The sequence below is a fragment of the Neovison vison genome, chromosome 2 (assembly GCF_020171115.1).
Source record: "Neovison vison isolate M4711 chromosome 2, ASM_NN_V1, whole genome shotgun sequence".
In the NCBI taxonomy this organism is placed as follows: Eukaryota; Metazoa; Chordata; class Mammalia; order Carnivora; family Mustelidae; genus Neogale; species Neogale vison.
The window spans coordinates 35,675,898-35,912,276 of record NC_058092.1 but is presented as its reverse complement, the minus strand read 5'-3'; the positions used below and the strand labels follow the sequence as shown (position 1 = coordinate 35,912,276).

The following is a 236,379-nucleotide window of genomic DNA, read 5'->3' as shown; positions in this document are numbered from 1 at the left end:
CACTCCCCACACTTAATTTTCCCTGCCATTCTATTCTTTCCCATTTTTCATTGCCCCCTGGATTATTCCCCCACTGTTGCCTCAATACAGGTGATGTCCTGATAGACCAAATGTCCAAATTTTGACGCCATCTGTCCTCATAAAGACTTAGATTCCAGCTTATGTGATCAGAATTTTATATCCCTCAAACTGATCTTAGCCTAGCAAAGAGTTGCCTTCAAGAGACACATGCCAGGGGCACCTGTGTGGCTCAGTGGGTTAAAGCCTCTGCCTTCGGCTTGGGTCATGATCTCAGAGTCCTGGGATTGAGCCCCACATCGGGCTCTCTGCTCAGTGGGGAGTTTGCATCCTCCTCTCTCTCTCTGCCTGCCTCTCTGCCTACTTGTGATCTCTGTCTGTCAAATAAATAAATAAAATCTTTAAAAAAAAAAGAGAGAGAGACACATGCCATAGATCCCATCCCTCCCACCTTTCTGCAGGGTCTGACAGACTCCCTATCTTTTTCTGCTGTCTGAATTCTTAAGAGTCTGAAGTGCGACTGCTAAGGTCTTCTCCTTCCCCAGCATTGGGGCTTTTGCTCTTAGTTCTGGTGCCAGGAAATGTTTCATAAAAAGCACAAAGCTATCCCTCCAAGAGTTTTCAAAGCGGCAGTCCTCAGATTGTAAAACAGATCCACTCAGGAACACACCACCCCTTTTACAACCACCCTCCCATTTTACAAAAGACAAGCCTCTCAGCCAACTTCTAAAGGGTCTTGCCCCATGTGAAAACAATGAGGTGAAGAACAGCCTGAGAGGTAGGAGACCACATGAATGAGTTGTCTCAAATTCCAAGGGAAAGGAGTAGTTAGGTAGGCAGGATAGTAGGAATGTGTTGTTTTGGCTGTCCAGTGTCCATTCCTCCCTCTTTTGGAGAATTTCCTCCTCCTCACTGGATCCAGTTCAACAGTCATTAATTCAGGTACCTGTCCTCCCCAGCCAACATGTATGTGAATGACCCAAAATATGCTAACTGGATATTCCTTTCTTGAGTTTGAATTATTAATATAGTCATCAAAAGACTAAAATCAGCAGAATTTCATGCTTTTCATCATGAAATGCATTTCACTAGCACCTTGCCAAAGCTGTCAGGCAATCTCTGCTAATAGGACTTCCCAAAGCCACCTGCATCCTGCCAATTCCCTGCCATACCTTCCCTTTGGTCTTGCAAGTTCTCCTATAGCCTTCCCCAAAAGCTGTTTTTCCCTTTGGTTAAAGCCAGTTTTTGTTGCTTACAATCAAAGAAGCTTAACAAATGTAAATGAGTAAAAATAGTATCAGTTGGGCAGCACCAGTGGCTCAGTCCTTAAGCTTCTCCCTTCGGCTCAGGTCATCATCCAGGATCCTGGGCTCAAGCCCCAGGTCAGGCCCTCTGCTCAGCGGGAAAGCCTACTTCTCCCACTCCCACTCCCCGTCCTTGTGCTCCCTCTCTCCACTGTCTCTCTCTGTCAAATTAATAAAATATATTTTTAAAGATTTTATTTATTTATTTATTTATTTATTTATTAAAGATTTTATTTATTTATTTGACAGACAGAGATCACAAGTAGGAAGAGAGGTAGGCAGAGAGAGAGATGCGGGGCTCCATCCCAGGACCCTGAGATCATGACCTGAGCTGAAGGCAGAGGCTTTAACCCACTGAGCCACCCAGGCACCCAAAGATTTTATTTATTTATTTGACAGAGATCACAAGTAGACAGAGAGTCAGGCAGAGAGAGAGAGGGGGAAGCAGGCTCCCTACTGAGCAGAGAGCCTGATGCGGGGCTCATCCCAGGACCCTGAGATCACTACCTGAGCCGAAGGTAGAGGCTTAACCCACTGAGCCACCCAGGTGCCCCTAAAATCTTTTTTTTTTTTTTAAGATTATTTTTGTTATCTTAAAAAAAAAAAGATTTTACTTATTTATTTGACAGAGAGAGACACAGTAAGAGAGGGAACACAAGCAGGGGAGCTGCAGAGGGAGAAGCAGGCCTCCTGATCAGCAGGAAACCCAACATGGGGCTGATCCCAGGACTCTGGGATCATGACCTGACCCGAAGGCAGACGCTCAACAACTGAGCCACCCAGGTGCCCCAATAAAATCTTGAAAAAAAAAAAAGGCGTTAAAAAAATGATACCAGATGCTGCAGGAAGAAGAGGAAAAGGAGGAGGAAGTAAACCACAAGGAACTCTAAAAAAAAGAGGTAATGAGGGGTGCCTGGGTGGCTCAGTCGGTTAAGAGTGCCTTCAGTTCATGTCATGATCCAAGGGTCCTGAGATCCAGCCCTCCCTGCTGAGCAGGGAGCCTGCTTCTCCCTCTTCCTCTACCACTCCTCCCTGCTTGTGATCTCTATATCAAATAAATAAAATCTTTTCAAGATTTTTTTTATTATTTATTTGAGAGACAGATAGACAGAGATAGTGAGAGAGAGCATGAACAGGGAGGAGAGAGAGAAGGAGAAGCAGACTCCCCAACTGAGCAGGGAGCCTGATGTGGGGCTCCATCCCAGGACCCTGGGATCATGACTCCAGCCAAAGGCAGAAGCTTAACTAACTGAACCACCCACATGCCCCAATAAATAAAATATTTTTAAAGAAATAAAAAGTAGAGTTTAAAAATGGAAAGAGAAAAAGTCAAACTGGGGCTGAATGAATGTGAAGAAAATGTGAATGTGCTTTTCCTCAAATCTCACTTTTTATATAAAATGCAAGAGGAGTGATTCAAGTTAGATATACATATGATCTGTTAAAATTTTTTTTTTAAGATTTTATGTATTTATTTGACAGAGAGAAATCACAAGTAGATGGAGAGAAAGGCAGAGAGAGAGGGAAGCAGACTCCCCGCTGAGCAGAGAGCCCCATGTGGGACTTGATCCCAGGACCCCGAGATCATGACCTGAGCCGAAGGCAGCGGCTTAACCCACTGAGCCACCCAGGCACCCCTGATCTGTTTAAATTTATGTTGATTATCAAATCCAGATGTGACGCTGGAACTGCTACAGCCATTTTGGTTCCAGAATGAGGATAAAACCAGTACAAAGAGGAGGACAAAGCCAAGAGAATGTCAGGGAAGTAGAAACACCGAGCCTTGAATTATCACACTGTGTCTAGAATTCGCCCTATCCCTGGACTTACGTAAGATAATAAAATTTCCTTTTTGGTTAAGGCTCTGAATCAAGATTTTCTGATACTGGGTGCCTGGGTGGCTTGGTGGGTTAAGCCGCTGCCTTCAGCTCAGGTCATGATCTGAGGGTCCTAGGATTGAGTCCTGCATTGGGCTCCCTGCTCAGCAGGGAGCTTGCTTCCCTTCCTCCCTCTCTGCCTGCCTCTCTGTCTACTTGTGATCTCTCTCTGTCAAATAAATAAATAAAATCTTTAAAAAAAAAAAAAAGATTTTCTGATATTGTAAGTGAAAATATCCTGATGGAGACATGCGGTAGTTTTTCAGCAGAAAATAGAGCCAGGAATTTTTGCAGAGGCAACAACGTATAAAAAGTTCAGGGGTAGGGGGCGCCTGGGTGGCTCAGTGGGTTAAAGCCTCTGCCTTCAGCTCAGGTCATGGTCCCAGAGTGCTGGGATCTCTGCTCAGCAGGGAGCCTGCTTCCTCCTCTCTCTTCCTCCTCTCTCTTGCCTGCCTCTCTGCCTACTTGTGGATCTCTGTCTGTCAAATAAATAAATAAAATCTTTAAAAATATATATATATATAGGGGCACCTGGGTGGCTCAGTGGGTTAAAGCCTCTGCCTTCGGCTCGGGTCATGATCCCGGGGATCTGGGTTCGAGCCCCGCATCGGGCTCTCTGCTCGGCAGGGAGCCTGCTTCCTCCTCTCTCTCTGCCTGCCTCTCTGCCTTCTTGTAATCTCTGTCTGTCAAATAAATAAATAAAATCTTTAAAAAAAAAAATATATATATATATATATAAAGTTCAAAGGTAAAAAAAGGAGGTTGTTTAAGAGAATGGCAAATGGTTTGGTATAACTCTAAATTAAAATCCCTATGGGAAAAGTGGAAGTAATGAGGTCTGAGAGGTAACTAAGGTTCTGAGTGCTAAGTTAAAAAGCTTAGAGTTTATCCTGAGGAAAATAGGAAAACATTCTAAACAGGATTATGCCATGATCAGATGTGGATTTAAGAAAGGTGCCTGGGTGGCTCAGTCATGAGGCGTCTGCCTTCGGCCCGAGTCATGGTCCTAGGGTCCTGGGATTGAGCCCCTCATCAGGCTCCCTGCTCAGCCAGAGCCAGCTTCTCCCTCTCCCACTCCCTTTTCTTAAGTTCCCTCTCTCTCTCTGTCTCTCAGTGACAAATAAATAAAATCTTCAAAGAAAAAAATAAAAGAAAGGTAATTCTAGTAGCAGTGAAGGGAGTGACAGGTACAATTGCGAAACCGGAAGCAGGGACATTTGATGGTAGGTGAGAGGTGATGAGGGTGTGTCTTAGAGGAGCAGCTCACATTCAGTCAGAGAGAGGACACATTTTAGAAATATTTAGGAGCAGAACTAGCAGTATTTGTTGATCCATTAGATGTGGGAAGTAAAAACAAAGGAGGAATCAGAATGACTCTTAGGTTTCTGGCTTGAGTACATTAGTAGATGGTTTCCTAAATGCACCATATTTTCTCTCACCTTTGGGTCTTTGTGTATGCTCTTCCCCTACCTAGAACATGCTTTCCTTCAACTATCCCCTACTCCCAAAACATCTCTTCTGAGATATTTTCCCTAACTAGTTTAGACTGAATTAAATGTTCCTCTTCTGTTTTCCCAAAATCTCCTGTACTTACCCATAGATAACTTAAGACTCTATATTGCCCTTAACAGAAAACCTAATTTAAGCTGTCTTCAACTGTGAAGGAAACAAATTTATGGACTCACAGAAGCAGGATTAGGTTTGGTGTGATTCAGAAGCTCAAAAATGGCACCAGGATCCCTTTTCTTCCATTTTTTTTTCTCTCTGCTTTCCAATCTCTCATATTCATCCTGAAGTTGACCTCCTCATGGTGGCAAAATGGTTGTGGCACATCTCACCTTCATTACAGCTACCACCTTCTCCAAAGAACCAATTACTGGGAGCTCTCTCAAATGACTTTCCACAAGATCATCAGAAACTGCCTATAGCCTCCTATAAACCCAAACTGAGTCGCAAGGTAAGAATAAAATGGCATGAAAGAAGAAGGGGCACCTGGGTGGTTCAGTGGGTTAAGACTCTGCCTTCAGCTCAGGTCAAGATCTCAGGGTCCTGGGATCGAGCCCCGCATGGGGCTCTCTGCTCAGGAGGGAGCCTGCTTCCCCATTCTCTCAGCTGCTCTGCCTGCTTGTGCTCTCTCTCTCTCTTTCTGTCAAATATATAAATAAGTAATAAAATCTTTTTTTTTTTTAAAGATTTTATTTATTTATTTGACAGAGAGAAATCACAAGTAATGGAGACGCTGGTAGAGAGAGAGAGAGAGGGAAGCAGGCTCCCCGCCGAGCAGAGAGCCTGATGCGGGACTCGATCCCAGGACCCTGAGATCATGACCCGAGCCGAAGGCAGCGGCTCAACCCACTGAGCCACCCAGGCGCCCCAATAAGTAATAAAATCTTAAAAAAAAAAAAAAAAAAAGAGCCAAATAGAAGTTCTGGGAGTAGAATATGATACAGCAGTGAAAAGGAACTATTTCTTTTTTTTTTTTTTTTAAGATTTTATTTATTTAACAGACAGAGATCACAAGTAGGCAGAGAGGCAGGCAGAGCGGGGCTCTATCCCAGGACCCTAAGATCATGACCTGAGCCCAAGGCAGAAGCTTAACCCCCTGAGCCACCCAGGCACCCCTCAACTCTTTTTCTTAAAAGATTTTATTTATTTATTTGACAGGGACAGTCGGAGAGGGAACACAAGCAGAAGGAGTGGGAGAGGGAGAAGCAGGCTCCCCACTGAGCAGGGAGCCCATTGTGGAACCCAATCCCAGGACCCCAGGACCATGACCTGAGTCAAAAGCAGACACTTGGGCGCCTGGGTCGCTCAGGGGGTTAAGCCGCTGCCTTCGGCTCAGGTCATGATCTCAGGGTCCTGGGATCGAGTCCCGCATCGGGCTCTCTGCTCAGCAGGGAGCCTGCTTCCTCCCCTCTCTCTCTCTGCCTGCCTCTCTGCCTACTTGTGATCTCTCTCTCTGTCAAATAAATAAATAAAATATTAAAAAAAAAAAAAAGCAGACACTTAATGACTGAGCCACCCAGGCGCCCCAAGAATCCAACTCTTTTTTTTTTTAATTTTTTTTTTTTAAGATTTTATTTACTTATTTGACAGAGAGAAATCACAAGTAGATGGAGAGGCAGGCAGAGAGAGAGAGAGGAAAGCAGGCTCCCTGCTGAGCAGAGAGCCCGATGCAGGACTCGATCCCAGGACCCTGAGATCATGACCTGAGCCGAAGGCAGCGGCTTAACCCACTGAGCCACCCAGGCGCCCAAGAATCCAACTCTTGATCCTGACCCAGGTCTTAGTCTCAGGGTCATGAGTTCAAGCCCTCATTGGGCTTCATGCTGGGTTGCAGTCTACTTTAAAAAAAAAAAAAAAAGAGGGTGCCTGGGTGGCTCAGTGGGTTAAGCCGCTGCCTTCGGCTCAGGTCATGATCTCAGGGTCCTGGGATCGAGTCCCGCATCGAGTCCCGCATCGGGCTCTCTGCTCAGCAGGGAGCCTGCTTCCCTCTCTCTCTCTCTGCCTGCCTCTCTGTCTACTTGTAATCTCTCTCTGTCAAATAAATAAATAAAATCTTAAAAAAAAAAAAAAAAAAGAGGGTGCCTGGGTGGCTCAATGGGTTAAAGCCTCTGCCTTCAGCTCAGGTGATGATCCCAGGATTCTGGAATCGAGCCCCACATTGGGCTCTCTGCTCGGTGAGAAACCTGCATCCCCCCTCTCTCTCTCTCTGCCTGCCTCTCTGCCTACTTGTGATCTCTATCTGTCAAATAAATAAATAAAATCTTTAAAAAAAAAAAAAAAAAGAGGGTGCTGGGTGGCTCAGTGGGTTAAGCTGCTGCGTTCGGCTCAGGTCATGATCTCAGGGTCCTTGGATCGAGTCCCACATCGCGCTCTCTACTCAGCAGGGAGCCTGCTTCCCTCTCTGCCTGTCTCTCTGTCTACTTGTAATCTCTCTCTGTCAAATAAATAAAATCTTTAAAAAAACACTATATGAATATTTCATAGAGATTATCTCATTTAATCTTCACAGCAACCTTAGGGATAGGGACCAATATCATCCCCCTTTTGCAGTTGAAAAAAAGAGGCTAAATGATTTGTGCAGGGTCACACAATAAATGGAACCACAGCCAGCATCCCTTGCTCCAAAATCCATGCTTTTTCCAGGATACTACTTAGTGGGGCTGGATGAATAAATGTCTGAAATATGTACTCACATAAGGTCCAAAAACTTAAAGGTAGGGTTGGGCCTTAATAGGTCAGTGGTTCTTATGAGCAACATCTCTGGAAGGTGTACACCCCTAGGCACTTGTACAGGTGCCACAGGCTGGAAATAGAAGTGAACTAGGTTGGGCACAGAATTTCCCAACAATTCTTCTTCTTTTTTTTTTTAAGATTTTATTTATTTATTTGACAGACAGAGATCCCAAGTAGGCAGAGAGAGAGAGGCAGAAACACACTCCCTGCTGAGCAGAGGGCCTAATTCGGGGTTCGATCCCAGGACCCTGAGATCATGACCCGAGTCAAAGGCAGAGATTTAACCCACTGAGCCATCCAGGCGCCCCTCCCAACAATTATTCTGTCTTCTTGTAGATTTGTGTGATGCATCAACCTGCCAGATCTGATGTAGCTGTGGAGTTGAGTGACCCACAGTATCAATCATGTAGTGTATTATTTCTCTACTTTGGTATGCCAGGTCTTTCTCCACACCACTGCTTGGTTATGTGTAGCTGGAAGGACGAGGGAGTTAAGGTCTCCAAGAGAAACCCTCAAAAATAAGAGGGACAAGGATCTTTAGGTAAATGCTCCAGCCAACAGTCTCCACTAGGATAATTTTGAGGTGTGGTTTTTATAGTTCTTCAGAAGCTTCCCTAGGTGGATTGATCCCAGTTGCCCATAGTATTAACTGGTTAATATATTGTTTGTTTCCCCCCTTTTTGACCTCATTTCCCCCTCCCTTCTTTCTGGTTGCTAGAGTCATCTGCCAAATAAATGACCTGTGCCCAGTCCTTTGTCTCAAGTTCTGACTTTAGAGAGAGCCCCACTTTAAGACACTTAACTATCTAGATATTTCTTTTCTTAAAAAAAAAAAAATACACAGGGCGCCTGGATGGCTCAGTGGGTTAAGCCGCTGCCTTCGGCTCGGGTCATGATCTCAGGGTCCTGGGATCGAGTCCCGCATCGGGCTCTCTGCTCAGCAGGGAGCCTGCTTCCTCCTCTCTCTCTCTCTCTCTGCCTGCCTCTCTGCCTACTTGTGATCTCTCTCTGTCAAATAAATAAAATCTTTAAAAAAAAAATACACACATGTATGTATGTGTGTATGTATGTATGTATGTATGTGTATGTATGTATGTATGTTTCCTTTATAAGACTGTTACATGGGGCACCTGGGTCGCTCAGTTGGTTAAGTGTCTGCCTTCGGCTCAGGTCAAGATCCCTAGGCCCTCAGAAGTGTCCTTCTCCCTGCTCAGAGGAGAGTCTGCTTCTCCCTCTTTCTTCTGGGCTCCCCAGTCCCTCCACCCACCCAGCACTCCCTTGCATGTGTATCACTCTTTCTCTCTCTCTCAAAAAAAGAAACAAAGACTGGTACATATTCCTTATTGCAACTTATATAAATTTTGAAAATACAAAAGAACTGCCCTATTACCTAAAGACAACCACTGTTATCTTTCAGCATATGATAAATTATTTCTTTTGTGTTTCTGTGCCTATTTCTGTTTTTTTTTTAAGATTTTATTTATTTATTTGACAGAGATCATAAGTAGGCAGAGAGGCAGGCAGAGAGAGAGGAAGGGAAGCAGGCTCCCTGCTGAGCAGAGAGCCCAACTTAGGGCTCTTCATCCCAGGACCCTGAGATCATGACCCGAGCCAAAGGCAGAGGCTTTAACCCACTGAGCCACCCCGGCGCCCCCGTGTTTCTGTTTTTATTTATTTTTTTTTTTTAATTTTTTTAAGATTTTATTTATTTATTTGACAGAGAGAAATCACAAGTAGACGGAGAGGCAGGCAGAGAGAGAGAGAGGGAAGCAGGCTCCCTGCTGAGCAGAGAGCCCGATACGGGACTCGATCCCAGGACCCTGAGATCATGTCCTGAGCCGAAGGCAGCGGCTTAACCCACTGAGCCACCCCGGCGCCCCCGTGTTTCTGTTTTTAAATGTTATCGTAATCTAAACTACTAAAAGTGATTATTCTGTTTATTAGTTTGTGACTGAATTGTAGAAGTTCAGTTTGTTCTCAGCGATGTCTATGAATATGGGAAAAACAGATTTTAAAAAATGTATGCAGGGGCGCCTGGGTGGCTCAGTGGGTTAAAGCCTCTGCCTTCAGCTCGGGTCATGATCCCAGGGTCCTGGGATCGAGCCCCACATCGGGCTCTCTGCTCTGCAGGGAGCCTGCTTCCTCCTCTCTCTCTCTGCCTGCCTCTCTGCCTACTTGTGATCTCTGTCTGTCAAATAAATAAAATCTTTAAAAAAAAAAAATGTATGCAGGGGTACCTGGGTGGCTCAGTCAGTTAAGTATCTCCCTCTGCTCAGGTCATGATCCCAGGGTCCTGGAGTAGAGCCCCACATCTGGCTCCCTGCTCCATGGGGAGTCTCCTTGTCCCTCCCTCTCTGCCTGCTGCTCCTCGTGCTTGTGTGCGTTCTCTCTCTCTGTCAAATAAAATGTTTTAAAAAAATGTAAAATTGGGGCGCCTGGGTGGCTCAGTGGGTTTAGCCTTTGCCTTCAGCTCAGGTCATAATCTCAGGGTCCCAGAATCAAGCCCCACATCAGGCTCTCTGCTCAGCAGGGAGCTTGCTTCCCCCTTTCTCTCTGCCTGCCTACTTGTGCTCTCTCTCTGTCAAATAAATAAATAATTTTTTTTTTAAGGTATGTAACAGTAGGACCAATGGTATTTGGAAAATGACTCATAGAACATTAACTAGAAAGTGTTGAAAGCTATTACTTTAGAGATGGCATTTTCCAATGAAATTGTATCATTTGGATAGGTAGAAATGGAAGGAAGGAGCATTCCCAGAACATCAATTAGCAAAAGCACGTTGGCAAGAAGAACCAAAGTACACTTACCAGGCAAGCCACTTCAGATGCAGAGTAGATTCATGTAGAACACAGAACACTTAGTCAAAAGGTTTGAACTTTGTAGAGACAGTAAAGGTTTTCTAAGCAGGAAAAAGACATAATTAAAGGAGTTCGTTGGGAAGATTGAGTAAGATATAAAAAATAGATGAAGTGATGTTTAGATACTTGGCGTCAGGGGCGCCTGGGTGGCTCAGTCGTTAAGTGTCTGCCTTCAGATTGGATTGTGATACCAGGGTCCTGGGATGGAGGCCCATGTCAGGCTCCCTACTCTTCATTTCGGCTCAGGGCTTGATCTCAGGGCTGTGGAATTGGTGAGCCCCAGGCAATGGAGGCTCTCTGCTCAACAGGGGGTCTGCTTAAGGATTCTATTTCTCACTCTCCCACTGCCTCTCCTAAAGTTTTAAGAAGTGGTCAGATTGAGGATCCATTTTTTTTTTTTTTTTGAGGATCCATTTTTAAAATTATTGTTGTTATAGAATATGGAGGAAGGAGGACAAAAGGATGACCCCTGGAATTTTGACCTCATAAACTAGGCAAATGTTGATGTCCTTTACCAAATGGGAAAAACCGGGAAAGCAGTACATGATTGGGAGGGAGAAAATAATTCTTTTTAGGGAACATCTGGGTGGCTCAGTGGTTTAAGCTGCTGCCTTTGGCTCAGGTCATGAGCCCAGGGTCCTGGGATTGAGCCCCGCATCGAGCTGCTTGGTCAGCTGGGAGCCTGCTTCTCTCTCTGCCACTCTCTGCCTGCTTGTGCTCTCTCTCTCTCTCTCTCTCTCTGACAAATAAATAAATAAATAAAATCTTGACGATCCTGGGCTGGCTGACATAGTAACAACATTCTTCTTGCAGGAAGGGGCAGGTTCCTCCTTTTTCTGTGGTGAGGAGGTCACGGCTCGTCAATTTTGGAGAGCCACTACTGCGAGACTGGAGAGTTGGGTCTGAAGGGATGTTAATGAATCTGCGATGGGTTCCATGTCATCACTGAATTCCTGCAAGAGCTTATATTAAAGCTAATAGAAGTTACAAGACCCGAGGCACCGGTAGCTACTCTGGTGAGGACGCCAGCAGCTAGGTGGAAGGGTAGGGCGATCGCCCATAGGCCTCAGTGATGGGGAGAGGCCCGGGACTGGATCTGGGGGTCTGAGTATAGTGAGGCAGAGGGAGATAAGAACACAAGTATGCAACCAGAGGTGGTGTCACCTTCATCATGGCACCTGAAGAGAAGGTTGTCTTCACAGGATAGGAAGATGCTGGGTGGGGGGAGGGGCACGGTAGGGTAGAAGTGCCTTGAAGATGGAGCAACCGTCATCATGGGGTTGGGAAAGACCAGGAAGTAAGAAGCAGGTAAAATGATGAGCTGGAGCCAAAGGTATGGGGTTGCTTAAGGGACCAGTGGTTATACGGGAGTTGGTGGTATTGGGCAGTGGCCAGTTGGACGGAACGGGACCGCGAACAGGGCTGACTGAATAAGAGGGAGACAGACCCAAGAGGCAGTGTTGGTTGGGTCCTGGGAAGTATTTGATTATAGTTGTTGGTAGCTGTATTGATAAGTTGTCTAGTGAGTCCCTGCGTGTCTGGGAGTTTTGTGAGTTGCTGAAGGGAAGTTAGGTTGATTCTCCAGTAGTGGGGTCAGTGGGGCTGGGGTCCAATTGGCAAAATCTTTTAGTCTAGTTAATCCTTGGTTTCTGAGAACGATATCCTGGACGCTGCCCCCACCCGAGGAACCAGCCTGAGCTAGGTAGGTCCAACATTACTGGATCTGATTTGGGGTATATTGTACAGACCAAGAGGTCTGTGTCAAGGTTTCCGTCCAGAAAGTCTGGCCGGGGCCACGGGAGGAGGTGCAAGTAGTCGGAGTTCTCCCCCAGTAACAGGCCTTAGTCATTAGGGTAAAGGATTGACAGTATCGAGAACTTCGATAGCCTTTCATGCAGTTACACTCAGAAAAGGCAGGAGAAACTAGGTAGCCCTAGTATGAGGCCCCAGCTGGGTTGAGGAAGGAGATATATTTTAGAATTTAGGGACCCTTCCTTAAAGTGATCTTCAGAGGGTTTGATGGTGACAGATGTGTGGTCCAGGTAGCTTGGTCTGGGTTTGCTTTTTTTACTTGAGAATGGTGGATCCATGCGTGATGTTGGTAACCTTGAGGGCAGTGGGAATTATGAGAATTACTTACTCTATGTGGGCCAGTCTGGTGAAGGGGTTCATGTTTCCAATCCTTTACCCAGACCTCATTTCCAGGGAGAAGGAATGGGCAGGGATTCCTAGGGATATAGGGGCCCTCTCTAATATGTGGGCGTGTAATTCTGTGAGGACTTTTCCTAGGGATAACAGTTGGTCCTGGAGGTGTGTGTCTCCTAAGACGTTAAGGTTGCCCGGAAAAGAAGACAACAGTGAAGGTGGCCTGCCGTAGAGTATTGCAAATGGGGAGGATCCGTTTTTCTGAGGGGTACAGCAGGAGTGGAGTACTGCTAAGGGAAGTAGATCTGTCCACCCTAAGGAGGTCTCAGCATGTAATTTGGATACGGTTTCCTTGAGGGTACAGTTCATATGTTCTACTTTCCCTGAGCTCTGAGGCCAGTAGGCTGTGTGGAGTTTCCAGGAGATGTTGAGGGCTAAAGTTAACTCCCATAGAACTTCAGAGATAAAAGCCGGGCCACTGTCACTGTGTATGGTAAGCGGGATCCTGTACCAAGGCACGACCTCCCGGAGGAGTACTCTAGTGACTTCTCTGACCTTCTTCGTCCAGGTTGGATATGCCTTTACCCATTCTGAGACGGTACAGACCAGAACTAGCAGATATTTTATACCTCAGTAAGGGGTCATTTCTGTGAAGTCCAATTCCAGGTGTTCAAAGGGAGCTGTCCCTGTGCGCTGTGCTCTGGGGGGAGGGGAAGGTTTCGCTTTTGGGTTTTGTCTAGCACAAGTGACGACGCACTGATCTGTGACCGACTTGCATAAGGTTGAGAGTCTGCCGATGCAGAAATGTTTTGCCAGCAGTTTTTCAAGCCCTATTTTTCCCAAGTGTGAAGAATGTTGTCCATTGACGGCATAGGGGGCGATATTTGCTGGAATGAAAAACGCCCATCTGAGAGGATCCACCACCCTTGGGAATGGTGAATTAATTGCTCCCTCAGTTTTGGCCTAGTCATCATCAGCTGCTGTATAAGTGGGATTTTATAAGGAGGGGGTAACGGGTGCTATAATGGGAGGTTATCCATCTTGGGCAGCTTCCCTGGCTGCCTGGTCAACTAAAAGGTTCCCTGTAGCTGGCTCAGCATCTCCTTTTTGGTGTCCCTGACAGCGAATGGCAGCTAAGCTCTGGGGCACCCACACTGCTTTAACAACCGGAGGATTTCATTTTTGTTCTTGATGGTTTTTCCATCAGATGTGAGGAGTCCTCTTTCTTTGTAGATTGCCCCTGTATATGTAGAGTGGCGAAGGCATATCTTCAGTCAGTATACATTTTGACCTTTTGTCCTTAGACAGTAAGAGCGCCTGGATGAGAGCCCAGAGTTCAGCTCTCTGAGCTGACCATCCCACAGGGAGTGCTTTGGCTTCTAGGACTTCTGTAGCCATGGTAACGGCATAACCCGCTTTTCTTAGGCCATTGCTTAGGAAGCTGCTAACATCAGTGTATAGGGTAAGGTCAGCATTTGTCAGAGGGGAGTCCTGGAGGTCTGGCTGGGTGGCGTAGACTTCAGTTATGATTTCCAGACAGTTATGTTCCTGTTCCCCTTCCACCATTGGGAGGTATGTGGCCGGGTTGAGGGCCTGCAGTTTGTAGGTTTATGCGAGGATTTTCTAGAAGTAGTCCTTGATATTGAGTGAGACTGGCGTTTGATATCCATTTCTGACCCTGACTGTTCAGAAGAGTGATCACTGAGTGGGGAACTTTTACTGTGACCTGTTGTCCTAGAGTGAGCTTGTCAGCCTCCTCAATGAGAAGTATGGCGGCTGCCAGGGCCCGTAGGCAAGGGACCATCCGGAGGCGACAGGTTCTAATTTCTTTGACAGATATGCAGTAGGCTTTTCCCAAGGGCCTATTGGTTGGGTTAGAAGTCCTAAGGAAGGGGCATCTGGGTGCAACAGTGGGTTAAGTCTCTGCCTTCAGCTCAGGTCGTGGTCTTGGGGTCCTGGGATCGAGCCCTGCATCTGGCTCTCTGCTTGGCAGGGAGCCTGCTTCCTCCTCTCTCTCTGCCTGCCTTTCTGCCTACTTGTGATCTCTATCTGTCAAATAAATAAATAAGTAATCTCGGAAAAAAAAAAAAGATGATGGGCCGACCTGGTTTGGGGGTGCCATATCAGGACCTCAAGTCTCACAGAAGGGCATGTGGTAAGCGAGATCTCCTGTGTTCAGAGGCGGTGCGTAGTGTTTCGGGGTTCGAGTTCTGGGGAGGAGTCCCCATCGTGAGTAGCTGGGGGTGGAACAGAGGTTGGTAACGAGACCACTGATTGTTGGGGAACCGGAGGCGGTGGGAAGACTGCAGCTGTTGGCAGAATCAGAGGTGTTGAAGAGTCTGTAGTTGGCACTGGAATGGGGGAAGGTGAGGATGGTATAACCCACGGTGAGACCGAAGGTGGGGGGGTGCAGGGTCTCATCTCAGGAGCAGTCACGGGAACCAGAGGAACATATGGTGGTAGGAGCTCTTCCTCTGAATCCCTCTGATATATGGCTTTATTCTGAGTATCTCTGGCTGGTTGAGCAATGAGGATCATGCACTGTCCCTTACTATTGATATGGAACCATACCTATGGGGGAAGGGTTCTAGCTATTTCTAGCCAGGAGTCAATATATGCAAACTGATGTGGGTGCCCTGGGTTTTCTGTGACTATGCAATAAACATGTCGGATGGTGGGCAAATCTAAGGTTCCTTCTGAGCACCATCTAACATCGAAACTAGGTCATTCTAGCTCACAGAGGGTCCTGAGTTTTCCCGGGGTCATATGAACCTGGTAGTCACCGCTAAAGCCTTTTTTAAAGTTTTTAAGGAAGCAGTCTAAGACATTGGGTTTACTGGGTTTTCCTCCCATCGTGAATGATGTCGCAGACAAAGGGAGGGGACTCTCAGATGCTGTCCTGCTCGTGTCCCTCACGGGAACTTAGGAGTGTCTTAGCTAAGGTCTATCTGTATCAGCCCCGGACCAGGCTACTCTGTGGCCTAGATGACCGTTATACCGTATGACACTCCACAAGACTCAGGGTGCAGCCCACTCAGACTCTGTAGCCGAAGCGGTGGAGCCATACAGACAAATTGACACAGTCAGGCACTCTTCACATTCAAACAGGTTGGACAACCCCCTCTGGGTGTCCCTGACTAATGGGAGGTGATCCGGCTCCCCTTCCATCACCAATGGAAGGGCCTGACTCCAGCATGGCCCCGGGGCTTACCTGGTCCAACAGATTGGATCCAGCCAGTTGGCCCCAGTAGTCTGTTGTTGGTTCAGCAGCATGGAGATGATGAGGGAGCACGGGGCTGGCTGAAGACAAAACAAAAGCTGGCGCCTTGCACCCCCCTCTCCATCCGCTCCCCTCTGTCATATGTGTAGCATCCCTCAGGCAGCCCTGACTGCCATGAACAATAAGCAAATAGTTAACTTGCAGAGCTCACAATCCTGCTAGACAGGAGTCTCCCTTGGCTTACAAATGTCCTAAATCTCACTAACAAAGGCGATTGATAGCAGGATTGTGACATCCCACCAAAAAGTCTCCCAACTATCTTAATGTTAATAGCTGGTCTAAAGACAACATTGATCAAGCCGCAGGGCAAGAGCAAGGCCTCGTAGGCCTCTGACATCCTGGCACCTTGTAGGCCCTCTTTAGCATATGAAAATTCCGTTGAAACCTCCCTTCCCCTCACCTTCCCCCAACTGCAGGGTACATAACCTGCCATCCCTCACAACCGGGGGCAGCCGCATCTCTGCCTGCCCACGGGTCCTGTCCCCGTGCTCTAATAAACCACCTTTTTGCACCAGAGACATCTTAAGAATTCTTTCTTTAGCCGTCGGCTCCGAACCTCACCCCACCGAACCCGACCTAGGTTCTGGGACTTCATCAGAGACAAGCCGCAGCTGTCCAGGAGAACCTATCTTTGGGTCCACTGAAATCCACGGGGCACGACTTAACTCTAGGGTAGGTACTCAGTTGTCTCTGTGGCCCATCTCCTGTCCCACACCAGTGCCACAATGGGCCAGTGCGGTTGGGTCAGGGAACCAAATGATGGGGAGAGTCTGAAGCGACTGAGGAAACTCAAGCGGCACACGGAAATCTGGGAGAACACAGCTTTATTTTTGGCGGCAGGCTCAGTGGGATCGTTCCCCAAAGACTGAGCACCCGGCAGGGTTAGGGGTGAGTTTTTATGGTTATGGGGGATGGGGGATGGTAACGGGACGTTTTTCGCGGTCTCTCAGGACTGATTGGCCCCCTTTACGCAGAAGTATAATCTATACAGAAGTGCCTCAGGAGAGTGCTAAGTCATTCCGGGGAACTTGTTTTCTTTTCTTAACCAAGCGGGACAGCCATTTGGTCTTTTTCCGAACAATGAAGAGCAGTGGACAGGAAGGGGCTGAGGCCCAGGGGTCTCAGACAGAGAGAGAGAGAGAGAGGGAACACAGCAGGGGGAGTGGGGGAGGGAGAAGCAGGCTTCCCGCCGAGCAGGGACCCCGATGTGGGGCTTGATTCCAGGACCCTGGGATCATAACCTGAGCCAAAGGCAGACACTTAACAACTGAGCTCCCCCGGTACCTCACAAGTAGGCTTTTTTAATATACCAGTCTGGAGCCCAGTCGTGAGGTCAGGACTGTATAAATGATGTCTAAGGTCCTGAAATTGGGGAACTTAGGGAGTGAGTGAGACATAAGAGAAATGAGGACCAAGGATTGCGATGTGGAAGGCCCTGTAACATTTAGAAGCCAGGAAAAGAACCCAGAATGAAAGAAAAATCAGTAGAGTGCAAAATCCCAGAGGTCAAATCAATCTTTTCTTCGAGGAGAGAATAATTAACCATGACAAATGTTGCTGAGAGGTCATTTAAGATGAAAACTGAGGCTTGGGTATTGGATTTTGCATAATGGCAGCCATTGGCGATCATGATGCAGAAGTTTCTGTGAAGTAATATAGATAAAGCTTAGAGTGAATTGAGAAAAGAACTGGAGGGGGCACCTGGCTAGCTCAGTCAGAGGAGCATGTAACTCTTCGATTTCAGAGTCTTGAGTTTGACCCCCATGCTGGATGTAGAGATTAAGTAAATAAAAAGTGAAAAAATTTAAAAGAACTGGAGGTGAGGAAGTGGACAAAGTGCCTAGATGATAGGGAACAGAAAGCAAGCTGAGGGCAAAGCACAAGCTGACACCCTGATGCTCCTCCCCTCCCCACCACCCACCCGCTGCCATGGGATAGGTGTGACACTTCTCAGGCACTCCAGGTGAAAAAGGGACAGGCAGGGCTAGGTAGGGAGAGATGGATAGAGATGGATAGGGAACTCCATGATCAGGCTCACAGAAATCCCCCAAATGTGGAAGTGTAAGGAAACCAGAGATAAAGGAACACTCCAGACCTCACTGCCTTACGTGTCCGGAGGAGTCTTATTTATGACAGTCCCCTGCGGTCAATAGAAGATAAACAGACCTTAAAAAAAAAGTAAGCCAGGGCACCTGGGTGGCTCAGTGGGTTAAGCCGCTGCCTTCGGCTCAGGTCATGATCTCAGGGTCCTGGGATCAAGTCCTGCATCGGGCTCTCTGCTCAGCGGGGAGCCTGCTTCCCTCTCTCTCTCTCTCTCTCTGCCTGCCTCTCTGTCTACTTGTGATCTCTGTCTGTCAAATAAACAAAATCTTAAAAAAAAAAAAAAAAGTAAGCCAGTAAAGATGTTATCACTAGTCCTACTTCCACAGAGGTGCTGTCAAGTAGAGAAGTAAAAAAGATTTAAGATCCCTGGTAACTTTCTGTAAAAGATTAACCCTAAAAGTCCTCAGTGAGGGGCGCGTGGGTGGCTCAGTGGGTAAAGCCTCTGCCTTCGGCTCAGGTCATGGTCCTGGGGTCCTGGGATCCAGTCCCATATCGGGCTCTCTGCTCAGCAGGGAGCCTGCTTTCTCCTCTCTGCCTGCCTCTCTGCCTACTTGGGATCTCTGTCAAGTAAATAAATAAAATCTTAAAACAAAAACAAAAACAAAAAAAGTCCTCCGTGACAACCCTGTCAGGACCCCTCTCATTCCTGAGAGTTTTTTTGGTATCCTTGCTTAATACAACTCTGTCGCTTTACTCTCCTTTGTGAGATTGTCTCCCATCACTGACTGCCTTAAAACTAACGGAAGGGGAAAAAAAAAAAAGATCTTAACTCACAGAGATCTCAGTCCTGCAAGCCAAGAGTCTCCATCAGGTTACAAATGTCTTATTGATTGACAAGAAAAAAGCATTCGTTTTTTTAAAAAATATTTTATTTATTTATTTGACAGAGATCACAGGTAGGCAGAGAGGCAGGCATAAAGAGAGGCGGCGGGGTTGGGGGGAGGGGGGGAAGCAGGCTCCCTGCTAAGCAGAGAGCCCGATGTGATGTGGTCCGATTCCAGGATGCTGAGATCATGACCTGAGCTGAAGGCAGAGGCTGAACCAACTGAGCCACCCAGATGCCCCAAGAAAAGAAAGCGTTCTTACAAGTCTCTGGAAGTTAGGTTGATAGACCCATAGACTCAATTTCCTGGAGCCCTAACAGCACCCTCCCATCCATAGTGATATGGGAAACAAAGGTAGAAGAAAACGTAGATAAAACTACTTTTTCTTATAACCTGAAGCCCTTGGACAAATAACTTGAGGCAGTCAGGAGGTAAAAGTTCCTCCCAGGAAACTCCCAACTGTATTAATGTAAATACTTTGCTAGAGGCATAAACAACCTTAGCTTGACAATACCTAGGCCTCCAGGATTGGAGGAGTCTTCTTTAGCATATCAAAGTCCTTTTGGACTCCTCCCTTTTTCCTTACTTACCCCAATCCCAAGTATATAATTATTCACCCCACACAGCCCAGGTGCACTGCCCTTTCCTGCCCAGGGGTCCTGTCCCTGTCCTTTAATAAAGTCACATCTTTACACCAAGGACATCACAAGAATTGTTCCTTCGACATCTGCTTTGGACTTCACCAACATTCAAAAACGACCTCATATAGGCAAACCTTTTAGGGACTTTGCTCTAGCAAAATGGTACAGTAGTTCCAAGAGTAATGAAGTTAAGGGTGCGGTCTTTCCCCCCTGAATTGGGAGACACACTATTACTGTAGGTTATGTGCTGATGAGGCAGAGTGAGGAAAATTGACAATTTAGGAGAAAGAGAAAATAACTGCAGGAGCAGTATCTTCGAGTAGACAAAAGAACGTGGACTCTTCTTGTGTTAGCTAGGAGACCAGACTAATATTTTGAAAGTAATTGGTGCCTCCTGATCTCCAATATCTCATTTAATCCTCAGAGTAATCCAGCACATTGGTATTATCATCCTCAGAGTGAAGTAAATTCAGTGTCAGAGGTTTAGTGACTAGCTTAAGGGAATATAGTGGTGGAGATGGGATTTAAATTTTTGGCTAATTTCAAAGAGAGTATACATTTCACTAAGCTCTACAAAGATCCTTGAATCAATGAATAAGGAGGGCATATGGAAGTGTACTAATCAAGAAACTGGGGGCGCCTGGGTGGCTCGGGTTAAGCCACTGCCTTCAGCTCAGGTCATGGTCTCAGGGTCCTGGGATCAAGCCCCGAATTGGGCTCTCTGCTCAGCAGGGGGTCTGCTTTTCCCCCACCCCCCCACCCGCCTCTGCCTACTTATAATCTCTGTCATATAAATAAAGAAAATTTTAAAAAAGAAAGAAAGAAACCAGATAGTAGCTGTACAGTGCCTAGAATGTTAGGCTAGGAAGGTGAGACTCTCAGCCCTGAACCTCTAACCTTGAGGCTGCCTAACTGGGTTGGCTGTGAATCATCTAGGACAGTTACTGTTTAGCTACAACTGTGTTTAAATCCTTGCCGTACCCCTTAGTAGCTGTGTGACCTTGGGCAAATTTCCTCACCTATGAAACAGATTTTTTTTTTTTAAGATTTTATTTATTTATTTGAGAGAGAGACAGTGAGAGAGAGTATGAATGAGGAGAAGGTCAGAGAGAGAAGCAGGCTCCCCGTGGAGCTGGGAGCCCGATGCGGGACTCGATCCCGGGACTCCAGGATCATGACCCGAGCCGAAGGCAGTCGTCCAACCAACTGAGCCACCCAGGCGTCCCTATGAAACAGATTTTAATATCTTCCTTGCTGATAACATTTTTGGAGTAAATGAAACAATGGGTGAAAGTGCCTGCTAGTGCATAGTGGGGATTTAGCAAAGGGTAATGATTCTTATTTGTATTCAGAGTAAATTGCTGTAAGGGAGGCTGAAGTAAGAGAACCATCATCCCTCCCCACCCAGTGAAGCTGCTGAAATGGCTCCCCAGGCCTGAGAGAGATGGCAGGACTCTTGAATGGAGGAGGACTCTGCAGAAAGGTTGCACTTTCTCCAGCTCTCTCTCTCTCTCTCTTTCATTTGCACACGTGTGCATACACACCTTTATGGAGGGCGCCAACAGTTGGTGTAGAAGCTATGGTTTCATCAAGGGCAGGAATCACAGTCACAAAGATTAATGCTGCTGTGAAGTGGTGGGAAGAAGGCTGCAGCTGACTGAAATCATTGGTCTGGGGCTGGAAAACGGAGGGGAAGAGGAGGCAGCGATGTGGGCAGGTCTGGCAAGGCAAGGGCGCAGAACCGCAGCCCGGAAGCTGACACCCTAAATCATATGGCTGTGTGGATTTCCCCTGTCAACTTCACTTCCCAATTTTACATCCTTCCATTGCACATGTCACCCACAGAGGCCACTCGGTGTTAAAAAGTGTACAGAAGTGATTGATTTTTTCATTCAGTTGACAAACATTTAATGGTACCTACTGATGGGGGACAAAGGTGGAAGGAAATGTAGATAAAATTAAATTTCCTTATAACCGGTGGCCCAATGACAAATCTTGAGGCACGCAGAATGTGATACTCTCCAGGAACTCCCAACTGTCTTAACCTTAATGCTTTGTTAGAGGGAAAAAAATGACCTTAGCTTGATAAGAGCTCAGCCTCCGGGATTTTGTGATTCTTCTTTAGCATATGAAAACCCTTTTGGAAACTTCCTTTGTCTTTACCTACCCCAACTGTTCAGTATGTAATCAGTTGCTTCTCTCCGTCCCAGGTCAGTTCTTTCCGCCCACGGGATCACGTCCCTGTGCTTTAATAAAAACACCTTCCTGTACCTAAAATGTCTCAAGAATTCTTTCTTAGCTGTTGGCTCTGAACCCCAATATTTCCATTATTACCTACCATGTGCCAAGAATTTTCTGGAAGGGTAAACAGTTGCTGGTCAGGGAAATAAAGGGAACTAGGGAAGGCCAGTATAGGCAGAGAAACTAACATGTGCCAAGTTGTGGAGAAAAGCAGGATGTTACATTCCAGGAACTCTATATGGTTTGATAAGAAGGGGACATGGATGGATACCTGGGTGACTCAGTCGGTTAAGTGTCTACCTTCAGCTCAGGTCATGATCTCAGGGTCTTGGGATCCAGTCCTTTGTCATGCTCCTTGTTCAGTGAGAAGCCTGCTTCTCCCTCTGCCTGCCACTCCCCCTGCTTGCGTGCTCTCACACTCTCTCTCTCTGACAGATAAATAAATAAAATCTTAATAAAAAAAGGAAAGAAGGGGACGTAGAGTTCCAGGCAGAAAAATGGGAGATGAAATTGGGGAAGTAGACTGAGGTCCATTCATAAAGAGCCTTTAGATGCCACATAAAAAATGTCTGGATAATTGACTAACCATTTGGGGATAAAAAAGTGGAACTCCGGGCGCCTGGGTGGCTCAGTGAGTTAAGCCGCTGCCTTCGGCTCAGGTCGTGATCTCAGGGACCTGGGATAGAGCCCCGCATCTGGCTCTCTGCTCAGCAGGGAGCCTGTTTCCTCCTCTCTCTCTCTGCCTGCCTCTCTGCCTACTTGTGATCTCTCTCTGTCAAATAAATAAATAAAATCTTTAAAAAAAAAAAAAAAGTTGAACTCCTGTGACACCTGGGTGGCTCAATCAGTTAACCTCAGGTCATGATCTCAGGGTCCTGAGATCAAGTCCTATTTCAGGCTTCTTGCTCAGTGGGGAGCCTGCTTCTCCCTTGACCCCTCACCCTGCTTGTGCTGGTGCTCTCTTTCTCTCTCTCTGACAAATAAATAAAATCTTAAAAAAAAAAAAACAGTAGAACTCCTACCTCATACTAGACACAAAGGTAAATTTCAGAAAGTTTCAAGGTTTCACTATTAAACAACAAGCAAATAAAAGAAGAGACAGGAGAATATTTTTATAATCTTGGGGGTAGAAAAGGCCTTTCTTTATTTTACAGCCAAAGTTAGAAAGTATAAAGGAAAATATTGACAGTTTTTGATGTGGGAAACAAAGGCAGAAGAAGAATTGTTAAATTCCACTACTTACAGTCCATTGACAATTTCTTTTTTTTTTTTTAAGATTTTATTTATTTGACAGAGAGAGAGATCACAAGCAGACAGAGAGGCAGAGCAGAGAGAGGGGAAGCAGGCTCCCTGCTGAGCAGAGAGCCCGACTTGGAACTTGATCCCAGGACCGGGATCATGACTTGAACTGAAGGCAGAGGCTTAACCCACTGAGCCACCCAGGCACCCCAATAAATTCTCCTTTGACAATTTCTTAAAACAAGTGGAGTGATATACCTCTATGGACTCAACTGCCTCAGTGTTAACATTTTGCTGAGGGCAAAAAGGAATCATTGCTTGACCCTCCTGGATCCTGTAAGTCTACCTGAACATACAAAAATTCCTTTATCTCTACCCCCCACAAGATATTTGTTGGCAATCATCCTCCAACCATATGACTCACCAGTATACATCTGAAGGGCCTCATGACTCAGGTTTTACTAGACAGTAATAAATAACTTCCCCAACAATAGCCAGCCCCCTCAAGGTCCTGGAAACCTTGCTTCCAAATTCCTTATTAGAGACTGAAGCTATCCCTAACCCCCTCCCAACTTGAAAGTATATAATGGGCCCCTGTCATTACTCTAAGGCAGCTCTTTTTGCCCATGGGTCCTAGTCCCAGGCTTTAAAAAAAGCACATTTTTGCACCAAAAACATCTCAAGAATTCATTCTTAGTCATTGGCTTTGAAGCCTAACATCTTTCCTACATCAGTTTTCACTAAATAAAAGTGAAAATTGTGCAGCAAAAACAACACAGATTAGAAGACAAATGACAAAGTAGGAAAAGAGTTTGCAATAGTTAATGGTCAAAGGGTTCAAATCTTCCTTTGTAAAGTACTGCTATAAAATCAACAAAAAGAAAACACATTTTTTTTAAAAAAGACAAAGTTCTTAAAAGGTAGTAGTTCTCAATAGTTAAAAGAAAAATGGCTATATTGGGGCGCCTGGGTGGCTCAGAGGGTTAAAGCCTCTGCCTTCGGCTTAGGTCATGATCAGGGTCCTGGGATCGAGCCCCGCATCGGGCTTCCTCCTCTCTCTGCCTGCCTGTCTGCTTACTTGTGATTTCTCTCTGTTAAATAAATAAAATCTTTAAAAGAAAAGAAAAATGGCTATAAAAAGGTTATTCATATACACTGACAATGAAATAAATACAAATCACTCTCCTCATCAGACTGATAAAAAGATAAAGCCCCAGTGTTGGGGACAGTATGAAAAAAGATCTACCTGTTCGTATACTGATGATGAGAGTGCAAAATAGTATAATCTTTCTATAGGATAATTTGGTAATATATGGTAAAATTTTAAATACGCATCTCTTCTGATAGAGCAATTTTAAGGAATTTAGTCAAAGGAAATAATAGAGTTGATGAGGGAGCAGGAGGCTGGCTGAGGAGGGAGCAGGGGCTGGTGCCTCGCACCCACTCTCCACCCACTCCTCAGGCACCCCTGACTGCCCTAAAAGAAGAACAAATGGTTATATTGCAGAGATCACAGTCCTGTAAGGCAGGAGTCTCCCTTTGTTTGCAAATGTCCTTGAGATTTACAGACAAAGAAGTTACCTTATCAATAGCCCAATTTCCAAGGACACATAACTCAGTTCCTCAAGCCCTAATGCCACCCTCCCCTCCATAAGAAACCAAAGGAGGCGGAGGTAAAAAGAAAAGTAAATAAAGTTAAATTTCTTCTAAACCTAAATGTCACTCACAAGGACGCTTGATAGCAGGAATGTAACATTCCACCAATTGTCTTTATGTTAATACCTCATTAGAGGGGAAATGCCTTGACTTGATAGTAACCAGGCCTTCAATATCCTGATAGTATTCTTTGCCCCAATAGCTCTTCTGAACACCCCTTTGTCCTCACCTACCCAACTCCTGTGTATATAACCAGACACTCCTCACAGGCTCGGGGCAGCCGCATCTCTGCCTGCCTACGGGTCCTGTCCCCGTGCTCTAATAAACCACCTTTTTGCACCAGAGACGTCTTAAGAATTCTTTCTTCAGCCTTCGGCTCCGAACCTCACCCTACCGAACCTCACCTAGGTTCTGGGACTTCATCAGAGTGACAAGGATATTTACTGTGTTGTTTTCTTTAAAAGATTTTATTTATTTATTTGACAGAGATAGAGCCCACGTGTGTGCATACAAGCAGGGAGAACAGCAGTGGGAGAGGGAGAAGCAGGCTGCCCCAGGGACAGGGAGCCAGATATGGGACTCCATCAGAGGACTCTATGATCAATACATGAGCCAAAGGCACATGCTTAACTGACTGAGCCATCCAGGTGCTCTTTACTATGTTGTTTAAAGGAAAGAAAAATTACCCAAATGTTCTAAGAAGGGAATTGGCAAAAATAAATTATTGTACATCCATACAACCAAAGTAATGTAGCCCTGCAAGAACATGGATCTGTAAGTGTTGTAGTGGAAAAATGTCTATGATATTTTAAATGGGGGGCGGGGGAGAGAAACAAAAAAGGTTACCAAAAGCAGGTTTGGCACTAGTTGAATTTGGCTCATTCAGCTGCAAAGATTAAAGTCCAGGGCTCCTGGGTGGCTCAGTCATTTAGGCCGCTGCCTTTCACTCAGGGATTGAGCCCCACTGAGGGATCTGCGTTCAGCAGTGAACCTTCTCTCCCTTTCCCTCTGCCTGCCACTCCCTCCGCTTGTGTGCTCCTGGGCTGGCTTGCTCTCTCTCTCTCTCTCTCTCTGCCAAATAAATAAATAAAATCTTAAAAAAAAAAAAAAGATCAAAGTTCTTGGGCCTGCCCCTGGATCAAGGTTGTGCACAGTGAGGGAGGAGGTTGGCCCGGAGCCTAACGTGGGGGTGGGGATTTCTTCTCCCACTTTCCCACAACCGTGACAAAGCTGAGGAGCCAGATCCCTGCACTGGAGCCCAGATTTCCTTCTCTGGGCAGGATGTGGGTGAAGGTTAAAGCTCTGGGTTCTTCCAGATGCCCTTCCTACTTCATTAGGGTGAGAAGGTGATTTCTCTGAGCTCTGTTACTGCTAGGCTTTGGAAATGTGTTTTCCTTTTTCTGGGGAGTCTAGCAGATAACCCTTTACTATAAGGCTGTCCTTTTATTTTATTTTTTAAATATTTTATTTATTTCAACAGAGAGAGAGCACAAGTAGGCAGAGCAGCGGGCAGAGGGAGAGGCAGGCTCTTGCTGAGCAGAGAGCCGGACATGGGACTCCATCCCAGGACCCTGGGACCATGACCAGAGCTGAAGGCAACCACTTAACCAACTGAGCCACCTAGGTGCCCCAAGGCTGCCCTTTTAGTCATAAACTAGCTATAGCCAAAACACTTGCCTTAGTCATGTCCTACTGAGTGCATTTCTGAGGGGCAAAAAGATTATGAGATTTCAGGGTCCCTAGTAATACAATAGTAGGTGCTTTTTCTTTCTTTTTTTTTTTTTTAAGATTTTGTTTATTCATTAGAGAGAGAGACAGAGACAGAAAGAGAGCGAGAAAGAGAGCACCAGCTGGGAGGAAAAGGGAGAAAAAGGACCCTGGGACTATGACCTTAGTCAAAGGCAAAAGCCCAACCAACTGAGTCACCCAGGCACCCCCAACAGTAGGTACTTGATAAGCACTAAGCGTCCTGTAAGCCTGGGCTTCCAGTAAGGTCCTTGGAAGCAAAATAGTTTCTTCATTTGGTAAAATACTGTAAGATCTGAACATTGGACAGACAAGCTATTATAACTTAAATGACCAATTAGTAGCTAATTAGAGCTCTGGAACTCCCAGACGAGGCCCTGTCTGGAAACCCTCTTGAGACTGAAGTAGAAAATCCAATGTGTTAACACTTACTGATCAAAAATATTCTCCAGTGAAAGTCTCCACACTGGCACTTCCCGCCTAAAGTACTTAAGGCCCCTGTTCTTAAACTCTGAAAAATTGTCTGCCCTCCCCCCAACCCCCCTGCAGAGAGAAGGAAGACAGAAGTCACAGTGCAATTCTCAGGCCCAGTTTAGTTCTACTCCTGTCAGCAGTTCTGGGCCACCATCCAGACCAGAGTGGCTGTGATTGTCTCATTTTTCAATGGAGCTGACTCATAATGCCTTCTGCCTGACACCCGCCCCCGCAAGGAACTCAGAAAGTAATATTAAATACGTGGGATGTCTGTTTTTTATTTTATTTTATATTTAATCTTGCTAGCCTATGTTAGAGGGCCCCAGGAACCTCAGTTCTTGAAAGTGGGGAAATTGTGACATTGATTAACTCAGCAAATGCCTGCCTGTTCAACACTTTCTCTGCTGTTGACATGAATAAGGAACTAGCACACATATGACAGATACAAATGAATGGGGTGATGGCAGGATTCTATCAGCTTTCCTGCTCCATCTTGGTCCCTTTTGGATCCTCATGACATTCAAAAGTAAGATCACTAAATGTGTGTCTAGCCACCTGAGAGCAATGCCCTTTTCCCAGAGGCTTTCAGGCATTTATTCCACATTCACTGAGCATCAGGCCAAGTGCTGGATGCTGGAGGTGAAGAGATAAAGATGTGGCCCTGCCCTCAAGGAATGGACAGTCCAATGCAGTGGTTCTCAATCTGTGTTCTCTTTGATGCTATGGGGTACTTGCTACCGGCCTATCTTTAACTTACTAAGATCACGGTCCATGGCCGGGAAGGGGGGGGCAGGAAAAAGAAATAATCAATGATTATGGAATGATGTGATGTGATAGGTACTGTCTATGATAGAAATAAGCACAGAGCACAGGGTATGGTGGAAAGGAGGAAGGAGCACTGAAAATCAGAATAGGAATGGGGATGGGGCACCTGGGTGACTTAGTGGGTTAACCTTCTGCCTTCAGCTCCAGTCATGATCTCAGGGTCCTGGGATTAAGCCCCACATCAGGCTCTCTGCTCAGCAGGGAGCCCACTCCCCACCCCACCCCCCACCTACTTTCTGCCTGCCTCTCCCTGCTTATGCTCCTTGTCTGTCAAATAAATAAATAAAATCTTAAAAAAAAAAAAATCCTCCTGCCTTTAAAAAAAAAAAAAGAATAAGAATGGGGAGGTTGTCAGGAAAGGTGTCCCAAAATGGTGACACTTGAACCAGGTTTTGAGAGACAAGCACGTGTTAGGCAAATAAGAATCTGTGACTAGGATGTGGGAGATCTCTAACATTATGGTACACTCAGGGATGACACATAGTTCTTTATGCTCTTTAGAGCAACATGGAGGGAGAAGGGACAAGATGTCAGATGGTGGAGAGTATGTGTGTCAGGATAAGGAATACTATGCTGAACACTATGCTAAGCTATAGGGCTCTGGGGAGATAATCAGCAAGAGGTTTGTAAATCACATAAGGAACAGCTAGGGAAATGGGTCTGTTTAACTTGAGAAGACTTAGGGGAAATAAACCTTCCGGTTTATAGCATGTGTTATGCCCGAATAATGGGTCCGTAATTAAAGGAGCGAGACTGATACAAAGCGAAGGTCAAGCAAAGCTTTATTTTGCGCCAAGCATCAAGAATCAAACTGGCTGGCCAGGGCCGCACCTCTTACAGAGAGGGCGACCCCACTCTCCTTTACTGACTAGCTTTTAAGGGCAAAGGCCATGCGGTTGGGCCTGGCCACGCACAGGTGGCCAATGAAATTGTAACACACAGAGAAAACTGCACAGTGTTGCTAGGTGACCAACTGCAAGGTGAACAATCTCACCTTGGTTAGGATTGGCGCCCAAAAGTTTCCCAAAGGGCGGGGCCCATACTCCTTGGTAGCTAGGGAGACAGTAAGCATCCCCCCCCCCCACTGATCCTATGTCTCCACCTGGCCTGACCCATCCTTGTATCTGTGCTTTGTTACCTGAGGCTGGTTTCCAGGACTTGTTTTTTTTTGTCAGAGAGAGAGAGAGCACAAGCAGGGGGAACGGCAGGTGGAGGGAGAAGCAGTCTCCCCAGTGAGCAAGGGGCCCCATGTGGGACTCGATCCAGAGACTCCGGGATCGCGACCTGAGCGGAAGGCAGGTGTCCAATCGGCTGAGCCACACAGACATCCCTTCAGGACTTGTTTTTAAGTAAGTCCCCTGGCGGAAGGGGAGCAGGGACAGTTTAAGGGTTAAACAACAAGGTTATTGTTTAACCTCAGTGGAAGCTTCTGGCTAAAATATAAAAATGGAAAATAGGTTCTTACAGCATGTACAGGTTTTTTATTCTGTGTTGCCTCAGAATTAGAAAAGGCCAATTTTGGGGGCATCTGGGTGGCTCAGTCAGTTAAGTGTCTGATTCTTGATCTTAGCTCAGGTCTTGATCTCAAGCCCTGGCTTGGTGAACCATACATGAAAAGCCGGTTCTTGGCAGAGAATCAGACTTCCAGTAGCCTCTTTGGTGAGGTGCCCAAACTGTTCAACCTACGGGATGGCCCTGCCTCCTATCTCACTCTGGTCTGAAGAGGTCTCAAATTAGGGCCTGCTTATCAGCCCTGATGTTCCTCTGGGGAAGGTGGTAGGAGAGAATGTGGAGATGCCTCTAGTTGGAGAATTACGGCTTACAGAGAGGCTGAGGGAACTTGACTAAGGGTGCCAGAACAGCAGGATTCCAGCTTGTGGTTAGAGGTGTGGCTAAGGCTAGGAATGAATCAGTGAAGCCTTCTTTCCCAAAGGTAAAGCTCTCCTTTTCCATCTGTATGCTTTCTCAGAGCCCTTTGTCCTTTGTCTCCCTTTCTTTCCCATCTGTCAGTGGCTGAGTGGCCCTCAGAAGAAGAAGCCAAAGAATTATTACACAGGGTGTGAGCCTTTTTAGTCTCAGTATCATCAGTCTCCTAATTGCAATGTTTTTGACAGTCAAGGCATTCTTCTGGAAGCTTTAGCCAACATATCTAGAAGTAAAGTATGAATACATAAGTATTTATAAGTAAGTATTCGTACTTTACAGGAAGTAAGTTATTTTTTTTCGGGCAGAGAAGACCCTACCAGCCAGAACAAATGGGCCAGAAGGTTCGATATGCTAGGAGTCTTCAAGTAATTTATTTGACTTTCTTAGCTCAACCTGGGGGTGAGGTTCTCAACCTACGAATGTGCTTCTCTACACAATGTGTCCCCCAGGTCACATTTGGTAATGGGGGGACATGGTTTGCTACTGGCATCTAGAGGGCAGGATTTTTTTTTTTTTTTAAGATTTTATTTGTTTATTTGACAGACAGCGATCACAAGTAGGCAGAGAAGCAGGCAGAGAGCAAGGAGGAAGCAGGCTCCCTGCCGAGCAGGGAGCCCAATGTGGGGCTTGGTCCCAGAACCCTGGGATCACGACCCGAGAATCGAAGGCAGAGACTTTAACCCATTGAGCCACCCAGGCACCCCTAGAGGGCAGGATATTGCTAAATATCCAGTTATGCACTGGACAGCCCCCCTACCCTCCCAAAAAAGAATTACCCGGGGCGCCTGGGTGGCTCAGTGGGTTAAGTCTCTGCCTTTGGCTTAGGTCATGATCTCAGGGTCCTGGGATCGAGGCCCACATCAGGCTCTCTGCTCAGCAGGGAGCCTGCTTCCTCCTCTCGCTCTGCCTGCCCCTGTGCCTGCTTGTTATCTCTCTCTCTCTCTCTCTCTCTGTCAAATAAATAAATAAAATCTTAAAAAAAAAAAAGAATACGGGGCGCCTGGGTGGCTCAGTGGGTTAAGCCGCTGCCTTCAGCTCAGGTCATGATCTCAGGGTCCTGGGATCGAGTCCCGCATCGGGCTCTCTGCTCAGCCGGGAGCCTGCTTCCTTCTCTCTTTCTGCCTGACTCTCTGCTTACTTGTAATCTCTCTCTGTCAAATAATAAATAAATAAAATCTTTAAAAAAAAAAAAGAATACACAGAAAAATACTTCTAAAAAAAAAAAGAATTACCCGACTCAAAATACTGATAGCACTGATGTTGGAAATTATGGATAAATGCTTATGTTTATAAGGATTTGGTTTTGAGGGGGTAAAAAAAGATTTGAGCAGTAGTCCTTGAGCATCGTATGGCTAGAGGTAGAAGCCCAATTTAATTGTATAAACATAGGCTGCTGGTCTGCTGTTAGTCTAGCTTACCGCTATGCCATGGTGGACCCTTGGGCACTTCCCTTAAATGCTCTGGTCTTGACTATATCTATGCATTCATTTCAGTTCTCCTAAAATTGGGGAGATGGAAGATGGAGGAAGAAAAGAAAAATCAACACATTGATTATTTTTCTAGTTAGGTATGGGTGGGTGAAAACTGGAGTCTAAAATTATTCAATATCTGGGGCGCCTGGGTGGCTCAGTGGGTTGAGCCTCTGCCTTCAGCTCAGGTCATGATCTCAGGGTTCTGATATCGAGCCCCGCATCAGGCTCTCTGCTCGGCGGGGAGCCTGCTTCCTCCCCTCTCTCTCTAGCTGCCTGTCTGCCTACTTGTGATCTCTGTCAAATAAATAAATAAAATCTTAAAAAAAATTTTTAAACTATTCAATATCTTAAATAAGTACCTCTTTTTAAAAAATATTTTATTTATGTATTTGACAGAGAGAGACACAGCAAGAGAGGGAACATAAGCCGAGGAAGTGGGAGAAGGAGAAACAGGCTTCCCTCCTGGACAGGGAGCCCAACTGGGCACTCAATCCCAGGACCCTGGGATCATGATCTGAGCTGAAGTCACAGGCTTAACAACTGAGCCACCCAGGCGCCTGGTGTGTACCTCTTTTAATTATGAATAGCAGCTCAGTATAAAATAGGACAATGACAGAAGAAGAACAAATACCAAAACATACTTTATTTTATTTTATTTTTTAAAGATTTTATTTATTCATTTGTCAGAGAAAGAAAGAGAGTGAGAGAGAGAGAGCACAAGTAGGGGGAGCAACAGAGGCAGAGGGAGAAGCAGGCTCCCCACTGAGCAAGGATCCCAATGCAGGACTCAGTCCCAGGACCTTGGGATCATGACCTGAGACGAAGCCGAAGTCTCTTAGGCAACTGCATGACCCAGGTGTCCCCACACTTGATTTTAGTGTTGGAATCTGGGGCACCTGAGTGGCTCAGTTGGTTGGCTTCTGCCTTCACTCAGGTTATGATCCCAGGGTTCTGGGATTGAGCCCTACATCGGAGTCCCTGCTCAGCAGAGAATCTACTTCTCCTTCTCCCTCTGCGGCTTCCCCTGCTTGTACTCTCTCTCTCTCTGTCAAAGGAATAAATAAAATATAAAAAAACATAAAATAAAAATAAAGTTGGAATCTGAAAATGTAGGAATTAGGATATCAGATATACATTTTTTTAAGTTTTATTTATTTATTTGAGAGAGAACACAGGCACAGGACGCAGCAAAGGGAGAGGGAGTAGGTTCCCCACTGAGCAAGGAACTGACAGGGGGTTCCTAGGATCATGACCTGAGCCAAAGGCAGATGCCTAACTGACTGAGCCATCCGGGCACCCCCAATAGTAGGTGCTTGATAAACACTAAGCATCATATAAGCCTGGGCTTCCAGGAAGATCCTCAGAGGTAAAATAATTTCTTCATTTGGTAAAATATTTTGGGATCTGAACATTGGACAGACAAGCTATTACTACTAAGTGACTGAGGTACCCAAGCACTCCGGGATATCAGATTTGTACAAATAAAAACGAAATAAGTAAAAGTCAATGTAGTCTCAGAAATAAATTCAGGGGCGCCTGGGTGCCTCAGTGGGTTAAGCCTCTGCCTTCGGCTCAGGTCATGATCTCAGGGTCCTGGGATTGAGCTCCCCCATCTGGCTCTCTGCACAGCAGGGAGCCTGCTTCCCCTTCTCTCTCTGCCTGCACTCTGCCGACTCTGCTCTCTGTTGAATAAATAAATAAAAATCTTTAAAAAAAAAAAAAAAGAAGGGCGCCTGGGTGGCTCAGTGGGTTAAGCCGCTGCCTTCGGCTCAGGTCATGATCTCAGGGTCCTGGGATGGAGTCCCACATAGGGCTCTCTGCTCAGCAGGGAGCCTGCTTCCTCCTCTCTCTCTGCTTGCCTCTCTGCCTACTTGTGATCTCTCTCTCTCTCTGTCAAATAAATAAATAATTTAAAAAAAATTGGGACGCCTGGGTGGCGCAGTTGGTTGGACGACTGCCTTCGGCTCAGGGCGTGATCCTGGAGTCCCGGGATCGAGTCCCACATCAGGCTCCCAGCTCCATGGGGAGTCTGCTTCGCTCTCTGACCTTCTCCTCGCTCATTCTCTCTCTCACTGTCTCTCTCTCTCTCAAATAAATAAATAAAATCTTTAAAAAAAAAAAAAAAATTAAGGGGCGCCTGGGTGGCTCAGTGGGTTAAGCCGCTGCCTTTGGCTCAGGTCATGATCTCAGGGTCCTGGGATCGAGTCCTGCATCGGGCTCTCTGCTCAGCAGGGAGCCTGCTTCCCTCTCTCTCTCTCTCTACCTGCCTCTCTGTCTACTTGTGATCTCTGTCTGTCAAATAAATAAATAAAATCTTTAAAAAAAATTAAAAAAAAGAACAAATAAAGATTAGGTAATGAGCTCATTAAAATCATTAGTTTTTATTGATTGATTGATTGATTATAAGATTGTATTTATTTATTTAATATTTTATTTATTTGACAGAGAGACAGCAAGAAAGGGAACACAAACAGAGGGAGAGGGAGAGGGAGAAGCAGGCTTCCCTGTGCGCAGGGAGCCTGATGTAGGGGTCGATCCCAGGACCCGGGGATCATGACCTGAGCTGAAGTCAGACACTTAACCAACTGAGCCACCCTGACATCTCTAAATTTGTTAGTTTTTAAAGAAAATTTTGGTGGGGGTGGCGGTGCAGAGGGAGAGGGAAAAGGAGAGAATCTCAACCAGACTCCGTGCTGAGTGTAGAGCCTGATGGTCGATCCCATGACGTGAGATCATGACTTCAGCTGAAAATAAGAGTCAGATACTCAACCAACTGAGCCACCCAAGCGCCCAAAATTCATTAGTTCTTTGATGGACTCAAATGATGGGTTGGAGCCAAGCCAACAAATTTTGACACAGATAATAATGATGATGATGTTGATGAAGATGATAAGAGTGATTTCTGTTAAGTATTTACTCTGTAAGAGATAACTCTGTCACACCATTTTCATGAGGAGAGAACTAAGGCTGAGTGAGGGGAGTTACATGGGATCTCAGTTACCTATGCTTGTGTAACAAACAACACTGGAACTTGGTAAGCAGGCCAAGGCAGGAACAATTCCATTTTATTCTACATGAGGAATACCATAGTTCTATGCAGCTGAATTGCTGCCCTCTTCTAGGGGTCATGGACAGCCCAGAGAGCACCAATATAAGCATCTGGAAGTCAGTCATCATAGAATTGTTCAAGTCAGGGCCGAGGGACTATTAGACCTACTGAAGAAGGGATTCTGGTAATGGGTAGAAGGTTGGATGTTGAGCTCCATGCTTAGTACAGGGCACTGAGGGCGGGGCCTAGAACAGTACATGGCACATGGTGGGAACTTAATTTTAAATTAGTTAACTGTGGTTTCTTCCAACTCTGAGAGTCTAGGGCTCTATATTTTTTGAGGATATAACAGTTCATAAGTAAATATTTAATCATGCAAGTAACCAAGAGTTTTAATATATATCACTTCATGAAAGGTCTGCAATACTGAAAGCATTACTACAAATGGGTTTGCTGGGGCACTTGGGTGGCTCAGTGGCTTAAACCTCTGCCTTTGGCTCAGGTCATGATCTCAGGGTCCTGGGATTGGGTCCTGTGTTGGGCTCTTTGCTCAGCAGGGAGCCTGCTTCCCCCTACCTGGCCAGTCTCTCTGCCTCCTTGTGATCTATCTCTGTCAAATAAATAAATAAAATCTTAAAAAAAAGTAATAAAAAAACCAGAAAAACAAATAGGTTTGCTGTGTTACCCAATTCCAGGGACACTATTCATGGAAAACATAAAGTGAACATCACCTTCCCAAAGCTGTATGACACAGAGCCCCTTATTGTATTTATAAGGCAAGTTTAGTAAAATAAATTGCCATGTCTAGTAAAAGTAGAAGATAAAAACAATAACTGAGACTTTTTCTAGCATTTCAACATGCTTACATGGCCACATTCAGAATCTTAAGTTTTTCTTTCCAAATTCCATCAAGTTCAGTCACTCTAGTTGCCTATCCAATATCCTTCTCCCTTTCTTTCTTCCGAACAGCATCCCAATTTTATTAGGAGTGGTGACATACCTGACTAATAGACACATTTCCAGCCTCCCTTACAGCTAGGAACAGCCATGTGACATAGTTCTGGGAAATATGTAAAACTGAGAGTTTCTGGGAGTGCTTTGCTTCCTCATTATAGTCACCACCCCCTTCTGGCTGCCTTGTCCTTCACCCAGGAATACAGTATACAGTTGGAAGTAGAGCGGACATTTTGTATTCTTTTTTTTTTTTTAAGATTTTATTTATTTATTTGACAGACAGAGATCATAAGTAGACAGAGAGGCAGTCAGAGAGAGGAGGAAGCAGGCTCCCCGCTGAGCAGAGAGCCCGATGTGGGGTTCGATCCCAGGACCCTGGGATCACGACCCGAGCGAAAGGCAGAGGCTTTAACCCACTGAGCCACCCAGGCGCCCCTAGAGCGGACATTTTGTGACTATAAGATAATCATAAGAATAAAAGCTGTATGCTAGGGGTTTGGATATAGAAAGTTAAAAGAAGGGGTGCCTGGGTAGCTCAGTGGGTTAAGCCTCTTCCTTCAGCTCAGGTCATGATCTCAGGGTCCTGGGATGGAGCCCCACATCAGGCTCTCTGCTCAGCAGGGAGCCTGCTTCACTCTCTCTCTCTGGCTGCCTTTCTGGCTACTTGTGATCTCTCTCTCTGCCCCCGCCCCCCGTGTCAAATAAATAAATAAATAAAATCTTAAAAAAACAAAACACCTTTTGTTGGAACACCTAACTGGCTCAGTTGGTAGAGCATGCAACTCTTGATTTCAGGGTGGTGAGATGGAGCCCTGCATCAGGCTTTCTGCTCAGCGGGGAGCCTGATTCCCCCTCTCTCTCTGCCTGCTGCTCTGCCTACTTGTGATCTCTCCCTCGGTCAATAAATATATAAAATCTTAAAAAAAAAAAAAAAAAGAAGAAGAAGAAGAAAGTTAAAAGAAGTCTGGGTTGGGGCGCCTGGGTGTCTCAGTCAAATGTCTGGCTTCAGCTCAGGTCATGATGTAAGGGTCTTGGAATCAAGCCCTAAATTGGGCTCTGGGCTCAGTGAGGAGTCTGCTCGTCCCACTCTCTGTACCCCGACTTTTACTCTCCCTCTCTCTCAGGTAAATAAATAAAGTCTTTTAAAAAGGGGTGACTGGATGGCTCAGTGGGTTAAGGTCTCTGCCTTCAGCTCAGGTCACGATTCCAGTGTCCTGGGATCAAGTCCCGGCATGGGGGGGGGGGCTCTCTGCTCAGCAGGGAGCCTGCAACCCTTCCTCTCTCTCTGCCTGCCTCTCTGCTTACTTGTGATCTCTGTCTGTCAAATAAATAAAATCTTTAAAAAAAATCTTTTTAAAAAAATGGGAAAAATTAATCCCCTATTTCGTTAAGTTTGTTATTTAAGTTTAACTGTTACTTGCAGCTGTGTTCATTTCTTTTTGTTGTTTTTAAAGCCTTTTTTTATTCGACAGGAAGAGACACAGTGAGAGAGGGGAACACAAGCAGGGGGAGTAGGAGAGGGAGAAGCAGGCTTCCCGCCAAGCAGTGAGCCTGATTCAGGGCATGATGCTGGCTCTATCCTAGGACCCTGGAATCATGACTTGAGCTGAAGGCAAGATGCTTAACGACTGAGCCACCCAGGCACCCCAGCGTTCAATTCTAAGCAACATCATCCTTGATAAGTTTTTCTTAAATTGGTATCTGTTAGCCTTTGTGTGTCCCAAATGTAATTTTGTAAGTTGAATTCTTATAAATTTAATGACTCAAGTGTTCTCTAAGAACTGTTAAATGTAATGTTTTTCTTTTAGGTATAATTTGTGTTTTTTTTTGCTTTTGTTTCTTTAGGATTTATTTATTTATTTGAGAGAGAGGGAGCATGAGTAGGAGGAGCAGAGGGAGAGGGAGAGGGAATCCCAAGCGGAATCTGTGCTGAGCAAGCATGGAGCTCAACAGGGGGCTGGATTTTATAATCCCGGGATCTCAAGATCTGAGCTGAAACCAAGACTCTGACCCTTAACCCACCATGCCACTCAGGTACCCCTTAGAGATCTTTTATTTTTATTTATTTATTTATTTATTTAAAAAACGATTTTATTTATTTATTTGACAGACAGAGATCACAAGTAGGCAGAGAGGCAGGCAGAGAGAGCGAGAGAGAGGGAAGCAGGCTCCCTGCTAAGCAGAGAGCCCGATGGGGGACTCGATCCCAGGACCCTGAGATCATGACCTGAGCTGAAGGCAGAGGCTTAACCCACTGAGCCACCCAGGCGCCCTGATCATTTAAAAAAAATAAAAATAAACATGTTCTGAATTATCCGGATGTCCTCATAACTGAGTGCTGCCCTGTGATCCTGATGTCCATGATTGTATTTATTATTACAATTATAAGAAAGCGTTTAGCTTTAATGGCATATAGGTTTACCGTTAATGGTTTATAGGCTTAACTTTAATGCTTTATAAATTTACAATAGGCTTTTATTAGGTTAGCAACTCCTAATGTTAAAATGATCGCTGTTACAGGACATTTGTTTTATACTCCTACTGAATTGCCTTACTTGCAGTATCTAGTTAGGTATGAAGAAGGGGCAATGGCTGTTCATGAATCAGTTAACTGTGCTTACCGTAGCAACTCAGTGCGGCAATACAACAATACTTTTTTAAGGGAAGACCAGATGACGTCAAACAACACCTTATGAACAAAGGTTTCATTCTAGTTTAAACAGAGAAAGGTGATGGGAGAATTGAGTCACTATCACAACATGTAGGCAATTATAGGTATGCAGAACCCAGGAGGAGACGTACGGTAGCATTAAGGCCATATTCAGAGAGGGTAGGCTTGTAGGAATCTCATCTTGTATATTTCTTTTTCTTTTTTTCCATCTTGTATGTTTCAATTTGCAGCAGTTAGCACCAAGAGTAGTGGTAATTAACAAGGAAAACATTTTCATTAAATGGTTTTTGGTGTTTCTTTGTGTTGTTGTTGTTGTTGTTTTAAATTTTTTTTTTTTAAAGATTTTATTTATTTATTTGACAGACAGAGATCACAAGCAGGCAGAGAGGCAGGCAGAGAGAGAGAGAGGAGGAAGCAGGCTCCCCGCCAAGCAGAGAGCCCGATGCGGGGCTCGATCCCAGGACCCTGGGATCATGACCTGAGCCGAAGGCAGAGGCTTTAACCCACTGAGCTACCCAGGCGCCCCGTTGTTGTTGTTTTTTAATTTGAGAGAGAGAGAATAAGAGAGAGAGGAAAGGTCAGAGGGAGAAGTAAGCTCCCCACTGAGCAGGCAGCCTGATTGGGGACTTACTCCCAGGACTCCAGGATCATGACCTGAGCCAAAGGCAGTAGTTCAACCAACTGAGCCACCCAGGTCCTCTCATGAAACAGTATTTTAAATTATTTCTGGGTGACTGGGTGGCTCAGTAGTAGATTAGGCTTCTGCCTTCAGCTCTGGTTATGATCCTAGGGTCTTGGTATCAAGTCCCAAATAGGGCTCCTTGCTCAGCAGGGAGTTTGCGCTCCCTCTGCGTGCTTCTCCCTCTGCCTGCTTCTCCCTCTGCCCCTGCTCTCTCTCTGACAAATAAATAAATAAAATACTTTTTTTTAAAGACTGTATTTATTTGACGCAGAGAGATTGCAGGTAGGCAGAGAGGCAGGCAGAGAGGCAGGCAGAGAGGGGAGAAGCAGACTCCTCACTGAGCAGAAAGCCCAATGTGGGGCTCGATCCCAGGATCCTGGGATCATGACCTGAGCTGAAGACAGAGGCTGAACCCACTGAGCCACCCAGGCGCCTCAGTAAAATCTTAAAAAAAAAAATTCTTTTCTTTTTAAATAAATTATTTTCAATATTGCATCATGGGGCAATATTTAAATATTAGTCTGAATAAAAAGAGTAAAATAAAACTAATGAAAGTTAAATAATTTGATAAATCAGCCCTAAGGTTGGAGTTCCTCAAGAATATTTTTTCTTTCACAAGGAACTTCATGTTACTAATTGTTTGAGAATACTACTTTAACACAACAGGTGGAGGGAGCTAGATCTGAAAAACTGAGCTGGGAACCAGTGTTTCATCCAGCAAAGAGCTGTACTTACTTGAACTGGCAGAAAAAAAATTTAAGGGCCTCACTTCTAAGAAATAGAGCAAAGTATGATTCATGCAAGCATTTTTTCAGTAGCTGCCCTGACACCAAGCAATTCTTCCGAACAAAGCCCCACCTAATGCCTTCAGCAAACAGCAACTTAGTAACATACATATATATTTTTTCCTTTAAAGGATTTTAGAGAAAATTTACTAAGTAAATTTCATGAGTGGCAGCTTGTGTGTCTACTATTTGACTTCTTTTTTTTAATAAATTTTTTTTTAAGATTTTATTTATTTATTTGACAGACAGAGATCACAAGTAGGCAGAGAGGCAGACAGAGAGAGGAGGAAGCAGGCTCCCCGCTGAGTGAGACAACCCCCCCCACTCGGGGCTCAATCCCAGGACCCCAGGACCATGACCTGAGCCGAAGGCAGACGCCCAGGTGCCCCACAAGATGCTATTCTTTTTGAGTTGCCTTTAATTGCTTTTGTCCTTCTTCCTACTCTCATAGAAATTCTCTGAGGTCCTGGTCTTGGTTACCGTCCTCTACAGGATTTCATTTACTTCCACAGTAATACCCCTGATTTAAGTAATACCCCTGATATTGTGAGTGATGTGAACAAATATAATTCATTAATTTATTTAACAGATATCTATTGTACCAATCGTGATAAGGAGCATGCTGCTAAGTATTGATGAACAAGTTTCCACATTTCCAGCTTCCTACTGACCATCTCCCCTTGGAATCCTAAATTCAATATGCCCCAAAGTGGGATCTTTATCATCTCCTCCAAACTGTTTCACTACATGTTTGTGAGTTGTACCACACTTTGCCTAAATTCCCTGAGACTTATCCTTGACTCCTCTCTCTTTCTCTCTTATGTATTTATTTATTTCTCTCTCTCTCTTTTTTTTAAAGATTTTATTTATTTATTTGACAGAGACACAAGTGTAGGCAGAGAGGCAGGCAGAGAGAAGAGGGATGCAGGCTCCCCGCTGAGCAGAGAGCCTGATGCAGGGCTTCCCAGAACCCTGAGATCACCACCCGAGCTGAAGGCAGAGGCTTTAAGTTTCTTTATTTGATGCCCAGATTTTGAAAATTGCCATTGATCCCTTCTTTCATGGTCACTATGGCCTTCGTTCAGGCCTTCTACCTCTTTTCCCTGGTCATGGCAATAGCTTCCTTATTTATTTCCCTTTCCCACATTTTCTTGGTACCTTAAATCTATTCACTTTGCAACTGCCAGAACGATCAATAATACAACCCAATAATATGACCCAATATTTAAAACTCTGAATTTCTTGGGTGCCTGCGTGGCTCGGTTGGTTGAGCATCTGCCTTTGGCTTAGGTGATGATTTCAGGGTCCTGGGATTGAACCCTGCATCGGGCTCCCTGCTCAGTGGGGAGCCTACTTCTTCCTCTCCTTCCCGCTCATGCTTATGCATCTCACTTGTGCTCTCTGTCACTATCTTTGTCTCTCTCTCTTTCATTATTTTTTTTTTAAAGATTTTATTTTATTTATTTGAGAGAGAGAGAGACAGTGAGAGAGAGAATGAGCGAGGAGAAGGTCAGAGAGCGAAGCAGACTCCCCATGGAGCTGGGAGCCTGATGTGGGACTCGATCCCGGGACTCCAGGATCACGCCCTGAGCCGGAGGCAGTTGTTCAACCAACTGCGCCACCCAGGCGTCCCTCTCTCTCTTTCAAACAAATAAATAAAATCTTAAAAAAAAAAAACCTCTGAATTTCTTTCTATACTTATACTTTAAATTTACCTGCTGGGTAAAAGTTGAACTCCTTAGCCTGGCTTATGGGATACATCATAACTAATCCGTGTTTTTTGTCTATATATTCTAGTCTTTGGAGTTTACATTATACTACAAGTGAACTTTTTGTACTACCCCAAATACATTATATTGTCTCCTACTGCTTTTGCTGTTTTCTCTGCTTGAACTCATCTTTCACTGTTCTTTTTTTTTTTTTTTAAGATTTTATTTATTTATTTGACAGACAAAGATCACAGGTAGGTAGAGAAGCAGGCAGAGAGAGAGGAGGAGGCAGGCTCCCTGCTGAGCAGAGAGCCCCATGTGGGGCTCATCCCAAGACCCTGGGATCATGACCTGAGCCGAAGGCAGAGGCTTTAACCCACTGAGCCACCCAGGTGCCCCTCACTCTTCTTCTTTACTCTTTAGTGATCCTTCAAAGTACCTGAATAGATGGTGCCTTATTCATCTTTATGTGTCTAGCAAAGTACAGATCTCCTGTAACTAGAACAATAAACACGTGACTAAACCTCTGTGCTGCTGATTCTCCAATCTGTGTCTCTAGGAGTGATCTCTGGACACTGATAACCTGGATGTCTAAAGAGCATTTCAGTGCTGTTTACCAAACTGCTTACCTTCTCCGTTAAGAAAGGAATCAGTAAGTAATAGTGTGAACTCATGACATACAGACCGGCCAGACCACAGTATGACACAACTCCAATAAGTACCGTTTACATTTTATAGTCTATATAAACGTCACATTGGCATATTGTACTACGTGATGATTCTGCTGTGAGGATGGCCTCTGGCCCAACACCTATTAGCTCTGATTTTTGACAATTATATTCTTTGGTACTTCAGCTATAAAACTGTATTCAATAAATGTTTGTCATTATTTTTAAACCTCAAACCTACTTCTCCTCCAGTGTTTTCTAGGTCTCTGGTGCCTGACATTACTCCTTTGTTACCAAGATAAGAAACCAAAGAATCGGGGCGCCTGGGTAGGTCAGTCGTTAAGCGTCTGCCACCTTTGGTTCAGATCATGATCCTAGGGGTTCTGGGATTGAGCCTCTCATTGGGCTCCCTGCTTGGCAGGAAGCCTGCTTCTCCCTCTCTTACTCGCTCCGCTTGTATTCCCTCTCTTGCTGTCTCTGTCTCTGTCAAATAAATAAAATCTTACAAAAAAAAAAAAAAAGAAAGAAAGAAAGAAAGAAATCAAGGAATCAGATTGAATTTCCTCTTTTTTCTCGCCTTAAATCCAGTACTAAGGCCTGTAGAGATATTTTTTCTTTCCTTCTTGCCATCCTGCTAATGTCACATTACAGTTCTGAGACTTCTCTTATCTGGACCGGTGCATTAGCCTCCCAATCAGTCTCTACTTGCCTCCCAGTCATTATTTTACCTATCACTTAGCTGCTAGAATCATTTTCCTAAAACATGGTTCAGACCAGGGTACCTGGGTGGCTCAGTTGGTTAAACATCTGCTTTCGGCTCAGGTTATGATCCCTAGGTCCTGGGATCGAGCCCATGTCATGCTCAGTGGGGAGCCTTCTTGTCCTTCTCCCTCTGTCCCTCTTCATGCTTGTTCTCTCTCTCTCTCAAATAAATAATAAAATCTTAAAAAAAAAAAAAAAACACCAAACCCATGGGCGCCTGGGTGATTCAGTGGGTTAAAGCCTCTGCCTTTGGCTCAGGTCATGATCCTAGGGCTCCTGGGATCGAGCCCCACATTGGGCTCTCTGCTCAGCAGGGAGCCTGCTTCCTCCTCTCTCTCTGCCTCCCTTTCTACCTGCTTGTGATCTCTGTCTGTCAAATAAATAAATAAAATATTAAAAAAAAAAAAAGCCTTTGTCTTTGGCTCAGGTCATGATCCCAGGGTCCTGGGATGGAGCCCCAAGTCGGGCTCTCTGCTCAGCGGGGAGCCTGCTTCCCTTCTTCGCTCTCTCTCTGCCTGCCTCTCTGCCTACTTGTCATCTCTGTCTGTCAAATAAATAAATAATCTTAAAAAAAATAGTTCAAATAAGTTAACGTCACCTCTCAGAAATCCTAAGTACATTCCAAAATTAATTAAGCATGTTTCCTAGGCCAGTTATTGTGCTAGGTTCTGGTACTCTACAGATAAGCAGAACAGGTAAAATCCTTCCCAGACTACTGCTAAACAAGGAGGGACAGGAGCTTGTGGGTGGCTCAGTTGTCAAGTAGCTGCCTTAGGTTCAGGTCATGATCCCTGGGTCTCTTTGCATCAGGCTCCCTGCTGGGCTGGAAGTCTGCTTTTCCCTCTTTCACTCTAGCTGCTTGTGTTCCCTCTCTTGCTGTGTCTCTTTGTCAAATAAATAAATAAAATCTTCAAACAAACAAACAAACAAGGAAGGACAAATATATGTTTAAACCTAGACATATAGGTAGATACTAGTTACTATAGAAGGATAAAAAAGAAAGACCCCTTGCTCCCATTTCCAAGTCTTTGGTGTTCTCTGAGGAAAGAGATTCCACAATCACTTACTTAGACCACAAGTGTTCAACAGATTTCTTATCTTTTCAGAACTCTGTCCTGCTATTTCAGTTTTTTATTTCCGTGGGGATAGGATAGGCTGTTAAGATTTCCTTGGGCCAGGAGAACTCTCTTGGTTTTTGAATGAGACAAATAAACCCAAGTGCCCCAGGGGACTGGCACATGGTAAGTTTTTTGTGGCTGAAATAGGGCTGTGCGTCGTTGGTTTAATCTGCCCATAGCAATAACCATCCACTATTAAGCTCTGAACTTCTACATTTCCCCTGCTGCCTCTAGAAGGAAATGAATAATGGCCAAATACTTGTTCAGTTCAGGCAGAGAAGGAAAAAAAACAAACAAAAAATGACTTATGTTGCTAGATAGGATGATAAATGCCAAAAAATTTTGAGATGCTCAGCCAGCGTGATGCAGCATGTTCTCATTTATTTATTTATATTTTTTTAAAAAAGATTTTATTTATTTATTTGACAGGGGGAGAGACCATAAGAGAGGGAACACAAGGAGGGGGAGTAGGAGAGGGAGAAGCAGACTTCCTGCTCAGCAGGGAGCCCAGTGCCAGGTGGATCCCAGGACCCTGGGATCATAACCTGAGCCAAAGGCAGAGGCTTTAACCCACTGAGCCCACCCAGGTGCCCCCAGACTCCTATTTTGTATCAGGTGCTTTGTTGTGTCTTGGGGGCACAGAGATGGGTGTAACCCAAACCTTACTTTCCAGAAAGTCAGTCTAGCAAGAAGCGGTAAGCATATAAACATGTAGAATAGCTTAAGACCTATTTTGTAGAGCTTCTGGCAATATAGGAATATTTAGGGGCACAAATTCTGGGGATGAGCAAAAGCCAGAATAGCTTCAGAGGAATTCCGGGGATGAACCATGGTCAGGAACAGTTTCAGAGGAAGTAATGTTTCAGCTGAGTCTTCAAAGACATTTTCTCTAGGCCAACTAGGAGGGATCAGATTCTTCATATTTGAACAAAAGCCTGAAGTCTTGAAACAGCGGCGCATTGTTCTGTGTGTTAAAATCAACATAGGAGCAAGAAAAGTTAACTTTTCTAACGTATAATAAGAACTCAGAATTGTGCTAAGTGATCAACAAAGATGATCCTGAAGAATTAACAGTATTCCCATTTTACAGGTGAGAAGAGTAAAAAGCTCTTGCTTGAAGGCCACACATACAATGACACTGAGTTTTAACTCAGGAAACTGACTACAGAGCCCCAATTTTTTAAACCACAAACCAGAAGAGTGAAACGAACAGATTTCAGAAATATTCCCCCCCCTCCAGCAGCTTTGGAAATAGTGGGGTGGGAGAAGGAAAGCTGCAATCCTGTAAATCAGAGTAATGAGGGAGTTTGTCTAAGTACTGAGACAGCACTCGGGTAGATAGAGGCTGCGGGGATCTGGGTGGTGTATTTGAGAAATGCTTGGATAGTTTCAGTGCTTGTGGTGTGGATTAGACGTGATCCTCCGCGGAGCAACAGGGCCTGGTCTGGGCCTTGAGGGGAGGACAAACAGGGGGTCTCCCATAGACATTGCTAGATTAACCGAGGCGGTTGGCTTTGGAGATGGACGCCCTGGGCCCTCCGACCCCAACCGTTGGCAGGGTGCAGGGGTATCCACGTCTTCCGTGCCCGAGACCGCCCACAGGGAGGGAAAGTGCTGAATCACTCTGGCGGGGCGCGTTGGCTCGGGGCGGGGCTCGGACCAGATCCCCCTCCTCTCGCCTCCTCCTGCACCCCCGGCCCTCTCTGACTCTCGCGAGAGCCCTACGACTATAAAGGCAGCGCCCCGCGCACGTCTCACGCGTCTTCTTCCTGCCTTGTCTTCGGCGTTTTTGTTCGTAGAGCGGGTGAGAAAGTTTTCTCTTACGGCTGTCGTCGTCTTTTTCTAATTGTTCTGGGTTCCCACCCTCCCACCCTGCTCCCCTTGGGTGCTGGTACGGGGGAGGTGGCTGGGTGAGGTCGAGAGTGGTTAGGCGGTACGCGCACCCTCCCGGCGGCCTCCCTTACGGACGCGGGGACCTGTTTAAACCCTTAGGCTAACCTCGGCTCGAGTTTTCCTCCTCCCCCGGCAACCCGAGCACAGGGCGCTCGCTTATTGGTTTGGCGTGGCGGCCGGGCAGACTTGTGGTAGTGGTGGGCTCTCCTTAGTTAATCTTCCGGGCCGGTTCGGGAAGCTTCTAGAATGGACTTGGAAACTGACCTGAGGCTACCCGCCCGACGTGTGGTAGAGGTGAAGGCTGTTGCTGGTCCGGACCTTTGGCTAGAGGAGGAGTTTCAAATGCTGTGCCCTTTCCTGGCTTTTATTTTTGTGTCTGTCTGCGGAATAGGGATTGTGGTGATTCCAAATCCGTCTGTGAAGACTGCGGCTTTTTTTTTTTTTTTTCTTTTGTACTTTCCGAAGTGTTGCGGTGGGATCGATAATGGGAGCGGCGGGAGGGAACCTGAAGTCGGTTTTGTGGGGTGTGGCTTTCGCCATGAAAGTTACGGGCTGGTCCACCGAGGCCCACACCGGCTTGAGGTCCAAGGGCTTTTATCCCGCTGAGTCGGACGTAAGTGGACGTGGGGACCACCTCGAAAAGCAGGTTTGGACTAAAAGGTGGTTTATGTTAACGGTCACACTTTATACATTTGGTCCCCAAATTGCAGCATGATGTACTAGTGTTTTTGGTCTGTTAAAGGTGTTAAGCAGTAGAAAGCTTCGTAATAATCGATGATTACGACGATTTTTTTTTTTAAAGTTTTATTTTATTTGACAGATCACAAGTAGGCAGAGAGAGAGGGAGGAGGAAGCAGGCTCCCTGCTAAGCAGAGAGCCAGATGCGGGGCTCGATCCCAGGACCCTGGGATCATGACCTGAGCCGAAGGCAGAGGCTTTAACCCACTGAGCCACCCAGGCGCCCCACGACGATTTTTTTGGTTGTAGTATTATGTACCAGAGACTACCGGAACATGGAAGACTAGCTTCTTGGGTCTTAAAACTGATGGATTAGTGGTTTAGATCTTAACTCCCTGTCTTTATGTTGACCTGGGTGAATCCAGTGTAGCATTGCTTTTTAGCAGTACGTATTTTAGGTTTTTTTTTACCCCCCTTACCGTAAGGATTTTGTTGTTGTTGCTTTTGTTTTTAAGTAATCTCTAAACCCTACCTGGGGCTGGAACCCATAACCCTGAGATCAAAGTCACATGTTCCACCAGCTGAGCCCCCCAGGCTCCCCAGCAATAAATAGACTTCTTGTTCTATTTACTGTTGATCCAGAATCCTGGCAGAAACCCGTTTTGAAAGTACTGCTAGAGCTTAAACACAACTGCTAAGGTTTTGTAATTGAGCAGATGCCAGAATCCTGGTTTTGTGTCTTGAAAAGTTGGATGGGCTTTTAGGGTAGTTTTGGTTTCCGGCAGATGGACCTGGAGAAAGGTCAAGGGTGTTTCCTGAATTATGTAGGCAGATGAAGGTGCACTCTAGGGAAAGGGCAACATGGCATGGCCACTTTAGAAATCAGACGTTCTTTTCGTGGCAATGTTCGTTTGGGCTCAGCTCAGGTTTGAGGCTGAATCTTCCTCTGTGCTGCTTTTTGTGTAATGAAAATAGAGGAAAATGCTTTTTCACAGATGATAGTAAAGTAATAGATGTTGCTTATGTTTTAAAAAATTGCTGCTTTTCAGTGAAAACAAAAGCTAATATTCAGAGATACATTTTTTATTTTGAGATTGTGACCCTGAGAATGAAGGGGAAGAGAGGAGGAATATGGGAGTGGAAGAGAGAATCACAACTGTAATCTCAGACCTGAGATTACGAACCCAGCCTAAATCAAAACTCAGGGATGCTGGGCTCCTGGGTGGCTCAGTGTGGATTAAGCCTCTGACTGCAGCTCAGGTCATGGTCTCAGGGTCTTGGTATCCTGTCTCAGGGTCCTGGTATTGCTCAGCAGGGAGCCTACTTGCCCCTGCACCTCTGCCTACTTTGCTATCTCTGTTGAATAAATAAAATCTTTTAAAAAAAAGTCAAGGGTGCTGAAAAGCCTGAGCCACCCACATGCTCCTTTAGTGTCTGATCTTTGTTTCAGAAGTTGGAAAGCTCAGTTTATGCTTCACACCTATATAAAAATGTGTATACTAAGGTCACTGGACAACTCTATCATTCTACAGCTAAGTCTCTTAAGTTGAAGAAGGGTGTTACCTAGAAGAATAAGTAAGGCTTGTTTCCAATTCACTTCCTCTTTTATGTTTTCTAGCCAATAGCAAGATGTCTTCAGGAAATGCCAAAATTGGGCATCCTGCCCCCAACTTCAAAGCCACGGCTGTTATGCCAGATGGCCAGTTCAAAGACCTCAGCCTTTCTGACTACAAAGGTAAGGGTAATAACAATAGGTTCGTAAAAATGGAATTTTTACAATCTAGGATGGCTCATTAGATTCTGTATCTCAGTTAGACTTGATTGTAAAATGATTTATATATTCTACGTAGGTCACAGTCTTAGGGTAGGAGGCTGTGCCTTCCTGATGAAGTAGTGATTACCAACTGTGGTCACTGATAGATACTCTGGAGTCAGACTGCTTATGGAAAAAGCCCCTACTTCATTATGCCTGGACATACTATCTTAATTTATTTCTTAGAACTCCTCAATTATATTACTGTTTTAGGGGATATTCTCGTTAGGTCATCGAAAGCTCAAGCCTTTGGAGCGTAAAGTGTTCAAGTTTATGAAACCTCTATGTCAGAGCTGCTGTATCATTAGGCAGAGGCTTAGGCACATCCCTTGACAGTTAGCCCCAGGAGAAGAGTTGATGTTGCATTTGGGACAGTTCTCTTCCCTGTGATAGTTTAATGCAGACACTTGGTCGGTTCTGATGAGGGTATTCCTTTATTTGTTTTTGCAGTCCTGGAACAGCAGGGGTATTTTGGGGTAGTTGATACATGGAGATTCCTTGAAGTGCAAACCTGAATCTCAGGTGTAAAGTGTACCTTTTTTACTGGTGTACTAATTAGTTCCTGGATTCAGCTTTTGGGTAGAACATGTGACTAAGGTTTCCTAACACATCACACTTGTTTGGAATGAGAAGCAGCTAAGAGGGGCCCTATGGAGGGAAGCTCCTGGCAAACAAGGTAGCACCACAGGGAGGTGACCCTGGCCCAAGGGTAAAGGCACGAGGTTTAGAAGGAGCTGTTCTTTGTCCTCTAGGGCTTGACCTGCTGAGGCTTCATGGTGCTTGTTAGGTAAAGCCCTGGAGAGGTTTAGATGAGTGAGTTGCTAGTGATTCTGGTTTTCAGAGTAAATGTCAAAAGGATCAGCTTATTCTGACTTACAGACATTGCTGCTGCCTGGAAACCAGTGAATATTTGGAACTCTCTTCAAAATAACTCAGCCTGTTAGTTGTGGTGAGTGGCTGCTTGGCTGGTTGAAGATCTTCCACTGGTAATCTGAGTAACTTCAGCAAAATTTAAACTAGAGATCCTGTTACACCTTACTAGGACTTTGGGAACTTTGCCTCAAGAAATTTTTCTTTTCCAGTTAGGCTTGTTAGGAACAGGTTTATGGTGATTTAGATAATGACTTAAACCTTGTGTCCACAGTTACTGTGGTTCATTGTGGAAGAAGTGCCAAAAGCCCTGGTTTCTTCTTTTTTGGTCTCTTGAATGACTTGCAGCACAGACTTAAGCAATTGAGCTCTTTCTGATTACTAGTAGGTAATCTCATCCTAGGTTTTTTTGCTTTCCTTTATTGGAGAACTTGGTGTTTGCTAATTTTAACTATCTAGAGATCAAAATCATACTGAACAGTGGTCATCTTATAATTGGCAGCTAATGGGGAGGCAGGAAAATAAAGCTTAGAACTGAAAGTCTTTTCATGCAGGTTTTCCTACCACAAGAAGTTCCAGAAGTAGCTGCTAGGAAACATTTGTGTTGCATCTAGGCATATTTGGCAGTTTGCCTACCATCGGCTTAAAAAGACTTTCTCATAGGAGAAGGTTTTTGTTTTGTTTTTTGTTTTTTAATTTTTCTTGCGATGAGAACTGTGTTTAAAGATTTTATTTATTTGATGGGATGCCTGGGTGGCTCGGTTGGACGACTGCCTTCGGCTCAGGTCATGATCCTGGAGTCCCGGGATCAACCCCCATTGGGCTCCCAGCTCCACAGGGAGTCTGCTTCTCTCTCTGACCTTCTCCTCGCTCATGCTCTCTCTCACTGTCTCTCTCAAGTAAATAAATAAAATCTTCAAAAAAAAAAAAAAAAGATTTTATGTATTTGAAAGAGAGAGAGAGATAGAGCAAGAATAGGAGGAGAGGGAGAAAGACTCTCCACTGAGGAGGAAGCCTGATTTGGGATAGATTCAGGACCTTGGGATCATGATCTGAGCCGAAGGCAGAAACTTACTGAGCCACCCAGGCAACCGTGGTCTTCAGTTTTGTTTTTGTTTTTTTTTTAAGATCTTAAGTTTTTAATTTTTTAAATATATTTTATTATTTGACAGAGATTACAAGTAGAACAGCGAGCAGAGAGAAGGGGGGAAGCAGGCTCCCCGCTGAGCAGCGGGCCCCATCCCAGGACCCTGAGACCATGACCCGACCTGAAGGCAGAGGCCCAACCCACTGAGCTACCCAGGCGCCCCTTAACTTTTTAAATTTTTATTATTTATTTATTTTTTTAAAAGATTTTATTTGTATATTTGACCTCACAGGTAGAGAAGGGGGGGAAGCAAGCTCCCTGCTGAGCAGAGAGCCTGATGTGGGGCTGGATCCCAGGACCCTAAGATCATGACCTGAGCCAAAGGCAGAGGCTTAACCCACTGAGCCACCCGGGCGCCCCAAAAGATTGATTTAAGAGCAAGAGTATGCTTGCCTGTGAGAGGGAGGGAGGAGGGGAAGAATCTCTGGACCCTCTTTTGTGGGATGAGTCCACCTTGAAATCATGACCTGACCTGAAGTCCAAGAGTTGGGTGCTCAACACATTGAGCCATCAGGGTGCTTCAAGATTTTCAGGAATTTCTTTCCTTTTTTTTTAAAGATTTCATTTATTTGACAGATCACAAGTAGGCAGAGAGGCAGGCAGAGAGAGAAGGGGAAGCAGGTTCCTTGCGGAGCAGAGAGCCTGATGTGTGGGACTCGATCCCAGGATTCTGAGATCATGACCTGAGTGGAAGGCAGAGGCTTTAACTCATTGAGCCACCCAGGTGCCCTGAGATTTTAAGTAATTTCTAAACCTAGCATGGGGCTTAAGCTCAGAACTCCCAAGATAAAGAATTACCAGGGGCATATTGGTTAAGCATGACTCTTGATTTCAGATCAGGTTGTGATTACAGGATTGTGAGATGGAGCCCCATGTTGGGCTTTGTGCTGGGTGTGGAGTCTGGTTAAGATACTGTCTCCCCTTGCCTCTACTTCCCACTCCCTCCCCCACAGAGCCATGTACTCCACCTGGTACCCCTTTGTTTTTTTTTTCCTTTGTAAAGCAAGGAAGTGTGTTTCAAAGGCAAACTTCTGGTTCTTTCCTTCCCCCTAGGAAAATATGTTGTGTTCTTCTTTTACCCTCTTGACTTCACCTTTGTGTGTCCCACGGAGATCATTGCTTTCAGTGACAGGGCAGAAGAATTTAAGAAACTCAACTGTCAAGTGATTGGTGCTTCTGTGGATTCTCATTTCTGTCACCTGGCATGGTAAATTTCTTGGTCGATTTTGCCTGTGAACTTTGAAGTAAGTAGCAGCTGGAAGTGGGGGGTTTTTGACAGTAGACTTGCTGAAAGTATTGTCTTCTTGCTTCTGATGGAAGAGATTGCAAAGGCTCTGACTTCCTCTTTTTGCTCTCTTACTACCTGGCTGCAGAGGAGCAGCAGCTTGGGTTGCATTTGAGTGGACTCTGGTGACCTTAACTATCTTTAGGCACTCAAATTTCCTCGGGAAAAGTTTGGTCTTTGGGGGAAGTAAGATTAGGAATGCTAAAAGAGGGAGGGAATAGGTAACAAACTACACAAGAGTTTGGTGAATGTGATTGTATATGTGCTTTTTGCTTTAGGATCAACACACCCAAGAAACAAGGAGGACTGGGACCCATGAACATTCCCTTGGTATCAGACCCCAAGCGTACCATTGCTCAGGACTATGGAGTCTTAAAGGCTGATGAAGGCATCTCGTTCAGGTATATGCCTGCCAGGGGCTGACATTTCATCAAAACTACCTGATTGACTTGAGGGACTTTTGGAGAAAGGTAGGGGCCCCTGATCTGTAGACTCCACTCCTTGATCCTTTCATTGTTGTGTGTGGGTTTTTTTTTCTTTTTTTTTTTTTTTTAAGATTTTTATTTGTTTGACAGGGATAGAGCCAGAAGGTACAAAGTGGGGAGGGGGAATGGGAGAGGAAGAGGCAGGCTCCCCATGGAGCAGGGAGCCCGATGGGGGTTGATCCCAGGACCCTGGGATTATGATCTGAGCTGAAGGTTCAGTGACTGAACCACCCAGGCACCCTGTTTGTTTATTTTTTAAATACTTTTTTTAATTTTTTAATTTTTTTTTTAAAGATTTTATTTATTTATTTGACAGAGATCACAAGTAGGCTGAGAGGCAGGCAGAGAGAGAGAGGAGGAAGCAGGCTCCCCGCTGAGCAGAGAGCCTGATGCGGGACTTGATCCCAGGACCCTGAGATCATGACCTGAGCCGAAGGCAGCGGCTTAACCCACTGAGCCACCCAGGCGCCCACTTATTTTTTAATTTTTTTAAAGATTTTATTTATTTATTTGACAGAGATTACAAGTAGGCAGAGAGGCAGGCAGAGAGAGAGGGGGAAGCAGGCTCCCCGCTGAACAGAGAGTCCGATGTGGGGCTCGATCCCAGGAGCCTGCTGAACAGAGAGCCCGATATGGGGCTCGATCCCAGGAGCCTGCTGAACAGAGAGCCCGATGTGGGGCTCGATCCCAGGACTCTGAGATCATGACCTGAGCTGAAGGCAGAGGCTTTAACCCACTGAGCCACCTAGGCGTCCCTTAAATACTTCTTTAAAATTTCCCTCTGTACTTTATGTGGGACTTGAACTCAAAACCCTGAGATACGAGTTGCACATTTCGCTGACTGAGCTAGTCAGCCACCCCCAGCACTGTGTATAATAAAGCATACAGGATGATCATTTCATTTCATTCATTTTCTTTCCTTCCTTTTCTCTCTTCCCGTCCTCTGCCTCCCTCCACACCCAGTGTGGGGCTCTAATCCACAACTCCCAAGATCCAAGATCTGACTGAGCCAGCCAGGTACTCCTTGTTTCATTCTTGATGTAGGAAGACAAAGTCAGTGCAAGTCTGGGAGGCCAGCACATTTTCATTCCCACTGCATCTTTGTTCTAACAAAGTAGTTTCTAAACCTGTACTGCATGCCCCTCAAACCTTTAATCTCTTCTTCCCAGGGGCCTCTTTATCATTGATGATAAGGGCATCCTTAGGCAGATCACTGTAAATGACCTACCTGTTGGCCGCTCTGTGGATGAGACTCTGCGACTGGTTCAGGCCTTCCAGTTTACCGACAAGCATGGGGAAGGTAAGCCAATCTACCTGGTGACTTTGACAACAGACAACAGAATTGTGGCAGAATAGGAAACATGGCAGGAACAATGTCTACGAAATGAAAACATGTCTGTGAGAAATAAACTGTAGTGGGTTATAGGGTGAGGTAATGGAAAAGCCCGGGGAGGGAACTATATAAAGGCTGTTTGTTCCAGCTGTATTGTCCCTGCTTCTGCCCTGCTCATTTAGATTCACTGTTGCAGCTTTTAACTTACTAAAGGAGTGTAGGAGGATACTCCTAGATGTGTATAAAGGAAAACAAAAGATGGGAGAATTTCATAGATACGGCATGCCATTCTTGACTAGTGTTTATGGGGAGAAGAGCTTTAATCCCTGTGATCCATATTCATTTTATTAGTTTTTTATTTAAGATTTATTTGAGAGAGAGAGACAGATAGTGAGAGACCACATGAATGGGTAGGTGAGGAAGAAGCAGGCAGGTTCCCTGCCAAGCTGGGAGCCAGACGACTTGGGGCTTGATTCAGCAGGGCGCTGGGACCATGACAGCAGACAGGCAATGGATATGGATGGAGCCACCCAGGTGCCAGTAGGTTTTTAAATTATTTTATTTATTTATTTTTTTAAAAAAGATTTTATTTATTTATTTATTTATTTATTTAGATTTTTTTTTTTTTATTTTTTTATTTATCTGACAGAGAGAGATCACAAGTAGGCAGAGAGGCAGGCAGAGAGAGAGGAGGAAGCAGGCTCCCTGCTGAGCAGAGAGCCCGATGCGGGACTCGATCCCAGGACCCTGAGATCATGACCTAAGCCGAAGGCAGCGGCTTAACCCACTGAGCCACCCAGGCGCCCTATTTATTTATTTGACAGACAGAGATCACAAGTAGGCAGAGAGGCAGGCAGAGAGAGAAGGAAGCAGGCTCCCCGCCGAGCAGAGAGCCCGATGCGGGACTCGATCCCAGGACCCCGAGATCATGACCTGAGCCGAAGGCAGCAGCTTAACCCACTGAGCCACCCAGGCGCAAGATTTTATTTTTTAATTTTATTTTTAAAAAGATTTATTTATTTATTTATTTACTTGACAGAGAGAGATTACAAGTAGGCAGAGAGGCAGTAGAGAGAGGAGGAGGAGGAAGCAGGCTCCCTGCTGAGCAGAGAGCCCGATGCAGGACTCGATCCCAGGACCCTGAGATCATGACCTGAGCCGAAGGCAGCGGCTTAACCCACTGAGCCACCCAGGCGCCCCAATTTTTTTTTTTTTTTTTTAATTAATTTGATAGAATCAGAAGTAGGCAGAAAGGGAAGCAGACTACTTGCTGAGCAAAGAGCCTGATGGGGCTCTGTCCCAGGACCCTGAGATCATGACTCAATCCAAAGGCAGAGGCCTAACTGACTGAGCCACCCAGGTGCCCGTTTTATTTATTTATTTGACAGGAACGTAAGCAGGGGAGTAGAAGAGGGAGAGAAGCAGGCTTCTTTCTGAGCAGGGAGCCTGATGTGTGGCTCAAGCCCAGGACCCCAGGCTCATGACCTGAGCTGAAGGCAGCCATTTAATGACTGAACCACCCAGCCCCCCCCCCCCCGAAGATAACATCTATGGCTAGTTTTGAATTTTGGGAAAAAAAGGACTAAGATAACTTGCCCAAAGACTAGATAGATAAAGCTGTAATGCGTTTATATATTTATTTACTGATTTATTTATTTTTTAAAAAGATTATTTAACAGACAGAGATCACAAGTAGGCAGAGAAGCAGGCAGAGAGAGAGGAGGAAGCAGGCTAGGCTCGAGCAGACAGCCCGATGCGGGGCTCGATCCCAGGACCTTGGGATCATGACCTGAGCTGAAGGCTGAGGCTTTAACCCACTGAGCCACCCAGGCGCCCTATATATTTAAAAAAAATTTTTTTTAAGGATTAATTTATTTGAGACCAAGAGCATGTGAAGGAGGGAGGGAGCGGTAAAGAGAGAGAGAGAAGCACACTGAGCAGGGAGCCCCCGGAGATCATGACCTGAACTGAAGGCAAAAGCTAAACCATTGGAGCCACCCAGGCCCACCCCTGTTTTTATGAATATATATATATTTTTTTTAAAAAAATAATTTATTTGCCAAAGAGCAGAAGCACGGAGAGCTGCAGGCAGATGGGAGAAGCAGGCTCCCTTCTGAGCAAGGAGCCAGATGGGGGACTCAATCCCAGGACCCTGAGATCATGACCTGAGCTGATGGCAGATGCTTAACAGACTGAGCCACTCAGGCGTCCCTGTTTTTATCTTCTTAAATTACACTGTATTGTAGTGTGGTACTTAAAATCTGGAATAAGCAAATTATATAAGTGTTGATGAAAAAAATTTTTTTTTTCTAAGATTTTATTTATTTGACAGGGATCACAAGTAGCAGAGAGGTGGAGAGAGGGAGGGGGTAAAGCAGGCTCCCTGATGAGCAGAGAGCCTGATGTGGGGCTCTATCCCAGGACCCTGGGATTATGACCGGAGCCAGAGGAGGCAGACACTTAACAACTGAGCCACCCAGGTGTTCCATGTAAAATTTTTTTTTTTTTAAGGCAGTTATTTTATTATTATTATTATTTTTAGAGATTTTATTTATTTATTTGGGAGAGAGGGCATGAGAGGAGAGAGGTCAGAGAGAAGCAGACTCCCTCCTGAGCAGGGAGCCTGATGGTGGGACTCTATCCCGAGACTGTGGGATCACGACCTGAGCCAAAGGCAGTCGTTTAACCAACTGAGCCACCCAGGTGCCCCCCATGTAAAATTTTTTTTGAGAAGTTGGGGCTAGGATGTTTGGAGATGAAATATCTAGGTTCTCCTTTAGGTGTTTGAGGGTAAAAGATCATGTTTCTTTTATAAGTTTGTTCTTCTAAAATCTACACATTACTAAGCAGTTTGAACTTGGGAGTTTTTTATCTAGCGTTTGTTGGAGTGTAGGCCACCTTTTTCTTATTCTGGAGCACTAGTATTTTCCTCATATTTTCATTGTTTTGTGATCAAGTACTGAACTACTTGATCCCAGCTTTTGAGTTCGTAAGGCTGTAGCTTTTTGACCCCCTCCCCCCATTGGTATATAGTTGTTGCTGGACTGAGCTAACCTTACCCTAACTAAGACTTAGTTTAGGTTTTTTTTTTTTTTAAAGATTTATGTATTTGACAGAGATCACAAGTAGGCAGAGAGGCAGGCAGAGAGGGGGAAGCAGGCTCTACTGAGCAGAGAGCCCTATGCGGGCCTCGATCCCAGGACCCTGAGATATGACCTGAGCCCAAGACAGAGGCTCAACCCACTGAGCCACCCAGCTGCCCCCTTAGTTTAGTTTTTAAGGACTTAGGTCATGAGGCTGTTAAGTGCTGGGTAAATCGGGGAGTGGAGATCTTGAACCCCATAACCTCCCAAGCTCGATGCAATTGGGGGCAAAATAGTTGTGATCAAGTGCTACTGAGGTAAGATGAAGTATGTAGATGGATGAATTTGCCTTCTTGCATCTCATTTTCTTTCTCTAGGTGATAAATCGTTCAGACTAGGGTGCCTGGGTGGCTCAGTGGGTTAAGCCACTGCCTTCGGCTCAGGTTATGATCTCAGGGTCCTGGGATCGAGTCCCACATCGGGCTCTCCACTCAGCGGGGAGCCTGCTTCCTCTTCTCTCTCTCTCTGCCTGCCTCTCTGCCTACTTGTGATCTCTGTCAAATAAATAAATAAAATCTTTAAAAAAAAAAAAATCGTTCAGACTAGTTTTCTAAGGCCCATGTCCTCTCTCATATTAGGATACAGAACAAGGAAGTTGTTAAGAGTCTGAATTAGTGGTGTCTGCTTGGGGGACCTGAAAGTGATGGTTTTGCTAGAGTTGGAGGCTAATAGGGATTAGTGAGCGATATCCGAAGGCACTCTTTGTAGAGTGTGGGCTTTAACCTTAGCGCGTTGAAGGAGCAGATGGTTCCTGACACTGCCCCCTGGTGGGGGATGAGATTCAGCACAAAGACAAGGAGGAGTGAGGGAATGGCGCAAAATACCTTTTGGTAGCACCTGCATGTAGCCTAGACTTGAATCCGCTTTCATAACTCTGAAGCTTGCTTCTTCAGACTCTTGTTCTCTTCAGCTCCCCATCCCACTAGAACAGGCACAACTTTGTGTGCAGCCTTTATGGTTTATATGAAGGTTAATGCTTGAGAGCCTGTGAATACCAGGCATGCCGAAGTACTTTTTAAAAAAAATTTTACTTATTTGACAGGGAGATAGTACAAGTAGGCAGAGCAGCAGGGAGAGGGAGAAGCAGGCCCTCTGCTGAACATGGAGCCCGATGCGGGGCTCGATCCCAGGGGCCAAAGGCAGACAGTTAACTGACTGAGCCACCCAGACACCCCTCTGCATGTATTATTTATTCTGCATGCCAGTTTTTATTGAGGTATAATTAACAACTACAGCATCAGTTTTTAGGTGTACAACATAATTTTTTAAAAATTTATTTTGGGGGGGCGCCTGGGTGGCTCAGTGGGTTATCTCTGCTTTCGGCTCAGGTCATGATCCCAGGGTCCTGGGATTGGGCCCCCCGCATCGGGCTCCCTGCTCAGCAGGGAGCCTGCTTCCTCCTCTCTCTCTCTGCCTGCCTCTCTGCCTACTTGTGATCTCTGTCATATGAATAAATAAAATCTTTAAAAAAAAAAATTCATTTTGGCGGGGGAGCATGAGAAGTGGGGAGGGTCAAGGAGAAGCAGACTCCCACAGAGCCAGGAGCTAGGAACATACTTGATTTTGGGACTCCAGGATCATGACCTGAGCTGAAGGCTGTTGCTTAACCAACTGAGCCACCCAGGTGCCCCCATAATGCTTCAGTTTCATTTGTGTATTTGTATTTCCTACATTTCCTGTTTACTTTCCAAGTTTTTATTTAGATACCAGATAGAGTAATAATTAGTTTCAGGTGTAGAGTTTAATGATTTCCTCACTTAGAAGATACTGGTGGTCCTCACAAGTGATCTCCTTAATACCCATCAACCATTTAACACATGCGCCCCCCCCCCAACCCTCTGTTTGTTCCATATGATGAAGAGTCTACATTTGATTTCAAAGACGTAAAAGCCAATACTTAAACATAGAACTCATAGTAAATGTTGAAATTGGGATCCAAATTCATAACCATCTTTTTTTTTAGGTAATGTTGAAAAAAATGGTTTAGGGCTTTCTGTGTTGGAGGTTCTCATACTGAGGTTACTGTGAGTGATGCCATTTTCTCCTTGGAGAGTCATGGTATTTCAGTTGTATTTGAAAGCTGATTCATGGGGCGCCTGGGTGGCTCAGTGGGTTAAGCCGCTGCCTTCGGCTCAGGTCATGATCTCAGAGTCCTGGGATCGAGTCCCGCATCGGGCTCTCTGCTCAGCAGGGAGCCTGCTTCCTCCTCTCTCTCTCTCTGCTGCCTCTCCATCTGCTTGTGATATCTCTCTGTCAAATAAATAAATAAAATCTTTAAAAAAAAAAATGATAGCTGATTCATGTGGGACTCAGCTATCTCTTCTGGCCTCCATATTGATTCTGAAAACAAAACAAAACACTGCTGCTGGGTATGAGTGAAACAAGTGTGGGTCTTCTCTGTCTTGTCACTGGTAACTGGCACATAAACTTATTTTTTTTAACTGTTAACTTTTTTAAAATTTTGTTTTAAGATCCCTGGTGGAGGGGAAGGGGCAAAGGGAGAGGGATAAGCAGACTCCCCCACTGAGTAGGGAGCATTTAAAAGCTAGGCTCAGTTCCTGAACCCTGGGATCATGACCTGAGCTGGAGGCAGCCACTTAACCAACTGAGCCACCCAGGTGCCCCATGAAGTTTTTTTTTTTTTTTTAAAGATTTTATTCATTTATTTGACAGAGATCACAAGTAGGCAGACAGGCTGGCAGAGAGAGAGGAGGAAGTAGGCTCCCCGCTGAGCAGAGAACCCGATGCGGGGCTCGATCCCAGGACCCTGGGATCATGACCCGAGCTGAAGGCAGAGGCTTTATTTTTTTTAAATTTTTATTTATTTATTTTTAAGATTTTGTTTATTTATTTGACAGGAATCACAAGGAGGCAGAGAGAGAGAGGAAGGGAAAGCAGGCTCCCCGCTGAGCAGAGAGCCCAATGCGGGGCTCGATCCCAGGACCCTGAGATCATGACCTGAGCCGAAGGCAGAGGCTTTAACCCACTGAGCCACCCAGGCGCCCCTGTTACTTGTCTTTTAAATATCAGGTGCTTGGGGCGCCTGGGTGGCTCAGTGGGTTAAAGCCTCTGCCTTGGGCTCAGGTCATGATCCCAGGGTCCTGGGATCGAGCCCTGCATCGGGCTCTTGGTCAGCAGGGAGCCTGCTTCCTCCTCTCTCTCTGCCTGCCTCTCTGCTTACATGTGATCTCTGTCAAATAAGTAAATTAAAAAAAAAAATTTCAGGGGTGCCTGGGTGGCTCAGTGGGTTAAAGCCTCTGCCTTCGGCTCAGGTCATGGTCCCAGGGTTCTGGGATCGAGCCCCACATCGGGCTCTGTGTTCGGCGGGGAGCCTGCTTTCCTCCCCTCTCTCTCTCTGCCTGCCTCTCTGCCTACTTGTGATCTCTGTTTGTCAAATAAATAAATATTAAAAAAATTTCAGGTGCTCTACATGAATAAGTTAAGGTGTAATAGTATTAGAGCTGTGGTGAGGAGTAAATTACATGTTTATAGTTAGCCTTGCAGTGAAAGGCTGGAATGATTTCAGACTGTAGCATAGGCTTCCTGGTTCTGGTATGTTCAGCCTAGCCTCTTAAGGTATCAGATTTGGTATTGAGCCCTTCATCTCCGTTTGTTCATGGGAGGAAGGTGGAGCTCATGATTGAGCAGGTTATTAACAGTACTTATCTCTTGCAGTGTGCCCAGCTGGCTGGAAGCCTGGCAGTGATACCATCAAGCCTGACGTCCAGAAGAGCAAAGAGTATTTCTCTAAGCAGAAGTGAGCGCCGGGCCATTTTAGGGTTGGGCTGTAGTGGGTGGCCATGAAAACAAAATCTCTTTTGTACTATTGTTATGCTTAAAACACAAGACTTTAGACTTTGTGCAGATGTGGTATGGGATGGGACAGGCCTTTCCTGCAGGGGTTGGGGAATCCACCCTTTCTTCTCTGGAGAGAATGGCCTGAACTGTGTTACAGGGCAGGCCAACTGTGATGTACAGTAGTAGGGCAACACTTTTGATCTTCTGTTGTTTCTATTAAACTTGAACTGAGACTGTGTTTGATTCTTCATGGGGGGGGGTGCTACTAACTTGATTTGGAGAGGAATTTATGCTCTGCTTTCCCTTTTTTAGGAGAAAATGAGGGTGAGAGCTTCAGAATCAAATTTATGGGGGAGCAGGGGAAAATGCAGGAAATGGAACTGAACCCAGGTGGTGATAATATTTTCACTATATCTGGGGGAAGAAAGCAAGACCTGCAGGCATGGGGCACCTTGGGTGGCTCAGTGGGTTAAAGCCTCTGCCTTCAGCTCAGGTCATGATCCCAGAGTCCTGGGATCGAGCCCCGCATCGGGCTCTCTGCTCAACGGGGAGCCTGCTTCCTTCTCTTTCTCTGCCTGCCCCTCTATCTACTCATGATCTGTTTGTCAAATAAATAAAATCTTAAAAAAAAACCAAACAAAAAAAAACAAACCTGCAGTTATCTTGGCTAAAGCATTGCAATATGTTTTATGGGTTAAAGAATAAATTACAGGCTTTAGGAAGTGAGGCCTCAGTGAGATGATTTTTGGGACATTTACTTTCGTACTAGGAGTGCTGCATGAGAACTGAAGCTTGGCCTCTTAATGATAAATGCCTGGTACTGGGTTTATGAAATATCAGAAGTAGAGGCTTTGAAACTAAAAGGGGGAGGGAAACATATCCCTAGTGTTTATAGGGTAAAGTTTTCTGTATGAAAAGCAGAGTGCTGGGATACCTGGGTCACTCAGGGGTGTCTCTTGAGACTCTAGTCATGGTGCCAGGGTCTTGGGATCAAGTGCCCTGTTGGGCTCCCTGCTCATGCGGCATGCTCTCAAAATCTTAAAAACAAAAAATTAACAAAAAACCCACAGTGCTGAGCATTTAAGTTGCTTTGGATCCTAGCTTTGATTTGAAGGTAGGCCTTTTTGGGCCTTTAACTGTCCTGAGGGAGGGAGGGATGTTTGGGGAGAAGGTGGGTGCCTTCTGAGCCCTTGCGGCTAAGGGAGAGAATGGAGTCTGTTGTGTATTCTGAACTCTTAACTAGAAACCTGTCGGCTACTTCCGTCTATTCTCTCTCCTCCAAGCAAGACCTCTCTAAGCAGCAGTACTGGATTGCCTGGGCATTCAAAGATTTAACACTTTAAAGAAAAAAAATTTTTTAAAAAGATTTACTTGACAGAGCCAGAGAGGGAGAAGCAGGCTTCCTGCTCATTTGGGGCTCGATCCCAGGACCCTGGATCCTGACCTGAGCCACCCAGGCGCCCCTTGACACCACTTTTTTTTTTTTTTAAGATTTTATTTGATAAATCACAGGCAGAGCAGTAGGCAGAGAGGGTGAAACAGGCTACCCGCTGAGCAGAGAGCTCGATGCTGGGCTCGATCCCAAGACCCTGGGATCATGACCTGAGCTGAAAGCAGAGGCTTAACGCATTGAGCTACCCAGACGTGCCCCTGGCTCTCCCCCCCCCACTTTAATAAGCCAATCATTGTTTCAGTAGTGCTTTACATGTATTTATTCATTATCTACAAAAAGCTTGTGGGGCAGATGCCATTGGTGAATGATAACCCTTTAGAAAGCCGGTTTTTTTTTTTTTTTTTTTTTTTTTTTTTTTTTTTATTTTTATTTATTTATTTGACAGACAGAGATCAGAAGTTGGCGAGAGGCAGGCAGAGAGAGAGGAGGAAGCAGGCTTCCCACAGAGCAGAGAGCCCGATGCGGGGCTCGATCCCAGAACCCTGGGATCATGACCTGAGCCGAAGGCAGCGGCTTAATCCACTGAGCCACCCAGGCGCCCCTAGAAAGCCGGTTTTAAGATTGACCACACAAGTAGGGGGAGGGGCAGAGCAGGATAAGCTGTCTCCCTGAGGAGCAGGGAACCAAATATGGGGCTGGATCCCAGGATTGTGACCTAAGCTGAGGGCAGACATTCAACATACTGAGCCACCTTGGTGCCCCCAAGACTTCATAACAAGTAGCATTTTGGAACATTGCGGAGAAATGCTAACAGGAATAACCCCATATCCAAACCAGGTGGGAATTGTGGGTTTTTAATTTGTTTTGACTAAATTCTGAGCCTTATCTTCATTGAAGATCTCTGTAATTCTTCTATCAAGAATATACCTAAAATTAAACCTTGCCTTGCTGAAAAGCAAAACAAGTCTCAGCAAGTACCACTGATCAGTAGGGCTCTCAGGGGAAGGAGGATGTCAAGGGCCAGGGGATGCTGGTGGTGAGACACGGGAGCTGAGCCGGCCGTGGGCTCTGCTGGGATTCTGGGGTTTTTTGGGTCTGAGTACTGTAAAAGGTAGTTCAGCAGGCCTAGAGTTAGGATCCTCTGAGGGCTGGGCCAAGCCCAAGAAGGCTAAACGTTGGGCAGGTGGAGTGGAAAAGTAAGCCTTCTGCTCTTCTGAGTAGCGCTCCTGTGGTGTCACAGCATCCCGGTATGTCCAGTCACGCCAGTGGAAATTAAACCCTTCAAGCAAGGTGATTCGGTCAGCTCTTTTAGGTACACAGTCCAGGGGCTTTGTGGGTTGCAGATCTGGCACCTGTATTCCTGGCAGGAGCACCACTCCTCTGATGGCAAACCAACCCCCATATTGGGGGTGTATGCACACACCTGATATGTGCTGGAAGAGGGTTAAAAAAAGGCAAGGTCATGGAGGTTACTAAGTCCAACTACCATCATTGCAGACTAGGCTTGTTCAATTCTCGACACTGATTCCACATTGAACCTCTCTTAAAGCTGGGCTCCCCCATTTCCTCTCCCAGACCACCCTTTTCATGACCTTACTGTGGCCATGAGGAAGGTGCATTCCTTAAACTGAGCCACCTCCCTTAGCTTCCCAGTTTCACCACTGGTCTTCTAATCACTGCTCTAACCCATCCTGTAACCAGATTTTAAGAACAGCCTAGGTTTTCTGAGCTGATGGGTTCCCAGATAGGCTCCAGAAAGCAGGTGTCTGGCTCCTGACAGACCTGACATCCGGATACCAATACCTGACATCTTTTTCTGGTACTGTGTCTATCAAATTCCTTACCCAGGAGAGAGAAATGTTAAGAGTTGGTATCTTGAGGGGCCTTCACTATTTTCTCCCCAGTCCCTACGCATTCATACTTGCCCTCTGACCTGGTTCCCCCAGGGGTCAGCCTCCACATCCTTTCGTTGGTAGTAGTAAGCAGCCCCTGCCACATGGGCTGCAGTCTGGGCCAGAATCTTGGGGCGCCGATTGGGGTGTACCTCATAGTCAGCGATGACTTCGATTTGCAACTCTGGGAGGTTCTGGGATAGAGATGGAAGCTTATTTCAGCATGAAAAGAATCATGACTTGGCCTCAGAAAGCTCTTCTTGTGTTAAGGTCCTGTCCTCAGAAATTTGAAGTGAAAGCATGACCTTAAACTTGGGTGGCTGCAGGGGTCCACTGTGAAGAAAATGATCTGTCCAGGAGGGTCCACATTTGAAAGGAAATAACAAGGTCTTACTCAGAAGCTTCTATGATGAGGGGCTGGGGCGCTTAGGTGGTGCAGTTGGTTGAGCGTCATATTCTCAGTTTCAACTCTGATCTCAGGGTCAGGAGACAGCCCTCTGTGTCAGGGTCCACCCTCAGCACAGAGTCCGCTTGAGATGCTCTCTCCCTCTGCCCCTTCCCCCTGCACACTCTAAATCCTTAAACAAAATTTATTAATGAGGGGTGACTGGTCTCTGCCTTCCAGAGTCCCAGTGTGGATGAAGACTTGGCCCAACTTCAGGGAGATACAGTGTATGTATATGTATTTTATGTGCACATGTGTGGTGGGGAAATACTTCAGGTTTAGGGCAAAGGGGTGAGAGCTGCTTGGTGGATGCTGGGCTTATTCCTATTTCATTGGGAGGCCAAGAGAACTCTGGTTTGAGGGTCATATAATCAATTGCCCATCTGAGTAGGGTGAATGAGATTGATTCCAGACCTGGGGATTGCTAGAAGTAGGTGGCTGAAACGGGGGTAAGAAAGCAGAATGGGGAGAGATCGTAATGTCAGGGATGGTTTTCGGATATCCTATCTGGGAAGTGGCTCTTGGGTCTATGTAGGTAGTCCTGCAGTGAGCTTAGAGGAGCTGGAAGCAGCTACAGGTTTGGAAGCTGGGGGAATATAAGAGCCTTGCTCACCTCTCTAACTCGGCCCAAGTGGTAGGCCACACATTGGTCCACAGGGTCAGTCAGTCGTTGGAGATGGCGGCTCTTCAGGAACGGTTTGAGGGCCCGGTCAAACATGGCGGGTGTGCTGAGTACTAGGAAGGCCAGGGTAGGTCCTGGCAGGGTTAGGTGGAAGGTTGGAGGCAGGAGTGCATTATACCATGCCACCTGGAACAGAGAGAAAATTCAGGCCACACAGGAGGGCCAATTTAGGCCTCTGCTAGGCCCCTACCTCATCCTAGCATTCAAGGCCGCCTACATCTTGCCTCAGGTTCCATTTCATTCATTTAGTTAATGGATTTGTACTGATCCTGAATGACGTGTATTTATAGGGGGACTTGTCCATGGGGGAATATGACAGGGAATTTGGAATAGAGAGGCAGAACATTCATGAACAACTAGGAACCAAAAGAAATTATACTGCAATTAGTGCAGTGACAGGACCAGATGAGGGTCCTGTTAAATTAGAAAAAGCTTCTTGGAAGCTGTTTTGAAGGGTAGGAAGGAATCTGACAGAATGATGTGGGGAGGGAGAATCCATTATAGGTTATAAACAGAAGTCACAGGATTAGCAAAGACATGCAAAAAGGGCATATTTGGAAAACAGCAGATTGTCCAGTTTGATAGAAGTGAAGGGGAGCAAGAAAGGGGTGGATAGATCAGTAGGCATGAGATTATGACTGGCCTAGAGTACCAATTTAAGGAATATGGGTCTAGTTTGGTGACGGGCTAGCCATCATGATTAGTTTTAGAAAGATCTGGCTACCGTGTGGAGGATGGACTGCATGCAGAATAACAGCAAGCAGGTTACTGCAGTAATCCCAAGTGAGGAATCCTGGCCTGGACCACCAGAGCACAGACCGGTTAGAAGGGAATGGATTAGGGAGATACAGGTGACAGATTCCAAAAGTCTTGGTGTGTGACTGGATGTGGGGGAGGGAAAGGGTAAGAAGTAGGAGCCCAGACGACTGGCTCTGTTCAGTATAGTAATTCCATTACCCACCCATGTCTACCTAACCCACCAGTCATTCTCACTCTCTCCATACCTGGATGGCCATCCACCACTACCTCCACACCTTTACTCAAGCTGTTCCTGATACTTGGGATATACATAATCCTCCTTCCTTCTTTTCTCATGTAGCTCAACTCCATTTTTTCTGGTTAGTCCTTCTTAAGCTAGACCCAACCTACCTCTTCCAGCACTGCTGTGGGCCACTCAGTGGAAGGGGTGGGAGTGGGCTGCTCTTAAGCATCCGGCAAAGGGCTCAAGCTGAGCTGATTTAGCTTTGTACAAGCACACAGCTTAGTACAGGCGGCACTGGATAAGGGGGAAATGGATCTATGTAAACAAGAGGTGGTGGTGGTGCCAGACTTCTGTGTCAGGCAAGTGCACAGTTTATGTATCCAGGCCAGCGCTGGTGATTGGCAACATCATGAATTATTCTTCTGTTGGTAGATGAACAAACCAGCCGATTGTTTGCTTGTTCAACAACAGGAATGCCCTTTCCTCCTCAGATGGCCTAATGTTAGCTACACAAAACTTCCAGGCCTTGCCCTATCCTAATTCCTTCAGGAAGCTTCTAAAGTGACTGGCTCCAGAGGTCACTTTTTCCTCTGAATATGTAGGTGACAGGACCACAAAATCACTAGATTATGTTTTTCCCATTTATCAGTATGGCATTATATGGGCGTAAAAGGACAAAGGTGCGATCGTTTCTCTACTTTTTTTAAATGGAGTCACGGCTAACACCCTGTCCCGGTAGGACAGAGGGACATAGGGCCAGGGGAGCTCGGGAAGGACCAAAAGACTCGGGGTCACGCCGGTAGCACCCAGGCCAATCATACACCTCGCCCAGCACGGCAGGAGGGATGAACCAACCTGAAAGGGGTAAACCTCGAAGCCAAAAGGGCACAACGTGTCCTCAATCTTCTGCTTCAGTTCTGCGACCTGCGGCTCCATAGCTCACGCTACGCGCAGAGCTTGCTGGGGAATGGAGTCTTAAGGATAACCTGGTCCGTTAAGTTCGAGGTACCTTGGACTCCATTTCCCAGGAACTACTGGGACCAGCAGCGGGATAGCGTTGACTTGGTGCAATGCATCTTGGGATATGTAGTTCACATGGTCCTTGAGCCCAACAGTTACAGAATCCAAAAGCCTCGGTTTCCCGGCAAGCCTCAGGGTTTGATTGTTCGTGTCGCTTGCAAAACGTAGTTCGGTAGCCTCCATCGCCGGTTGTCTCCGTGAGAGACGAACTCAGTTTCCCAAGTGGCAGTGCGGCTACAAGTCCGAAGTCGCGCTTCCCCGGTCTGTAAGGAGTGTTTGAACTCGGTGGCACCTGTAGTTGTTGCATGGTTCGGCGCGATGACGCCTGTGTCTTGGATCTGGAGTGGTCTCGACCAAGATTCGGCACTCTCAACTCTCACCTGATATCTGCGTATCAGAGTATTTCGCTTTCCCCCTAGTTTCCCCAAGCGCCGTTCCCTTGACTAGTCCCACTTTTGACCTGATACCTTTAGTATTACATCCCCGATACCCACTCTCTGACGTGTGGCTTTACCGGGCTGTGCTTCGGGTATTCTGAGCTGGGAGAGCAAGGGCACAAGACGCCAGCCAGGACGCAGCCTCGCCAAAGGTTATGAGTAGGAGCCTGAGCTGGTCTGAGCACCTCGACACACTTCTCAATGCTACTGATGGAAATGTGGCCAGGATTAAGGTGAGGGGGCGCCTGAGGGCCCCCATTTGGAGTTTTGGGTTTAGGGACACTCAGAGCTGATTGGCCTGTGCACCTGTTTCTTTTGTAGCAGCGGCTGTATCCTCTTGGAGTCTCCACAGCAGGTAAGTGTTGTCCCTTTGCTACCCTCTAGCCTTTTCTCTTTCCAGGTTCTGCCTTTCTCTAGTGCCTGTACCATTCACGATTCCTTCCAGATTCCAACGGTTTTCTTTCCTGAACAGACATCTGTTTTCCCCCCAAAGATAGGCCTCAAAATTGTCCCTTACTTACTCCCTCAACAGGAGACCTGGCTGGGACCTGGATTTCCCCTCATCACTTTCCTCCACAGACTGGAGTCCAAACTCGACAGCCTTGGGGTCTAGAGACTCTCTTTGTCCCAGAGAAGCTGAGTTGGGCTGAGGCCCACAGAACAATTTCTCTCCGGGATGAAGTTAGTATTCTGCGATCCCAGCTTCAATCCCAGGCTCAGGTAAAGCATGGACTTCTAGGTTTTATGTGTGGTGTTTGTATGAGATGAGGATATCAGGGTTTGGGGAAGCCCTTTACCTAGTAGCTCATGTAGTTTTTCTTGCCTGGGTAGGTGACTGAGGCACTAAGGCAGGCTGTGCGGGGGCTGCTGGAAGAGCAGGAGCAGCAGAAGTACCAGATCTGTGCTCTGGAAGGTATCTGGCCAGTTATTTTTTTCATATGGATAGCTCATTATGTATGCACACGGTTTTGTTACACACCTGTGCACTTACTTGTGTCTTGATTTGCAAGTGGAGTGTCTGGGCTCTTGTACAAAGCTTTCAGAAGGACTGACACTCAACTCGTCCCTCTACAGCTTCACTAAAGTTGCTGCAGGGGGGCCCAGAGCGGAGGGCCCTCCTCCTGGAGCAACGCCTGGAGGGGCTGAGAAGGGAATTACAGGTTCTTCGAAGCCAGGTGCAGGAACAGGCCCAATCCCAAATACAAACAGGACCACGAAAATGCAGTGCTTCTAGTGGCCTTCACCAAGAACTGCAGAATGAGTATGTGATGGGCAAGTTCTCTCCTTCAGGCCTCTAACTCCTGGTAGTGTCCTCTGGGCTTGTTGATTGGCTTTAGGATGACTCTGCTGTCATCTGTGCAGGCGGCAACTCCTGTGGGAGGAGTCAGAGGTTCTTCGGGAGGAGCTGAAGCTTCTGCGGGACCAGCTGAGTGAGTAAAAGATTGGGGGTAGCTACAAATTCACCCGTTCTCTTTTCTGGAGGGTCTTTTTGCTATCCCAATAAGTGGCCATAGCTTTGATTGCTTGAGATGCTCAGAAGTCTGGCCAAGTGTTTTGTCTTGCCTCCGTGGTGTGAGTCTAGTCTCCCCAGTCAGCTTGGAAGTTTCCCAGTAGTTACACCAGAATGCTCCATCTCAGTTTTCAGCACCAGGCTGGGCACAAGGCATGGAGGGGAAGGGAAAGAAGTTGGAGAATAGCTTCCTTACATTTTTCTCTCATCTGAAGGCCAGCACCAGGAGCTGCTGCTGAAACAGATGGCTGAGGGGCAGCAAACTCAGGCCCACAGCTCAAAGGTAGGGCTAGGATTGGACCTATCTCTTCATATTTCCCTGTAGAGGCCCCTTCCTTTCTTCTCTTTCTATTCTGATCTGCAGGCAGGCAGATCTTTTCCACCCTTGTCTGTTTTTCTTTTCCCTGTGCTGACTCTATCTCTCTCCAAAACTCTTCTTCCCAAGCCCTCTTCTCCATGTTGAGAAACTGTCATTGCCCACATGAGAGTTCCATGTGTGCTGCATATGCCAGTGGTGGGGAGGGTTATTTCTCCTGGAGAGGGAGAGGTTTGGGCCTACCTGGGTCTGTGGTCTGGCAGATGTTGGAGCAGCCGCAAAGTGGCCAGGAGGGCAAGGGTCATACCCTGGAGGCTGCCAGGACAGAGGCACAGGATGTCCGGCGTGAGCACAACCTCCACAGGTCAGGGGATATGGGTGCTTGTGGAAGTGGAAGGGATTTGTCTTAAGGCCAGGCATTGGGGACCAACATTCAGTTACTGTAGATTTTTAAAAAGATGTTATTTATTTATTTATTTATTTATTTATTTGGGAGAGAATGGGAGAGAGAGAGAGAGCATTAGCAGGGAACAGGCAAAGGGAGAGAGAGAATCTCAAGCAGACTCTGTGCTGAGTGCAGAGCCCAGTGTGGAGCTCGATCCCACAACCCCAAGATCATGACCCAAGCTGAAATCAAGAGTCAGATGCTGAACGGATTGAGCCATTCAGGCACTCCTCAACTATCCTAGATTTGACATTGGTTGGTGGGGGTGTATGAGTGTCTGGGTTACAGCCCATAAAGATAATACTGGGCATTCTTTACTTGATACAGGGTCACTAAGGTATCTTCATATGTTTAGAGGATGAAGAGGGAGGAGACCAGAGTTCTGGCCTCAGGATGGAGGACAGTTCTGTGCTGGGAGGGTCCCCTTGTCCTACGGTAACCATGTCTGCCTATGATTGTTTCCCTTTCCAGGACTTCCGTTCACATCTTCCAATCTAACCTGCCTGTGGCTGCCACCTTCGCCATGTCTCTTTCTTCATCTTGCTCTGAAGTCAGTCTTCCGGACAGTTACAGTAGCTGGGAACATTTAAGGAAGCTAGGTGGAGGTAAGGGCAGGGATCCTAGGTGTGGGTGAATCTGAATCTGAAGGTTCATGGGTGTCTGCTGCCTGATTTTTTGGTACTGGGTAGAATGGAGTCTCTGCCTCTTCTTTTGTGAATCTATCATCCTCTGTTATTACTTATCCCAAGTTAAGCCTGTATGTTCCTCCTCATCAGGCGGGCACAGGGCTTAGTTCGGTGTGTATTTTAGTGCTTGCTGATGGTTTGTTTTCTCTTCCTTTTCTCTCTTAGATCTTCAGAGGAGCACACTTTCTAAACTGGAGCCCAGCAGCTTACAGCTCTAGGCCCAGAGCCTTGAGCAGGAGAACCTCTTCTTTAAGGGCCTCACAATGTTCCTGAGTGACCTGTAAGGACTTGTATGAGTAGTTTTGGTCACATTTCCCCTCCAAGGCCCTGTTTCTGGCCCCTTCTACCTCTCCTCTCTTGATCTAGCTAGTATCTGCCCTCCTTACTGGGGCTTGTCACTGTCTGCCCATCCTTGGCCACCAGCTGCAATAAAATGTTTTAACCCTTCCTGATATCTTCTGTGAATCAGCACCTACATGGGATACTATACCTTTTATTCCTCCTGTTACTTGACTGCTTCCTGCCATCTCTCTCTGAAGTCCAAGTTCATAGATATTTATAGCTATACCTTCTGAGTTCAAATCCTGCGCTCAGTGGAACTTGGAAGGAAATGGGAGCTCCCGTTCTGGTGGGTAGAATGAGGTAAGACAGTGCTCTGGGGCAGTATTGCTATAGGGATGCAGAGGAGAGCAAGGCATTCAGGTAGACCCTGGGCCTGAGTAGTAGGAGGCTTCCTCTTCTCATCTCCAGCTTCTGCCTCTTAAGGCTTACTTCAGTCCCACCATACCTCCTCAACTTCAGCAGCCCAATCCAGCTTACATTTCTGTAGCAGTTTGCTGTCTCTTTTCTTCCAGTCTCTACCTCTAATCCAGTGGCTTTTAGAATTATTTGGCTGTGGGGCAACTGGGTGGCTCAGTGGGTTAAGCCTCTGCCTTCTGCTCAGGTCGTGATCTCAGGGTCCTGGGATCAAGCCCCGAGTCGGACTCTCTGCACAGCGGGGAGCCTGCTTCCTCCTCTCTCTCTGCCTGCCTTTCTGCCTACTTGTGATCTCTCTCTCTCTGTTGAATAAATAAATAAAATCTTAAAAAAAAAAAGAATTATTGGGCTGTGACCTCCATTAAGAAATACAGTTTACATTGTAGTAAATATATACATGTATATCATTTAATAAGTATATACATGTATATTTACCAAACGAAAGAAATTTCATGATTTATTTTTAAAAAAGATTTTATTTATTTGAGAGAGAGAGTGTGTGGGCGAGCACAGAGGGAGAGGGAGAAGAAGACCCCTTGTGGAGCAGGGAGCCTGACTTGGGACTCAACCCCAGGACTCGGAGATCATGACCCAAGCAGAAAGCAGATGCTTAACTGATTGAACCACCCATGTGTGACCAAATTTCATGATATAATACTCATTGAATCACTAGGAGTGATGTACTCTGATATTTCCTATTATATTAAAAAACTAGGCCTTGTGGTTATTGGTTCTAATCCTTTCATCACTGGGCTGCTTCCTGGGAAGTATATCTTTCTATGTAGACTAAGGGCATCTTTACTTTCACCTTACCTGGAGTTTGTATTCTGGACAATGCAGTCTTAAAATTTCCTTAGAAGTAGCAGTATCCCACTAAGATCTCATGAGTTCTCTTCCACTGCTAAATATAGACAAAGGATAATGCCATTTATCCACCCAGTGGATATTTATTGAGCATAATACATACCAGCTCAGGTGTGTATTTGCCCTCAGCTAAGATATGCAGTGGGCTCATAAGGGTCCTAGCTCTTAGCTCCATCTAGCTGGGAAGAGGAGACAATTATCTGAAATAAAAGCATAATAAAAGGCTGAAATGAGTCCGTAGGAGCTACTTCCTCTTATGGGATATATTTAAGGCCTTGGCCTAACTAGCAGACAGGTCATGAAGAGTGGACCTTTGATACCTAAGGCATTCCTTGGTTCTTTCTCCTCAGTATTAAGGAGATTGCTGAGGGGCACCTGGGTGGTTTAGGGGGTCAGGCTTCTAACTCTTGATTTCCGCTCAGGTCATGATCTCAAGGTCTTGGGATTAAGGGGGGAGTCTGCTTGAGATTTTCTCCCTCCCCCTGCCCAACTCTCTCAAATTAAATACATAAATCTTAAAAGAAGAAAGAGATTGCTGAGAGTGGAATGGTAGAGATCAAACTTGGCTCAAACAGAACTTGTTAAAAAAAGTAAATACTTCCATTAAGACTCATCTTCCTTCTCAAGGTACAAGTAATCCCAGTCTTTTACATCTTTCACTGGGCATATGATAATGTCTGGTATGATGGCATTATTCAATTCTGCTTGGTAGAAAGCTGTATTTATTTATCAACTTCTTCGCATCTGGCTTTATGGGAGACAGGTTTGCAAGGGTGCCTGGGCTTCAACAACAGAAAAATTCAATAGCAATGTTGAACAATGGTATTTGAACTGTCACCAGGTGGCAGCACATCATGTATTGCCAGAAGAATGATAGGGAAAAGGCTTTGGGCCAACGGTCCTGGGCTGGGGTAATTTCTTTTCTCCTTGTGGAGATACTGTGAACTACCAATTAATCTAACTAAAACGGTATCCCGTTAAGGGTACTATGCTCAAGAACCTTTGACAGCTCTCAGAGCATAAAAAAGAAAGGACAAATTAAGCATTTAAGCTCAATTCACATTTAACCTCCATTCTTTTTTTTTTAAATTTTATTTATTTATTTGACAGAGAGAGAGATCACAAGTAGGCCGAGAGGCAGGCAGAGAGAGAGGAAGGCAGAGAGGAAAGGAAGCAGTCTCCCTGCTGAGCAGAGAGCCCGATGCGGGGCATGACCTGGACCGAAGGCAGAGGCTTAACCCACTGAGCCACCCAGGCACCCCTTAACCTCCATTCTTATCTCCTATCACATATCTTTCTTTTAAATTTTTTTCTTTAAGTGTAGTTGACACACCATGTTACATTAGTTTCAGGTGTACAACAATAGTGATTGGACAAGTTTATACATTATGGTATGTTCACCACAAGTGTAGCTACCATCTGTCACCACACAACACTAGTATAATATCATTGACTATATTCCTTATGCTGTGCCTTTTATTCTCATGACTTTTTCTTTCTTTCTTTTTTTAAAGAATTTATTTGAAAAAAAAAATTATTTGATAGAGAGAGAGATCCCAAGTAGGCAGAGAGACAGGCAGAGAGAGAGGAGGAAGCAGGCTCCCCTCAGAGCAGAGAGCCTGATGTGGGGCTCAATCCCAGAACCCTGGGATCCTGACCTGAGCTGAAGGCAGAGGCTTTAACCCACTGAGCCACCCAGGAGCCCCATGACTTTTTCTTCCATAACTGAAAGCTTGTCTCTCCCACTCCCCTTCACCCATTTTGTCCCTTTCCTATCCAGCAACCATCAGTTTGTTTTCTGTAATTTTTTGTAAAGATTTATTTGACAGAGAGACAGCGAGGGAGGGAATGCAAGCAGGGGGAGGGGGAGGGAGAGAGGGAGAAGCAGTCTTCCCGCTGAGCAGGGAGCCCCAGGCAGGGCTGGATCCCGGGACCCTGGAATCATGACTGAGCCGCCCAGACGCCCCAGTTTGTTCTCTATATTTATGGGTCCAGTTATGCTTTTTGTTTATTCATTCGTTGTTTTTTAGATTCCACATATGAATGAATTCATACACAGGTTTCTTAAACTTTATTGCCAGAGGAATGCACACTACTTATGCTCCTATTCAAATCGCACTCATCTGTCAAGACCCTTCCGGTAGAAGGCAAGTCTAAAGATATCTGAAAGGCTGCCTCTAATCCAAGGGAGTACTGGTGCAAGACGGCCCATGCTCCAGTGTTTCTTTGCCTGCTTTAGCACTGGGAGCTCTAGCCCTGTTCCAATCTGCTCAGGCGTGAGATTATGAGGACCTTGAAGTCCAGGTATATGGGAAGCATGAGGAAGGAAATATGTGCATGTTGAACAGTTGAGCAGAATTTTTACTCCCTACGCAGCTCTTTCAAAATCTTCAGTTTTCAAGCCAGCTCAACTGTTATCTCCTCCAAGAAGGCTTCACTGACTAGAATCTCAGTCTTGATTAATAGTTGCCTCAGCATTTTAACCCTACCCATTGCTCTTACCATCTCAGGTAGCTAATAATAGTTGATCATCAGTTTTTCCACTATACTGAGGTTCTGCAGGACTCTGCGTTCATTTTTATCTTTTCTTTATTCAGGTAGTCCTTACTTAGCTATACCCTTCACCAACCGAAAATCCGCGTCAGTCGAATCCATTTTCTGTTGGTTTTATTAATTACCAATGATTGTTCCCTCTCGTGTTTACTGCTCCCCTCCCAGCGCCGGAGGCTTGGGGACTTGAATTCCCCCAGGTGTATTCCCTCCTCCTTGGTTCCGCCTACCTAACACACTGCTTCTTCTGTTTTTAACCTCCTTTTCTTTCCTATTGGTTCTCTTCGTCTCCCAGAGTTGGTGCTGAGGGCTGTTGATTGGCTTTCCCGAACGCCTATTGAGGCCACCCTCATACCACGTGGCATTCCTAATGCTAATTGGGTAATTCCGCTAGCTCGTTTATCAAAGATTGACGATTGATTGGCTGCTCGGAGGCTTGAGGAGAGGGGCGTGCTCGCCTTTAGCCCCGCCCCAGTCCCCCTGCCTGGCGGGGCAGGAGTTTCAGTCGCGGGCGGCTGCGGAGCTGCTCGGAGATTCAGCTCACTTTTCAGGCTCGCCGTTGGGCTCATTCTCTTGGCCCCGCCAAACAGACGAGGGGAACGGTCCCGACTGCGGGGCCATGGCAGTAGCCTCCTCGTCCTTCGCTGCCGCTAGTTCCGCCGAGTCGCCTGCTTCTGCGCGAGGGACCCCCACCACCTCCGCGGGCTAAGAGCCTCAGCCGCCTCGGAGCTGTGAGGACTACTATGCTCCCACTTTGCTGCTGCCTCCGCCTCCCGCCCGCGCAGGCACCCCTCTGGCTGCTCAGTCCCGCCTCAGGTAACGCCGAGAGAGCGCAGAGGGCACAAACCCCGGGCGCCCCGGCCCGCGCGCCCGGGCGCACGGCTCTTCCACCGCCGCGGCTCCAGAGCATTGGCACTAGGGTCCCTCAGCACCGACAGGACCTCTTTGCTTCCCAGCATCCTCTGAGGGGCTGGGGATACTCCTCGATCCGTTTTCCTTCCCTTTTCACTTTCTTCAGGGTCCCGGGACAGCTCCCATCCCTACCTCCGCTTCCTCGCCTCAGAGGCCGGGAACCCTTTAGAAGTTCCTTGGTAGCAGGGACCCGGTCCTTGAGTCCTCTCAGGGGCTTTTCTCACTTCAGAGACTCAGGAAGAACTCTTGCTTCAGAGAGCTCCAACTCCGCACTGAGAACCTTCCTCGTCCCTCAGAGATCAGGACTCCCTCACTTTACTTCCCTCAAACATACTCTTTCCTGGGAACTTTCCCTTTTTACGTTGGAAAGTACTCTGCCCGCCCCCCGCCCCAAGACACTACTGCCTCCCCCTCTTTTCTCTTTCATCCTTATTCTCCCCATCTTTCCCTTTCGCTCTTCTGCTTTTTACCCTTCACTTGGAAGATTCTGGACTAACCCAGTATTTAAATTTAGCTAGAAACGAAACTCATGTTTGTTTGATTTAAAGACCTTTCCGTTTACAACTCTGAGAAAACCTTGCTGAAGAATTTGGACTTTATTCCGTAGGTATGGGGAGCCACTGAGGGTTTTGTAAGCAAGGGGTTGGTATGACTGATTAGCTCTGATGAGCATGTGAAGGAAGAATTGAAAGTGAAGACAGTGTGGAGGCAGAAAGCCTAGGTAGGCAGGCAACCACTGTGCTAATCCAGGCCAGAGGGGATGAACTGGAATAGTGGGAGGAAAATGAAGAGAATGACATGCACTTCTAGGACGTTTAAATTCCACGAGGTTTCCAGAGTTGGGAGCGGTAGTGGGAGGTTTCTGACTTCGCTGCTGGGATGCACTGGTAGTGTTAATTGTAATAGGGAACATGAAGAAGCATTTTTTTTTTTAAAAAGATTTCATTTATTTTTTTAATTTAAAATATTTTATTTATTTATTTGACAGAGATTACAAGTAGGCAGAGAGAGAGGGGAAACAGGCTCCCTGCTGAGCAGAGAGCTCAGTGCGGAACTCGATCCCAGAACCCTGAGATCATGACCCCAGGGGAAGGCAGAGGCTTAACCTACTGAGCCACCCAGGCGCCCAAGATTTTATTTATTTATTTGACAGAGAGAGAGATCACAAGTAGGCAGAGAGGCAGAGAGAGAGAGAGAGAGAGAGACAGAGAGAGAGAAGCAGGCTCCCTGCTGAGCAGGGAGCCCAGGACCCTGGGATCATGCCCTGAGCCGAAGGCAGGGGCTTAACCCACTGAGCCACCCAGGCACCCCTGAAGAAGCAGTTTGGAGGGAAGGCCATGAATTTCGTTTTGGATATGTTTAATTTGAGGTGCTTTTCAGATATTACTGTGGTTTGCTGGAAATTTGGTTCTGAAAATTGGGAGAGAGGTTGGAACTGAATACATAAATTTGAGGGCGCCTGGGTGGCTCAGGTGTTTGAGCGACTGCCTTCGGCTCAGGTCATGATCCTGGAGTCCCCGAATCAAGTCCTGTGTCAGGCTCCTTGCTCGGTGGGGAATCTGCTTCTCGCTTTCACCCTCTCTGGTCTTGTGCTCTGTCACACTCTCTCTCAAGTAAATAAATACAATCTTTAAAAAATGAATATGTAATGGTAATACTGAAAGAAGAGAAGAAAAGGGTTATGGACCAGAAGGAACATCATTGTTTGAAGGGTAATAGACATGGAGAAAGAGAGGTTGAAGGAATGGGACAAGAATAAGAACAGAATAGTATTATAATAGAGACCAAAGGAAGAAGGGTTTCAAGATGGGAGGGAATGACCGTCACTGTCAGGTGCTGCAAAGCTCAAGTAGAATGACGATTAGAAGGAAACCACTGAATTTAGCAATTAGGAGATCACTTGTTTCCTCTAAAAGACACTTTGACTTGTGCAATGGTGGAAATGCAAGCAATAGATCATGATGGATTGAGGAACAAATAGGAGGCAGTGAGTAAAATTACTCTTTCAGCAAGTGTGGTTGTGAAAGAGAGCTGATGGTAACATTTTTATTGAGAATATAATCTATGTCAGGTACTGTAAAGATGCTTTATAGATCCCAACAGCCTTGTGGTGTAGGTATCACTATTCCTCTTTTTTTTTTAAATTTTATTTATTTAACAGACAGAGATCACAAGTAGGCATAGAGGCAGGCAGAGAGAGAGGGGGAGGCAGGCTCCCTGCTGAGCGGAGAGCCCGATGCGGGGCTCGATCCCAGGACCCTGGGACCATGACCTGAGCCGAAGGCAGAGGCTTTAACCCACTGAGCCACCCAGGCGCCCCCAGTATTCCTCTTTTACAACTGGGAAGACTGCAGGCAAGAACATGAACTTTCCACTATGGCACTTTTTTTTTTTTTAAAGTATTGGTGAAACAGTTTTGTAGGTTGAGGGGAAAATTTACCTAGGAAATATCTTGGGTATTTCATTCTTTTATTTTTTAAAATGATTTTACTTATTTATTTATTTGAGAGAGGGAGAGAGTGAGAGAGAGCATGAGCAGGGCTCCAGGGCATTTCATTTTTTGATACTAAAAGGTTAGAAGTTAAGATGGATAATAATGTGGTAGAAGGAAAAGAAGATGGGGGAATTTGACAGATGGTCTTAACTTTCTTGATGTGATTAGTTACCTTTAGAGAGGTCACTTATTTCTGGAGACGGAGGAGCTACAGTGAGTATTAGGGCCATGGAAATCTTCAATGGAAAATGAAAATAGATTAAGAATAAAAAAAAAAAAGAGGGGCGCCTGGGTGGCTCAGTGGGTTAAGCCGCTGTCTTCGGCTCAGGTCATGATCTCAGGGTCCTGGGATCGAGTCCCGCATCGGGCTCTCTGCTCAGCGGGGAGCCTGCTTCCCTCTCTCTCTCTGCCTGCCTCTCCATCTACTTGTAATTTCTCTCTGTCAAATAAATAAATAAAATCTTTAAAAAAAAAAAGAATAAAAAAAAGATTGCTGACCACATTGTGGGCCCAGTAAAATTAGATATAATATGTTTGTAATGGGCCCAGTAGCATAGATTTTGCATTATCCTCAGCAGTTTAGGAGTGGGAGTGGAGAAAAGATAAGGTTGGGTTGATCCAGAATTGGAATATACAAGAAGAGAAGATAAGATGGAGAGTAACTGTACAGTGCTAGTGATATTGTGGGAGTTATGGTGGAGTCTGAGAGTCCAAGCTGGGGTTTTAAGAAGGAAATCCTTCCGAGGGCCCAGTATACTTGGAGAATAAGGAGACAACCAGAAATGTGGTTGAAGGGTGCCTGGGTGGCTCAGTTGTTAAAAGTCTGCCTTCGGCTCAGGTCATGATCCCAGAGTCCTGGGATGGAGCCCTGCATCATACTCCCTGCTCAGTGGGAAACCTGCCTCCCCTTCTCTGATTCCCACCCCCAACCCACTTGTGTTCCCTCTCTCACTGTGTCTCCCTCTGTCAAATAAATAAATTCTTTCAAAAACAAATGTGGTTGAAGACCAGGTTCTTTAAGAAATACAGAATGGGGGCACCTGGGTGGCTCAGTGGGTTGAGCCTCTGCCTTTGGCTTGGGTCATGATCTTGGGGGTCCTGGGATTGAGACCCACATCGGGCTCTCTGCTTGGTGGGGAGCTTGCTTCCCCCTCTTCTCTCTGCCTGTCTCTCTGCCTGCTTGTGACCTCTCTGTCAAATAAATAAATAAAAGCTTAAAAAAATATACAAAATGGGAGGGGTGCCTTGCTGGGTTAGTTAGAGGAGGAGTGTGCGGCTCTTGAGGTGGTAATTTTGAGCCCCACAATTGGTGTAGAGATTTCTAAAAAATATATAATAATAAAGAAATACAGAATGGGACAGCTGAGAGTTTGTTATTTCAAGATTTGAAAAAAACAGGGCATAGGGGTGCTTGCGTGGCTTAGTCAGTTAAGCATTTGCTTTTGTCTCAAGTCATGATCCAGGGTCCTGGGATTGAGCCCAGCATCTAGCTCCCTGCTCAGCAGAGAGCCTGTTCTCCCTCTCCCTCTCCAGCTCCCCCTGCTTGTGCTCTCTCTCTGTCAGATAAATAAAATCTTAAACAAACAAACAAAAACCCTCCAAAAGCTCTAGGATATAACTATTATAATGCTGTTGAAGGGGAATGGAAGTATAGGTTATTGAATTAGTGGGAGGTTGTGGGGCTGTGAAGTGTGCTGAATATGTCATTGGTATGGATATCATAATTGTCTAGTATGATAGCAGGAAATGGAAAAGAGGAGATAGTAGGTTCTATAGGTGGGGCTGCTCAGACCTGAGGGACCCAGGATCGAATTAGAGGTTCCTTATTACTTGTTAGAAAGTAGTACTGGGGGACACCTGGGTGGCTCAGTCGGTTAGGCGCCTGCCTCCAGCTCAGGTCACAATCCCAGAGTCGTGGGATCAAATCTCTCATCAGGCTCCTTGCTCAGCATGGAGCCTGCCGCTTCCCTTGCTTGTGCTCTCTCATGCTCTTGCCCTCTGACAAATTAGGAAAAAAAAAAAAAGAATGTAGTACTAGGTGATACAGATGTTTGTGTGAATTAATGTCAAGTTCCTGTGCCCTGGATCTATGATATCTTACTCTCTCATACAGATATATATTTGGGACGGTCTCAAACAAAAAGCTTTTGAGATTTGGTATATGGTAGGCCTATTTAATTCTGTTTAAAAGTGTATATATGTTGAGAGACTAAGCTAAGGACTCTTTACCCCAGAATCCCCAGTAACATTTTATGCTTATGTTAATTTTTTGTATTAATGTTTTATTTATTTGTCAGAAAGAGAGAGCACACACACAAGCAGGGGGATGGTGGCAGGCAGAGGGAAAAGCAGGCTCCGTGTTGAGCAAGAAGCCTGATGTGGGACTCATCCCAGGACCTTGAGATCATGACCTGAATCGAAGGGAGAGTCTTAACCGACTGAGCCACCTAGGCATCCCTGTGCTTATGTTAATTGTGAAAGGAAAATTGCATATTTACATGTACTCATTCCCTGGCTTACTTAGAGTAGAAAGCTGACTTAATCTTTTTTCCCTGTGTGGAAGTGTTTATAGATATATTCTTAGTGTTGTACACTTCATTGTTCAGGAAAATGAACATCGCATTGGAATTTGAAATCTATAATAAGGGCCTTTATGAGCATTTCGTCTTCTTCCAGTAAATGAAGCCCAATTATTACAATGTATAGTGTGGGTGATGCTGAATGTTTTGGACCAACAATGGGTATTATACTATTTTCCAAGTCATCATATGGATGACTTCAGTGTGTCTCATTAGTATTGTTTTTGCCAAGTACTCAGAGTGGGTGGTTTTTTCAGTTAGAGGCCTACTTGTGATAATTTAAAAAAATTTTTTAATTGGTTTTCTAAAAAAGATTTTATTTATTTATTTGACAGAGAGAGGGAAAGCGGGAGAGTGCAAATAGGGAGTGGCAGAGGAGAGGGATAAACAGTCTCCTCCATGGAGTGAGGAGACCTACTCGGGGCTTGATCCTAGGACCCTGAGATCATGACCTGAGCCAGAGGCAGAGACTTAAATGACTGAGCCAACTAGGCACCCCTCTTTTCCCTCCCTCCCTCCCTTTCTTTCTTTCTTTCTTTCCACGTTCTATTTATTTGAGAGACAGAGCATGAGCAGAGGGATGGGTAGAGGGAGAGGGAGAAGCAGACTCCCTGCTCAGTAGGGAGCTTGGGTGGAGCTTGATCCCAGAACCGTGGGATCATGACCTGAGCCTAAGGCAGGTGCTTAACCAGCTGAACCACTCAGGTGCCCCAGAAAGTGGGATTTCTAAGTTAAACAATATATGCATTTATAACTATGAAATTTTGCCAAATTGCTTTCCTTGGAGGATGTTTTGATATACATTGCCTGTAACTCACCATCATTAACTGTTATCTTAGATTATACTTAAAAGGTGCTATGTGCCAGGCACTATTCAGACTGCTTTACATATATTTTTTTACATATATATTTAAGCTTACTAATATTCCTTTGAGATAGGTACTATTATTGTCTTTATTTTTTAGGTTAATAAATTCAGGAAGAGAATTTTTTTTTTTTTTAAAGATTTTATTTATTTATTTGACAGACAGAGATCACAAGCAGGCAGAGAGGCAGGCAGGCAGAGAGAGGAGGAAGCAGGCTCCCCGCTGAGCAGAGAGCCCGATGTGGGACTCGATCCCAGGACCCTGAGATCATGACCCGAGCCGAAGGCAGCGGCTTAACCCACTGAGCCACCCAGGCGCCCTTCAGGAAGAGAATTTAAGAGACTTGCCCAAATCATATAGGTACTGTGGTAGAAATTCAAACTAAGCACTCTGGCTTTAGGATCAGCATTGTTAGAATTACACTTTGCTGTTATCGAAGTTGAATTTTTGCCAGTCTGATAGAGAAAAATGGTACCTCAGAGTGGTTTTAAGTTTTAAAATTTATGTTAAAGTTTGGTATCTTTTTATGTTGAGTTATTCATATTTCATTTTCTGTAAACTACCTGTTTAAATTTTTATTTATATGTGGTCATAGGTCTCTTTTCTATTGATTTCTATGTCTTTATATATTATATGTGTGTACATACATACATATATAGTTAATATAGTTCATGTATATATGATAGATTCTTTTTCTGTGGTATGTATTATAAATATTTTCCCATTTTGATATTTGTCTTCTGACTTCTTTTATATTATACCCATGAAAAACTTTTAGATTTAGGTGTATTTTTATGCAGACAGATTTTTCTTTTTTTTTTTTTTTTAAGATTTTATTTATTTATTTGAGAGAGAGAGACAGTGAGAGAGAGCATGAGCGAGGAGAAGGTCAGAGAGAGAAGCAGACTCCCCGTGGAGCTGGGAGCCCGATGTGGGACTTGATCCCGGGACTCCAGGATCATGACCTGAGCCGAAGGCAGTTGTCCAACCAACTGAGCCACCCAGGCTGTCCCCAGATTTTTCTATTTTATGTAGACAAATTTCTTAATCTTTTCTTTTATGGCTTTTGGATTTTGAGTCATAGTTAGAAAGGCCTTCTCCATTTTAATCCTCCACTCTTTATCTATCCAGTGGGAACAAGAAAACAATTATTTTGAAGGTCAAAGTATTTTGTGAACTAGAAACTATAAATCATTCTATAGATGAAATATGATGTTATTTAGTAATTTGTCTTCTGGATAAATTGTGTAGAGGCTGTCATCTCCTCTGCCTTAAGTGGAATACAGTGACATAATTTTCTTTCTGCAGTGTGGAAAACTGGTGGTATTGATATTGTGGTCAGTTTTTTCCTTGGACAATTGGCCTGGGATCTTTTTCAAAAGTAGGCACTGTGGAAATCCTAAAGTATCTTTGCGTACTTTAGTTTTATTCTTTGTATTAGAATTCTTTTTTTTAACTTTAAAACATTTTTTTTATTTTTTAATTTTTTTGAGATTTTATTTATTTGACAGAGAGAAACACAGCCAGAGCGGGAACACAAGCGGAGGGAATGGGAGAAGGAGAAGCAGGCCTCCCGCCAAGCAGGGAGCCCAATGTGGGGCTCAAACCTGGGACCTGAGCCGAAGACAGACACTTAACGACTGAGCCACCCAGGCACCCCACTTTTAAAAATTAAAAAAAAAATTTATTTATTGGGGTGCCTGGGTGGCTCAGTGGGGTAAAGCCTCTGCCTTCAGCTCAGGTCATGATCCCAGGGTCCTGGGATCAAGCCCCGAATCGGGCTCTCTGCTCGGTGGGGAGCCTGCTTTCCTTCCTCTATCTCTGCCTGCTTCTCTACCAACTTGTGATCTCTGTCTGTCAAATAAATAAATAAAAATTTTTAAAGAAAAATTTTTATTTATTTATTTGACACAGAGAGACACAGCGAGAGAGGGAATACAAGCAGGGGGAGTGGGAGAGGGAGAAGCAGCCTTCCCGCCAACCAGGAAGCCTGATGCGGTCTTGATTCCAGGACTCTGGGATCATGACCTGAACCGAAGACAGATACTTAACCACTGAGCCACCCAGGCTCCCCTAGAATTCTTTTTTTTTTTTTTTTAAAGATTTTATTTATTTATTTGACAGACAGAGATCACAAGTGGGCAGAGAGGCAGGCAGAGAGAGAGAGGAAGGGAAGCAGGCTCCCTGCTGAGCAGAGAGCCCAATGCGGGGCTCAATCCTAGAACCCTGAGATCATGACCCGAGCCAAAGGCAGAGGTTTTAACCCACTGAGCTACGCAGGTGCCCCTTTTCTTTTTCTTTTTTTAAAATTTAATTTAATTTAATTTTTTAAACTTTTAAAAAAGATTTTATTTATTAGAGAGAGAGAGAGAGGAAACACAAGTTGGGGGCGGGACAGGAGGAGAGGGAGAAGCAGACTCTCCACTGAGTAGGGAGCCTGATGTGGAGCTCAGTCCAGGACTCCTGGATCATGACCTGAGCCCAAGGCAGTTGCTCAACTAACTGAGCCATTCAGGTCCCCCTATATTAGGATTCTATAATTAGAATCTGATTAAAAGCTCTCAAAAATTGTTTTGCTTTCACATTAGCTATGATTTGCAAATTTATACATTATTTACCATGGGTGTTTTATTTCTGCTGACTGGTATGAATTTGTATGTTGGGAGGATACCTCACGTGTGTGTGTGTGTGTGTGATTATAAAATTAATGCATTTCATTAATGTCAAATATGAAAGTAGAGGAGGTTGTAAAGGAAAAGATACAAATTATTCACATCTTCCAAGATTCCAAAAGTTATTGGCCAATTTTAACATTTGGGATGTATCTGCTTAGAATTCTTCTTGTGCTTTTTGTGTATATGTCCACATTGTCATCACCAACGCTCTAGGGCTTGGCATAGTGCCTGGCCCCTAGTAGGTACTAAATTAATGTTTGTTGACTGAGTGAATGAAAAAATGAACATGCTTTTACATAGAAAGTATAGAATCTGAATGGCCTATTTATTTTCTTACATACTGTAAATTTTTAAAAAAAGATTTTATTTATTTGTCAGAGAGAGAGAGCGCACAAGCAGGTAGAGTGGCAGGCAGAGGCAGAGAGAGAAACAGGCTCCCCGCTGAAGAAGGCCCCCCCGATGCGGGACTTAATCCCAGGACTCTGGGATCATGACCTGAGCCGAAGGTAGTCGCTTAACCAATGGAGCCACCCAGGCGCCCCTTTACTATAAATTTTGATTCATATAGTAGTATTGAAGTTTGTATGCCACAGTTCATTTGGAGGTGAGTAAGTTTGAATCTAAGCCCTTACGGAGCTCATAGTCCAGTGAAAGAGACAGATAAACAATTGAAATACTGTGTAATTACTGTAACAGCAGAGATTTGTGCAAGGCGAGATTAAGGGGTCAGAGGATACTCCCATGTGAGATGATTATTGAGAGAGCTATGTAGAAGAGGTCAGGAAGAACATACCAGAGAGAAAGAATATTATCTGTATAGGCATTAAAGTGTGAACAGAGCTCTACAAGTAGTTCTCTATGTCTGGAGTAGATTTTGTTCGTGAGAAGGAGGAGAGAGAGATGAGGATTGAGGCTAAATAAAAAAGAGCCTTTGTATCACACACGAAGAGTTCTCACAAGTTTCCTCCCATTGGAGAATAGATTGAAACAGGTACTAAAGTGGAGATAGGAGGACCAAGAGGACATTAACTGAATAACAGCTAGAATGAGGTGAATGTCACTTCAGCTGAGATAGGAAGGGAAAGCTACACTTGAAATGTGGGTTAAGTCTGGGATATGATTAGGCCAGTTTTTGTAAAGCATGTCTAAAAGCCAGACTAAGGGGAGATCTGGGGGGCTCAGTCAGTTGGGTGTGTGCCTTCAGCTCAGGTCATGATCTCAAGGTCCTGGGATGAAGCCCCCCCTTACTTAGTTCTCCCTTTTTATCATCATTTTTGAAATAAAAGTAATGCATGATCATTGTAAGAAACGACTCTGCTGAATGTATTACATAAAACAGTGAATGTCTCTTACAGTCATTTCCTCCACCAAGATGACAGTTTAGTGTATATATTCCTTGAAATTGTTTTCTAAGCATATACTCACTTAATTCTCATAATAACTCAGTGAGGTATAGTTAATATTTATCTCTATTTTATAGGTAAGAGGATATAATATTCATTGTTATACTAAAAAAGAAAGCTCCCTCTACTCACTCTATTTTGCAACTTGCTGTCATCACGTAACAGTGAAACTTGGACTCTTTCCTTGTTAGGATGTATAGAATTGACCTCTTTCTTTTAATGACTCTATAATATTAAATTGCATGGATGTACTCTAATTTATTTAACCTATCCCTGTTGGTGAACATTTGGATTATCTCTGGTTTTATCTGTTAATGATAATGACTGTGTAAATTAATATTCCTTTACATATATCTTTGTGTGCTTATTGTAGCTGTCATTTTTAATGGCTATAAAATATTCCTTTAGTGGAAATAATACATTTGAGAAAGAAATAAGGTTGAATAAAAATATTTTGGGGGGAATATATATATATATTTTTAAGATTTTATTTATTTATTTGGCAGAGAAAAGGAGAGCATGAACAGTGGGAGGGGCAGAGGCAGATGGAGAAGCAGGCTCCCCACTGAGCAGGGAGTCCGACATGGGGCTGGAGCCCGACATGGGGCTCCATCTCAGGACCCCAGGGTCAGGACCTTAGTGGAAGGCAGACATGCAACTGACTGAGCCACCCAGGTGCCTGGGAAAATATTTTGATAATAGTTAATGTTATTTATTTATTTATTTTTCTTGTTAAGATTTTATTTATTTGACACAGAGAGACAGCAAGAGAGGGAACAAGCAGAGGGACAAGCAGAGGGAGTGGGAGAGAAGCAGCCTTCCTTCTGATCAGCGAGCCCAATGTGGGGCTTGATTCCAGGTCCCTGGGATCATGACCTAATCCAAAGGCAGATGCTTAAGGACTGAGCCACCCAGACACCCTGATACTTAATGTTATTAATTTTGTTTTGCCTTTTATCAGAGTTCTCCTTAGACCTTTATAATGTAAACTACAGAATAGCCTACCCTAACCCCAGAACTACTATCTTCTTTACTATTTTTTTAAAAAAATATTTTATTTATTTATTTGACAGACAGAGATCACAAGTAGGCAGAGAGGCAGGCAGAGAGAGAGGAGGAAGCAGGCTCCCTGCCGAGCAGAGAGCCTGACTCGGGGTTCGATCCCAGGACCCTGGGATCATGACTTAAGCCGAAGGCATAGATCTTAACTCACTGAGCCACCCAGGCGTCCCCCATCTTTTTTACTCTTATTTGCTTTCTTTCCCACAGTCTCTGTAATAGCCTTGTAACTCACTTTATCAGAAGAGATGAATAGGGACACCTGGGTGGCTGTCAGTTAAATGTCTCCCTTCTGCTCAGGTCATGATCCCAGGGTCCTGCGACTGAGTCCTGCGTTGGGCTTCTTGCTCAGCAGGGAGTCTGCTTCTCCCTCTGCTTCCTGCTCTTCCTGCTTGTGCTCTCTCTCTGACAAATAAATAAAATAATAAAAAAAAAAGTGGGGGAGGAATGCTTGGGTGGTTCATCTGTTAAGCACTGCCTTCAGCTCCGGTCATGATCCTAGGGTCTCCTGTGATGGGGCCCTAAGTAGGGCTCCCTGCTCAACAGGAGGCCTGCTTTTCCCTCTCCCACTTCCCCTGCTTGTCCTCTCTTGCTGTCTCTGTCAAATAAATAAATAAAATGTTTTTTTAAAAAAAAAAAGAGTTGCCTATCTGACCTAAGTGGCCATGTTTGGTTCTTCTTAAAATACGACACCCCCCCCCAAAAAAAAAGGGAACATTTATCAAAAGATTTTATCCGGGGGCCACCTGGGTGGCTCAGTGGATTAAGCCGCTGCCTTCGGCTCAGGTCATGATCTCAGGGTCCTGGGATCGAGTCCTGTATCGGGCTCTCTGCTCAGCAGGGAGCCTGCTTCCCTCTCTCTCTCTCTCTCTCTCTCTGCCAGCCTCTCTGCTTACCTGTGATCTCTCTCTGTCAAATAAATAAATAAAATATTAAAAAAAGAAGATTTTATCCTGGAAATGTGTACATCCCCCTAGTACTTTAGCATTTCAGTTTATTTGAATGGGTTCTAATATCAGTCTACCTTGTGACAAATTTCATGTTCCAGCGTACAAAGTTACAGGTACATTTAGTATGCTTAGAAGATCAGAAACTATGTTCTTTATATCCAGATTATGGGAAGTAATAGTCCTATTCAATTTTGTCTTAGTTAGATTATATATTTAATATTGTGTACATTTTTTTGCTATTGTGTTTCAGCCGGGCTTTGACAGTTTGGATGGCAATTAAGGTTAAATTGTAAAAAAAGTAACCAGGGAGATCTTGATTCCATGTTCCCTGGGAAATCTGAAAGACTTTGCATATTTGCCCTGGGGAAGACTTGGTGAACTCAAAAGCTATCATAAAGAAGAAAAAAAAATAGTGTTAATTTGTTGTATATTTGCAGGATTCAGAACTAGGATTAAGGGTGGAACTGGGAAGGGAGAAGAAAGGGAATTCACATTTATTAAATTAAAAAAAATGTACACACCTTAATTAAAAAAATACAGTGGTCCATGAATAACACAGGGTTTGGGGTGCTGACCCTCTCTGTGGTCGAAAATCTGCATTTAACATAACTACTAATAGCCTGCTGTTGACTGGAAGCCTTACCAATAATATAAAGGGTTGATTAACACATATTTTGTATATATATTATGTACTGTATTCTTTTATTTTTTATTTTTATTTATTTATTTTTTAAAAGATTTATTTATTTGACAGAGAGAGAGAGAGATCACAAGTAGGCAGAGAGGCAGGTAGAGAGAGAGAGGGGGATGCAGGCTCCCTGCTGAGCAGAGAGCCTGTTGTGGGGCTCGTTCCTAGGACCCTGAGATCATGACCTGAGCTAAAGGCAGAGGCTTAACTCACTGAGCCACCCAGGCGCCTTAGATTTATTTATTTTAGTGGGAGAGCAAGTGAGCACACAGGCAAAATAAGGGAGGGGAGGGATAGAGGGAGAAGGAGAGAAAGAATTTCAGGCAGACCCGCATTGAGTATGAAGCTGATTTGGGGCTTGATGGTAGGACCCTGAGATCATGACCTGAGCCAAAATCAAGAGTCAGACACCCAGCCGAGTGAGCCACCCAGGTGCCCCTTTATTATTATGTACCGTGTTCTTACCATAAAGTAAATTATAGAAATGAAAATGTTATTAAGAAAGTCATAAGGAGGGCGCCTGGGTGGCTCAGTGGGTTAAGCCGCTGCCTTCGGCTCAGGTCATGATCTCAGGGTCTTGGGATCGAGGCCCACATCGGGCTCTCTGCTCAGGAGGGAGCCCACTTCCCTCTCTCTCTCTCTGCCTGCCTCTCCATCTACTTGTGATTTCTCTCTGTCAAATAATAAATAAATAAAATCTTAAAAAAAAAAGAAAGTCATAAGGAAGAGAAAATACATTTATGTACTGTACCATATTTATCAGAGTCCTTTATAAGTGGATCCATGTAGTTCAAACTTTTTGTTCAAGGGCTGACTGTACTGTACTGCACTGCTAAAAAATGCTAACCATCATCTCAGCTTTCAGCAAGTCATAATTTTTTTGCTGGTGGAGAGTCTTGCTTTGATGTTGATGGCTGCTGCCTGATGAGCATGGTGGTTGGTGAAGGTTGAGGTGGCTGTGGCAAGTTCTTAAAATAAGACAACAGTGAAGTTTGCCAAATTAATTTTCTCATACTTGCAGGAACGATTCTTCTGTGTCATGTGACACTGTTTGATAGCATTTTACCCATAGTAGTACTTCTTTCTAAATTAGAGTCAATCCTGCCAAACCCTGCAGCTGCTTTATCAATTAAGTTCGTATAATACTCTAAATTCTTTGTTGTCACTTCAGCAATCTTCACAGCACCTTCAGGAATAGATTCCATCCCAAGAAACCATTTTCTTTGCTCATCTATAAAAAGCAAATTTTATTTCAAGATTTTAACAGCTTGGTCACAGCTTCAGGCTCCACTTAAAAAAAAGTTTTGTTTTGTTTTTTTGTTTTTGTTTTTGTTTTTAGATTTTATTTATTTATTTGAGAGAGAGAGAGCAAGCATGAGCAGGGGGTTGGAGGACAAAGGGAGAGGGAGAAGCAGACTCCCCGCTGAGCAGGGAGCCCAATCCCAGGACCCTGAGTCATGACCTGAGCTGAAGGCAGACACTTAACTGAGTCACCCAGGTGCCCCCACTTTTTAAAAAAGATTTTAGTTTTGGGGCACCTGGGTGGCTCAGTGGGTTAAGCCACTGCCTTCGGCTCAGGTCATGATCTCAGGGTCCTGAGATCGAGTCCCGCATCGGGCTCTCTGCTCAGCGGGGAGCCTGCTTCCCTCTCTCTCTCTCACTCTGCCTGCCTCTCTGTCTACTTGTGATCTCTGTCTGTCAAATAAACAAATAAAATCTTAAAAAAAAAAAGATTTTAGTTTTACTTAATTATTTATTTTAAGGATTTAACTTATTTGAGAGAGGACACGGGAAGAGAGAGAGTGAGTGAGGGAGTGCAAGGATGAGCAGGGGGATGGGCAGAGGAGGAGGGGGGTTAGGGAGCCTGCCCTGGTTGATCTCAGTACTCTGAGATCATTAACTGAGCTGAAGGCAGATGGTTAATTGACTGAGCCACCCAGGCACCCTCTCAGGCTCCACTTCTAATTCTAGTTTTCTTGCTATTTCTACCCTGTCTGCAGTTACATCCTCCACCTGATGTCTTGAATCCCTCAAATTTTTACATGAGGATTGGAATCAACTTCTTCCAAACTCTTGCTAATATTGTGGTTTTGACCTCTTCCCATGAATCACAAATGTTCTTATTGGCATCTAGAATGGTGAATCCTTTCCAGAAGACTTTCAATTTACTTTGCCTGGATCCATCAGAGGAGTCACTTACTATAGCAGCTGTAGCTTTATAAAATGTGTTTTTTAACTAATAAGACTTGAAAGTCAAACTTAACTGTCCACATTTCAATATTGTGTCTCCTGATAGGGAGACCCAAGGAGAGGGAGAAAGAGGGAAAAACTGGTCGGTGGAGCAGTTAGAACACAGAACATTCAGTTAGGTTCTCCATCTTACATGGTACAGTTTGTGGTGTCCCCAGACAATTAGTAACATCAAAGATCACAGATCACCATAATAAATACAATAATGAAAAAGTTTGCGATATTTTGAGAATTACCAAAATGTGACAGAGAAAGATGACATGAGGAAATGCGGTTGGAAAAATGGTGCCAATAGAGTTAATCAATGCAGGAGTGCTAAAACTTCAATTTGGGGAAAAAAAAATAAAAGCAGTATCTGTGAAGCACAGTAAAATAAGGTATACCTATATTCGTGTGCTGGATTTTCTTTTTAAAGATTTCATTTATTTTATTTATTTATTTATTTATTTATTTTTAAAATTTATTTATTTGACAGGCAGAGATCACAAGTAGGCAGAGAGGCAGGCAGAGAGAGAGGAAGAAGCAGGCTCCCTGCTGAGCAGAGAGCCAGATGTGGGGCTCGATCCCAGGACGCTGGGATCATGACCTGAGCCGAAGGCAGCGGCTTTAACCCACTGAGCCACCCAGGCGCCCCTAAAGATTTTATTTATTTATTTGACAGATAGAGATCACAAGTAGGCAGAGAGGCAGGCAGAGAGAGAGAGGAGAAAGCAGGCTCCCCGCTGAGCAGAGAGCCCAATGTGGGGCTCGATCCCAGGACGCTGGGATCACTACCTGAGCCGAAGGCAGAGGCTTTAACCCACTGAGCCACTCAGGCTCCCCTCTTTTTAAAGATTTTATTTATTTATTTGAGAGATAGAGAGGGAGAACACAGAGGGGGACAATGAGAGGGAAAAGCAGACTCTTCCCCTGAGCAGGGAGTCTGAAGGGGGAACTTGATCCCAGGACCCCAAGATCATGTCCTAAGAAGAAGGCAGACGCTTAGCTGACTTGAGCCACCTAGGCGTCCCTCGAGTTTTTATTGACAAGATATTTATCTTTTGTTTGTGAAGCCTTTTTTACTTTGTTATTATGAGAAAAATGTAACACCCATTTATCCATCTCCCATATATAACAGTTGTTAACCTTTTTTTTTTTTTAAAGATTTTATTTATTTATTTATTTGAGAGGCAGAGAGGCAGGCAGAGAGAGAGGAGGAAGCAGGCTCCCTGCTGAGCAGAGAGCCCCATGCGGGGCTCAATCCCAGGACCCTGGGATCATGACCTGAGCTAAAGGCAGAGGCTTTAACCCACTGAGCCACCCAGACGCCCCAGTTGTTAACCTTTTGTAAAATTTGCTACATCTACTCTTTCTGATCTATTTTAATGCAAATACAAACATGCTATTTCACCTCTGTTTCTCCCAAAATAGTCTTATATAATCCTAATGTCATTGTCAGACTTAAACAAAATAATGATTTTGTACTATCATCGTGGTGCCTGGCTTGCTCAGTTGGAAAGCATGTGATTCTTGATTTTAGGATTGTGAGTTTGAGCCCCACACTGGGTGTAGAGATTACTAAAAAAAATAAATAAAAACAATTTTCTTTGTTGTGGCTTCACCTGGGTGGCTCAGTTGGTTAAACGTTTGCCTTTGGCTCAGGTCATGATCCCTGGGTCCTAGGATTGAGCCCTGTTTCCAGCTCCCTGCTCAGTGGGCAGTCTGTTTATCCCTCTACTCTGCTACTCCCTGCCTATGCTCTCTTTTTCTCAAATAAATAAATAAAATCTTTTTTAAAAATTAAAAATATAAAAAAATAATTTTCTACTATCTAATAGTAGTCCTTATTAAAATTTCAACAGCTGTCTTTTATACCTAGTTTCTTTAAATCAGGATTCAGTCTAGTGTCATTACTATATTTAGTCATTATAGCTCTTTTTTTTTTTTTTTTTTTTTTTTAGAGATAGAGCATGCACAGGAACTAGGGGAGGGGTAGATGGGGAGGGGGAAAGAGAGAGAGAGAATTTTTTTTAAAGGATTTTATTTATTATTTGACAGAGAGGGACACAGCAAGAGAGGGGGAGGGGGAGAGGGAGAAGCAGCCTTCCCGCCGACCAGGAAGCCTAATGTGGGGCTCGATCCCAGGACCCTAGGATCATGATCTGAGCCAAAGGCAGATGATTAATGACTGAGCACCCAGGTGCCCCAAGAGAGAGAATCTTAAGTAGGCTCCATACCCATCACAGGGCTCCGTCCCAGGACCTTGAGATCATGTCTTGTGCTGAAATCAAGAGTCGGCTGTTCAACTGACTGAGTTACCCAGGTGTCCTAGTCATTATAACTCTTAATTCCAGAATTTGAATAGAACACTATGCTTTTCCTTTTTCTTTTTTCTTTTCTTTTCTTTCCTTCCTTCCTCCCTCCCTTTCTTTCTTTCTTTCTTTCTTTGAAGATTTTATTTATTTGCCAGTGAGAGAGAGAAAGACAGAGAGCAAGTGAGCCTGTGATTGCATAAGCAGGGAAAGTGGCAGGTGGTGGTGGGGAGGCAGACTTCCTGCTGAGCAGGAAGACTGATGTGGGACTCGATCCTAGGACCCTGGGATCATGACCTGAGCCAAAGGCAGACTCTTAACTGACTGGGCCATCTAGGCGTCCCCCTATGCTTTTGTTTCTTTGAAAAGATTATTATTATTATTATTTTTTAAAAGATTTTACTTATTTATTTGACAGACAGAAATCACAAGTAGACGGAGAGGCAGGCAGAGAGAGAGAGGAGGAAGCAGGCTCCCCGCTGAGCAGAGATCCCAATGCGGGGCTCGATCCCAGAACCCTGGGATCACGACCCGAGCCGAAGGCAGAGGCTTTAACCCACTGAGCCACCCAGGCGCCCCAGATTATTATTTTTTTAATAGAACTTTCTAATAATAGGGACACCTGGGTGGCTCAGTCAGTCAAGCCTCTCGCTCTTGATTTTGGCTCAGGTCATGATCCCTCTGCCTCTCTCCCTCTTCCTGCTCGCTCATGCATGCATGCTCTCTCTCTCTCAAATAAACAAATCTTAAAAAAAAAAGAACTTTCTAATAATAGAACAAGCCACTGGAGGAATTACTGAGTTCTTTGTTAGTGGTGTTTTTTCAGTAGGCTGAGTTGACTCTTACCTCTGTACTGTTCAATCCAGTGGACACTTTTTCTCATATTATTTGAATACCTGTGGTATTTGATATATTAATCATTTCCACCTTTGGCTTGTGTGACATAGTTTCTCTTGGTTTTATTTTTACCTCTTTTGTTTCTGTTTTGTCCTGTATATGTTGGTGTTCCCTTCACCTCTTATCTGATCTCACTTATGAGATCAGGTATCTCACTTATAAAGAAGGAGGCTGGGCTTTGGCACATAGTAGCAACTCAGTAAATATTAGCTATTACTCATACTCTCATATTCTCTACTCTGGGAAACTCTTTAGAATATTTTTAAGTGTAAATGACTTTCAAGTCTGTATCTCCAGACTAATCCTCTCTTCTGAGCTCCAGCCTGCTATCTTCAACTGCTTCCTAAATGTTGTTACTTGGTATTTCTTTAGGCATCTCAAACTCAGTAAGACCAGGAATAAATTTGAATCAATTCATAAATCTCCTTTTTGTGAATGCCTATTCATACCCCCTAGTCATCCAAATCTGAAACATGGCAAGGATTCTAATTAAAATTGGAGTCATCCTAAGTACCTCTCATACCTCCTACTTCATTTAGTCACCATTTTAAAGTCCCACTTATCTCCTCTCCAAATTCTCTGTCTTCAATGTTAGTGCCTCAATTAAGCCCTCCTTCTTTCTAATCTGTCGTTAGCAATTGTCACACTGTATTGTACTCATTGATTTACAGTTGTGTTTCCAGGGGGAGACTAAGCTCCTGGAGGGGTTGAGTCATGTTTTATTTGGTTTTCTGTATCCTTATCCCAGAGAGACAGTAGTATAGTGATTAAGAGTATAGGCTCTGGATTTGAATTCTGGCTCTGTGACTTCTTGGCTGTAAGAACTGGACAGGTTAATTCCTTTGCATCTTTGTTTCCACATTTATAAAACAGGGATAATAATGGTATCTATTTTGTAGGGCTGTTATGAATATTAAACATATAAAGCACTTGTAAGACTGTGTGGATTGTTGTAAAAGCTCAATAAATATTATAGCACTTACCATAATGCCTTGTACCTAGTAGGAACCCAATTAACATTTGAATAAGTTAACAGGGGTATGGCTTGATCAAAAGATTGGATTAGTTAATCTAAATGTCTTTAGAACTTTCAACCTAAGTTTCTGTTTTATGTCATGACCTAAGGCCTGGTACATTGTAGTTAAAACAGCAGATAAGATGTTTATCCGAAAGAGATAATACAGTTTAAGAACTGGCTTTTGATCTGTCTGACAGCAATATATGCCATTGTGTAATTCATGGCTAATTAAATAGGGGATGCCAGTTTTTATGTTAGATTGCCTTTGGTTTGAATGGAAACTGCAACTCATTATTTCACAGTAGGATGGCAAGTTCAGCAGTATTGCTTTTATTTTAAATTAGGCAGTCATCCTGAAATGTGTCTGTATTTGCTATGTTGGTCCATAGAAAGGATAGCAGCTGAGCAGACCTGTCAGGTAGATTTGTCATGTGGTTGGTCTTGATACACAGCTAATGTACTTGTCAGTATTCCTATTCTGGAAAATGGCCAGTTTTCTGGGCCATATCTTACCCATCACCAATCTTTGTTTTATTTTAAAAAATTTTTAATTAAAAAAATTTTTTCCAATCTTTGTTTTAGTTTGACTTTAAAAGTTCTAATGATAATAGAAAGAAAATGTATGATTAAGGTATTATTTGTTATTCTTTCTCTACTCTTTATACCCAGGGTATAAAAGTCCACTGAAATCTCAGCAATACTTTTTACTCACCTTGTGGGACTTCATTACCAACTTTGTGCCCCCATGATTCTGTATTTGAATGGATATTGAAAATTTTGGGTTGCTGGTTGACACTTTCCATGTCCTGCCTGCTATTGGTTGACAGTTGCAGGATTTTATTTCATCTCCACCACTGTGAAGTTTATGAAGGGGTAAGAAACAGCAAATCTTGTATATTAGAATGGAAAAGAAGAATGATCGGGAGTTGGCATATTTTCTCTGTGAGCTTGGCATCCATCTTTAGACGTCTGTTTAAACCAGTGCCACTTTTTATGTCTGTAGAATGTGATTAAATGATGGAAGGCTTGGGACACCTGGACAGTTCAGTTGGTTAAGCATCTGACTCTTGATTTTTGGCTCAGGTCATGTTCTCAGGATTGTGAGCTCGAGCCCCACATTGGGCTCTGTGCTCAGGATGGAGTTGTGCTCAGGGTGGAGTCTGCTTGAGATTCTCTCTCTCCCCCCTTCTGTCCTTCCCCCCTGATTGCATGCATGCTCGCTCTCTCTCTCGCTCTCTCTCAAATAAATAAATAAATAAATCTTCAAAAAAATCCCTTAAAATTTTTTTTAAGATTTTATTTATTCATTTGACAGACAGAGATCACAAGTAGGCAGAGTGGCAGGCAGAGAGAGAGGGGGAAACAGGCTCCCCGTTGAGCAGAGAGCCTGATGCAGGGCTTGACCCCAGAACCCCAAGACCATGACCTGAGTTGAAGGTAGTGGCTTAACCCACTGAGCCACCCAGGTGCCCCAAAATCCCCTCCCTTTTTTTTTAAAGATTTTTTTTTTGTTTATTTATTTCAGAGGGAGAGAGCATGGCTGGGGGAGAGGAGCAGAGGCAGAAGCAGGCTCCTGGCTGAGCAGGGAGCCCAAAGGGGGGTGCTTGATCCTGGGACCCTGGGATCATGACCCAAGCCAAAGGCAGGCATTTAACTCACTGAGTCACCCAGGTGCTCCAAATCTTAAAAAAATCTTCAAAAAAATAATCACCAAAGGCTTTTGTTCCAGAGGTTGGTGGAGCTATCATTACATATTCCTTAGCCTCTGTTGTCAAGGTAGAGTGGGGAGTAATAGTAGCTTTCTATCTAACTAATATACCGATCATTTTCACAGAAATTTAGCTGTTTTTCTGGAGACATGTCATAGTGGGAAGTGTTTAAATTTGGAACTACTGGATTTGAATCCCAAGTCTTTCACCAGTTGTTTGAGTTTGATACCTTTTTTTTTTTTTAGATTTTATTTATTTATTTGACAGAGATCACAAGTAGGCAGATAGGCAGAGAGAGAGGTGGGGTTAGCAGGCTCCCCGCTCAGCAGAGAGCCCGATGCAAGGCTCGATCCCAGGACCCTGGGATCATGACCTGAGCTGAAGGCAGAGGCTTTAACCCACTGAGCCACCCAAGCGCCCAATTTTGTACTTTTTAAATTGGAAATAATACCTACTTTGTAGTGTTGTCATAAATACTAGAGATAGTATATGCAAAACACTTGGTAGAATGCATGGCCCATGGTAAATGGTGGCTGCAGTTACTATTTCCAGAAGCATTTCAGGTGTTAGTATGATCTAACTGGGAGTCCTAAAAAGTTTTCCTTGATTTTCTGGAAAATCATTTATGGAATTACTACTTTGAAAGATATGATATATAATACTGGGTATAGATTATTTAGCTTACTCTTTTATTGATAGCTTTTCAGATTACTTTCCCCAAAGCTTTTAATTATACCTTCTTTGTGAAAAATAAATCAATTCTAATATCAGTGTAAATTAGCCTTTAAAAAAATAGTCTATTTATTTATTTATTTATTTAAAAAAGAGAGAGAGGGGTACCTGGGTGGCTCAGTGGGTTAAGCCTCTGCCTTCGTCATGATCTCAGGGTCCTGGAATTGAGTCCCGCATCGGGTGCTCTGCTCAGCAGGGAGCCTGCATTCCCCCTCTCTCTGCCTACTTTTGATCTCTCTCTGTCAAATAAATAAATAAAATCTTAAAAAAAGAAAAGAGAGAAAGAGTGTTCACGTGTGACTTGGAGGAAGGGCAGAGGGAGAGGGAGATGGTGCCTTTGAGCCTAGATCCCAGGACCCTGAGATCATGACCTGAGCTGAAATTAAGAGTAGTTTCAAGATGCCAAACAAACAGAGCCAGTCAGGTGCCCCCAAAATTAACCTTTGAAAAGACATACTTACCTAGAAAAAGAAAGCAAAAGTTTTGAACTTTGCAGGTTTTAAGTATTGAAATTGAGAATACGGTTACTAAAAAATGATTTGTGTCCTTGCTAGCAACATAATTTTGTTATTTTTTTGAAAGAATACTAAAGGCTATTTCCTAGTTTCATGTCAAACTGATGAAGCTTTCCTAACACTGTGTTTCTCAGTGGGGGCATTTACTGGCATTTAGGGCAGGACAATTCTTTGTTGTGCAGGACTGTTGTGTGCATTGTAGGACATTTAGCTTCCCTGGACCCTGCCCACTAAAATGCCAGTAGTGCCCACCCCACACCCTCACCATTGTGACAATAACTTCTCCCTGACAAGGACCTTCTTCCCCGTAAATTTTCACATGTCCCTTGTTTCCCTTTGAAATATTTTTAGTGAAGCAGATCACACAAGTTTTCATTTAAGAATACCAGAGTTTTACATGCTGAAAACTATTCTTTTTTTTGGAAAATTCCTTAATTTAATCATGATTGTTGGTAATAAAAACTTATTATAAAAGGAAATCTCTGGGGGTGCCTGGTGGCTCAGTTGGTTAAGCAACTGACTTTGGTTCAGGTCCTGATCTCAGGGTCCTTGGATTGAGCCCTGCATCAGGTTCACCGCTTAGTGGGGAGTCTGCTTGTCTTTCTCTCTCTGCCCTTCCTCCTGCTTATGTTCTCTTTCTCTCTCAAATAAAATCTTTTTTTTTTTTTTAAGATTTTGTTTTTATTTATTTGACAGACAGAGATCACAAGTAGGCAGAGAGGCAGGCAGAGAGATGGGGGAAGCAGGCTCTCCGTTACCAGAGAGCCCAATGTGGGGCTTGATCCCAGCACTGTGGGATCATGACCTGAGCTGAAGGCAGAGGCTTTGACCCACTGAGCCACCCAGGTGCCCCTCAAATAAATAAAATCTTAAAAAAATGAAAAATCCCTGTTATAGAATTTCACTAGCACTTAGACATACAAGAGTTATTCAAGTGAATTAATATAACAGCAATTCTTAATATATTAACAGTATTTAGGACAATCCTATGATGCCATGTAAGGCAATAAATCTGTGTACATTTATAATAAATAGTAAATTTATTTCATAAATCTTTCCATAGTAAATTTTTTTTTTTTTAAGATTTTATTTATTCATTTCACAGAGAGAGAGAGTGAAAGAGGAAATACAAGCAGGGGGAGTGGGAGAGGGAGAAGCAGACTTTCTGCTAAGCAGGGAGCCTGATGTGGGGCTCTATCCCAGGACTTTGGGATCATGACCAGAACTGAAGGCAGACGCTTAGTGACTGAGCCACCCAGGAGCTCCGTAAAATTGTTTTCAAATAAGTGAATTTAATTGTTAACATTTCCAATACAAATAGTTTCATTTCTTAACCAGGATGGACAATAATTTTGCATTTTTTTCTGGATGAAAGACTTCAAACATATACCAGTTTTCATATCATAAAGGTGCAGTTGGGAATCCCAGCTGTGCCACATTGCCAGTACAATGTTTTTGGGAGAACTCAAGGCAAAAGATCAAAGGAGTCGTAGTCCCTTGTTAGTGACATTGATAGTATTTATTTTTTTTTTTCCATTGCCCCAGGCAAACAAAGTGCTATCCTTACTAAAGGTATAGACTTTGCAATGTTTCCCAGATTACCTTGGAAACAATGTGCTTTCTATAAAATGTGGTGGTCCATTTATCAGGGACAGTCCTTCTGATGCTCAGACTGTCAGGAGAAGCATGGATGGAGCCATCTTGTCATGGGAAAATTTATTATTATTATTATTATTTTTAAAAGACTTTATTTATTTATTTGACAGAGAGGTAGAGAGTACCAATTAGGCAGAGTGGCAGGCAGAGGGGGGAGGGAAAAGCAGGATCCCTGCTGAACAGGGAACTTGTTGTGGGGCTCGATTCCAGGACCCTGGGATCATGACCTGAGCGAAGGCAGCCACTCAACCAACTGAGCCACCCAGGCGCCCCCAAAATTAATTATTCTTGATCAACAGAGTGTAGTCTTTTGAATCAAGTAGTCTCTTTAAAATGAGATCTGGGGGCACTGGGGTGGCTTAGTGGATTAAGCTGCTGCCTTCAGCTCAGGTCATGATCTCAGGGTCTTGGGACTGAGCCCAGCATTGGGCTCTCTGCTCAGCAGGGAGCCTGCTTCCCCGTCTCTCTCTGCCTGCCTCTCTGTCTACTTGTGATATCTCTCTCTCTGTCAAATAAATAAATGAAATCTTTAAGAAAAATTTTTTAAAAATTAAAAAAACGAGATTCACATTTTTTTCAGTCATGTCTTTTTTTTTTTTTAAGATTTTATTTATTTGAGAATGCAAGAGAGAGAGAGAGAGCATGAGCAGAGGAGGGGCAGAGGGAGAAGCAGACTCCCTGCTGAGTGGGGAGCCTACTGTGGGGCTCCATTCTGGGATCCTGAGATCATGACCTGAACCAAAGGCAGATGCTTAACTGACTTAACTGACTGAGCCTAAAGAATAGGACATTCTTTAAATGTTTGATAAAATTCACCTATGAAGCTCTCTGGTCCTGAACTTTTGTTTGTTGGAAGTTTTTTGATTACTGATTCAATTTCATTGCTAGTTATCAGTCTGTTTAAATTTTCTTATTTCTTTATGATTCAGTTTTGGTAGGTTACGTGTTTGTAGGAATTGATCCGTTTTTTCTAGGTTGTCCAATTTGTTGGCATATAATTTTTCATAATATTCTCTTATAGTCTTTTGTATTTCTTGGCATTGGTTTTTATTTCTTCTCCTTTATTTCTGATTTTTTGAGTCCCCTCTCTTCTTTTTTTGATGAGTCTAGCCAAAGATTTATTAATTTTGTTGATCTTTTCAAAGAATCATTTCCTGGTTTCATCAATCTGTTCTATTTTTTAGTTTCAATTTCACTTATTTCTGCACTCATCTTTATTATTATCTTCCTTCTGCTGGCTTTAGGCTTTGTTCTTCTTTTCCTAGCTCCTTTAGATGTAAGATTAGGTTGTTTATTTGAGATTCTTCTTGCTTCTTAAAGTAGACCTGTATGGCTATAATCTTCTCTTTTAAAACAGCTTTTACAGCATCCCAAAGATTTTGGACAGTTGTGTTTTCATTTTCATTTATCTCCATGTATTTTTAAATTTCTTCTTCAATTTCTTGGTTGACCCATTTATTGTTTACTAGCATGTCCTTTAGCTTCCATGTATTTGTGTTCTTCCCAGATTCTTTCTTGTGATTGATTTCTAGTTTCATACTGTTGTGGTCAGAAAAGATGCATGATATGAGTTCAGTCTTTCAATTTTTTGAGACTTGTTTTGTGGCCTAACATGTGATCTGTTCTGGAGATTGTTCCATGTGCACTTGAAAAAAATGTGTATTCCACTGTTTTTTGATTGAATTTCTGAATATATGTGATAGGTCCATCTGGTCCAAGGTGTCCTTCAAAGACACTGTTTCCTTGTTGATTTTATATCTGATCTATCTGTTGATGTAAGTAGGGTGTTAAAGTTTCCTGCTATTATTGTATCACTGTCAAGTTCTTCCTCTATGTCTGTTAATAGTTCCTTTATGTATTTAGATGCTCCCATGCTGGGTGCAGAAATATTTATAATTGTTACATCCTCTTGTTAAATTGTTTCCTTTATCATGTGTAGTGTCCTTCTTTGTTTCTTTTTATCATCTTTGTTTCTTTTTTTTTGTCCTCCTAAGTTTTGCTCCCCCAGCTTTCTTTGCACTTCCTTTTTTTTTTTTTTTTTTTTTTTTTAGGTTATTATTTATTTATTTGACAGAGAGATCGAGAGAGAGAGAGAGAATGAACAAGCACAGGCAGGGGGAGCAGCAACAGAGGAAGAAGCAGGCTCCCTGCCGAGCCAGAAGCCCAATGGGGGGGCAGCGATCCCAGAACCCTGGGATCATGACCTGAGCTGTAGGCAGCCTCTCAACTGACTGAACCACCCAGGCACCCTCCCTCCTTTTTTTTAACTTAAAAATTTTTGTGGGGGGATGGCTGGGTGTCTTAGTCCATTAAGCAGCTTCCTTCAGCTTAAGCCATGCTCCCAGAGACCTGGTATCGATCCCTGAATCAGGCTCTCTGCTTAGCAGGGAGCCTGCTTCTCCCTCTCCCTCTGTCCCTCACCCCACTCATGCTCTCACATGTGTGTTCTCTCTCTCAAATAAATAAATAAAATCTTAAAAATTTTTTAAATTAAATTTTAATTATACCACTAACTACAACTTGCTTCCCCACCCAACTTCATACTGCTTTTGAAATACTTCTGCATTGCTAGATAGAGTTCATTCATTGTAGATGCTGTATATTTCATTGAAAAATATTCTGCACTTTCTTACTGTTCCTACAGCCTGACTTTGGACAGTACCTCCCCCATGTTTATTACAAACAATAGTGAAATGAAATGAATATCCTTTTTTAAAAAAGATTATTTATTTATTTATTTGACAGAGAGAGAGAGAGAGATCACAAGTAGGCAGAGAGGCAGGCAGAGAGAGAGAGAGGGGAAGCAGGCTTCCCAATGAGCAGAGAGCCTGATGTAGGGCTTGATCCCAGGACCCTGAGATCATGACCTAAGCCAAAGGCAAAGGTTTAACCCACTGAGCCACCCAGGCGCCCCTGAAATGAATATCCTTGTTCATGTCCCCTATACTTATGTGCAGGAGTTTCTATAAGCATATACCATTTATTGATTTATTATTATTATTTTAAGTTTTTATTTATTTTTCAGAGAGAGAGAGAGAGCATAAGCAGGGGGAGCAGCAGGCAGAGGAAGAAGCAGGCTCCCCACTCAGCAAGGAGCCTGATGGGAGACTTTATTCCAGGACCCTGGGGTCATCACTTGAGCCAAAGGCAGACACTTAGCCTACTCAGCCACCTCGACATCCCTGCCTTTTAAATTAATACTCCCCCACCTTGGAAAGTTTCATGAGCCAAGGTACAAGTTATTTGTTTTTCAGAATAAAAATATCAAAAATTTCAGCCTATTGTGCTGTCATGAATCTTGTAAGAGCTCCAACCAAACCAGTTTAGTTGCTATTAGATATTCCTTACCTCCTCTCAGACCTGTTGAGCTGCAATGAGCAATTCTGTCGAGCTTTAGAATAGAGAAAAGAATCTGCCAGCCCCCCTAGGAAAAATTGAGAGAATCATGGAGGTTAACAGCGTATTTCATTCAAAATGAAGAAGTCAGTAGATGTAATCCAACCAGTAATTTCAGAGGCATCTATGCTTTATATGGTTTTAACTTTGGTATTTTGTAATTTATTTTTCTAAAGTTGAGTTTTTTCCCCTTCTCTGTATCTGTCCAAATTACAGTCACCCTTGTTTTCCTCTCGGAAAAAAGTAGAAGTAGGGAGAGATGGCTAAAAGAAAACATGGGTTTGCATTTTTATTCTTAATCACTGCACCAGATGGAATGGAGCCTTCAATAGTCATTTCTGCTAGACTGTACTGTTTAATTAGTAATAAATTTTTAAGTTGCTTTTAGATAATGGTTTTCTTTTTCTTTTTTTTTTAAAAGATTTGTTTATTTTAGAGAGAATGTGTGAGCAGGGGGTGGGGGTACAAAGGGTGAGGGAGAGAGAAACTTAAGCAGACTCCTTACTGAATTTGATCTCACAACACTGAGATCATGACCTGAGCAGAAATGAAGAGCTGGTTGCTAGGGGTGCCTTGGTGGTTCAGTCTTTAAGTGTCTGCCTTCAGCTCAGGTCATGATCCTGGAGTCCCGGGATGAGCCCCGTATCGGGCTCCTTGCCCCTCAGGAAGCCTGCTTCTCCCTCTCCTACTCCCCTTGCTTGTGTTCCCTCTCTCACTGTGTCTGTGTCAAATAAATAAATAAAATCTTAAAAAACAAACAGACAAAAAGAGCTGGTTGATTAACCCACTGAGCCACCCAGGCACCCTGGTTTTCTTCTTTTAAAATTTTTGTGTTTTCTTCTTTTAAAATTAATTTTGGGGTGCCTGGGTGGCTCATTCAAGCCTCCAACTCTTGGTTTTAGCTCAGGTCATGATTTCACAGTTGTGGGATCAAGCCTCTCATCTGGCTTTGTGCTCAGTGCTGAGTCAGTTCCAGATTCTCTCTCCCTCTCCCTCCTGCTCTCTCTCTGTCTAATAATAAATAAAAGTAAAATCTTTAAATGAAATAAAATAATACAATTTTATGGTATAAAATATTCATTGTTTGATATATTTGGACTTAATTTTTCAAATGAAGAGAAAATTATGTAATGTAGGCTATGAAAGGCATTGGTATGAACATATGCTTTTATTTTTTTGAAAAAAAAATTAAAAAGGATTTACTTATTTATTTGAAAGAGAGAACACAAGCAGGGGAGTGGGAGAGGAAGAAGCAGGCTTTCTGTGGGGCTGGGAGCCTGATGCGGGGCTTGATCCTAGGACCCTGGATCATGACCTGAACCGAAGGCAGATGCTTAACGACTAAGCCACCCACGCACCCATGTTATTTTGTTTTTTAGAATGTAATTGATGATCTCTATTATAGTCTACTCATATTAAAGACTGATTATGTCTTGGGCTTTAAATATATAAGTATTTTTTTTTTTTTTATTTATTTATTTTTTTCCAATTTATTTATTTTCAGAAAAACAGTATTCATTATTTTTTCACCACACCCAGTGCTCCATGCAAGCTGTGCCCTCTATAATACCCACCACCTGGTACCCCAACCTCCCACCCCCCCGCCACTTCAAACCCCTCAGATTGTTTTTCAGAGTCCATAGTCTCTCATGGTTCATCTCCCCTTCCAATTTACCCAAAAGCACATACCCTCCCCAATGTCCATAACCCTACCCCCCTTCTCCCAACCCCCCTCCCCCCAGCAACCCACAGTTTGTTTCGTGAGATTAAGAGTCACTTATGGTTTCTCTCCCTCCCTATCCCATCTTGTTTCATGGATTCTTCTCCTACCCACTTAAGCTAAATATATAAGTATTTTTTGAGGGTAAAGGTATAAAGTGTTTTTTTTTTTTTTTAAAGATTTTATTTATTTACCGGACAGAAAGAGAGAGAGATCACAAGTAGGCAGAGCAGCAGAGAGAGAGGGAGAAGCAGGCGCCCTTGCTGAGCAGAGAGCCTGATGCGGGGCTCAATCCCAGGACCCTGAGATCATGACCTGAGCCAAAGGCAGAGGCTTAACCCACTGAGCCACACAGGTGCCCCATAAAGTATTTTTTTTTTAAAGATTTTATTTATTTGTCAGAGAGAGAGAGGGAGAGAGAGCGAGCACAGGCAGACAGAATGGCAGACAGAGGCAGAGGGAGGAGAAGCAGAAGCAGGCTCCCTGCCGAGCAAGGAGCCCGATGTGGGACTCGATCCCAGGACGCTGGGATCATGACCTGAGCCGAAGGCAGCTGCTTAACCAACTGAGCCACCCAGGCGTCCCAAGTATTTTTTTTTTAATCTGAAATTCAAGAGCTAGAACGTGAAAGAGGAAATATTTTTACATTGATAATTCATTAATTTGCATGTATGTAATCATTCATAGTTTTAGTGAAATACCTTTCTGATCTCTCGTTTAGTGTCAAACCGGAAGAGAAGTAAAACTCAACAAAATTTTATTATGTGTGGAGTTCCTTCTTAAAAGAAGAAAAAAGTGATTATTGAGACTATGGATCGGAGCAAACGGAATTCAATTGCAGGCTTTCCTCCACGTGTAGAGCGTCTTGAAGATTTTGAAGGAGGTGGTGGAGGAGATGGGAATATGACCCAAGTGGGAAGAGTTTGGCCATCTTCATATCGAGCTCTTATAAGTGCCTTTTCTAGACTGACACGTTTGGATGACTTCACCTGTGAAAAAATAGGGTCTGGCTTCTTCTCTGAAGTGTTCAAGGTGAGTGATGCCTCTGCTTTTCTCATTTTGGCTTATTGATAATCACCTTTACTGCAAAGTTGGTAATTGTGTATAATTAGTACATAGGCTTTCCCTAATTGGGGTGAGGGTGCTATGGATCTTGATCAGTGTTCTAAACTGTCCTCTCCTTTGGCTTTGGGACTGCTGGTGGCTCTGGCCTGGCCTGTGCTGCACTCTTGCTGGTCCTTGGTGTGCCCCTGGGAAGGGTACTGGATCTTGCTTGCTGGTGGGGACCCGGGAGTCTTCAGTGCACCTGCTCCCAGATGCACTCAACAATAGGAGAACTCAGGAGGGTTCTGGGGATGGCCTGAGCCAGCCAAAAGATTGGAATCACCCTGAAGACGGAGATTCTTGTGTGGTTTACATCATATCTACTCCTTCTATTTATGCCTGGGAGGCCTGACCTGCCCATTTTTCATCAGCGCCTGTAGTCAGAACCTGGATATTTTTTGTATTTACTTGGTGGTGCCTAAACTCTGCCTCAGACACTTTGAGGAAAGGGTGGGTTGGAGAATTTTACCATTGGGAGTTGTATATAATGGTTATTTATATCCTGTTTATCCTCTCCCATCTCTCCAGAGACATTTATAAAGGCTCTAGTTTTTTTTTTTTTAAAGATTTTATTTATTTATTTGACAGAGAGAGATCACAAATAGGCAGAGAGGCAGGCAGAGAGAGAGAGGAGGAAGAAGGCTCCCCGCTGAGCAGAGAGCCCAATGCGGGACTCGATCCCAAAACCCCGAGATCATGACCTGAGCCGAAGGCAGTGGCTCAACCCACTGAGCCACACAGGTGCCCTAAAGGCTCTAGTTTTAGTAAAAAAACAAAACAAAACAACTATTGGGGTGCCTGGGTGGCTCAGTCGTTGAGCATCTGTCTTCGGCTCAGGTCATGGTCCCAGGATCCTGGAATCGAGCCCTGCATTGGGAGCTCCCTGCTCGGTGGGGAGCCTGCTTCTCCCTCTCCCACTACCCTGCTTGTGTTCCCTCTCTCACTGTATCTCTGTCAAATAAATGAAATTAAAAAAAAAAACTGTTAACATCTATTTTATTTTAATTATAAAACTGACATACTGATCAAAACCTCAAATAATACAGGAGTCTCTTTTACCCTCCTGCCCTCTCTTTCTCTCTCTTTGCACTATTAATAATTTGATATGTATACTTCTGGACCCTTTTCTCTGTTTATACATATACATCTTATATACATATATAGAATTTTGTGTATATATATAAGAAGATATATACACACATATATACCCACACATTCAGTTTTTATTTGGTTATTTTTTTTAAAAAAGATTTTATTTATTTATTTGACAGAGATCACAAGTAGGCAGAGAGGCAGGCAGAGAGGGAGAGAGGAGGAAGCAGGCTCTTGGCTGAGCAGAGAGTCCGATGCGGGGCTTGATCCCAGGTCCCTGAGATCATGACCGGAGCTGAAGGCAGAGGCTTTAACCCACTGAGCCACCCAGGTGCCCCTGTTTGGTTATTTTTAATAAAGCTGGGCACTTGGTGCTCCCAAATGTTCATATTTTCCTGATTCATTTATTCTTCCAGAACATTATTTCATAGTTTTTCTTCTCTCATATGACATTCAGTATTTTTTCTCAGTGATGAACTTGCTTCCTAATTCACTGAGAAAACTGAAGGAAGCTGGAGAACTTCTGCAGGAGAAGCCTGCAGTCCCCACAAATAGCTACTAACCCATATCTTCCCCACCTACTCAGCCTTTATACTTGTCACTATGGATGAACTACCCATGTTAAAATCTAAGCCATATTTCCATTTGTATTCTGTATCATTTTTCTAGTTGTCTACTCAAAAACATTACCTAAGAAATTCTCCCCTCTCTTTCCTATATCCTATTTCACTTTCTGTTAAATGATTCCCATTAACTTCTAAACCTTCTATTTATTTCTCTTACCTAAAAAAAAGCTTTAAACAGGGAAAAACACATTTTGCACTTGATCTTAGCCAAAAGGCCGAGATGACCCTAACATCCCCTATAGCTATACTCCCTCATGTTCTCTCTTTCTCTTCTTTTCTTTAGAAAGAGAGAAAGAGCTTGTAGGGAGGGAGGCAAAGAGAATCTTTTTTTTTTTTTAAAGATTTTATTTATTTGACAGAGAGAAATCACAAGTAGACAGAGAGGCAGGCAGAGAGAGAGAGAGGGAAGCAGGCTCCCTGCCGAGCAGAGAGCCCGATGCGGGACTCGATCCCAGGACTCTGAGATCATGACCCGAGCCGAAGGCAGCGGCTTAACCCAATTGAGCCACCCAGGAGAATCTTAAGCTGATTCCACGCCCAGTGTGGATCCTGATGCCGGGCCCAGTCTCATGACCCTGAGGTCAGGACCTGAGCCAAAATCAAGAGTCAGAGGCTTAACCAGCTGAGCCACCCTGGTACGCCTCCCTCATGTTCTTCTTTTGGACTCAAAACACCTCCATAGCATTGCCTCCACTCACCATTTTTTATACTTTTCCTTCTATTTTCTCTTTTTTTTTATTGTGGTAAAATATATATAACATAAATTTACCATTTTAACCGTATTAAGTACATAGTTCAGTGGCATTACGTACATTTGTGATGTTATATGCAACCATCACCATTATCTCTTTCCAGAACTTTTTCATCATCCCAAACAGAAAGTTTGTATCTCATTGAATAATAACTCTCCATGTCCTCCTGCCCCCAGTACCTATTAACTGTTCTGTTTTCTTTCTCTGTGAATTTTCCTTTTGTAGGTACCTCATATTAATGGAATCACACAGTATTTGTCTGGCTTATTTCACTTAGGGTAAATTTCATCCACATTGTAGCATATATGAGAATTTTTATGGCTGAATAATTTTTTATGGCTGAATAATATCGTATTGTCTGTGTCTACCACATTATGTTTATCCATTCATCTGTTGGTAGACATCTGGGTTGTTTCCACCTTTTGGTTATTGTGAATAATGCTGCTATGAACGTTAGTGTACAAGTATCTGAGTTCCTGCACTCAAGTTATTTTGGGTATTTAACTGTTAGTGGAATTCCTGGGTCATATAACAATTCTGTGTTTAACTTTTTAAAAAAAATATTTTATTTACTTGAGAGAGAGAGAAAGAGGGAGAGTGAGAGAGCATGAGACGGGAGAAGGTCAGAGGGAGAAGCAGACTCCCCGAGGAGCTGGGAGCCCAAGGCAGAACTCGATCCTGGGACTGTGGGATCATGACCTGAGCCAAAGGCAGTCACTTAACCAATTGAGCCACCCAGGTGACCCTGTATTTAACTTTTTAAAAATTGTGGTCAAATACACATAACATAAAACTTACTGTCAACCATTTTTAAGTGTACAGTTAAGTAGTCTTTTTTTTTTAAGATTTTATTTATTTATTTGACAGAGAGAAATCACAAGTAGATGGAGAGGCAGACAGAGAGAGAGAGGGAAGCAGGCTCCCTGCTGAGCAGAGAGCCCGATGCGGGACTCGATCCCAGGACCCTGAGACCATGACCCGAGCCAAAGGCAGCGGCTTAACCCACTGAGCCACCCAGGCGCCCCCAGTTAAGTAGTCTTAAGTATATTCACACGTTGTACAACCAGTCTCCAGAACTTTTTCATCATATAAAACTGAAACTCTGTACAAATCAAACAACTCTCTCCTTCCTTCGTCACCCAGCTTCTGACAGCAACCATTCTGCTTTCTGTTTCTGTGAGTCTGACTACTCTAGATACCTTATATAAGCAAAATCATACAGTATTTGTCTTTTTTTTTTTTTAAAGATTTTATTTATTTATTTGACAGAGAGAAATCACAAGTAGTTGGAGAGGCAGACAGAGAGAGAGAGGGAAGCAGGCTTCCTGCTGAGCAGAGAGCCCAATGCAGGCCTCGATCCCAGGACCCTGAGATCATGACCTGAGCCGAAGGCAGCGGCTTAACCCACTGAGCCACCCAGGCGCCCACAGTATTTGTCTTTTTGTAACTGCCTAATTTCACTTAGCCTATTTTTAACTTTCAAAGGAACCAACATACTATTTTCCACAGTGACTACACCATTTTACATCCCCACCAGCAATGCATTAGAGTTGCAATTTTTACATAGTTTCACCAACACTTGTTGTTTTTCATTTTTTAAAATGTAGCAAACCTAGTGGATGTGAAGTGATATCTCATTGTGGCTTTGATTTGCATTTCTCTAGTGATTAATGATGTTTAGTATCTTTTTTCGTGCTTATTGGCCTTTTATGTATCTTCTTTAGAGAAATGTCCATTGAAATCTTTTGCCCATTTTTTAAAAAGAAATGTAATTCCACTATAGTTAATGTACAGTGTTATGTTAGTTTCAGGTATATCATAGTGATTCAGCAGTTCTGTATGTTACTTAGTGCTCATGATGATAAGTACTCTTCATTCCCTTCACCTATTTCATCCATCCCCCAGCCCACCTCCCCTTTGGTAACTCTCAGTTTGTTCTCTATAGTTGAGTCTGTTTTCTGGCTTTTCTCTTTTTTTTTTTTCTGTTGGTTTGTTTTGTTTCTTAAGTTACACATATGAGTGAAATCATATGGTATTTGTCTTTATCTAACTTATTTCATTTAGCATTATACCTTCTAGATCCATCTATGTTGTTGCACATGGCAAGATTTTATTCTCTTTAATGGCTGAATAATATTCTTTTGTAGATATATACCACATCTTCTTTATGCATCCATCTAATGGACACTTAGGTTGCTTCCATATTTTGGCTATTGTAAATAATGCTTCAGTAAACATAGGAGTGCATATATCTTTTTGAATTAGTGTTTTTGTATTCTTTGGGTGAATACCCAGTAACAGAATTACTGGATCATATGGTAATTCTATTTTATATTTTTTGAGGACTCTCTGTATTGTTTTCCGCAGTGGCTAAACCAGTTTGCATTCCCACCAACAGTGCATGAGGGTTCCCTTTTCTTCACATCCTCCCCAGTACTTGTTGTTTCTTGTGTTTTGATTTTAGCCATTCTGATAGTTACGAGGTGTGATATTGGTTTGCATTTCCCTGATGGTGAATGATGTTGGGCATGTTTTCATGTGTCTGTTGGCCGTTCCTTTACACATATTAAAAAAAAAAAAGATTTTATTTATTTATTTGAGAGGGAGGGAGAGAGAGAGAGAGAGAGAGAGAAAGAAAGCCTTAAGTGGGTTGGTAGGCAGAGGGAGAAGTAGACTCCCCAATGAGCAGGGAGCCTAATGCGGGACTTGATCCCAGGAGTCTGGTATTAGACTAATACTGGTCTCATTGATAAGTTAGGAAGTGTTCCCTCTGCTTCTATCTTCTGGATGGAATTGTGGAGAACTGGTATAATTTCTTTATTTAATGTTTGGTAGCATTCACCAGTGAACCTTTTTTGGCTTGGTGCTTTCTGTTTTGGAACATTATTAGTTATTTATTAAGCTTCCTTAATAGATAAAGGGATATTCCAACTATTTCTTTTTGTATGCATTTTGGCATATTTTTTTCCCCCAAGACTAATTTATTTATTTATTTGTCAGAGAAAGAGAGAGACAGAGAGCATAAGCAGGCAGAGGGGCGGGCAGAGGCAGAGAGAGAAGCAGGGGCTCCCCACTGAGCAAGGAGCCCGATGCGGGACTCGATCCCAGGACCCTGGGATCATGACCAGAACTGAAGGCATTGGCTTAACTGACTGAGCCACCCAGGTGTCCCAGATTTTGTTTTTTTAAGGAATTTATTTAATTTATTTATTTAATTAATTTATTTTTTAAAAGTAAGCTCTACTCACAGTGTTGGGTTTAACTCAGGGCCCTGAGATCAAGAGTCACATGCTCTACCAACTGAGCCAGTCAGGTGCTCCAGGAATTGGTCGTTTTAATCGAGGTTATCAAATTTATAGTTATAGAGTTATTCATAATATTCCTTTATTAGCTTTTTTTTTAAAAAGGACTTTTATTTTTTCTTTTCTTTTTTTTTTTAAGATTTTATTTATTTATTTGACAGAGAGAGAGAGATCACAAGTAGGCAGAGAGGCAGGCAGAGAGAGAGGGTGGAAGCAGGCTCCCCACTGAGCAGAGAGCCCGCCTTGGGGCTCCATCCCAGGACCCTGAGATCATGACCTGAGCCGAAGGCAGAGGCCTTAACCCACTGAGCCACCCACTTGCCCCTCCTTTATTAGCTTTTTAAAAAAGTTTTTTAGGGGTGTCTAGGTGGCTTAGTAAGTTAAGCCTCTGCCTTTAGCTCCAGACATGATCCCAGGGTCCTGGGATTGAGCACTGCATGGCACTCCCTGCTCAGTGGGGAGTCATCTACTCCCTCTTCCTCTGCCCCTTCCCCCACTCATGCTTGTGCTGTCTCTCTCTCTCTCAGATGAAATCTTTTTTTTTTTGTTTTTTAAGATTTATTTATTAGAGAGTATGTGATGAGCTGGGGGAGTGGTGGAGGGTGAGGGTGAGGGAGAAGCAGGCTCCTACTTTCTCTAGCTTTTGGAATTTTATCCTTTTATCAGTTTTTGCCACTATTTCTTATTTTCCAATATATACATTTAAACTTCAAAGTTTCCTCTTGATTTGGCCATATCATAGGTTTTTATGTATGTTTTTCTAAATGTAATTTGGTTTGATTTTCTGTTTATTCCAAGGATTATATAAAATGAAGTTTTTAAATTTCCTTATGGTGAGTTGCTTTTTGGTAATTGTTTGATATTTAATTTCTAATATTAATGCATGATGATCAGAGAAAATGGCCTATATTATGTCTGCCTTTTGCAGTATACTTAGATTTTGTTTTGACCTAATGTGTGGTTATATTTTTTGAATGCTGCAAATATGTTTGAGATATTAATTCTCTGTTTTGTGTATTTCTTTGCATAAAATTCTATATGTCTCTTGGGTCAAGCTTTTCTATTGTGTTAATCCAATGTTCTATGGCCTAAGATTATTTTGGTCTACTTGATCTATTTCTTAGAAAAAGCTCTATTAATATCATTTAGTGTGTTTACAGATTTCTCTGTGTGTTACTATCAGTGTGTTACTTATTTCTAGGCCATTTGGTGAGTTAGTTATTAATAGAAACTAAAGATTATTATTGGATTGTACACTATAGATGGATTGTATTTTTTATAAATTATCAGTTGTCTATTTTTGTCCCACTTTATACTTTTAGCTTTGATTTCTCTTATACCAATATTGCATGCCTTCTTCCTTTTTGTATGCATTTGCCTATTATTTTGGTTATTATTTTCTTAGTATATTTTTCTCATCTCTATTTTTTTTTTTTCTTAAGATTTGGTTTTGTTGGGTGCCTGGGTGGCGCAGTGGGCTAGGCCTCTGCCTCTGGCTCAAGTCATGATCCCAGAGTCCTGGGATTGAGTCCCGCATCAGGCTCTCTGCTCAGCAGGGGGCCCGCTTCCCTCTCTCTCTCTCTGCCTGCCTCTCTGCCTACTTGTGATCTCTCTCTGTAAAATAAATAAATAAAATCTTAAAATAAATTTTTTTTTTGTTTTGTTTATTTGACACAGAGAGAGCACAAGCAGGGGGAGCCACAGGCAGAGGGAGAGAGAGAAGCAGACTCCCGACTGAACAGGGAGCCTGATGTAGGGCTCAATCCCAGGACCCTGGGATCATGACCTGAGCCAAAGGCAGACGCTTAACTGACTGAGCCACCCAGGCACCCCTTTTTTCGTTACTTTTCTTCTTTTTTCCCCACTTTTTCTTTTTTTAAAGTAAGATTTTATTTATTTGTTTGAAAGAGTGAGTGAGAGAAAGAGAGAGAGAGAGAGAGAGAACATGAGCAGGGGGAGGGACAGGCAGAGGGAGAGGGACAAGCAGACTCCACTGCTGAGTGGGGAGCCTGACTTGTGGCTCCATCCTAGAACCCTGGAATCATGACCTGAGCCAAAGGCAGTTGCTTACATGACTGAGCCACCCAGTTGCCCCTCATCTTTCTTTTTTTTCTTTTTTAAAATTTTATTTATTTATTTGACAGTGAGAGAGGGAACACAAGCAGGAGGAGTGGGAGAGGAAGAAGCAGGCTCCCCACTGAGCAGGGATCCCAATGTGGGGCTCCATCCCAGGATCGTGGGATCATGACCTGAGCTGAAGGCAGACACTTATCAACTAAACCACCCAGGCATTCCTTATATTTGTTTTTTTAAGCTGCTTCTTTTTAAAAAGGATTTATTTATTTGAGAGAGTGAGTGCATGTGAGCAGGGGGAGGGGCAGAGGGAGAGAGAATCTCAAGCAAATTCCCTGCTGTGTATGGAGCCCCACATGGGGCTTGATCTTATGACCCTAAGATCATGACCTGAGCTGAAATAAAGAGTCACATGCTCTACCAACTGAGCCAGGCAGTCACCCCCTTTTTTCTTTTTCTTTTTAATTTTCAGTTTTTTTAAAAGATTTTATTTATTTATTTGACAGACAGAGATCACAAGTAGGCAGAGAGGCAGGCAGAGAGAGAGAGAGAGGAGGAAGCAGGCTCCCTGCTGATCAGAGAGCCCAATGCGGGGCTCGATCCCAGGACTCTGGGATCATGACCTGAGCCGAAGGCAGAGGCTTTAACCCCCTGAGCCACCCAGGTGCCCCTAATTTTCATTTTTTTAAGTTAGCTCTGAGTCCAGTGTGGGCCTTGAACTCATGACCCCAAGATCAAGAGTTGAATGTCTACTGAATGAGTTAGCCAGGTGCAACTTCATATCCTATGAAGCAGATTTTTTTTTTTTTTAAGATTTATTTATTTAAGAAGGAGAGTGAGAGTGTGAGTGGGGGGGAGGGGCAGAAAGAGAGGGAGAGAGAGTCCTGAGCAGACTCCATGCTGAGCACAGAGCCCAACTTGGGAGGGTCTTACAACCCCGAGATCACAACCTGTGCTGAAACCAAGAGTCAGTGACCTAACTGACTGTGCACCCCCAAGGTGCCTCCAAAAAATTTTATATTTAAATTTTTTGGATCCAAAATTAAATTTGCCCACAAAGAGCCAGAGATTTTAATCTATTTATATTTATTGTGATTTCTTCTATGTTTATATTGAATAAGCTCTTAAATGGTAATTTAATGAAGTATAGAATTTAAGACAGCAGCTACTTTACTCAGCACTTTGAAAATACTCCTTTTTTCCTTACTGACTTATATTGTTGCTAATAAACTAATCTTAGTCCAGTTGTTACTCTTCTTTAGTTATTCAGTCTTTCTGATGGTTAGGGTTATTATTATTATTTTTGTTCTGTACTTTCACTATGGTCTTTAAGTGGATTTATTTATATTTATTCTCAGGATGTGGTATACTTTCTCAGTTTAAGAATTCATATTTGTCTTTAGTTAAATTGTTTGGTATTATCTTTCAAAATTCTGTTCTTTGATCTCTCAAGTTTCCATTATATGCATGTTGGATTGTCTCATGATAGCTTTCATGTTTCTTAATTTTTCTTTCATATTTTTAATTTCCTTTTCTGCTGTATTTTGGGAGGGGGAGTTGGTGATTTCCCACTTATTTACTCCTTTTCATTTGGTTTCTACTCTGACATTGAAACATTCATTGCAATTTTTTATTTCAATTGCTGTGTTTTTCTTTTCTAGACTTTCTGTTTGTTTTTCTTAAGTGTGCTCCTTTTTTGTTTGCTGTATTTTTCTTTTCTAGACTTTTCTGTTTGTTTTTCTTAAATGTGCTCCTTTTTTGTTTTCAGTATCTTTTATGTTTTGGTTTGGTTTTTTTAAGATTTTATTTATTTATTTGAGAGAGAGAGCATGAGAGAGAGCATTTGAGGAGAGAGGTCAGTGGGAGAAGCAGACTCCCTGCAGAGCAGGGAGTCTGATGTGGGACTCAATCCGGGGACTCCAGCATCATGACCTGAGCCAAAGGCAGTTGCTTAACCAACTGAGCCACCCAGGCACCCCTGTTTTCAGTATCTTATTATTTTTCTTTGAACATCTAATTTTGTTTAATTTTAATTGAATTTGTTTTTAAAATCACACATACAGGGTGCCTGGCTGGCTCAGTGGATTAAGCCGCTGCCTTCGGCTCAGGTCATGATCTCAGGGTCCTGGGATCGAGTCCCGCATCGGGCTCTCTGCTCAGCAGGGAGCCTGCTTCCTCCTCTCTCTCTCTCTGCCTGCCTCTCTGCCTGCTTGTGATCTCTCTCTGTCAAATAAATAAATAAAATCTTAAAAAAAAATGAATAAAAAATCACACATACAAACTCAGAAGGTGTAAAAGATTATTCAGTGGTGCGCCTGGCTGGCTTAGTTGGTAGAGCATGCCATTCTTGATATTGGACTTGTGAGTTCAAGCCCCATATTGGGCATTGAGATTACTTAAAAAAAAAAAAAGATTATTCAGTGAAAAATTATTTATCTTGTACTGCCCCCCAGTTTTCCTCCCTGGAGGCAACCAGTATTTATACATTTTTATGTATCCTTCCAGAGGTATTCTCTGCATAGATAAACAAATGTATGTATGTCTGCATGTGTATGTTTGTGTAGGCCAGTGTTTGTGTGTGTATTTCTGTATCAATTATCTATTGTTTTTTTACTTACCTATTCCAAGATAGAAGACCACTAGAATGTAAGTTCTTTGAAGGCAGGGATTTTTTTTTTTTTCAAGTAAGTTCAACACCCAGTGTGAGGCTTGAACTCACAACCCTGAGATCAAGAGTCACATGCTCTACTGACTGAACCAGCCAACGGTCCTGAGGACAGGGATTTTTATCTCTTTTTATCTCTGTGCACTGCTAAATCCTTAGTGCCTTGAATTGTTACATACCACTTATTTTTCTACAAAGTTATCTTCCTTGGATCTTACTAATTTGTGGGACTCCTTTTTTATTTGTATTTTTAAAGATTTTTTTACTTATTTATTTGAGAGAGAAAAAGGGTGTGTAAGTAGGGGGCGGGGCAAAGGGAGAGGTACAAGCAGGCTCCCCAGTGAGCCGAGAGCCTTATGTGGGACTCAATCCCTGGAATCATGACCCGAGTAAAGGCAGAGCTTAACTGACTGAGCCACCCAGGCACCCTTTAGGACTCCTTTGTCTGTGCTATTAATTATAGATATTTTCCAAGCTTACAGTGTTTTTTAAACTAGCTTATAATAATTTTTACAGTGTAGAAATAGTTATTTTGTTTTTAACTGTCTTAATCTTTTCATTTCTATCTTTTATTTTGAGACACTGTACTTCTATGTTATAAATAATTTTTTTCTAATGACTTTTATGATTTTACTACCTATGTTTAAATATTTGATCCCTTTGGAATTCATCATTCAGTTGTACTAGCAACATTTATTATGGATTTAATATTTTTCTCATTAATTAGAAATGTCCTCTTTATTCTATACTGAATTTTTCTAAGTATTTTTGTCTGTTACTAAGCTTAAATCTATTACCTTGATTTGTCTATTCAAATACCAGTACACACTGTTACAATACTTTAATTATTGTAGCTTTATTTTAATATCTAATTAGTTTAGTTCTCTATCATTATTGTTCCTTTTAATAATTGTTACAATAGTTTAATTACTGCAGCTATATTTATTTATTTTTTAAAGATTTTATTTATTTATTCGACAGACAGAGATCACAAGTAGGGAGAGAGGCAGGCAGAGAGAGAGGAAGGGAAGCAGGCTCCCTGCTGAGCAGGAGCTTGATCACAGGACCCTGAGTTCATGACCTGAACCGAAGGCAGAGGCTTAACCCACTGAGCCACCCAAATGCCCCTGTTATTTTTACTGAGATTAGAATGAATTTATAGATTTAGGGAGAATTAATATCTTTATGTTATTGAATCTTTTTATATAAGTACATGGCATATCTTTATGATCTGTTCAAGTTTTTTGTGTTGCTTGGTAGACATTAAAAAATTTTAAAAATATATGTATTTTACACATTTCCTGTGATGTTTATTCTTAGTTTTTTCTCTTTTCTGCTGTAGTCGTTAATTGGAACTCTCCTTCCATTGTATCTTTGATGTTTAACATATGAAGACTACTAAGTTTTGCATTTTGATTTTTGAAGCTGCTAAATACTGAATTTTTTTAATGTTTGTGATAGATTTTCAGTCCAAGCGTATACTCATATCAGCTGTGAATGACGGTACATTTCTTTCTTTCTTTTTTTTTTTTGAAAGATTTTATTTATTTATTTGACACAGAGAGTGAGCACAGGCAGACACAGTGGCAGGCAGAGGCAGAGGGAGAAGCAGGCTCCCTGCTGAGCAAGGAGCCCCATGTGGGACTTGATCCCAGGAGGCTGGGATCATGACTTGAGCCAAAGGCAGCCGCCCAACCAACTGAGCCACCCAGGCGTCCCTATTTCCTATTTTTATACCTCATCTTTTTCTCAGCGAACTGCAATGACTAATACTTCCTAAAATATTAAATAATAGTTATATTTGTCATCTTTGGCTTGTTCCTGACTCTAATGGGGATGCTTGTAATGTTTCCTAATTACTATGATTTGGAGCCTGAAATATCTTCTTTCTGGGCGCCTGGGTGGCTCAGTGGGTTAAGCCGCTGCCTTCGGCTCAGGTCATGATCTCAGGGTCCTGGAATCGAGTCCCGCATCGGGCTCCCTGCTCGGCAGGGAGCCTGCTTCCTCCTCTTTCTCTCTGCCTGCCTCTCTGCCTACTTGTGATCTCTCTCTGTCAAATAAATAAATAAATAAAATATCTTCTTTCTATTGGATCTTTAAAATATTTTTTTGTTTTAAGATTTTTATTCATTTATTTGACAGAGAGAGATTACAAACAGGCAGAGCAGCAGACAGAGAGAGAGGGGAAGCAGTTTCCCCGCTGAGCAGAAAGCCTGTGTGGGGCTTGATCCCAGGACCCCGAGATCATGACATGAGCCGAAGGCAGAGGCTTAACTGAGGCACCCAGGCGCCCTACCCCTTCTTTTTTAAATAAAGTTTTATTGTAATACATACACACCCATTTGTCAGTGTATGTTTTATGGTTGTCTTTGTGCTATAATGACAGAGTTGAATAATTATGGCAGAGACCATATGGCCCTTAAAGTCTAAGTTATTTACTATTTGACTCTTTATAGAAAAAGTTTGTCAGCCACTGGTTTAATAAATATAGTGTAGCTAGGATATGGTTAGTTTTTATCTTTGATTACAAAGTACAGATGACTACAGAGTTTTAAAGGTCATGTTAAATAAAAAGTGTATCAGTAGCAATAAAAGGAAATATTTGACTTCTGGTGTGGAAGATACACATTATATAAGTAACTTAAGGACTTTCAGTTGCCTTAGATAGCAAAAGAGAGACTGATTGATGGATGACTTTGCATTGAGGAATGTGGATTTATGTGGCTTGTTTGTGTTCCTTTAACAGAATTCAGTTTTAGAGTTTAGGACCTTCTGTGAGGCGCCTGGGCGGCTCAGTGGGTTTGGCCTCTGCCTTCGGCTTGGGTCATGATCTCGGGGTCCAGGGATAGAGCCCTGTGTCAGGCTCTCTGCTCAGCAGGTGGCATGCTTCCCCCTCCCCCTGCCTGCCTCTCTATCTACTTGTGATTTCTATCTCTGTAAAACAAATAAATCTTAAAAAAAAAAAAAGAATGTAGGACCTTCTGGTCATTCATCCTTAAAAATAGATCTTAGTTATGTTATCTGTTCAATAGATACTATTATTTATTTAGTTCTGAAGGCTGGCTTTAGATAAGTAACAAAGACTGTTGGGTTATATTTTATGAAGGATGAAAAACCATGACTAGCAAAGTCCTCATGATCTTTATTGTATACTGTGTGGGCCAGTAGCCCCATGAATTACAATTAGAATAGTTTGTTGTTTTCTTTTTTCTTTCTTTTATTTTTTAAAGATTATTTATTTATTTATTTGACAGACAGAGATCAGAAGTAGGCAGAGAGAGAGGAGGAAGCAGGCTTCCCACAGAGCAGAGAGCTCGATGGGGGGGCTTGATCCCAGGACCCTGGGTTTATGACCTGAGCTGAAGGCAGAGGCTTTAACCCACTGAGCCACCCAGGCACCTCCTTTTTTTTTTTTAAGATTTTATTTATTTATTTGACAGGGATCACAAGTAGGCAGAGAGGAAGGGGGAAGCGGTCTCCCCACTGAGCAGAGAGGTTGATGCGGGGCCCCATCCCAGGACCCCGAGATTATGACCTGAGCTAAAGGCAGAGGCTTAACCCACTGAGCTGCCCAGGTGCCTCAGTTTGTTGTTTTCTTTACTAAAAATTATTTTTAAAAATTATCTCATCCTAAGAGTCTTATTTAGTTGTATAGCTATAAAAATAATCTGAGCAGTTGATTTGGAAGGAACTTGGGCTCTTTAGATTGTGACTGTCAGAGGTATAGCACATTTCTTAAATTTTTTTATTTTTTTGCACATTTCTTAAGTTAACCAACCTGATAATTTCATTGGTTAAACTTGGGCTGTCTTTATAAATTTTAAGTCTCTTAGGACCTCAAAAAAAGGTTAAATTGTTTTTGGGTAACATGTATTTTAGGTAATAAATGCGTCATTGTTCTACAGTTACCATGTTAGAACTAGAAGGTTTTGTATATAAAGTTCCCTTTCAATATCTATATGATTATTGGTTATGAAGAGAGAAAAGAGAGAGAAGCTGGTACTTTTTGTATTCTGGGAAAGGTTTGTGTGGAAAGAAATCTAAGTTCATTAGAAGTGAAGCTTAGGGGTGCCTGGGTGGCTCAGTGGATTAAGCTGCTGCCTTCAGCTCAGGTCATGATCTCAGGGTCCTGGGATCGAGTCCCGCATCGGGCTCTCTGCTCAGCAGGGAGCCTGCTTCCTCCTCTCTCTCTCTGCCTGCCTCTCTGCCTACTTGTGATCTTTCTCTATCAAATAAATAAATAAAATCTTTAAAAATGAAAAAAAAAAAGTGAAGCTTAGTTTTTTTTCCCTCATGCTATATGTTTGAGAATATATATAAATACTTATAAAATGCACATAAATGATTGGTTTTATAATAATTTCAGAAATGGATTTATTCAAACCCCCAACACAAAGAAACCTTCTCTTTTAGGTGTATTCAGCATCTGTATTTCACAAGAATGTGGTTTTTTTTTTTAAGATTTTTTATTTACTTATTTGACAGAGAGAGAGAGAAAGATCACAGGTACACAGAGAGGCAGGCAGAGAGGTAGGTAGAGAGAGAGGGGGAAGCACGCTCCCCACTGAGTAGAGAGCCGGACATGGGTCTTGATCCCAGAATCCTGAGATCACGACCTGAGCCCAAGGCAGAAGCTTTAACCCACTGAGCCACCCGGGCGCCCCGAATGCGTTTTTTTTTTTCTTAAAAGATTTTATTTATTTATTTGATAGAGATCACAAGTAGATGGAGAGGCAGGCAGAGAGAGAGAGAGGGAAGCAGACTCCCTGCTGAGCAGAGAGCCCGATGTGGGACTGGATCCCAGGACCCTGAGATCATGACCTGAGCCGAAGGCAGCGGCTTAACCCACTGAGCCACCCAGGCGCCCCGTGTTTTTTAAGGCTAATGATGAGTTTAGCTAATTTGCTGTTAGGAAATAATTAAGGCAGATGAACTAGGGCAGTGGTTCTCAACTGGGGCAGTTTTGCCCCTTAAGTGGTATTTGACAGTGTCTGGAGTTATTTTTGGTTGTCACAATTAGGGTGCTACTGGTATCTAGTGGGTAGGGGCCAGGGTTGACAAAAAATATTATGTAATACACAGGACAGTGCTCTGCAACAAAGAATTATCTGGCCTTACATGTCAGGAGTGCTGAGGTTGTAAATCCGTGGTCTAAAAGTGTTAGAGAAGATGAAAGCGTTCTTTAACCTCTATTCTGAATTCAGTGAGAATATACTTTTAGAAACAAAATAGGTTGGATTTGCATTTATAATAATTTGTGAGCTTCAGATATTTACCTTTGGTTATTAAGCTTTACTTTCTCATTAAAAAAAACCATGAGGGACGCCTGGGTCAGTTGGTCAGTCAGCTCAGTTGGTTAGGCAGCTGCCTTCGGCTCAGGTCATGATCCCAGCGTCCTGGGATCGAGTCCCACATCGGGCTCCTTGCTCGGCAGGGAGCCTGCTTCTCCCTCTGCCTCTGCCTGCCTCTCTGTCTGCCTGTGCTCACTCTCTCTCCCTCTCTCTCTGACAAATAGATAAATGGAATCTTTAAAAAAAAAACCATGAAATACAGATTAGGATAAATTTCATTGTTTCTAGGAAAATGACTTAGAATATTTTGGATGTTACTGAAATCTATTTAGGAAAGGACTGAAATATGTGTCAGTGGAAATAACATTATTGTTTTTATGTTCATTTGTAAATTAAGAGAGAAAAACATAAAACCAAATGGGACAGTTGTCCCAGTCTTTCATCCTCTGGTCAGTGGAAAATATGTCTAGCTCCATTATAGCAGTGATTGACAACCTATTTAATGTTTCCAATTAAGAAATGCTTCTGTTGAGATACAGTAGAAGGTTCTTACTTTCTTTATGTCCTTGTTTGGGAGTATGATCGGAAGGAGACTTTTTAGGAAGATGGTTCTTCCAGTGTCTTGAGGTAACTAACCTTTTATTATCCCATGATAGAACTCCGTATTTTAGTATGTATTGTGAAAACTGTAAAACCTGGAATCCTATTCCAGGACAAAGTATCAGTGTGGCTTTTTTTTTCTTTTTAATAATAGCTTTCTGAGAAATAATTTATAATCTATAAAATTTTTCCTCTTTTTTTTTTTTAAAGATTTTTATTTATTTATTTGATAGACAGAGAGAGATCACAAGTAGGCAGAGAGGCAGGCAGAGAGGGGGAAGTAGGCTCCCCGCTGAGCAGAGAGCCCGATGTGGGGCTCGATCCCAGGACCCTGAGATCATGACCTGAGATCATGAGCTGAAGGCAGAGGCTTAAACCACTGAGCCACCTAGGCGCCCCTAAAAATTTTCCTCTTAAAAATATACTGTTCAGGGGCAGCTGGGTGGCTCAGTGGGTTAAGCCTCTGCCTTCGGCTCTGGTCATGATCTCAGGGTCCTGGGATGGAGTCCCGTATCGGGCTCTCTGCTCGGCGGGGAGCCTGCTTCCCTCTCTCTCTCTATACCTGCCTCTCTGCCTACTTGTGATCTCTGTCAAATGAATAAATAAAATCTTAAAAAATATGTTATAAAAATATACAACTAAATTTTTTAAGTATATTTATAAGGTTGTGCAGCCATTACCACTAATTTAAAAAAATTTTTATGACCCTAAAAAGAAAACCTGTACCCATTATTAGTCATTTCCCATTTCTCCCTTCCCCCAGCTCTTGGCAACCACTATTATACTTACTGTCTCTATGGAGTTGCCTATTCTGGACATTTCATATAAATAGAATCGTACAATATATAGCCTTTATGACTGATTTCTTTTACTTAGCATACTGTTTTCAACATTGATCCATATTATGGTGTGTATCAGCACTTCATTCCTTTTTATGGCCCAGTAATATTCCAGTATATGGATAATACCACATTTGTCTTGGATCCTGTAACCTTGCCAAACTCTCTTATTATTATTATTATTTTTCAAAGATTTATTTATTTATTTGTCAGAGAGAGAGAGAGAGCATAAATGGAGGAATGGCAGGCAGAAGGAGAAGTAGGCTCTCCACTGAGCAAGGAGCCTGATGTGGAACTTGATCCCAGGACTGTGATCATGACCTGAACCAAAAGCGGATGCTCAACCAAATGAGCCACCCAGGTGTCCCTATTTTTTAGAATTTTCTGTATATAAGATCATGTCACCTGCTCATCATAAATCCCGACTGTATAAGATTTACCCATACCTGGCCCTTGGCAATCTGAGTTTCATACCCATTGTCTTCACAGAAACCTCTGTTACGTTTATCATATTCTGTTGAAATTATCTGTTTAATGTGTCCCATACAACTTTAAGCTCCATGAGGACAGGAACTGTGTCTTATTTATTTTTGTTTCTCTAGGATACAGCACTGTGCTCCGCATAGAGTAGGCATCCGTCCATCCATTTATTATATTGTAGTTCTTTTATATGCTAGACACTATGCTGAGTGCAGAGATATGGTAATGATTAAGACTTATTATTCTTGCCCTTAACGGAATTTGTAATCTAATGGTAAATATTTACATTAAATATTTACAAGGGCAAATGCAACACAAAGGGAAGTATAGAATATTAGTTACCTAATACTGCATGGCAATATTACCTCGAATGCAGCAGTTGAAAAGAACTCGTATTTACTACATTTGTTTCTGTTGTTCAGGAGTCCAGGCATGACTCATAAAGCTGCAGTCAAGGTGTCAGCTTGGGCGGGGTTCCTAGCTGACTCTGTTGGAAGAGTGTGTTACTCTGATCTCAGGGTTATGAGTTCAGGTCCCATACTGGATATAGAGATTACTTAAATAAATAAAAGGAAACTTAGAAAAGTATAAAAGGTGTCAGCTGGAGCTTGGGCTCAAGTGGGGTAGGATCTGCTCTGTGATTGAAGGCAGCATCCAAATCCTTGCGGTCTGTTGAATTGAGGATTTCAGCTTGATATGCTTCATAGGGCAGCTTGAGTCTTCGAAGCTAGAAGGTGAGGCTCCTAATGAGATGAGTTACATCTTTTTTTTTGTTTTTGTTTTTGTTTTTTGAGAGAGTGAGTGCACACTCCTGTGGGGGGAGGGGCAAAGAGAATTTTTAGAAAGATTTTATTTATTTACTTATTTATTTGAGGAGGGGCAAAAGGGGAGATAGAATCTCTAGCAGACTTCACGCTGAGCGCTAAGCGGATGTGGGACTTGATCTCATAACCCAGAGACTGTGACCTGAGCTGAAATCAAGAGTCTGACACTTAACTGACGGAGCCACCTCGATGTCTCTACGTGATTTCATTTTCGATGATTTCATTTTCATTTTCATTGCAGATGCCTTCTTATCATTATCGTATTTTTCATAGCATGATCGTCTGTTCCCTGCTTTGTGTCTCCTATATACCCTATAGTTTTTATCAGAGCAATGATTTTTATGACTTTTTTTTAACACGTCCGCCTTTCTCTGTTAGGTCAAACCTCCCTTTGTTTTTCATCTTTCTGTCTTTAGTACTTAGCATAGACTCTGCCATGTAGAGGGTACTTGCTAAATATTTGTTGCATGAGAAAAAACCTCAATATGTGTTTAAGAATGTATGAACATTCTTTTTTTTTTTTTAAAGATTTTATTTGTTTATTTGACAGACAGAGATCACATGTAGACAGAGAGGCAGGCAGAGAGAGAGAGAGAGGGAAGCAGGCTCCCTGCTGAGCAGAGAGCCCGATGCAGGACTCGATCCCAGGACCCTGAGATCATGACCTGAGCCGAAGGCAGCGGCTTAACCCACTGAGCCACCCAGGCGCCCGAATGTATGAACATTCTTAATGCCAATACATTAAGTGCCTGGGTGGCTTAGTGGGTTAAGCCTCTGCCTTTGGGTTAGGTCATGATCTCAGGGTCATGGGATCAAGGCCCACATCGGGCTCTCTGCTCAGTGGGGAGCCTGCTTCCCTCTTTCTCTCTTGCCTGCCTCTCTGCCTACTTGTGATCTCTCTCTCTCTGTCAAATAAATAAATAAATAAATAAATAAATAAATAAATAAAATCTTTAAAAAAAAAGAATGTATAGAATTTGCTAATATTTTGTATATCTGAAACTTACATAACATTGTATGTCAATTATATTTCACTATAAAAAAGAATTAAAAAAAGAGAGAATGCATTGAAAGACAACATAAGAGAGAGAGAGACTCTGGAACTAGACTGCCTCTGTTTGAATTCTGACTCTACCACTTACAAGCTTTCTGACCTTGGGCAAGTTACGTGATTTCTGTGCCTCAGTTTCCTCATCTGCAAAATGGAGATAATTATAGTACCTACCTTATGGAATTGTTGAGAGGCTGTAACGAGCTAGTATGTATAAAATACTAGAATAATGTCTAGCATATAATATATCCTATATAAGGTCTAGTTATTATTATTTCTGTCATATATGTAGTTAAGATTTTGAGTTCTTTGTGCTAAGTACTGTGTTAAGAACTTGTATATATTATCTTTTTAAATTACCACAATAATCTTATAAGTGGTTACACTTCTATTCTATAAATGAGGAAACTGCTTCTACTGTGGGATCGATTAAGAAGTAGCAGCCATGGCTCAGTGCTACCCTGTGAACATGGGCCTCAGGAAGGGCCACAAGGTGACTAAGAACATGAGCAGGCCAAGACACAGCCGCCCCTATGGGCATCTCCCTAAGCACACCAAGTTCCTGCAGGACATGATCCGAGAGGTGTGTGGCTTCACCTCATATGACTGTTGTGGCATGGAGCTTCTCAGGGTCTCCAAGGACAAGCATGTCCTTTAGTTCGTCAAGAAAAGAGTGCCAAGAGGAAGAGAGGGGAGCTGAGCAACCTGCTGGGAGCTGTGAGGAAAGTGGCAGCCAAAAAAGATTGAACCCCACCCCTAGAGGGGTAATAGAGCTTTTGGAACTTGAAAAACAAAGAAAGGAAAGAAAGGAAAGAATAAGGAAAGAAACTGAGGTCCAAAAATATTTAGTGTTTTGCCAATAGGTAAATGGTACAGCTAAGATATGAATTCTTAGCTGTGTAGTTGATGAATGGAATATTATACCTACTTTTGATAATTTTAGAAAAATTTTAAAGATTATTATTATTTTTTAAGATATTGTTTAAAATTTTATTTATTTATTTTAGAGAGAGAGAGTTAGCAGGGAGAGAGGCAGAGGAAGAGGGAGAAAATCTCAAGCAGATTCCCTGTTGAGCGCAGAGCCCTACAGAGGACTCAATCCCGTGATCCTGAGATCATGACCCCAGCCAAAACTGAGATTGGGACACTCAACTGACTGAGCCACCCCAGCGCCTGAAAGATTATTTTTATGAATTTTTGCATATTTTTACTAATTTATACTATATTTCTAGAATATGATTATGTGTGTATACCTGATTGTTTGTGTTTTAAGTATACAACTAGTTATGTAAGAGAGGCTTAAGGTCCTACTTTCTCCTCTGTTATAAATTGATAGCACCATGTCTGGAAGTGCTAAGCTATAAGAAACAGTAAACTTATAAACTAAAAGAGCCAGAATATCTGCCATCTGCTTGGGTACTGAAAAATTGATTTATTCACATTCATGGTTATACATTTATTATTTAGTGCACATGGAGTTGTCATGCAAACTCTATATCTGTAGCAGTATTAACAGTTGTGTTATAAAGAAAGTAAAGGGTAACTATAGGAAACAAACTGAGAGTTGCTGGAGGGGAGGTGGATGTGGAGCGATGGGGTAACTGGGTAATAATGGGCATTAAGGAGGGCTCTTAATGTAATGAGCACTGGGTGTTATGTGCAATTGATGAATCATTAAACTCTACCTCTGAAACGAATAATATACTGTATGCTAGTTAATTGATTTTTTAAAAAATATTTTATCTATTTATTAGAGAGAGAGAGAGAGAGCGCACATGTGCACAAGTAGGGGGAGGTGCAGGGGGAAAGGGAGAAGCAGACTTCTTGACTCCAGCGTGGGACTGGATCCCAGGACTCCAGGATCATGACCCGAGCCAAAGGCAGATGCTTAACTGACTGAGCCACCTAGGCACCCCTAGTTAATTGATTTTAAATAATAATAAAAAAGTAGTAAGGGGAATATTTTAGTATGTGAATGTTATTTTGTTGTAATATATTTAATTTTTGTGCTTGGTACTCTGGTAGTTCTGTCTCCTTTATCTGAGAAGGAAGATACTGGGTCTTAAAACGCTGGTGTTGCTTCAGCAGTCTTATTGCCCTAACTGCATATAATTTTTTGGCTTCTCAAACTACAACTTGTGACGTTTGCAAGACAGTGAATCATTTTTCTTAGATGTGATCATTGTTGCAGCCTGAATCTATAAATACTCCAGAATTTTTTTTTCTAATTCTCTATTTTTTATTTCACAGTGGTGTTTGTGCTTTTCTATCTACCTCTCTGTGACCTCACTGTAAAAAGTGTTTTCATCAACACTGCATATGATCCTGTTCTAAAAAGATGTAATGACTGGGGGGCATCTGGGTGGCTCAGTGGATTAAGCCTCTGTCTTCAGCTCAGGTCAAGGTCTTGGGATCCTGGGATAGAGATCCATATCGGGTTCTCTGCTCAGCAGGGAGCCTGCTTCCCTGCCCCCCTCTCTGCCTACTTGTGATCTCTGTTTGTCATATAAATAAATAAAATCTTAAAAAAAAGATGTAATGACTGTATGTTTTAATAGTCACTGTATCAGAGAAGAGTTAGATCTATAGTCTTGGAGGTATGTAAGGCAACTTTTGCAAGATGACTAGAGCCAGACGGTGAGAATGATGTGAGGTAGTGTGTGTTTTGCGTGAGAGTGAAAGTTAGGAGAAAGCCCATTAGGCATATCTGAAGTACCAGCTTTTAGTGTTATTGCTCTGACTGAGATGTCAGTTTATACCAAGGCTATTTTGAGGAACAAAGTAATGAGTTCTGGGAGGGAGCTGAACTACCCCAACTCTAAAACACCAATGAGCAAGATGTGTGTTTATGTGCGTGTCTGGCTGTCCATATTTGTCCCCTCATATCAGACCAGTCATTTCAGAATTAAATTGCTCCACAGATTCAAAAAATTAAGGGAAATTTCAATATCAAGAATAAGATTGCTGCGCCTGGGTGGCTCAGTGGGTTAAGCCTCTGCCTTCAGCTCAAGTCAGGATCTCAGGGTCCTGGGATCGAGCCCCACATCAGGTGCTCTGCTCAGCAGGGACCCTGCTCCCCCTCCCCCTTCTCTGCCTGCTGCTCTGCCTACTTTGGATCTCTCTCCTTCTATCAAATAAGTAAATAAAATCTTAAAAAAAAAAAGAAGATTGGGATGGGGCGCCTGGGTGGCTCAGTCAGTTAAGTGTCTGCTTTCGGCTCAGGTCATAATCCTAGGGTCCTGGGATAAAGTCCTGCATCAAGCTGCCTGCTCAGCGGGGAGTCTGTGTCTTCCCCTGCCTCTCCCCCTGCTCATGCTTGCTCTCTCTCTCTCTCTCTCTCTCTCTCAAAAATAAATAAATAAATACATCCTTTTAAAAAGGAATAAAATTGGGATGCCTGGGTGGCTCAGTTAGTTAAGTGTCCAACTCTTGATTTCAGCTCAGGTCTTGATCTCAGGATCACCAGTGTATGCCCCATGTTGGGCTACTAAAAAAAAAAAAAATGAGATCAAGGAAGATCAAATATAGAGAAAACACTTCTTTGTACAGTATTACTCTGGCATGAAAGCAGTGTTATATAGGAATTGAGCACGTTTTTAACCATCAAGATATTTTCAGTGTCAGAAATAATCAAGGAAAAGAGTATGGATAGAGACACTAAAGCATCAAGGCTTGAACCTTAACTACCTTTGTGGAGGACATGAAGAAGGAAAAGAGACAAGCAGCAGTCAGAGATAGGTTCCTAAAGATCAGGGAATGTGACAGATCTACCAAACATAAATTCCAAGGGTCGGGCACCGTATTACAGAGATGTATAAAAGAGAGTATAAAGAGGAAAACAAACTTCCTCCCCACCCTCCATCATCCTTTTTGAAGGAGTTTAGCATGGAAAAGTATGGGAGAAAGAGGATGATAGCAGTCCAGTGCTGCTTTGGGCTTTGCACCTTGATAATGGTCTTTGTTGCATATCCTTATTGTCTGTCAAAACTACTTCTTGCTCAATTTCCTATTGTTTTCCTTGTTGCATTTATCTGGTTCTGCAACCTCTTTGAGGTACAGGGGATTTCAGAGAGGGAGCTCTTCTGGGGAGGTTCGGTGTTTGGTGTGTGTGGGGAAATGATGGCGTTTTAAAGGAGACACTGTATTTCTATAATATGTATACTGAAGGTTCACATACAGCAGTGTATGACTGTAACCTTTCACCATGTTCAGTACATTTAATATTTCCTCTAGAGCTGGTATGGAAAGTTGGTCTAATTAGTAATGAATTTTGTAGATGACTCAGTGGCCTGGTGACGTCAAGTAATAATTTATCAGGTAGCTAATTTTACTGTGTTCATTTGTTCATTTCTGTTGCACCGAAATGCCTGCTAAGATCCTTCACCTTAATTGATAATTCAGTTGGGAAAACAAAAACTAGAAGCACACAAGTTGCATGTACAACTTCTATTCACTCCTCTCATAGACGTATTTCTGTAAACATATATGTGAAAACATGTGAAAGGTACTACAAAAAGTTGATTCCAGGGTTATTGTTTTGCAGCAAGGAAAGTAAGAGGGTTGGTTGCTTTCCTTTTGTGATCACATATCACTCTGCTGATATTTCTCTTTTAGCATGTGATAAACATTGTAGTCATTTGTTATCTTAGTCATTCATTTAATTACTCAGCACATATTTATTGCTCATTAGGTATATGACATTGAGCTAGGTGCTAGGGACAGAGGAATAAAATCCTGCCCTAAAAGAGTTCTTTGCAAAGGGTAGAAGACAGGAAATATATTTAAAACACAGTATTTGCTAAAATGAGCTTTAGCAAGAGCCTGAAATTGCTTAAGACATATTTGCTAATTGTGTGAAAGTATGCATAGGGTACCAAGGGTGATAATACTGGGCACCAGTATAAATGTTTGAAGGGTTAGAGTCTTCCTAGAGGAGGTCACCCCTGACTTTTCCTGAAGAAGAAAATACAGCTTGTCTGGTGTACAAGTAAGGAAAAGGACATTTCAAGCAGTAGGAAAAGCATGTGTGGAGGAACAGAGGGATATTCTAGGAATGGTGAGAAATTTGCTTTGGTTCAAGCCTGCTGGATGCATGTAAAGGAATGACAAGACTCTGATGAGTCTAGAGGGGTAGGCAGGGGCCAGAAAAAAAAATTTTTTTAATCCAGAATCACTGAAAATATGTTTCTTTTCTTTCTTTCTTTCTTTTTAAGATATGTGTCCTTATTTTGTTTTTATTGTTTTTTAATAATAATATATGTTATATTTTATTATTTTTTTAAAATTCCCAAATCAGCTTTTGGTTTGTTGAAACTCTCAGTTGTTTCTTTGTTTTCTATTTCATTAATTTTTGCCTTTGTCTTTATTATTATACTTTATTTTTTCTGGCATTTTTTGGTTCAACTCATTTATTTTGAATCAAGTCATTTAGGATTGTCTTGGCAGTATATTACAGAAACCTGAACACATTGGCTTATTCAAATAAGGGATTAATTTTTCTCAAGCAGTCTTGAGAAATGTTTATGTTGGGCACCTGCTTAAGAAAGTCATCAACAAATCCGACTTCTTCTAGCTTCCCCTGTCTTTAGTGTAGGACTTCTAGCCTTTGGTTACAAAGTAAAAGGCGAAAGATTTGTGCCATCTGAAGAGAAACCAGAGTATAGCCTTTGGTTACAAAGTAACTGCTCCTGATACAAGCACTGCATCTTTACTCCAGGCTGAGAAAAGAATAGAGGACAATTTCATCAGGAAAACAGTAACATTTTCAGAATCCCTACCTAGCAGTTCCTACTCATATCTCTACTTAGTAGTATGTTACCTGGCTACTCTAGCTGCGAGGAAGACTGCCAGATTGGATGTTTTAATTAACTAGGCACATTGCCACCTATTTGGGGTCCTGTTAGTCAAGAAAAGGGGGAAAAGAAACGTTGAGTAAACAGTATTGTCTTCTGTGCTTGTTTTTAGTTACCTTTTTATTGTTCACTTCTAATTTTATTTCATAGTGGTTTGGAAATGTGGTTTTAGAACCACATCCTTTTTTTTAAAGTTTTTATTTTCATTTTTTATTTGACAGAGAGAGATCACAAGTAGACGGAGAGAGAGGCAGTCAGAGAGAGAGAGAGAGAGAGAGGGAAGCAGGCTCCCCGCTGAGCAGAGAGCCCGATGTGGGACTTGATCCCAGGACCCTGAGATCATGACCTGAGCCGAAGGCAGCAGCTTAACCCACTGAGCCACCCAGGCGCCCTATTTTCATTTTTTAAAAGATTTTATTTATTCATTTGAGACAGAGAGATACAGAGAGAGAGAGAGACATGTGCATGGGGTGGGGGAGCAGCAGAGGAAGAAGCAGACTCCCCGCTGAGCAGGGAGGGAGCCTAAAGTGGGGCTTGATCCCAGGACCCTGGGATCATGACCTGAGCTGAAGGTAGAGCCTTAACCATCTGAGCCATGAGCCACCCAGGCGCCCCTTTTTAAAGTTTCTTTAAAAATATTTATTTATTTACTTACTTATTTATTCAGAGAGCATGGGGGGGTGCCTGGGTGGCTCAGTCAGTTAGGCAGCTGCTTTCGGCTCAGGTCATGATCCCAGGGTCCTGGGATCCAGCCCTGCATTGGGCTCCTTGCTCAGTGGGAAGCCTGCTTCTCCCTGCCTGCCGTTCCCCCTGCTTGTGCTTGCTCTCTGTCTCTCTCCCTTGCTCTCTGTGTGTCAAATAAATAAACAAAATCTTTAAAAAAAAAGAGAGAGAGAGCATGAGTGGGAGAGGGAGAAAGAAACCCAAGCCAATTCTGCACCATGCACAAGAGCCTGATGCGGGGCTCGATTCCATGACCCTAAGATCAGACCTGAGCCCAAACCAAGAGCTATATATTCAACCACCTGAGCCACTTAGGTAGGTATTTAAAAAAAAAAAAAAAGATACCATATCCATATTCATTTTTTTTCTTCTAGAACATTCAGTTTCTTTTTCTTTCTTTCTTTCTTTTTTTTTTTTTAAGATTTTATTTATTTATTTGACAGACAGAGATCACGAGTAGGCAGAGAGGCAGACAGAGAGAGGGGGAAGTAGGCTCCCTGCTGAGCAAAGAGCCCCAGGACACTTGGATCATGACCTGAAGACAGAGGCTTTAGCCCACTGAGCCACCCAGGTTCCCTTAGAACGTTCAGTTTCTGAGAAGTATGTTAAAATATCCCACGGAGACGTGGCTTTGTCAAATTTGCCTTGTATTTTGTCAGTTTTTGTTTTAGACATTATAGTTCTGTGTTGCTAGGTACATACAAGTTCATGATTATTATTTCTTGGCAGAATAATTGTTAGGTAGTGTGCATGCAATGCTTTTTTCCTTAGATTAGTTCTCAAGCCTTTCCGGCCCAATGTTTACATTATCTGGGTTCCAATTCTGGGTCTGTCATTTACTAGATGTATGATTTTGAGAAAGTCCTTTAATTTCTCTGTGCCCAGTTTCCATATCTGTAAAATGGGGGACATTAATAATACCTACTTCCCAGAATTATTTTGAGGATTAAATGTGTGTGTGTGTGTATATGTATGTGTATAGCAGAAACTATGAATAATAGTTATATTATTGCTATTATAATAATTTTTATTATAACAATATTTTAATGAAGTTCCCTGAAATGAAATTGATAGGTGATTAAGTTACTGTCATTCATAATTATAAAGCATCAACATGATACCCTAACTCTATGATAAAGAGTAAAAGAAAACTAAGGTAGTAGAAATATAGATTTCAATAAGCAAAATTATTATAGAAAACTTGATGAGCTAGTCAGATGCTTTTACCAAATGAATAGTTTTAAGAGATGGCAATCAGAAGCCACTCCATGCAAGAAGAAAAATTAAAGAGGAGAGATGGTGGTGGATATCAGAAGAAAAGTATAATAACAGACCAAAAAAACCCAAAACAAAACAGACTAGACTTATTTGTATGTAATAAAGGGAAGAGGGAAGTGACCCCAAGTGAAATAGAGATAGCTTGCCAAGACAAATTACAGATTGATGAAGGAGAGAAAAGGAGTGTGATATATCTTTGCTAACTTTATCAGTGTTTATCAGTGTTTCTTTGTAAAATGTTTAATCTTGAATGTTTCTTTAAGGGGGAAGAAGTTAGTAGAGTTGGTACATTAATGACTTTATTTGTGGACAAGGCTAAAATATGCTTTTTATTTGTAGTTCATATATATATATGTACATATATATATATATTCTTTTTTTTTTTTTTAAGAGAGAGGAAGAGAGACAGAAGTGGGGTGGGGCAGAGGCAAAGGGGTAGAGAGAATCTTAAGCAGGCTCCATGCCTAGAGCAGAACCCTATGTGAGGTTTGATTTCACAATCCTGAGATGATGACCTGAGCCAAAATTAAGAGACAGATATTTAACTGACTGAACCACTCAGGCATCCCTGGTTGATATTTTAAAATAAAGTCTAGGGGTGCCTGGGTGGCTCAGTAGTTAAGTGTTTGCCTTTGGCTCAGGTCATGATTACCCCCCAACCCCTGCATCCAGCTTCCTGCTCTGTCGGAAACCTGCTTCTCCCTCTCCTACTCCCCCTGCTTGTGTTCCCTCTGTCAAATAAATGTGTCTCTTTCTGGAAAATAAATAAAATCTTTAAAATAAAATAAGATAAAGACTAAACAAAATCATTGTAAATATAAAAACTACAAATGGCTTCTGATACAGATATGTTGTATTGGGATTCAAATACCAGGAGCAGCATTGCCATTGGTGGTCTGATTTTTTTTTTTTAGATTTTATTTAGTTATCTGACAGAGATCACAAGTAGGCAGAGAGAGAGAAGGGGGGGGGAGCAGCCTCCCTGCTGAGCAAAGAGCCCAGGATCCTAAGATCATGACTGAAGGCAGAGGCTCAAACCCACTGAGCCACCCAGGCGCCCCTGATTTTCTGAAAAATCTTTTTGTTTTGTTGACCATGACTTTTATTTTTTTTTAATAGGGGGTAGGGTCAGAGGGAGAGGGAGAGAGAGAATCTAAGCAGGCTCCACATGCAGTGAGATCATGACCTGAGATGAAATCAAGAGTCAGACACTTAGCTGATTGAGCCACCCAGGTGCCCCTCCCCTTTTTTAATGTTCACCAATTCTTTTTTTTTTTTTTTTTAAGATTTTTATTTATTTATTTGACAGAGAGAGAGCACAGGTAGGCAGAGAGGCAGGCAGGGAGAAGCAGGCTCTCTGCTGAGCAGGGAGCCTGATGCGAGACTCGATTCTGGGACCCTGGGATCATCACCTTAGCCGAAGGCAGCTGCTTAACCGACTGAGCCACCCAGGTGGCCAATGTTAACCAATTCTTAATTATGTTCTGAAAATAACAAAAATGTGATTTTTCCTCAATTTATAAGGTAGTTGTATTTCTAGAAAATCCAGTTTATATTAAAATGGTGCAAGTTGGCTTTGTTTTTATGTAAAATAGAGTTAGAATCCAAGCTCAGGCAATAATAAATATGTTCTTCACTTATGTGAATGTCTTGCAAGACATTTGAATTTCATACAGCACATAGAACAATGCTTCCTTGTGGAGTACTGTCCTCTACTTTGCAGAATGTCTAGCATTTCTGGTCAGCAAAACTCCCTGTTCCTAGTCATTGTTACAACAAAAAAACTTAACCTAAAACCTTCCGAAACACTCCAGAGTGACTTGGTATAGCCTCTATTGGAAATTATTGCTTTAAACCCTATTTGTCGAGGTGCCTAGGTGACTCAGTTGGTTAAGTGTCTGACTCTTGATTTTGACTTGGGTCATGATCTCAGGGTTGCAGAATCAAGCCCAAAGTCGGGCTCTGCGCTCAGTGGGGGGTTAACTGGAGAGCCTCTCTCTTTCTCTGCCCCTTCCCCGCCCCCCACTCTGTCTCTCTCTCTCAAATAAATGAATAAATCTTTAAAAAAAATAAGCCCTCTGGGGCGCCTGGGTGGCTCAGTGGGTTAAGCCTCTGCCTTCAGCTCAGGTCATGATCTCAGGGTCCTGGGATCGAGCCCCGCATCCGGCTCCCAGCTCAGTGGAGAGCCTGCTTCCTCCTCTCTCTGCCTGCCTGTCTGCCTACTGTGATCTCTGTCTGTCCAAAAAAAAAAAAAAAAGCCCTATTTTTCTAATATTTATGTTGCTATACCAGCTTATTGTATACTTAACAAGTATATTCACTGTGACTTCTTGATTGGAAATCCCAAGCAATTCATTTAATAGTTAACTTTAAAAAAATATTTTATTTATTTGACAGAGAGATAGAGAACCAACTAGGCAGAGTGGCAGGGAGAGGGAGAAGTAGACTTCCCCACTGAACAGGGGGCCTGATGTAGGATTCTATCCCAGGACCCCTGGTATGTGACCTGAACAGAAGGCAGATGCCTAACCAACTGAGCCACCCAAGCACCCTTGTTCTTTATTTCTTAATGCTAAACTTATGGGAGAAAATAAAATACATTTTTGGATAGTTCTACCAACTTTTGGAAAACTTTGAAAAATCTACTGAAAGTTGAAAGAATGGTACAGTAAACCCCTATAGTCCCTTCACCTGGATTAACAACTTAATATTTTGCTACATTGATTTATCTGTATCTATCTATCTATTTAAAGATTTTATTTATTTATTTGACAGAGAGAGAGACAGTGAGAGAGGGGAATGGGAGAGGGAGAAGCAGGCTTACCATCAAGCAGGGAGCCCAATGTGGAGCTTGATCCCAGGACCCCAGGATCATGACCTGAGCCAAAGGCAGACACTTAATGGCTGAGCCACCCAGGCACCCCTATCTATATCTATATCTATATCTTTAAGGTTTTATTTTATTTTTTAAGTAATCTCTACACCCAACATGGGGCTTGAACTTAAAACCCTGAGTCAAGAGCCATAAACATTGTGGACTGAGCTAGTTCGGTGCCCCATCAGTATTTTTTTTTTAACAACATTTGAAAGCAAATTGCAGATATCATGCTACTTTAAAATATTTTAATATTTATCTTCTAAGAGTACATTCTCCTACAAAGCTATAATATCATTATTTATACCTTAGACAATTGAACCTAATTCAGAAAAATAATTTCATTATAGTCCCTATTAAAATTTTTCCTATTTGCCAACAAACTTTTTTTTGTTTCTTTGTTTTTTGTTTTTTTTAAAGTAAGCTCTACACCCAACATAGGGCTTGAACTCATGACCCTGAGATCAAGTGTTGTATGCTCTACCAATTGAGCCAGCTAGGTGCTCCGACAAAAGATTTTTTTCCTTTTTAAAAAAAGATTTTATTTATTTATTTATGTGACACAGAGAGAGAGAGAGAGAGAGCACAAGTAGGCAGAGAGGCAGGCAGAGAGAGAGGGGCAAGCAGGCTCCCCGCTGAGCAGAGAGCTGGATGTGGGTTTCGATCCCAGGACCCTGAGATCATGACCTGAGCTGAAGGCAGAGGCTTAACCCACTGAGCCACCCAGGCGCCCCTCTAATTGTTTTCTTATGATTAGATATGAATTAAACGTTTTAGCAAGTATATTACATCAGAAGATTGATAGATAATTCCAGGTGTTTCACTTTGGGTAATGCTAAATGTGACTGACCCCTTGGTTAAGGTACCAGCCAGCAGATCTTGCCATTGTAAAGGTAAAATTTCCCCTTTGTAATAAATAACTAATCTTGGGAGCATTATACAGATTTGAATATCATTAGTTTCACTTAAAATTATATGCATTTTCTGTGTTATGTCAAATTTACCTGTGATGTTAAATTCTTATGAGCATATAGTTATTTTTATAAAAACAATAGCTCTGTATTGAATATTTATTATGTGCCAAGCACTGTTTTAAGTAGTTTATATATATTATCTCATTAATCTAACATGACACTATTTTATCCTCCATAGCAGTTCTTTGAAATTATTATTGTCTTGACTTTACAACAGAAGACTTCAAAGAGAAGTCATTCTAATTAGTTAAATGTTAAAGACTTGGATTCAGTCTGCTCTTCTCCAGAGCTCAAGCACTTTGCTACTCTGCTATGTTCTTTAGAAAGCAGATTTGGAGCTCCTGTAGTAGCATCGGATGAGTTTAAAAGTCAAGGAGAAATACTAATTTTCTCTTATCTTTGTTCTCCCTTTCTTTCTTTTTCTTTTTTTCTTCCCTCCTTCCCTTCATGTATTTATAATTGTGGTAAAATACATATAAGATTTGCCATCTTAACAATAATCAAGTGTGCAGTTCAGTTCACATTGTTGTGCTACCAGTCTCCAGAACTTGGCAAAGCTGAAACTCTATACCCAGTAAACAACTCCAGATCTCTCCCCTCTCCAAGCCTCTGGCAGCCACCATTCTACCTTATGTTTAAAATTTAAAAATTTAACTACCTCAACTAAGTGGAAGTTTACATATCTCTCTCTCTCTCTCTCTTTTTTTTAAGATTTTATTTATTTGACAGAAGAGAGAGAGATCACAAGTAGGCAGAGAGGCAGGCAGAGAAAGAGAGAGGGGGAAGCAGGTTCCCTACCGAGCAGAGAGCCTGATGTGGGGCTCGATCCCAGGACCCTGAGATCACAACCTGAGCCAAAGGCAGAGGCCTAACCTACTGAGCCACCCAGGCACCCCTCTCTCTCTCTTTTTTTTTTTTCAAAGATTTTATTTATTTATTTGATAGACAGAGAGAGAGATCACAAGTAGGCAGGCAGAGAGAGGGGGAAGCAGACTCCCTGCTGAGCAGAGAGCCCAATGTGGGGCTCAATCCCAGGACCTCATGATTATGACCTGAGCTGAAGGCAGAGGCTTAACCCACTGAGCTACCCAGGCGCCCCAGTATTTCTCTTTTTGTAACTGGCTTATTTCACTTACCATAGTGTCTTCAAGATTCATCCATATTACAGCATGTGTCAGAATTTCCTTTCTTTTTATGGCTGAATAATAAATTCCATTGTATGTGTATACCACATTTTGTTTATCCATTCATCTGTCAGTGGACACTTGAGTTGCTTATACCCTTTGGCAATTGTGAATAATGCTGTTATAAACATGGGTGTACAAATATTTTTTTGAGACCCTGCTTTTAGTTCTTTTGGGTATGTATCCAGAAGTAAAATTTCTAGATCATGTGGCAATTCTATTTTTAATTATTTGAGGTCTTAATTTTTTTTAAAAGATTTTATTTATTTATCCAACAGACAGACAGAGATCACAAGTAGGCAGAGAGGCACAGAGAGAGAGAGGAAGGGAAGCAGGCTCCCTGCTGAGCAGAGAGCCCAATGCGGGGCTCAAGCCCAGGACCCTGGGATCATGACCTGAGCCTAAGGCAGAGGCTTTAACGCACTGAGCCACCCAGACGCCCCTCTTAATTTTTTTTAAAAAGATTTTATTGGTTAGGAGAGAGAGTGAGAGCACAAGCAGGGTGAGCAGCAGACAGAAGGAGAAGCAGGCTCCCTGGTGAGCAAAGAGCCTGGTGGGGAATTTGAACCCAGGACCCCAGGATCCTTGCTCAGGATCCGAGTTGAAGACAGATGCTTACATGACTGAGACACCCAGGTGTCCTGAGGACTTCATCTTTATTTTTGTTTTTGTTTTTTTGGTCTTCATCTTTATATTAATATTTTTATTTTAAATTTTTGGTTGAGGTATAGTTGACATATTAGTTTTAGGTGTACAGCATAGTATTTGACAATTCTATACATTATGAAATGCTTACCACAATTAAGTATAGTTCCTATCTGTCACCATATGAAGTTATTACAATATTATTGGCTATATTCCCTATGCTGTGGTTTAAAAAAAAAAAAAGATTTTATTTATTTATTTATTTATTTATTTCACAGAGAGATTGAGAGAGAGAACAAACGGGGAAGTAGCAGAGGGCGAGGGAGAAGCAGACTCCCCGCTGAGCAGGGAGCCCGATGTGGGGCTCCATCCCAGGACCCTGGAATCATGACCTGAGATGAAGGCAGACACTTAACTGAGTCACTGAGGCGTTCCCCCATGCTATAGTTTTGATGCCTTTGGCTTAATATTTTATAACTAGATGTTTGTACCTCTTAATCCCTTTATCTGTTTCACCAATCCCACCCACTTTTCTCCCTAGCAAGCACCATCTTAACCTTTCTTTTCTTTTTCTTTACGATTTTACTTATTTATTTATTTGGGGGGCCATGCAGGGGGAGGGAAAGGACAAGAAGACTGCACTGAGTGTGGAGCCTGATGTGGGACTCAGTCCCATCAGATGGGACTCATGACCCATCAGATCATGACCTGAGCTGAAATCAAGAGTCAGAGGCCTAACTGACTGAGCCACCTAGGCTCATAAATAAATGATTCACTGGCCCTTAGAAAGTATGTTAGAAGTTTAATTTAACTGATGTTGCCATTGTTTTCACTGTGCCCTTAATGACATGCCAGGCCCTCCCAGCACTGCAAGATAAAGATGGATACAGTATAGATCCTGATCTTAAGATGGCATCATAGCCTGGTGGGGAGATTTTTATAGACAGAACCATGTAATGAGTGGTATACTGGTGTTACAGATGTTTTTCTGAAGTATAAAGAAGGAAACCACAAACAGCTCCCAGAGAGAATCAAGGAAGGTTTCAGAGAGGAGGGAATTTTGAATGTGGTCTTGAAAGATAAGTAGAATTTGAGGGACTAGAAGAAACTATTCTATGCAGGTGAAAGACAGAATACAATGATTATGAACATGTTTATCATGTCCACTTGTTTAAGAAAGTAGGGTTTTTTCCTGAGTGGTTTGAAATATAAGATTGTTCATCCCTGAAATTCACATTTAAAAAAAAAAGATTTTATTTATTTATTTGATAGAGATCACAAGTAGGCAGAGAGGCAGGCAGAGGGGGAAGCAGGCTCTCTGCTGAGCAGAGAGCCTGATTCAGGGCTTGATCCCAGGACCCTGAGATCATGACCTGAGGGGAAGGCAGAGGCTTAATCCACTGAGCCACCCAGGTGCCCCCAAATTCACATTGTTTTAATATCAAACTATTTTGTTAAAATCTCTAAGTGCTGGTTTTCAGATGATGAAAAAAAGGAGAAAAGTAACTTTCAGAAGAGAGAGACCTTATTAAAATACAGACATCTTCTGTAAATAGAGTTGGAAAAATACTGTCAGTGTGTTCTTTGTGTATAAATGTCTCTTTTAACTTATCCATGCGGGATCTGAAAAGGAAAGCCACTTCTCTTTCTTCAGTCACGAGGTACATGACAACAGAATCATTGATGCACTAGGAAGAGAGATGGGTTCCAAATCTCACTAAGTGATCTAGAAGAGGGGAGAGACAGCCAATGTTCTGCCTCTGTTTTTCTGACCAGAGTTCCTGTGGCTCTGAGTGTTTTGCTTCCTTCTTTTCCTTCTGTCTGGTCACTTTGAAACATTGTTCCTTTGAATTCTAAGATAAAATGTGGTGTCTGTACTGTATTAATAGATATGGTAATCTTCTAGGGCTATTGTCATTTGAAGGGATTTCTTGAGATTGAAGAGTTAAGTAGATTGTCATATTTTCTCTTGAAACTTCTACTTGGTAAATTATGCTGAAAGAATACTCAAAGTCCATAGGTTGATGACATTTTTGCATAGCAAGTCTTTGTTTTACAATATCTGATTTTTTTTTTTTTTAGTTTTTAAAAAAGGGAGAGGAGTTTGGGGGAGGGGCAGGAAAAGGAGAGAAAGAATCTGAGAATCCAAGTGGGGCTCGATCTCATGACTCTGAGATCATAACCTGAACTGAAACCAAGAGTTGGATGTTTAAGTGGCTGAGCCACCCAGGCACCCCTAAAATGATTAAAAAAAAAAAATATTTTATTTGGGTGCCTGGGTGGCTCAGTCACTTGAGTGACTGTCTTTGGCTGAGGTCCTGATCCTGGAGTTCTGGGATTGAGTCCTGCATCAGGCTCCCTGCTCAGTGAGGGGTCTGCTTCTCCCTCTGACCCTCCCCCATCTCATGCTCTCTCTCTCTCAATCTTGATCTCTCTGACAAATAAATAAAATCTTTTTTTTTTTAGATATTATTTATTTGTCAGAGAGAGAGAGAGAGAGAGCATGAGAACGGGAGTAGCAGGAAGAGCCAGAGGGAGGAGCAGACTCCCTGCCGAGCAAGGGAGCCTGATAGGGGGACTCTTTCCCAGGACTCTGGGATCATGACCCGAGCCGAAGGCAGATGCCTAACTGATTGAGCCATCCAGGCACCTCTGAAATGATTTTTTTAAAGCCAGAAAGCAATGAGGTCCTTGTTACTTAGTAATTTTTCTACTGCTTTATTCATAATTTCTTGGTAGGAAAAACACATTTCAGTAAATAGTTGATTTTCTTTTGCCTAAGACAAAATATTTTCTCTGGTAGTCTCATTTTACTACTACTGAGGCATTTAGAGGGTGAAAAGTTAATTTTCTTGCAAGTAGTAAAGTATTACAGTTTTTGAAACCTGTGGAGTATGCATTGAAATTATAAAACAATATTTTTACATGTAAAATAGACTGACTTCTATAGAGGGTAAATGTTTTAGAAGTAGACTTTCTTCCGTGTGGCTAATAGTTTGAATGGTGTGGCCCATTTTTATGTCTCACTTGAGTATGTTTAAATGATTATAAGGTAATTTGGCTTGGCTTACAATAATATTAGCTCTAAAAATTTCACTGACTTCTCTGTTTAATATTCAATGCTTCTTTTCATATATATGTGTATACATATATGTATTTATATGGGGGAAATTTTGAGGATGTGGCTTTATTGTTCTATAAAGATAATTTTATAATCCCTTAAGTATTATACAAGGCTTGTGCGTGTATCTTTTCTGTGCACACTTAAAATTCCACAAAGAGGACTGTTAGTGTCCTAAGACTAAGCAATATTGACCATACAGCATCAGCCTAATAAATTTTCCCCATTTTTTCCCTAAGGTATTAGAAGAAAAGATGTCATTTCTTGAGGTGTAATTAACAAAGTTTTTCTGGCTGGCTTAATGTGAAACAGGTCTTGGATAGAATAAATCCATCTTCATTAATGGAAGTGAGACCCTAACGTGATCAGTTTATAGAAAAACATCCCTAATAATGTCTATTTTATCTAAAACATCTTGGCATGTTTACATGTGGAGACTTTGACCTCATATTTAACTGCTCTCCTTGAACCTCTTTTCTTGTTCTATTTTATTTTCTAGGTGCGTCACCGAGCTTCTGGCCAAGTGATGGCTCTTAAGATGAACACACTGAGCAGTAACCGGGCAAACATGCTGAAAGAAGTTCAGCTCATGAATAGACTCTCCCATCCCAACATCCTTAGGTAATGGCTTTTCCTTCCTTCTGGGGATCAGTGAGAAAGCTTAAATATTGTTGGAGGCCTTTTAGAATAGCATTAACAGCTAAAAAGAGGGATTCACCAATCTTGCTGGGATTTAGTGTGTTACAGGTCTTTTTCTGCATATTAAGAATTAATTTTTCTGGTAATTAGCTGCATTTAATAAAGCAGCTTCCTTCTGTCTCTCAAATTGCTTTACTCTTAGTAGCAGCTCATTAGAAGTTCAACCTGAGGGTTTTGGGAGGTGGGGGGGAGTTGGATGAGCCTGGTGGTGGGTATTAAGGAGGGCACGTATTGCATGGAGCACTGGGTGTGGTGCATAAACATTGAATTTTGGAATACACACACACACGCAATTAAATTAAAAAAAGAAGTTTCTTACTGCTCTATTAGTAATTTATCAAAGAGAAGAGATTTTAGTCTTTACATGGTTATTTAATTTTTTAAATCATTTTATGAAGAATAGTAACTAAATCAGTGAAATGAAAATAAAGGTATCCCTCCAGGCTATCTATCCTTACCTTTTAGCACTTACTTGAGAAGACATAGTTTACCTATTTATTTATTTAAGGTTTTATTCATTTTTCTGAAAGAAAGCACACGTGTATGCATATGTGTGAGAGAGAGAGCGAGCACTCGAGCATGTGCATGAGGCAGGGAAGGGGCAAAGGGAAGCGGACAAGTAGACTCCATGCTGAGCAGGGAGCCAGACACAGCGCTTGATCCCGCGACCCTGAGATCATGACCTGAGCCGAAGTCAGACACTTACCTACTGAGTCACCCAGGTGTCCCTCGTTTACCTTTTTAGAGTCTAATTTGTTTTATATATAATATGGTTATATAATCATCATTTTCTAGTAATCAGTATCTGAACTTTTCTCACTTGAATTATCTTGGTTGGTTTTTTTTTTTTTTTTTTTTTTTTAGTGAGGAGAGTGTATTTCCAAATGAAACCAAATACAACAGTTTGAGTCAATATATACTTAAGTAGGGTTTATGTGTAAGACACTTTAAAAAGTTAAAAGTGCTGGGGTGCCTGGGTGGCTCAGTTGTCTGCCCTCCACTCAGGTCATGATCCTAAGGTCCTGGGATCAAGCTCCCTGCCCAGTGAGAAGCCTGTTCTTCCTCTCCCACTCTCCCTGCCTGTGTTCCCTCTCTCGCTGTCTCTCTGTTTTAAAAAAAGTCTTTTAAAAATAAATAAATGAGTAAATAAATAAAAATCTAAAAGTGCTGTTAAATATGTAAGTAAGGGGCGCCTGGGTGGCTCAGTGGGTTAAAGCCTCTGCCCTCGGCTCAGGTCATGATCTCAGGGTCCTGGGATTGAGCCCCGTATCGGGCTTCCTGCTTAGCAGGGAGCCTGTTTCTCCTCCCCACCTCTCTGCCTGCCTCTCTGCCTGCTTGTGATCTCTGTCTGTCAGATAAATAAATAAAATCTTTTAAAAAAATGTAAGTAAGACTTACATATTTGGTCAGTGATAGTACATTATAGAATTAGATTATACTGCTTACTTGAAACTTTCTACCTTAATAGAGAATTGTTGCCTTCCTAGTATACTACAAAAATGTCCAGCCAGTATTTTTATTATGATTCTCTTCCCAGTGCATAAATCAGATTAGCACATTTTTTGAGCATTTAATATAAATCTGGTGATTTGTCAGATATCAGAAAGGTATAAAGACATATATAAAATGGAATGTCTGCTAGTAGGAAGGAGTTTTCATTCTAACGGGGGAGCTTGGACTTACTTACATGAAAAGGGAACTAATATTATCAGTTAGGACCTCTCCACTTGGGTAGAATAAACTCTACGAGCTATAGAAGTTCAAAGGAGTGAGAGATTATATTAGCTTGGCAGAGTCAGGGAAGCTTTTTTGGAGGAGGTCGACTAGAACTAGAACTTGAATTTTATTTTATTTTTTTAAGATTTTGTTTATTTATTTATTTGAGAGAGAGAGAGAGTGTGTAGAAGCAGGGGGAGGGCCTACGGGAGAGGGAGAAGCAGACTCTGCATTGATCAGGGAGCCTCATGTGGGGCTTCATCCCAGGATCCTGACATCATGACCTGAGCTGAAAGCAATATTTAACCAACTGAGCCACCCAGGTGCCCTGTAACTTGAATTTTAGTAGGATTTTAGGAGAGAGGAAAGGAATTCTGAAGAAGCAAAATAGTAATTAAGCGCAGAGGTCAAAGTGCAAAGCTTTTTGAGGAATCAGTGAATAAAAACCCATTTGCCTAATAATAACAATAATGAGAAAACCACCATTTATTGAAGGCTTGTATGCTGGATCTTTACCTATTTAAAGATTTAATCTTGGGGTGCCTGGGTGGCTGAGTTCATGATCCCAGTGTTCTGGGATCAAGCTGTCGCATAGGGCTTCCTGCTCAGCAGAGAGTCTGCTTGTCCCTCTCCCTCTGCCCCTCCCCCTGCTCTTGCTCTCTCTCTCTCTCAAATGAATAAATAAAATACAATAAAAAAAGATTTAATCTTGGGACGCCTGGGTGGCTCAGTCAGTTAAATGGCTGCCTTCAGCTCAGGTCATGATCCCAGGATTGGGATGGAGTCCTACATCGGCCTCCTTGCTTGGTGGAGAGCCTGCTCCCCCCTCTCCTTCTGCCTGCCACTCTGCCTACTTGTGCTTTCTCTCTCTGTCAAATAAATAAATAAAATCTTAAAAAAAAAAAAAGATTTAGGGGCGCCTGGGTGGCTCAGTGGGTTAAGCTGCTGCCTTCGGCTCAGGTCATGATCTCGGGATCCTGGGATCGAGTCCCGCATCGGGCTCTCTGCTCAGCAGGGAGCCTGCTTCCTCCTCCTTCTCTCTACCTGCCTCTCTGCCTACCTGTGATCTCTCTCTGTCAAATAAATAAATAAAATCTTTAAAAAAAAAAAAAAAGATTTAATCTTCACATCTAATCACCATTGAAGGAACTGAGGCTAAGAGATTATATGTTGGCCAAGATCTGTGACTTTGAGGCCTGGGCTCTTTCTACCATGTTTCTCCTAGAAGAACTGAAGTCGACAGCATAATATTGGTAAATAAAGGTGGAAACCTAATGCAGTTATGCAGGAATGGCTTTCATAAGCCAAAAAGAGTATATTTTATGCTCTGTGTAATGGATTCTGAGCAGGGACTAGGGTGGTAGAGGGTAACTGATGGCAAATCCAGAAGGGTTTAAGTTGGGTAGGCTCGTGGCTAAGAGATCAGTTAGGGGGCCTCTGTGATGTTTGAGGGTGAGATGGTTGAGTCTTGATTCGATATTCTGCTTAGGAATTTTTAAGCTGATTGTATATTCATCTTGCTTAAAAATAATATTTTTAATATTTTTGTTATTTTTATAGCAATGATACATCTTCACTATGGAACATTTAGAGAAAATAGAGTTAGCAAAACAAGAAAATTAAAATTACCCTTTATCTCGGTGCAAAGGGATCAAACTGTCATTAACATTTAGTATATTTCTTGACAGTCTTTTTTTTTTTTTTTAAAGATTTTATTTATTTGACAGACAGTGATCACAAGCAGGCAGAGAGGCAGGCAGAGAGAGAGGAGGAAGCAGGCTCCCTGCTGAGCAGAGAGCCGGACGTGGGGTTCAATCCCAGGACCCTGGGATCATGACCTGAGCCGAAGGCAGAGGCTTAACCCACTGAGCCACCCAGGCGCCCCTTGACAGTCTTTTTTATTTCACTATTTTTCATATTCTCTTTACTGTGAACTTACTAGTGAATACATGAGAAGAATGACTTCAAATAAATTTTACTCTATCACGGCAAAAATTTTAAATACAGTCGTTGTATAATAGAATTAGAATGGTATAGTATCATGGTTAAAAGTGAAGGTTCTAGGCGCACCTTTGTGGCTCAGTTGGTTAAGTGTCTGACCTCAGCTTAGGTCATGATTTCAGGGTCCTGGTGGGACTGAGCCCTGGAGTCCAGAGTCTGGCTCTACAGTTCTGCACTCAGCAGGGAATCTGCTTTTCCCTTTCCCTCTGCCTAGCCTCATGCATGCGCACTCTTTCTCTCTCTCTCTCTCAAATAAATAAATAAATAAAATCTTAAAAACAAAACAAAAAAAACAACCCAAGGTTCTAGATTCTAGATCAAGCTGCCTGGATTCAAATCCTGGATCTTGGGAAAGTTACTTAATCTGGCTGAGTTTTCATTTTCCCATCTATAAAATGAGAGTAATGACAGTAAATACATCATAGAGTTGTTATTTAAGGTTAATTAAATTAGTACATATAATACACATATAGTATCCGGCTTTTGTTAACTGTGCAGTAAATGTTAGCTACTATTATTAGTTTCTTTTTCTCTGGCTAGTTTTTTGTTTTTTTTAAAGATATTTATTTGAGAGAGAGCGAGTGAAAGAGAGAGAGAGAGAGATAATGAGATGAGGGAGGGCCAGAGAAAGAAGCAGACTCTCCACTGAGTGGGGAGCAAGATTGAGTGAGACTCGATCCAGGGACCCCGGGGATCATGACCCAAGCCAAAGGCAAACGCTTAACCAGCTGAGCCACCCAGGCATCCTGTTTTGTACGTTTTTTTAATGGCCCATGGAAACCTATCTGTTGTCATTCATTCACTTAGCAAACATTTGTTGAGTGCTGCTGTTTCAATACATTCAAAGATTTTCTGCTTGAGTAATGCTGTTGAATAGAACTTTCTGCAGTAATGGGAATGCTCTTTATTGGTGCTGCCCAGTAGCCACACGTGACTAATGAACATTGAAATGGGGCTAGTGGGAACAAGGAACTGAATTTTTTAATTTGATTAAATGGCCACGTGAAGCTACTGGCTACTGTGCTGGAAAATACCGGGCTAGAGTCCATCTAGATCTTTGCTCTTGTTTTGCTTAATATGTATGTCCAGCCTAGAAACATGGTGTGATGAGACCAGTGATACCATTCCTATTCTGATGTCCTTTTGATCTACTTTCTTAGTCTGTCTCTTTTTGTTTTCACTGCTCAGGAATGACACACCCCTCCCTTTTAACTTTGAACAGTATTTTTCTTTGCTTTTAGCTAAGTTTTCTGATATGTAAAAGATAGTGTTAACTCTGTCTTGATCTTGGCAATAAGCCAGCATATGAGATACTGCATAAAAGCCAGTGGATCTGTTGTAATCCACAGAAAGTACATACTGCATGAAAATTACTATAATTATTATTAACTATGGTGGATTTGCACTGCGATGATGACTCTGTTCTGCATAAGCCATCTGTCTCAAATATTCTGTGGTTAAAAGCCTGGAAGTAGATTACCTTTTTTTTTTTTTTTAAGATTTTATTTATTTATTTGACAGAGATCACAAGTAGGCAAGAGAGGCAGGCAGAGACAGAGAGATGGGGAAGCAGGCTCTCGGCCAAGCAGAGAGCCCGAAGTGGGGCTCAATCCCAGGACCCTGGGACCATGACCTGAGTCATGAGGTTTGGCAGAGGCCTAACCCACTGAGCCATCCAGGCGCCCCAGATTACTTTTTTTTTTTTTTTAAGATTTTATTTTATTTATTTGAGAGAGAGACAGAGAGAGACAGGGAGAGAGAGCATGAGTGAGGAGAAGGGCAGAAAGAGAAGCAGACTCCCCGTGGAGCTGGGAGCCCGATGCGGGGCCTGATGCGGGACTCGATCCCGGGACTCCGGGATCATGACCTGAGCCGAAGGCAGTCGTCCAACCAACTGAGCCACCCAGGCATCCCCCCAGATTACTTTTTTAAAAGAAGCTTCTAAATTCTACCTCTGAAACTAATAATATAGTATATGTTAATTAAATTGAATTTAAATAAAATTAATTTAAAAGCTTCTAATTGTTCATATTTTTCATGTCTTTGTGTCTTTACTTTTATTGTTTATTTTGAACACAACAAAAGGAAATTAACCTACCAGTGGCCTAGAAGGAGCAGTCTTCTTGGCTTTCATTATTCTGGGGAGTGCTAACTATTTATTTATTATACTTCCTTAGGAGTGAAAACATTTATTATACTTCCTTAGGAGACCTTAAATATGAAACTAATCATGACTATGTTCCATTCTAAATGCTTTTCTAGTTGTCTTAGAAATTTACTACTAATACTTTGTTTTTATAATTTAAATTTTTTGTTACTATTTGTTAGGCTTTTAGTCTGCTTTCTTTTTCTTTTCTTTTCTTTTATTTATTTATTTGGCAGACAGAGATCACAGGTAGGCAGAGAGGCAGGCAGAGGACAGAGAGAGGGGGAAGCAGGCTCCCTGCCAAGGAGAGCCTGACGTGGGGCTCGATCCCAGGACTCTGGGATCATGACCTGAGCCAAAAGCAGAGGCTTTAACCCACTGAGCCACCCAGGTGCCCCTTAGTCTGCTTTCAAGCTGTGACACTTACAAGCTCTCCTTTATAGGTACAGAAGCTGAGGCAGAAATATGGACCAAGGTTTTCCCTCAAATTGAGATTCTTAGATTTTATTTTATTTTAATATTTGACAGAAAGACAGATCACAAGTAGGCAGAGAGGCAGGCAGAGAGAGAGGGGGAAGCAGGCTCCGTGCTGAGCAGAGAGCCGGTTACGGGACTTGATCCCAGGACCCTAGGATCGTGACCTGAGCCAAAGGCAAAGGCTTTCACCCACTGAGCCACCCTGGAGCCCCGAGATTCATAGATTTTAAATGGGGAAAAACCCTTCTCTCAGAACCCTAGGTTTTTCACAGACGTGTTTCCTTAGAGGCTGACCCCTGTGGGGAGGGATATTGCTGAGCAGAGTAGGTTTCTGGTTCCCCACTTGGCTTCAACCAGCCAGAGAAGCTCTACTTTTTCTGTGTTTTTTTTTTTTTTCTTTCTTTCTTTTTCTCTGTTTTATGTTAAACCTCTGTATAAGAATTTTGAAGAAAAGGTCTCCTGCTTGAAAACAAGGAACGGGTCAAAAATCACTACACTGGTGATTTGGAAAATTTTCATGGGAAAGATGGCTATCTACGTGACCTGCCAGATGGTGGGCATCTAATCCTCTGGGCAAGCTTTGGTCCTCTGCTGGCACAGCTATTTTGTGCCCAGCAGGAGTTAGTGAGCCAAACTTCTGCAGTTGTATTTCTCGTTTTCTTGACCCCCAACCTCACTTCCTCTTTTTTCTTTTATCTTTCTCCCTCCTAAGATTTCTAGTTGGAAGGAAAAGAATGGGCCTGGTAAGTCATAGAGGCAGTAGGTGTGTATATTTTGTTTGTGTATATATATGTGTGTGTGTGTGTATAAATATATATATATTTTTTAATTTCTTTTTTAAAGATTCTATTTATTTGACAGAGAAATCACAAGTAGGTAGAGAGGCAGGCAGAGAGAGAGAGGGAGAAGTAGGCTCCCTGCTGAGCAGAGAGCCCAATGTGGGACATGATCCTGGGACCCTGAGATCATGACCTGAGCCAAAAGCAGAGGCTTAACCCACTGAGCCACTCAGGCGCCCCTTAATTTTTTATTTAAAATTTTTAAGGTTTTTAATTTATTCATTAGAGAGCACAGATAAGCAGGGGTGGAGGCAGAGAGAGAGGGAGAAGCAGACCCCCTGCTGAGCTAGGAGCCCAATGACATGGGGCTCAATCCCAGGACCTGGAGATCATGACCTGACCTGAAGGCAGATGCTTAACAATCTGAGCCACCCAGGTGCTTCTATATATATTTTTTTAATACACAGATACGGTTAAGATTGATTCTCTTATCATCAGTTGCTCTAAGTTATCAGTTAAAACAAGGAACAATAAAGTACTTTGTTGACTGTATGGACTGATCGTTTGGGCCTCTTGTGTATAAGATTGTTTATGCCAGAAGTCTTATGCTCAAGGTTTATAATCTAATTCCGTGACCTTCTCATTTCCACTCTCCAATGGTCTTTCTGAGGACCTGTACCAAGATTCATTCTCATACCTCTTTGTTATTCTTCATGTCATGAGAAATTTAAATTTAAAATTTTCGATTCTGTCTTCATATTCTCATTCTTACTTTTTCTTAGGCCACGTTCTGAATTTATTTTCCTATCTACTAATTTTTATTCAGAATTGTTTTAGCTCCCCTTTAATAGCCATTTGTGACAATGTGGTTACCATTTTGTTAAAATGGTGAATATGCTTTCAGTTCACCAAATACTTACTTGGAACTACTCAGTCCAGGCCTGTGCTGCAATGTCATGGTGAATACAAGGGAAGTAGAACACTGTTGTCTCCCAGTCTCCTTGGGAAATAAACTGTACATCTAGGAAACAGACTAGTATCAGCTATGAGAATATGGCAGGGTGTTTTCCCAGTCTCAGTTATTAAGATAGCTATCTTTCCAATTACCATTTTGAAGATCCCAAAGCCATCTTTAGTTATTCCTTTTCCTGTCTCTTAAAGATTTTGTTTATTTATTTATTTGAGATGTGGGGGGGAGGTGGTGCATTGCAGAGAGCAGAAGCTGGCTCCCTGCTGAGCAGGGAACCCAGTGCAGGGCTCCATTCAGGGCTCGATCCCAGGCCCCTGTGATCATCACCTGAGCCAAAGGCATCAGTTTTTGTTTTTTTTTTTTTTTAAAGATTTTATTTATTTATTTGACAGAGAGAGATTACAAGTAGGCAGAGAGGCAGACAGAGAGAGAGGAGGAAGCAGGCTCCCTGCTGAGCAGAGAGCCCGATGCGGGACTCGATCCCAGGACCCTGAGATCATGACCTGAGCCAAAGGCAGCAGCTTAACCCACTGAGCCACCCAGGCGCCCCCAAAGGCATCAGTTTAAGTGACTGAGCCACCCAGGTGCCCCTGCTTATTCCTTTTATTCCTTGCTTTTAATCAGAAGATAAGCGCTTGATTCTAAAGCTTTGAAGACTTTTGCATCTGTTCTTTCCTTATATACATTTGTTGGTTCAGCCCTCTTGAATTTTGCCTGGAGTAAACTATTTTCCCTATCTTTTTGTGTCCCCCTTTTCTCTCTTCTGATCCACAGCTCTAATTATGAGCTTATTTCCTATAAACCTTTTATCTTAGAATGGAGTCGAAAATCCTTTAGACTGACAGTTATGGTCTGGATCTGTTTTTCTAGCCCTGTCTTCCACTATTCCTCATATGCAGTTAACACAACTCTATGATTTCCTAATCATGTTCTCTTGGACAAGTTACTTGACCTCTGGGCTTTGTTTTTTTTCCTTCGTTAAACTAGGGGAGTGGACCAGATCAGTGGTTAGAAATCCACAGTGAATTAATGTTGAATAATTTATAAAAGATCAGGTTTAAAAAATATATTATCTCAGGTGTGTATATATTATCTCAGATGGCCTTGCATGCACACATACACACACGTGGTCTGGAATAAATGGGACACATTTGAAAATGCTGGATTAAAATGGGTCTTTCTGATTTTATCCTGGTAATTATAGTGAGTAACTAGGTGGAAGAGTCTCACTGTAGCTCTCAAAGTAAATTTTATAACACAAGCATGTTGGTAAAGAGGTCTTAACATTTTTTCCTCTTCTCTCTGTCAAGGTAGAAGGTCTAATTACTTAGGACTTTGTGTAAGTTCTAATTTCATATAATTAGGAGAATTTTGTAAACTAAAATATGGAATAAACTTCAATAATATTTATGTCGTTGTCTGTGGGTAGTGAAGTAGTACAACCCCAGTGAGATGATTTTTTAAAAATATTTTTTATTGAGATAAAATTGAGACATAAGAGAAGATGACTTTTAATGTAAGCAATGGCTACCATTTATTGAGCACCTAGTATGGGGTCACTGTTGATTATTTTGCTACCTGACCTTTTTTCCTCTCTAGACCTCTCCCATCTCAGCAAATGGAATTGCCATTACTGCTGTTATTACTTAGGCTAAAAATCTAGAAATCATCCTTAATATCTTTCCCTTACCCTCTTTCAAATCATCAAGTAGATGTACACCTGCAACTAATGTTACACTGTATGTTAACTATACCAGAATTAAAATTAAAAACTTTAAAAAAAAAAACCAGTCTTAGGTTAAAATAATATTCAGGAGAAAGAAATCAAGACTTGGCATTTACATTATTATGACTGGTTATACTTACTGCTAAGCCAAATAATGTATTATAATTATATTTTATTTCTTGCACATTTTTTTGTGTTTTGCCTAATTTTTCATTTGCTTAGTTACTGCATGCCTACCACTAATTCTTCCCAAAGCTTCAGACAGAATTGTAAAATTCTTCTAATGTGAATTTCCACTCTGCCAAACACATCTGGAAATGTAAAAATTCTTTCTTCAAACATCCTTCCCCTAACATCTCTCCTGGAGCTCTTGATCCTTCTGCTCTGGTTTGGACTGCTTATTCTCTAGACTCTTGCCCAGCAGTCACCCTGGGACTTGCTATCCTCTTTTTTTTTTTCTTTAAGATTTTAAAAAATCTATTTAAGAGATTGAGAAAGAGAGCACGGGCAAGAGCAGAACACATGTGTGGGGAGGGGCAAAGAGAGATGGTAAAGGGGTAGGGGTACAGGGGGAGGGAGAGGGACAAGGAGACATGCCCTCCCGACACACACACACACAGTATAGAGCCCGTCTCTGGGCTCCTTCTGATGACCCTGAGATCATGACCTGAGCTGAACCACTCAGGCACCCCACTATCATCTTTCTACCTATTTCTTTCTAGATCTTTTATTTTAAAAGATTTTATTTATTTATTTGTTGGAGAAAGAGATCACAATTAGGCAGAGAGGCAGGCAGAGAGAGAGGGGGAAGCAGTCTCCCCACTGAGCAGAGAGCCCGATGCGGGGCTTGATCCCAGGACTCTGGGATCATGACCTGAGCTGAAGGCAGAAGCTTTAACCCACTGAGCCACCCAGGTCCCCCTCTTTTTAAATCCTTTTTAACTGAACTGTCTGAACTGTCTGTGGTAGTCTATTTTCTTTTTTTTAAATTCCAGTATAATTAATATACAGTGTTACAGTAGTTTCAGGTGTACAATACAGTGATTTAGCAATTCTATGCATTACTCACTGCTCATCATGATAAGTGTACTCTTTAATTCCCATCACCTATTTTACCCATCTCTCCCACCCTTCTCCCCTCTGGAAACCAGCAATTTGTTGTCTAGTTTTTGATTTGTCCCTTTTTTCTTTGTTCATTTGTTTGTTTCTTAAATTCTACATATGAGTAAAATCGTGTGGTATTTGTCTTTCTCTGACTTATTTTACTTAGGATTATACCTTCTAAAGAAGATGTGGTATATAGACACAAAGTAATATTATTCAGCCATTAAAAAGAATGAAATCTTGCCATTTGCAATGACATGGATGGAGCTAGAGAGTATTATGCCAAGTGAATTAAGTCAGTCAGAGAAAGACAAATACCATATGATTTCACACATATGTGCACTTTAAGAATCAGAGCAGATGAGCAGAGGGGAGAAAAAAGAGTGGCAATCCAAGAAACAGACTCTTAATTATAGAGAACAAACTGATAGTTACCAGAAGGGAGGTGGGTGGGAGGGTGGGTGCAATAGGTCATGGGGATTAAGGAGTGCACTTGTGATGAGCACTGGGTATTGTATGGAAGTGTTGAATTGCTATATTGTATACCTGAAATTAATGTTATATTATACTTTATGTTAACTAACTGGAATTTAAATTTAAAAAAGAAAGAAGAATGTTCAATGTACAGCCAATGTCAGAGAAATTATTGCCTGTGGTCTCTTCTAGGATTTTACAGTTTCAGGCCTCAGTTGTAGGTCTTAATCCATTTTGAGTTTATTTTTGCATATGGTATAAGAAAGTGGTCTGGTTTCATTCTTCTGTATGTAGCTATCCAGTTTTCCCAACACTACTTGTTGAAGAAACTCTCTTTTTCCTATTGCATATGTTTGCCTCCTTTGTCAAAGATTAATTGACCATGTAATTGTGGATTTATTTCTGGGCTTTCTATTCTGTTCCATTGTCTATGTGTCTATTTCTGTGCCAGTACCATACTGTTTTGATTACTACAGCTTTGTAGTAACTTGGAATCAGGAATTGTGATACCTCCAGATTGTTTTGGCTATTTGGGTCTTTTTTATTTCCATACAAATTTAGAATTATTTGTTCTTGTTCTGTGAAAAATGCCATGAGTATTTTGATAGGAATTCCACTAAATCTATAGATTGCTTTGGACACCCAAGATTGTCTTACATAAATATTAGAAAGGAAATAATTTTTTTTTAAAGATTTTATTTGTTTATTTTACAGAGAAAGATCACAAGTAGATGGAGAGGCAGGCAGAGAGAGAGAGAGAGAGAGGGAAGCAGGCTCCCTGCCGAGCAGAGAGCCCGATGTGGGACTCGATCCCAGGACCCTGAGATCATGACCTGAGCCGAAGGCAGCGGCTTAACCCACTGAGCCACCCAGGCACCCTAGAAAGGAAATAATTTAAGAGAGCTGAATCCTCAGCCTCCACAGTGGAAAGTCAGTAGAAGGTGAGAAATAGCAGTATAATCAGTAGATAGCTAGAGCTATGATGGTAAATAGAAACAACTAAAAGAATTGAGAGTAGTTCCCTCAGGGGAATAGAATTCAGTGGTGGTATGGACAGGCCAAGGGACTGTTATTTTTCATTATATACTTATTTGAAGCTATATAAATGTTTAACTGATGGAAATTAAGTTAGGACACTTGCAGTAATCTAGAGAGAGCTGATGATGGCTTGTACTGTGTGTTAGCAATGAAGGTAGAGAGAAATAGTGGGATTCTGGATATCTCTGGATATTTTTTTTAGTAGAAGCAGTGGGATTTCCTAATGGATTGGGTATGGGATATTAGCACAAGGAAAGGGGAGTCAAGGATAACTCTTTCTTAGGCATTTATTTGAACACCTGGGAGAATTGAATTGCCAATAACTATGTTGGAGAAGACTGCATGGGGAACAAGTTTTGGGGAGAGACATCAGAGTTATCAAATTGGCAGTTGGGTAAATAGGTCTGGAATTCAGAGGAGAGTTTCAGGATAGTTGTGTCTTAGTAGTTAGGGGACCTTTGGCAAATTATCTAACTTCTATGATCTCAGTTTTCTCATCTCTGAAGTAAAGAGTAATAATAGTACTACTGTACCAGGTTGATGGGAAAATTAAATGAGATAAAGGACTTATCACAGGCACTAAATATTAACTATTTAGTGATAGAGTAGTGATAGAGGCACTAAAGATTAACTATTATTATTTTATTATTGTTATTACTGTAGTCATAATCATCTGAAGTGTCACTCTAGAGCATAGAGCTTAAGAGTTAAGAATCCTGGGGCGCCTGGGTGGCTCAGTGGGTTAAATCCTCTGCCTTCGGCTCAGGTCATGATCCCAGGGTCCTGGGATCGAGCCCTGCAACGGGCTCTCTGCTTGGCAGGGAGCCTGCTTCCTCCTCTCTCTCTCTGCCTGCCTCTCTGCCTACTTGTGATCTCTGTCTGTCAAATAAATAAATAAAGTCTTTAAAAAAAAAATAAGAGTTAAGAATCCTGTTCTGACTCTGCCATTTGCAAGTTGTGTGACACTGGGCAAGCCACTTAATCTCCCCTCAGTCTACTTATCTGTAAAATGGAGATAATAATAGTACCTATAACATAATATTTTCATAAGAATTGAATGAGGTAATACCTGTAAAGTACTTAGAATAATATTAGATGCATCGTGAGTGCTTAATAAATGTAATCATTATTTGTCTGTGAACTCCTTGAGGAAGGGACTATCATGTTTATTTCTCTAGTACCCACTGAGTCTCCTTTGCCTATCACGGTGCTTAGTTTATATGTGACAGGTAGTAAAACATTTTTTTAAGTGTTCTGTTTATCTATAGAGAGCACAAACCTTGAACATACTCATTTTCTTGACACATGCTTCTCAGATTGAATTGTTCTCTTTCCTCTATACGTTTCTTCTACATTGGGAGAAGAGGAAGAAATAAATCATGTTGAGAGTGTTGTTTCAGAAGTGTGCTCACATAAATTGAAGTTTGTGTTTATATTTTGCTATTTGGGTGTGAGTTTATGAGTTATCTTAGAATAAAGGATAAATTTGGGAAGGAGGAAGAAGCATTTTCAGTGCCTGGGGAGATAAACTATATACTTGGATTTGTGGATATTAGTTCTGTTCTGAACTTCCCAGATTAAAAAACATTTGGGAACATTTAAAGTCATATTTATGTATTACTAGTTCACCCTTTGCCAAGAGATTTGGTATTTTGCTGCTTCCATGGCAGTTTTAAGCAATGCGGTTTAAAACTTTCTGTGAAATAAAATACAAAATAAGTTTAACTCTCCGTCTCAGTTTACTTTCAGTTGTTATTCAAGATAGAGAATATTTGTTTTTCTCTCAGAAATCCCGGGTGTTTTTTTATTTATTAAACTGGTTTAATCCTTATAAGCAAGCAGATCTTTTTTTAACTTTTTAAATTTTTGTATTGTTTTAGTAGAAGAAAACAAAATTAGACCATGAACTTCATTGGTCCTTTTGTTATTATATGTAGTGCTATCTACATGATCTAGTGATTGTGAGCAATGTTTACTTGCCTTTAGCTATCTTAAAATCGGAGTATAAAAACTGTGGACAGAAAAGAGAAAGCCAGATGGAACCAGCTCTGTTTGGTGTCACCTGATGTGAGGCTTTGGTGGTTAATGTCTGTTCAGCTGAGTTTTCTTTGAGTTCTCATAGAAAGGACCTAACACAACTAGTTTTCCATGATGTAATACCTTTAAACACATTTAAAGTGCCGCAAGCCTTACTAAAAGATATTACTGCTTTTTTATGGGTCTAGATTCATAGCTCTTTTGGGACTTGAGAGCCGAGGCATTGCCCTTTCTTCTCCTTTTTGGTTATTGGTAATTTTTTCTGGTCCAAGAGAGGGATGGTAACTTTGCTTTATTTGGGAGTAGAATGCAAAGGAGTTCATTTTAGTGCCACATAGTAAAGCTTAGTGGAATCTGGTGGAGTATGTTGCAGGGCCTTTCCTTCAATTATGGGAGGAAATCAGATAAAAATATATCAAAAGTTCTGGAAAAACTTTTTTTTTTAAGTTTTTTAAAGAAAAGTAAACCAGTGTAAGTAGACTTCAGATGTAGGGCTTTTAGAAAGCATATTAATATAAAAATCCATTCACATTTTAATACTCTATCACAGGTTTATTTCAGACCTCCTGATTGTTTTTGCCATAACTTTGGAGCCGGACATTTTTCTGGAAAGACCAGTACAGGTCAGAAGAACTCCTACAACATGGATGCTGCTTATTGCTCAAAGTTGGCAGTAGAAAGGCTTATAAAGCAAACCAGTTAGGTTTTCATTGATTTACAGATAGGTGTTTATTTTTTATGAATAAAAAACGAAGGTGTTATTTTTAAAGATTTATTTATTTATTTGAGAGAGAGAGGGGAGAAGCAGGGAGGAGGGACAGAAGGAGAAAGAGTCTCAAGCAGACTCCATGCCCAGGGGTAGACCACCACACAGGGCTCCATCCCATGACCCTGAGATCATGACCTGAGCCAACACCAAGAGTCAGTCACTCACTCAACTGCCTGTACCACCCATACATCCTCAAAATGAAGTTATTATTGAGCTGTTGGCCTTTTTTCTTTCATAACCATTGTCACAGAACAAAACATGGGTTTTGGAGCCAAACAGATCCAGATCCTGGTACTTCTCCAACTTTTGTCAAGTCACTTAAATGCTCTGACCCTTGTTTTCCTAGATGATAAAATGAGGGTAATTTAATCTCAGGTCATATATATAAAACACTTGGCACAGTTTCTAGGTATATTGTAGGTTAGCAACAAGTAGTAATATTTTGAACAACTTTGATACAATGACCGTGGAACTCTTACTAGGTCATATTATGTAGTATTGAGCAGGTCCAAAACTAATAGTAGTGTTAGTGTTTTGTGTTTTTTTTTTTTTTCTTTTCAGAGTGAGAACAGCGAGGTATGTTTTAGACTGCTGTCACACCTCTCCCTCTTCTGTTTAGGTAATAAACTTTTGAGGAGGGACAGTATTTATTTATTTATTTATTTATAAAAGATTTTATTTATTTATTTGACAGAGAGAAATCACAAGTAGGCAGAGAGGCAGGCAGAGAGAGAGAGAGGGAAGCAGGCTCCCTGCTGAGCAGAGAGCCCGATGCAGGACTCGGAGATCATGACCTGAGCCGAAGGCAGCGGCTTAACCCACTGAGCCACCCAGGCGCCCCTGAGGAGGGACAGTATTTAAATCTTAATGTTTAACCCTGACAGCAGAACTGTGAGCTCAATAAATATTTGAGTGGAGGTAAATGCTACCAAGGAACATAATAATGTTATTTTCCTTGTGCTTGTTTTATTTATTTATTTATTTATGAGAGAGAGAGAGAGAGATTATAAGTAGGCAGAGAGGCAGGCAGAGAGAGAGAGGAGGAAGCAGGCTCCCCGCTGAGCAGAGAGCCCGATGTGGGGCTCGATCCCAGGACCCTAAGATCATGACCTGAGCCGAAGGCAGAGGCCCAACCCACTAGGCCACCGAGGCGCCCCTGTTTTTTACTTTTTAGAAGACTTTTTTTTGTTGTTTATTTATTTTAGAGAGAGAAAGCAGGATAGAGTAGGGGGAAGGGCAAAGGGAGAAGGAGAGAGAGAATGTCAGTGACCTTGTGCTAAGCACAGAGCCTGACAAGCGGCTTGATCTAATGATCCTGAGACCATGACTTAAGCTGAAATCAAGAGTCAGACGCTCAAGAGTCAGACTGAGCTACCCAGGCACCCCTCCTTGTGCTTGTTTAGGAGTCAAAGCCCAAAGTCTATCCTAGATCTGTAAACATTATAACATAAGATAGTAACCCATAATTTTTTTATTATGTATCATTAGTTTTCTATGGCTGCCCTAACAAATTACCTAGTGGTTTAAGACAACACAATTCATTATCTTACAGTTCTATAGGTCAGAAGTCTGATGTGGGTCTTATTGGGCTAAAATCAAGGTATTGAAAGTGCTGTGTTCCTTTCTGGGCGCTCTAGGGTACGATCTGTTTCCTTACTTTTCTCAGTTTCTAGTGGCTTGCATTCTTTGGCTTGTAGCTCCTTTCGTATTCAAAGCCAACAGTGACCAGCTGATTCTTTTTCATATTGTATCCCTCTAATACTAACTTTTTGGCCTTCCTCTTCTATCTTTGGGGACCATTGTGATGACACTACAAGTGTGGGGTAACACTTGATAATCCAGGATAATCTCCCAATTTTATTTTTTAAAAGATTTTATTTATTTATTTGACAGACAGAGATCACAAGTAGGCAGAGAGGCAGGCAGGGAGAGAGGAAGTGAAGCAGGCTCCCTGCTGAGCCGAGATCCCGATGCGGGGCTCGATCCCAGGACCCTGGGATCATGACCTGAGCCCAAGGCTTTAACCCACTGAGCCACCCAGGTGCCCCTAATCTCCCTATTTTAAGTCAGATGATTAGCAACCTTAATTCCATCTGCAACTTTAATTAATTCCTTTACCATATAACAACATAGTCACAGGTCTTGGGGGTTAGAACATGGGTTTCTTTGGAGATCTTCTGCCTATCATAGTTTACCCTTAGGAAAACATTTTGAGCACATCTCCCAAGTGCTACTGTTAAACCATATTAAATATTACTAAAACTCATTTTCTCTTTTTTACATAAAAATAATATAGATTAAAAAGTTCTAATTTTCTTCCCGTACTTCAGTGAATAATCATGCTCATTCCTCATTTTATTTTTTATTTTTTAGATTATTTTTATTAGCATATAATGTATTATTTGCCTCAGGGATACAGATCTGTGAATGGTCAGGCTTCCATACTTCACAGCACTCACCTTATCACTCATTCCTCATTTTAGAGACTACTGGATAATAGTAGGACTTAGGAAAGATCCCACCTTGGAATTAGGAAATTTAACTTTTAATTGAATTCAGTAAATATTTACTAAGTCCTAACTATGAACAAGGCAGTATTTTAGGTATATATAGAGACACAAAACTACATGGTATATTTATTCCAGGAGGGTTAACTACTGTAATAAACAACATAAAATCTTATTTTTTTTAAGGGCTTGGTTTCTTTTCTTGTCTTTTTTTTTTTTTTTTGAGTTTTTAAGTAATCTCTCTATACCTAATATGGGGCTCGAATTTATAATCCTGAGATCAAGAGTCACATGCTCTACCAACCAGTCCAGGCAAGTGTCCCTTAAAAGCTTGTTTCTTAAAAAAAAAAAAAAAAAAGCTTGTTTCTTATTTATGTCCTTGTTCAATGTGTGTTGGGTAGAGGTAGAAGGGGAGTTTTTGTTTTGTTTTGTTTGTTTTTTAAACCTAAGATGGGGCCTCAGATTCCTTCACTGGATCTTCTGCATCTGCTGACAGATGAAAAAGGAAAGTATGGAGGATAGGGTTGAGGTTTTTATGGGACAGGCTTAGAAATGACATGATCACTTCTGCCCCTCTACTGCTCTCCAGAACTCAGTATTAAGGTGTTAACCAACTGTTATAGACCCTGGGAAATGTCATTTACTTAAGGAGGAAAAGGGAAACAATTTAGTGAATATATAGCCATTCTCTTCCACATATATAAGATCCCTACCCTCAAGAACCCTCTAATTCAGTGGAAGGAGCAGACATAGATAAAACTTGATGTAAAAGGCAGGCCTGCTAAGTGTTATAATAGAGTTTTAAATAGAGTGATATAAATGTGTAAGGAAGAGAAAGATTACTTTGGATTAGAAACATTAGGGAAATATTTGAAGTTATATCTCTGAGATGAGAATTATAACCATTCCCAAAATGTGGTTTTAACAATCAAATAACTTGATACATGGCAGTGCCTGGCACACTAAATGGTACATAAACGTTGGGTGCTATTGTTACTGTTATTCTTTGGAGATGTTCTTTTTTTTTTTTTTAAATAAATTTTGGTTTTAATTATCATGTCTCCAAGTTTTATTTTTTTAAATTTATTTGACGAGAGAGATCACAAGTAGGCAGAGAAGCAGGCAGACAGAGAGAGAGGAGGAAGCAGGCTCCCTGCTGAGCAGAGAGCCCAATGCGATGCGGGGCTCAATCCCAGAACCCTGGGATCATGACCTGAGCCGAATGCAGAGGCCTTTACCCACTGAGCCACACAGGTGCCCCCTTTGGAGATGTTCTTGCGCTGAGTTTTTAAGGATTGGTAGAACTTTGAAGAGTGGATTCCAGATGGACTCATTCTAGCAACAGGATGGAGGTGGGAGAGTTTAGGACATTTTTAGGAGTAGAAACTTATATAACTAAAACATAGAGAATGTAGGTGGATATAATAAGAGATAAGGGAAGAGAGGTGTGGGTCAGATCATTCACACTCTTGAACAACACACTCTTGAATTTGGACTTTGATCAGGAGCTGTGTGCTGCCACAAAAACTTTGAGCAGCCATTAGCTTCTTAATGAAAGGTATTGTATCTTGCGCATTTTTTTAATCCTTTTTATAACTATATGAAGAGGTAATACAACATTGTGATTAAGAGCACAGAACCCACTGTTTAGGTTTGATGCCTGGCTCTGCCACTTATTATCTTTATGACTTTGGGCAGATTACTTTACTTTATTTCTCAGATCCCAAGTTTCTTTATCAATACGATTGGGAGAAAAAAGGTATTATTTCATTGGATTATTGTGAGGATTAAATGAATAGAATATAAAAACAATGCTTGCATAGTAAGCGCTCTTTAAGAATCAGTTGCTATCATAATCATATAATCTTTACCAGTGCCTGGCACATAGTAGGAATTCAATAAGTTGTTCTTTTTTTAAGATTTTATTTATTTATTTATTTGACAGAGAGAGAGCGAGAGAGGGAACACAAGCAGGGGGAGTGGGAGAGGGAGAAGCAGACTTCCTGCTGAGCAGGGCACCAGATGTGGGGCTCGATCCCCTGACCCTGGGATCATGACCTAAGCCAAAGCAGATGCTTAAGGACTGAGCCACCCAGGCACTCCAGCATTCAATAATTTTTGAGTGGTCAGACTCGTGCTTTAAATTTACCCAGCAAATATTTATATACTATCATATGACCGGCAAGAGAATTCATTTTGTTTTATGAAACATAGTTAAAGGTAGGAAATGATGATGCTATAGGAGAGTGGTGTAGATGGAGAGCCTTGGTAGTTAGTTCAGAAGCATGCTAGTTCAGAAATACTTCTCCTTAGAGGGAGCCAGGTTTGTTTTGTTTGAAAGGAAGTATTTGAACTGGGCTTTGAGGGTAGGGAGAATCTAACTATGTAGAAATGAGGGGAGGGGCATTCTATGCAGTGGAAACAGTCTGAGAAAAGTCAAAGGGTATATAAAAGCATGGTAATAACACTTTATGGAAAATAGTAAATCATGGTACAGGAAATACTATGGCAAATTAAGTTTCTGGTCGAAGTCTAGTTTACTAGTAGTATCAGAGTTGGGAGTTTTCTCTTACGGTCTCACTAACTTTAGAGTGGTTGATCATTTACCTTTTGTCTAGACTGAGCCTTGGTGCTCAGTATGTGCTCCAGGGGTCTAGGAGCATCAACATTAGCTGGGAGCTTATTGCCTGGGTGGCTCCGATGGTTAAGCATCTGCCTTTGGCTCAGGTCATGATCCTCAGGCTCCTGGGATAGAGTCCTGCATCAGGCTCCCTGCTCAGCGGGGAGTCTGTTTTTCCCTCTCAATCTCCCTTTGTGTTCTCCTCTCTCTCAAATAAATAAAAAGAATCTTAAAAAGAAAGAAATTCAGACTCTCTCTGCCCCGACCTATTGAATTGGAGTCTGCAATTTACATAATTCCCAGGTGATTTGTTTGCACATTAAAATTTAGGAAGCACTGGCTTAACAAACAACAGTAACTCTTCTTACATCTTTTTTTTTTTTTTAAGATTTTATTTATTCATCTGACACAGAGAGAGAGATCACAAGCAGGCAGAGAGAGAGGGAGAAACAGGCTCCCTGCCGAGCAGAGAGCCCGACTTGGGGCTCGATCCTAAGACCCCAAGACCGTGACCCGAGCTGAAGGCAGAGGCCTAACTCTCTGAGCCACCCAGGCAGCCCAACTCTTTCTACATCTTAAGGAGTGTGTGTGTGTAGTATAAAAACTAAGCACAGGGACGCCTGGGTGGCTCAGTTGGTTGAGCAGCTGCCTTCGGCTCAGGTCATGATCCCAGCGTCCTGGGATCGAGTCCCGCATCGGGCTCCTTGCTCTGCGGGGAGCCTGCTTCTCCCTCTGACTCTGCCTTCCACTCTGTCTGCCTGTGCTCGCTCTCGCTTGCTCTCTCTCTGACAAATGAATAAATAAAATCTTTAAAAAAAAAAAAAAAAAACTAAGCACATGCATTAACAAAGAGCTCTCTTCCTGAGTTAAGTAATTCTGGCTGGCATGATTTGGGGTGGTGGTAGTGGGGAGTAAGAATCATTCCAAATGTGTTTTTTTTAAAGATTTTATTTATTTATTTGACAGATCACAAGTAGGCAGAGAGGCAGGCAGAGAGAGAGAGAGAGAGAGAGAGAGAGAAGGAAGCAGACTCCCTACTGAGCAGAGAGCCCAATGCGGGGCTTGATCCCAGGATCCAGATATCATGACCTGAGCTGAAGGCAGAAGCTTTAACCCACTGAGCCACCCAGGTGCCCCCCAAATGTATTTTTTTAGGTCTGATCTCATACCGAAAAAAAATTTGAGGCTTCATCCGCAACTTAGATTTTAATATAATTAGCAATAACAATTTCAGTGACAACTTACTGTTGACATTAAGTACTTTTCTAGGGACACCTGGGTGGTTCAGTTGTTGGGCGTCTGCCTTTGGCTCGGGTCATGAGGATTGAGCCTTGCTTTGGCCTCCCTGCTCTGTGGGAAGCCTGCTTCTCCCTCTCCCATTCCCCCTGCTTGTGTTCTCTCTCTCACTGTGTCTCTCTCTGTCAAATAAATAAAATCTTTAAAATAAATAAATACTTTTCTAGGCATATATCACTTCCCTGTTAAGGATGAGTAATATTTCCCTTTTAAACTGTATGCTTTTTATGGAATTGGAATGATGAACTCTGCTCAAGCTCTTCTTCCAATATAAAGCTAATACCTGTCTTAGCTTGTGAGCTCTATGACACTGTTTTGGATGTGGTGGGTGGTGGAAAGGAAGTGAGGTTGAGGAGGTCAGGCAGAACAGTTTCACATAGAAGTAGAGTTGTGCTGTACCACTGTGATGTGGTGATGTGAGTCGGGGTTGGGGAGGAAGGTAGGCAGAAAACTGTCACATGAAGCCAGTGCCTGCCTGAATGTGCTGGCTGTGATGTCTCTGGGGATGATGTGGTCATAGTGAATGGTGGGCTTGTGGGGGTGTATCATGCCCAAACCAGGTCTTTTCAGCTTCTAGAAAGTCCATGACTTTAAAATGTAGCCATCGTTTTGCTAGTAGAGTCCTATCACCTAGCTTCTATATAAATATTTGATTAAATAAAATACATACCTCTTGTCTTTCCAGCCTTGTACCTGCCTCTAAATGTTCTTTCTTAAAAAATGAATTTACATTGTCAAGCTAATTTGGTGATTATTGCTTTTGCATTCAAGAAGTGTTTGTTTTGTATCTTATGTGCAAAGCATTGTGTATCAGGCACTGTGTATAGAAATGGATGAGAAGAGATCTGTATTCTTGAAAACCTTTCTTATATTCCAGCCTGGAGAAGGAGTTAGAAGTGTTAAAAGAAGAAGAATAGCTAACATATTCTAGTGCTTATTACGTTCCAGGAGCCCAAGTTATGTCATTTCATCTTCACAATAACCATTTGGGTTAGGTAATAGTAATACTTTCATTTTGCATGTGAAGAAACTAAAATATGGAGAGGTTATCATGAAGTGGCAGAGCCAGAATTCAAATATAAGCAGTCTTACTCCAGACCCTGGACCACCTCAGTTATGCTTATGAGCAGTCTTTCAAAGCAGGGTGAAAAGTGCCTTGTAGTACTGTTGGAGGGAGGAAGGGAAAGATAGAGGAATAATGCTAGCCGAAGATATCTAGGAGATCAATGTAGGGACGATGAAATTTAAGCTGATCCTGGAAGGATGGTTTTCAGTAAAATGAAATAAAGTAGTCTTCCAACTCAGAGAAGAGCTTGAACTTAAGTTTGTAGGTCATAAAAATCATTCATGCCATTAAACAAATCTTTATTGAGAGATTGCTTACTGTGTGCCAGATACTATACTAGGTACTAGAAATGCAGGAAAAAAACACAAAAAACAAAAAACAAGAAACAACAACAAAAAAAACACCTCTGAATCCTTCCTAGTAAGGAAGTTACAAAAGAGTGATATGGGCAGAAGGCCAATTATAATGAACTTAAGAATGAGTGAAGATTAAAGAAACGTAGATAGTGAATATAACCTATTAAAGTTTGATAACAAATGAAAAGAGTAAATTAGTATCCTATTTTAAGGATGGGGCAAGGAAGCATTTTTTGAATGGAGGAAATTTAAGTTTATTTGTAGGATAGAACTAGAGGAGATGAAGAGATGGGCAAAGAATAAGGCTTATAGGAAAATATGAGGATCCAAAGATAAGTTGAACCAGATCAAGTTTTAAATACTGTGGTAAGGAATTTTCAACATTATTCTATAGGCAGAAGGGAGCCGTTGAAGTGTTATGAAGAGGGTAATGACATATATTGTGTTTTGAAAGGTGCTCCTAATAGCCATGTAAGGGATGGTATGATTTAGGATCATTAATAATGATAAATTAAAAGCAACTAAGTTTTATTTGAGCACGGGCTAGACATTGCTAAATACTGTACCTGAACTATTCCATTTAATCTTCCCAAGTAGCCTCCAAGATGGTGTTATTTTGGGGTCCCATTTTTGCAGATAAGGATATTATAAGTCCCCCGAGTTGGGAATGGGTTGGATCCCTATGCAGTTGTTGCAAGGGTTGGCAAACTGTTTCTGTGAAGGACTAGACAGTATATATTCTAATCTTTGCAAGTCATATAGTCTCTATCACAGCTAAGCTGCCATAGACAATACCATGATTTTGTTCCAATAAAAAAATTATAAAAACTGGGCGCCTGGGTGGCTCAGTTGGTTAGGCGTTTGCTTTCTGTTCAGGTCATGGTCCCAGAATCCTGGGATGGAGTCCCTCATTGGGCTCCCTGCTAGGCAGGAAGTCTGCTTCTCGCTTTGCCTCCCCCCCAACTCCTGCACTTCCTTTGCCTCCCTCCCCCACCGTCTCTCATGCACACAAAAATAAATAAATAAAAACTTTCAAAAAATTATAAAAACAAATATTGGGCCATAGTTAACCCACCCCTGTTAGGGCCTATTATAGTTTGAAAAGCCATAATGAAGAAAGAAATGTGGCTTGTCATATTTTACTTTATCTCTTTTGGCTATGGTGGGGAAATAGAACTAGAATTATTCTTTTTTTTTTTTTTTTAAGATTTTACTTATTTATTTGAGAGAGAGAGAGAGACAGAGATAGTGAGAGAGAGCATGAGTAAGGAGGAGAGGAGGAAGCAGACTCCCTGCTGAGCAGGGAGCCTGATCTAGGACTTGATCCCAGAATCCTGGGATCAGGACCTGAACTGGAGGCAGACTCTTCACTGAGCCACCAAGGTGCCCGGGGAATAGAATTATTCTTAGGTAGGGATACCATTTAATCTCAAGAGAAGCATCCTTTCTGTAAGAGGCTCACTAGAAACAGCTATTTATGCATATAGTTTAGCTACATTCTGCAAAATACCCACTTAACTTTTTATTACAATTGCCTTACAGCAGAATGAACTCTAGAATGAAAGTTCTGTGGGATCAGGGACTTTGTTTTATTCACTGTCCTGTCCCTAAAGCCCAGTATATAGTAGCCACTCACTCAATAAAGAATTGTTTATTTACAATGATGTGGATGGAACTAGAGGGTATTTATTATGTTAAATGAAATAAGTCAGTCAGAGAAAGGCAAAATATATGATTTCACTCATAAGTGGAATTTAAGAAGCAAAACAGATGAATATAGGGAAAGGGAAGGAAAAATAAAATAAGATAAAAACAGAGAAGGAAACAGACCATAAGAGACTATTAACTATAGAGAATAAACTGAAGGTTGCTGGAAGAAGAAGAGCTGAATGAAAGATGGGCCTTAAGGAGTGCATTTGTTGGGATGAACACTGGATTTATATGTAGGTGATGAATCACTGAATTCTACTTCTGAAACCAAAACTACACTATATGTTAACTTTATTTTTTTTAAGGTTTATTTATTTATTTGACAGAGAGAGACATAGTGAGAGAGAGAAAACATAAGCATGAGGGAGTGGGAGAGGGAGCAGGCTTCCACTGAGCAAGGACCCAATGCGGGGCTTGTTCCCAGGACCCTGGGACCATGACCTGAGTCGAAGGCAGATACTTAACCAACTGAGCCACCCAGGCTCCCCTGTTAACTTAAATTTAAATTTAAAAAGTAAATTAAAAAAATAGTCTTTTAATAAGTGAATGGCATGCTGATTCTTGTAATTCCAAAGACTGGGGAGTTGCATAGATACTTAGAGTGACCTATTTTAAAGATGCTGTAATAACTGCAGCTCCCTCAGATTAACTGTTTTCTCATTCATCTTGCTCATATTTCCTCTGTTCCACCATAGCCTCCTCTTTTTTTTTTTTTTTTTTAAGATTGTATTTATTTTTTGACAGAGAGGGAGAGAGCACAGAGGAGCAGCAGAGGGAGATGGAGAAGCAGGCTCCCCACTGAGCAGGGAGCCCAATGTGGGGCTTGATCGCAGCACTCCAGGATCATGACCTCAGCTATAAAGGCAGAGGCTTAACATCCTGAGCTGCCCGGGTGCCCTCAGCCTCGTCTTTTTTACCCAACTAGTTTCTGACAGTAACTGCCACTCTCAGATGTTCTTTCTGCATAGGTTATAGACATTGTGCCATGCTGGCCAGAAACAGCATTCCAGATTCAGTCTTCAGCCTTCTGTATTACTTAGGTTCATTATTTATTAGACTTTTGTCTACCCAACATTCTTCCCACTCACCCTCTTCCTTATTAGGTAGCGATTTTCATAGTAAAGAAATTGAGAAATGAATGAAGTTAAATGTCCCACTTTTCCAAAGCAGGAAGTGGAGGTAGGAGCAAGGGTTAGGGGAGAAGTGGGCACATAAAAACCAGCTTTTTGGGTTGCCTGGCTGGCTCAGTCAGTGGAGCATGCGACTCTTGAGCTTGGAGTCATGAGTTCGAACTGCATTTGGGTGTAGAGATTATTTAAAAATAAAATCTTTTAAAAAAAGAAGCTTTTCTGCCCAGTCACCTTGTGACTGAATTTGATTCTCACCTGGTTCATGTTTAAGTTATAATTATGATAATTACTTTTTTTTTGAACTCTTACTGTATGCCGGTTACTGTGCTATGAACTTTATATTCGTTATTTCATTTATTTATTTATTTATTTATTTTTAAAGATTTTATTTGTTTATTTGACAGACAGAGATCACAAGTAGACAGAGAGGCAGGCAGAGAGAGAGAGAGAGAGAAGCAGGCTCCCTGCTGAGCAGAGAGCCCGATGCGGGACTCGATCCCAGGACCCTGAGTTCATGACCTGAGCCGAAGGCAGTGGCTCAACCCACTGAGCCTCCCAGGTGCCCTCGTTATTTCATTTAATCTCTTCCAACAACCTTATGTTGTGGACAATATTATCTTCCTTTACAAAGAGGGAAACTAATGCTTGTGTAATAGAGTAGAGCTGGGATTTGAGCCCACACCCTCTAACTTCAGAGCCTTTTAACTCCTTTACCAATTCACTTCCTATTTATTCCTGAGCCAGAGGTAAGTTTCAACTGGTCATTGGTGCTTGTATCCTATTTTCAGTACTGCCTAGATCTTTCCTTGGGTTCTTTCCTTTTTCAAGTTCCCACCAAGTCTCTGGATGCAGTTAGAGAAAACTGGCGGTCCAGAAACACCTCTTGGAGAAACTCTGAAATTTCCACATTTGTAATTTTGGTCAAAGTGACATGTCTTTAAAACTCTACTGTGATATTACAGCCAACCACATATTCTCCCTCACTCAGTTCCTTTTCACTCAACAGTCATTTACTGCATGTGCCTCCTACTTTCTGGGTACTGCTCAGTGCTATGAACATAAGGAAGAATATGACCTGGACTCTGCCTTCATGGAGCTTTATGGTCCTTTCCAGCCTTACCACTGCTTTGCCTTTACTCTCACTTGTAGTCAGTCTACGCTTTTCTTTACCCTTCTAAACTAGAGCTTACTTGAGACTTGGCATTTTTTTTTTTAAGATTTATTTATTTGAGAGAGAGAGAGAGCGTGAGCTGGGGGAGGGACAGAGTGAGACAGAGGGAGAGAATCTCGAGCAGACTCCTCACTGAGTTGGAGCCCAGCGGGGATGCATCTCACAACTCTGAGATCATGATCTGAGCTGAAATCAAGAGTCAGATGCTTAACCGACGAAGCCACCCAAGTGCCCCTTGAGGGAATTGTTAATGAGACTTCCTTCTTGGCCCAATTGTCACTGGCTTTGTGACATTTATCTTTTCCTCCCATTTTAATGATCATCATCAGTAATAATCATTTATGTATTGTTTTTAATTTTAATTTAAAATTTATATTTTAAATTATTTTTACACATAAATATAACCTGTTGGTTAAAAAGACTTCAAATATAACGTAAGTGTGTATGCTAAAAAATAAAAATTACCCTTACCTGGTCAGTACCACTTAGTGTTTTTCTTCTTCTTTGTTTTATAGCTTTCTTGAGATTTAAATGATGTACAATAAACTGCACACATTTAAAGTGTGCACTGCAATAAGTTTTGACATATGTACATATACCCATGAAACCACCAACATGAAGTAGTGAACATGTCCTCCTTCCTTCCCTTTTCACCCCATAAACTCCACACCTCTCAGGCAACTATGAATCTGCTTTTGTCCCTATAGATTCATTTTACTTTATAGACTTTTATATCAATGGAATGGGATAGTATGTACTTTATTGGGTCCAGATTTTTTACTTATTTTTATTTATTATTTTTTTTATTTATTATTTAAAAAATTTTTTAAAAGATTTTATTTTTGGGGACTCCTGGGTGGCTCAGTTGGTTAAGCAGCTGCTTTCGGCTCAGGTCAGGATCCCAGCGTCCTGGGATTGAGTCCCTCATTGGGCTCCTTGCTCAGCAGGGAGCCTGCTTCTCCCTCTGCCTCTGCCTGTGCTCATTCTCTCTGACAAATAAATAAATAAAATCTTTTTTTTTTTTTAAAGATTTTATTTATTTATTTGAGAGAGAGAGACAGTGAGAGAGAGCATGAGCAAGGAGAAGGTCAGAGAGCGAAGCAGACTGCCCATGGAGCTGGGAGCCTGATGTGGGACTCGATCCCGGGACTCCAGGATCACGCCCTGAGCTGAAGGCAGTCGTCCAACCAACTGAGCCACCCAGGCGTCCCATAAATAAATAAAATCTTAAAAAAAATAAAGATTTTGTTTTTTAAAGATTTTATTTATTTATTTGAGAGAGAGACAGTGGGAGAGAACATGAGAGGGAAGAGAACATGAGAGGGGAGAAGGTCAGAGGGAGAAACAGGCTCCCTACGGAGCTGGGAGCCCAATGTGGGACTTGATCCCAGGATTTCAGGACCACGACCCGAGCTGAAAGCAGTTGCCTAACCAACTGAGCCACCCAGGAGCCCGGGTCCAGATTTTTTAGTCCCCATAATTATTTTGAGATTTATCCACTGTTGCATATATCCTTTTTGTAGCTGAGTAATTAGTCTGTTGTATGAATACCATAATTTATTTTATCCATTCAACTTCTAATGGGTATTTGTGTACAAGTTTTGTGTTGACATATGCTTTCACTTCTTTTGTTTTAAATACCTAGGAGTGGAATAGCTAGATCATATGATAGGTACATGTTTACTTAAGAAACTACCTCAGTAGTTACTTAAGTTAAGCAGTTACTTAAGAAACTACCTCAGTCTTCCAAAGTGGTTGTACGTTTCATATTCCCACCAGCACTGCATGGGTATTCTAGTTGCTCTTCATTTTTACCATCATTTGGTACTGAAAGTCCTTAATTTTAGACATTCTAATAGATATATAGTACATCTTATTGTTTTGATTTGCATTTCCCTAAAGATCTTGATCTTTTCATGTACTTATTTTCCATCTATATATCTTTAGTGAATTGTCTGTTTTATTCTTTCTCTATTTTTTTTTAAAGATTTTATTTATTTATTTGACAGAGAGAAATCACAAGTAGACAGAGAGGCAGGCAGAGAGAGAGAGAGGGAAGCAGGCTCCCCGCTGAGCAGAGAGCCTGATGCGGGACTCGATCCCAGGACCCTGAGATCATGACCTGAGCCGAAGGCAGCGGCTTAACCCACTGAGCCACCCAGGCGCCCTCTTTCTCTATTTTTAAAATTGGGTTATTATTGTGTTTTGAGAGATTAAAAAAAAAATCTAAACATGGGGTGGGTGGCTCAGTCAGTTGAGCATCAGACTCTTGATTTTGGGTGGGGCTATGATCTCTAGCTTTTGGGATTAAGCCCTGTGTTGGACTCCACAGTTAGTGTGGAATCTGCTTGGCATTCTCTCCCTCTCCCTTTGCCTCTCCCCCCTCTAAGATAAGTAAATAAATCTTTAAAAAAAAAATCTAAACACAAATCTTTCTTAGGTATAAGCACTGCAGTCTATGACTTGTCTTTTTTTTTTTTTAAGATTTTTATTTATTTATTTGACAGAGAGAGAGAGAGAGAAAGATCACAAGTAGGCAGAGAGGGGGAAGCAGGCTCCCTGCTGACCAGAGAGCCCCATGTGGGGCTTGATTTGAGGACCTTGAGATCATGACCTGAGTAGAAGGTGGAGGCTTAATCCACTCAGCCAGCCAGGGGCCCCTATGACTTGTCTTTTCATTCTCTTAAGAGTGTCTTAGGAAGAGTTCAAAATAGGGCACCTGGGTGGCTCAGTTAGTTGGACATCTGCCTTCAGCTCAGGTCACGGTCCCAGGGTCCTGGGATCAAGCCTCACATTGGGGTCCCTGCTCAATGGGGAGTCTGCTCCCTCTCCAACTGTGCCTCCCACTCGTGTTCTCGCACGCTCTGTTCTTTCTCAAATAAATAAATTAATTAATCTTTTTTTTTTAAAAGCACAAGATTTTGATTTTAAGAAGTCTAATTAATTGGGGAGACTGGGTGGCTTTGTGGTCATTTGGCTCAGGTCATTATTGCAGAGTCCTGGGATCAAGGCCTGCATCAGTCTCCCTGTTCAGTGGGGAGCCTGCTTCTCCCTCTCCCTCTGCCCTTGCGTGTGTTCTCTCTCTTGCTCACTCTCTCTTAAATAAATAAATAAAATCTTAAAAAATAGAAGTTTAATCAATTTTTAATTTTTTAGATTACGCTTTGGTGTCATGTCTAAGAAAACTTTGCTTAACAGAAGGTCACAAAGGTTTTCTTCTATGAATTCTTCCAGATATTTTATAGATTTTTTTAAAGATTTGTTTATTCGAGAGAGAGAGAATGAGAGAAAGCATGAGAGGTGAGAGAGAGAAAGCACGAGAGGTGAGAGAGAGAAAGCGTGAGAGGGGAGAAGTCAGAGGGAGAAGCAGACTCTCTGCTGAGCAGGGAGCCTGATGTGGGACTCAATCCTGGGACTCCAGGATCATGACCTGAAGCTAAGGCAGTTGTTTAACCAACCAAGCCACCCAGGTACCCTATAGATTTGGTTTTACATTTAGGTTTATGATCCATCTTAAGTCAATTTTATATATGCTAAAAGGTATTAATCCAAATTTATTTGTATGTGTGTATCCAGATGTTCATACTCCCTTTGTTGAAAACACTATTTTTGCTCTACCAAATTGCCTTTGCATCTACTTTTGTACAAAATCAGTCATGCATTGTATTCATTAACTGGGACTGCCTAACAAAGTGCCATAAACCTGTGGCTTTAAACAACTTAAATTTATTCTGTCGCAGTTCCAAAGTCTGAAATCAAGGTGTTGATAGGCAACACTTCCTTCGGAGGCTGTAGGGGAGAATCCTTTCTTGTTTCTTCTGGCTTTTGGTGACTCCAGACATTCTTTCGTTTGTGGCAGCATAACTTTTATCTCTGCCTCTATGTTTACCTGGCCTTCTCCCCAGATAGTTCTCAAGTATCTTCCCCTCTTCTTTTTTTCTTCTTTTTATTTTAAAATTGAAGTATAGTTGAGAGGCGCCTGGGTAGCTCAGTCAGTTAAGCGTCTGCCTTCGGCTCAGGTCATGATCCCAGGGTCCTGAGATAGAGTCTTGCATTGGGCTCCTTGCTCAGTGGGATCCTGCTTCTCCCTCTGCCTGCTGCTCCCCCTGCTTGTGCTTTCTCTCTTTCTCTGTGTCAAATGAATAAATAAAGTCTTAAAAAAATTGAAGTATAGTTGGTATACAATATATCAGTTTTAGGTGTGCAACATAGTGATTCACCATTTATATGTATTATGAAATGCTTATCATAGGTGTAGTTATCATTTGTCACTATGCAAAATTATTTTGATATTATTGACCATATTCTCTGTTTTGTACTTTACATTCCCATGACTTATTTGTAACTGAAAGTTTGTACCTCTTCATCCCCTTCAGCTGTTTCTCCCATCTCTGTCCCCATCCTCCCACAACCATCACCAATTTGTTCTCTGTATTTATGAGTCTGTTTTTATCTTGTTTTTTTTTTGTAGATTCCACATATGACACCATATATTATTATTATTAGTGCTTCCTAGACATTTTCTATTAATATCCAGACTTTTTAAAATATAAATGGGATTTGTAGCTCACTGTTTTTATTTAACAGTATATTTTGGATTTATTCCCATATCAGTGCATAAAAATCTACTCCATTCCTTTTAAATGGCTGTATAGTATTCTAATCTGTGAATATACTATAAATATTTAGTCTTTTATTGGCAGGTATTTGATATACAGTGGTGAAGTAAATGTCCTTTTGTATGTACCCAAATTGAGTATATTCGTAACATAAATTCTGAGAAGTGGAACTGTTGGAGCTATTAAAATGTTTGCTAGATATAATCAATTACCCTTTGAAAAAGTCGTACGAAGAACTTAACAGTGTTTCTTTTTCCTGTTTTCTCACCTTCTGGACAACACTGAGCATGATCAATCTTAATCTTTGTTCATTTGATAGATTTTAAAAAACAATATCTTCTTTTAATGTATATTTCTTGAATTATGAGCGAACTAGAGCATTTTGATATTTTTATTAGACATTTGACTTTTCTGTGAATTACATGCTTTTTTTTTTTTTGCTTCCTTTTCTTTTTCTTTTTTTTTTTTTTAAAGATTTTATTTATTTATTTGTCAGAGAGAGAGGGAGCGAGAGCGAGCACAGGCAGACAGAGAGGCAGGCAGAGGCAGAGGGAGAAGCAGGCTCCCTGCCGAGCAAGGAGCCTGATGTGGGACTCGATCCCAGGACGCTGGGATCATGACCTGAGCCGAAGGCAGCTGCTTAACCAACTGAGCCACCCAGGCGTCCCATTCCTTTTCTTTTTCAATATTTTATTTATTTGAGAGAGAGAGAGAGTGAACATGAGTTGGGGGGAGGGGGACAAAGGGAGAGGGATAAGTATGCTCCCTGCTGAGCAGGGAGCCCTACTTGGGGCTTGATCCCAGGATCTTGGGATCCTGACCTGAGCCAAAGGCAGATGCTTAACTGAGCCAACAAGACATCCTTTGCTGCTGCTGCTTCTGCTGCTGCTTTTTTTTTTTTCTTTTAAACATATTTGGAGGAGTTCTTTTAATGTAAAGGAAGTTAGTCCTTTGTCTTCCAGCATATGGGTGTTTTTTTCCCCCTCCCTCTCTCATAGTTACTAGTTTTTAAATTACAGACCTTCAGATTGGCTAGTCCAACCTGCTTACTTTCTACATGAGGAAACTGAAGTTCAGATAGTGTTATTGTTTCTCTCTCTCCTTTTTTAAAATTAAAAATAAATTTTTTTCTTGAGCATGTAGCTAGATGGTAGTGGACCTGAAACCAACGTCAAGTCTCCTTACTTCCAGTTTGGTGCTTTGGTACCTTTTCTAATATACCATGCTATTTTTAAGGCTTACTCCTTTCTGTCTTCCACAGTTGTTTTTTACCACTAGATCTTGCCACAACCAGATGTTTCATGGTAAACTTAGGATTTTACCAGCCTGGTATCAAAGTTAGAGAGGCTACAGGGTTGTACAGGAACCCAGGAGACTTCACAGGTATTGGATTGTTTCTAATGCATGAGTAACTAAACTAGTTTCTCAATATGGCAGTTGTGGTATTTTCGTTTAAAAAAAATGTGTTTTGTTTCATAGGTTCATGGGTGTGTGTGTACATCAAGGACAGTTGCATGCGCTTACAGAGGTAAGACTTAAGTAAGCCTATTGAAGTGGCTTCTCTGCCTTAGTTTCAGCATTTTGGGTTCCATAGTGGTTGTTGTTTGTATAATGCATTGATATTTATGCAAAAATAGCAGTGTTAACAGTGCTTTCTTCTCTTGCCTGGGCACAATGGCCGTATTTCTTAATATTCTTGGATTCCCTCATAATACTTCGTGAGTACTCTGAGAATATGAGTGCTCAAATATTATATTGATTCTTGCTGCCTGGATGACCCCTTTCTAGGCTAAGGGATGGCATCACTTGGCTGTTTGGTGTCCTGATCTAGAATTCCACTGTCACTGCTGTAGTGTCCTGATTGTTCTTATTACTAATTGGAATTAGTTTTCCTCTCCAGTCTCATTTCATTTTCAGCCTCTTCTAAGCAGGTAATATGTGATAGTCACTACTTAGCCTCTGAAGACAGAGAATCCTTTCTAGAACAAAGTCTTCCTAAATTCAGGTACTGAGCTGTCAGCTTCAGAATTTGCTTGGGTGCTTCTTAAAAACACAGATCCCTGAAATCTAGGTTTGGTAGGTTTTCATCAGGTCCATATGCATTTTTAAAAGCTCTCCAGATTATTCAAATGAGCATCTAGATTTGAGAATCTGTGCGCTAGAAAGTGTTCACAATTTTCCTTGGGAATTAAGTACCAAAGTACAAAGTGAAGAAACTTAGGAAGGAAAACTGTTTTACAGGATTTTTGAATGTTCATTTCCTGCTGGCTTGGTGTCTCGTTTTAGTCCTTAATATCTGCTGATGGAAGATCCTATATGCTTCACTCTTTGTCTCTTTTCTCAGTTACTGAGGGCATCAGAATGTGGAATATGTGTAGCTCTGTCCTGCCTTTTTTTTCTTTTTTTAAAGATTTTATTTAAAAGATTTTATTTATTTATGTGTGAGAGAGAGAGAGATCACAAGTAAGCAGGCAAAGAGAGAGGGGGGAAGCAGGCTCCCTGCTGACTAGAAAGCCCGACACAGTGCAGAGAGAGCCCGATGCGGGGCCCCATCCCAGGACCCTGAGACCATGACCTGAGCTGAAGGCAGAGGCTTAACCCACCCAGCCACCCAGGCACCCTCTATCCTGCCTCTTTTATGGAAAGTCAAAGAAGGCAGAATAATGAGGTAATTAAGAGCATGACCTCTGACGTCTTGATTGCCTAGGTTTGAATTTCTCTGTGTCTCAGTGTTGTCGTCTATAAAATGGGAATAATAATAATAGTATCTGCCCCAGGGAGTCTAGAGAGAGAAGACCAGTGTCTGAGCCCTAGAGTATTTCAATTTTATTTATTATTTATTTTTTAAAATATTTTATTTATTTAGAGGCAGGCAGAGAGAGAGGAAGGGAAGCAGGCTCCCCGCTGAGCAGAGAGCCCGATGTGGGGCTCGATCCCAGGACCCTGGGATCATGACCTGAGCTGAAGGCAGAGGCTTTAACCCACTGAGCCACCCAGGCGCCCCCAAGTATTTCAATTTTAAAAGCCAAAGGAGAAAGACATTTTGAGAGGGAGTGGCTAGTGAGTTAGGGAAAAAACCAAGAGAATTGTATTGGCCTGGAATGGAAAGGAAGGAGTTTCAAGGAAGAGGGAGTAGGTAATTATGGCAGATCTTGCTGATAAAATGATGATTTCACAGGGATTTTGTAAAATGCTTACTTGGCACAGTACCTGGCATATAGTAATTCATTAATACATTTTAACTATTACAGCTTTTGTTATTAACATTGACTTGTTCTTCCTGAATTCCTTGAATTGTCAATATTTTTCATTTGGTATTTAATACTGCTTTTCAGTACTGCTGTTAATGTTATTAAAATTTTTTAGAAACTTTTTATTGATGTATGACATAAAAAAAGCACACATATGATACATGTATAGCTCACTAAATTTTTACAAATGAACCACCCATAACCAGCATTCAGATCAAAAAAACATTTTCTATGTATTTCTTTTCTCAGAAGTGAATCTATAAATTCTTCAAAGACAAAACTCTCTCCTACTCTTAAGATTTCTATCTGCCAGAGCTCTGACACTAATAATTTTTTAAAATATTTGTTATACTCCTTTGTTATAGCATTGTTCTCTGAAATGTAAATTTATTGGAAGGGCTTGTATGTTGGTTTTGCTGACAAAGAAGAAAATGCTTTAAAATCTGTAATCGTGTTGCAGATTCAGATTTGGGGTGTAATGAAAGTGGCAGAATTGAATGATCTTAATGCAGCATTCTTTGTCCATGTTGCACTTAAATAATATTTTCTGTTTTTTGTTGTCTTAATCATAGCCATATATAAAATATAGTGCCCATTTTGTGAAAGAGTGTGTATTTCCAGTATCATTGATGGATATTGGCATAGCATATAACATAAATAATTTTTATTACGATGTTAATAGGCTGATGGTTATGCAGCCCAAATATCCAAATCCTTATGGTTATTTTCAGAAGGGGATCAGGAAAGGCCATCATGGCATAGATCTCTGGGGAATCCTGTGTTTATCCCATAATTTGACTTGGCAGCACAGCTATTGGTTTCACTAAGGATTATAAAAATAAATTGCTAGTAACATCTAGCGTAGCCCTGGGAATTTAGATGACATTTAGTAGATTTTTCTGACTGGTGGAATGCTGCTCTTTATAATAATGTGAATACTATTTCTTATTTCTCTTGAAATACTTTCTCAATAATTACAGCAGATAAACATAGCTCTTGTTAGTGCCTATAAAGTACTGATAGTATTAGGAATAGTATTTCTCAGGTACAGTAGTGATCTGGACTTTTCTGGGCTTGAACCATTTCCGTGAGTCTTCTTTAAAATTATAGACATTGGGGGCACCTGGGTGACTCAGTTAAGTGTCAGCTTTTCGCTCAGGTCATGATCCCAGTGTTCTGAGATCGAGCCCCACGTGAGACTCCCTGCTCAGTGGGGAGCTTGCTTCTCCCTCTCCCTCTGCCCACCCCCCCTTGTGCTCTCTCTCTCTCACTCTCTCTTTATCTCAAATAAATAAATAACATCTTTTAAAAAATAATTAAAAAATAAAATTATAGGCTTTAGGGTGCCTGGGTGGCTCAATCAGTTAAGTGTCTGCCTTCGGCTTAGGTTGTGATCCTGGGGTCATGGGATCAAGCCCCTGTCCTCCAAGCCTTTGTATCACATGTGCTCTACACACAGGCCTTGGGATGAGCAGTGCTCTGAATTGGGGGGGAAAAGGCCGGTGTCTTCAGTGGTTTATGTCTGTCTGTTTGCCTGCTTAACTGGGAGTCTGTTTCTCCTTCTACCCCTCCCCGCTGCATGTGTGCATACTCTCTCTCTCTCAAATAAGTAAACAAAGTCTTTGAAAAAAATAATGAAATTGTAGACATTAATTGAACTTGAAACAGTCAGACAGTTAGGTACTACTAACTACTACAGATAGTTTTATCTGTAGTTAAGTATAGACTTCTGAGGTTTGTTTTTTTTTTTTTAAAGATTTTATTTATTTTTTTGACAGAGACAGAGATCACAAGTAGGCAGAGAGGCAGGCAGAGAGAGAAGGAAGCAGGCTCCCTGCTGAGCAGAGAGCCCCATGCGAGGCTTGATCCCAGTACCCTGGGATCGTGACCTGAGCCGAAGGCAGAGGCTTTAACCCACTAAGCCACCCAGGTGCCCCAACTTCTGAGTTTTTAAGCAAATGAGTTATTTGTTAAAGAGAAAAGTTTGATAAAAGATCAAATAAAACCTTTTAAGTTTATCAGTTGAATTAAGAATCCATAATGTATCGAGTAGAAATACTCCATAAGTATGTCTTTGACTCAGGAAACCCTAACATTGTCTTTCATTTGGTCAAGAGTATCAAGGAAGTGAAAATCTTCAGTTTTTAAAGACAGAAAATATAACCCTATATATTAGTTAGCAATTGCTATGTACTATCCAACCCCAAAACCTCAAAAGCATGCAATAATAAACATTTATTTCTTGTATACCTGCAGGGCTGAGCTGAGCTGAGCCCAGCTGGACAGCTCTGCTAGTCTCACTTGGGCTCACTCATGTATCTGGCAGGTCAACTGGTAGTCTGATTTAGGTTGGGCTTTGCTGGGATGGCCTTGCTTCAGCTGCTTCTGACCCTTCTTCGATCAACAGACTAGCCTAGATGTGATGATACCAGAACAGCAAGAGTAGGCCAGCCATTTGCACAAGTGCTTTTCATGATTCTGCTTATATCCACATTTGCTTGCCTAGCATCTCCACTGGACAAAAAAAGTCACACACCCGAGTCCACTTTGGGAGCATACTGCAAAGTTGTATGTCAAAGGGCATTGATTCCATAACGGGTGAAGAATCAGAACCACTGTTGCAATCTCCCATATCCTATAAATATCCCAATTAAAAAATCATAATTATTTGTCTTTTCTACCCTACTTGAGGGCAAAGACTTTCTCCCATTATAAAAATCATAGCTACCAGTTAGTTATTAAATACCTACTGTGGGCTAAGTGCTAGGCTTGGTGCTTTATATATTAGCTATAATTCTCACAATTCTGTAATCATATTTTCTCCATTTTATTTTATTTATTTATTTTTTTAAAGATTTTATTTATTTATTTGACAGAGAGAGGTCACAAGTAGGCAGAGAGGCAGGAAGAGAGAGAAGGGGAAGCAGGCTTCCTGCTGAGCAGAGAGCCCGATGCGGGCCTTGATCCCAGGACCCCAAGATCATGACCCGAGCCAAAAGCAGAGGCTTAACCCACTGAGCCACCCAGGTACCCCAATTTTCTCCATCTTATAGCTGAGAAATCTATGCTTAGAAAAATTAAGGGAATTTCCAAAGAAGGATTTGGATCCAGATTCATTTGACTTCAAAGTCTATACCCTTTCCATTATAACATGCTGTCCTTAAATGACTTATGTATTCCCCACAGTGCTAATAAGCTCTTATATATATTCCCCACAGATTTTTATATGTATAGCATGTGTAGTATTTGTAGAATTTGATTTTGACTATTTTTATATTTTGGGTTACTTAGAAAAAGATACCCTGGTTATTGGATATATGAGAATGTGTTCAGTTGCAAGTAACAGAAAATAGTCAAAAGACCTTAAACAACAAAATGACTAATATAACTGGAATTCTGGTAGCTTATTAGGTTAAGGTTGCTTTAATTCAGCAGCTAAATAGATGTTATTCAGAGACCCCATGTCTTTCCATCTCTTTGGTCTGTCTTTACATTGTCAACTTCATCCTAAGGTGGCTGTCATTTTACTCAAAAAGTAGCTGCCACCAACTTAACATGCTGTATGTTTTCTCTTCCTTATCCAAGATGGAGGTGTGGAGTGTTGTCAAAGACAAGAGAGAGAGAGATGCTTTGAGACAGATTATGTGTCATCTCATAATGTCTTCTTTTTAAGCTTGTTAAGAAAGGCACAAAGAGGGGCGCCATAACTCTCCATAACTCTCTGCCTGCCTCTCTGCCTACTTGTGATCTCTGTCAAATAAATAAATAAAATCTTTAAAAAAAAAAAAAAGAAAGGCACAAAGAGCGAAATATTCTCATAATCAAATAGTTTAGGGATCCTCTCTATGCAGAACCTTTCAGTGCCTAGAAGATTGGAAATTTGGGAAATGAGTGGGATATAAGGTTGTTGGGTAGGGATCTCAAATGACAATACTCTGGTCAAAGAGTCAGCAAAAGAATTGCTTGGCACATGTTTTGAGGTCTCTCTTGCCTTCTCTACCCTGGAGAAACTATGCTCCCCCCCATTCCAGTAAGAATCACTTAGCTATAGATACAGCAGTGAGGTCATTCATTCTGTTTACAACAAAGTCACTTCAGTCAGGCAGGTACTTGGTAGTACAAGAAACACTCTTAGCTCATGAGGGAATGATTCAGCCCTGCAGGTGGCTGAAAAGAACTTTTTATTCACATAGCCCTCATCCTCTTCTTGCTCACCGTTTCCACCCCCACTGTACACCTTCTTGGTTTTTTAAGGAATAGTTACTTGGCAAATTCCTTGTTTATGTGGGTTGATATGTGTTGTTTTTGAGTTGTTTTTTTTTTTTTTTGTCAGACTTATAAGAAGCCTTATATAATCAGAGAGCTTATAATGAAAGGAAACTCTGTCGGTTCAGTGACCAGACTCATGCATTATTTATAAAAATGAGCAGCCAGACCCCGATTCTAGTTTCTTGGTGTGCTGTGATATTGCTGTTAGTTGTGCCTGCTTCTTTTTTTTGCTTCTGTGTGGCCCAGTACAGAGTATTCTCTTGGCCTTATTTACCTTGAACCAGAAGCAGTATTATCTGAGGCGTGTCTTGGGTTAACTTTTGCAGCATAGCCATACCTATCTTTCAAGCATGGGTAGCTTTGAGGAGACTAGTTCTATCACATAATAGTGAAAAGGACACTCCAGATGTACCAACAATGATTGCCCCTGTGACTCAAGACTTCTAAAGGAATGGTGAGGGTAGGAGAAATGACAGGCTGTGAATTAGCATCTGCAATAGAAGAAAGAGAATCACTTTACATATACCATTTTGAGAGAATCTGCTGTAGGCTAGGCAATCTGCTAGGCTCTGGGCTTATCAGGATAAAAAGAAGCCTATTCCCTTATTTATTGTTATATAACAAACTACCCCAAAATTTAGTGATTTAAAACAATCATTTTATTTTGCTTGTGATTTTGTAGGTCAGGAATTTGGAAGGGCTTTCCTGGGTCTCTGATCGACATGTGTCAGCTAGAGGACCCACTTCCAGGATGGCTGCTGCATTCGCATGCCTGGTGCCGTGGTGAATGAGGGTGGCTTGGCCCCTCTCTTTCACTGTGTGGTGTCTCATTCTCTAGGTCATCTCCATATGTCTTGAGCGTCCCATAGCATGGTGATCTCAGGATAGTTGGACTTTGTATATGGTGACTGGAAAGAGGTATAGGCTACCCAAGTGGGAGCTGAAAGACTTCTTATGACTTACCTTTGAAGTTTCAGAATATCGCTTGTGCTCATTCTCTTGGTCAGGTCTGATTCATAGGGAGGGGAGTTATTAGACTCTACATCACTGACCATTTTTACTCCACTGCAGTGTTTTTCATGAACTCAATATTTAGTTACTGGGATAGTAAGAAATTTCTTACTATGTTCTTCCTTAAAAGCCTTTTAAATATCCAGCCATGACTCCATGATATTAACTCTTACATCTCCATGTATATTAATAGTTGTTACTCATTGTAGTTCATATTCTTTTTTCCTGTCAACTCCTGTTTTCTACTCAGTTACTTTACTAATATTTCAAATATAGCATAGCTCAGTTAGGTCACTCTTTTCAATCTTACCATTTTCTATTGTTAGAATACTTATTCCTCCAAATAAAAACTACAGAATTGGTTTTTACATTTTCCCATCTCTTGAATTTAATCAGTTCCCAATCCTTCTATTTTCCTTGTGATATCTTTCTGATTCTTCTTTCTCTGCATTCTTGCCATAATGTTATTCTATGTCTAGATTCCTACAAAGTCTTTGGCTGGTTTTCCTGTCTCCAGTCTTTCTTTGCTTTAGTTTGCTATATCACTACTCAAATAATCCATTAGGCATACTTTGATAATGTGATGCTTCTGTTCAAAAACTTCTGTTTAGGGGCACCTGGGTGGCTCAGTGGGTTAAGCTGCTGCCTTCGGCTCGGGTCGTGATCTCGGGGTCCTGGGATCGAGTCCCGCATCGGGCTCTCTGCTCAGCAGGGAGCCTGCTTCCTCCTCTCTCTCTCTCTGCCTGCCTCTCTGCCTACTTGTGATCTCTCTCTGTCAAATAAATAAATAAAATCTTTAAAAAAAAAAAAAAAAAACTTCTGTTTAGGGGCTCCTGGATGGCATATTTGGTTGACTGACTCTTAGTTTTACTCAGGTCATGATCTCAAGGTTGTGAGATTGAGCCCTGTGTGGCACTCCGTGCTTAACGTGGAGTCGGCTTGAATTTCTTTTTCCCTTTGTCCCCCTCCCCCTGTCTGCACCAACTTCTCTCTCTTTCCCCCCTCTCTCAAAAATAAATAAATAAGTCTTTAAAAAAAAATTCTTAAAAACTTCTGTTTAGCATTCTAAACTCTATTTGATTTCAGAATATACATCTTAAAAATGTATAGTTAGGTGGGTCTTTATGCTGTCTTCTACACATGCTGGCCTTAGATATGCCTTCTAGGACCTAGGATGCCTTTATCTCTCTTCTTCCTCCCACTTTCCAAGTTATATCAAATCCCAGGCCCTCTAATGCAGCTCAGTCTTCCAAATAAGGCCAAGGATGATACTTTGTGTGGTTGGGCCCATAGTATACGTTTAGGATGTTTATAGTTGGTTGTTTAGTGTAGACCCAGCTCTCAGAAAGCTGAATTAGCCCCAGTGGAAAGAGCTTGAGTCAGAAATAGTGTGAAGTGTCACATCTCAAGTCCTTTCACAATTAGAAGTTTATTTCATTTACACTTATAAAAAGAGCTAAAAACATTCCTATAAACACCTGGTGGCATCTTTACTTTTGAAAAAGGTAGTTTTTATTTAATTTTTTGGTTTGGTCATTTAGTAATAAAAATATTTCTAAACAAATTGTGGAACATGTTTTCTGCCCTTTTATTTAGTAACTCCCTATGACATTTGAGAAACAAGAATTTGAGGATGGCACTCTAACCCACAAATAATAGAAGAGTTCATTTAGTTTACCTTATTCTTAAAGCAGTTTTCCCCTGACTTGCTAGCTTGCTTCTGGCTCATTTACTCATTCAAAAAATATTTATTTGGCTTCTACTATGTATCTAGCACTATTCTAGGCATTGGGAATATAATAACAAATAAATAAAAACCTCTGCCCTCTGAAGCTTACATTGTGATCAGCAGAGGGGTGGGTAGGAGAGTTAGACCACATAGGAACCAAATTGTAATATATGTGGTTTAATGTGTGGGGTTTGCAGTTTCAGTGTGTGGACAGAGAAGTTCTCACAGCAGGAGCAAAAATTAAGGAGATAAGGGAACTCACTATATGAGTATCTGGAGAAAGAGTGTTCTAGGAAGTGGGAACAGCAAGTCCAAAGACATGGAGGCAGAAATGTTCCTGGAGAGGTTAAGAACTCCAAGAAGGGTGACGTGGCTGCAGTGGTGAGAGCAAAAAAGATAGTAGATTGGGGGGCAGAGAGGAAATGCAGGCCAGATCACACAGTGTTGTAGACCATTGTTAAGAGCTTCAGCTTTTACTCAGGCTGAATTGTGAAGTCTTTGGGTTTTTTTTTTTTTTTTTTTAAAGATTTTATTTATTTATTTGAGAGAGAGAGACAGTGAGAGAGAGCATGAGCGAGGAGAAGGTCGGAGAGCAAAGCAGACTCCCCATGGAGCTGGGAGCCTGATGTGGGACTCGATCCCGGGACTCCAGGATCACGCCCTGAGCCGGAGGCAGTCGTCCAACCAACTGAGCCACCCAGGCGTCCCTCTTTGGGGTTTTTTGAGTAGGGCTATGATATGATGTGACTTATCTTTTAAAAAGATAACTCTGGCTACTGTGAGTTGGATAGACTGAAAACGAGGCAAGGGCGAAAGCAGGAAGACTAGTTAAGAGACAGTTGCAGTTGAGTTTGTGCAATAAATAAAGACTATGCAAAAAGGCTGAGAGATAATGGTAACTTGGACCAGAGTGCTGCTGGTGATTCTGGATCAATTTTGAGAGTAAACTAGGCTTTCTTGATGCATTAAGTGTGGAGTGTGAGAAGACAAAAGGAGTCAAGGTTAACTCCGAGGTTTTTGGTCAGAACACCTGAAGGATAGAGTTGCTATTAATTGAGATGGGGAAGACTACAGGATGTGTAAGATGGGAGAGGACTGAGAGGTCAGTTTTGAACAGGTTGAATTTGAAATATTTATAGGACAAACAAGTGGAGATAACTTCATAGATCATGGGGATTCCAAGGAGTACTCTGAGTGATGATACCTTACTTGTTCAGATCCTGTTTATCACCTTTTTCATTAGAAAACATTTCATTGATTTGGAAGGAGGCATTTTTCACCTGCTGTATTATTTCCTGAGTAATAATAGTGAAAAAATCATTAAGTTGATTCCTTCCTTCCTTCCTCCCTCCCTTCCTACCTCCCTACTCTCCTTCCTTCTTTCCATCTCTACACCCAGTATGGGGGTCAAACTCCAGATCCTGAGATCAAAAGTCACATGTTCTACCAACTGAGCCAGCCAGGCACCTCCTGTTGGGTTTTTTTTGTTTGTTTGTTTTTTGTTTTTAAAGATTTTTATTTATTTGACAGAGAGAGGCATAGAAAGAGAGGGAACACAAGCAGTGGGAGAGGGAGAGGGAGAAGCAGGCCTCCCAAGGAGCAGGGAGCCCAATGTGGGGCTCTATCCCAAGACCCTAGGATCATGACCTGAGCCGAAGACAGACAACCAACGGAGCCACCCAGGTGCCCCCAGGCACTTTTTAACTAAATGTTCTCTATGTGCCAGGCCTTGGTAAATTTTTTTCCCCTCTCTCTCTCCCTATCGTCTAGTTATCATACAATACCATGAAATAGGTAGTGTTTCCCCCATTTTACAGATGAAGAATAGAATCTGGAGGCTGAGAAAGAAATTAATTTAAGGTCTTTTAAGCTAAGTAATGAGCTGGAATTTGAAATCAAGTTCTGGCTGACTATAATCTTGTGTTTACTAGACTTTAAGCTCCTTGGAATTGGTTATTTTGTTACTAATGAGTCTTCAGCAGCTGGCACATAAAAGCATGCAGTAAATACTAGTTGGGTGAATGAATAAATGGATGAATGAATGAATACTGCTTCCCACACTTGAACTTAAAGCAGTTAATCTGGTTGCCACAAAGACATTTGCCTCTTCCAAGGTGGTTTTGGGCATCCATCTGATGCATCTTTTCTCAGTGTTGGTAGTGATAGGACAGAAGGAAGATTTTAAAAAGTGCTTTAGATTTCTAGCTAATCTTTCTCCTAACCCTCTCTGTGACTATGATACTAGTGTGGCAACTGAATTCATAGAGGTCTTTTTGAGTTTACTCTTAACCGGTTTCTTTCTTTCTTTTTAAAAAAGATTTTATTTATTTATTTGACAGAGAGACACACAGCAAGAGAGGGAGCACAAGCAGGGGGAGTGGGAGAGGGAGAAGCAGGCTTCTCACTGAGCAGGGACCCTCATGTGGGGCTCGATCCCAGGACCCTGGGATCATACATGACCTGAGCTGAAGGCAGACACTTAACTACCCAGCTACCCAGGTGTCCCCTCTAAACTAGTATCTAACAAGTTTTGACAAGTGTGCTTTTAATTTTTTTTAATTAACATATAATGTATTACCAGCCCCAGAGGTACAAGTCTGTGAATCATCAGGTTGACAAGTGTGCTTTTCTTAACTTGATAAGTGGTATCATTCACAGAAATTGGGTCTGTGTAGCCCCTTGAGAACTAACTGTTCCTACTTTGGATCCTGTAGAAGAATGGAAGGATAGTGGAAGGAGGGTGATATCCCAGTTTACCTCTTATACATTCCTGCTACTGAAGGGCATTTCAGCATTCCTAGACCAGATACATCATTGCTGTCTACACTTTCTGTGTTTACTTGCTTTTTATGTTGGTCTTTTCTTGTTATCAAGGTCACCATTATTTGCTTATATAGTAAATTCTTACATCAGTGATTTCCAAAGAGAATCATAAGCATTTCTTTCCTTAACATGCTCATTTTGGCACATTTCACCTTCCTATAGTAATTGCTTATGTTTATTTTCTACTCAGCAAATAATTAAGCAGAAAGAGAAACTAGTTGTTTTTTTTTTAAAATATTTCACTCATTTATTTGACAGAGAGAGATCACAAGTAGGCAGAGAGGCAGGCAGAGAGAGAGGAAGGGAAGCAGGCCCCCTGCTGAGCAGAGAGCCCGATGCGGGACTCGATCCCAGGACCCTGAGATCATGACCTGAGCTGAAGGCAGTGACTTAACCCACTGAGCCACCCAGGCGCCCCAAAAAGAGAAACTGGTTTTTGAAGGTGGCAGGACAATGTGTAACACAAGTAGCTGCTTTAATAAATGTTAAAGTAATAACTTATAAAAGTATTATTGTGCTTAACTTTTCTACTATTTAGTTGATTGTTCTCTTTTCCTTCATTCCCAACCTCTCCCACTTTCTGTCTTATCAATCACCATGTCCTGTCCACTTCACCTTCTTCCTATCTTGAATCCGTTCACCTTGCACCAGTTCCTTCTGCCACCATCTTGCAATAACCTTTTTTTAAAAAATTTTTTAAATTTATGTATTTGACAGAGAGAGAAATCTCAAGTAGGCAGAGAGGAGGCAGGCAGAGAGAGGGGAGAAGCAGGCTCCCTGCTGAGCAGAGAGCCCGATGTGGGGCTTGATCCCAGGACCCTGAGACCATGACCTGAGCCGAAGGTAGAGGCTTAACCCACTGAGCCACCCAGGCGCCCCTTGCAATAACCTTTTAACTAGTCTATCAGTCTTCTTCTCCCCTTAAATCCATACTACCCATGTTGCCAGCCAAGTGGTCCTTTTAAAGTACAAATCTATATTTTAACCATCTTAGGCATTTTTAAGTGTACAGTTCAATAGTTAATATTAAATATGTTTATGTTGTGCAACGGAGCTCCAGATCTTTTTCATCTTTTAGTTTCTGTTTCTATTATTTTGACTGCTCCACGTCCTCAAAGATGTGAAATCATACAGCATTTTGTCTTTTTGTGACAGGCTTATTTCACTTAGCACAATGTCCTAAAGGTCCATCCATGTTGAAACATGTGACAGGATTGCCCTCCTTTTTAAGGTTGAAGAATACTCCATCGTAAATGCATACCACATTTTACTTATCCACTCATCTGTTGATGAACATAAACACAGTGGATTGTTGTTGTTGTTGTTTTTGGAGCACAGTGTTTGATACAAATCTAATTTTGTTTCTCCTTGCATCAACCCTTCTGTGGCTCTTCATTGCCCTCAGGGTCAAGTCAAAACATCTGATCTTAACTAGTGCTTGTCTGTGTGGCCTCATTGCTCGCTTCTCTGACTTCTTTGTTGCTGTCTCAGTTGTGTACTACAGTTATACTGAACCTTTTCAGTTCCACAAATGGATGTGACCCTTTCTACACTTGATCTTAGCCAAAAGGCCGAGAAGCGATGGATGTGACCCTTTCTACTTCTGGGCCTATATACCAGCTCTTCTCTCTGCCTAGAACACAACCTCTCCATCTCCCATTGGCCTGGCCAACTCCTACTTAACTTATTTTCTCTTGGAAGTCCTTTCTGATAGCCTAAGGTTAGGTACCCCTCCTATTTAATTCCATATTACAATAGTATTTATCATTGATTTTTATTCACTGTTTGTATATATAGGTTATAAATTCCTTAAGGGCAAGGACCATTTTATTTACATTGATAGTGGTTGGGTCCTAGTATAGTGCCTGAGAAATAATAGTTGCTTATCATTTTTGTTGTGAATAATCAGTGGCATTTTCTGGCTCAAAACCTTCAGTGATTTCTTCATTGATGGGTTTTATAACCTTAGTTGCTTACCAGAATTGCTTAGGAGCTTTTTAGAAAGTGCAGATGCCAGAACCTCCCACAAGACCCACTGAATTAAAGTCTTGGGAGAGGCCCAGGCATCTGTATTTTAAAACTTTATTAATTTATAAAGTGCATAGGTTATCCTGTACACAGCTAGGGCTAAAACATGTAATTCAGTGGATGCCTGGGTGGCTTAGTTGGTTGAGCGCCTGCCTTTGGCTTGGGTCATGATCCCAGGGTCCTAGGATTAAGCTCCACATTGGGCTCCCTGGTCAGCGGGGAGCCTGCTTTTCAACCTCTCCCTCTGCTGCTACCCCTGCTTGTTCTCTTTCTCTCTCTGTCAAATGGATAGATAAAATCTTTTAAAAACAACAACAATGTGGAATCCAGGATACTCTTAGCTTGGTATCCTAGTCATTTGTACTTTAGCATCATCCTGCCTTTTTTCTGCTAGGTCTTCTTTAACAAGTACTCTATCATTCAGACAAACTGGTTTTCATGTGTTTACTAAACATGGCTGTGTATTTTTGCCTCTTATTCATATTTATCTTAGGATGTACTCTTTTCCCTTATCATATAGAAATCTTCTCTCCCTTCAAGACTTGGCTCAAAGTCCAGTTATTTCTCCATAAAAACTTTTCTGATTCTTTGCCATTGGTTGCTTTCCCCTCTTTGCCAAATTTGGCCATTCATTGATCTTCTTTATGCACACACATACACACACACACACACACACACACACACACATTGGGGGGGGGTACCTCTCTTATTACACATTCTTCCATGTATTAAAGCTTTTTTTGCTTGGCTTCCCTATATAATTGTAAGCTTCCAGAGTAGAAGAAACCCAGGCTTTGGGGTCAAAAAGCTTGGGTAAAAATCCAGGCTCCACCATTATTAGTTGAGTAACCATAGGAAAATTGTTTAAATTCTCTAGGCTTGATTTCTTCCTTATAAAAAAATTTTTAAAAGGATAAGAAGAATGTTTCAGGGTGTTGCAAGGTTCAAATGATGTAACTATTAAAGTGCCTTATAAAACCAATTAGTTGCTGGTTACTATAGGGATAGTATTTTACTCATCTGTGTATTCCTGATCTCCCAGCAGTACTTTGTAGTTAGAAGACACTTTATAGATTTTGACTGAATGATTGAATTGGGGGAAAAGGAAGCACATTTAATGCCATCTTAAAAAGCAAAATGGAGCAAATTTTCTTTTAAAAGTACATTTAAAAATGTATTTTAGAGGCTGTATGAATGGCTAGAACTCTCATCTCATGAATGGAATAATTTGTAAATGACTTTTGCATTATTTAATTATAACTTTGACTGTGTAACTAATTTGCTCAACAACTTATTTTCCATCCAGATTAGCTAGTTAGTCAAACATGTATTTCTGGTATACCCAAAGGAACAGAACTGAGCACTGGACTTTTGAAAATACAGATAAAACAATAGACATACTACTTACCTGATAAGTCAGCTAAAGTTTTGGATAAGAAAATGTTTCAGTTTTTTTTTTTTAAGATTATTTATTTATTTATTTGACAGAGAGAAATCACAAGTAGATGGAGAGGCAGGCAGAGAGAGAGAGAGAGAGGGAAGCAGGCTCCCTGCTGAGCAGAGAGCCCGATGTGGGACTCGATCCCAGGACCCTGAGATCATGACCTGAGCCGAAGGCAGCGGCTTAACCCACTGAGCCACCCAGGCGCCCTGTTTCAGTTTTTTTAAACCAATAATTTATTGTAGTTGGTAGTACCCGGGACACTTAAAGAAACCTTTTTTAAAAAAAGATTTATTTGAGAGAGAGAGAGAGAGAAAGAGCAAAGGGGCGGGGAGCAAGAGGGACAGTGGGAGAGGGAAATGGAGAAAATATTCAAGCAGACTCCGTAGTTAGCAAGGAGCCCAACTTGGGCTCAGTCCCAGGACCCTTAGATCATGACCTGAGCCAAATCTCAACAGACTAAGCCACCCAGGTGCCCCCCAAAACTTTTTTTAAATTATAAAATCAGATATACTCATTAAAGAAATAGCTGTTATTTCTGGAATATTAAGTATTATACGTATTTTCTTTTTACATCCTTATGTGACAACCCTCTGAGATATAGTCATTATTACTGCTGTTTTATGTAAGAAGAAACCCAAGAATTAGACAAAATTTGGAAAGTGATTCTCCCACTTTTTACCTACTTAACTTCTCAATTTTTAAGCCTTAGTTTAAATTTTTACTTTACTGGAGTGGCTTTTCTAGAGACCTCCCCACATCCAGATTGTGAGTTGGCTTCTGATTCTCTTTGTTAGCAGTCTTTTCTTTTTTATTGTAGCACATCTAAATATAATGTAATTCTGCATTTATATGAAAGTTTGTTTATTGTCTCTCTCTCTCCCATATTTCCGTGAGGACTGCGGCCATTTTCTGTTTTGTTTACCACTAGCAAGAAGTAGGTAGCAGATCATTGAGGGGACAGATGTTGGGTTAGAAGAACTAGTTGGGCTTCTTCAGGCACTGCCTTTCTATCAAGCTGGGAGCGCTGAAGTCAGTGTTAGATGTTGGGAGGCTGGACTGTTAACCGAGGGCACCACAGTTAAGGAAAGCAGTTGTATTTAGTGTGGGTCTTATTCTTTTCATGACCTGTTTCTCTTGATGAAGCTAATATGGATTGCTTTGGCTACTTGCAAGGATGTTATAGAAGGAAAATGTCTGATAACGGGGCTTAGAATGGATTTCCTTTCATATCTATGCTGTCATATTGTTATTCTGTTGACTTGGGCATTGTTTTCCCTATGAATATGTACTTTGTACTTCTGAAAAAATTTTTCTCTATCACGGCAAGTGAGATAAATAAGGACAGTGTAATGTATATATGCTGATACTAACTTACCTTTTTTATTTTTTTAAAGATTTTATTTATTTGTTTTGAGAGAGAGCAAGCAGGAGGAGGGGCAGAAGCAGAGGGAGAGAGAGATTCTAAATCAGACTCCATACTAAGCAGGGAGCCCAATGTGGAGCTAGATCTTAAGACTCTGAGATCATGACTTGAGCTGAAATCAAGAGTCTGACGCTAACCAACAAGCCACCTAGACTAAGCCTGCCTCCTGACTAACTTATCTTGTATGTAAGGTCATCAAATACTTTTCTGAGAATACGTAAGAGATAAGGAGGCATTCATGAAGATCAGATAGAAGAATGTTAAAATTTGGGGAAAAAGACAGAGGCTAGATCATGCAGGATCTTACAGGCTATGGAAAGGAGTTTGAAATCTATTTATTTATTTATTTATTTATTAAAGATTTTATTTATTTATTTATTAGAGAAGGGGAGGGGGAGAGAGCAAGCACAGGCAGACAGAATGGCAGGCAAAGGGAGGGGGAGAAGCAGGCTCCCTGCCAAGCAAGGAGCCCAATGTGGGACTCGATCCCAGGACGCTGGGATCATGACCCAAGCCGAAGGCAGCTGCTTAACCAACTGAGCCACCCAGGCGTTACAGCAGGAAGCCTGAAGGTTTTCGATAGGAAAGTGTATGATACAATTTGCATTTAAAACAGCAGCTTAGCTGCTCTGGGGAGAATAGATTGTTGAGGGGCAAAAGTGGGAGCATGGAGACCAACCATAGGAGAAATTTATATTAGAGATTATATGAGAGATGTGGGTAGTTTGGACTGGGATAGTGTCTGTTAAAGATCTGTCTTGGAAATAGAGGCACAAGGTCTTGATTGTGGCTTTGTTAAGAAGAATGAGAAATCAGATGGTGCCCAGTTTCTAGGTAGGTGGTGGTGCCATTTACTGAGACATGGAAAACTTGGAGAGTATAGCTGGAATATTTCTCCTTCCTCTGATCTATGTGTATTACCTGGGAACTTTTTTGTTGTTGTTGTTAAACATAATGCTGTAATTGGCATAGTTTCTTCACTATAGAAGACCAGGCTCAGTCTTTAGTCTTAGACCAGCTTAAGGCTTTTTCCCTTGAGCAAGACCTTCCTGATCTAAGCTCTGAAGACTGAGGTAGCTGATGAGAGCTGAGTGGAGAAGGAATGCCTATATGTAGACAAATGGTTAGGGACACTTCATTCCTAAGTTCATTCACCAAGTATTTATGGGGGCCTACTTTACCAGACACGGTATTGAACCTGTTTTCAGTGAACTCATGAAATGAAGTTAATTATGTGTTAGGACCCTCTGAATTTATTTAGAAATGGTTTCAAATTGAGTAATATGCTCATTCTCTGCTTCTAGTCATTTGGAAAAAGATTTTTTTCAGTTTAGAATCCCCAAATCCTTCTGAATGGGATCATATCCAATTGCTGCTTTACTTAATTTGAGAGCTGGCATTAGACTACCATTAGGCATTAGACTTCCCTGAGAGTTCCAGTGGCTAATAAAGGAAAGATAATTTTGAACAAGTTGGTAAAAATAAATCTTAAAATAAATCTTTGTGAGGCAACCCACGGAATGGGAGAAGATATTTGCAAATGACAGTACAGACAAAAGGTTGATATCCAGGATCTATAATGAACTCCTCAAACTCAACACACACAATACAGACAATCACATCAAAAAATGGGCAGAAGGGGTGCCTGGGTGGCTGAGTGGGTTAAAGCCTCTGCCTTCGGCTCGGGTCATGATCCCAGGGTCCTGAGATCGAGCCCCGCATCGGGCTCTCTGCTCAGCAGGGAGCCTGCTTCCCTCTCTCTCTCTGCCTGCCTCTCTGCCTACTTGTGATCTCTGTCTCTCAAATAAATAAATAAAATCTTTTAAAAAAAATGGGCAGAAGATATGAACAGACACTTCTCCAATGAAGACATACAAATGTCTGTCAGACACATGAAAAAATGTTCATCATCACTAGCCCTCAGGGAGATTCAAATTAAAACCACATTGAGATATCACCTTACACCAGTTAGAATGGCCAAAATTAACAAGACAGGAAACAACATGTGTTGGAGGGGATGTGGAGAAAGGGGAACCCTCTTCCACTGTTGGTGGGAATGCAAATTGGTGCAGCCTCTTTGGAGAACAGTGTGGAGATTCCTCAAGAAATTAAAAATAGAACTTCCCTATGACCCTGCCATTGCACTCCTGGGTATTTACCCCAAAGATACAGATGTCATGAAAAGAAGGGCCATCTGTACCCCAATGTTTATAGCAGCAATGGCCATGGTCGCCAAACTGTGGAAAGAACCAAGATACCCTTCAATGGACGAATGGATAAGGAAAATGTGGTCCATATACACTATGGAGTATTATGTCTCCATCAGAAAGGACGAATACCCAACTTTTGTAGCAACATGGACGAGACTGGAAGAGATTATGCTGAGTGAAATAAGTCAAGCAGAGAGAGTCAATTATCATATGGTTTCACTTATTTGTGGAGCATAACAAATAGCATGGAGGACATGGGGAGTTAGAGAGGAGAAGGGAGTTGGGGGAAATTGTAAGGGGAGGTGAATCATGAGAGACTATGGACTCTGAAAAACAATCTGAGGGGTTTGAAGTGGCGAGGGGTGGGAAGTTGCAGTACCAGGTGGTGGGTATCATAGAGGGCACAGATTGCATGGAGCACTGAGTGTGGTGAAAAAATAATGAATACTGTTACGCTGAAAATAAATTTAAAAAAATTTAAAAAAATCTATAAGGAGAGAAAAAAATCTTAAAAATAAAAATTACACTCAAGATCAACCACCTCATTTTTCTTATTCTCTCATTAAAGAGGGCACATCATTCTGACATCTGAGATGGTTTGAAACCAAGGAAAAGGCTCTCCTTTCTTGTTTGAGGGTGTAGATAATTATGTATACACAAGACCTCAAATCTGTTTTGACTGCAGTAGAACTGGCTGGGTCCTCTGTCTCCACACCTTTCTTTGATAACTCGTTGTAGTCTTCATGAATTTCTGTGAACATGAAGGTATTTAGTTACCAATTGACCCTTAGCCTTTTCAAGAGATTTCTGTGTGCACTTGGAGTGACTATTGGGCTGCGAAGCTATATTCCACACAGCAAGTTGGAAACTTTCCCTCCCTTCCTACCCCACCACCTACCATTTGCCACTAGAAGATACCATTTAAGCTTGTAGTTTCTTCTTTTAACTTCTGCTTGATTTATTCCTTATTCTGAGGCCAAGTGGTGTACTAATATAGGCAGAGTAGGTAGAAGAAATTATTGGTTCATCTAAAGATGCCTTTCCTTTGATATAAATCACCTTAATTAGAAGCTTAAGTTCTTTTGGTTTCTGTTTTTTGTCCACTGTAAAGCTCCTATCCCTCAGATCTGGTGGGGATGCAGGGTGTGTTTTTTTTCCTTAATGGACTGCTTTGTTCACTCTGAGGCCAGTCACCAGGTGAATGAAAGATTCTGATGTGGGTCTGCTCAGTGCAGGTTTGTAGTAGATGTGGGGTAGCAAACTAGAGGGAAGAATAGTTTTAAGCATGAACCCAATAGCTTTGTGGACTTAGGGATATGAAAACAGACTAGATGGAGCGGTTAGGAGCCCTGGGCTGGTGTTAAATCATATCTCTGACCATTGATTGTATATAGAGCTTCACAGGGTAAAGGGAACAGTCTTACTATTTCTTAGTTTATTTCTTTGAGAAGATTTATTCTCGGATTTATCTTTTAATGTTTACTTTATTTAAACAAATTTGATTTTGATTATGAGATGTTTGATGGAAGAGTTAAAAATCTGTGGGTAAAGCTTAATCACACTTTTTTGAATCTGTTAGGTAAACATTCATTTTGATGTTTATAGTAGTTTACATGCATAGAAAAACACTCCTACTGCTTCAGGTGTATTAAGCAAACATATTCTTTGAGCAGTGAATGGGTTCATACTAAATATATAGCTATGGGAAGTGTGAATATGAAGGGGAGATATCTTTATGGCTTCTTTCAGTTACTGATAAAATAAATATCTTCTATAATTTCCAAAAGGAGGTCACAGTTATATATATATATATATATATATATATATATATATATTTAAAGATTTTATTTATTTATTTGACAGAGAGAAATTACAAGTAGATGGAGAGGCAGGCAGAGAGAGAGAGGGAAGCAGGCTCCCTGCTGAGCAGAGAGCCCGATGCGGGACTCGATCCCAGGACCCTGAGATCATGACCCGAGCCGAAGGCAGCGGCTTAACCCACTGAGCCACCCAGGCGCCCGCAGTTATATTTTTTAAGCCCATGTAATTTTGATCATTTTAAGGAGTTTGCTGATAGGGTGATAAAAGTATCCTCAGAATTTTATATCACTGAGTGGCCAAATGCACTGTTTTGTATTTCATTTTATTTCCAGGGCTACCATAATATCAGCCATATAGTTGGCATTATTATTTTTAAAAAAATATATTTTTTTTAAAGATTTTTTTAAAAAGATTTTATCTATTCATCTGACAGGGAGAGAGAGATCACAGTAGGCAGAAAGGCAGACACAGAGAGAGGGAGGAAGCAGGCTCCCTGCTGAGCAGAGAGCCCAGGACCCTGGGATCATGACCTGAGCCGAAGGCAGAGGCTTAGCTCACTGAGCCACCCAGGCGCCCCTAAAATATATATTTTTTAAGATTTTATTAGTTTTTCTGACAGAGAGACACAGCAAGTAAGGGAACACATGCAGGGAGAGTGAGAGAGGGAGAAGCAGGCTTCCCACGGAGCAGGGATCCTGATGCGATCCCAGAATCCTGGGATCATGACCTGAGTCGAAGGCAGGTGCTTAATGACTGAGCCATCCAGGTGCCCTCTCCCCCTCATTTTGATCTTAAATTACATTAATGACTGAATTGGGATGACTTCTGATAAGAGAGAACTTAAAACCTGCCTGCATTTATTTAAATATACTTACTCATTTGTTCATTCAACAATTTATTATTCACTGGATACTGGGCTCACCAAGTTGGAAAAGACCTGGTCCCTACCATCAGGGTTATAGTACAATGTGGTAAGCAATAGTAGAAATATGTACAGGGGGCTAATGTGGCACAAAGTGTAGAATGGAATGTCAGGAAATACTTTCCAAAATAAATGAGTTGAGCTAGGTTTAGGAGGAGGAATAAGAGCTGTGAAGAGGAAAAAGAATATTCTGAGCAGTAGATAGGCATATGTGAAGGCAGAGAGTGAAACATTTAAATATGCAGAAACACATTTTGGGTTCCATTTCTCTTTGGGTCAGTTCGTTACTACTGACTGTTTCAGTCAGGCAAGCCCTGGTGGATCTCCTGAACAGTGGCAAACTCGGGCTTTGGCAGATGGAGGGATATATGCTTATAGTGGCTGCAGAACCTCGAGCTGAGAACAGGAGGCTCCTTTGGAGCACAAGCCTCCCACAGGGCGCTCTTGGGATGCCTGTCCTGAAATTACCCGGGGCGGTAACAAAGCTTTCTTTTCTTCTTCAAACCAAGCCAGCAGGATGGGATGTCTGCTAGTCTTTGTGTTTGGAGCGGACCAAAAAACATACAGTGGCTAGCACAATGGTATTGTTGGGCTTCAGTGAAAACTAGGTCGGGGCGGGTCCTTGTCTGTAGAGGGCTTATCCAAAGAACAGAGGTTTGACAAGTCACTGATTTGGCTATTTGACATTGATGCTGGTTTCTGATGTGTTTCTGACTTACTGATGGCACGTAAGATGATAGAATCTCTTCCTATTACTTCTCTAAACACCTGAATTTGGAATCTCTGAGTTACCCTTCTTTTCCTTCAGTTCTCATATTTACCACCCAGTTGCTATATCCTTTAGATTCTATCTCTGCATAGTCTGACTGTAGCCCACATTTTCATGCCTATAATATAATAGCACTCTAAGTCAGGAATTTGGGTACCTCTCATCTGGACTGTTGCAGTACCCTCCAAACCTTCCTCTAGTTCCTCCTCTATCCTGCTACCAGCATGATCTTTCTAAAATGTAGTTTGGGGCATATATTAGTTTCCCAGGGCTGCCATAACAAAGCACCACAATGTGGGTGGCTTATAACAATAGAAATTGATTCTTTTACAGTTCTGAAGGTTGGAAGTAAATCAAACTGTTGACAGAGCTGTGCTCTCTCTCTGAAAACTTTAGGGGAAGATCCTTCTTTGCCTCTTCCTAGCTTCTGGTGGTGTTTCTTGGCTTATACATGTGTCACTCACATCTCTGCCTCCCTTATATAACATTCTCCCTGTGTGTCTGTGTCTCTTGTCTCTTTTTTTTTTTTCTTTAAGATTTTATTTATTTGACAGAGACAGACGCAGTGAGAGAAGGAGCATAAGCAGGGGGAGTAGGAGAGGGAGAGGCAGGCTTCCGCCTAAGCAAGGAGCCTGATGCAGGGCTCGATTCCAGGGCCCTGGGATCATGACCTGAGCTGAAGGCAGACGCATAACGACTCAGCCACCCAGGTGCCCCGCTCTTCTCTTTTTATAAAGATACCAATCATATTGGATTAAGGGTCTACCCTACTCCAGTATGATCCTATTTTTGATTTTCCATCTGCAAAGACTATTTCCCAAAAAGGTCACATTTACAATAACCAATGGTTAGGACTTGAGCATGTCTTTTCGGGGGACATGATTCAACACACAACAGATCATAGTATACTTCACCTATAAACCTTTAGTGCTCCTGTGGTCTGACAAATTAACTATAGATGTTTCATCTTGGTGTTCCAGAACTTCTCTAAAAAATTACATATTTATAATAATAAATATAACATAGCATAGATAACTAATATATTTTAAAAGAAATATATATTTAAAAAATATATATATTTTAAAAGAAAAGTAACTTAGAGATTCCAAATATAATAAAATAGCATAGATAGCTGACATATACTGAGAACTTTCTTTGATATTGTTCTAAGCATTTTACACACATCAACCGATTGACTCTTCATAATTCTATAGGCTACATACTAATCTTGTTGGGGGGGTGGATACTATTCTTATTCCCATTTTATAGATGAGTATTAAAGAAACTGAATGACCCACCTAGGGTCACACAGCTAGTCACAGGTGAGATTCAGTCCTAGGCAGTCTAACTCCAGAGTGTGTGGGCTTTTCCACTATACTGTACTGTCCATCTTTACTTTTTAGCTTGATCCCTTCTCTTTACTTATACCTTACTCAGAAAAAAGTAAAGGAATAACTTCTAATCTCTGCACTTTATCTTTGTGTTCCTTTTGTACAGAATGTCTTTCTTATTCGCAGTCCTGCATATGGGCTTCCATGAAATGGAACTGAATCCTCAGCAATGAGTGATTAGCCAGGCTTGGGTGAGGGAAGTTATTCCAGGTAAAAGGACCAGCACTGTGTGCAAATGTGCAAGTAAACAGGGGTCAGACCTTTATAAGCAGGAGTGAATGGCTTTATATTCTATGCTAAGTAAGGGTTGTGGGTTACCCTAACAGTAATAAGGCATTATTGAATAATTTTAACAGGGGATTGAGTCCAGGTTGGCATTTCAGAAGGAGTATTTTGGATGTCTTATGGAAAATAGATTGGAATGAGGGCTATGTCTGTTCAAGAAAGGGGCAAAAAGACTAGTTAGAAAGCCAATGGAATAACCCAGGGAGGGGTTATGAAGATAAGATATTGATAGTGGGCAGAGTGAGTTGTATAGTATGAGCTAAGCACTATGTTGGACATACTTTGTGTGCCTTATTTCTTTTAATTACTCCCTGCCTTTGATTAAACACCAAATCCTGTTGCTTCTACCTCTAAGATGTCTCCAGATACTAACCTCCTTTCCATTCTTGTGGTCATTGTCTTATTCACCCCTTCCTACCTAGGTGATTCCAGAAGCCTCCTAACTGTTCTCCTACATTCAATTCCTGACTTTTCTATACAGTTTGTATATTACTGTTAGAGTGATATTTTCTGTATAGCATACATGTTACTGTTGTGTGTGAAGAGAAAATTGTAGTTGATTATCACTTTGGTCAGTAAAGTAGACTAGACTGTGAATTAAGGGGAGAGACTGGCCCCACTTTTTTTTCCCACTGTTTGTGTTTTCACAAACAGGCTTTCAGTGTTTGTGTAGGTGGATGGTTAGAGAGCTGGACGGATCTTCCTCGGGACAGCCCTGCTAATTACATGGTAGCAAATGATCTCTGTCAGTTGGATGGCAGCACATTTATCTGGTTTGGGTGAATGCCCAAGCTCCAGGCCAGTTGGGTAGATTTTTCAAAAAGTAATAATCTAAAAAAAAAAAAAAGTAATAATCCTTGCAGTTGATATTTTCTTCACAGCCTCTGAATATGCCTTTGAGCCACTGTTCAGGGATAAGCTTGTTAGTGGCAGGTATCAGTACGTTGATAATCCAAAGTTTAAAAAAACAATCAACCATTTTGTCTTATTCTTCTGACTGATCATGACTGGGTGAGGCTACTATAACTGACTAAAATCAGCTGGGAACAGGAGCCCTGGGTATAGTGAGTGTTACCTCATTGAGAGGTAAGTGTTGCCTAGTGCTGCTCCAGAATATTCTCTGTGTGGGCATGTTTATGTGTCTGTGTCTGAGCTGGTACCATCAGAGCCTATGGGGATATATGGGAAGAACTATATTCTCAGCCTACACAACTTCTAGCCATCTTTTAGGATCCTCCTCAGATGTTATCTTCTCTTTGAAATTTTCCAAGCTCAGGGAGAGTCAGTTTCTTCTTTCATACTTACCTCTACTAAAGGGTTATTGGTATTATTTGCTTATATGTGTGTCTTTCACTGGACTTCCTTAAGTTATAAACTATTACTCATCTTTATCTACCTACATTTACTCTGTAATGTGTACTCTGTGTAATGTACTCTTCTGATCACAGAAGGAAAATAATGTTGATGTTAACTGATAGGTTCTTACTGTCATATGGGGGTGACAGGAAGTGGAAATGGACTCACTGAATGGTTGTAGAAATAACTGAATGGTTGTAGAAATTAATTGATATTCCTGAGTGGAAAACTGAGTGTTCACTAATTGGACCCCGTGGTGATTTTTTTTTTTATGGTGTTGACATATGATTTCTTGCATACATAATATTGTTTAGTCTCTAGCACATATCTATTTATTGACTGCCTTTTACGATAAGAGTCTTTAATGAAATCAAGTACCAAACACAAATGAATTGGTAGAAACTCTGTTACAATATTTTTATTAGACTGCAAATTGGAAAGGCAGGTTTGGGTGTAGATAAAGTTTCGGAAGTTTGTGGAGCATAACAAATAGCATGGAGGACAAGGGGAGATGGAGAGGAGAAGGGAGTTGAGAGAAATTGAAAGGGGAGGTGAACCATGAGAGACTATGGACTCTGAAAAACAATCTGAGGGTTTTGAAGGGGGGTGGTGGGAGGTTGGGGGAACCAGGTGGTGGGCATTGGAGAGGGCACGGATTGCATGGAGCACTGGGTGTGGTGCAAAAACAATGAATACTGTTACACTGAAAATAAATTTATTTATTTTTAAAAAGTTTCAGAAGTCACTAAGAGGTCCTGAAGTACCTGTAGCTCTTGGTTGGCTTGTACTACAGTTTTCTGAACTTGAAAGTGTAAAAGGACAACAATAAAAAATGTAAAAACTTATCTCTTTAGTAGGTTATTTAAATGCGCTGCCAGTGCCTTAGGCCTTAGGTTGTTTTGTAGAGCTGCCCAAAGGAGTGGTCTGGAAGAAAACAAAGCCAAGCAGCTGTTACCCTGATCCTGGGACACTGAATGTGCTAGTGTAGTTGATCTTGCCTCTGCTTCCCACAGAGGGATTGGCCAGAGGACACACCAGCTTAGCCTGTGCTGGGAGTTGCTTATGGGGAAGTGAACGTCCCAACTAATGGGCACACAGAGTGTGTAGCAACTTAGAAATCTTCCTTGTTGGCAGATCTCAAACTTCCTTTCTTCATACACACAAAGGTCTTGAGACACTCAGAAGTTGTGGTTTCTGAAGGCCCAGAGGCTTATCAGCCCCCTCTAAAAATATTCGCCAAAGGCAGGCAAGATAAATGGTTTGTAACAAGAAACTCCATTTAGTTTCCCTCTCTGGTCCTGGTTTGTGCTTCTTCCATCTTGCTTGGAAGAACCAGAACCTCCTAAGGGTGTGATTCCCCACCTCACTTCACCTTTCTCCTCTGCTCTCCACCTTGATCTATGATTCTCAGATCTTCAAAGACATGCTGAAAAGAGTAAATACGTGTTTTCCTGAACCAGAATCAAGAGTCCTGGCTTATCTTGGCCCAGAGAGAATGCAGATATAGCCTTTTCTTTCTTTCTTTTCTTTTCTTTTTCTTTTTCTTTTCTTTTTTTAAGATTTTATTTGTTTGACAGACAGAGATCACAAGTAGGCAGAGAGGTAGGCAGAGAGAGAGGAGGAAGCAGGCTCCCTGCAAAGCAGAGAGCCCGATGCAGGGCTCAATCCCAGGACTCTAGGATCATGACCTAAGCCGAAGGCAGAGACTCTAACCCACTGAGCCACCCAGGCGCCCCAGATACAGCCTTTTCACCGTAGTCTTTTCTGCCTGGCCCTCAGTTGGGAAACCTCAGTGGCTCCTGAGGCCTTCCGTGTCACATTGTCACCCTATCAAAGAAGTGAACCACCTTTTCAGTTCTTTCTGTCAGAACTAAAAGAATTTGCATGATGAGATGTCCACTATGTTGCTCCCAAGTGGCCTGAAGTTTGCTAGTTTCTTTTTAGCAAATGGGCTCCTCAAATGTAAACTGTGGACAGATTCAGCCAGAGTGAAGAGATGAAAGGCTCTGTGTTAATGCCATCAGCATGCCTCATTTTGAGATTTCCAAGATGGATTATCAAGTAGAATGGAGCAGATTGACAGGTTTCCCTTTTGAGAAATTAGGTGTATTTTTAGCCATTCTCTCTGCATTGCCAAGCCTGAGCCGCCTCGTCCAAGGATATGAAGGGCTGCATTGTGCTGCCCCCAACTGGTTCTTTCTGGTGCCTATGTTGCCGCATCATGACATCTCAGAGTGTATGGCACTTAAATTTTTTCCTAAGCACTTTCATATGCTTGTATTAGATTCTCATGATGACATTGTGAGTTATATGGATCAGGAGTTATAATAACTATTTTATAGGTAGGAAAACTCTAATCACAGAAGGAAAATAATGTTGATGTAAACTGATAGGTTCTTACTGTCATATGGGGGTGACAGGAAGTGGAGATGGACTCACTGAATAGTTGTAGAAATAATTGATTAGTTGATTTGTCCAAAGGGAATTAGTTATTAAGAGGCAGAATTGGACTAAAATTCAGATCCCCTAACTGCTCCCCCTTTAGGTTCTCTGGTTGTTTGAAAATTCAGTATCACCCCCCAAAATAGGTATTTAAGAGCTTAATGTTAAGCTTAGAGGAATTTTTCCTTTTTCTTTTATGAAAGGAGAAGTAATATAATATATCATGTAAGGTTTGAATAAATTCATGATCCCTTGGCAAAGATTTTTGAGCTCCTGTTGTGTATGAGGCTCTTTGACTCAGATGCTGCGTCTTGTTAGTCTAACGTAATGTAGTGGTAAAGAACATGGACTCTGGGCTAAACTGCCCAGAGTTTGAACCCTAGCTCTTAACTTCTAAATGCCTTTTATAAAATGAGAATAAGAGTAGACTTAATTCATACGGTTATGTGCAGATTAAATGAGATAATTGATGTTAAGTTCTTAGACTAGTGCATGGCACAAAGTAAGCACTATGTGAATAAATATTAGCTGTTGCTACTGTTGTTTTGTTGCTGTTGTTACTGTTATTATTCTGACTCTTATCACTTCTATATGAATAATACATTTATTTGCTCCTTTTTTTTTCTCCATTTCATGGGTGTGTAAAAATGACGAACAGCCAAATTTATTGAAAGAGTACATCTTCACATAGTTTCTCCATAGCCTTATCTTCTTACTCACTCCTCAGTTCACTTGGTCTTAACTCTGGTCTTTTTTTTTTTTTTTTAAACAAAGATTTTATTTATTTATTTGACAGAGAGCAAGAGGGAGAGCACAAACGGGGAGGAGCAGCAGAGAGAGGGGGTGAAGCAGGCTCCCCACTGAGCAGGGAGCCCGATCAATGTGGGACTCGATCCCCTGACCCTGGGATCATGACCTGAGCTGAAGGCAGTCACTTAACCAACTGAACCACTCAGGTGCCCTTAACTCTGGTCTTGACCAACTGCTGTCGCCATAGTTACCAATGATTTCTTTTCTTTCTTTTTTTTTTTTTTTTAAAGATTTTTATTTATTTATTTGACAGAGAGAGATCACAGTAGGCAGAGAGGCAGGCAGAGAGAGGGGAAGGGAAGTAGGCCCCTGCCGAGCAGAGAGCCCGATGCGGGACTCGATCCCAGGACCCTGAGATCATGACCCAAGCCGAAGGCAGCGGCGTAACCCACTGAGCCACCCAGGCGCCCACCAATGATTTCTTCTTTTTTTTTTTTTTTAATTTATTTGACAGGGAGAGATCACAAGCAGGCAGAGAGGCAGGCAGAGAGAGGAGGAAGCAGGCTCCCTGCTGAGCAGAGAGCCTGATGCGGGACTCGATCCCAGGACCCTGAGATCACTACCTGAGCCGAAGGCAGCGGCTAAACCCACTGAGCCACCCAGGCGCCCCCCACCAATGATTTCTTAGTTGCAAGTTCAGTGGACAATTTTCCTGCTCACTTTACTCGAAATGTGTAGCATTTGATACTTTTCGTGGTCATTTCCACTTTGGAATATTCTCCTTTGGCTTCAATGTTAACATTTTTTTTTTTTAAAGATTTTATTTATTTGACAGACAGAGATCACAAATAGGCAGAGAGGCAGGCAGAGAAAGGAAGGGAAGCAGGCTCCCTGCTGAGCAGAGAGCCTGACACAGGGCAGCTTGATCCCAGGACGCCGGAACCATGACCCGAGCCGATAGCAGAGGCTTTAACCCACTGAGCCACCCAGGCGCCCCCAATGTTAACATTCTTGTTTGGTTCTTCCTCTGCCTGCTCCTTTAAATGTTACTATTCCTTAGGAGTCTGTGAATTTCTCACCTTATATGTTAACCCCTGGACAACTTCATACATCTGAGGCGTCAGTGACTACTTCAGCTCATTGCTACTGCCTCCTAAATGTTGGTCTCTAGCTCAGACTTTGTCTAAGCTCTTTTTAGGACATCTCCACCTTGGCTGTCCCACAAGCGATTAAGCTCAACATGTCCTAGCCGACCTCACTATTTTTAACCTTCCTGCTCCTTCTAAAAACCTGTCTTTTTGTCTGTTTTGTGGCTATTAATAATGGCATCCAGGAGCCTGGGATCAACCTAGAGATTTTCATTGCTCTCGTCCCCCCCAATCCAGACTGTCATCAAGTTTTGTATGTGTCTGTTTGTTTTCAATTCTGCCATATAAGTATATCTTGAATCTTGCTCTGTTCCAGTGTCTCCTCTGTTGCCTTCACTGATGCACCCTTCTTTCACCATGATTATTGCAATAATTGCCTATTTACCCATTTCTATAATCTATCTAATCCATCAATCGTACGATTGCTTAATAAAAAAATCTTTTCTTTGAAAAGTAAAGATGAGTATTTTGCTCTTATTTTGGACTTACTCTGGTCTGATAGATGAAATAAAGTCCATATATCTTAGCAAAGTATATTGGCCTCACCTGTTTCTACTCTTCATGCACTCTGGCCATATTGAGTAAATTATTTCCTGAATGCACCTGGCACTTAATCTATAACTTTGCATATACTGCTCCCTCTGTGTGCATTTTCTTTCTTTCCTGTTCCCCCAGGTCATCCTTTTGATTCCTTATTTCCTCTGTGCAGCTTCCTCTGACATGCCCAGATTGACTTTGTAACTTTATCCTCTGCGCTCATAGTGCTGTTGTACCTGTACAAAGCTATGTTTTAGCATTTACCACATGATACTGTTTGTACCACTTAATAGATTATCATCTCCGCAAAGGAAAGGGCCTCTGTGTGCAGCACCTACCATACTGCCTGTGCACCGAATAAACCCTCAGTAACTTAAAAAAAAAATTAAAAAACATGGAATCTCTATTCTTTTTTTTAAATTTTTTTTTATTTTTTAAAAGATTTTATTTATTTATTTGTGAGAGAGAGAGGGAGAGAGAGCGAGCACAGGCAGACAGAGAGGCAGGCAGAGGCAGAGGGAGAAGCAGGCTCCCTGCCGAGCAAGGAGCCCGATGTGGGACTCGATCCCAGGATGCTGGGATCATGACCTGAGCTGAAGGCAGCTGCTTAACCAACTGAGCCACCCAGGCGTCCCTCTTTTTTTTTTTTTTTTTTTTTTAAATGGAGTCTCTATTCTCTGGGTGTTTATTCTCTAACGGTTTCACCACCAGCCTAAACACTCCTGACAAATGGTGGCTGGGTTTTTCCTTTTGTTTTGCAGTATATCAACTCTGGAAACCTGGAGCAGTTGCTAGACAGTAACCTGCATTTGCCCTGGACTGTGAGGGTGAAACTGGCCTATGACATAGCAGTGGGCCTCAGCTACCTTCACTTCAAAGGCATTTTCCATCGGGACCTCACATCTAAGGTATGAAGGCTTTCCTTGCACAACTCTTTGAGACACTGTCTTCCAGTCACTAATGAGCTTTGAAATGATGATCTCATATAGACTTATCATTTAGTCACAGAGAATATAACTTACTACTCTGTACAGCTAGTCCTTAGAAAGCCAATGTTGGCTCACAGCAGGTACCTTTTAGTGTTGAGCCAGGCAACATATATATCTTAAGAATCTTAATCCTTGACCCAGTCTGAATGAGTGTTGCAGGAGCAGGTGACATGGGAGGGTTAAGAGATTCCTCTCCTATAGGAGTGACAGCAGTCATTGCAAATTGGGAGCCTGTGTCGTAGAGTTCTCTTTCACAGCCTTCAGGAGGTAGCTCTGAACTGAGAGCAGGAGTTCACTGCTTTTGTCATTTGAGTGCAGGTTTTGAGGGCTATAATGTACTGACCCATTTTCTATCTGTGTGATTGAGTTTCTGCCCTTCTGCCAGTTCTTCTTTGGTATCAGCTAGTCTCTTGCTGTCCAGATTGCTGTGTGACTAGGTTAGAAAATAGTTGCTTTTAGAGGAAGCTGGCCATGCTACAAGGCAGGCACTTCAGGGCCAAGTGGCCCAGGACACCACCATAACCAGGCTTATATAAATAGTATTGTTTGATCATTGTTGTGGGAACTATAAGCCATCTAACAGGACTTCTGTGCAAGAGCTGATTTAAAGTCTTCTAGAGAGGTATAGAGGAGTTTTTTACATGTCCAAGAATAGCTGTCATTTCATTCTCCACCCGCAACACCTACACATGCACACATATAGACATGCATACCAGACTCCTGTACCCCTTCTGTCATGAAGGAGGGGGTGAGGGAGCTTGTTATAAGATGAAGTTTGCAAAGGGGACACAAGCAAGCTGTACTCTCAGAGCCAATAAGGCCTAGAACAATAAGTCCTTGGTTGCCTCACACGACAGCGGTTCTTCTGTTCCAAACAGCAGTACTGCCCCTAAGGGACCTTGGCGATTGGCTTATAAACTACTGCAGAGAGAATAGCTTTGGAGAGGTGGATGTAGGGCCCCTGGGTGTGGCAGGGCCTTTTGTAGTCAGCTGCACTGTTACTGAAGCAGCATTAAGATGGCAAGTGGAGGAACGGCCTGGGTGGCTCAGTCGGTTGGGCGTCTGACTCTTGGTTTTGGCTCATAAGTCATAAGACCCCTTTGAGTTCCTTGTCAGCTCAGTCCCCACAGTGGAGAGCTGAATGTATGATTAGTGTATGCCTTTGACACATATGAAAAGAAGCCCAGTTGTTCAATTATCTGCCCAAACTTTCAAATAAACTTTTGCTAAGCCGTTTCTGTGTGTCTGTGCTAGGTTTGAGACACAGAGATGAATGGGATCATTCCGTCACTGAAGAGGCAAACATAGAGTCTCTCAGCTCTAGTGTGATGAATTCTAATAGGGGAGTGGACACAGAGGAACAGAAGCCAGGCAGCTGTAGGGCCTACGCTCCTTTTTGAGCCTGAAAATCAGAAACCTTTCCCCTCAGGGAAGTCTGTCTGAGCCTCCCTTATGTCTGCAGCTTACTCTAGGCAAGGATAAATTTTTCCCCCCCAGAGGGAGTAGGGAGGGCCAAGGGAGAGGGAATCTTTTTATTTTTTTAATTAACATATAATGTATTATTTGTTTCAGGGGTACAGGTCTGTAATTCATCAGTCTTACACAATTCATAGCACTCACCATAGCACATACACTCCCCAGTGTCCATCACCCAGCCACCTTATCCCTAGACCCCCACCAACCCTCAGTTTGTTTCCTGAGACTAAGAGCCTTTTATGGTTTGGGGAGAGAGAATCTTAAGCAGGCTCCATGCCCAGCATGGTGCCTAACGTAGGGTTCAGTCTCAGAACCCTGAGATTATGACCCTGAAATCAATTTGGACACTTAACCAACTGAGCCACCCAGGGCGCCCCAAAGACACTTTTGAATAAAGCATTCTTTGTTCTATATGTAGTGAACCTTATATTCCACACAGCCTGAAAACTGGTCTGGCTTCTTCAGAACCCCACAGTGGTCTGAGCTTCATATCTGTATTCTGTAGCCACCTAGTTATAAGGGGGCCATGTCCAAGTTGGGTGAGAAATGCAAGCATTGTACTAGATGCGTTTGGACGTTTGAGATAGTGGCTGGAGTCCCTTCATTTGGGACTTGCGGTATTGCACATAGTGCTGCCTTCTCCACGGCCCCTGGCCCCTGCTGCTCTCTTAAGACTACATTGCTCCTGCCATGACCTTGCTGAAGCCTACACTGCTTCATTATAAAAGGGGAAAGCTTTTCAGCCTCTTTCTGGGGAGGGCAGGGTCATGTGAGAACCCTTAGGAGAACTGGGTCTTTACCACTTACAGTTGTAAGCTTATTTTTCTCATCTTAAATGTAAAAATCTTAGATCTGCTCACCTGACAATGTTGTTTTGACTGTGTTTATGAAAAATGTTTTGTAATCTTAGGGTGCCATATAGACAGAAGTAGGCAATCTTTCCCTTACCCAAGGGGCTAGGAAGTATTCTCTGGGCCATCTCCTTCTTAAGACATCACTGCTTTCCTAAAGGTTATAGTCTCTAGCCATGGAAAGGGACTATACAGACTTTATAACATGGTAGATGGGAACGTTACAGAGGGCGATGCATAGGATGCTTTGAAAAAAGGGTATTTAACCCAACCTGAGGGTACAGAGCAGGCTTCTCAGAGGAGATGGGGGCTGAACTGAATCTGGAAAACTGAATTATACTTACTAGTTTAGTTTAATTATTATCAGTACACATGCTGGAGGTCATATTCTGGACCAGAGCAGACACAGAGAATTGCACAAACAAAGGCATAGTGGCATGAACTCTATGATGTGCAGACTGGGAGGGAGGAGTGGTAGGGAATAAGAGTTGAAAAGAGAGGACTCTGTTCATATACTGTGTGGCTTCTTTAATCTTCTAGATGGGAAATGGAAAAAGCGACTCAGCTTTTTTGAGATATACTTCACATAAAACACAACTTACCCTTTCAAAGTATGTATTTCAGTGGCTTTTAGTATATTCAGCCACCACCACTATCTAATTTCAGAACTTTTCTTCATTCCAGAATGAAAGCCCCACACTCTAGTCCCTTCTCTCTTCAGCCCTGGGCAACCACTGATCCATTTTCACTTTCTATGGATTTGCTTATTCCAGACATTTCATATAAATGGAATCATACAATATGTCATTGATGGCTTTTAAATAGGGGAGTAACGGGGAGCCTGGGTGGCTCAGTGGGTTAAAGCCTCTACCTTCGGCTCAGGTCATGATCTCAGGGTCATGGGATCAAGCCCCACATTGGGCTCTCTGCTCAGCAGGGAGCCTGCTTCCTCCTCTCTCTCTCTGCCTGCCTCTCTGCCTACTTGTGATCTCTGTCTGTCAAATAAATAAATAAAATCTTTAAAAAAAAATAGGGGAGTAACACAGATTTACATTTTACTAAGGTCATGCTGGCAGGAATGAGGAAGGTGAATAATAGAGATCAAGCCTGGACCAGGCCAGGGAGACCAGTTACAGGAGTGTTGCAATATTCAGGGGAGGAAGGAGGAGGACCTAATGCAAGGGTAGTGGGAATGAAGAAGGAGGGACTGATTTGGAACATATTTATTATTATTATTATTATTAAAGAGTTTATTTATTTGTCAGATAGACAGAGGCAGAGAGAGCACAAGCAGGGGGAGCAGCAGAGGGAGAGGGAGAAGCAGGCTCTCTACTGAGCAGGGAGCCCTATGTGGGACTCCATCCCAGGACCCTGGGATCATGACCCAAACTGAAAGCAAGGTGCTTAACTGACTGAGCTACCCAGGTACCCCTGCATGCCCAGTGTTAATATGATTCCTGAATCACATAAAAAAGTGTTGAAAGAAGTAATCAGCAATGTCGGCAGCAGAAAGATCAAGTATATAAGAACTAATTTTGTCTATTGAAATTAATGCCATAGAAATCATTGTATCCTCTGGGGGAACTCACAGCAGAAACGGATGAGGAATGAGTGGGAGATAAGGAAGTGAAAACAGCAAGTGTGGCCAGCCATACCTCACTAGCCTAGACCCCATTAAGGGCAGGGTCTTAAGGGCAGGCTGGGAGTTTCTGGTAAATCCCACAGGGGCTAACCCAGCAGGGTTGCTCCATATTTTCCTTACCACCTCAGATACAGGCTCCAAAAGTCTGGCTCTTTTGGTTTGCAGTATCCCATCTTTGTCTTTGGCTCCCGTGCCAGCTATTGGCTGTGAGAAGCTGTAAAAGGAGCAGGAGTCACCCTCTAGATGAGAGGCAAACTGGGTAGCTTTGTCCCATATTTTGAGGCCCCAATCATCCCTGCCTTAGCCATTTCTCAGCTGTTCACAGAAACTACTGTGAAGTCACTTAACCCTACGTGGGTGGTTTGCAGTGAGCGGACAGTAGATGTCCATGAATGTGAAGCTGGGGCAGAAACCGCACAGTGACAAGGACAGTGTACTGTGGCCATATTCTTTTTTCCTTATCTGCTGCTCCCGGGCTGAATTTATGGGGCTGTTTCTGAGGGCTATAAAGCAAATAGTAAGTAGGACTTTAGACTGAGCCTCAGAGACAGGAGCCTGAGTTGTTGGTGAAAAGGGAGGAGCGGGGAAAATAACGTGACCAATCTGAGCTGATACCGCCTCACAAGCCTGTGTCTTATAGCCTAGGCTTTGGCTTTTCAATAGGCAATAGCTGGCCCAGGCCCATCCTCTCACAGTGATAGTTGGGGGGCTCAGGGGTGCTGAGGCAGCACGACTTGATGGGAGGGCCAAAGCCACGGCAAGCACAAGGATGGTCCTGGTTGGAAGCATGTCCATCTGGGACCCAGGGTAGGAGATGATGAAATCACAGGCTCCTTCCAGCTCAGGGAGAGAATAGTATGATCACGCTGAGGCCAAAGAAAGGGAGTCATTCGTACCTGCGGTGGAGGAAGCAGGAGGTGATGTGGCTCTGCCTCAGCAACTGCATGCCAAGCCCGGTGAGGAGGAAGGGAGGGCAGGTTTGGGTCAGATAGGCCTCAGAGAGAGGGCATGTGTTTGTCGCCTTCTTAGCGCAGTGGGTCAGATAGGGCCTTGCTGGCCCCAGAGATGTCCCTGAGCCCAGGATCCCTACTCTCTCCTGCCTCTGGAGAAAGGGGGTGGAGGGAGGTGCCTCCTGAGTGGGTGTGTAGGCCTATTTTGAATGCAGCTGTTTGGGGAGAGCTGGTTGCTGATTTGTGTTTATTTACAAGTCATCTGGGTTCATCCTTTCTCTTGTTCAGTGAACACATCCTGAGCCTCTGTCACCAGTTGAGTGCTGTGAGGAGGCAAGGCCTGAACTAGAACCTGTTCTCTGCTAGACTGTAAGAGGAAGTGGCAGAGAGGAGGAGTTAAAGGAGTTGAGAAGAGAGAGAGTGTGGTAATGACAGGGTGGAAAGGTCACTTTTATGTATTTTAAAATACATAAAAATACATGGAAAGGAGAGTTGGGAAAACATTCCAAATGGAAGGGAACTGTATAAGCAACAACAAAAAGCTTGAAGGAGCTGTTCAGGTTTTAGGAGTACAGGTTGTCTGTGACAAGTTTGGATGGAGATGTGAGCATAGGGACAGCATGGGGAGGGGGGTAGGTCAGTTGGTTAGAGTCAGGTCATAGACTGAGAGGAAGCTGGTTGTGATCCTGTGGGCAGTAAAAGGTAGTGCAGGCCTGAATGTTTGTTTTACGCTTACATTACTTGGCAAGGTCAGGCTAGTGTTTGGGTCTCTGCATTCTGAGGAAAAGAGAATGGAAGGCCAGGGGCCTAATAGTCTGTCTTCCTCTACTAGATTGTAAGCTCCAAGAGGACAAAGATGTTTGTTCACTGAGGCTTAGTATATAGAAAGCAAAGATAAATATTTGTTGGAAGCATATGAATCTTAGGGCAAGAATCTGAGATCCAGGCCTGAGCCATCTCCCATGGATGACAGAGCCCCCAAATCTGACCACTGGGGTCAGCTAAGAGTGTCGTTTCACCAAGGAGGAGAGCCAAGGTGCTCTGTGGCAGGGAGGGGTGGTGGTAACCTTATGGCTGGGTGGTCCCCCTTCTGAGCCACATTGTCTTCTTCTTTGGGAACCCTAGAACTGCCTGATAAAGAGGGATGAGAATGGTTACTCTGCAGTGGTAGCTGACTTTGGCCTGGCTGAGAAGATTCCTGATGTCAGGTGGGTAGTCCTAATTGGTACTGGGGTCACGGAAGGGACTGAAGCAAAAGCAAAGCTCCAGCTTCTTCCCCAGAGGCCAGAACTTGGTCACAGCTCAGTCCCAGCTTCCTAAATGTGGTCAGTTTCAGTGCCTTCTAAGACGTCTCCCCTTCAGGGAGAGGAGTTCCCAGTGGTCAGGTATCCCATTGCACCAGCCAGTGGCAAGCTCATTTTCCATATAATCTCCCCTCCACCCCCACCCCACAGCATGGGGAGTGAAAAGCTGGCCGTGGTGGGCTCACCATTCTGGATGGCACCTGAGGTTCTCCGAGATGAGCCCTATAATGAAAAGGTGAGTCCGGGGACCCCTGGGCCTGGTACTCCTTAGAATCCACTCTTAGCAGAAAGTATCCAGGATCAACCTGTATGTTCTGGGTGGGGAGCTATATCCTGCTAAGACCAGGGCTGGTACTCGGCAGCTGCCCGGTAAATGAACTGAATGAAAGACAGTAGGGCGCAGGCCTGTGCTGGTGGACCTGAGGGGCAGAAACCCCACCTCTCACTCCACTGAGAAGGAAACTCATTGAGGTCTCATTACCCACCAGGCGGATGTGTTCTCTTACGGTATCATCCTCTGTGAGATCATCGCCCGCATCCAGGCTGATCCAGACTGTCTTCCACGCACAGAGGTGAGCTGCAGGCATAGAGCACAGTGCCAGTGGGATGGGGCTGGTTTTGAAGCTCTGGAACTGTTGTTCCCAGGGTGGAGTTGCTGGAACTGTGTAGTTACTTTGGGGCAATTCTCAGCCTCTCCTAAGCAGGCCAGGGTGGGTGGAGAGATTAATGACCGGTCTTCCGTGTCCCCTCCCTACCATACCTATCCACAGAACTTCGGGCTAGACTATGATGCTTTCCAGCATATGGTGGGAGACTGTCCCCCAGACTTTCTGCAGCTCACCTTCAACTGCTGTAATGTGAGTATCTCCCTCCCCTCCCCCCAGCTTTGGTCAGGAGCTGGCTGAACCCCTTTCATCTAGTTAGGACAGGCTGCTAATTAGCTTCATGAGGAGCCTCCTTTTCATTGAAGAATAGCAGTGCCCACGGCCCCTCCTCCACGCCTCCTCCAGAGCCGTGGACCAAGAGGAGGAAAATTGCTGTGTTATACAGTCCTCAGCCTGCAGGGTAGACTCACTGCCTCTTGCCCTGGATATCAATAGAACTCTGGTCAGGTTTCAGTTGGACTTTGGGTCCAGCTGGCCTTAAGGCCCATGGGAAGGGCTTTTGATAGCCTTCATTTTATACAGCTCTGGGGTCTGTACCTACCTGTCATGACCAAGGGGTAGCTGGGCTTTATCCAGGTAACTCCCAGAAACAGGTTAGCAAAAACAGAACAAACCAATGTAAGCATACCCTTTTGGATGGTTCTGTGCCCATCAAGGGGATAAGACACATACTGAAAGGGTACTGATAGGAGTGGGTATAAGACAACAGCATCTTCCCTAACCTTAGCTCTGAGAATCACCCTCATGGTCTGGGACCTTTAGGAAAGATCTCTTAGCTGCAAATCTGAATCTTAGAAGATGCCAGAAACAGACTCAAATGCCATCCTTGGGGTGGAAGATAGGAGGACAGGGCTAATGGTTGGTGTGGATGACTACAGATGGACCCCAAACTGCGCCCATCCTTCGTGGAGATTGGGAAGACCCTGGAGGAAATTCTGAGCCATCTACAGGAAGAAGAGCTGGAGACAGACAGGAAGCTGCAGTCCACAGCCAAGGGTAAGAGATTAGACCAGTGTTCCACGTGACTCCAAGGGAAGAAATTAGGATTTGGGGCCTTCTTCTCTAGGGCTGATTATAGGATCTCACGTCCAGAAAAAAGGCAGAGGGACAGGGGATGATGGAAAAAGTACTGGACTCTAAGAAATATGACTCGGCATATGGCCTCTCTTGAGTTTTCTCATTGGTTAAATGCTTTGTGGCACAAGGTGCCACTTCTGTTTGTTATGACTAATGTGAGTAAGCCTGTTTTGACTCCCTGTTTTTCAGGACTCTTGGAAAAAGGACCTGGGGTGAAGCGACTGAGCACACTGGATGACAAGATCCCTCCCAAGTCCCCACGCCCAAGACGTACTATCTGGTTGTCTCGAAGCCAATCAGACATTTTCTCCCGTAAGCCCCCACGTACAGTGAATGTCTTGGACCCATACTACCAGCCACGAGATGGTGCTGCCCGCACCCCCAAAATCAACCCTTTCAGTGCTCGCCAGGACCTCAAGGGTGGCAAGGTCAAGTTCTTTGACCTGCCCAGCAAATCTGTTATCTCCCTGGTATTTGACCTGGATGCACCAGGGCCCGGAACTCTGCCTGCAGCTGACTGGCAGGACCCCCTGGCCCCACCTGCTCGCCGGTGGCGTTCTTTGCCTGGTTCACCAGAGTTCTTGCATCGAGAGTCCTGTCCATTTGTTGGCCGAGAAGAATCACTATCTGATGGGCCCCCACCACGCCTCAGTAGTCTCAAGTACAGAGTGAGAGAGATCCCGCCATTCCAAGCCTCTGCCCTCCAAGCTGCTCCAGCCCACGAAGCCATGGACTGCTCTAGTCCCCAGGAGGAAAATGGTTTGGGGCCCAGGCCCCCGGGGGCCAGTTCATGCCTTGCAGGTGCTTCTGAGGAAATGGAGGTAGAAGAAGAAAGGCCAAGAGGCTTGGCTCCAGTCCCTTTCTCTGTCTCAGGCATAGGCCTGAAAACCCAGGGAAAACAGGATGGGTGAGAGGGGTTAGTCCCCAGCTCACCGTGGGGGTGGACCTTCATTTGAAGCCACAGGGCCCCCTTGGTGCACAGCCTCAACTCTTCCCTGCAGCCTACAGAGCAAGCAGGTCAAGCCAGGCTCAATCTGGGGGCTCCAAGTGCCCAATGGCTGTGTATGAGAGGGGAGGCAACAGTGAAAGGCCTTCCCAGGCAGGGCCAACAGCTGATACAAAGCTTCTGAAATCCAGCAAGGAGCTCTGGCTCCCACCCAACTCCCACTGCACTTCCCCAGACAGGACCAGAGGACTCTTAGTTCTGGTTTGAGCTGGCAGGCAGCTAATACCCCAGGTTCTTCTCCCACCCCAGGTCTGTCATATAAGCTACTGGATGGAACCTGGAGCTAACCAGGAAGCCATAAAAGGCATGGCTATTTCTCAGACCTGAAGAACGGGGAGCTTCTTGCCAGGACGTCTAAGACACTTGAATAATTGCTGTTTGCACTTACTGCATGGTCAGACCAGATCACTACATTTCTATGCAAGGGGAGGGTGAGACAGCGTGGTGGTCATGGTTCTTAGCTAACCTATTCAAAGATCTTTTCCAGTTGATTAATCTATTTTCATATTTATGAAGGAATCTTAATGTTCTGCCCCAGAAACTTTCAACCTTGTGGTTGGGAGTGGGGCCGGTTTTGTAGGCCTCAGGGCCTGCTCTATGTATTTGTCAACATGTGATACACCCAGGTGGTTAAATGGCTTATGCACAGGCGGATTTTCTTCCCTTCCTGCTCTGGCTGGAGCCACGGGAACAGTCTGTCCTTACAGAGCCGCAATAAGAAATAACCAAAGATGAAGCTGGTCAAATATTTTCATAACTTGTTTCTGTTGATTTTTTGGTAATACTTTTTCCCAAGACACTTTCAGATTTAAAAATAAATAAAGTCTGTGTTACAGGTGCTGGTCAGCCTCCTTACTTGTACCCTTGTTCCTTACCCTCTAGAGTAAAGGAGGTGGTCCAGGCCAGGACCAACCCCAAACCCCCAGCTCTGTAGAAGGTAGGAGTAGAACATTTACAGGTTAGAGGAACCCAGACACCTCTGTTCCACTCTCAGTTCTCTTCCTGGGCCTTGAGTGCTAGGCAGAAGTTGGGTCAGCTGCTGCCCCAAGCCAGCTTCATCTTCTGGTTGTGGGCTTTGGAGGATCGGGAGAACTGGCTCTTGGCCACTGTGAGGGGTACAGCTTTGCCACTCAGGTATACCTTGTTGTGGCATTCAGGTAGCCAGGGTCCAGAGCTACAGAGCTGGGGTTCTTGGCTCACTGCCACATAGGCCATCACGTAACCTGTCATAAAGGCATCAAAACCAGCCCGATGCAGTCCATCCCCAGGCACTGGGTGAGGACCGGCTTGACTCCCTGGCGCTTCTGGGGCAGCTGTATCAGCTGTTTCTGGCCCTGCTGTTTTAAGGTCCAGCTCCAAGTCATTTTTGTGACCTTGCTCCAAGCCAGGCTGGGTCCTAGTCTCATTCTCAGCTACCTCTTGCTCCATTTCTTCAGCCTTGAGGCCATCGCCACAGACCTGCTTCACCGGAGGACAATCCTCAGTTTCCTCAGAGGTCTGTTTCCCAGGCAGGCCCAACAAAGCCCTCCGCCGTTTCTCCCTACGTCGCCGCCGTCGCCGCTTGTCCTCCACCACAGCCTCATCGGTGTCAATGATAAGATCAATATCATGAGACCGAGGACACTGTGGTCCCAGGGGGCACCAACCATAGGCCTAGAAGTAGGAAAAGGCTTAGAGAGGCGTTCCAGGCATCAGAACCTCCCCTCCCAGAAGAAATGGGTAGGTGCTCTCACCGAAAAGTTGTCACAGACGCTGGTGGAATGAGGGCGATGGGTTGCAGGGGGCATGCAGCAGCGGTAGTCGATATGGGCCCTCATGCTGGAAGGATAGTTGCAGAACTCCAGCGTCAGGTGTGGGCTGCCAGCTGCCTGCTGCTTCCCATTTTCCCGCTCACTGAAACAGCATAAGAAGGTATTGGCCCACTAGCTTATAAACTCCAAGAGAATAGGGTTTTTGTCAGTTTTGCTTACTGCTGAATACTCAACACCAAATACTGTGCCTGGCACATGGCAGGCACTCAATAAATACCTTAAATGAATGAAATAGTCAGGCTTATACCACGCCCCACCCCTAAACCTGAACCAGTTCCTCACCATTTCCGGAAAACATATTCTAGGTAGGAGGCCACGAAGCGCGCATGAAACTCAGCAGCATATTTGGTGTCATAAATGCCGGCTGGGAACATTTCACACAGGTCAGCAGTGAAGGTTCCCAAGCTCTCGGGCAGGTGTGCATAGAAGTTCTGGTACAGGAACACCAAGTCTATGAGACCGTTGTGTAGTACCAGGGGCCGGCGGGCCCGGATTAGCTCCAGGAACAGTGTCCTCACTGACTGACTCTGACTCTCATCGCCCTAAGTGGAAAGAAAGGGGTCATAGGGAAGGACAGTCCTGTAGGGAGCCTCTTTTGCACAACACTTATCCCTGGCCCCCTACCTGAAAAGTTCTCACTCCCTACACTAGTCTATTTTGGATCAGGCTTGTTTCCCTAGCCTTATCCCTAGTGATTTCCCATACTCCCTAAGAAGCAGATCCTCTCCCTATACCCAGACCAGTTAGGAAGAAATGAAATCACAGAAGGGGCAGTGTCAAGGTGGGAGACCTACCTTGTCATTGCCTTTGTGGTACGGGATACCCTGAGCATACTGCCGGTTGAAGTTGAAGCCATGCTGTACCAAGAACTGCACAGACTTTGGCTCTATCACATACTCTTCCATGCACAGCAGGGTCAGATTGAACACCTGAGCCAGGTAGGAGTGTTCACCCTGAGAGAGAAAGGATCTGCTACATTAGGATTTGGGATAGAAATACCGAACACCTGATGTTCTCCAGGATCTCAACCCTCTTCCCCGCGGCCACAGAGCAGGGATGGGAAGATCAGTCCATACCTTGTCTGGCTGCTGCTTGAAGCAGGCAAGGCCCAGGGAGAGAACAGAACGGGTCCTGGCTGCATGGCACACGGACTTGTAACGTTCCTCGATGCACCTTGGGGTTGGGTTTAGGGGGTGGCTGTGGCTGGAAGTTAGCCCTCAAACCACCCAGGACTGTGACTTCTACTCCAGGGATGAAGTCTGCCCCTCCTGCCAAGGCTGGCACTAAGATCAGGGCTTATACTTACTGGTTCAGCAAACTCTTCCTGTCCCCAAGCCCACTCAGTTCCTGGGAGTGTGTAAAGGGAGAGTCTTGTGTCAGGTTCTCAGCACCAGCCCTTGCACAGCTACCTGCCCTCCCCATTCCCCTGCCCTTACCGTGTCCACAGCCACGAAGCTTGCGGTCTTTATGGCCAGCAGGAGGGATGGCCACATCTCCTTGAAGTTGTCACTCTGCACATCCACCACGGGCACCTGGACTGCTAGCTTCTCCTCAGATTTTGTGCTTTTGCTGACACCGCCTGAGGCTAAGGAGAGTGCGTGGATGGTAATGCTGGGGCAGGGGCCCGGAGCAACAGGTACCAAGGTGTAGGCCATGGCTCTGGGTGGAATGTTGGAGGGCAGTTTCCATTATGGCAAGAAATCGCACCTCTGTCCTCCAAGCCTTTGTATCACATGTGCTCTACACACAGGCCTAGGGGTAGGCAGTGCTCTGAATTTGGGGGGAAAAGGCCGGCGTCTTCAGTGGTTTACGTCAGACTTTGGGAAAACTGCTTCTCCCCACAGCACCACAATCTTTAGAAGTGGAACGCTGGATAACGATCTGTGAGGTTCCTTCTTCCCACATCCCGCAGGAAATCCTTCTCAGGGCTTGAGGAATGCGACTCCTTTAATGCCTCCCAAAGCTCCATAGAACTGTTCCCACGGGGCCCCAGGAGTCACAAGCAACGGTAACTAGTACCCTTCAGAGCCTCATAAATAATTTCTCAAAGCCAAGCTCCCAATACATTCCACTTCCTTCGGACCCGCACCACGCAACAGAACCAGGACTCTAGACTACACCTCCCGACACGCCCCTACCCGCCCCGACTGCTCTCAACGCGCCAGGCTCTCGCAGCCCGAGCCGCGCTGCCCGCCGGGATTTGTAGTCTCCTCGTGGCTGGCTCAGAAGGAAAGAGCTGGTCCTCTGAACGTTAGTTTCTACAGCCGAGAGCCCGAGGCCTTCCCCTCTCCGGTGCGCACAGGGTTTTAAAGCGGGAAGTCCCCGGAAGCCACTCACCGTCAGGGGCCGCTGGGGCTGAGGCTGCGCCATCGCCACTGTCGGCAGCCATGACACCGCGCGCCCTCGCTTGAGTAGTTGGTGGATACGCGGAGCTTCCGCCTGCCTGCTCTCCGCGCGGCTCCGGCGGTGGGGGACGGGGCGGGGCCTCGCCCTCCGAGTCGCCCACGGGTCGGACTTCCGTTCACACCTCCCGGGTCTGGCAGGGATGGGGGCGGCCCGGCGCGCGCGGGGACCTATTGGCTGGCGCCATGCGGTCGGAGCCACGCCCCCGGAGCGCGTCGTAAGCCGGGCGCGGGAGACTGAACGGGAGGTAATGGCGTTCTCTGCGTTCTCCGGGCGGGAACGCCAGCGGCGGCTTTATGCGGTCTTCATCCACGCGGCCCCGGGGTGGGGATGGCAGTCCCCAGCGGCTGGGAGGCTGGGAGGCTGCCCAGGCCAGCCTGAAGCGCGCCCAGGAGTTAGGCTCAGACAGGGCAGTGTAGGGAGAAAGGATCTAATGGTAGTAGGTAAATTCACAAGCAGAATGGAGACCTCACTTCCAGAAGTGAAAAGGCTGGTAGGGGGACTCGAGACGAGGCTGCCAGAGGGGTTAGAGCCACCGACTGGCAGGGAAGCCTTTGCAATAATCCGGACAGGAGGTACAGTTGACCTCCAGGGTGATTGCACTTGAATCCTGATACCGTGAGCCGTTACTAGAGGCCGGTTCTGTCTCCTGGGCTCTGGTTCCCATCAAGGAGTCTCAGCCCTTTCTTTATTTACTGTTTCTAGTTCATCTTCAACCTTTCTCCACTGAGTCTTTTTCATCATTAGTTAGTATCGTTTGGATTTCTCCCATTTTAGTATACGTTCTGCGGAAGCGAGCACTGGATTTCTCCCATTCTAAAGAAAGAAACCTCTTACTATATTTCATCCGGTTAATTAACTTAACAGTGCTTGTTATATACAACTTACCTGGCACTGTGCTCAGCACTGGGAACTCAGTAGTCAACAAAAGAGACTCGGTCTTTGCTCATAGAGTTTTGTAGTCAAGTCAGGTAAGCGGGTACTGATCAAAGAAACATAAATAAATGTGAAACTAACAATTAGTAGGGACGCCTGGGTGGCTCAGTTGGTTAAGCAACTGCCTTCGGCTCAGGTCATGATCCCAGCGTCCTGGGATCGAGTACCGCATCGGGCTCTTTGCTTTGCAGGGAGCCTGCTTCTCCCTCTGCCTCTGCCTGCCACTCTTGTCTGCCTGTGCTCACTCTCTCTGACAAATAAATAAATAAAATCTTTAAAAAAAATTACAATTAGTATAAGAGGGAAAAAATGAAGAATTACATAAGATTGTGCGACTAGCGGAGGGGGGCTGATTTGGACATTTAAGTCAAGACCTGAAAGAATGGGGTGACTGGTTGGCTCAGTCAGTTAAGCATCTGCCTTTGGCTCAGGTCACGATCCCAGCCAGGGTCCTGGGATGGAGCCCCATATCAGGCTCCCCAGTGGGGAGCCTGCTTTTTTTCCTCTGCTGCTCCTCCTGCTTTGTTCTCTCTCTCTCTCTGTCAAATAATTAAATAAAATCTTTTAAAAAGGGGGGAGGGGGAAAGACCTGAAAGAGTAACTGTTAGGTGAAGAACAGGGTAAGAGCTGTCCAAAGAGAGAAAAAGGATTGGGTGAGATGTCAAGGCGGACAGATATGTGGGGGATTGAAGCAACTATTAAGGCAAATATGGCTGGAGCATAGTGAGTGAGGAGATGAGGCAAGTGGGGATCTTTGGAGCCTACAAGACTATGTTAAGAGGATTGGGTTCTCAGAGCAATGGGTGTGAGAGCCAAAGTCCTCCATTGCTTACAAGGTACTTAGAGATCCTGTGCCCCCTACCTTCTTTACTTCTTTGACCTCCTCTACTGCTCATCCTTCCTGGGTCCATTCTAACCGCACTGGCTTCCTTAGTATTCTACAAACACACCAGACATCTTCCTTAGGGCCATTGCACTAGCTCCTTTGTAGGATGCCTTTGGCGAATTCCTTCAGTTGCCTGAAATCACTGGTCAAATATCACTTTAATAAGGCCCACCTTGACCATGTGCTTTAAAATTGCAACATTCCAGGGTGCACATGGATGGCTCAGTCGTAAAACGTGTGCCTTTGGCTGACATCATGATCCCAGGGTTCTGGGATTGATACCCCACCTCCCCAATCACACCAGGCTCTCTGCTCAGTGGAAAGCCTGCTTCTCCCTCTCCCTCTTGCTGCTCCCCTTGCTTGTGCTTTCTCACTCTCTCTGTCAAATAAATATATAAGTAAAATCTTTTAAAAAAATAAAATCGCAACATTCCACCATCACCACTCCTTATCTCCTTCGCCTACTCTACATCTTCTCTTTGTGTTAGTATTTATCAGTTAACATCCTATATAATTTCATTATTATTGTTCCCCCTTCCCCATGTTAGAATATAAGCTCCATAACGACAGGAACCTTTGGTGTTTTATTTACTGAAGTTTCCAAGTACTTAAAACTGCTTAGCACATAGGCACTACATAAATATTTACTCAGTGAATTAGTAGGAAGCCATTGAAGGTTTTTTTTTTTTTTTTTTTTAAGATTTTATTTTATTTATTTGAGAGAGAGAGACAGTGAGAGAGAGCATGAGCGAGGAGAAGGTCAGAGGGAGAAGCAGACTCCCCATGGAGCTGGGAGCCTGATGTGGGACTCGATCCCGGGACTCCAGGATCACGCCCTGAGCCGGAGGCAGTCGTCCAACCAACTGCGCCACCCAGGCATCCCGCCATTGAAGGTTTTAAGTAAGAAAATGAGACGATCGTGTCTTAAAAGACGGCTTTACTCTTTGGAAAATATATTGTAGGATGAATTACGGAGTTAATGAGTTTGGTGACCATAGGTTGGCTCGGAAAGGAAGGAGACTGGGTTTTGTAAAAGGGCTAAAGGAGCAGGACCTTGAGCTCAGCGCCTTTGGGAGAGACCACTGTTTCATATCTGGAGGAGAGGGAGCGGGAGAATGCAGGTAAGTGCAGAGGACAGGAAGCTTGTGCATTCACTTTTCTCTGAAGGAAGAAGGAAGCTCTTGATGAAAATGAGGTGATGAAGCGAGGTTTTAAGAGCCTGAAGCAGGGGCTCAGCAGGGACTGGTGGAGCACAGCACAGGAGTGCAGTCTAGGGAGGCAGACCTTCTGGGTTTGGGTGCACAGGTTGGTTCATCTCCAGAAGCCTCAGTTTCCTCATAACTGCAGTGGAGATGATACAAGCCTATACCTAATGACGTCTCGAGATGCAGGGGGAAATCGCTTAACTTAGCATTGGGTCTGGCACACGATAAGCCCTCACTAACCAAAAAGAACAGTAAGGGAGCGATGAAGATCAACCAGATACATTTCTCATTACCAGTGGGCAGCCTGCTTTGGTTTACTACATTAATAAAAGATTAGGAATAAAAATAGCACATCCGCTCCCACCACCACTGCCATCACCCCAACTTGCCGTCTGCTCTCAGGCCAATCTTTTCCCATCTCTGATCCTTGGTTTCTCCTTTCTGTAGAAAGGAGGTTCGGACTACATGATGGCTCAAGGCTGTTTCATGTGCTGCATCTCTACCAGATAAACTTCTGCCCGCCGCGTGCTTCTAGACACACCTCATGAGCCCCTGTCCACACATAGTCACAGTGACAATCCGGGATACACAGGTGTATCCTGCCCAGCCCAGCCCTGGTCTCTTTTGCGTGTCTCCAAGATTTCGCTTATGTTGGTCTCTCTGAAGTCACTTGCAGAAACTCAGCCCTGCTGGTCATCCCTCAGTGCCACAGCCTGCCAAGAGCGAACCCATGAGCATCTGGAGAGTGAGGAAAGCTAGACACTCTATCATGAGGGTTGCAGAGGGGGAGGTGGCTGTTATACAATTGTGGGGCCCCAAGATTCAGCCTCGTTGTGACTGACCACTTTGGGCCTTTCTTTTCTAGGCCATCATGAAGAAGCCGCGAACAGCTCTGAGGAGTCATCACAGGAAGCAGGCATCCCACCAGGAGGGAAAAAAGAAGTGTGTCCTTAGCAGCAGCCGGGTCAAACCTTCTACCCCAAATGGTGAGGAGCTCAGTCCTAGTCAAAGACAAAGGTGCTGGATTCATTGGCCATGAAAGGGAGGGAGATTCGGGCTGGGAAAGGATCACAGTTATGTGTCAGGACCTTAAGGGACTAATTAAGGTCTCTTCTGACTTTGCTGTGTCACTTTGGGATGATTGCCCTGAACGGCTGCTTTCTTACCAGTGAAATGGAGCGGTTGTCTGTGCATTTTCTTCCTCTTGTGGCTTTCATGGGATCAATTGAGCTTATGAGCCCGAAAATGTTTTGTAAATGGGAAAGCCCTGCACACGTATACGTTATGCTTGGCTGAAACTGTTGGGTGTTCATTGTGACCCAGAGTCAAAGAAGGTGGTGGTACCACCCTGGGAAAGTTAAGGCTGGAAATCTGGCTCAGGTTACATACAGCTAGCGAATTCTGGTCTGATTTCAGATCCAAAGCTTAAGCAAGGGGTTGGGGGTAGGGGACACCCTAAGTGGGAGCAGCCAGGCTGCAGTGCCCTGGGTACCTGGTGCACGGCCTAGGCAGGGATGATACCTGAGTTTCCTGGGGTCCCAGCAGACTTGGCCAGGCGGCAGGAGGAGGTGGTGTTGCAGGCCTTCTCCCCGTACCATCTCTTCAGAGACACAGCTGAGGTCACAGTCTTTCGGGAGAAGCTACTGAGCTGGTACGACCGAGAGAAGCGGGACCTACCCTGGAGAAGGCGGGTAAGCAGGCGAGGGACAGGGAGAGCAGGGTGGGAGGTGGGTGCCCAGCGGTCTCCATACTGACTCCTTCCCTGGGACTGCTTTGGCAGGCGGAGGGGGAGGTGGACCTGGACAGGCGGGCATATGCTGGTGAGTGCATGTCTTGGGACCTGGGCTGCTTTGCCTGGATGCCTACTGGTCTGGGGTCTAGGGGCTGTGTGCTGGGAGCAGGGCAGGTCGGCCACGCCCTCATGCCAACCCCTCTCCCCCAGTGTGGGTCTCAGAGGTCATGCTGCAGCAGACCCAGGTTGCCACGGTGATCGACTATTATACCCGATGGATGCAGGTGACTCCAGGGAAGGAAGGGGAGGGTCAAGAGCCAGACCCCAGAGAGAGCCCAGCCTTTGGGGTAGGGGTGAAGAAGGTTTCCTCCACTTCCCTTGACTTTGAGCTTGCTCCTTTTTGTTTGCCTTCGAGCTATAGAAGTGGCCAACGCTGCAGGACCTGGCCAGTGCTTCCTTGGAGGTAAGAGTCATCCTGGGGTGGGGGGGAGTGGGGACAAGTGAGGACTGACCACTGATCTCTCTGCTCTCACCCACAGGAGGTCAACCAGCTCTGGGCGGGCCTGGGCTACTATTCTCGAGCCCGGCGGCTGCAGGAGGGAGCCCGGAAGGTGAGGGAGTGACAGGGGGTGACAGGTAAGGGGGTGAGGCCCAGGGCCTCAGGTGTTTCATAACTTAGAGCCTCCCCGGTCCCCACAATCAGGTGGTAGAGGAGCTAGGCGGCCACGTGCCACGTACAGCAGAGACCCTGCAGCAGCTCCTGCCTGGTGTGGGGCGGTACACAGCTGGAGCCATTGCCTCCATTGCCTTTGGACAGGTGAGTCCCCAGCCCACCCCGGCTTGGTGCGTGCCCACCCTTCTTCCTCCCAGAACAGGCTAACTCCTAGATTCCTTTGTGCCAGGCAGCCGGTGTGGTAGACGGGAACATCGTACGGGTCCTGTGCCGAGTCCGAGCCATTGGTGCGGACCCCAGCAGCACCCTCGTCTCCCAGCATCTCTGGTAGGATCTCGGGGTGATGGGGAGACCGGGAAGGGTGTCTCCAAAGTGTCTCTGGCTCACAGCCACATCCCTTTTAGGAGCTTAGCCCAGCAGCTGGTAGACCCTGCCCGGCCCGGGGACTCAAACCAAGCGGCCATGGAGCTGGGGGCCACAGTGTGCACCCCGCAGCACCCACGCTGCAGTCAGTGCCCAGTGCAGAGCCTGTGCCGTGCACACTGGAGGGTAAGCCATTTGGGGAAGGGGCAGGCAGGGGCCCTAGAGGGCAGCCCCTGCTGCGTGACATCTGCCTCATGCCCCTTAGGTGGAGCGGGAACAGCGCTTGGCCCTGCAGAACCTGCCAGGCAGCCCCGACGTGGAGGAGTGTGGTGAGTGCCAGTCCCAGCCCTTTACTGCAGCGTTGGGGACCTGCTTGTGGAAGCCTCATTCCAGTTTGTCCTACACCCCAAATAAGACTCTGCAGAGCTGGGCCCTGGCCTGCTCTCGGGGCCTGAGCAGCACTTGAGGCTCTCTCTTCCCAGCCCCCAGCACGGGGCAGTGCCAGCTGTGTGCGCCTCCCACGGAGCCCTGGGACCAGACCCTGGGAGTGACCAACTTCCCCAGAAAAGCCAGCCGCAGGCCCCCCAGGGAGGAGTGCTCTGCCGTCTGTGTTCTGGAGCAGCCCAGGGCCCGTGGAGGTCCTCGAATTCTGCTGGTGCAGAGGCCCAGCTCAGGTACCTAGATCCTCGGAGCCCAGGGTGGTGGCAGGAGCACCAAGGGGGACACAGAGACATCGACAGCTAACGCCTGGCCACACCTGGCTGCCCCTTCTCTCAGGTTTGCTGGCAGGACTGTGGGAGTTCCCGTGTGTGACTGCAGAGCCCTCCGGGCCATGTGAGCGCGAGGCCCTGCTGGGGGAGCTGCAGCGCTGGGCTGGGCCCCTCCCAGCCACCCACCTCCGGCACGTGGGGCAGGTGAGGGACCCAAGCGAGGGGCAGGGGTCTTGGCTTCTGTGGGCACATTCATGGGCCTGTTTCAGCCCCTTGGTTCTCCCTCCAGGTGGTCCACACCTTCTCTCACATCAAGCTGACATATCAAGTATACAGTCTGGCCCTGGACGGGCAGACCCCAGTGACCGTCACACCACCTGGCGCTCGCTGGCTGACCCGCGAGGAGTTTCACACTGCTGCGGTCTCCACCGCTATGAAAAAGGCACTACTTGTGTTGTCTTCTTTGTACTTTTTTGTGTTTCCTGTATGTTCTTCGTGAACCTATTACCATGTAGACAGGGAAACACAAAAGCATATTTTAAACAGGTGTGTTGTGGGGGGCATGAAGTTGAGAGACCACAGGGGTCTTTGGGGTTAAGATGCCAGACCTGTACTCTCCCCCTCTCTCCTTGGCTAGGTGTTCCGTGTGTATGAGGGGCAACAGCCAGGGACCCGCAAGGTGAGTCTCTTGGCCCTCACCCAGCCATCTTTCCCCAGCCCTGAACACACGGGTTTTCAGTGAGTTAAATGACACGTGCTTGGGTGAACATTATCCCCTCCAGACTTCGCTGTGGGCAGTCAAGTAATAGTTCTTCCCTGGAGACCTTAGAGCTTGGAATCCGGGGTGGAGAATAAGAACAAATGATGGAGACAGTAGGGTCACAGGTGTGTGAAAAATGCTTGTATTAGGTTTTGTGGTTTATGAGAGTTTTCCGTTCTGTCTGGGAAGCAAAGATCAGGAAAGGCTGCTTAGAAGCAGCAGCTGGTAATCTGGTTTTAAGAAATGAATCATTATCTCCAGGTCTGGAAGGGGAGTCTGCAGCAAGAACGTTCCTACAAGAGTAGTGTGAGCAAAGCTGGTGTAACTCGGAGTGCCGCACGCAGGGACACATTTGATGGGCAGGGCTTGCGCAGGCCGGGCAGGGCCAGGTGCACCAGGCCACGAAAGCATTTTTGGTGGAGAGAGGAGTCCGATTTGCGTCTTAGGGAGACTACCTTGGGCTGCCATTTAGAGTTGGCCGAAGGTGTAGATAATGGAGACCGGCTGGAAGCTTACCACATTCAGACAGGAACCTGAGCTGTATCAGTGCCGTGGAGAGGGGGGCAGGAGAGGACACTCTGCTGCCCCCTGAGTGGCTCCTTCCTTTGGCTTCTGCACAGGGTTCTAAACGGTCCCCAGTGTCTACTCCATCCAGCCGGAAAAGGCCCGGCCCCGGCCAGCAAGTCCTGGATAATTTCTTCCGGCCTCACCTCCCCACGGATGCACCCCACCTCAACAGTACCGCCCAGTGACGCCTCTGCAAGCCCCCAGTTCCTGAGAATCCGTTTTGTTTTGTTTTGTTTTTTTAAATAAAGTACTTATTTTTATAGTCCTTTTGGAGACTTTCCACCTCCTCCCTAGCCCACTCATTCTTCTCCTCAGAGGGGCCCGGAAAGTGGTGGAAGTCCTGCTTGGTGCTGCCTTCCACTGCCCGCACTCCCAGCCAGCCCGGGGCAAATGGAGGTGAGTGTTCTGTCCCGAGTGATCGTCCTCCCCCCAGCCCCCAGGAGAGAGGAAGAAAGCAGCTGCAGTGGGCCCCCTGCCCAAGGCCCAACACACTTAATCCAGATCTCTGGGACTGGAACAGTGGTACTGTTCTAGAGCAGGTGGTTGGGCTCAGCCCTGACCCAAGCCCTCCCCACCCACAGAGGCTGCTCCCTAGGGAGAAGGGAACCGGGAGGATTTGTTCTGTCTTAAATTCCTACCTTAAACACCAAATTTATTTCTGTATTGTTTCATATGTAGTGAAACAATACAGCGAATCAAGGGTTAATAATCATAAAATTGGGGGATATGGTGGAGAGAAATGGGATCAGAGAAGGTCACAAAGATGGTTCAAAAGTATCGGTAAGTTCTATTTCCTACTATAATTCCTTTACCATTCTTTGTGTTAGTTATAGACTACATAAGAACATTTCATAGTTTAAAGAAAAAAAAAATCCCACCTCTTTGGACCCCAGTGAGAGCTTCAAGTTCTGGTAGGTACCGAAGACATGGTGGAGTACCTGGCCCCTGGAGACAAAGCCCTTCACCCCAAGCCTCTGCAGGTGTTTCTCAATTCAGCTGGCCCTGTGCTCCAGGACAGGAGGCTGAAACCAGCCGTAACTTTCCTCAGGCTTCCCAGTCCCTGGTGGCTTGCTCCTGCACCGACTGCCATAGGGCCCGGATATTGCCCTGGCCAAAGCCTGTGGCCCCCTGCCTCTGAATCAGCTCCAGGAAGAAGGTGTCCTCTGGAAAGAGAGACTTGGTGAAGACCTGAAGCAGAAACTTGCCTTCATCGCCATCCAGCAGGATCCCCTGTCGGGCCAGCAGGCTAGGCTCATGCCCAGCAGCTAGGATCTGCCTTTCCTTGCCAGGCTGCTCGTAGTATGCTTCAGGAGGAGCCAGCAGCTGGCCCCCAGCTGCTGCTACCCGCTCAGTGGCTTCTACAATGTTCGGCGTGTAGAGCCCCACGTGCTGCAGTCCTGGTCCCCTGTGCCGGGTCAGGAACTGCTCCACCTGGTCCTGTCCACTAGAAGCCCCTGGTAGGGTCTCAGCCAGCACGAGAGTGGGGACAGCACTGCCTGGTGGGGTCTGCAGGGCTGTGAGCTTCAGTCCCCCTCGCCCAGATCCTGCTGTCACCTCGAGGCCTGTCTCGGGGTCCTCACCTGGACTCAGTGGCAGGTGGCGAAAATCTAGGCAGTCGTGGAACCAGCGCATCAGTGTGGGGGAGCTGCCAGGGATGCAGGCCAGGGTCAGGTGGTCCACGTGGCTGACCCAGCAGGGGCTGGCTGCAGAGGATACGGGCTGGAATCCGGGGAGGAAAGGCCCTCGGACGCCCGCACGCTCCAGGAGTGTCAGGCTGAGGTTGCCGGCAGGTGAGCGGACCACAGCGTAGGTGGCTGTGCCCTGCGTATCCCTCACGCTAACCGGGGGCACCGGCACGCTGCAGCCCTGCGCAACCAACGCCCGGGCGGCGGCGCCCGCGTCCGCCACGTCGAAACACAGGTTGGTGGCACTGGGCACAGCATGACGTGGGTCCAGGCCGTACAGCGGCTCCCCCAGCCCTGCGCCCTCGTTCACCAAAAAGACCGCGTCGCCGCTGCGCAGGGCCAACTGCCGCCAGCCTTCTGCCTCCCGCACGGCCAGGGGCTGGAAACCGAAGAGACGCTGCAGATCCTGGGTCAGGGGCTGCCCCGCGGGCACGTGGAAGGCAATGTGGCACAGACGACGGGCGTGCACGGCCATGGCGGTCCGGGTGATGACCCTGGCTTGTCCTTCCACCTAGTAGGGCCGCTCACCTGGCTTTTCAGGACTCCCGGATTCTCCGTCCCAGGTTTGTCGTCGGAAGCCAGTGGAATCCAATTTTGCCCGCAGAGCGCATTCCTCTCTTTTCCAAGGAAGTCTCAGATTCACCCCTTTGGGGCTCGCGGTTCTCCGCCACGCCCTCTCCAATCCGGAGCAGCGTTGGGACCACGCGGTCTGCGGGGCCAGTGGTGAAAACCACGTGGAGCCGGAGCTGGGGTGCAGCCGGAGAGAGGGGGCGGCGCCAGGGACCGCTGCTCACACTCTCCCCCTCCCAAGCAGACCGTGTCGTCAAGGGTACAGGGGGGACGCAGGACTGCCCTTTCCCAGAGCCTGTTTATGGGCCATGCCCTCGGGCACCGAGCCTCCCCTCTCCCACAGCCCCGGAGACCACAATAGCTGCCTTCACTTGGTGCCTGCGGCCGGGCTTTCGCTCCTCCCCTAAATTTAAGAGCAAAGGGAACCAATCCTAGCTGGGGGAGGAGCCCGAATTCCTAACCGCCTACCCCCGCCCCTGCCCCAAGCAAGGAATTTACCAGTGTCAAGTTTTAGCTTAAAAATTCTAGAGAATTTTGCCTTTGACGCGTAATGTTCCTTTAAAACTTTAAAAATATCAAAATATTTTTTTTACAGATTTTCTTTCCCTCCCCAAATTGGTCCAGAGAAACTGATGTTATAGGAAGATAGGTCATTTGTATGGCTCCTACAAACCTCTTTCTCTGTTAGTCTCTCAACTGCGCCTCTTTCTTCAACCCCACTTCTCTCTCAACAATCTTTGACCCTGACCCAAGCAAGATTTGGAGAAAAAAACTGGTGGCACAGGACCTGAAAGAAACAGCTGCATTAGTGTCCTTTCTCTCCCTCCTGACCCTAAAGGACTAGAACTCAAGCCCTCCTTGTAGCTTCCTGACTGGGTTTTGGGCCAGAGAAGCTTTCTATAGGCTTTTCTGGGCTTAAGAACCAGAATTGTGTGAGATCACTGGATTGAGTAGAATTGAGTAGATAGTAGGAGTCTTCTGAGACTTCAGCGGGTGGCTCTTGGAGGGTTTGGGAAGGGCACTTTAGGGGTAAATGGCATAAGCTAAAAGGTCAGGAATGCGAGCCAAACCCTCAGAGAAGCAAGAGCATAAGACTGGGGAGACATTTGGGATAGATGCTTTGGTTCCAGGCATTGCAAAGGAGATTCCTTTGTCAGGGAGCAGATATAATACCATTCAGTATTACGTCATCGGCAAGTTCATTGGCAAGAGGAAGAAGGATGTGATGGAGGCACAGGGCTGAGAAAAAGAGGTCTGGCTGCGTGTTTAGTCTTGTAGTCAGTTAGGCAGTACCAAGAAGCTGATCAGCAGTGGTAAAAGACACTTGGTGCTACTCTGCAGACTAGTTAATTGGAGAACATGGGTTCCAAAAGCTGGATAGACCCGGGTTTGAAAACTACCTCCAATATTTAGTAGCTGTATGACTTGGGGCAAGTTGCTTATCTTCTCTGAACCTTGGATTTTCTCCTCTGTAAAAATGGGAATAATAATAGTACCTACTTCGTAGGGTTGTTGTGATTAAATAAGAGTATATTCTGCAGCTGGCAAGGGGTCCAGGATTTAGCTTTTGTGCCGGAGCCCAGCTATGTGGGATCAGGACATACAAAGTGGGTTTGCATGTCACAAGGAGAGGGGCTGCAGTAGAACTCAGAATAACAACCACATTTGGACACCCCCCCCCCAAGGTTTGAGCACTGGGAAGGCTCTAGGAAGGCCCTGGCTTTGGTGTGGATTCTGAGGTTAGGGCCTCTGGGGCCAGCGCTCTGTGAGGGTTGGGGCAAAATAGGTTATCTTCTGTCCACGCTATCATGATCAAGGCCCCAGGTGAGCAGCTCTAGTGCCTCCAGGCCTTTGGTCCAGCCAAAGGGATTTCCACTCAAGGGCCCTATGTACCGACAGAGGGCACAGAAACGGGTCCCCTAAACCCATCACTTCCCCCCGGCCCTGAGGGAGAGGGTAGATTTCTAAAGGCCAAGAAGGGTCTGACTTAAAGAAAGGGAGATCTTAGTTAGGGCATATTGCCCTGCAACAGCACTGTGCTTTACCTTGACCCAGAGGCCATTTTGGGGGGCGGGGGGCGGAAAGGGTAGAGGTGGTCATTGATGTTGGTTCTCTCCCCCGCCCCTCCATGCTAGACTCCCATTCCTGCAGCCCTGCTGGCATCTGGGCTGTGACCAATGTAAGACCGCCATCTCCTCCCGGTCAGGACCCTGGGGCAACTTCCGCATGATGGCGTCCTCCGTGCCTGTCCGCGACTGCCTTCCTGCTGGGGCTATGGATGCTAAGGGTGGGCGCTGGAGGGCACGTAAGTCCGAGGGGTGAGGCGATGACGCTGCAGGAGGCCTCGTGCCACATCCGCCTTCCACAGCGGCCAGGTCAGCGGAGGTGCAGGGGTGGGGAGCCGGCTGTGGAGGTGCTATACATGTCCTGAACCTGTAAAGTCCCTTCCGCAGCTCTCAGCTCAAGCCCGGGGGCTGGCGGAGGTGCATGCTTCTCCCCTCAAAGCCTGACCTCACCTCTGTCCCGTCTCCCCTCTACCAGCCTGAACTCACATTCCTTTCCCGGAACTCACGCCTCTCAGGTCCCATCCCGTCACTCTCCTTCCCCCCAGGGCCAGGTGGGCGACTGTCAGCTGCTGTTCTTTAACATAACCTCTAGGTGTCACCCTTGCCCTCAGCTTAACCCGCTCCTCCCAGCCCCTTTGCTCCCCGCTTCTCGCGGAGGCGGCTCGGGTGGTTCTTTCCTTTCTCTCCGGTCACCGGCATCTGCCCCTGCCCCTCCTGATTTCGTTTCTCTCCGAGTCTGTGGAGTGCTTGACATTTTACAAAGGGTGGCCTGGAAGTCCTCACAGAGAAGGTGACTTTTGTGTGTGTATGCAGGTGTGGCAAAATACACATAACACAGTAAGATTTATCTTGCTAGCCTTTTGTAAGTACAAGTTCAGTGGTATTAAGTACCTCCATCTCCATCATCGGCTAGGGGATTCTTGCCCTATTCCCCAGCTGAAACTCTGTCCTCCTTAAAGACCTCTCTACTCTCTCCTCCCGCCAATGCCTGGAAGCCCTAGTCTACTTTTGACTACTCTAGGAGCTTCGTATAAGTGAAATCATGCAGTATTTTTCTTTCTGTCCATTATTCCTCCTGAAAAGGACTTAAGGTCAGCAATGATTTTCACGTTGTTCAGTGGACAACATTCAGATCTCACCTCACTGCCTCTCAGAATATTTTTTGCAGCTGACCACTGTCTTCTTTCTGAATACTCTTGCCCCCTTTTATAACATCATACTCACTTGGTTTTCCTTTGGTGCATTCTCTCTCCTCTACCTCTGCCTATTTGTAAATGTTGGTGCTGCTCAGGGCTTCAGTTACCATCTCCTTGCTGGATAATCTCCACATCTACGTCCCCCTTCCTAATCTTTTTTTTTTTTTTTAAGATTTTATTTATTTATTTGTCAGAGAGAAATCACAAGTAGATGGAGAGGCAGGCAGAGAGAGAGAGAGAGGGAAGCAGGCTCCCTGCTGAGCAGAGAGCCCGATGTGGGACTCCATCCCAGGACCCTGAGATCATGACCCGAGCCGAAGGCAGCGGCTTAACCCACTGAGCCACCCAGGTGCCCCCACCTTCCTAATCTTTATTCAACTGCTTATTTGCCATCTTGATTTGGATGTCCCTCTGTCACCTCATATTCAACATGCCCAACATTGTCCTTCTTCTCATGCTCCCATTTCAGCACTTGTCCCACTGCCCTCCAGCGGTCCTATTCGGAAACCTACAACATTTTTGAATCTTGCTGTTTCTCACCCCGCACCTCCAGTCAATCCCCGTGTCCCTGCCCATTCTATTTCCATAACGTCTCTCAAGCCATCACCTCCCTCTTCATCCCTCTGTACCACCCACATGCTGGGCCTCCCTGTCTCTGCATCACCCGGACACTAGTAATTGCCTGTCTGACTTTAGGTTTACTTGTAGCCAGAGTTGGCTTTGAAAAGTGTAGATCTGATTATGTTATTATCCTGCTTAAAGTGTTCACTAAATTCTGCTTGTACTCAGGGAAAAGACCAAAAAAATTTCTCCTAACTAGAAAGGGGAACCCTCCTACACTGTTGGTGGGAATGCAAGCTGTTGCAACCTCTCTGGAAAACAACATGGAGGTTCCTCAAAGTGTTGAAAATAGAACTACCCTATGACCCAGCAATTGCACTACTGGGCATTTACCCTAAAGATACAAATGTAGTGATCCGAAGGGGCACGTGCACCCGAATGTTTATAGCAGCAATGTTCACAATAGCCAAACTATGGAAGGAACCTAGATGTCCATCAACAGATGAATGGATAAAGAAGAGGTGGTATATATACACAATGGAATACTATGCAGCCATCAAAAGAAACGAAATCTTGCCATTTGCAACAACGTGGATAGAACTAGAGCGTATCATGCTTAGCGAAATAAGTCAAGCAGAGAAAGACAACTATCTTATGATCTCCCTGATATGAGGAAGTGGAGATGCAACAGGGGGGGTTAAGGGGGTAGGAGAAGAATGAATGAAACAAGATGGGATTGGGAGAGAGACAAACCGTAAGTGACTTTTAATCTCACAAAACAAACTGAGGGTTGCTGGGGGGAGAGGGGTTGGGAGAAGGGAGGTGGGGTTATGGACATTGGGGAGGGTATGTGCTTTGGTGAGTGCTGTGAAGTGTGTAAACCTGGCGATTCACAGACCTGTACCCCTGGGGATAAAAATATATTATATGTTTATAAAAAATAAAAAATTAAAAAAAAAGAAATATATATAAAAAAAATTTCTCCTAGCTGATTAGCCGCGGACAATCTTTCCAGCTTTTGGTGTCACCATCCAACCCCCACCCATACTGTAGTTTCTTGAAAGTTTCATGCTTCTTCCCACTCAGATCTTCAGTCTTTGCTGTTCCCTCCTGCCCAAGATACTTTCTTTCCCACTTGCCTTGACCCAGCTAACACTTTATCAAGCAGTAGGTCTCAGCTTAACTTGCTTGAGGATGTCTTCCAAGACCCCTAAGACTTATGTCCAGTGCCTCAATATTTATTAATGAACAAACTAAGGCCTCAAGGGCGGGTGGGTGATTACCAGACTGCAGTTTTTAGTATATGTGCTGCCGAAGCGAGCACACCAGACTGCAGTTTTTAATATAGCCTCTAGATGTCGCCCACGACCTCTGCTTAACAGAGACTTTGCTGGGTACCAGGAAGGAGGGGCTGAGTAAGTGCCCACCTGGCCGGCCTGTCCATCCAGCTGGGAGCGGTTAAGGGAAGCCCAACTTCTTCTCTTAGGTCTGACAGCTGCTCCACCTGCTCTTGGTCAGCTGCCTTCATAGGGTGACCAGCCATCCCAGTTTTCCCAAGACTGAATATCCAGTGCTTCAAGGATGTGGAAATTTCAGTCCTTAAACTGGGACAGTCCCAGGCAAACCATGGACACGGGGGCCCAAACTTCCATGTCTGCATGAGACTAAGATCTAGGCCTAACAGGAAAACTTAGCTATAACCCAACCAGCTCATCACAGCAACACCACTGGTGGGCTGGCCATGCAGCTTGGTGGTTGTAAGAATTTAGGGACAGAAAGTATATACGCTTTTATTTTATTTTTTTTTTAATTTTTACTTATTTATTAGATGGAAGGAGCTCGAGCATGACACAGAGAGGGAGAGAGCTGGAGCAGGGTAGGGGGAGAGGGAGAAGCAGAATCTCTGCTGAGCAGGGACCCATTCTTGGGGCATGAACTTTTGGTCCTGGGATCAGAAAGTATATGTATTTTAATGAGTATGAAGAGACCCACCTCTGTCTGGGCATAACACACATATATATTGCTTCTAATCTTCACAAAAACCCCAAGAGTACAGAAGATAATTCCCTTTTTTGGAGATGAGAAACTAAGACTCAGAGAAGTTAAGTGAACAGCCTAAGTCACACAGCTGCTAAGTAAAATGGTGAAATTCAAACCTTTGTCTTTCCATCTACAGAGCTCCTGCTATTTTCACTGAATCTACAGCCTGGCCATTTCCCTCCTGATCCATCTTCATTTAGGAGTCCTGAGTGTGTATGTAGGAAGCAAGAGGCAGGTGTGATAGAAGGGATTTCGAGAGAGGCCTGTGATCAGGGCATGTGGGAAGTCCACAAAGCATAGACAGCTCACCTGTGCACTGATAAATGGCTCTGCCATCTTGATTGAGCTATGAACGTAGCCTGGGGATTTCCAGGGAGGCCCCATCATAGGCTGTTGTCCTGACACCAAGTTGTATCGTCACTGAGGAGCCAGGGTCGTGCTTCCTAGAGTCCAGGATGAAACCAGCCAGTTATTATTTGATTGCAAATGGACAACTGGACATGGGAGAGGCACAGGGGAGGAGCCATCAGGAGCTAGCCATGAACTAGAGGGACAAGTGATAGGGGGTTAGGTGGAATTTGTGACAAGGGTCATGCTAAGCAATGTGACTTGCCTAAAGCACGTGGCTTAGTAAATGATCGCATGCCTAAAGTAATGTGGCTTAGTAAATGATTGCAATTAATAATATAGCCAGACACTTCTCTTTCCCAGAGGTATTGTAAGGCTGAGTTTTATGTTTGCCTAGGTGGTTCTTTAGCAATTGAGCTGTTTCTGAATACTCAAGGAGAGTTGGTTGTGTAGAATTATGAGCAGAGGACTGACTTCGGTTGTGTAGAAGTATGGGCAGAGGCCTGACTGGGATGGGCAATGATCAGAGCCTTGATGGGCACTCACTGGTCTGGCTGCCAGATGTCTACTCTGTAGGAGGTATACTAAGACTTTGGATTCCTTTAAGAATGTAAAGTTCTCTGGCAAGAAAGTGATTTGGGTTAATGCCATTTCATTTTATTTTCTTGGTGATGTTCAAAGACTTTTTTTTTTTTTGAAGATTTTATTTATTTATTTGACAGACAAAGATCACAAGTAGGCAGAGAGGCAGGCAGAGAGAGAGGAGGAAGCAGGATCCCTGCCAAGCAGAGAGCCCAATGCGGGGCTTGATCCCAGGACCCTGGGACCATGACCTGAGCTGAAGGCAGAGGCTTTAACCCACTGAGCCACCCAGGCGCCCCTGTTCAAAGACTTTTAAGGTGCAAAAGCTGTCTGCAGACCTGGGCCTGGTGTGGGTTGGTGCCCTGTGGCCAGGTTCTGCCCGTGGCTCCCCTCTGCCTATCAACTCATCAGAGAGCTGGAACTTAAAAAAGTCCTCCCTGGAGCTCTCTGCTCT

At 43.3% G+C, this 236,379-nt stretch overlaps 7 protein-coding genes and 1 pseudogene across 15 annotated transcripts; 5 read left to right on the top strand and 3 right to left on the bottom strand.

Annotated features, from left to right (window-relative positions):
• The first annotated feature begins 44,965 nt into the window (after positions 1–44,965).
• Positions 44,966–59,945, top strand: PRDX1 (peroxiredoxin 1). Its single transcript, XM_044238116.1, has 6 exons — positions 44,966–45,071; positions 47,457–47,573; positions 50,722–50,875; positions 51,232–51,354; positions 52,608–52,738; positions 59,590–59,945. Exons 2-6 carry the CDS (start codon positions 47,468–47,470, stop codon positions 59,673–59,675), a joined length of 600 nt encoding a protein of 199 aa, XP_044094051.1. The 5' UTR covers positions 44,966–45,071; positions 47,457–47,467; the 3' UTR covers positions 59,676–59,945.
• Positions 59,946–61,790: 1,845 nt separating this feature from the next.
• On the bottom strand, positions 61,791–66,059 carry MMACHC (metabolism of cobalamin associated C). 2 transcript variants are annotated; one of them, XM_044238115.1, is made up of 5 exons: positions 65,962–66,047; positions 65,274–65,400; positions 64,056–64,250; positions 63,039–63,191; positions 61,791–62,538 (listed from the first exon to the last, which is right to left on the bottom strand). In XM_044238115.1, exons 3-5 carry the CDS (start codon positions 64,158–64,160, stop codon positions 62,119–62,121), a joined length of 678 nt encoding a protein of 225 aa, XP_044094050.1. In that variant the 5' UTR covers positions 64,161–64,250; positions 65,274–65,400; positions 65,962–66,047; the 3' UTR covers positions 61,791–62,118. The 2 variants fall into 2 exon arrangements, with proteins under 2 accessions (XP_044094050.1, XP_044094048.1); XM_044238113.1 differs by lacking the exon at positions 65,274–65,400 and having other exon boundaries at positions 65,962–66,059.
• A 119-nt stretch (positions 66,060–66,178) lies between these two features.
• Positions 66,179–69,967, top strand: CCDC163 (coiled-coil domain containing 163). Its single transcript, XM_044238112.1, has 10 exons — positions 66,179–66,796; positions 66,885–66,918; positions 67,096–67,283; positions 67,395–67,476; positions 67,638–67,824; positions 67,926–67,993; positions 68,289–68,356; positions 68,653–68,753; positions 69,306–69,439; positions 69,686–69,967. Exons 1-10 carry the CDS (start codon positions 66,719–66,721, stop codon positions 69,736–69,738), a joined length of 993 nt encoding a protein of 330 aa, XP_044094047.1. The 5' UTR covers positions 66,179–66,718; the 3' UTR covers positions 69,739–69,967.
• A 4,246-nt stretch (positions 69,968–74,213) lies between these two features.
• On the top strand, positions 74,214–215,671 carry TESK2 (testis associated actin remodelling kinase 2). 3 transcript variants are annotated; one of them, XM_044238107.1, is made up of 11 exons: positions 74,214–74,506; positions 104,222–104,532; positions 141,351–141,472; positions 174,742–174,790; positions 205,633–205,779; positions 211,905–211,987; positions 212,234–212,318; positions 212,572–212,655; positions 212,854–212,940; positions 213,627–213,744; positions 214,015–215,671. In XM_044238107.1, the coding sequence occupies exons 2-11, from the start codon at positions 104,311–104,313 to the stop codon at positions 214,734–214,736; spliced, it is 1,719 nt and encodes a 572-aa protein (XP_044094042.1). In that variant the 5' UTR covers positions 74,214–74,506; positions 104,222–104,310; the 3' UTR covers positions 214,737–215,671. The 3 variants fall into 3 exon arrangements, with proteins under 3 accessions (XP_044094042.1, XP_044094043.1, XP_044094041.1); XM_044238108.1 differs by lacking the exon at positions 104,222–104,532; XM_044238106.1 differs by having other exon boundaries at positions 212,572–212,940.
• LOC122899902 lies at positions 124,645–125,068 on the top strand (annotated as a pseudogene).
• On the bottom strand, positions 215,580–219,111 carry TOE1 (target of EGR1, exonuclease). Of its 3 annotated transcripts, XM_044238110.1 has the most exons (8): positions 218,980–219,111; positions 218,079–218,227; positions 217,949–217,989; positions 217,719–217,815; positions 217,437–217,595; positions 216,925–217,184; positions 216,565–216,724; positions 215,580–216,484 (listed from the first exon to the last, which is right to left on the bottom strand). In XM_044238110.1, exons 1-8 carry the CDS (start codon positions 219,029–219,031, stop codon positions 215,864–215,866), a joined length of 1,539 nt encoding a protein of 512 aa, XP_044094045.1. In that variant the 5' UTR covers positions 219,032–219,111; the 3' UTR covers positions 215,580–215,863. The 3 variants fall into 3 exon arrangements, with proteins under 3 accessions (XP_044094045.1, XP_044094044.1, XP_044094046.1); XM_044238109.1 differs by lacking the exon at positions 218,980–219,111 and having other exon boundaries at positions 218,079–218,747; XM_044238111.1 differs by lacking the exons at positions 217,719–217,815; positions 217,949–217,989; positions 218,980–219,111 and having other exon boundaries at positions 218,079–218,747.
• A 132-nt stretch (positions 219,112–219,243) lies between these two features.
• On the top strand, positions 219,244–227,142 carry MUTYH (mutY DNA glycosylase). Of its 4 annotated transcripts, none has more exons than XM_044238102.1 (17): positions 219,245–219,292; positions 222,520–222,817; positions 222,938–223,058; positions 223,615–223,763; positions 223,853–223,892; positions 224,015–224,088; positions 224,226–224,267; positions 224,344–224,415; positions 224,508–224,621; positions 224,707–224,804; positions 224,882–225,026; positions 225,106–225,169; positions 225,323–225,514; positions 225,618–225,754; positions 225,840–225,992; positions 226,188–226,229; positions 226,931–227,142. In XM_044238102.1, the coding sequence occupies exons 2-17, from the start codon at positions 222,803–222,805 to the stop codon at positions 227,060–227,062; spliced, it is 1,590 nt and encodes a 529-aa protein (XP_044094037.1). In that variant the 5' UTR covers positions 219,245–219,292; positions 222,520–222,802; the 3' UTR covers positions 227,063–227,142. The 4 variants fall into 4 exon arrangements, with proteins under 4 accessions (XP_044094036.1, XP_044094037.1, XP_044094038.1 ...); XM_044238103.1 differs by having other exon boundaries at positions 219,282–219,292; positions 222,739–222,817; XM_044238101.1 differs by lacking the exon at positions 222,520–222,817 and having other exon boundaries at positions 219,244–219,292; positions 223,618–223,763.
• Positions 227,143–227,503: 361 nt separating this feature from the next.
• Positions 227,504–229,640, bottom strand: HPDL (4-hydroxyphenylpyruvate dioxygenase like). Its single transcript, XM_044238105.1, has one exon. It carries the CDS (start codon positions 229,035–229,037, stop codon positions 227,922–227,924), a length of 1,116 nt encoding a protein of 371 aa, XP_044094040.1. The 5' UTR covers positions 229,038–229,640; the 3' UTR covers positions 227,504–227,921.
• Positions 229,641–236,379: the final 6,739 nt, after the last annotated feature.

What these genes read in the sequence shown, in the direction of transcription:
- HPDL (XM_044238105.1), bottom strand. Translation starts at nt 229,037, where the DNA reads ATGGCCGTGCACGCCCGTCGTCTGTGCCACATTGCCTTCCACGTGCCC.
- TOE1 (XM_044238109.1), bottom strand. Translation starts at nt 218,297, where the DNA reads ATGGCCTACACCTTGGTACCTGTTGCTCCGGGCCCCTGCCCCAGCATT. An exon ending in GCTTCGTGGCTGTGGACACG is followed by an intron (nt 217,990 to 218,078) that starts GTAAGGGCAGGG and finishes ACACACTCCCAG; the next exon opens with GAACTGAGTGGGCTTGGGGA. An exon ending in TCAAGCAGCAGCCAGACAAG is followed by an intron (nt 217,596 to 217,718) that starts GTATGGACTGAT and finishes TTTCTCTCTCAG; the next exon opens with GGTGAACACTCCTACCTGGC.
- CCDC163 (XM_044238112.1), top strand. Translation starts at nt 66,719, where the DNA reads ATGAGTAGGAGCCTGAGCTGGTCTGAGCACCTCGACACACTTCTCAAT. An exon ending in GAAATGTGGCCAGGATTAAG is followed by an intron (nt 66,797 to 66,884) that starts GTGAGGGGGCGC and finishes TTTCTTTTGTAG; the next exon opens with CAGCGGCTGTATCCTCTTGG. An exon ending in CACCAAGAACTGCAGAATGA is followed by an intron (nt 67,825 to 67,925) that starts GTATGTGATGGG and finishes TCATCTGTGCAG; the next exon opens with GCGGCAACTCCTGTGGGAGG.
- TESK2 (XM_044238106.1), top strand. Translation starts at nt 104,311, where the DNA reads ATGGATCGGAGCAAACGGAATTCAATTGCAGGCTTTCCTCCACGTGTA. An exon ending in TCCCATCCCAACATCCTTAG is followed by an intron (nt 141,473 to 174,741) that starts GTAATGGCTTTT and finishes TTTGTTTCATAG; the next exon opens with GTTCATGGGTGTGTGTGTAC. An exon ending in ATCGGGACCTCACATCTAAG is followed by an intron (nt 205,780 to 211,904) that starts GTATGAAGGCTT and finishes TGGGAACCCTAG; the next exon opens with AACTGCCTGATAAAGAGGGA.
- PRDX1 (XM_044238116.1), top strand. Translation starts at nt 47,468, where the DNA reads ATGTCTTCAGGAAATGCCAAAATTGGGCATCCTGCCCCCAACTTCAAA. An exon ending in CAGCCTTTCTGACTACAAAG is followed by an intron (nt 47,574 to 50,721) that starts GTAAGGGTAATA and finishes CCTTCCCCCTAG; the next exon opens with GAAAATATGTTGTGTTCTTC. An exon ending in TACCGACAAGCATGGGGAAG is followed by an intron (nt 52,739 to 59,589) that starts GTAAGCCAATCT and finishes TATCTCTTGCAG; the next exon opens with TGTGCCCAGCTGGCTGGAAG.
- MMACHC (XM_044238113.1), bottom strand. Translation starts at nt 66,042, where the DNA reads ATGGAGCCGCAGGTCGCAGAACTGAAGCAGAAGATTGAGGACACGTTG. An exon ending in TCGAGGTTTACCCCTTTCAG is followed by an intron (nt 64,251 to 65,961) that starts GTTGGTTCATCC and finishes TCTCTGTTCCAG; the next exon opens with GTGGCATGGTATAATGCACT. An exon ending in CTGACCCCTGGGGGAACCAG is followed by an intron (nt 62,539 to 63,038) that starts GTCAGAGGGCAA and finishes ACCCTCTTCCAG; the next exon opens with CACATATCAGGTGTGTGCAT.
- MUTYH (XM_044238102.1), top strand. An exon ending in GGACAGGCGGGCATATGCTG is followed by an intron (nt 223,893 to 224,014) that starts GTGAGTGCATGT and finishes CCTCTCCCCCAG; the next exon opens with TGTGGGTCTCAGAGGTCATG. An exon ending in TCTCCACCGCTATGAAAAAG is followed by an intron (nt 225,993 to 226,187) that starts GCACTACTTGTG and finishes CTCCTTGGCTAG; the next exon opens with GTGTTCCGTGTGTATGAGGG.